Source organism: Agelaius phoeniceus, chromosome 4 (genome assembly GCF_051311805.1).
Source record: "Agelaius phoeniceus isolate bAgePho1 chromosome 4, bAgePho1.hap1, whole genome shotgun sequence".
In the NCBI taxonomy this organism is placed as follows: Eukaryota; Metazoa; Chordata; class Aves; order Passeriformes; family Icteridae; genus Agelaius; species Agelaius phoeniceus.
Window position 1 is genome coordinate 41,776,564 of NC_135268.1, and position 257,785 is coordinate 42,034,348.

The window sequence follows — 257,785 nt, forward strand, 5'->3', positions numbered from 1 at the left end:
AGCGGTTGAAATAAAACAAAAGTGAAGCTCCAATTCCACACAGGTATTTTGACTTTATAGGGAGTTACCCATTAGAGGAAACTGTGACCTGAAACAGCCCTCTTCTGCTCTTCCCCAGTCCATTCCCAACCCTTCTGGGGATATGTGAAAGAATACCTTAGTTACTTCAGTCTAAGCTAAAAGTGCAGTTAAAATCAATCCAGGTAATGTGTAGCCTCACTTGAGGGCAGAATCTCAAATTGGAATATTTATTACTGAGCTGTAAAGCTCTGTTTTCTCAGACTTTGTCAGAAAGGAGATATTTGAATGCCAATAGGGACATCAGGCTCCATCTCTTTATAGACCTTGGGTCAGGAAGGGATGTAAGTACATCATCAGCTTTAGCCCTGCTGACTTAAAGGATAGTTAAGCACATATCTTTTCTGTCATGAACAGGAAATGTGCAGTACTATATTCATCTTAGCTGCAAGGGGAATATGCAAACTCACTTATACAAGCTACCTAGCTCACAGCAAAGCGTAGGTGCAGCTTTTCTTGCACTCTAAGCTATGATCAACAGAAAAGGATCTGGCCAGAAGTGAACAGTGGGATCAGTCTATTGAGATTTTTGTTCAACACAAATGTATGAAAGTACCAATTTTTTATGCCACACAGCAAGAACCATCCCTGACATTTTTCCTGGTGGAAAAGGACCTGGAGATAGTGGATGACATCTGTTTGAACACGAGCCAGCAGTGTGCACAGGTGGCCAAGAAGGCTGGTGGCATCCTGGCTTGTATCAGGAATGGCATGGCCAGCAGGACCAGGGCAGTGATTGTCCCTCTGTACTTGGCACTGGTGTGGCCACATCTCAAGCTCTGTCTTCAGCTTTGGGCCCCTCACTGCTAGAAAGACATTGAGGTGCTGGAGTGTGTCCAGGGGACAGTGAAGCAGGTGAAGGGTCTGGAGCTCAGGTTTTATGAGAAGCAGCTGAGGGATCTGGGGATGTTTAGTGAGGAGAAAAGGAGGCTCAGGGGAGAACTTCTGGCTCTTCACAACTACCTGAAAGGAGATTGCAGCCAGGTAGTGTTTTGTCTCTTCTCACAGGTCATAGGTGACAGGACAAGCTGTGCCAGGAAAACTACCTGGGGAAATTACAGAAAGGGTTGTAAAGCATTGGAACAGGCTGCCCATGGAAGTGGTGGAGTCACCATTCCTAGAAGCGTTCAAACGACGTGTGGATACGGCATTTGAGGGCATGGTTTAATGGTGAACATAGTAGTGGTAGTTCTAGGCCGATGGTTGGGCTTCATCATCTTAAGGACCTTTTCCAACCTTAGTGATTCCATGGTTCTATGAGCAGGGACCTCTCTCTAGGCTCGGCACTCCTAGGGTGCCGGGGATCCCAAGGCCCAGGCTCAGGCAGATGTATCCTGCTGGGGGGTTACCTGGCTCACCCATGCTCATACAGGAGCATTTACAACAGGAAGATGGGCCAGCATGAACAATGAGGGGAAGAGCAGTAGGGACATCCTGTTTCTAGAGCCATCCTACCTGAACCATGGCATTGCCCAAGAAGAGGAGAAGTGTCCCTCAGATGGAAGTGTTCACCATGGCTCCCACTCTTCTCTGCACAACATGACCCTGCAGAGGCAGCTGTAATGCTCCAGACCCCATATTTCATGGAAGGGCAATGAAAGGAGCAGAGACCTAGAGCCCTGCTGGGGCTGACCCTGCCATGCTGACCCATGGCAATGCCACTTCTGCCACAATTCCCTCTTGCTCACATCTCTGTTGAAATCTCTGAAGAGAAAGAGGCTCTGGAAGAGATGGTGGGATCTGCAGGAAGAGACAATGAGAGGATGCAAGAGGACAGGGAGGGGAGGGAGCAGTAGTCAAAGCACACCCTGGAAGTCACCAGGGGCCACTGGACCGTGGAAGCTACTGCTCATTTTTATTTTCAGGGTAGAGATGTGGCTCTCAGTGGGATAGAGTCACCCTCCCTTGCAGTCCCTGAAGCCACTGTCCATGGGACTCCCTGGAACAGAGGCTGTAGTCCAGCTGCATCCAGCCTACGCAGAAATTTCAGTGCACTCCCACAACCAACCACACACGTGCTCTGCAGTGATCTCTTGGTGAGACCTCCTGGTACACTAGAGCATTATGAAGCCTGTCCAATTCAGAAGAAGGTGACTCCAGTTAGCACAAGAGAAGCAGGGATTTGTGGCATATATATTCCCTGGCCACTTTGAAAACTCCTTCAGTTTAGAACATGGTTGTCTGACATACTCAGACTCTCCACCCTCTGTTACCCCATTTATTTTTCACCAAATCACAGGGAGGTTCTTTCCTCCTACCCTGTTTTCTAACAAGCTTCCTTTGGCCTTGCAGAGTCTGGCGGGTAACAGACCTCTTGTGTGACCACACGCTTCTTTTCATCCCCACACTTCAACAGCCCATCACAAATTTATTTTGCTGTCTAGGATTTTCTAGTCTCCCTGTCCTTCCCCTCAGGGCAAGTCTCCAAGAACCGACCAACACTCTTTTACAGTGTTTCCACACCTAATTAGCGCCTGGTTTTTCTCCTCTGGAAGCTAGATAAGCAATGTTACAGTAACAAGTAGATTCACATAGACTAAAGCATGCACGATATGGCTGTTTGTTACAGTGTGATGTCTCCAGTTGTCAAAGAAACATTTCTTCTCCATAAGATTAAAAACAAAACAAAGCAAACCATATCCAATATAATTAAGTACAGTCAGTCACCCTTGAAAAAAGAGAATATAAGGAAAACAAATCCTGGCATCTGAATGCGAAGCTCTTAAGCAAAACTTGTCAGTGCTTCAAGAAATAAATATGAAAACCGTACCACAAAAACACTAGATGCATTATTAGTAGTATCTTTAATAACAGGAAAAATATTAAAGTGCCATATTGTTTACAACACAAAATTAAAATTTTAATTTTAATCAGTCCTGTTTACCCAGCAACATTCTGATTAGCAGTCAGAGTTGATAGAACAGAGAAGGAAAGAAAACCCTCTCACAACAAGATATGCCACATAAAAGACTTCTGCACGAGTCAACAAGCAGCAACAGCAGAGTTACATAGCCAGCTAAAGAATGTACCCAGGTCTGGCAAACCAAGACACAACTTATGCCTCTGAAGCAGTGATTTGAGTATATTTCCTTTCCTCTCCTTTGGTGCGGGGAGCCTTCCTGAACGTTTGCCTGGCAGAACTGACGTACACATTAGCTTGAAACAATAAAGGAGTGGGGAGGTACAGAACTGAGTAAGAAATCCCAGGAAACCGTTAGCAATTTCTTCTTTATTATGCATATTTTGCTGCTGGAGCACATTATGCACACTCTCCTTAGGGCAGGGTTTTTTAAGAACACAATATATAATGTCAACAACTAAAAATCCAGCACATCGAGCTTGATTTTCTGTCTTTTGCCTCCTATTTAGCAAGGGGAGTGCCTTGGCAGAGGCAAGATTTTCCAGCACAAATCTTAAAGCATACAAGACAGAAGTAGTAGTTTCCCATTCCAACCCCTACACCTTAATTCCTTCAAAAAATAAAAAAACCCCAAACAGGTAGATGCACAAAACAAATGATGGTAATTCATGTACCCTGTCTCACGTATCTATCTCAATTTTAGGTGCTGCCCTTCCACTGCACAGTTCAGAGCAGGATGGTGCCCATCTCGCTGCTTATTCAGAGTGACAGGCAGCAGCCCTCCCACCACAATTATCTGGTGGTGCCTTCCAGGCATGGAGCTGCCCAAGGCACCTTCCCCCGGGATACTTCCTCAGCAGGGAAGGGTTCAAAGCTCAGCCACAGCAGTGTCTTTGAAGCATTCAGACATAAATCCACAGCTCCTGAAGATGAGCAGTGTTAGGAAGCAAGCTGCTACGATTAAGCTCTTACTCCAGCAGAGAAAAAAAAAAAAAAAAAAATCAAATGCTGCAATCTTCTATAGCTTGATTAACCACATGCTTCATTAAAGCTTTCACTGCTGTTTAACTGAGCTGTAAATGCCAGGAAGGCAGTGATTTTTTTGAATGAGACAGAGACAGTTCATGAATTTTTAAATTTTTCCCCTCTTTCCTACCCCACTCCCCCATTTCCTTCTAACCAAAGAAAGTAAACAGGTGCATTAAGTGTAAAAGGAATGGAATGTGGATTTAAAAGTTTCATGTAGGGTTTCTTAGACAGTCAGCTCTGTCCATGCATTTGCACTGTACCTTACAGTAGTTCCCAAGGCTAAAACCATGTAGTAGATGCAGACTGAACACTTGAAACAAGTTTTACCCCTCTGTTCTCAAATCAGAGATTTACATTAGATAAACCTGGATTTTAAAGGGAAGGGAGATAAATCTGCTAAAAGAAGCTATAGCGGTACAAACCCTTTGAGCCATCACCACTGAAGGGAGAAAGAGTTGGTACCTCACAGTTTCAGCCCTCTATTATATAAATCCTTTTCTTACCTGCAACTGAGAAGAAACAGCTGCAAATAAATGGCCTTTCAGCTGTGGTCACTTCCGTACTTCATTCTTAAGTGCTCCCAGTGCAGCAGAAACCTAAACCAACCCTGTTGGATAACTAGAGCACTGCTGCCTGCTCCTTTATGAGTCTCATGCTGCTCCACAGCCGTTTCCTGGCTCCCTAAAGCCCACCTGCTCCCCACAGCCCCAGCTGCAGCTCATAAACTTATCCCAGGCACCAGGTGAGAATTAGCCCCAGCCCCCTGCAATTGCTGCTTCAGGGCATCAGGTGAGGCCTCTGTGCTAGCCCCACCTCGTTCACTTGCAGGATGGCTCCTGTGACCCACCTTCAGAGAGAAAAGCCAAGGGTGGTAAGTCAAATTTTAATTCATTTTGCTTGTTGTCAACAGCTTAAAATCTCTGCAAGTCTCATTTTGTTAGCTGATGAACTACTGCAGCTTCTGCAGTTATGTACATGGAGCTTTCAGGCTGAGATATTGCCAGTTATCACAGGCTATTTGAGAAATCAGAGCAACTGTACTGGTCACAGCACTTTTTGTAATCTTTGTGAAAATATTCCTAATATACAAAGCAATAAAATGCAGCCAGTGATCAAAGCTCCAAAGATGCAGATTGTGCTTTTACTCAGTATGCCAGGCTGTGAAACCACCCTTTCTTAAATGAAATTTATGTAAATAAGACTGCCAGTTCCTTGGGTTTTCTGACAAGGGAATGGTCTAATGTTTATAAGGAAAATCTAGATGCTGGCAGGATTTAGATTTAATAGTTAAGACAGCATTATTTCGAACTGGATAGTGTCTCAGCATTTTATTGAATGTGACTTCTTCTAGTTAATGGTACCAAGGTAACTATCAAAGTGCTCCCCAGAGCCTGCTTTCAGGTGGTGCACCAGGTTTTTCAAGCAATCCCTACCAAGGCCTGAGCCTGCAGCCAGCTCCCCTTCCCAGCAGGCTGGGGGGAGGCTGCTGTAGGAGCGGTGCTGGCAGCCACAGAAGGACCTGTTCACAAGGGTGAACCATCAGGCTCCAAGGGCCAACAGTTCAAAGTCCAGCTGGAGTAGTGGCTGGAGGAACGAGCTGATGGAAACTTGATGAGGTCCTGCACCAGGAACAGAACAGCTCCCAGCTGGCTGAGTGCCCAGGGGATGGAAGGCAGCTTGAAAGAACAGGATGCACCTCGATGCCTGCATCCACTGAGTGGATCCTGTTGCAGTGCCTGTGTCACAGAAGAGCAAAATCAGTGAGCATCAAGAATTGGAATGGCTGACCACAAAGGCTGCACAATCTGTTCTTGTAGACACTCACCTGGACAAGGCCTGAGCAACTGGAGCTAACCTGTAAGTCAATGGTGCTTTCAGCAAGAGGTAAGACTAAATACCCTCTAGAAATCCTTCCACTCCAAATGGTTCTATTCATCTCAAACTTGAGCTTCAGCAGCAGAAATACACTTTATTATATTTAGCTGTTTTCTTTGTTTCCTCTACCAAGTGCTCTTTATTTGGAAGTCAAAGCACTATCACCTGAACCATTAAAACAAAACCAAAAAAAACGGAGACGTATACAGAATTCTGGACATGCACAAAGTAAGGATCCAAACTTCTTTAAGATTTTCTCTAAAACATTACCCTCAAACTAAGCACACAATGTCTCGAGAGTTGTACGTATGCTTTTTCCCTTTCCATAAAGTTGCCCTGGGAATTAAGAGTCCACCTAGTGGCCTGAGTCAACTGATCATTACTGTGATATCTTGTATGTGCGCCTCTATCAGACCCACACCTGATCAGGAGAACTCTAAAATCCTACCCTTTTCTCCAGTACTGCTTCTTTGTTACACAACCAGGGAAGTCCTGGGGGGGAAAAAAAAAGTTTATAAAAGTACTTCCCTAAAAATATCTGGACATTGGTTCAAAACAACTTTCAAGTTTCTATGCACGTTACATATTCACAGTATCCAAGGCCTAACAAGAAACGCTTACAGTAACTTGAGTCACAATGCACATTTTAAATCTGAATTTAGATTATCAATTATATATGAAGAGAATAGCAATTTTGCAGCAAAACCCCAAAATTCTGCCTCTTCTCTCCCCTCTGTCCTATTGTCAGACATGTATAAGTCAAAATGCTTTTACTTACTAATTCAGACCAAAGAAAACAATGTGCATTAACTGGCTTAGTGACATTTTATTAAAGTAATTTTTCAGGTTTCATGCTCCCCCCCCACACACATATGCGCAAATTTCTTCTTCTGGCACTAAGCCACAGACCAATTTTGACATGGAAAACAGCTGTAGGAAAAAGAAAATCAGAAATTATCTTATAAATGGACACATAATACATTACAGTGATCCCTTTAGTAGTCAAATGGTTCATGAACATTATATTTTATGTAATATCACAAATGCACAAAATATGCTTTCCATATGATTGCAAAAACAGCAGCGCTCTGGAGCCAAGTGCATGACTTAATATTATAATAATGAGTCTACTTCAGTGTAGTGGATTTTAATAAGACTTTAATAATACTGGTATGAAGCCAAATTACATAATGCTCCAAAATATGAAACAAAGCTTTTGTAGAGAAAATAAAAGCTCATTGAAGTATAACCACATTAAAAAGAAAAAAACCAAAACCAAAAACAACAAACCCAACAACCACCAATGTTATCTAAACAAAGCCATTAGGCATACTTAATTTTTAAAAATCAAATTAGAGAAAATGAACTCAAATCTATTCCCAGATCTCCAGATAAAATTAAAAAGGATATTATTTTAGGCAACATTTATGAAAATGGAGGTACTATGTCAGCACTGGGAAACAAGCTAACACCGCAATTACATCTTTTGGCATAGATACAGATATGGGTTGAATATCTCCAATTTCTCTCAAAGGACAAAAAATTATTCAGTTACCTTACAGGTAGAATTTAAGACTGAGCTATACTGGATTATCTAGGAACAGCTTAGACCAATAAAATTATTTTCTTTTACACATGAAAACAAATTCAGTGTAAAAGTCCCAGAGGTAAAGCACCAAATTATTTCCTCCCTCAAGCCCCTTCAATTCTGGAATCTTGGGGAAACCAAGGATTTGAAATCACCTGTAAAGCTCACTCAGGCATGGACAATTCTCAGAACAGCTTCCTCTCTCAACCCTCCCCAGGTATGGCAATGTCAGATAGCAATTAGAAGAAAAAGCAGCATTTCATTTGTTGGGTAACAAGCAAAATGGCACACATTCCTAAAGCTGTAAAACCTTTTAAATATTAGTGTTATGCTAGTTGTAAGATCAGCACTTGCATGGATAACATTTTTTGTTCTTTATTAGGATCAGCTGTGAAGATCCACATATCCAACAGAGAGATCAACGTCTATTAGCATATTCCACCGTACCACTGGTTACAAGTACTGCTGTTAAACTGAGGCTGAATCTCTGCTGACAGCCCACCAGAGCATGTGGTGATAAATACAGGAAGAATCAGCACAGTTTTCTTTATTTATATTGTTTCACCTATGTGTCTCCATTTTTTAAGCAGTTTTGATAAAGGCATAAAAAATTTGAAGTAGATTTAGATTCCACATGACAAGATGAAGTGAGCGGGACATTTTATGCCTTGGATTTCTTATAAGTCTACTTTAGCTACAGAAACCATTAAAAAGTTGCAAGTAACTTCAAGATGAAAGGCATTAGCAGCTTTTTAGAAAAGGATAATCACACTCTTCTAAAGACTTAATGAGACATAATTCACAGAAGCTTTTGACTTGGTCTGCTGTTAATCGAATCAAAGTCGATGATGATCTTGTTACACTTTGGCTTGAATTCCCTAAAAAAAAAGAAAAATACATATATTAGTTAGTGAGTAGTTAAAACATTTTGCTTGCTTTAGCTCCAGCTAAATTTTTGAAGGAATAAAAAAATTCCAAAAAACACATCCTTGGATTCTTGTAGTTTTCTTCTCTATAGGAGCCAATTATAGTGCACCACACTGAGAGAAACCTGGACAAGAAAGACTAAGACAAAAAGACACATGGGGTGGGTTACCCTGTACATTCTTCAGCTATTGGAATTTATAAATTACCCAGGAGTCAAAGGACTTTTACCAACTTAGCTGCAGGTGGTGGCATAATGTTACCAGTGATTTTTGTTCATATATATTAATATTTCAAATATTTTTAATATCTATTTAAAGATCTAGGTACAGATATAGGCATCCAGAAAAAAATATTTAAATCTTCTGTATATATATGCATATAAAAAGATATTTGGAATACATTTTGATAATATTGATATTTTGATCAATTTTTTCCTGCCAAGTTTTAGAAAAACACTTTCAAGCTTAATAGAATATGTTTTGTGGAAGGGAAATAGATCACATTATGCCATACTGGGTAAAACCCAAACTAGTTAAGAGGGAATAATTTAAAAATTGTAACTTTAGAACTCTAAAGTTTATGCTGCCGCAAAATGTTTCCTTTTATTATCATTACAGCATCTGCTGCAGCAATTAGCAAGGAAGGTATACAGGGACTGAGCATATATTTTCCAGTCTACCAGTAAACAAAAGATTATGCAAATAGTGTGGATTTAGTGCCTAATTAAGCTCTGCAGTTCAGTTCAAGAGATTCATTAAGTACCACCTACATCCTCAGCAATCGATACAAGGATAAGTAACAGTCCACGCAGGAAAGCACATGCTGCTGACCACAGAAACTCTGAACGCTTTGTTCTGAATAGCAATCTGAAATGCAAGAAACATCTCTCACCCTGGAGAAGTTACAAGATTTGACTTGCAAGAGAATGATTTATGCCTCTTAGTCAAATAGTCTTAGTAGACAGGAAATACACCGAAGGACTAAAACTGAATTTCAAGTACTGCTGTGTTTTTCCATGGATGTTTCTTAGCCCAGTAGGTATCTTTCATCCTAAAATTTTATCTGTCAGAATTGTTATGTTTGCAAATTTTTCAAAGTCTTTATATTAATACTGTAAAACTTTTTAGAGTTGCAGAGCCTCCCTGACTACATAATTAGCCTCACCCACAGCATGCTACTCCCATCAAACTCACTGTTGAACAGATTGTCTTTAGGTATCTATGACAGTGTCTTTAAAAACCCCACTCTTGAAACATTTTTCAGGTTATCATTACTTTAAGGCAAATATTCCAAGTTTTATCCTTTTCTCACCAAAAAGCTGACCAAAGAAGATGAACAGCTATGAGTATCAAGAATTATTTATGGGCAGCCTGTTTGACACCTTCCCAAACTGACAGCAACAACAAGACACTGAAGTTTCAATAAGGATGGAGTAATCCACAAAAACAACAATGAAAAATCAGTTGGTTGTTTCAGTCCAACTCATATGATCACAGGATAATTCAGGTTCCATGTGACTTCAGGAGATCATTTAGCCCTACCTCCTGCCCAAAGCAGAGTCAAGGAAGACTCTCCCAAGTACAATGTAATAAATAACCACCCCCTTGGCAGTTTCACTCCCATTCCAGGAACAAAATGAGTCACGGACCATTTTCTCATACAAACGTTTCAGAATTGCACTCTAACCATACACAAAACAAAAGAATGGTGCAACAGTTCTACAGAGGAAGCCAACTACAAACACTACAGAGGAATAAAATGCTCCATGACTGAAAGAAGAAAAACATTTGCCCTAAAGTTGGTATCTTTCACATTCCCATTTTTTTTCATTCCAGAGTAAAAATAAAGTTAATTCTCTCACCTATATATAATACCTGCCAGATCAAACATCCGCCGTGCAGCTGTCATTTCTGTAGTGTCATGATACTTGTCAGACATGAAAATAACTTCCTTTATGCCTAAAGAAGTCACATAGAAAAAATGTTAGAATTATACTAGAAAAAAATAGTACTGTCTCGTGCACAAAATCAGAAGAGGCAGCATTCATCCACACACTCTCCAACTCCTTGGTACACCTCTACTCACAAATGTATGCTGTGTAAAATTGCTGAATGATCTTGCCTAAATCACTTAGGCAGGGGAGAAATATAAAGGTTTCAAAAGAGAATTCACAAGCGTTTCATAGCTGATCAACATCTTCCTGTGTGTGCCAGACAATATGAATACCAATACACTGCAATTTAGTGCTGACCTAAGTGCATAAGGAAAAAGATGAGTGACTACATTGAGAACAAGCAGCCAATCTACCTTGAAGGCCATTTGATTTTGATTCTGTAAGTAAGAGAATTGTATGAAGCACAAATGCAGAATACCATCTTCCTTCCCTCTTCACCCCTCTTGATTTCAAACCATACTGAACCAAAATAAAGAAGCCTTCTGTTTGCTGCTTTCTTCCTGTGGCCATTAGTAGTGAGAGACACTCCCTAGAACAGCAACCCATGCTGGGACTGCATGACTTTACTCAGTGAGCAAAATACATGCTACTTTAAGCAGAGATTTTTACAGAACTGAAGCCTGCTGCAGATACTGCCTAATCTCAAAAAAGGAGACACATTCAGGCCAGCACACTCGCTGCAGTGGCACAGATTTATAATAATTGTAATGAAAGACATAATTAAAATAGGATCATAGAAATCTTATGACATTTATGAGCAAAGATATTTTAAAATCTTCAAATATCTACTATGCATCACATTCAAATTAAAATTTCATGTATATACTCCCAACAGACCTTTTGTCATGCAGAAGTTTATTTCTTTCTGCCCTACTCTATTCAATGTGCCAGAGCACAGTAAAATTGACAGTAATTATATGCAAAGCCTGTGTTGTTCTTTGGCAGCTCCTGGTCTAAGAAGTTACAAACCTAAATTAGAAGCACGTTTAGAATCACACTAGATGCAATTAGCACTGGAAAAATTTGGCACCATTCAGATGCAAAAAACCCTCACAAGTAGCATCTTATGAGGTTGACAGTGCAATTAATTTAGATCTAACATCAGCAATTTAACATCAAATACATCTATTAGAAGATGCCAATGAGCAGGCAGCACTGCAACCCTGAAAAAGCAAGTTGGCACTACTGCTTACCTGCCTGGATGATGAGTTTTGCACATTCATTACATGGAAATAAGGCAACATACATGCTGCAGCCTTTCACATCAGCTGAGTTTTTGTTCATGATGGCATTCAATTCGGCATGGCACACTGATTAAACAAGGGAAGAAACAATTCATAATACTGATCATTAAATAAATTGGTCAAACTAAAATTAAAGTGTTACAATATAATTGCTTGCAGTATATTCAAAGGCAAATAGCTTGCACAGCTTATCATAAAGGGCAGAGAAAGAAATAAAAGCAGAAATACCAAGATCAATGAAGGTCAATTGTTCTGACCAGGCTGCTGATTAGTAATGATATCATTAAGTGCATTAGCACTGCCATTTGCTGACACCTATTGCAGGCAACAAAGCCGTAGGCTGTGGGCCAAGCCATTGCAACCACCCTTAGTGAAGCAATATCTCACAGCTTCACAACTCTCTGGAGTATCTAACTGCCAGTATAAAACAGCTCATTTATGTGTTTACATGCACAGATAGGAACAGTCTTATGGTTGTAGGAGTGCTCTGTGCGCTCTTAAAGGCAGCAGAATGGCCAAGTAAAACCAAGCAGCTCTGTCCTCTGGGCCTCAGAAAGGCTCAGCACTGCTGCAGGATTCTCCCAGCCCCAGAATACACAAGACACACTTGGCCATAAAAACATCCAGCTTCAATATTAGAGTGACTTTACTGCTCATTAAAAGGTGCCAGACTTCATAAGCAGGAAAACAAAGTCCTGTATTTCTCCATGGATTTGAGACAGGCCAGGTAGCAATGGACCATCCTGCCTTGCTCCACCATACATAACAGCTCTTTCAGGACAGACAGCACCAGTGTTTATAATGAGTACAGAGCAGGTTATCTAATGTGTTACCAACACAGCTGAGAAGAATGCAGTTTCTGTGTTGTCCACAATCAAGCTCTGAAAAAAACATTAGGACTGCAACAACTTCCTGTTTACTCCTAGGAATAACAGCAAGTTGCATAATTTATACACCTACCTACTAAGAAACTGCCTGCTGCCCTGACTTCTTAAACAGATGAAGTGTGGTGTGGGTTTGAGATCATTTAGAGACCTGCATGTGCAGACAACTTTAAGAGATTTTCCACTGCTTGTTTAGAAGAACAGATTTTTTCAAAAAGTTGTTTTCTTCTCCCTTGTGCCCATGTGAAAATTAAAACAGACCAAGTTGCACAGCACAACTTCATAGCAAACTTGGTGCTATATGCTGACCTCTGTGTGAATGATCTCACCACACAAATAACTGAGCGCACTACCTTCAACACACAGGAATCATTGCTGAATGGAAATGTTTTCCATATGGGCTAAATGTCTACATGGAATTTTCTATACAACAGCTAATGCACTACAAATTTACAGCCTAACTTACAGCACACAAACTTTCCCATGCAAGCAAGTCACAAAGGACTGAACACTTGCAAAAGAAAGCTCAGTATTGGCTTCCACCACGCCCATGTTATGCTGTCCACATACCTTCTCATAACCAGTAAAGCCAGAAACCAACACAAAAACCAGGAAATTGAAAAAGAAAAAAAAATCAGCCAAGAGCCAAGAATCATCACATTAAGGCTTCTTTCATTTTTACTGTTTCTACTGCAATTGTTATTGGGTCACCCTGTATTTTAAATATATACCATTAGGTGTATGAGAGATGCAGTTATACGAACCAATACATTTAGAAAATCCAGAAAATATGTTGAACTCCAAGTACATTACTAAGTTGCACCAATCTTATAAAGCCTTTATAAAGGTTAATAAATAAATTAATAAATAGTCAGAGAATTATTTTTCTGTGGCTACAGAGGACTGAATAAAAGAGTGACATAATTTCCACAACTGGAAGTAGGGGTTATGTCAACAGAACAGAAACATCACTTTTAAGTTTCTTTGAACAATATATTTGTGTTCTAGGCAGCAGTTTAAAATATAGAAGGCATCCAGAAAGAAATATGCTTTCAAAGGCTCCCAAAACTAAAAAAAAACCCCAAAACTAATGGCTTTAGTAAATATTTTTCCTTCACTAAAACTCAGAAATCTTCAGCTGTAAAACCAGACAAGTTTCATTATTAGTACTGCAACAAGTTTCCTTCCTGCACTAATGAGAGAAAAAGGTTCTTTTGGCAGACTTCTACAAACTTTCAACAACAAACCTCTTCCCAAGCAAAAACAAGATCAGGCCAAGAATAACTTATAGAAGATAATCAGTTGGAGCGAGGGAAGACCATAAATTTTGCCTCCTGACCATCTTCACACAATCTGAAGTTAAGAAAAATTACAACTATCCCACGTGGACAGAAGATGCAGTGACAGCAATAAGAAACAGACAAATCATTCCCAGACAAAAAGTACTTAAGTCTACAACAAACCCAGCAAGTTTTCATTTCAGATAGAAAATTAGGTACATTTTTCATGTGCCTAACCAAGTATTTCTTACTGAACTTATTGCAGAAACTAGTACAGAACCAGAACCTTGCACTGACTCCAGAGGTAATAATTTTCCATCCAGTATTACTTTTTTGGTCTACTGGGCTATTAAATACCAAACCACTTTGTCTCAGTTGCTGTGATTTGGAAGTATATTCAGGTAAGCTATAATTACACATGTCTTTGTTTTATACATCTCCCTGGACATGTGCTACTTATAAAGGTTTATTATGCCAGATGGTTCTTAAGAAGGTGCTGGCATCAGACAAATATTTTTAGGCTTTGTCTCACCACTTTTAATTCTCTCTTACTCATATTCACTTCCCTCTGACAAATAGGCATTGACCAGGTAAGATAGGTCTATGACCCCCAGATTCTTCTTATAGACCTCCCCAGCTTTTTTGAGAGACAGAAAACAAATCCAGAAGTCCAAAATCCTTCTTGTTAATTACTAACTAGCTTATATTTGGGGTGTTATGAAGTTTTCTAAGCTGTTAAGAGCTACTGCTAATAGTTTAAATTGTTCTCTCTGAGACAGTAAGAAGCTAACTTAAAATAACAGGTGCACAGTTTTCAGAACTCTGAAAATTGTTATCTTTAGGCAGACTAGTAAAACTAAGAATTTTTACAATACCCTATGAGGGGCTCAAGAGCTTCGGTTTTAAAAAAAGAATATTCACATGTAGCCAACATAATATCAAGTCCACAACAGTGGTTTCCATTCTGGAGAAGTAGCTGAAAAGTATTCTCAAAAGGCTTCATTAGCTGAAGAAATAACCATGCAACGAGAAGTTAAGTGTGTGCTCTGACATCCCCACCACCTGCTACTAGGTTCATGAGAGGGGAAAAAAGGAAAAAAGCCAAGGAATGACTGCTTCATTACTGGTAGTATTAATTGCTAGTGTTTCTATCTCTTATTGCATGCTGGTTTGTGTTGCATAGCTGAGGTAGCACTCATCCTTAAGCTCACCTGTAAATAAGAGACCTCAGCTTACCCTATAAATGGTACCTTTTCAGGATTGAACACTGAACATGAGCATGTTCCCAGTGGGTTGCAGAGTCAGAAGTACTCTTCCCACATTCTAAACGTGTTTTGACTCGCAATTTCATGAGAACCACAAGATTAGTCAAGGTGCTTAATAGTGTTTAAAGGCTTACATGCTTGATGAAGAACATGCTAAGGACCACCATAACTTTAAAGACCTTTTAAAGAAGCAATCAGAGGAAGGGCTAAGGAGAATGACTTTTTAGTGCTATTAATTACTAATTGAGCCAGACTAAGAATTTTGTTATCCTTTACTTGCTGGAACTCTGACACTGGACACAGCAAGAATCCCAGAAGGTATCAAAACATTAATTTAAGGAATGGAGTCTGGAGTGACAACCGCTGGGGGCAGTGGTTGATGGATCTGGAACTTGTAGAATGACATCTATTTTTTTCAGCCTTTTTGAAAGCATAGGGATGGTTGCTGGTCACTTCATTAAGGGCAGGCAGGACACTGATGCTGGGCTGGCACTGCCCTCAGCCCCTCCTGCTGTTCTCTCTCTCCCCCTCTCTGTGCTGAAGCTGCTGTGGTCAGGGCACAGAGGCAAGGATAACAGCAGCAGATTTGTTGGGAGGCCTAACCTCTTCAGACTGCAGAAAGAAAAACAGAACCCCAGCCTCACAGCTTTCTTCCACAAGAACTGGAAAGTGAAGCTGGGAACCACAGCCATTTATGAACATCACAAAACTTGCTGGGTCAGACCAGAGAAACACCTCTCAAAATGTGAGCAGCACTAGCTAACCCACCCTATTTCACAGCTTCTCCCATCCTGCTCCAAGCTGGTTCTACTCCTAGCAGGACACAGAAGTGTTTCTTATCAGGCAAGTAGAACAAGAGGAACTATTGTTTCTAAATCTCCAAACTTTCTACAGGTTTGATGTATGACACCAGAGTTGGACAGAAATCCATGCAGGACAAGAGTGAGTGGCTGTAAGTGGAGACTATCTCCTATAGATCCCCTTCCCAGCTGAAGCCTCATCTTTGCACTGCCAATTGGAGAGAGAGCATCACACTTCCTCAGAGTGCCTTATCAAATTTTGTGCTGTCAAAATAACAGCTTCTACAAAACTAACATTTGCCTGAATATTGTTGAGTGTTCATTTCTCTGAAAAATTGACAAAAAGCTCATAATCCTAACACAAGGAAATGTTGATAACAGTTTGTTTCATTTTACACAGCAGGTACTGTTCAATTAGAGCATAATTTTTGCCACAGCACATATTTTATCATATTCGAACCTGTATAAATATTTGTAAGCATACTTATTCACTATTTTCTGTATTGCTCAGAGGTTTCTAAATTTGCCAGTCATTTTAATTTAAAACCCTTAATTAGAGACTGGTTGTCAAATGGATGTTCTTAGATTACAGTGGAGACAGAGGGCATAACAGGAGCACAGCAACTAGATTTAGTGGGAAGATTTGCATTAATAGGACAAAAATGTAGCATTTTAAATGACTGGTGAGAGGAAACTGAGAATTAACAAATCCTCAGATTCATCTAACAGAAACAGAGGGCACACTTTTGACTCTGAAAATCAGAATTTTGCCTAATCAATAAGAAGCTTCTGCACATAGTACGGAACACAATGCTTCAGGAAGAGCTTTTAATCTTAGTAAAACTGGCCTTCCATTCCTCTCATGTGCACAGACACATCCCTGCTGCTGTTACTGACTGGCAGCCTGGAGCCAGTTCCAACACAACAATGACATCTTGATTTTGTGCTGTGAAAAATGGCACTCTGCAGAACTCTCTGTGCTTTCTGATATACCAAGCCTATACTGTTCCAATATATACCACAACCAGAAGAAGGAAGAGCCTCCATCCACTTCAAGAGTCTCATAAGGAATGCACGGTACCAATACACGTGATCCATGTCACTGCTCCTGTAACATCCAAATGCCCTGCAAATGTTTGCATCCTCTATTTGATGCCTTCTCTCAGTAGTAGCTCAGGTTACACCTGGATTTCCTAATCAAGCACAACACTGCCCCTAACAGTGAGCTGAGCAGAACCCATGCCTGAGGGTGTGAGATAGACACATGCAGTATATTGCAGCAGACATAGGAAACCAAGACCAAGGTAACCCAGGTCAATTTCAAACCAACAAGTTTCAAGATACAGGAAAATTCAAGAGTGACAGGACTTGTTTAACCTCACAACTGAAGTTCAAAAGGTAACTGCTATCAGTAAGTGCACAGGGAAGGAGGAAGGGTTAACCACAAGAAAAGCTAAAAAAACATTGCTGGCACATGGAACAACCTAGAAACTAACCACAGATAAACTTAGGGTGGAAATTGGAAGATTTTTAGCCATGAAACAGTAGCTGTAGTTGATCAGAGCTGTAGGGTCAGTGCTTTCATCAGTTCTTCTGGAGCTCAATAAATTTATTATAGGATCACCTAACCCCCTTCTGCAAAGACTGCCTCTGGGTCCAATCCTCTACTATGTCTATGTTGCTAAACACACACAGGGCCAGGGTCTGACCCCTGGCCCTGAGGCCAACTGGCACACACTGGCTCACGCTCATTTTGGGGCTCCATCAGCAACACACTGCCCTCAGGCCTCAGTTTCCTCAAGCTCCAGAGTCCCATGACAACACACAGTTATTTTGTATGTCTCAGTTCAAAGTGCATAAAGAAGTGAGAAGACTTTTATGCAGCCCACCAGAGAGGGATTTTCAGAGCATGAAACAGAGTATGTGTTGCATATCTGCCAGTATGCCTGAGGGAAGGAGGAGGGTTAAGCATACCATCTCAGCAGGCTTTGCACTATAAGCCTATACCTGATGACTGTTTTCTTTGCAGTCTTTTTCCAACCCTGCCCTCCGGAACACCACTGGAAGAGCAATAGTGAAGCTTTGTTCTGGAGAAAGGTACTAAGAGTGGTGCCAAACACGGGAAGGGAGCTAAGCGTGTATGTCTAACCCACAGGAGTGCCCAGGACCAGGTGGTCAGCACTCAGATCCAACCCCAGACCTTTTCTGTAGCACTGCAGATGCATGAAGTAGCTCCAGAAGACATCTTCCAACTTAGTGTGGTGGTACATGCACAATTACCACAGCTTCATCTAATAAGCCACGCTGTAGTGATGAAAGTGCCATCAGTCCCGTGGTTAGCTAATGGAGCTCACAGTAAGATTGCACTGTCTCTGAACAAGCCAGTCAGGAAGATGCAAGGATAAAAAGTTCAATTTACACAAATGCTGTGATGATTAGCAAAAGGAGAAAGGAAAAATGACAGTTTAATGAGATTTTAGCAGCAATTCTATGTGTCTCTGCATCTACCAAGAATTTTTTTAAGCAGAAGATTTTTTTTTTATATATACTTGTCTGGTCTGTCAACTGTGCTATCAAGATTAATAAGAAATTGCTAGAGTTTAAATGATCTGTGAATTACAAAATAGGTTGTTTATTCATCACAGCAGACACTTTGTGTTACAAAGTTGTGATTTTTTTAATGAGGTGAAGACTAAGATAATGGGGGGAAGGGCAGTAGTTAAACCAACTCCTGGAAATCAACACAGCACTCCAAGCTGTTACTAGTTAGCTCATTTTTTAAACATCACATGCTCTTCATCTTCTGCAGTCAGAGTTAACAAAAAGAAAAAATTTCTCACATCGTATTGTACAAAGATTCCTCACAGTACTTTTAGTTTAAACTGGTCAGCTCAGATTTGAGTGCCTGGAACGTGCTCGGATGCCAGAGACCACCCGCACTGATTTTAGCTCAGAACTGAGACCTTACAGCAGCATAAAAACTCAACCAAAATCAATATTCTGTTTTCAGTGCTTTATATTTAATCAATGGGCTAACACTTGTTTCTTCACCCTATAAATAAAGAGCAGTCATACTAAGTTGTACCATTATGGTCACAGCACTCTATGTAAAACCAGTGGTTCAGAGCAGACTTCAAATTTGGCAGGAGCAGACTTCAAATTTGGCTCTGTATTGGGAATACACCTGTTCTAAAAAATAATATGAAATGGTCTTGAGAGTTACCATTAGAGGTTTTATAATAAATTGGTGAAGTGAACAAGGACAAAGTACTGAGGTTTTAAGAAGTCAAAAATATCAAACTGATGAATTATGTGCTGAGCCACTGCATATCATCTTTCACTTCAATGCCATAGAAAACCAGAAAATGGTTTTTAGAAAGAGCTCTGAGTGAGCTCAGACTATGTCAAAACTCATGCAAGTTTAATTTCTCTATCACACCAATTGTTAAAGTTACAAGTAAGAAACAGAAATAGTAGGCAGAGATAGATACTGGTCACTGGAAAAGAGTCAGTATTTCTCTCCAAAATGTGAACTCTTGTGCTGACTTTCCCCTACCCACACAGAGAGAAAGAAAATTTCCCAAGGCTCTGATTCTCTCTTTTGTGTTTCTCTGCCCTGCCGTTCCTGAGCTCAGGACAGGCTGAGATGCAGCAAAGGTTGAAGAAGCTCCTGTTTTTCCTTTGCCTGTGGCTTCTGCTGCATTGGTGTCACACACAGACGTGCAGCAGGAGCTGGAGTGGGTACAGAAAGATGAAGAGGGACTTAGGGAAGCATGGGGATTGTATGGTCTCCTATCAGTCTTAACCAAGGTCTCTTCCCCACGTTGCAGGCCACAAGGTAGCCCAGCCTCCTTGGTTCCTGCAAACCACACCTGATCCAGAAGAGCCAGCCCTGCTGATAGGGCCCTTTAACTAACTTACAGAAGGCCAAACAATGCCTGCTGCAAAGACAAAGGCAAGATCCAAAGCAGCACTCAACCACATTTACCATCCTTGCTCTTTGCTCCTTTTGTCCACTTAGTAAATGGGAATCACATCAGAGGCTGAAATAAACAATGAAAGTCACCTCACCCATAGAAGGGTAGACCCACGGCACACAGACTTCAAGACAAATGTTCAGCTTCTTCACAGTGTATACAACCTATGCCATCAACACCTGAAATGGAAATTTCCCACAACTACTGGAGTTTATAATTTTAATACCTGTATTTTCGACCCAATTACTTGTTTTACATATACACACACTGTAATTTCTGTGCAGACAAACACACAGAATCAGCAATTATCTGCATGCACTGCAACTGTTTGCTAATGAGCTGCTTCATGTTTACAGGCTTTCACTACCCAATCCAAAATGGCTAATATTTATGAACCTATTTCACCAAGAATTCAGTCCTTCAAAAAGACTGATTTTTTATCCTGGTGTACCACATATGGACACATTATCAATATCAAGTGAGTGGAAGAAAACTGATTGATACTTTACCCGCTGAACTTTCATAGATACAGACATCACAAGTCTAACCTGCCAACCACAAGAAGCCTTACCATAGGGATATTTTGTGTCCAGTCTATTTGCTCCTGTTCTTGTCCAGGGTAGTACATCATCGCTGCAACCATTAGGCATCCCATTGTATCCAATTCCAACAATCTTGTTTTCTGAATTTACAATGCAGGCACCAACCTAAATAAAATCAGATTTACATAGTACTAACAGCGTGCAAAACAGGATGTCAACAATGAAGATGAGACATGAATAGTCAGTCCTACGATTTTCATTTAAGAGATACAAGCTTCACTTAATATATTAAGTCACACCATCTAGTAAGCAGGGCTACAATTGTACCTAACTGATGGGGTTTTGAAATAAGTCAGGGCAGATGTAACTCTGCTACCCCTCTGGTCATGCTGTTCCCATCCCAGCCTGCCAGCACTGTTCCTTGTCTGCTTAAGAAATAACCTAGTTCAGGGAGCAGAAACAGCACTGAATGAACCCTAGTAAACACAAAAGTTCAGCTCCTCAGACTAGCTTTCCAGAAGCAGTAGGAGCAACAAGTTCTCAAAGATGTAACAGAAATACACGTGTTGGCTTATGCAGGCCTCACAAGACTTTGTGGCTTGTTGCAAACATGCACTAGAATTCCAAACCTTTTAACTCTCACCCTTTATTGCTTCAACCTAAATCTACAAAGATACTCTTCTTAAAGAATGACAATGTGTCCCATTTTTATGTTTTCTGCCTATATTATTTGTTGAAATTGCAACAGTACTAATTTTAATTCACACAAGGTGTTTCTCAACCAGCCCTTGGGTAACAAAACTTTAGCCCCAAGTGAATAACCTTCAGAGAGCTAAGTGCCATAATGGACAGAATGAAGTGAACAGATTATTTTTCTGTGATTTGCTTCCTGATTTTTTTCACACAAAGGGTGATGACTAACAGGATGACTGGATCCTGCAGAACAAATAGCATGTTTCAGGAGCTGTATCAATCACCTGAAATCAATATTGAACAATATTGAACAGAGGCACATGAAACATGTGAAAAATGGAAACAGATAGTGAAGCATACGGAACAGGGGATCCTGAGGGAGGAACAAACTAGAAGAAAATTCCAGTCAACCCAATAACAAACAAATACTCTTACAGGTGAGGAAAAGAAACTTGTAAAATGTTGTGTCTCAAAAAATTACAACCTAGAACTTCCAGCAGTTTTATCCTCTTCTAAAAGTGACTGTATTTACTGGAAAAAGGAGACAAAATGCATGTGTTATTTTAACTTCCAGATGAAAAGATGATTTATAAAACTCCAAGCTACAAATGTACACAGAATTATACATATGAGGTCAGGCCCAATAAGAGAATTTTTGTAACAGAAGGTGCTGACTATGTTAAAAACTGAATAGCTATACACTGAAATAACTTTTCTTAAGAAATTCCTGAAACCACTATGTGTACATCTGATGTGATTGGCAATACAGATTAGGTTATCTTATTATTATATATTACCTTCTTACCTGAGAGCTTGGATCTTTACTTCTTTGTGCTGACAGAAAAGCTACCGCCATAAAATATTCAGGCCATTCCAAATAATCCTCTCTTTTTTTGCAGGATGCTTCACTGCTGAAACAATAGTTGACAGAAAAAACCAGCTATCAGCAAACACCACAGACCTAGAGTTACTACAAATTGTACTGTTTTAATGTGCTCATGTTTAAAGTAACCAGGATCAGAATGTGGCTAAGACCACACATTCACTAATATTTTGACAGTAAAACCATCAGTTTCAAGTGCTTTCCAGGAACTTATACATGCAACATTTCCTTTCAAGGAAAAGATATCAAGCAAGGTTGCAAATTACATTTTTAGATAAGAAGGCTGAGATATTCAGAGCACTGAGCAATTCAAAGACAGAGCAATTTATCCTTTATAGATAACACCTTGTGTATTTCTAAGGTTCGGGTATATCATGTACTGCCATTCTTCTCACCCAAACAACATAATCTTTTTTATGATGACTGTGATAACTGCCAACCTCTAATCCAAGTTATTTTGTACTTCTGCCTACAAGTGCTCAGTAGCTTCCTATTTGGTAACTTCCTCTGCAGGCATTAATATCTGTTATCACCCTAAGTTTACCTCTTGTTACAACATTTACCACCAAAGATCTGAGGCCGTTCCAACAGCTCCTTGCTAATTTTCTCTTGTGATTTTGTCTTATGAAGCCTCCTGAAAACTGACAGGAGATGGGTTCAAGAACTTTTCCTTTAGAAATAATATATAGAAGTGCCACAAAAGGTTGCTTCTTTCCCTGCCCTGAAGGGTAGATTTGGGGGAAGGAGGAAGGAATTTTCTCTTGCCTACTTATGGGTGAAAGCCTGCTCAGACAGTGTAAGACACAACAGGGGAATTTCTGTGCTTTTCAGCTCAAAGAAAAGAAAGGCAGATATCTCCCTCTCCACACATACATTTAAGCTTTGAAAATTTCAAACAGAAGATCAAATTGAAAGAAATTTCCCCCAAACTTTCTCACCTATCACTGCTACAACCTGAAAACCAAACCAATGGAACAACCCAAATACAATGATTTAGCCTATCAAAATACAAGGGGCACAGTACTTTTCTTTTTGGCCTCCTCTTACCAAAAACTACAGGTTAAGACCAAGATGCCTGTCTTGTGATGTACAGCCATGCAGAAAAATTCATCACAGGTAACTGCAAGCAGCAAGACATCTCCCAGCAACACTAGCACCAGCACTTTCAGAAGACAAACATTAGAAGGCAAGTGTTTAGTTAATCATTATTTTTATAACTAAAACCAAGTATTAGAGGCTTGCAGTTAGCTTGCCATAAAAGAGGTTTCAGTTTTTGAGTGAAAACAATGATAAAACTGTACTTTAGAAACCTACAATGTGCTATTTAGCAAAGACAAATTGCTAGTTTTGAATAGTCTGTATGTGGCACATTACAAGTTGGCAATTTTGGCTTGTTCTTGGAATGAATGAGGATCACCTTTAAGGCCACCATCTCAAAGTAAGGAGGGAAGAACACACACTCTTGATGCAACCCACACACCTCTCTCACACTTTGACAACATTGCAAATAGTGCCCAGAACTGTCAATTGTCAAAGCAAACACACAAATCAAGAATGTGATTCTAAAAATGCCCAAACTGACTTGATTCACTGTAACTAAAGGGCTGGGGCTATATCCTACCAAGAATGGAAAGTGCTCAGAGCAAGAAGAGATTAAAGATATACACCACTCTGTGCCAAACTGAACTTTGCCAGGTTAACTAAAACATCAAGAAAATGTTTCAGCTGTATGATTATTTAAAATATCTCCAAAAAAGGGATTTACAAAATCTAAACCACAACTGGACTTTCAACGATCACTTCTGGCTAAGTGACATTCACAGTGATGTCTTTGGAGAGGGATAAAACACAATGCAGAACTACACTGAATAAAACATTCAGGAAAAGGGCCCCAGAAAGATAGCAGTACTCTGAACTAAGAGGTCGTGAGATCTCCTTTTGTTAAATTATTCCCTAGCAACTCTACTTATTCAAAACATAACAAAAGCTAGTATTTACTTTTCTAATAAATACAGAACTGTATGTAAGTGGAGGTCCCTCAGAGCACCAACTTCACAGGGAGAAGAGCATAGCTAAAAAATAAGCAGAAGGCTTACATCAAAGAGAAATAACCCCCCCCCCCCAAAGCCCTTACTCAATTACTTCTACTTAATATCACCATGTCTGGCAAGACAATTCCCTTATTCAGTGCACAAGAACTCAAGAGTGTGAAATGGGTATAAACCACTTAATTTCTGATTGAGCAGAAGCCAAGGCCTTGGCTAGCAGTCAAGCACACACATGAAAATTAGTTTATGGATTTGGGGCAGCTGATAATCTTCTTTATGCTCATTTGCAAGCTCTAGAATTGCATGAATGAAAGCTACTCTAGAAAATACTATGGCTAGCTGTAAAACAGGCAATCAAGGCTTACCCTTAGGATAATCCATAGGAACTTCTGAATAAAAATAACAGAAACTGAAAGCTATGAAGAATACTGCTAAGGACAATGGGGGAAAGAAAAACCTAAATTTTAGAATAATTAGTAGTCTATAGAAAATTTTGTAAAGGTTATTTCAAGGGAAAATAGAGAAAAAGATTCTATAACTACAGAACACTGCCTCCCTTTTCACTTCAAGTAAGCTGTGACACCATCTGAAAAAGGAACAAATGTCATTCAGCTACTTAAAAAAACAGTCTAACATAATGAAAATTTCTTTTGAGAATCCTAAACCGGAATTTATAATCTCAATTTTTTTTCATATGACAATTATGACAGCTATACAACAACATAGTACAGCTGAAGGAGTGTCGGGGGGGGGGGTATCAGATCAATCTCACTCTTTTTAAAAGTTTTTCCTCTGCTTCCTTATCTTTGATGTCATGTGCATTACGTTGCAACTCTTTTCAAGCAGTATTATTCCCCAGTATCATGTATACTACTGAAGACCAACTATCAATACCTTGGCATTGAAATCACAGCTAAAAAATTTAGCGTGTATTAAAAATAAGAAGTAAACATCTTCAGCTAAGCTCTTGCTCCCCAAAAGCCAAACAGGATACGGGCTCTTGATGACCTTTAATACAAGCTTCTTCTTTAAATGTCATATTTTATGATCATTACTAGATTAAATGAATGTGAGATTTTCTTTACTTGAGGCTTCTCATTTTTCCCATTATATAGGTACTGAGATAGGGTCATTACATATTCCGTACTGGGAGGGAAGGTTTTCAAAGAGAAAACTCAATCTTTCTTACAGAAAAACAGTACTTAGTTCATTGCAAATTAGTTGTATTCACAATTTTCTTGGGAGATAACCCATCAAACCTGTAAAGAGAAACACTGTGTTTGAATACTGAGCCTCAATTAAGCAGTATAGGAACACTTCCCTTCACTGAACGTACTTCACTTCTACAGTCACTTCTGACTTTAATTAATTGCCTATTACTCACGCCGGTCCTCATTTCCGGAAATAATGAACACAAGACACCCTACCTGCTCTTCTTCCCATCCCAGCGATTACGAAACCCCTGTAAAACAGGCCATGCCCTCACCACAGAGCCTCCAGGGGCTCCAGGAAACGCCTCCCCACCGGGGATGGGCCTCCCCACCGGGGATGGGCCTCCCCACCGGCATGGATCTCCCCCGGCACGGCGGAGACCGGCGCTGCTCGGGGAACTCCCGGCTGCGCGGACCCTTCTCGTCCTGCCTCGGAGGATTCCAGCTTCCCTCCCTCCCGCCCCGGAGGATTCCAGCTTTCCTCCCTCCCGTCCCGGAGGATTCCAGCTTCCCTCCCTCCCGTCCCGGAGGATTCCAGCTTCCCTCCCTCCCGCCCTTAGAGGCTGGGGCGGCCGCACCCCCCGCCACCAGGGTTTCCCCCGAGGCCCGGCCCGCCCGGAAAAAGTTTAGCCAGCCGGCGTGCGAGGGGAGCACGGTGGCGGTGGGGGAGGGAGCCGCGGGACGGCGGGCGGGAAGAGCTGGCGAGGCCTCCCGCGGGCCCTGCACTCGCGTACCCGTTCCGCTGGTGGCCGGGCTGGGCGCCGCTCATGGTGCCGCGGCCACGCTGCGTTCGCCGCTTTCGCCGCTTGGCGCCTCAGCGTGGGCGGGCGGGACCGGGGGCGGGCCGGGGCTGCCGAGCCGCGCCCCGAGCGGCCCGGCCGGAGCCCGGCTGCGGATGCGCCGCGGAGCTGATCCCGCTGCCAGCCTGCGAGCCTCCGCGACACTGTAAACCAGTCCCTTGAATGTCTGTTCAGTTTTCTGACAGATGTTGCTTCTAACGTTATGCTTTGACATAAGCATGCGGGTTTTCGCCCTGCTCACGCTCTTGAGGTAAATGTTGTTTATTAAAGCTTGACATTCACATATTAAAACGTCGAAAAATATGAGTTTTTATTTGTTCTCTGGATATAAAATTGATGTGGAAATTGAGTTATGGTTTATTTATTATGGTTTATATACCTCCAGCTGCTGCCAGATCATAGAAGTCTTGCAGGATGCACAGGTAGCTGAACATATATATTTTTATATATATGTGAAAAATGCGTATTTTATGATTGGCTTTTCGCAAATATTAAAATTAATATTATATGTGTTATGTTAGAAAGTTATGCTGGATTAATTCTCTTACGTTGTGTGTTAAATATAGTTTTAGGTTATAACATAATGTTAAAATAGACACGATGCTATGTAAGATACTTTTTTAAAAGAAATGACTGGCAGTGAGATAGCAGCCATAGGACACCTAAATCTTTCAGAGAAAAAGAATTTATTGCTCTCTTATCAGAAGAAACGAACTTCTCCCCAACTCACTCAGCCATGAAGACGCCATTAGGATTAAGAGGAAGAAGTTGAGGATGACCAGACCGAATCCTGTGTTTGAATGGAATTGATGCATCATGTATGAGATGTATGAATATGCAACAGGCTATTGTTTTTAAGGGTTAATCCTCTGTTCACGTGTGTCCTTTTTTGGGCTTGTGTTGCCCAGGAAAAGGTACCTGGACTTTCCGTAACTCTTTGTTTCTATTGTCTCATATTGTCCTAATCCAAATTGTCCAGATTATTACTACTCTAATTACATTGCTATTTTTATAACTATTTTATTACTATTAAACTTTTAAAAAATTAAAAACAAGTGATTGGCGTTTTTCATGCATATATATCCCATTGCAGTGCAAAATAAGAGGTACGATAATAAATATTAAATGTTGGTATGGCATGTTTGTGTTCCTTGTGTGAGAAGCTGCCTACTTTGGCTGGCTGGCTGCCTCTAGGGCATGCCTTTATGGAAGCACTCAATGGGAGCAAGGTACACATGTTTGCTCCACGGGGCTGGAGGCATCAAGTGAAGAGTGCCCGAACGCAGCCGAACGTGACCCATTCGGTTCCCACTGGAGGCAGTGACAGGGGCAGCGAACTCCGTGATGGACAAAAGGAAAGCACCTGCCTTTCAGAGCATCCCCAAGAGGGGTTTGTGTGCGCCAGCCGTGGGGTTGCACTGCATGTGAGCTGCACCACTGATCTGAATGCAGTCAACTGATGGGGCTGAGAGAATGGTTTCCTGCAGCCCGATCAAAAATCTCCCTCTTCATCCAGGAGGACGCTTCAGGTTGGAAAACAGGACATTTTTTGGAAACTGGGCACACAGCATCTCAGAAGCTGTCTTTATAGTTCCCCCTTACTGACTATGTGCGCAGAAGTTGCACAATTAGTTACCCTACTACACCAACATGAGTGCAAGAAGATGGCTAAGCCAAGGATCCTGCCATGCTCATAGTTATTCTTGAAGCTATGCCAAATCAGAGAGATTCTGCAGTGATCAACACAGAGGAGCATATTGCTAATATGTTTCCATATTAAGATTGCTGTATCAGTTAGCTTTTTTTTTAGACAACTGACAAACTATCAAATATGAAAATGTTGCTTAATTTCACAGATATTCCTATTCAGTTGTAACCAGAAAACTTGGCAAAAGCAACCTGTTATAGTTCAACTGACAAGTTTTCCAGCCCTCAGAGTGGGAAAACATAGCTATTTCAGTTTGCAAGACTTCTATTGGCATAATTTCATATGGACAACAAATGTTCATATATGGTTTGTTAATGAATGAAAAGGAACTGTTTAAATGCAAGAAAAACAAATTTAATGAAAGTAGCATCATTCAGGAAAGCATGAGCCTGAAGGTGAAATGAAAGACCTGATGATGGTTGATCATTGAGACAGTTAAAGAGCGCGCAATTAATCTGGAGGGGAAAAAAATAGCATAATTCAGTTCAAAAAGTTCTCTACTGTCTGTGTATCTGTTTCTGCACTCTTGAAGTATGAATTAAAATTGTAGTACTACAATTATCCATGCCAAATTCATTATTTTTCATAATTAGGATTCTGAGGATAAACCCATAACATCTACTAACTATTACTACTACTTATAATATGGCCTGAGGAGGAAAACTTCTGGTGGAATTTTAGTTAGTAGACTCCTGTAATGTTGCTAAGTGGCACATCTTCTGGAAACCTGGCTACATTTTTATTTTCCCTAGGTTTTTTCAAAGTATACTGAAAACTCTTGTGGCCAAGTTGTGACTTGTTCTTCTGACAATGTGCTATTGTATCTGACATAACAGCCTCTTTCTTTAAGCACACGTGGGAAGAAGTGTACACCTGGACTAGGCAAGATTTAGGCCAGGATCCTGTGTTCTAAACACAGGGTTGTGCTGAGGGTAGGTAGCTTGACTTACTACAGGTGTGGGGCAAAATCATGCTGCCTGGCAGGTTCCATAAGACTTCTCTGGCTGTTGCCTGCTTTGCAAAAGCAGCAGCTGCCCTGGATCAGCTGTCTGAATCCTCCTCTCCATTAACTCTGAGATCCAGAAGTTTATTTGCACCTTTCATCTGCCTCAGAAGCATTCAGATCTCTGTGACAGAACTAGAGGGCTCTAACTCAAAACCCCTGTTAAGACAGACAGGCATTCAAATAGGCCAAATTTCTTTTAAATTTATGTCTGAACTCTACTCTTGTCCTTGCACATTCCTCTCTTGTTCCATAGAAGGAGGATATATGTTAAAAAGTTTCAAGTATCTCAGGTAATCTTTCATAAGTTATTTTTGTTTGTGTCTCATTTCCTAACAAGGTCCCAGGTGTGGACTATTATGACTTTGCTGGATAGATGTCAATAAACAATCTGAGCTGATTACAAATAATTTAGATGCTTTTATTAACGAAAAGTGATACAAGTTTCAAAGACATGCTAAATATGTAACCATCTGTCAAGTTGCTTATATTTTTAACTTACTTCTTATGAAACATTCACACCTACCTTTTGTCAATTTTGATAAAAGCAGACTTAGTTGAGTTTGGGGAACCCCCAGTTTACAGACCCCCCCTCCCCACTTTCTTGTTGCTTGCCAACAGAGTTTTTTAACTTTGCTGGCAAGCAAGATCTCTCCCCAAATGTACCATATGTATAAGTTGTTGCTCGGAGAGCAGTGTTTGCTATTTGGCAGAATATGGAGCATGCAATTTGGTAGTCCACCCTGAAATCAATCTCAAAACTTAAGGGAAAAATAAAAAGAAATTGCTAATGAGCTCTTGTCTTTTTTTCTAATAGAATGAATTTTTCAGGAACTAATTACTATGTTTGAAGAGAAAGACAAATAAATATGACAGTATGTCTTTATATCTTTGTCTTACAGAGAAGAAATTGCTCTTGGAGAAAATAATTTTCATAGCTAGAGAACATTATTTTTAGGCAAGACTCATCTTTTAAATATTTTTCCAAATAGGAATTTCTACCTGAGTTAAACTTTTCCATCCATACTTCGTTACAGTCTGAGGAGCACATTAAATACAAATGCAGCTGCTGGTATATGCTGCAGTTCTGAATTTCTATACATAATCTAATAAAGAATATGAAGTTATGGCTTCCTCACTGCTCAAATAACATTTGTTGTAATGTCAGGCTTTCTACTGTGAACAAAGTCCTATTTTGGAACCCCCTTGCTGGAAGACCTAAACAGGGTTAGCTGCAGAAGCTTGTCAGCAAACCGGCCCATTAATAGACTGCAATAAACTGTTAGATTTTTATATTGTAGCATTTTCTGTAGGGAGCATAAGTATGTCAGAATTACTATAGGATTTTTAGCTTTAGCATATAATTTTTTGTACTATGCAATTTTGGAACTACTTATTCATAAAGACGGTAAGAAATGCAACTTATTACCAGCCTTTGATTAAAACCAAATAGGATGATATCATGGTAATTATGGTGCCAATGGAAGCCTGTTGCAAATCCAGTATTTTCAAACTCAGGTGCCAAAATTCAGGACATTGAAATCTGTGTTTAGATGCCTACGTTTTTTACAGATTTATAAGCAGTAAATGCCAGAGATTCTTGTGCATGGTGAGTATCTGTCAGAATCAGTCAAGCCAATATTAAGGTATTTTTATGCTTTTCATGTCCTAATAGGAAATCGTTACTCTTCTCTATTCTTAGATTTTGATGGCTTGTTTATTAGGTTACCTTTCTATAGCATCTATTCCTTCAAAACTAGAGTTTAGTGTTAGATTTAAGTTCTCTTTCTGTCCAAGTGAGATACTATTTTGAGTATCACATTCTCAGTATTTCAGAGAAAATTCTGCAAAATTCTCTAAATCCAGAATTTTTCCACTTTATTCTCTCTGGGGTCAGAAATGAGTATATAAATTATACTCTTTAAACAGTCTTCTGATCAATTTTTAAAACTACACATTTTTTCATGTCACATAAAAATTTTATGGACACACAGAAATTTCTGAATTTTAACTGTTTTCTTGTTTTATTCATACTTATGGTTCTAGCTATAGGTAAATATTGTCTTTGCAGTACCTTGATTGCTAACTTTTTCTTTGGTATGAGTATATTCTCCAGCTAGATTTGCTCTTTCTCTATGCTGTGTGTTATTTGCTGATGTTTTCTCTGTTTGTTTTTTCCTGATGTTTGTATCTGTCTCTGACCAGTCCTCTAATTTTGAAACTCCTTTTCCATTCATATTTGCTCTTACTCACGTCCAAATTCCCCTTTTAAGGCAATCTCATACAATTTCATACCAAATTCAAAACACAGCACTGTACCAGCTACTAAGAAAAAATGTAACATCATTCCAGCTAAAACCAGGACAGCAGAACACAGGTGCTAGAAAAACAGAAGATATTGCACATGATCTTTTTTCCTATCTCCATCCACAACTGGAAATCACAGATAATCTTGCTAAGCTGTGCTTTGGAAAGTAAACTGAGACACAAAGTCTCAGACTGCAAGTCTTCTGGCAATCCTAGTGATTCCTTCCAAAACATGAATTACCTTCTTTGCCCACCCATACTAGTCATAATCACAGATACTCCCTAGTTAGAAGCGAGAAATTAATTTTTGGCTTTCAGTATAAAATTTCACTTTCTTGGCAGGCTGCTTCTAGACTCAGCAGCTGCCTACATACTTCATAGACTTCTATTTCTTCTGTTACCTTCCCCTTATTTTTCAAGGCTATTTTTAATATCTAAGAAGATTATCTTCTATTTCCGTCCCTTCTGATTTGGCAAGATTTTCCTGTGATGATGTAGTAGCTTTTCACACTACATCCATGAATTTTCCCCAAGTCCCCAAATCTCTTGCAGTGTATCAACTTGCAAAAACTCCAACTGGAAAATAACATTATCTGTAATCTTTACATCAGATACATTCTAAAGACAGAAATTTTTACTCTTCCATACAAATTATATTGAATACATGTATCCCTTCATATTTGGGCAAACTAGTTTGCTGTTAGTCATTTTTTCTTCTCCTGATACAAATTCCACTTATACTCATCTTTTTTAATTCAGTGGAACATCTGTCAAACCTTCTTTTTGTTTATGATAAGCTTTAGATTTTGGGTATGGAGAATTTTCCTGTTTTTATTTATAATTTCCTGTAATTTATCTTAACTGTATTTTTAGATTTCATTATTACACCGTGTTAACCTTCATGTAAGAGCTGCTATATAGAATCATTTTCTTACATCGTTATATGGGATTTAGCATGGAAGGTTTTAAGCAATGAGCTAAATCCATTCTGTGAATGAGAGATGAATTACCCCTTCAGCTAACCTCTGGATTGGGGGTGGGGGCAAGACAATATCTTGGCATTCTCACATACACTGGCTAATTTAACTAAGTTTAAAAAAAAAAAATGAACTGTTGCACTCACTCTGGGTTTGTTCTGTGTCTCACCTCAGCATGATGAAATCTCTTCAACCCACTTACTTGCCTTTCAAATTGCCAATACACCCAATTCCCCAAATTAGCTTCAAACACATTTTCCTTCCTTAGTGGGAGGATAACTGCTCTGTCCCTAGGACATAACACCAGGAGAACAGTGAGACACAAGGCACAATGCCTTCATTTTGTAACATCCTGAGTGTTAGCTTGGCATCAGGGCAGAGGGAGCTCAGGTGCCACTATCATATTATATGTGAGTACTTTTCATCTCTTCTCTATTCTATGAGGTTAGGCTGTTTCCTAACCTCATTGAACTAATTACACAAGAGCAGCTAACAGCCACACTGCTCGAACTTATCAATAATGAAAAGTGAGCTGGAGCTGTCAGGAAATACATTTGACATCCTAACTTGGAAGAACAGGAACTCTATGCTCCCACTGTAGATATGAGGGGAAATATAACCATTAGTAAAGCTAATTTATTTCATAAGCAGAGTTAACAGCATGATTCCTTTTCAATATTTCCTGGTACTTCCCTATTATGAGATTCTGCTTTTAGTCGTCTACATCAGACAAACATGATTTGTTCAGATTGAAATAGCCCAAGCTGAGCACTTGCTACTACTAAGATTATTTTTTTATCTTTCAGTTTGTATCCATACTTTTTATGCTATTGTAACTTTAAAACCATTCTAAATAAAAACATATTCACATTAGGAAGACATTGACTCAGATGGCAAAGACAGCATATAGTAAATGAGGAATTTTAGCATGGAGGCACAGCAGCTCTGAGCTATACAAAAGAGATGATTAGGTAAAGAAGGCAAAGAGCAGGATGTGATTTTTGAAGTAGGGATCATTAAGGAATTCAAAAGTAGATGGGCTATAGACTGTGGAAAAGGAAGACAGGCATTAGTTAAGATTTATCCAATTCTTATTTTTCAGAATACAACAGAATGTTTTTAGGATTCAAAGTACTGAAGAAAAACTGTCTTTTGAAGCCAGCCTTCACAGCAGCCTAGGGAGATAAAAAAATTAAATAACAGATGTGCTTTATTTTTTTCAAAACTGAGGAAGCAAAAGGGAACTGATATGCGATATTCTTCCTTTACAGAAAAGTAAACTAAAAAACTCCCTATTAGTTCTACAAAAACTTCAATAGGTTCTATAGGGACAGTAAGAAGGAGAACTCCAAATCACTCTGCTGGTATAAATGTCCTCTGGGGTAAGCACTTTTCTGTAGAAGATGAATGTCCTAAACAGGCAAAAATAAGAAACAGGCCAAAAATCCTAAGAATTTTATGATCTTTGTGAACACTGGCTACTCCTGTTGTGACAACTTTTTAGAATAAAAATGTTTTTTATGCAGTGTTTGTTAAATTGACTTTAGTGGTCTTTTAAAGGATTAGGAAACAGAGGATTCTTGTTGGAAGATATTCTATGGGTCAATTTCTTTGTGCATTTTGTGTTAGAAAATTCTTCAGTGTTTTGAACAGCACTTCAGCTGATTTGCAATACAAGAACCTGAAATTAGCACAATGGGATCAATATTGAGCAATATTTTGTCTCTGAAAGAAATTCACTCTGACAGAGATGAGTAAGAGCAGTGCAAGGAAATGGAGACTCTGGCTAAAAAGCTGGATACAGAAATCTCCTACAAAGCAGTACAAATTAGTTGATGTCACCAGAGCAAGAAAACCATAGTGACAGAACAAAATGTTATCCAGGCTCCAGAATACTTTATTATCACCACCCTAGGTCACTAAGCTTCACAAGCTATATCCATCAAATTTGATAGCAGTATATATACTCACAGCTGAAGCTAGAAGGTGCAGTGCTTTAATGTACTAACAATGTACATTAAGACACCTGGGTTCAAAGTCAGTTTATGACAGGAACAAATTGAGTTTGTTGGTCTCAGCCTGCACTCTAGTGGACAATTGCACATAAACCCAATCCTGAGAAGAATCCCAAGAATTACATTTGTTGGCCAAAAACATATGGTGAAATTCATATTCTCTGTACGTTATTAAAACCAAAATATTTTTGCATTTTGTGCTCTTCTGAAACACAGCAAGATGAGATATTTCCATCAGCATGTCTTTAATACTGTGTTCAGTATTCTTGTTACCAGAATTTGAAAGAATACAACAGAAGGTGAAACACTACAATGGAAGGCAGCAAAGGCAATAAAATGCTTCCATTTTAGAGGGAAAATGGAGATATGAGAACATACTGCCATAGCAGACATATATAACATTTATGAGTTGGTAAAATATTTATCTTTATTTACCTTTCTTATAATAAAGGACACTGTGAAACAAAAAAAAATTGTCACACTTAACAATGATAAAAAATTTTTTCTTGATACATAATTAGCCTGTAAACTCAGGTTTGAAAGGCATCTTAGAGGCCAGACTTAAACAGAACTTTAAGAAAAAATTATGCTGTTACATGAATAATAAGAATAGCAAGGTAAGACAGTATTAAAGAGACTCAACACTAACATGAGGGACTCAAACTCTCACGATTCAAGATATAAAATAAATTACTTTAAGCATGGGCAGAAACTATACCCACAGATGTTTTATTTCATTAGTGTATTCCATACAAGGTTTACACATATTTCCATGGGCAGCCAGTAGAATGCTGGAGTCTCAGATTTGTGCAGTCTGTGGTATTTCCTATTTGAAGAAATTAGCTGCAAAATGTTGTCTGGAACTCTAACCCCACTTCAGGTTATTGCCCTTTATATAGTTTAACTTCTTATCAGTCAAGTGAACAATATTGATACCCAAGCATTTACAGTTACAGTCATATGTCAACTACAGAGGCAATGTAAAAAAAATTATTGAGTCATCCTGTCTTTTCAAAATTTTATTTAAATATAAAAAAATGTTTGTTATCACTAGCTTCAAATTGACCATTACATATTATATATATCATATTAAGATAAATACCTATTCTGTTAACACAGTTTTTTAAGAGTCTTTTGATCTGTCCTAGTCCAAGCTGACCTTTTCACCATGTCATCTATTCATTTTCTGGAGTGTTTGAACACTTACAAGCCTACATTTCAAGATCAAGATAAATTGAAAACTCATTTTTTCAATACAAATAAAGTTCACCTTATGGTGTGGCTACTGTTTAGCATGTCTGGAAGGCATATTTATAGATTTTCATAATTAGAATGCAGTCTTTTAATGACAGAGCAGTCTCTCTGATAGTATTCTGAGTCCAAATTTAGAAAGTCATCAATTTTTGTAAAAAATAATATTGCCCTCAATTTCGTGAAGAAGTGAACCTCCAGAGAAACTTTAAAGTGCAATTTATCAACATTAATTTCCTACATCCCCATAGTTACTATTATACTATTTGTTTATCAAAACTCTTACTTCCATGTTGCTTTCATAATTACTACTTCTGATTATTTTATTCCAATTCTTCTGATAGTTCATGGTTTTCCAAAAGGTTGAGCCAATAAATATTAGTGTGAAAATATGAGTAATCATTTACAAAGCCCCCACATTTTTTCTAGATTTTGTCGATAAAAAGTGAATTTTAACTACTTTTTAAAAGTGAACTAAGTGAATCTGAAAGCCTCTAAAATCACAAAGCAAACAAAGAAATTTTAATCTCTTGTGGAAAGGAGCTGAACTCATAAATTCTGCTTATGCAAAGACAACAATATGCTTCCATGAGTAAAATCTTGCTCCAAAACTATGTTTTAATGGAATAGCTTGACAAGAATAATTTCTTTGAAGATAAAAAAAAAATAATTAGAAATGTTAAATAGGACCCAAATTTGTCAAGCATAACACAGAGGAATGAAACAGCTAATGCTCATATAACTTCAAAAGAATTTGAATTATGCACTTAAATTCAGACTTGTGGCATGAACTAAGATAATTACCACGAAAACAGAAGCTTTTGCAGTCAATAACAGCCATTGGATTGAGTTTGTCAATTTTTCTGAGCTGACAAATGAAAGGTGATAGCTGCTGAAATGAGCTGTGGATTATATGAGAAGTACTACGGTCTGAAAGAGCTAATGCTTTTATTCTCCAAGCCTGAAGCTGAAAAAGCATTAATAAAACCATTTATACCTAGCTAGTTTTAGTGCATCAGGTACCCAGGAAAGAAAGGTTTCTTGATAGAGGTAGTCTTTGTTTATACTTGGCATCAAACACAGCTTTCTAAAAATGTTTTTCTGCTCTATTCTCCTGATAATTCAACAGCAGTAGGACCAAGAAAACCTTGTCAGAAGTACCAGCTGCTTGCCCAGAATTTCTGTTGTACTCATGACCACCCGCTGGCAAATACTAATGCACAGAACAAAAATAAGTAAGATAGCTATAGCTCAAAATGGACAATGCAGGAAGTGGGATATAGCAAGTGCACAGACAGGAGAAATCCCACCCATGTACTAGTGGTGCCTCACTGCTAGAGAATAAATAAATAAAACCCAGTATTTACGCTATGCAAGATCTTAATCTTTATTTGTGATCTTATAAAAGAGCGTAAAATCCTTTCCTTTCTGCAGAGCAGAGATCTGTGCATACTAAAGGAGGAACATACTGTAACCATGACTATATATTCCAGGGATATAAACCACTGAATGACAGCTCAGGATCAGTCAAAGCTGATCAAAGCCTCAGGAATTTTATCTCCCCAAATTCTGTGGGAGCCCACTGTGACAAGCTTATCTCTTTGATCCCAAATTTAGAATATGTCAAAATAGGTTAATCCTACATGTTTATTTTCACACTTGACAATATTTTTTAAATTAAAATGGTAGGCAGGACTCAAGCTTTCAATTTTCTCACTGGTTTCTCACTTTCACTTGGAAAGTGCCATGGCACAAAGTTCTAACTTTTGAATTTCACTTTTTGGCTGAAGTATTTTCATCTTTTCCTAAGGTCTTCAAAAGGTTTCTGAATTGGTTTGTAGAGAAATATGAGAGTTAAAAAAACCTTAGAACAAAAGTCTTAAAAAGTGCCATGGAAAGGAAGTAAGAAGAACCCCCACCTGTTACTGTTTTTACATCTCATTATTTTCAAAAGTTGTTGATTTTTAATGCTGTAATTGAATTTTCTTAGCCATGGTACAGATATGGTACAGATTTCCCAGACCAGGCAGTCAGTTCCCTATACCCAAAGGTACAGTGCATCCATACAAGCAGGTCATCACCCTGAGCAATGGATCTTCTAATGAGCCTGACTAGCAGCTGATAGTGCCTTAGATGAGACTGATGAGAGGGGATCCCTACCCCTGCCTTCTGCTCAGTCTCATATTCATTCTCTGCAATCTCACCATCACTTCTGCACAGAGGCCCCAATACCGAGCTGTCCCTTTGGTTCTGCTGGCCCTGCGTATGCCAGACCCGTGACACATCCGGGTCACTGAACACCTACCATGAAGGGCTGTCCCCGGTGCTTTAGCAGGGAAGCTCAAGGCATATCTACAGCCTGACTGTGCACAGCATCACTCACTTTCATTACAATTGTCACTCCAGATGTGACACCAGTAAGACCCCCACAAAAATACAAATGGGGACAACTGTCCACTAAAACCGATAGTGCTATGAGGGAGAGAAGCACAGGGTGGCTGCGTGAATTAAATATCCATAGGACTAGGGGAAAAAAGCAAGGGCAAGTAAGCACACAGAAAGTCCTAGACCAGCAGATATTCCCCCACATTTTTATTTCTTTGTTCTTTACAGACCCAGCTCTAAGGAAAGGAACGCTGTTAGGAATCTCCTTGAAAAACCTCTAGACTAGATCATGGTCAAGGAACAGCTAGGGGCTTACACCCAGGCACTTCTTCCCTACAGTTCTGTTGTAATTCAAAAAAGAGTAACAAAGTGAGAATGAGGAAGTTTGCCAAATGAAGAGAAGGGCAGCTCAGAGTCTCAACTTTGTACAGGCACCAAGGAACCTATTTAAAGATACTGTAGTTGAAGTACATACTTTCTCTAAAGAAAGACCTCAGAAAGGGCAAAGGAAGCTGGTGTTACTAACCAGCAGGGTAAGTAAGGCTGTTAGAAGCAAAAATCTGTCTTTGAAAATGCTGAAGTCATGTTCAAATGACAGAAGAAGAAAGAGTTACAAACTCTGCAAGGTTAAATGTGAAAACATAATAAGGCAGACCAAAAAGCATCTGAAGAATACCTAACAAAGGAACCAAAACTAATAATCTTTTTCACCACAAAACACATCAGGAGCAGGAGGTTTGCCAGAATCTGTAAGGCTAGTTTGTTTTCACAGAATAAAAGAGTACTCAGAGAAGTCAAGGTCATTGCAGAGAAGCTAAATGAACCCTTTGCATTGGTGGTCGCTGTGGAAGGAACTGGGAAGATTCCAAAATCAGAACCTTTCTTGGCAGGGAACTCATCTGAAGAGCAGTCTGAAATTGAAGAGATTATGTAATAAACAGATAAAGTGAAAATCACCAGGAATATATAGTATACACTCCAAATTTCTAAAGGAACTCAAGGACAAAAGAGCTGAATTACTCACTGCAGGGTTTAACCTATTGCTTAAAATTGCTTTGCTTCTGGAAGGCAGAAGATGGGAAATCAATCTTTTAAAAAGGTTCCAGGGAAAATCTGGAAATAGTAGGAATCTAAGTCTGATGAGTACAGGACAAATTACTAGAAACTTTGATAAGAAACAGAATCAGGAGACACCTGGGTAGATCTGATTTATTTAGGAAGAGTTAGCATTCTGTTGAGGAACATACTGCTTTACAATACTGACAGTTCTTCAAAGGAGTTAAAAAGGATGTGGATTATATAGGAATGATGACATTGACACAGCATACTTTGATTTTCAAAATACATGAGTTCAGGTTAGAATTAGGGTTTTCTAAACCCAAATGTCTACAAGGGTGGGAAGACTGAAGATAGAAAAGAAAGACCATCAAGACAGGCCTTGGGGATGCTGGTTCATAGGGAGCACATTATGTGAGGGCATCTTAAGCAAGTTCAGCATGGTCTGGCATAGACTTGGGGCAAGACTAAGGAACAATTACTTCAAAGAGTGTGAATCTTGTTCTCAAATAAAGGAAAAGGCACAGAAAAGCAAAGGCAATGAGAAACTATTCCCTGTGTTGTTATTTTCAGTGCTTTCAGATGTATCTCAGTAAATAGGATTTTGTAAATACAAGTAAAAGGCCAGACACTGATACGATCAGACAGTGCTGGATTTCAGGAGCTGTCTGGGCTTGTCTTGACATAAGCTGATTATAATTTGGGGCTTTCTTTTGTGTGTGTGTGTGTGTGTGTGTGTGTGTGACAATCACCTAGTGGTCAAGAGAGTATTGCCTACCTGGGTTGACCACAGCCTGTGTGTACTTTATATGGCAAAAGCATAACTATCCCATTGTAACAGTGGCTTTTTACATTGAAAGGAGCTGTGGGGAAAATTTCAGACCTGAGAATCATCTGACTATCCAATGAGAAGAATGTAGACTGCTGTTAAGAAAACCCAAGCAGATCCCAAATCATAGGGGAAAGAGACTCCTACTCTGAACACCGAAGTCTTTCCATCAAAGGACCCAGGAGGCCAATGACACATCCATTTCTGAAGCAATCTTTTTAAGGAAGATGGAAGTTGTTACCCTTAGGACCCATTGGGACATGCAGAAGGTGAGTACAGCCTCAGAGAAAGTAGGAAAAACAAAGTTTATAGGAACAATTTCAGCTGTATTGCTATTGTATTTTTTCTGCATTAATGGGGTAAATTGTACCATTAGATTATTAAAACATTAGCAGGCTTAACACTACATTTGTACCTCCTCTTTTAAGGCATGATCCTTTTAGCCCATAGGATTTGAAAGTAACATGAGTACAGCCTCAGGTTAGGGCAAGTCCTAAGGTCTAGGTTTAAAGTTTGAAAAATTAGAAAGCTTACAGAGGGTGATGAGGCTGAGGGTAGAAAAGGGACTCCAAGGAAGTGCAGGACACAAGTCCAGGAGATTCCTAGGTAGAACATTATTCAAGGGACCTTAAGCATGCCAGGAGGCTTCAGCCTAAGCTCAGTGTTAGCCTTTGACAAAGGTCAGAAAAGGTGGTTGAAAAGAGTGTGCTTCTTGATTCAACATGGAAGAAAATATCTGGGAAAAAAAAAGACCTATCACAAGTTATGAAATCTATGTATTATCTCAGAAGCAATATCTGTATTGCTCTTTATAGATTCAGAGAATCATAGAATCATTTAGGTAAGAAAAGACCTTTAAGATCACCAAGCCCACCCAGCCATAAACCACTTCCAGGTCCACTCTTTGAACCTGAGCTGTTGCTAGGTTATGATTAAGGCTTGTTTCAATACAATCCTGACTAGAACCCCCTGGGAGTAGAGGGCAGCCTAAAGGACCCTGCATCTATCTAAACAATAGCAGCTTAAAAAGGGAAGCTTCCTGCACGGATAAGTAGTTGATTAAAAGATAAAAGTGAGAGCATCAGAGTATATGGTCAGTATTCATAGTAAAAGAGGTCAAAAGTGGAGTTTCACAGTGGTCTGTATGAGATATGTTTTCCACTATATTTATAAATTATTTTGAAAGGAGAGCCAATAATGAGATGCCAGTGTGTGCTGGTGATACCATAAAATTAATACTTAGTGGGACAAAAGTTTGTTGTAAAGAACTGCTGCAGTCCCAGAGACCGTGAAGCCCCTAAACATACAATACAAACTGTGTCTCCTCTTTGAAGGGAGTGAAAGAGAATATGCCAGGAGGGACATCTGCTGGTCCAAGATTATGTAGAGGGAGATGCCAGCTCTGTCACTTCACTATATGACCCCCAGTTACAACTCCATCTGGTAATGGTTCAAGGGGCTTTGGGCTTGCAGAGTCCAAGAGATCAATTGTCATGATGGAAGTGCCCAGGAGCCAGAAATCCTCCAGAAGCAATGTTAGGATGTATCAGTCAGTGTGGTAAAAGCATTAAGTCACATGAATGGCCAGAGAACCAGACCTCTAAGGCTCTACCAACTTGTGCAGCTGGTTGTAGTGGTCCCATTTATGAAACCATAATTTGCATATAGAACACAACTATCTCTGCATGGAGAGTCACAAACTCAGGCTTTGCTTTCAGATTTCAGGAAGCCAACAATGAAGATGCTTACATTTTCATCTTTATTTTTGTCATTTTTAAAATCTGTATCCACTAATAAATCACAAAGACCAGAAATACAAACTATGCAAGGAAAAAATTTTGTTGCAAATAAAGCTCTACATTACCTTTAACATGTTCACAAAATTTTCAGTAAATTAAAAAACACAATATGGCAAAAGTCTCAAATCAGACTTCTTTCCAACATGAATCACTATGGAATTCATTGGGGTTTCAGTGGCAAGACTTTTAAAAGGAATTCCAGTTTTAAATATATAACAGCCTAATAGGTTGGAACAGTAATTCTTCCATCAAATTTAATGGGTACTTTTTAGATTTCATGTGTTTGTGACATTTTTGCAGACTCATATTTCTTTTGCTGTTTTCACATTGTAATAGTCGCACCCCAGGGTACTCTTTGAAACTGTAACTGCTGTAAAAACTTGACTGGCAGATTTTTGTGCACAAAATATATGTTTCAGGACATTTTAAAGTATTTCTTGATGGAATCTACTTTGTTCTCTATTAGGTTGTAGTTCATTTCTGTTATGTGAAAGCATATTTTTGCATTGGGTACAGTACCACACACATTGCTTTATGTACTGTCTGTAAAATGTTAAACATTGCTTATGGCAGTATGACAGGTATCTAAAAATACAAGAGGAACATTTCTATTTTGGTAAACTGCCCAGATCTTCCACACAAATAGAATATTTAATAGTTTGGTGTGAAGATTACCAAAATGGAAATCATGCATAACAAACTAGCTTTGTTTCTTTGGGAAAAGGACAACAAAAGTAGACAAAAGGAAAGAACCATATATTATTCACTTGGATTCCAAGGAAGCTTTTAATCCAGTACCAAATACATTACTAATGAACAGGGTAAGAAGGTAAGGAAGTAATTCTCAACTGGACAACAAACTGGCTTGCTTTCCAAGTGAAGGAATGGCCATAAATGTGAAAGGAAGATGAAAAATGCAGAGAGCTTAGCATTAGATACACATCTGCACCACACTAAAGAACAGAATAACTGACAGAGCTTCAAGGTGTGCAATTTCACGTGTGAGGAATACAGGTAACAGCTGACCATGAACAGAAACAAGGACAACACAGCTCAAATTCAGTGGAGAAAAAAAGGTGGATATGTATATGCTATAAAAGTGAAAATTTATAATGTATAAAAGTAAGTATGTTAAAAGTAAGTATGCTAAAAGTAAGAATATTAAAAAAATAATGGAGATTATGCCCTAAATTGTGGGTTGTACTAAGCATGTAAAAGACCTTGTGGTGTTCAATAAAAAGCTTACAACATCAGGTAATTAGATAAATTATTTCATTAAATTCTGTTCACACTATTTGGTAAAAATGTAAAATACCATTAATCATTCAATATCTGGCAGCAGCTAGAAAGGACAAAAACTATATACAGAAAATGGAGAATGCTAAATCCAGACTCACAGTACAAAGGAGCATGGCAAGAATTGAAAACTACAATATCGTTTTGAATCTGTTTCAGGAAGACAAAGATTAACACTTCTTTCCATCAGTTTACTTGTTTGTCTATGCAGTGTACTGGTAATTATGCCAGCAGGCACATCAGTGACTGATGAAATTGCAAAATGAATTTTACTCAGAATTTTCCAGTTACTGCCAAAAATCAGAAAGAATAACAGAGGTAGAGGACAGCCCTTGTTGGAAGAATGCTCTGATATTTCTGGGAACAAAGACAGATTTAGTGCACTGTATTTCAAAAGTGTATGTATTAAGCACTAAGTGATGTTCTTTGTTGCTATACTCTCTAACTAGTCCAGTATATGCTAAACTCATCACTGGTGTATATATTCTTGCACTTTGAGTGCTGCAGTGTGAATTCTCCCCTCACCCTCAAAGTTTGTACTCAAGAACAGTGAGTGGAAGCAGAGCTGTTGCTACCAAATCCTGGATTTCCGTAAGTCACATGGGAGACGTGGAGTCTCCCACCTGCCTTTTCAGTTTCCACATGCGGAAGAAGAATGAGTTAGACAAGATGGTCATAAACTAAAACACATGAAGCTCCACCTCACCATGGGGAAGAACTTCATTGCATTGAGGGTAGTAGAGCACTGCCCAGGGAGGTTGAGGAGTCTCCTTCTCTGGAGAGGTTCCACCCACCTGGATGTGTTCCTGTATAACCTGCTCCAGGTGACCCTGCCTTGGCAGTGGGCTCAGACCAGATGGTCTCCAGAGGTCCCTTCCAACCCAAACAATTCTCTGATTTTGTGAAGATAAGGCAACAGCAAGTGTAAAGTACATATAACCATACTCAGAATATACATATAACCACACTCATTAGAATCAAGATAGCTTATTCTTTTAACAGCTCCTAAATAAACATTTGACTGAAGCTGAAGCAAAGAAATAAGTGATGCTACTTGAGGAGTTCACAGAGGCAGTAAGTTTACACTGAACACAAAAAGCAGTGTGGTCAACTAAGTGGCCAACTCAGTCCATAATTATGGATGGTTTGTGGATCATTACATCTTTGCATCTGGGACTAATGTTTGCTCTCTGGTAGATCTATTTGTTGAACTCCACTAAATAATGATCTTGCTTTGTTATTCTAACTTCCGTTAACTAGAGGAGCAAAGCAGAGTGAAACCTGCATCTTTCCAGATGTTCTAGCCTGTTTCTCATCTTCTGAAACTCAGAGTCAATTCTGGTCACATAAAACTCATTCTGCACTCTTCACACTGTTTTTTCATGGATTTGCAATCTGAAGATCTTAGATCCCTGTATTCTGCAGCCTCAGGCCAAGCTAACTGAAATCTAGAGGATGAAGAATGTGAGGTTATGGCTTGAAAGAGATGCTTCATTGCCAGCCTCTATCAAAATATCCTCTACCTGTACGACAGACAAAATTCTGGAGGGAGAGACATAGGAGAAAGAAACAAAAATAGAATCAATTCTTGCAGAGAAAAAAAGACAATCACACCTGGTTACTATCTTCTGCTTCATCTGCAAGACCAACTACACTATAAAAGACCCATCCTCAATGACACAAACCAAAATGATGCATACATATTTCCCCAGTATTTTTAGGGCACAGGTTAAATGATACCATACCTCATTATTGAAAGAATTCATTCAAATACCAAGATACTAAATGCAGCATAAGAAAATGAATAGAATAGAATAGAATAGATCTTTTTTTCACAGTGAGTTCTAACCTTCACTACATAGAGCAGTATCTTACTCCTGATGTCAGATACCTATGGAGAAAATGGGACTGAAAGCAGTGATTGTGAGGGATCCTTCCTGACAGGTGTTTTTGCTGGAGATCAAGGTACTGAGAAGAAAATAAACATTTTCCTTGTCCCGTCTGAATCCTTCTCACAGCAAGGGCATTACTAATCTCTGCCATGCTGACCCATTTTGTGTTGGCCTTTTTTAGTTCCTCTGTGTTGTTAAACCTATCTAAGTGAATATGGACAATGCTTGTGGTATTCTATGATTCTTTTGAATTAGCCTGTGGCTGTTCTTGCTTAACTCTTAACATATCTTAGATATTTTCATCATCTTACTGGGTGATGGTAATATAAACGTGCCGTCAAATGTTCTGATGAATCTTAGATCTATACTTAATATCTAATATCTTCATAAGGAATTTTTCCTCAAAGACTTACAGATATCCACCTTCAGTAGGTTTCCAGATTTTGTATCCACACATTAATATGCAAACTATACCTGCTTAAAGCAATCTCCTAACACTTCATAATATTTTCAGCTTCTAACTTTTGAATGCTCATTTTTAATACTAATAACCTTTTTTGGTAGAATATGTAAAATAGAGCAATCTGCAGTTAGCACAGTTGGCAACAGTGGCATTATCCCTACTCTTGGTGAGTACAATGATGAATACAAATAGGCCCAATGCATTTGATAGTTAGTTTCTTGGGATCCTGTTCTGGACAATTTTCCATTTAATTGTTTGCTTTATGAAGCTTTCAAGACATCCAGAAATTTTTTATAAGTCTTTCTAATAAGTTGGAAGAAATACAATAATATATTTAATAGGAATGTACTGAGTGAAGCTATGAAAATGAAATGAGAGTAGAAGCAGAAATGGAAGCAATCTCATCACTGGCTATAAAAAAAGGACTTACTGTGAGCTCCTTGCTTTATGTTATTATATTGAAAATAATTAATATATTATGTGTACTTACTGGTAGCTCATTTGTAAGTAAATGGTCATCAGGTATGGTCTATATGGTGATCTTACATTATTGACTAGCTCCTGCTCCACATCATCCAAATGTAAGCGTTAATCAATAAATCATCAATACCTCGCTTCATTTTTCTATGAGATATAATTATGTAGCTATATATATATATATATACACAAAATAATATATATATGTAAAATGCCCAGCCTTTCCAAACCATCACAAGTAAACTTATTTCTAATCAGTAAAGATGCACATATCACTTGGGAGCTGTGACTAGTTCTATATACAGAGTAAGGAATTTAAATAACATAAGATAAAATGGCAGAAGTTGTTTATGCATTTAAACCTTGCAGCCTTAGAACCTTCCATTCAAAGATGAATGGAACTGGGTCCCATGTTTAGGCAATTCTGTTATTTTATTATGAATTTTGCTCATGTGTCATGAGAATTGAGAATGCTCAAGATCTCAAATTTTAGAAGAGAAGAGAATGGTATAAGTTAAGTCTCTCTGAGGTGTAAGTTGATTCTCTCTGAATTCCTGCAGTAATTTTAAAAGGATAGAATTATGGAATGCCTTACTACCACAAAGTATCTTCTCCTTTAATCTGTAAGATTTGAAGTGATTGAAAGGAATGGGAAAACTTAATAACAACAGCTTTTGTTTTTCAATAAACTGCTTCCTTCAGGAAAGTAAGATGGTTAATGACAACAGTAAATGCTGAAGGTACAGCTTGACATACTTTCTGTAGTGGAAGTCATGTTGGGCTTGTAGGAGGCCTTAGGCTGAATGTTTAAGTACAGCCATACTTCACCCACAGGCTTGAATGGCAGTTCAGTTCACTTAGGAATTTAACTTTATTTCAAACCACAGGGAAAAAACCCACAACCTTTAAAACTTCTTACTATTACCCCAAAACTTATTTTAAAGGTGTCTTTTGAGAAGAAAATCTAACCCATTAATCTGAATGACAATTATTACTGTTCTCAAAATGAAACCACTTAAAGAATTTGGGTGTTCTTATGGAAAAGTTTAAAACTATTATACTTCAAATTAAATTTGAATGTATTACATATTGAGTTGCCTTTTTCTTTTCTCCCAACGATTTTAATTACTAGTACATTTGCATGAAAATAGGATCTTTATTTCTTGAAAGCTCATCAGCTCCTGCTGCTTATTCTTCATTGTAGATATCACTGGCAAAGGGTTAGATCTTTAGGTGAGGTAGAAGCAAGAGCAGATGCGCTTAGAAGAAAGGAAGTTTTTTATGCAAATACTATTTTTAATAAAACAAAGAGGATAAAAAGTGAAGATACATGCTCTGAAAGCAAAATTCCAGTATCTCTTCGAAGGTACAGATGTCCCTCCAAACAAAAGTAATTTTAAATTTTAAAACTGAATATAAAACATGAAAATACAATATGAAACCCTAAAGAATTTTACACCATTGCTTACTCAAATTTCCCTTCTTGATACTCATGCCTTTATTGTACAAAAAGCAAATATGAGACCCAGGCAGTCAGGTTCATTTAAACCCTCAAAATAAGAATTTTCCTACAAAAAGTTTCTAATTTTTGATGGTCCTTTCTGAAACAAATGGCTGATTTCTACCTTCATATTGTAAAAACCAACAGCCAAATGCTTATGTGAAGAAACTGTGAGCACCCAATACTGAATGAACACAAACTATGAAGTAATTATTGGCTTCTCCACCTGCAGATCCAGTTGTAATGCAGTGGTGCAACTCTTTGAGGGAGTTTGCACCACCACATATCTGTGCTTTCAAAAAAACCTGAAGGTATTTAACAGCATATTTAATATGAGACCCGTGCTTCTGCATCTTGATAATGTAGCTTGATTCCAGCTACCAACAAAACTGAGTATGTGAGAAGAGTAATGAGAGTCTGAGCTGTATTTGCGCTACAGGAAAAGCCATCAAATGCTCACACGCTGCTCTGCTTTAAAAGTGCTACTGTGCTCTACTAAATTTCATTGAATATTAACTGGTCTTCAGCCTGCTCTGGCTATTGAGATAATAAATGTGGCAGTTATGTTTGACAATCATTGCAACTGCCTGCAGCCTATCTGGGAAGCACCCTGAAGTTCATCACACTCCAGGCACCAGACTGGTGATGACAGTAAATGAGCTGTTATTCATCAGGTATTCCAAAGCTGTGAACAAAAATTTGGCTCTATAAATGTTTTGGAATGACAAAAGGGCACTAATGACTGTCATGGCCAGATCCCCAGCCTGTGTAGGGTAAACTGGGGGCAGTACTGCCTCTCTGATAAAAGAGGGCACCACTGGGATACGGAAGAGGAAAGGATACAGGGTTGGGTTTATAGCATGAGTTCTGCTAAGAAAAATACATCTCTGTCAAAGCTCTGGAAGTGGTATTTAGCCTCATTTCTTCTGGTACAGAAAATGGCAGAGAGGCAGAGGTAAGGCCCAGAGAGTATTTTACCTGCAGCCAGGAAATATTGACAGTGCACTCAGATACTTGGATTCAAATCTGCAAAACAAATGAATTGCTACTAATAAAAACAAAGCACAGATTCCCTTTTACATTGTTTTATCCTGTTTAAAAGACAAACATTTGCATGCTGCAAGCCTCAAATGGATAAATGCTACCATGAGAACTTACAAGCCATCTGCTAGCTTCCTAATGAAGCCAGTAACTATTATTGTTTACAGTTGAACACCGGGGGTCATGTATATTTGCTGTAATGAAAGAATCAATGCATCACTGCAGATGCTAAAAGGGAACTTTTTTTTCCAGACGGCTAATTATAAATACAATAAAGTAGCAAATTAAAAAAAAATCTGTTCATTTCCATAGAGAAATAGTGCTTGGCACAACAATTGCAAAACACAGCACTGCTCTGTTTTCTACTAGTCTCCACTTGACAGGCTCAGCGTACAGAAACAGAATCACAAAAAGTTACTCTTCACAACTTAACAAATGGCTGATCACCAAGGGGTTCTTAGCCCCTAATGCTCTAATCTTCACAAACCTCCTACATTATTTAATTGTATTGTTTATCTGAATGTAATGATGAAGTGTGCATTAGCAGATATCTCTCTGTTGCTGTTTCACCCTGTTTTTCTTGCTCAAAGAAGATACATGATATATGAAAACTTGGTTGAGCTATTAAAAATATCACGAAGTTCCTAGGCTTTTTCAAATGTTTGTTGAAGAGAAATTGATGCACAGAACTAATACAATTTATTTCTAGTTTAAGATTTAATCACACAAAAAATAATACACTTAAAAAATCTGACAAACTAATAATAATTAGTTTGTCAAAACATTTAGCAAAACCAAAAAATTATAAACAACTGGACCTTCATAGATGATGGAATTCTACATTTCAAAACAAACCATTAATTTTGAAATTTTATTAATGGCCTTTATTTTCTGTAAAAATACTATCTTAATTTCAGGAAATTTCCTAAATCCTGTGAACCAAGAGACCTTACTTGTCTTGCTGAGTCAAAAACCTGCAAATGACTCCTTATTACTCTCTGATACCATCAAGGCCATGACACAGCCTTCTTGCAGCTTGTGCTCTCCTCATATCACTTGCAACATACAAAGACCTACATACCTATCATATGGGTAAAATGCAGTAAAACATAGTGTCTAGATGGGATGCAATAAACAGGAAACTTGCATTATTGTAGGCCCCAAATCAATAAATCCATAGGAAAGAAAGGGAACAAACAATATTCCACCTTTACAATAATAAATGCTTGTAGCTGGTTGTACTCAAGGCAGAAATAAAGTTAGCTGTCAGCAGGAGAATTCTGCCTCTTTTTAAATTTTCTCTTCATTTTGTGGCCTAGGAGAGCTAACACCAGTAGAGCAGAGTGGGAAGAGTTCATTAGCGAGGTCAGAGATCCCAGAGGAGCACCACTGTACTGGAAGATCTATTAAGTCTGACACTTGGGTACACTGCTGCACCCTGCCAATCCTCCATATCACCCACTCCCTGCTCCCAGCCTCACATTTCTGCTTGGCTCGATGTCACTAACTGTGGGAGGTGCAGGGGCTGGGAGCCCCAAGGAGAGAGCTGCAAGCCCTTGCTGAGGTCCCCTCCTTGTCCAATGGTAACACTCTGGGCCCAGCACATGTGGGCAAACCTCTTGTGTGAACTGCCACAGGTTTTCCAGAGGAATGCACACATCACCAGCAAGTGGCCTGAGATGATGGGCTAAGAGAAGATGGAAGGGCCGCCTTAGCCTCCAAAGCTTTGCTTTGCTTTGCATTGCCCAACTTTGCCTTGCCCAACTTTGCCTTGCTTTGCTTTGCTTTGCTTTGCTTTGCTTTGGCAGACCTCACTGAACCCACCCAGACAAAATCAGTAAAAAGAGCTGAGTGACTGGAGCAGAGAAGAGGATGAAGAGAATAATGGCCCTAGTTTCAGCTGGGATACAGTCAATTTTCTTCCTAGTAGCTGGTACAGTGCTGTGTTTTGGTTTAGGATGAGAATAATGTCGGTAACACACTGATGTTTAAGTTGTCGCTGAGCAGTGTTTACACCAAGCCACGGAATTTTCAGCTTCTCACCACACCCCACCAGTGAGCAAACTGGGAACAAGAAGCCAGGAGGGGACACAGCTGGTACAGATGACCCAAACTGGCCAAAGGATACGGCATCATGCTCATTATATAAACCAGGGGAAAACTGGACAGGGGCCATTGCTCAAGAGCTGGCTGCACATTGATCAGGATGAGGTGAGCAATTGTACTGTTCATCACTTCTCTTGTATATTATTATTATCATAATAATTATTATTATTTTCCCTCCTTTTTCTGTCCTATTGAACTGTGCTCATCTCAACCCATGATTTTTTTTTCTCCCCCAGTTCTCTCTCCCATCTCCGTGGCAGGAGGTTGGTGAGCAAGCGTCTGCGTGGTGTTTGGTTGCCTGCTTGGTTAAACCACAATGCCCCACCCATCATGGGGCACAAAGGGTAGATGAAACAGGAGATCAGACTAAAATGTGTTAAAACAAATTTGCTATAAGCATTTATGAAATTGTTTAATAGTTGCTGATCACAATGTTGACTTAATTCCTATAAGAGCTGTTGCAGTTGTTCTCAGGGTTGTCTTATGTAACACTTTATTTGCTGTGTATGTTCCCTGTTGTGCTGTTTATCACCTCTGGGGCCTGGATTAAGGGTATAATTTTGTTGTACTTTGTAAGACTGGCTTATGATAGGATAAAATTACTGGCCATGAAACTAATGTAGTATTTTTACTCAGCATTACCATCATCTCAGTACTTTGGGAGCCATCTCAGAACTATTAATTATTAATAATTACACTCTTTACCTCTTCAACTCAGAGTGCTAATCTGTGGGGAACACAAGGGAGGACACTTTCCCTTTCTCCTCCACCTTGCCTTTCTCCTTCACCTTCCCATTCTCCTCCAAGCTAGTTAAAACAGCTCTTGAAAAATTTTTATATCCTCAGGATGTTCAAACCAGCATATTCCTGTTGATTCGTCTCCTACTCCTGAATATGTTTCAGGTCATGTTGAAACAACTATTTAAGAATACCACTCAGAGATGTCCCCTAAGGCTGGATAGTCATGGCAGGGTATGGGGTACTAGTAAGAGCCAGTACCTCAGACAGTGCAAACCTCCAATGTTTCAGAACTGCATTTCTGAACCAGTGGAGAATACTGAATAATTAATAAAATATTTGGGAAAATTATGCCATCACCCTGACCATTCCAGAGAGACACAAATCACTGCAGCATGCTGGGGACTGGCCCAACCAAGCCCTGCTCAACACTACTCAGCACCTGCAAGGGGAAAAGAAAGTGTTTGGATCTGATGAGAAAACAACAGGTACTGCAGCTACTCCAACACCTGCAACCTGCACTACAGCTACTCAAAGTTCCCTGACAGGCTTGAGTAGACACAGGCATGTGGCTACTCCAACCCCAGTGACTGACACAGCTACTCCAACCTCCATGACAAGCACTGCAGCTGAACTATTGAACCAACCTTTGCCATAATCAGTTGCCCAATACACAAGTAGAAATGTTGGAATCAAAAGCCAACTCATCTAGAAAAAGAAGAAATTCTTCCCTTACTAAGGGAAGAAGTGACAAGCAGACTACTCCAGAGCAGGGCCATCAGGAGAACATGAGAAAGAAGATGCAGGACTCATAAAGGAGAGGGTAGCCTATCCCCAAGTCAGATGTGAGATGTGTGAAAAGATTTCAGCTATCATCCAGGCGAGTACATTGTCACCTCACAGCTTTGCTGCTGAGATAACCCTGAAATTAGAAGGTAGGAAAGCCAAACATCTGGGATCCTTTTCTAGGGAAGAGGGCATTGACAATGCAGTAGGAAAAGGGACACAAGTATTCAGCTTCTGGAGCTGACACCTGTCAGGCCCTAGGGAAAGGTATCTCTTCAAGAAAGCTGTTGTACATCACCCAGACAAATGGAGAAAGGTACGTGTGGAAGTTTATACCGAGCTCAACACCATCGTATGCCAACTCATTGTCAGTAATGACCCAGAGAGACAGAGAGGGACAAACTGGGGGTGAATTGGCTGTCCAGCTCTGGCAATATGAAGAAAGTATCTCTGCCCCATTATGGACCTATGCCTCAGCTGTGGGGAAACTGCCCAAAAAACTGTCCTGTGAATTCCAGTAATTCATATATTCTACTCCCCACCACTACAGACCAGTATCTCAGCTACAAGGACTCTGCTCAAGAGAGAGGACAGAGTGACTACACACCATGGGTCACCCTGTGGCTTTATCTGCATGAATTCAGAGACGACATGAGGAAAACCAACCTCAACCCTAGAGGGACAGGTATGGGAGTTCCAGAGTGCTCAGTATATAAACTAGGGGGAAAGGTGGCTAGGGGTCACTGCTTGGGAACTGGCTGGACATCTGTCAGTGGGTGGTGAGCAATTGCATTGTGCACCACTTGTTTTGTATATTCCAATTCTCTTTCTGTTATTATTATTATTATTATTATTATTACCATTATCATCGTCATCATCATCATCATCACAATCACCATTATTCCTTTATTTTCTGTTTTATTAAATTGTCTTTATCTCAACCCATTAATTTTAGCTTTTTTTCCCCCAGTTCTCTTCCCCATTCCAGTGGCGGGGGGACAGTGAGCAAACAGCTGTATGGTGTTCAGCTGCCTGCCAGATTAAACCATAACAATAATTTAATTTCAGTTCCTACTCTGACAATGTTTCCATCTTCATAAACTTAAGTGAATAACTTAATTTATGTCTTAAGTCATAACATGTCTGAGATAATACTTTCTTCCCCTTACCATAGGCAAATGTCTATGAACATACTTGCTTCCCCAAATTACAGGAGAGTCAGTTGCAAGAATTAATTAGTTAATGTTCGCAAAGTGCTCTGAAGAGAAAGCACTCTATAAATGCTAATTATTAAATCAAAGGTTTATCTGACTTTATTACCAAACCACTAATAAAATAAGTTACATAGCTGTTGCAGGTTGGAAAAAGCACTTTTACTGTCTAAAAGATATAAAGGTTTTAATTAGTAAATATTTTGAACGCATTTTGCTGAGGAAAAAAAATGCTAACTGTTAATACAGGTTTTCCCTAATGTAAATGGCTACAAAATATGAACTCCTGGATGCTAGTGTAACTTCTGCATATATCATCTGCATAAAGTTTTGTCCCATGGCAACAATATTTTTATTTAAGACACAATTTTTGTAATATTTATGAAAAAAATCGTACTTATGTTTGTCAAATAAATGTTTGTATGCAACAAGAGATTAAAGGTATCATTCTTAGCAGAGAATAGCAAAACCTAATGTATTGTCAAATTATACATTTATACACTTACCATTATTTTCGCCATTTAACTTAAAATCATCTTTTGCTAAGTTTCCAAGCTTCTGCTGATTCACAAGGCTCAGTTCTTCCAAATGCTGTACTGTATTTGCACATATGTGTTCTGTTATCCACATGTGATCACAGCACAAAAAAAAATCTAATCTTTTAAGATTAAATTTTAAGCATGCAAACAGATTTGAAAACTTTTCTGTGTAGGGAGTTAGAAAGACTGAATTCTGAAAGTGCCTCCAACTTCAGAAACACTGTAGATCGCTAGCTCCTCACAGCTTGATCCTGCTAGGAGAAACCTTTTGCTCACCTGCTTGTGACACTTGTTTCCCCTCTGGATATAATAATATAAAAATGGGCAAAATAATGACAATATGTTGATTTGAGTGCAATAATTATTGTACTAACAGAACTGGTTCTGATGCATCCCCTTCCTACATACATTTTTGACATATACTTTCTTTTAGAGCCTTCCAAATGATATTATTATTATTATTATTATTATTATTATTATTATTATTATTATTATTATTATTATTATTATTATTATTTTTATTTCAAAATTATCAGATAGTGAGCAGTATTTCTCAAGTACATGGACTAGTGGTTTGAAAAGAAATTTGAAAGTAGATCACGATAATCTTATTCCCTGTTGTAATGTCTGCCTGTGACTGTAGAAAATCAGAAACCTTGAGCCATAAAAGTCCTATTAGCCTGCTTTGCTGAAAGAGAAGAAGTGTGACAAAATCCTCCCTACTTAAAGCTCTGCTGATTGTGGGAGGATAAGGATGCAGTCAGCCAGGCCCATTCAGTGAAGCAAAGCACCCTGGCTGCTAGGGTCAGTTTCTTCAGTCCAGGAGACAAAAATCCTCCTGCTGTTCCCAGTGCTCTCAGCAGGAAGGAGAGCTTCAGGTGTTGCCTCTACTGAAATCAAGGGTCTGCAGCTTCCCAATGCCACAGACGGGTGGCTCCAAAACACACAGAAACCCCTGGGGAAGGTGGGAGTATGTGTTCATTAATTTGAGCCATAAATCACAACTTCATATGGCAGAAAAATGTCTAGAAAATGATATGCTGCAGTAAAGGGTTATGTCCATTTCTGTGCTCTTACTATAGCTCTTCCAGGCAGATGGGGACTCAGAGCAGGGATGCCAAATCTTTATCTTGCCTCAATTTGTCAAGCTGTCCCTGAAGGAAAGGTGACTGCAATTTTCTGGAAAGGAGGCAGGGTTCAGGGCTGAGGACAGGAAGGTCCATCTAGGAATAGATGGGAAATGAAAACTGTCCAGGAGATTTGTCAAAATGTTAAAGGGGCCCTTAGCAAAAGAAACCTAAGATTACTGAATTTCTCTAAGCCCAGGTTTTTTTGATTGTGCTTTCTTGGGTTGCAAACTTACTTTATAAACCAAAAATTATTATATCTTTACAGAACAATTCTAGACTACCTAACAAAAAGTTCAAATTATTTTGTGGTTAGTCAAAAATTACACATTGTGAAATAAATTGTCAGTGACATAAAGCAAGATCAGCAGGGCTGAAGTAAGGTCTTAATGATATTTTTGTTGTTATCACTATAACTATTAGCCCTTATTTTTAAAATATCACAGAAAATTGCAGGGCCATTCTAGAGAAAGTTTATGGATTTTAAGATTAATGGGTGGTATTAAGATTATACTAAAATTTGTGAAAAAATAATAAGAATCCCTTAAAAATATTTTTAATACTACATGAATTAAATCAAAATGATTTCAAATAAATTAAAGGTATATACAAATCCTTGCTCAGAAAACTTGAAAATGTATGTCAGCTTCCCCAGAATAATTCTGATGGCATCAGAGCTCAAAAACAGAGGTCTACTTTGAGTCCTGTATTTTGACTTTGTGTAGTTTAGTTTTTCGCATTCTGGTATCACAAGAGATTTTGTTCCATTCATGGATAGCAACAAGATAATTAGACATAATGTAGAGAAAAAAAAGCAGACATGGCCAAGAAATACTTCTGTCTTGTAGCTGGGCAAAAGGCATATTAAATATTAATAAATGATGCAAATAAAATACTGCCTGACAATAAATTATGAAAAAGTGGGAGATGGCACTGGAATGAGCTGAACTTTGGAATACGATGTCAAAAGCAAACAAAAGAGATTCAATAGGAAAAAAAAATTGTGTTATTTAGGGAAGAAGTATGCAGGTTATGAGTAGAGGAGGGCGCCCTTTGTCCTGGGAATCTGTCTCAGAAGAGGAGCTTCAGTCACAGCAGCAATTTTCAGACACAAGCTCATCCCAATGAGGTGGTGTAACAGAAGGAATTAATCCAGTCTATGGCAAAATAAAATGGAAACTGTTGCAGAGGGGGATAGATGCTTCCTATCTCTCTATCTGGTATAAGTGTGACTACTGATGGGGTGTTAGTTCTATTTCTGACATTTCAAAGAGAAAAGAGCTCCTTTATCTGGAGTGGAGAGAAGAGAAAAATGAAAATTATTAAGTGACTGGGAAGTGGGCTTTACAGGGAAAACTTATCAAAGAAGAGATGAAGAAGTTATTTGATCATATTATGTACACTTGCAAAATAGAAATATTCATTTCCACTTTTTCAGGATGAGATTTAAACACATTTGATAAAATACAAGAGTGAAGAATTCTGTGGTGGAAATGGTATAGCTCTGCTTAATTCTGGTATATATAAATTAAAATCTATGGAGGTTTTAGGATGTAAAAATCCCCTGCTTGACTTGTTTCAATTAAAAATTCAACAGTTACTAACATTCAGCTCTTTGGGTTTCTTGAAATCATTTGAAGACAACTCTTCTATTTGGTTTGGTATTCCATTATCCTTGCTTGGTTTCGCAATGTAGTTTTCTTCCTACTGGTTACATGGCTGCTTTCAAGAAAGTCTGCTCCTGTGACTTGTCCCAGAACAATTTGCTTATAGAAGTACTCATTAAAAATATCAATAGCCTGACTACACTTTGAGATAATCTCAGATTTCAGAAATCATCCAAATAACAATCCAAGTGGATTATATCCCAGTGTTGGTCAGGAAAAGCAAGGTTTTCCAGAGGTGAAGAAGCCCAGTCATATCCTGGAACTGACACTGTTTGCACTGCACCCAGGCTGGATGCCATCTGGAATATGGGATCAGGTCAAGAACTGAAATCACTGGACTAGCAGGACTTTGCTTGGTGCTGCAGAAGTACCAACTGTCAGGTACTGCAGCAGACAAAACAAAGTTTTGATGGGCTCATTACCCTTTGTCCTTCACCCATCATAGCTTGGCTTTGGTTTTATTCACTTTTGCTATTTCTTAGTTTTCTGCAGGTCCTTCAGTTCAGTGTTTGACATGGTTTCAAAAAAATATGACATGACAAAACCTCATAAGTATTCTGTCATTATGGTTTTGTATATTTAAACATATGAACCCTCTGTAAATAAGTAAAAGGTTATGAAAAAGAATTTTAGCTCTTCAGTCTGTTTGGTTTTTTTATTTTACTTTGATTTGGAAATGTCATGGTTCACTGCAAGCTCATCAGAGTGAGTTTAATGGATGAGAATATATTATTAAAATGAGACTGCTAGAGAAGTATATTGCACAGATGTGGAATACTGTGAATGTGTTACTGTAAACTCTGCTGCATTAAAAGGCAATGTATCATTATCCTTTCTTTCTTGCCTTATAGGATTACAGGTAGGAACAGCACTGCAAGTTCACTACAGTGGGAAAGTTTTATCTATTTTCAGTTTTTCTTCATTTATGCTGATACATCGAAAAAGAGCTCTTAAAGATAAATATATAAAAGCATTACTCTTTCATGCAGTATTATGGACACAAAATGTGCATATATGTGCTTTTGAGATTTTTATTCTATTTTTTGTTTTCTGAAACATGATTTAAGGATTTACTTCATTGAAGAAAATCTCTTTTCATAAACAACTCATTATCTTCTCCTTCCTTGCCTCAGAGTATTTCCTTGCCTCTTCTACCCAAAATAAAACAAAACAATCTTGTGTTAGATTGCCCATGATCTATGAAAACCATCTAAAATTTTAAAAATCTGGTTTCATTGGACAGGTCTTTGTTTTCTCTTAACAGCATCTTGGCATCTGTGATTAGCTATGTCACAGGTAGCTTGGGAACAGCTCCTTTCCTGAAAACAGTGTAGAAGGCACACCAATGGGAAGGGTGTCTACAGCCCTCAATCTCCAGTTGCTGCTCCTTAGAGTCACAGAATACGCTGAGTTGGAAAGTACTCAAAGGATCATTGACTCCAGCTGCTGGCCCTGCACAGGACAACCCCAAGAATCACATTATGTATCTGGGAGTGTTGGCCAAATGCTTCTTGAACTCTATGGAACCACCGAGTCTTCTTCCAGCTCTAGAGTAGCTATTGGTGCTGTTCTGAGGCCACTGCAGGATGTGCAGCACATTCCCCTCCACTCAGCGCCCTTCCCGAGCAGAACCCAGGCTAAGAACTCCTGGTTTGACAGGGACTCTGTTTTTCTGGCTGAGGTGAATGGTTTAAATGCCAGCCCCAGGCACTGACTGGAACAGCAGATGTCACTGTTGGCAGCATGGTCCTTTGCCGCCTGTGCGCAGCAGCAGGGAGAGAGGGACTACAGCCACTTACAACACTCTTCCAAGAAGTGGGGGTGTGGGGGTCCTCCAGAGAAGGGAGCAGCAAGCTTGGTATAGGTATGACAGCACATACTGGGGGCACAGTGACCATCAGTGGTAGATCAAAATCACCGTGAATCCTGGTTTAAGTAGAGGGGGTGAAACTAGATGGAAGTTGTACCTCGTTCTGTATTTTGAAGACATGCTCCACTTTATTTCCTTGGGATGGAAGACCTAATTATGCAATCTAAAAGAAAGCCCAAACTTATTGTTTCTGTGTTCCTGGAGCAAAAAGCACGCTGCTGCATAAGAGTATTGTTCTTCTTTGCCAATTATGTTTGGGAAAAAAGGTGTCCATGTTAAGTGATCAGAGAATTTCTGAATCAATATTTGAAAACACCATTTTTCTTTATATTAACCCACTCACACTTCAATTTGTTTCAATTACTGAACATGACATATTGAGTTGTACAGTCATGTATTAATGCTTCTGTAGAAGAACCAAGGTCTTTTATGAGTGATGATGTCCACAACACCACTGACAGCTGCAGAGACCACAATCCTGAGACAGTTTATTACTTGTTCTGATTGTCTAGAGAGACTAAAAGCAAAGCACCACTCATTCCGAACATCCAGTCGCTGGCTTGCCAGGGCACCTCTGGCCTACAGTTCAAGAAGACAGTTTGCAGTTCAGCAGATTCTTTGGTTTGGTATGTTTGATCTAAAAGGCAATCTTTAAAATCTTTAAACCCTTTAAAGATGTGGAGAAATGAGCAAACAGGAATATCACGAAGTTCAGCAAAACAAAAGAAAAAGCAAGGTCCTGTACCTGAGGACCTCATGCACCAGTACACACTGCAGGCCAAGGTGATCCTTGGTGATACAAGGTGACCAAGGAAGGTGATCCTTGTCCTCTACTCAGCACTGGCCACATCTGGCATGCTGGGTTGTGGGCTGTCCCACAATGATGGGCTGTCCTGTGCAAGAGTCCAGCAAAGCACCACACAAGGATGATTAAGGGACTGGAGTACCTCGCACATGAGAAAAGACTGAGCAAAGAGGACTCTTGAGCCTGGTGAAGAAAAGGCTCAATTGTACCTCATTAATGTATAGAAATGCCTGAAGAGAGGATGCAAACATGGAGCCAGGCTCTTTTCAGTGGTGCTCAGTGACAGGATCAGAGGCAATGGTCACAAACTGAGACAAGGAGTTTCCCTCTGAACATCATGAAACATCTTTTTCCTGTGAGGGTGACCACGCAGTGGAACAGGTTGACCTGAGAGGCTGGGGAATCTCCATCCTTGCAGATACTAAAAAGAATGCCTGGATATGATCCTGGGCAATTGTCTCTAGGGGGCCCTGTGTAATCAGATTGAACAGGATGACCTCCAGATGACAGCCATCCAACCTCCATCATCCCTGTGATTCCTTTGGTATAAGCATCAACTATATATCCTTTTGCTTTCACCTTTACAGAACAGCTGGTAATCAGCAACAGCTCTGACATTTCATAGCCCAAGGATTATGCATTATTTAATACTTAAATTTTGCAGACTTTGACTAGATTCAAAATATTTTTTAAATTCTTGCTCAGTGTTAGTTTTTTATGGTGTTGGAAGCTGTTTCTTTATTAGTGTGTTTCACTTATGAAAACACAAGTGCAGCTTACTACAATTTATGCTTTTGTTATATTTTTCCACAAAGAAATTCAAAAGAGAGAACTTGAAATATTGTCATGTGTCTTATATGTGGACACAAACATTTCATAACACATGCTTGACCATATGAAATTGATAACTTTTGTACATATTTTACCTGGGAATGAGATACAAAAAAAAAAGAGGTTTTGTATGAATTATAATGTTTTCCTTGTGATAATAAAGCTTATCCCAAGCATTTCTGAGATCACATATTGAAATCATAAAATTGACATAATTTAGTTCAATAGATTCAGTTCAGGAGCAGAAAGCACCCAACATTCTAATACCTACTCTAGTTCATATAGGAATTTTTTACTCCATCATATCACTTAACACAATTCTTTTTTTGATGCTCACTGAAAAGTGGACATAATAATATCATGCTGTGTTTGTCAAATTGTTTCAATCCTCCAAAAAGTGCAAACATTGGGATTCTGGGTTTTGGATAACCAGACTAGAATGAAAATTGCCACAGAATGATTCATACAAATCAGCAACATCTCTAGCAGTCTAGAAGTGCTAAATCATGGTATTGATGGATCAGTTCCATTTTTGTTATAAATTTACACAGACTGGTTTCATTTTTGCAGCATGGTTTTTAGCCTCACTTAGCAATAAGATAGGATTGAGGTTCCTTTGTTATTGGCTAGGTCAGACATCAAAATACTTCAGACTCATGCAAAGAAACTGTATTTTTGAGGGGAAGGAGATGAAAAGTGGGTAAAGGGGAAAAGAAGCACTTTTTTAATATTAGTTTGGCAACTATACTTCTTTGCATTTAAAATACAATTTTTCATTTGTTAGAAGAAAGGTTCCTGAAGCCTCTCCATCAGTCAGAGAATAATTTTTTCTTTTGTAATGCACATGTTAAATACCCCATTACTCCAGTCTACTTCATTCACTGCACAGTGTTCCTGAAAGTACACAGAAAATACAGAGAAGAAATGTACTTCAGGATGCTAAAACATGACATTTCATGTTTCATTTGTTTCCCCCTTAGATACAACACAAAAATGTACACTAAGTGCTTTCTTCTGGCTGAGGTGGGAACACTTAACTCCTTGCAACAGTAGAGAGGAACTGTTAAAAGCATTAGCTCTGTAAACCTGTGACCTTGAATACTACTTCATAAAACATCTTAAATACTTCAAGAAATTAACTGCTGTTCACTGCCAAAGGAGCTGTTACTGAGAAGTTCCTCCATTCTTCCCTTCATGCCAATCAGCAGTAATCCTCTACTGCTGGCCAGCTTCTTTCTTACATGTGGCCAAAAGAGAAGACCAGGCTCTTGGGACCCTTCCTGGCTAACCAGACATGCTTTGTGGTTTTCCAAAGCTATTAGGCAGCAGTGAATATACAGAGTAATTCCACAGACATGACGAAATGTAGGAAACCTAAATGTGTGTACAAGTATCAGAAATACACAAAAGATACAGTGAGACTGTTACTATGGGAGGTTTAATACCAAGACTGCATCAAGAATCTTTTGGGAATATGCATCAGACAATAATTTGAACCTCATCAGTTCTAGGGATTTTGGAACAACCAAAATTCTCCATCTTCTTTTCTCTTTGTCCACAGAAACTTCAGCAGTATGAATCAGACTTAACAGAATGAAATGTTAAATCAGTTTAATGAGTGCCTTGAGGTGAGTTTGAGAAGATTTTACCATGAAAACGTTGCTCACATTTCCACAGCTAACTTTGAGGCGAAGTTCATATCATTTCCATTCTAAACTTTTAATTTTCTACTCTAAACTTTTAATCAGACTAACACTAATTTAAACTCATTCTCTGTGCTTACTTTCAGATTCATATTATGACTGAAAACATGTGATTGCTCAGTATTTTCTCCTGTGCATGCCTGAAAGCAAAAAAAAAAAAAAAAAAAAAAAAAAAAAAAAAAAAAAAAAAGGCCAAAATTCAGGGAAAAAAGGGCTAGTATATTAATTTGAAGCAGAACCTGGCATAGTCTTTTTTCACTGATACTCTGGGAAATCTTTGTAGAACTGTCTAAGCAGCAAGCTGTTCAAATGGATGTAAGTGGATAGAGCAGGCTTTGGAGTAACAAGAAAAGCTGGATGAGCATAAACATTATCTGGCTCCATCGATTCTGCAGAGCTTCATCATAAATTCAACCAGAAACAGTATTATTCAAAGATCTTTTACTGTCATCTTTTACATGTATACATGCATCAGAAGCTGACAACAGTAAAAGCAGCACTCCTCCTCCTTTCCTCCCTCATGCATGTACACAGTTTTTCTTTGCAGGACTTTTAAAACACTTTTAAAAAGTAAAAATCTCACTGTATATGGGAGAATTTTTGGTGTGTGCTTTCTTCTTTGAAACCATAGCTGTCAGATAAAATTCACCATTATTAAATAAATATTTATAATGCTGAAAATACGGATTACTTTTTAGAGTTCTACAGTAGCTACATGTGACGGAGGTCAGACTCATGGAACATATTCGGTGGTTTAATTGTTCAAAAAAAACCCCAATGTAACCAATAAATATTTTTGTCAGATGCTTCTAGAAATTAATTCTGTTGCCATACTTCACAATTCATTCTATACCCAAAATCTGCATGCAAGCAGTGAAAGCTGAGCTATGGAAATTTTCAGGGAAACTGCTGCAGCTCCTGCTTCAGAGGCATTTGAGGATAGTAGAAGTTAGAGCTGTAACAGCTGTGCATTTCACCAGGGATGACACTCCAGTGGATCATCAAATTAGGGGAGTCTCCTATTAGGGAAGGACAAGGTACAAACACAGGTTTATTTGATCACAGTCAGTTCCAGGAACAGCCTTATTATGAAAGAAGCAGCAAGCAGGGAGTATCAGGAGATTAACTACATTAGCAAAGACTGGAGTGGGTATGTTTCTTGTTATGTGACAGGATACAAGTACAGGCCTTTGAAGACTTCCTTTGGATACATTTCCATACTTGTATTCTGAATTTTCACAAAGACATTTTTTCTTCTAGTCAACACAAAACATTTTTTTTCTAGTTATGATTCTAATTCCCTTTAGCTCAATTCTTTAACTATGCACTACTTACCATGGGAATTTCTTCAGGCCACTTAAACATGCATATGCAAAGCAAAAGATAGGAATGATTAGCTCTTTCACATTGATTACCTCTTGTTATCCATCATATTTTCTGATACTTAAATCATGCCACAGCTAGATTGTTTTGTGCTTTTGGAGACTTCATTCATATGAACCCTTCTGTGTTTTGAATAAAGCATGCTTACATCTTCTGAACTTTGCTGTCTCATGTAATTAAGCCAAACAATCTGTGGTATGCTGTCAGCTGACAATGTCAGCACAACATGCTAGGCAGGTTATCAGTTGAAATGCAGGAGGTACACTTGAAAAAATACCTTCAAAGAGCCATATGTTCTCACTGGCAATATTAAAGGTCTGTTTACACAAATAACACCTACTTTTTGTCCATCTGCTGTCAAGCACTGTCATGCCTAAGTAGCCCTAAACCAGCATTCTGGACTGTAGACTCTAACAATGGAGGGAAATACAATGAAGTACTCAAACAATGGAAAATAGAGGGAGGAAGGGGTGAGCCTAACACCACGCAGCAGTTTATACTTCAGTGTAAGCACATCTGTATATTGACACACAAGCATATATGTAAAAATTAGACAACTATGCAATGACTTCAGTGTATTCATTTTCAAAATTTAGGAACTACAATTTCCATTTATTTAGGAGAATTAAAATATTGATGTCTTCTTATGAGAAGTATTATATTGGTAAAGATGGTTATAACTTAGATCGACATCCATGTGGATCTCATCTGATCAAAAATCAAAGATGTGGGTCTGCCTGCCTTGGTGGTGACAGAGAGTAGGAGCTGAGTATTCCCTCAGGTGCCATGACTGCCTTCAGAGGAATTATTGACACAAATGATGTTTCAGTTTTGTCTTGGTATAACAGATTTTCTAATTTTATTCTTTCTTCTGTGTGAATTATTTAGGGACTGACTAGGAGTACGGGAGTGCTGCTGTATAACAGGCCTGCTTTTTTAAGATGAAAAAGGCTATATTGTTATAAAAGCTCCTGGGTAATGCCAAAGATCAGTAACTGGCAGAAAGAAATGTATATCCTCTATAGATTTTTATCAACTTACATCTTGAAATGTCTTATTGATAATGCAAATGAACTTTAAAACAGAAAAGGAAATTCACTTTATCCTGTCCCACAACTGTCACATGTAATTTCTCACTATAGGGCAACACCTATAAACAAATTATAAAATTGAGTATGTTTAAAAGGACACAAACTAAATGCTTGGTAAATGTGGGGATGCTTTTTTACTGATGGACAAGAAAACTGGCCCCTAAAAATCAAAAAGCTCATTGAAACAATATTGTCAATGAAAAGAAATGCATCTGTCTCTTTAATAGCCAATGATCCTGCTGCATTCCCTAAGCAGCTCAACTCTTATGGATATTCAGAAGATCCACAGATCAGTTTTTCTCCACTGTTAACTACCAGGACCTTACTTCATGTATGAAGTACAGTTAATGTACAGTTTCACTGCACATTACCTTAGACATCAAAATCTTCAAAAAAGTCTGGAGGAGGGAGGCATATGGGTCATTTGGAGCCAAGATTGCAGAATAAAATAATAAAATGCAGATCTTATCTGTACCAGACAGGCAATTAGCTAAATTAAAATAATATCTTGCTGGTACATTTTTCTATTTAGGAGCAGACCCAACAGTAGGACTTAGATAGCTGTAAATGAGTTACTTCAATGCTTATCAGATATGTGGCCTCTGAAGTGGAATCCAAAAACTTGTTATGCACAGAACAAGTCCAGTACTTAATAAGTGTAAATTGCCCTAGAAGAATAATTTATAGAGCTGAGTACTAGAAACCTATAATGGAGAAGATAAACAGACATTATAAAAACACAAAACCAAAACAAAACACAAAGCCCCAAAATCCAAAATAAACCCCAACAACAAAACAAAACAAAAACAAACAAAAGCCCCAAACAAACAAAACCCCACCACAAAACCAGCTCTGGGTTTGAGACTTCCTCTCCCAGGAAAATCTTGTCACTTAAAACCGGTAACCTTAAATGAAAAGAAATAAAACATTCTAGGAAACAGGGACTTGAGTTACCTAGGAGTTCTAGCTGCTAAACTAGAGAGTCATATTCCCCCATTGATGCTCTACTTCTGGTGCCAGATCTTGGGAATCAGATACACATGCAAATTAATAGAGCTCATTAAGTTACCTTCTATCAGCTGAACCATGGTAACCAGCCTGGGGTACTCTTCTCCTGTGGCAAATGAGAGATAAACACTCAGTAACTCACACCTGGTGTCTATACTTAATGCGATTTAGCTGCTTGCTTTTCAGGCCACAACAGTCCGGGGCACCCATGGCGTACACGTATTCTTCACTGATGATTCTGTTAAAAAACCCCAAACCGACAAACATACAAAAACAAAACTAAAGACACTAAGTTTAGGTACTTCCATGGTTAAAGAGGGGTTCCCATTTGTATTTAAATTTAGAACTCAAGTATTTTAAATAACAAGGTCCTTTTTAGGACCCCTTTAACCTTACTGGACTTTAGCGAGAGTTCACAAGGATGTGAAGGGAGGTTGGCGGGACCTGAACGGCTGGGAGAGGGGACCCGACACCGCCCCGACTCAGGGCACGGAGAGAGGCAGCGGCCAAGCTGCCTTTGCCCGGGGCACGTTCCCCGCGCTCCGAGGGCCAGGACATGCTCCGCGACAGCGTCTCCTGCGCCGCCCGGTGCAGGGCCGCAGCAAGTTCGCAGACAAAGAATGGGGAGCGCCGGTGTCCGTCATGCCGGGCGCTGCTGTCCCCCGCGGGGCGGCGGTGACCGCGGGGCTCCCGGCCCCGCCAGGCTGCGGGGACGCGGCCGGAACGCCCGGCACCGCCCGTCCCCCGCGGGGGGCTGTCTCCTGCCCCCACGCAGGCCGAGCCCCCGGGCAAAGCTCGATGGAAGCAGGCGGGCCCCTCTCGCAGCCTTTGCCCCGCTCCTGCCCGCCGGCCGGCCCTACGCGCTGCCCCGCCGGCCGCTTCCGCGCCGGATCCGCGGCCGGGGCCTGCCCGGCCCAGCCCGGCGGGCAGCGCGGCCAGGGTTAACCCTGAGGAATGCGGCGGGAGGAATGTGCATGCAGATGAGATGGATGCTAATCTCATGCTAATGAGCGGCGGCCGCGGCCGCCCGGGGCTCAGCCGGGCTCCCCGCGCCCAGACGGCAGCTGGGCTCCGCCGGCAGCCCTGACCCGCCGCCACGGCGCGGGCGAGGCGGCAGCCGGGCATGGTGGACTGAGACCCGGCAGAGGGCTTCCCTGGGCTCCCGCGAGCCCCCGCTCCCGGCCCCTTCCCCGGCCCGGCCCGGGGCTTTTCCCGCTTCCCGTCTTTCTTTCTGTCCCTATGGAGCAGCTACCCCCGCCGACCGACCATGCCTAGGAAAGCGGGGAATGGGCAGCTTCCCTTACCCGATGGCTGGGAGGAGGCGAGGGATTACGACGGCAAAGTCTTCTACATCGACCACAACACCAAGCAGACCAGCTGGATCGACCCGCGGGACAGGTGGAGCGCGGGCAGGGAGGCGGCGAGGCCCGGGCGGGCGGTGGGCTCGGAGCGGCCCCGCCGGGAGGGACGGGCGGGGGGCGCGCCGGAGGGTCCCCTCTAGGACCGGGGAGCGGGGGGACAGGAGAAGTCCCTGCTTGCAGCCGGGCACACCGTGCCCTCCTGCCCACAGGCACGGCTATAGGCTTGTTTCTAAGCCTGTGGCGTGAGTTGGTGTTGGGGCGGGGAGGGAGAAGCCTGTAGAGTTCCTCTAGGAGCGGCCGGGGGTTGCTGGCGTTTGGGGAGTTCCGACAGGTACCAAAGTTTGCAAGTCCCTCCCAAAGCGGAGGCGCTGGCTCCTCGCCCTCCCTTTCCTCTCCCCCAGGCGCTGCGGAGCGGGGCCGCCTCCCCCCTCCTGGCTGGCGGAGCATCCCGGGCGCGGGGCCCTGCCGTGTGCCCCGCTGCCCTGGCCCGCCCGGAGCCGTGTGCGGGGCTGCCGGAGGCCTCGTGTGCTCGCTAGGCCTCAGCGAGCCCAAACCCGCTCAGCCCCCGCCGGCCGGAGCCCGCCGTGTGTGCTGCCCCTCCCGGGCTGAGCTCCGTAAAACTCCTGTGGAAATGCTCCGGCGAGTGAAGCACCCTGCGCCGAGGCTGCTCGTCCCTCAGTGCCCGGGCAGCTCTGCCGGCTGGACACGGATACTGGCTCTGTGCTGGACACGGATGCTGGCTCTGTGCGCCGGCTTCAATGACTGTTTGTAATAGCTGCATCACAGGTGCACAAGATACCTCAAAAACGTATCTTTTGTCCGAAGTGCTGCTGCTGAATAGTAATGACACCCCAAAACTTTGTGCGTATTATGAAATATGGTGCTGCAGTTGGAAAAAGTGCAGTCTTATTATTTAAAAAACCAAAACCAAACTGACTTCTAAAAGACACTATAAACTTATGAAAAAAGCAGCACTGAATTATAAATGAAGGCCTTGGTTTATGTTTCTCAGGTGAACTTAGGAAAGGTGGTTGTGGCGAAGCTTGCTGGCTGCAAGTTGCAGAGGGAAGTTTTGACGAGCATCATGTGCTGTGTAAGGCCTACTGCTCAGTCCTACTTGCTATAACAGCAAATTCCAGTAGTGGCGAACTTCATGCTTAAATTCCTCTATACTTCACAACATGTTAATTACCTTGTAAATAAGGTGATAAGGTATACAGGACAATGTTATTTATTACACCTGGCATTCTTGGGTGATTTTTTTTTTTAATGCAGGCAGTATAAAATTTCTGTCTTTACTGTCTCTAGAAATAGAGGATATGAAGTTTTGTTCAGTTTTAGACCTTAAATGTGTGTTTTCAAAGCGGAATAAAAGGTAGTATGATTGAGGCAAAGCAAAATGTGATATGGAATGTACTTGTTCTAATACTGCCTCAATGAGTACACTACTAATTCAATTTAATACATTCTGTAGTCCTGAAAAGTTCAAGACTATTCATATTTGATGGTAAAATTTGAGTCTTCACTCTCATTAACAGAGTAGACAGTGACATAACACTTGTGTGTTTGCCATCCTATAGGGATAGGATAAATATAATTTCATTAATGCCTTACAGGTGAAAGGGAAACCAAGTCCTGAGACCACACTCTCTTAGTTCTCATTACAGATTATAAAGACCTTTTCAGAGTAGTAGTGTTTGAAATAATTGTTAACCTGCGTCAGTCATGCAAAACAAACAAAAAGGGATTTTGCCCTAGGTACTTAAGAGAATCCATGCTTTAGTGTACATGGCTCAGCTGTGAAGCTGAATTGCCTGCACAGAAGAGAGACTGACAAGCCCATTTGATGTGCAAGTTGCAGTATTTTTATTTACAGTATCTTTGTTTGCAGGTTGTATTTATATTGGTGACCTGTATCGGAAAAACTAATAAGAAATTGGTGCAAGTCTTGTGGTGATTTTGCTTTAGATTCAGTTTTATCTTCCATGTATTTAGAGCCTATACATTTGGAAAGCATACAGGAGATTATTTGGGCTTGCTGTCAGAAAAGTTGAAAAGTGATTTTCCAAGTTTGTCAATACAATAAAAACTGGATTAATGTTGTTTCTAAAACTCATAATGAATTGTCAGAATGAAGGTAATAGATTATAAAGAATGACTGAAAACTTGTTGCCTTGTCTGGTGATACTTTAGGACTTTTTTCCCCCAACTATTTTCTCTCATAGAGATCATAAAGTTTTCATGGTGTACCTGTGGAATATTATAAATAAAATAATTTTTATCCTCTTTGATTAGATACAAATACTGAAGACTAGTGCTGTGAGACATTAGCCATATGTTTGTAAATTGCCAGGTGTATTTGAGCACAGTTGGGAACTTTGTTACTGGTTTAAAATATTCACATCTAGAAATAAGAGGACAGTTGAAAATGCCATATTTGAAAGCTTCTTGGAAATTTGTGTTTGTGGTTGTTGTGCTTTTTAATATTTTTTTTCCTGTGTTCTTTTGTACAACATGTATTTGTTACTGCTTAGGTAGTGCAGGTCTGTTAATACAATTATAGCCTTGCGTACAACTGTGGAAAAAAACTTACATCAGCTTCAAGCTTGGGACTCAGTGTTCAGTTTTGCCCACTTTATGTATTTGAATAATCCCACTGATGTTAGAGAATCTCATACTTTCAAGGGCAGTAGTGACTTAGCTTGTCTTTTGGGAGTGTTGTGGGAGCTCCCACAACACTCCCAGATGGGGTTTTTAATGTTTTGCAATGTTCAGCAGTGATTTTTCTCTCCAACTACTTACTGTACTGTGCTGATTTGTTTTAAAGGCTAGTGTCCCAAAAGAGAGGGCCACTTGAACTTTAAGATCTGTAATTCAGATAGAGAGACATAAAGGCAAGAATGTGAGACTTGTAGCAACATTTTCAGTCACAAATATATAGATGTGATTTCTCTGTTCATTACTCCCTCAAGCTACAGGAAGCTGAGAACTTGCTGGTCATGACAATTTTTCTGGAACTGGCTTATTGTAAGCAGAGAAACAGACCAAGTATAAATTTTATCCTCCTACTACTTGACGAAAATATTAGAAGATAGCTATGGACTGAAGAGGATGAAGCAGATGAAAAGGGGAGAAAGGGTTAGAGGAATGCATACTGTTTTTTGAAGTTCCCTTGAAACTCTTTCAAGTTCTTGGAATACTGAGTAATTGTAAAGTATTGCTTTGGGTTTTTTTTATTCTGTTAATTAATAGGGGCTTGAGTGGGACAGGAATTTGAAAAGGGAAATTCTTCTATTTTTCCATCATTTAACACATTTTAAGTAGGCCTCATGTTTGTTATATTCCTTTGTGGAACCAACAGAATAACGCACCAAGGAGGAATGAAATGGAATCTCAGTAATTTGAATTTTTCAGCAGTTGGATAACCCTTGGTTTTCTTACTATGAATTCAGGGCTTCTCATATCTTGGCTTCTACATGATAAATAGTCCAATGCACACTGCTGATCACCATTGACTCAAAACAGATGGGGTTTTTTATTGCTTGCCTATAATGAGTTCTGCATCACAAATTCTGAAGCTGCAAGTGATCTTCATTTAAATCCTTATCTGCACTCCTGTCCCACTCCTGTCAGTGGTAAGGAATGCGATGCTATGAAAACAAAATTATCCTTTCTGTTCTCACTTCACTTTCCATTGAGGTCTAAAACCTTTTAAAAATACATTTGTACATTTGAAATAGTTTATAGTATATTTCTGCTAAAATGTTTCGAGAGTACTTGCTAACTGTATAGCTAAGAAAGTGCTTGAGAAGCATTGGATGTCAGAAAACCAGAGAACTTTACAAGTTAAGAGATTGTGAAAGCAGTTTCCATTGCTGCTCTCTCATCTTTTGGGGAGGTGAAAACACTACAAATTTTAGCATGGGATTTTGTAACTTCTGCTAGATTTGCCTGAATTAGAAAATTTACTAGGTTTCAGCAATTAAATGTAATTTGCCCTTTTTCCATAGAAAAGGGCAGCTTTTTCCTTACCTTTTCAGTGGAACTTGCTTTCTCTTGTCTTGTGGACAGCAGAGACTGTGAGGACTGAAGATACTGAAGTTATTTAAGCAGGGGAACTTTCATCCTGTCTCTTTCCTGGACATTGCTGTAGCTCAGGGATGCATGGTAAAAGACTTTCAGTCACAGCAGAAACAGGAGTCATATAAGACACTGTGCTCATTAAAGGTAGCAAATAAGAGGCAAGAAGAAATGAAATAACATGGTGAGAGGCATCATCAGAGACTTGAAAATACATTTGGATTGATTCTTTCATGCATGTAAGAGAGTTGTGCTGTGACAGATGAATAAAATAATGTGTTAGTTATTACAGCTTGAAAGGGATTGATCTTAATTCTGTTTTAAGTGCTGACCTCAACATTGATTATTTACCACTGCAGCAACTACCTGATAATGGCCTTTATTTAGGCTGCTGCTTGCTAAGACCGAATTTAACCATCACTGGTTTCTCACATCATTTCTCATTCCCTTTCTATCTTCCTTTCCCTTGTTTGCTAGTAACTGAGGAGGGAATGAGGCTTTCATGTTTTTGATAGTGTGGAGCTGCTAAATGATTGTTTCAACATACTTAATGACATTTGAGTCTTAATAAGCAATGTTCAACTTGCTCTTTTGAAAAATTAGTAGAGAATCCTTTGATGGCACTCCAAGATATACAGCTTGAAATAATCCTGTATGAGATAGGGCAACAATTTTTTTCCCAAGATATCTTTTTCTTCACTGTTTTATCCTGTAGAATAATTTGCTGGTTTTTATCCCAATTCCACCTAATTAATTTTTTGCCTCCTTGTCTGCTCAGGAATGTGCATGCTCCCTCTGAAACTCTCTAGTATCTCATTCTGATTTCAGTGACAGGTTGAGGACTGCTTTTACTTAATTGATCTATATTTATTCAAAATAAAACCCATGATGCAAGTACTGAACATGCAATGAGAGACTAGCTGTGTCTGAAGTTCTGACATCTTCATTTGTTTATCCAGTGTAAAGTAGAATTCTAATATTGCAATGCTACCATAACTGTGATAGCATCACACAGTGTTAAAATACAAAGTGATTGTGTATGTGAGTTTTTTAACCAGTCTGTCATTTGCATGGGGCTGTGTGTTGTTGATTTTAGCATTAGTGAAAATGGCTATGGTAACTCTGAGATAAGGCTTTTATTCTTTATTTCTCTGGAAGTGATAGAGCTGCACTGTGTCTTTCATCTCGGGGCATGTGAAATTAACAAGTCAGGAAATGCTGTGGACTGTTTGCTTATGTGTGCAAAGTATGTACTGCTGGTCACAGCCAAGAACTGTGACCTGGTATGTGAAGTGGGACAAGTGCTGTAGGCTGTGGTTTATCCAGACCTGTGTCTGTAGTACTTGCCTACTAGAACTATTTCGATTAAAACCTACCTTGACTTACAAAATAATGTTACAGTAGTTGTCATGCACAACATAAGACTTAATGAGAAGTTGTACACGTTAAGGAAATAGCGAGAGTCAATATATAGATCAAATGCGAAAAATTATTTATAACTTTAGACATCTGTACAGATTGCGTTAGGAGTTCTTGATATTTTTTTTTCCAGTTAAATAACCAGTTGTCAACTGTTTGGCTAAAATTCTGTGCTTTGAATGTGATACTAAGGTTATTCTAATAAGATAAGAGGATTTCTCTACTTCCACTTACTAATGTTTGTAACATCAATAGATAAGTTGAATTTTGTGAAAAGTGTTTTATTTTGGTTTTTTGCTAGCTCTTTCTTTTTAGCCTAAAAAAGTATTATAGGTATCTGTGATTTAACAATTTATTCATCACACAGGTGACTGGAAACTGGACTCATACTCCTGGAAGTAATGAAAAGATTGAAAATGGATAAATAAAAATTTACATACAGTAGTATTTCTGTGGTGATACACTTTCAGAAAGGCATGAATAGAAATGATTCTAAGATTCCACAACTGTTATGCTGTGTGTTTAAGTTCTTATGGATTTAAGCTACCTGGAAGGAGAGCAGAAAAGTTTTCCAGGAAGATAATGCAGCCTACTGAGTCCAAACTGGCATGGTTCTGCTTACATGTCCTCCTTCTGCCACCAAAACTGAGCCCAGGAGATGATTTGGCCAAAATGAGCCCCATTGTTTTAGGGTTGTTTTCCAGCAGAATCAGCGTGTTGTGTCACTGACTGGGTACTGATGCTAGTGTGAGCCAGGAGGCAAGTCCAGAGCTGGGAGCAGAAGGGGAGAATGGTGCTGTAGAAATCAAGATGAAGATCAATCCTAGTTGCCATGGAACTATTGTCGTAGGTGTCCATTTCTGTTGTGGGGTGTCTCCATTGTTTTCTTGTGTATGTCTTTGTGTTCACCTTTGCTGGGTGAGTCAGTAGTAAAACTGTCACAGACGTCCTGATTCTGAATATGTTTTCTGTAACCAAGAAAACTTTATGATGTTGCAAAATTTTTTACTGACCTTCTAAAAGTTTGTTGCTGTGAAGCTTGTGTTGAAGAGAAATTTTGTCATTGTGTCATTGCAGAATTAGAAGTTGTTTTTTGGGAATGTACTGCTGTTGACAGTATGCTTATGAATAGCTAATTTCTACTGTTAATGAAAGAGATAAGAAATTCTTTGACTTTGATACATTTTGTTCCTAATTATTCATAAGATGTGTTTTATGCTCTGGTGCAAAGTGTCTCACAAGAATGATGGTGTAATTCAAGATTTTTAATGTCTTATTGTGTGAAGCAAAGTGGAGCCATTTGTCTTCATGCATTTGAGGTCATCATCTGTATGGACAGCTTGACTTGTCCTTCATTTGGAAGGAGCAGCTAGTGGCTGAGTTACACACTAGTTTACACATTAGGGGAGTTACACATTAGTTATGGTTTTCCTTTTGGGTTTCTTCAGTAATTTGAAGGGATTTGCATTGTGGATGTAGATTTTGGGTCTTTTAAATAGTACATATTGAGTATTGATGAAGACTGTTGCTCTTCCCAGTGACCTTTTCTGTGCAAAACTGAAAACTGTTAATAATGGTGAAGTTCCTACCTGATGAAGTCAATCTCTGACTCTTGTTTTCAAAAGAGCTTCTTGGGGGAGAGATTCCTTCCCCCCTTTGTTTAACTGTACTTTTTAAAAGCTAATTTGCTTTTGGATTTCTTTTTTTTTGTTCGTTAGGACTTGTGGGCTAGAGGCACTCTGTCAGTTTATGCTGTTGGCTGAAACAATCATTTGCATCTTATAGAACAAGATCAGATGCTGTCCTTTGAACTTGCATACTGTTTGTACTTGAAGAAAGGCAACTTTATCTCATCAACTCTGAATTCATATTGTATTCAAAGTAATTGTGTGGGTATGTAAAGACACATTATCTTGGGACAGCAAACTTGAACTTCTGTATACTCTTGCTGTGTGCAGTACAGTATTTCAAGTTGGACTGGCTTTGATGTCTGTGCTGTTTTTCTCAATTGATGAAATAAAACTTCAATCTTTATTTGAAAAGCAAAAAAGCACAACCTACTGGAATGCCTTCCATAATATGCTGATTGATTTGGTAATAATGCTTTCAATATCTAGAAATACCAGTATTTTTTGACTTTTGGTACAGGGGGAAAGATCTAGGAGAATCTGTATTTTAACTAAACTTTGTGAGAACACAGTTTTTATATATGCAGCTTTCTCCTTGTTAATGAAGGAATAGTACTTTACAAACCTATTGTTTCATTTTAAAATACTTTTAAGTGCTTAAAATACTTTTAAGTGCTGTAGTTTTGTCCAGATAAGCTTATTTTAAGGCTTACAGATCTGTCTGGTAAAGAAGTCTTATTCTGATTCAATGCCTGGCCCTTCGAGCTTACCTCCCTCATAGAGCTAGGAATGTCTGCCTGGGAATGGGGCTGGTTTTAATCATATGGCAGATGAACTTTTGATAGTCTGCAAATTGTGTACAAGCACATCATGCCATATGGCAGAGAATATGCCCAATGCATGATGGATGTCGCCCGCCTTTTAGCTAAGTGGCAGGCGTATGTCTCAGCAGCATCTTGTCAGGATGGCTTTGACCAAAGCACAGGTGTCCCCTGTCGTAGAGCTGCATGGCAGTGTTTTGTTGGGATCACACTGTGGAGGAACAATTCTGGTCTCTTCTGCCTGTCACTCACTAGGACACTTCTGGGCAGGGTATTTGCTGTATCGTTCCCGTCGTGCTTCCAAAAGAGGAGATATGACCCACTTTGGCTAAAAATGTGGGCATCTTAACTTTACTTGCTGTCTGTGATGGAGTGCAGAAAATTGTCAGGGAAAGACATTTATTTATTCTTGATAGAGAAACAATGGGATGGGTTTTTTTTTCCTTTGTCTAGTACTGTCAATGGTTAAACTGCAGTGTAGCCCAGAAATGTCTGTCTCGTGAGAGGCCATGATGATCTGATCTACAATCAGTACTCTTATTCAAAACCTAGTACTTTGATTCTTAATGCACATTTTCTTGATTATGCAAAAAATGTTTATTTAGAGTTAAACTTTTTGCCTCTTCACCAATGTTTAACAAAATGTCTCTGTGAAAAATCTTAATTCCTCTTAGAAAACCAGTTAAAAGCCATTTTGCATCAGAGATGTGATTCAGATTTATGTGGTCGATTTTTGAAATGCTGTTATTAGCCAAATAACTGTATTTTAAAAATGCTGCTATTTAGCAAGTGATTCCAGTGTCATCCCGTGGTTTGATTCATGTCCCTGAACCATTCTGCCTGTTGCCTGACTCTTGCAGAGCCTGACCAAGGGGTTGCTGCTTTTGGCTTCTGTTCCACAAAGCATGCAGCCAGAGGCCAGTTGTCAGTGGAGAAAGATTTATAGTGCAGGAAGGCTGAAACAGCTGGGAGGTGAACTACACAGGGAATATTTGGATGTTGTTCTTAGTTTTGGGAAGGCAATGGGAAAAGTAGGACATCTAGTGATATTATTATGAACTTTGCTTTTGTGAAATAGACTGTGGTCACTACAGCTTATGAAGCTTCTTTGACTTAGATTTAGTCTTTGGTGGGTTCATAAGAGATGCTAGTTATACCAAGTTTCCTTGTGAGATAAGTGACATTTTTGTTTCATAGATTATCCACCACTCAAGTGTACTTCTGTTGTCATATGTGTGTTGTTACTTGGGTCATTTTGTCTGTCCTGGTTTGCACTGTGAATACCCAGTTTGAGGTATCTCTGAATACATTGTTTCTTTGTAGAGCATGAAATAATCTACTTTTATTTTTTAAATCTTTTTGAAGAGAGATGGCAAAAATACTCTTTCCTAGAAACTCAGGAGGCTTCAGAAGTTTGGGAACTCAAATTTCATATAGGAAGCATTTTCTCAGTAGAAATAGATTAACACATTACTTGTGTTCTTAATTTATTGTTAAAACTGTGGCAGAAGTCAGGATCTGCCTAAGGGCTCTATGAGACTTGATAATGGTTTTATGTACTCTTGGGAATGTACTCCCATGTGTACCTAAACCCACTGTCCATCTAAATCTGTTCCCCCTATTCCCAAGACCTATACAATGTATATTCAGTGTAGTCACATGTTACAGAAAGAAAAATCAGGTCTTTTTCATTTTGTTACTGCTGTCTTAATGTGTCCTCATCTTGTACAGTAATTTGTAATAAATTCTAAATTATGACCTTGAAAATGTTATTTGTGACTGTATTTTTTCTGAGATTTATTTTAGTAACATTCCCAGTAATGGAAAATTTTATTGTGTGCAGGATCTGACTCAAATGGTATTTTGGGTCTTTTGTTGCTTGAGACTTTAAGTGTGAAGTGCAAAGACTTGCATGTAGCCCCCCTTTTTAGTTTGGATGGAATTGTACAGTGGAAATGAGTTCTAGTTTGGAATGCTATGGGCTTCTTTCAGAAAGATTTGCAAAATAAGTTATGGTATGAGTTTAAGGCACAAAACTATTTAGTATTGCATTCGAGAATGAACATTGACAAACTGACAAAACTGGCATTGGAATGTCCATAGGGTTGGAGTAAGATTAAGAAAACAGGATAGTTCTCAGATGATGTGATCTCTGACTTGAATTTCACCAGTTTCACCCTTCTGAAGTAAGTTAGAGTGTTCCATTTAATTTATGGATTAATTACTTGATTGATTTGAAATGTAGACATGTGGAGAAACCCCAGAAATCAATATCTTCTTTTCTATATTTTCATGTCTTAATTATGCTGGCTAGTAGGAGTTTTTTCAAAATTTTTCATGTTTCCCACATTATTTTGCAGTTTACAGCTATGTTTTATGCAGAAGAGGTAGGCTGAGGTGGTGCTTTATTGGGCTACAGTGTGAGGAAAGCTCATTTGGAATGGAAGTATCAAATATTTAAAATAGATTTGGCTTAAGCATTGAGGAGAGCATAGGTAAGAGAATGCAATTCAAGGCAGCAATCTGACGGGGATTGACATGACCTCTTTCTGTCATGTTGCAATGTTTGAAATGAACTGCTAACACATTTACAGCCATTCTAATGAGTAGTAGAATGCCATGGATGTGAATAATCATCTGAAGCCTCTACAGGACATTCCTGAAATAGTGTTTAAATGACTAGAGATATTATGGGATGCAGGAAAGTATACAAATACCATAAGCCTTTTAGTCAAGCTAGCCTGGTCAGTGGTTTACTACTGCAGCAAGTAAGGCTGACTATGCAGGATTATTTAGTACACAGCAAACAGATATTCTGTTCAAGTTTCTGAACTCTGCATATTCTTTTCTGGTTTTTGGTTTTTTTTTTTAATTTTGTCTCTGTTATTGATAATCCTTAGGCTCTCATTTTATATCTACTCTTGGAGAGAAAGTTAGTGAACTGAAGTTTGAAGTTTGCTAAGGGGCTGTTGCTTAAGCAGCTGTTAGCTAAATTAATGATGCTATGGTCTAGAAGATGAATAAATTGCTGATAGTAAAAGAAATTACTATGGTGGTATGGATTTTGGTTTTTTGTTCTTGCTTTTGTTCTTGTTTGCTTATGTGGTTGCTCTGGCTCACTTGCTAGCATGACTTAGAATGATGTAAAATGAGCCACGGGCTTCTGTGCTGTAGCAGGTTGCTGATTTGCATTCAGGACCTGGCTGGCCTGTTGGCTCATACATGAAAGACATCAAAACTTTATTTTTCCAGGCAAGATTTTGGCAAGAAAATGAGCTTGGAGGACAAATGTAGAACAGTTAGGGATTTTTAATGCAAAATCCTTAGAACCTCCTAGATTTGATATTTCATGGGTTTGGTGGGATTTTTTGATTGTTTGTAGTTTTTGTTGGGTTGTTTGTTTGTTTGTTTGTTTGTTGTGGGGTTTTTTGTTGTTGTTGTTTGGGGTTTTTTTTCTTTTTTCCCTTCTTCAGCCAGGTTTTGATGAAAAATTGTAATGTATCTTCTCTCTGGCCAAAGTTGTGGTGCCTTGTATTTTAAAAAATGTATGAAGAGTATTTTCAAAAAGAAACAGCAACAACAACAAAACAAACTCAAGAAATGCCCTGAAGTAATGTTCCCATAATCAACACTTACGATTAATCATTTAATCAATATAGTTATTTTTTATTTTATTCTGAATTTGGCTGGTGTCCTAGTTAGTTAAGCAGCTTCATCCAGCTGCCTGAAATTCTTGAAACACTTTCACTGCAGGTGTCTGATGTCAAGGGATGACAGTATTTAAAGAACCCTTCTTGTGGCAGAACTTATTGAGGTAGTATGTCACTGCTTATTAAGGTAATAAGTTTCTAACAGATCTCTTGAAGATAAACTCTCATAAATAGCTATTTTGCAATACTGTATTTGAATTTTTTAAAATGGCCAGTATTAGAATTTTGTCTAAGTGCCCTCTTTTTACTTAGGTGTGGTAAGTATCTGTTTAAGATACTGTTTAAGACTTGCAGAAATGTTTAAAGCTGATGCTGCCTTGATGATGAACACAGTAACATTCAGATACCATGAAAGGTGTCATGTGGCTTTGATGGTGGTGATGTCCTGATGAGAATTTTGATTATGTAATAACTTAATACTTAACTTACACATGATATGATGGGATACTTGTAAAAAATTTTGATGTGCGAGAAATTTAAAGGGTCCCAAGTTAAGAATGGTTGCATCTAACAGAAGTATGAGCACATACCCTGGATATCTAGTCCCATGGTCACCTGAACTGTAGTCCTGACCATAGAAGGTCATAGGTCTCTTTTGGACCAGCTGATCCAGAAGGCAGCATTGAGCGCTGGGAGCAGTTCTTCAGCAAGTTTCACTTCATTATAGTGTCCAGCAGCCCAGGAGGTTGGAAGCACTCTGAAATGACACTTTTCTCAGTTGCAGTGTACCCAAAGAGCATTACCTCTTTATTTGTCCTTGGACTATCTCCTTTGGCTGTGGATCAGCCTGACAGCACTTGATGATGAAGGGAAAAAGGAATATTGGGATGGTAAAATCTTTCAAAGTGCCCATTCCTATACTGTGTGATGTTTTGTCTTTTCAAGAATGTTTACACTGAAGTCATAGAATTCTAAGCTAATCAAGGAGCATAAATAAGCTTCTTGCTGCTGTGTACTAACTCATCAAGGTCCAAGTGAGGCAATTTAGGGACAAATTTTTCTGCTAATGTTAAGACCTTTGGATCTGCTGTAGAACTATCCTAAAAATATACCCAGTAATAAAAATCAGAAATTAAGCTGGAAGGCAGGAGAGTGGGCAGACAGTCTATATGATGAATAATAGTCTTTATTTTTAGTTATTTTTTTAAATAAAAAGAAGCAAGCACTAAATTTTACAAAATCCATGTTTACTGTTCCATTTCAGAGAAACACATTAGAGCATTACCATATTGCAGTTCTACCTGTTTGCTTGATTTTGATTATATTTGATTTTCGTGTGAAAATATTTATACATTTCTTTCAGACAATAAAATGGTTCATGGGGCATGATTTAAGTAACAGTTGTCAGTTTGGGTGGTCTGATGAATTAATGAAAGAGTGAACCGAGGCTAGCAGGATCTGAAGTTTTGAGTTTGTGAATAAAATTTTGTGCTACTAAAGGCTGAAGGTATTTCCCTTTCTATGTATTGCTTCTGTTTGATGCCCATCTTCAGTCGTACTGCAGATCCGTTTGAGGAAATTTGTTGTGCATCAGAGTAGAAGGGTTTAAAAGCAGCAAGAAAAGATGAAAAAGATCCCATTAAAGATCATAGCACAACAAAAGCTTATAGTACTTCTGCAGCAGTGAAAAGCCAATTTACCTTTTTTTATAAAGGTTATTATTATTTTGAAAAGTTTGATCACCTGAACACAGTCCCTGCACATTGTGGAGACAAAGGATAAATTAGGTATAGAATGTGTGCCACATAAGTACTGACTTTGGTCTTCCATACAAATGCTTAAGAAACAGCAGGTAACCGATGAAATTTTTTGCAATAGAAACCACAGTTTTAACATGGAAATAGAATTAATACTGTTCATTGTATTGAAACTGATGGGCCAATATATAATCTAATCTGCATCCCAGAAGAGCTTTAAAAAGTTTTGCAAATGGAATTGTGATTATTTACTGCATCAGAAAAAAAACTGGCAGTGTAGCCTGGGATTTGTGGGTAAACACTAGAGTTGGTTGCCCTGAATGCTTGTGGGCATGACTCAGAGCACCCTGGTCTGGTTTCAGAATTGTCCTGCATTAGAGAGTATGTTGGACCAGGCAACCTCCAGATGTGCCTTCCCTTCATTTTTTACCAGGCATACATGGGTAAATGCGGCTTTATTAGTGTTAGATCATCTGATTAACTAGACATCTATTCACTATTTTGGAAAAAGATACTAGTTTTAGCTAGGTGAAGTGTTGATATAATCTGTTTAAATGCAAGCAAAGTACTTCTTACCCTACCCAACATGAAATCCTTAATCCCAAACACCTGTGCCTTTAAAGGACAAATTTACATGATCAAGTAGCTGTGGGACATGGAGACTAAAATGTGCTGGATTGGAATGGGAATTAGGAGGGTGGTTGGAACTTTTAAGTGCTGTTTAGCAGTGTCATGGAGGTAACTCAACCACTGTTCACTTCAGTAGTGTCTAAGAAGATTTAAAACTTCAGTTTGCTGTAGCTATCAATTCTACAAGCAAAAATATAGAAACTAAATTTCTTTGTCACTTTTAAAACCAATTCTGCTCTGTTTGATATCAATGTAGATCTCTAACACCCTGGAGTTACCGTGTACCTGTAATAATTTGAATTTTGGAATGTGGTGAGGAAATTATATATTACATCTAATGACTGGCTTATTAAAGATACTTCTGTGTGGGCTACATCATTTGCAGTGCAATGTTAAAGTTACTACTAAATGTACTAGAAACATCTTGTTATAATTTTTTCCCTTGTTCCTTCAAATGTGACTTTGGAAGAGACAGCCTTTTAAAGTTTGTTCCAGAAGGCACTTTGAGAGATGGATGATTGAAAACAACTCTCCTGAATGGCACCTTGCTGTACTTCATAGATCATAACAGCTTTTATTCACCACTGTGATTGTTTTTTAAATTACTACCTGTGGATGAATACTTGAAAGAATTGGTCTGCTGGCTACATATTTGGTTTGATTGAGGGCTATCTTGAAGTTGCCTTTAAATTACATGGGGTTCTTGATGATCCTAGCATTTTCTAATCTTTTTTGTACTACATAGTCAGCTTTGTTTCTCAAATTCTTGCAATTTTAGGAAGAATAGTAATTCTGTCTTTAATTTGTTTTTTGTTTTAAAAAATATCATTTCAAGATAAGATGTACAGAAAATCTTCTTTAGCAAATGATAGCTGCTTCTTATTTCGCATCATTCTTTTAATGCAAGTAATAAATTATGTAATAAATAATTATACTAATAGCTGCTGATGGACTGGAAACTGTTCAATTTGTAGGAGATACAGTTGTTATAGGGATAGCTCCAAGTGATATCCATAACAGTGGTGTACAAAAGCAAAACTGCTGTATTAGTTTATTGAGAGTATCAATAAAGCAGTAGTGTGCTATATGGATATTTCATTGAACTATCACTAATAAACCAGGCAGGAGAAAAAGGAAAAAATGAATGTCTGAAGACAAACTGACAGTTGAAGTTGGTTAAAATATTTAAATAGACATTCTTCCCTCCCCCCCCAAAAAAAAGCTACAGTGTTGGTAAGTCTGTATAAAAAGTTCCATTTCTTCATTTTTGATGAAAAATTTGTGTCAGAGGCTCTTTTGGGAGTGGAAAAACTGGTAATATTTTATTGCTTGTTAGCCAGTGTAGTGGTCAGGACTGTGAAAAAGTCAGATTCCAGTCCCTTTCTTGACTCTGAATGGCTTAGTGCTATTGAAAAGCCACCTTCCCTGAGTGAATAAGATGGAAGAGGTACCTCAGAATCCCAGTTCTGTTTCCTGAGCTGCCATAACCTAAGGCAACAGGAAAATCCAGTTTCCAGTTTTGAAAATGGATCCATTTGAAAAACTTGAGGGGGGGAAAGCAGACAAATAAATAAAGAGAAACAATACTGTTGAAATTCCTGAGGAATGTAATCATTGTCCCCTAGATAGCATTGAGAGGTGTGCCTCTCACTAGAAGCATTTAGCCAATGAGCACTGTCTGTGATCTATGTAAATGCCTCTCAGATTTTTATCAGCTGCAGTTCCCAGCTTCAGCTGCCATGTCCTGAGTGCCCTCTGTTCCTAATATTTGATTTTTTCTCTTTCATTCAGAAAATAGCTGGAGTGAATAAGCAGCAGATAGGAGTGTGATGAAGAGAGTGGGTCTTAGCCTGTTTGAATGTATCACTCGGTGTGTGTGAGTAGTATGGAATAAATAAAAGGTAGGTTAGGGTGATGGCAGCTGGAGAATGCAACGTTTTTCAATGCTCTGAAATCCACAATACATTTTAGCTTGTTGGCAGCTTAACAACACTACTAAGATTGGTAGTGGCTGCCAGAAGGAGCATGGTTTGTGCTGTATGGTTCTTGTTAGTTCTACTTTTTGGACCACAACAGCAAAACAGAAGGAAACAAAGACATAAAGGTCAGGGCTGGGGTGTTTAGGTCTTTGTATTGTCTTAGTGGGGAGTTTGCAGGCTGCAAACATCTCCCCTAACCTCAGCTGAGGGATTTCCCTGACCCCTCTCTACCTCATTCTGCCCCTAGTGACTGCAAATTATGCTCTACAAAAAATACTGTGCCACTTTGCTCTTCTGAGAGATGGACTCAGCAGCCTTTCTGCCTAGAGTGTGTACCATAGGAGCAGCACACCACATGCATCTTCTTGCCTGTGTCCCTCCTGTCCCTGCAGTTACCCATTCTGCAGCACACTCAGCTATTCATAAGTATTTGGGCCATTTATAAAGGAGTTTGCTTATACCTTAAGCATAGGAAATGTCAATACAGTAAAGGCCCTTTGGACATCAATTAAGCTTCCTAGTCAGGTCTGTGAAAGGAAGAGATTTTGTCTTCCCAAAGCCCAGTGAAAGAATCAAAAAATGCCAGAGCCAGCTTTTTTCAGCTGGCACAGTGGATTGCCGTGCTCCATCAACCAGACTAATTCTTTGGCTGCCAGTGAGGGTCACCAAGCACTGCTGCTTCCTTGTGTATCTCCCAGCAGCTGGCTTCAGAGGGTCAACAGGAAGAATAATCCAGGCATGGAAAAACAAGGAGATAAGGCTAGTTACTTTGCAAATTCTATTTGTCTCTCTTACACAAGGCCATACATTCCTTCTGCAGATTCTTGTCCAAGAATAATGGTTTCATTATCAGAAGTTACACATGGTGGTTTGGGTTTGGGTGGGCTTTTTTTGTATTTATTAGGATTCCAAATGGAAGATGTCTGCTGGTATGAATGGATTATTGAAAACAGCAATGACTCTGGGACAGAATGTCTTGTAGTGTAGATGCAAAAATGCTGATAATTACTGAAATACTGTAATGTTAAAAAATAATCAGTTTTGTTTCTCTCCTGGTACCTGGAGACTGCTCTGGTACCATTTGGTAGAGGTCTCTAGTTCTTGTTGCTATTTATGTAAGTTTATGTAAACCAAACCAGAGACCTTGTTACAATCTGTTTATTGCAAATGCAAGTGATAGAAGTACAATGACTTTAATATAGAGAAAGCAGTACGGTGAAGGAGAGAAAATGTGATGGGCAAAATGAAATCCTTTTTGTGTCTGTGGCATGAAGCAGTGAAGTCAGCAAAAAAGACAGGACTTGGACTTTCACTTGGATTTCTAGTAAAGAGCAGGGTTTTCCCACTATTTTTTCAGGGTAAAAAACTGATGAAACATAGAAGTTGGGCTGGGAGAGAATGAATTACCATGTACTGAAAGCGTCAGTAAAGAGCTATGCAGATTGCATTTAAGAAGGAATGCAAATGCTTTATTTTATTACAAACCCTGCATTGCTTCCTTATTGTTTTTACCTACAAAAATTTGGTTCTTCATAGTATGGCACAGAAAGAGGTGCTTGTTATACTGACAACTCAAAGCATGGTTTGATCAACTCGTAAAAATATTTTATTATTTATTTTTTGGTTAAAAATATTTTGAGCCAAATTTAAAAGTATGGATTTTCTTTAAGCAAGCATATAGTGCTGATGATTAACTTCTACCTTTTCAAGAACTTGACAGAAGATCAGATCTCTCTTTTTATGGCTGATTTAAATCCATCATTATTCTATCCAGCAAAACTCCAAGTCCACCTTTGAAAGCTCTTTTGAGAATTATACTTCCCTACCCTAGGTAATATCTGCCAGATCAGGAAATTCCAACTTCTCTTAAATTTACTGGGGAATTCCTGGAGTCTAAAACTCAGAAAACAGATTTTTGCTGGACTGTGAATAATCATGGTCCTTTCTTTCTTCCCTAACCTTCCCATACCACATACTTTCTAAATTAGAACTTTAGCCATGCTGAGTGCCTGCAGATAAACTAAAAAAGAATTGCATGGACTGTCACGAGCTTGGAAATCTGTCCTCTTGTTAGTCAAACTCCATGCTCATACACATTCTGACTGAAGGTTAATTTTCCTTGTATTTGTTTTCTGTACATGCCATTTTGAAAAGCATTAAAATGCATGCAGACGCCCCATGGTATTTTTCAACAGATGAGAAGTTTGACTCCTATTTAATTACAGTGTGCCAACTTTTAAACTTTCCAGTACTTCTGGAAATTGTTTTAGATGACTGATGTTTATAGGATGAGAGTCAGAAGCCTAGCCTCCAAGAAGATACATTTTATTTTAAAAGCTTGAATGATACATGAAGTAATTTCCTAAAGGAACCTAAGGATATTATGTAGAATTGCAGGAAAAATAGTAGCTCAAAGCATTAATATTTATGTTAAAGATTTTTCACAAAAGCAACTGAAGTAGGTTGATTTATGAGAGATAGTAAGAGCCTTCCATTGAGAAATTGAAAGAGAGTACATAAGTAATTGGATAGTAGAGATTTGTATCTGGACTATCTCTTAAGAGCAATCTTCTCTATTCAGTTTAAAAGAATAATAAATGGAAAATGGAGATGTAATGGTTATCTTGGCAAGGAGTGACCATATTTCCACTGTATGAGCTAATTCTGAGGTTTTTTCATTACTCAAACTATATAAAAACTTTACATCTAACAGAATACTGAAAGTGATTTTTATAAAGTATTCATTTAAAAATACTGTGTCTAAGAAATTCTAGAAGTCTGTAAAATTGCAGCTTCCTAGTTCAGCTGAATTTATTGAAGCATTGCTTATATGGCAGCTTGCCTCTTACAGTACAAAAGATGCATACAGTGTGGGAGATTACCGTTAAATCAATTGTTTATGCTTAGGTGTTGTTTTTCTATGAAAGTGCCTCTGCTCAATATTTGAGACAGCATTGTAGTTTTTTGTGTCACTGGCAATTATTTTTTAACTCTCTCCTTATGAGCGCCTCATTAACTTTAAAAAAAGGTCAAAATGCCTAAGGTAAAGGCTCTCAGAGATGGATGAAATATTTTTTTGGTTTTCTTTTGGCAAGCATGACGAAAGTATTAATCACGTACAAAGTTTGCTTCTAGCCTTGTCCAAGGCAAGGCTGCCTTTGACTTGAATGTAGATATTTCCTTGGTTTGTTCTGTGAAGTTTTGGATCTTTCACAGGACTGGGCAATTAACTGATTTACATTATTCCAATTTGAAATTCAAGTAGCCAGTAGATCAAGGTATTAGAATAAAGAGAAATTTTCCTAACTGCTCAAGCATTTGCATTTCATAATCCAACAGCAACCAGTTAAGATTCATTGTTAGTCAAAAAACCCCTCAACCTACCAAAATTACCCTCCTAACTTTCCCCACATTAAAACTTTACAAAGCAGGTAAACATTTCTCAATTTTGCTTGCTTGGTCCTGTCTGTCTTGTTCTAATAGGTAAATCATAAGGAGGAGGAGATGAAATCATGTATGTTGCAGCACTGCCTTTGATCCCATCAAGAACCAGGATTTCAGTGTCTTTTAGGAACTCTGTCGATTCATGACCAATTCACACCAGTCTGAATTCGGACTGCAAATGGTTCCACTCTTTTTCTTGTATTGGCATTTTTACTGGTAGTGAACTGGTTAGGCAGCTAAACTGATTTAAAAAAAAATAAATTTAAAAAATTTAAAAAAAAATTAAAATTCAGTTTTTCCTCTTAGCTTTTTTTCTTTGAACTGATGTACTATGGAGTCATAAGAATGCCAGAGAAGAGGTGTGAACATGTAGCATGGAGGAAACACAGAACTCTGACTGCCAGCTTCGGTCAACTTAAATTGTTACGGAACTGCAGCATTAGGATGGTGCAAAAATCATTTTTCTCTAGCTTTAAGCTCCGAGAAACAAAAGCAAGGCAGGAGTGAGTACACAGCTGTTTATATGTGTGCATATGGTTTGGAAGCATGGCAATAGCAAAGATTTAAAAAATATATGCAAAACACATGGTCAGCTGTGAGATCAGAGTTGCTCTCATACAACTACTCCATTTAGTTTTCCTACCATGCCTATCCTCATGGTGAATTTTTTTTCATTATATTCATCTTAAACTTGTTTCAACTCATGTCTGTTTTCTCTCGTCCTTCTGCCACGTTAACCCTTGCAAAGAGCCTGACAGTCATCTCAGAAAATTCCTCATAGGTAGGGGCAGTCTGCTGCTGCATCCCCCTGAAGCTGCCTCTTCTCCAGGCTGAGCACCCCTCAGTCTCTGTCTCTTCCCTTCAGTTTAGTGCTTGGGTGCTTCATCTCCCAGGCATCCTGGTGGCTTTCCCTTGAGTTTGCACCAGTTAGGTTGCAGTAATTGAGATGCAGTCTAGTGAGTGCAGAATAGAGGAGATAATAACTTTCCTTGATCTGTAGGCCACACTCTTGCTGATAGGGTAGGCTCTTGGCCTTCTCTGCATCCAGGGCACTGGTTCACTGACAGCTCACTGCTCACCAGGGCCCAGAGTTGCTCCCCAGACAGTCCCAGCCTCTACTGCCCTAAGGGGCATTTGCTTCCTGGATGCAGGACTTTGCATTTGTTGATTCTGAGTCTCTGAAGGTTCCTGTTGGGCCATTGCTGTAGCCCAACTCCATCTGAATGATGTTCATGTCTTGACTATGTTGATTGTTCCCACCCAGCATGGCGTCATAGGCAAGTCTGATACCTTTTCCAAATCATTAATACAGGTGTTAAACAGGACAGGTCCCTCCAATAGTCCACTTTTTACTGGCTTGCAGGTAGAATACAATCTGTTGACCACCAGTCTGAAGAAAGTCAATAATTATATGCAGGCTGCTGTTGCAAAACTAGGACAGATGAAGAGAATTGGGACTGTGTTTTTAGTCAAAAGTTGAGACTAGCTATGACTTCTTTCTTATTCAAGATGTAACTCAAACTTGTTAGTCTCTTGACTAAGTTAGCTTTTCATTGTTAGTAAAATTCAATTTTGACCATGTATTATTTGCCAGAAATGGGATTCATGTAAGTCTAAGAAATGTCAACTTGAATAAATACTTCTAAAAAAAAAAAATCCTTTGTGACTATAATTCAACACAAGCAAAAAAAAAAAAAAAGTTAGGCAAAACTCTAGTGATTCATTATACATGGGTTCAATAACTAAATCGTTATTAAATAAGAATACACTGAAGAGATTTCAAGGATATTTTTGGTTATGAGTTATGATACTCACAATATTCTCTGTAGTAAGACAGTTTTAAGAATACTTTCTAATAAGTTTCATTTTTAAGTATGTGTCTTGAAGCAGAAGACAAAACTCCAGTAGGAAAATGGTTGTATCCGGAATATCATATTTGCTGTCACTGTTCATCTGTTCTTTGTAATTTTTGTCAAATCTGTTTTTGAAAGCAGTTTTGATTTTGAACTCAACAAAATGGAGTGGCAGTGAGGTCCAGCTATGATTATGCATTGTGCAGAACTTTGTTTTGAGCCTACTCTTCTGTGCTTCCTGCATGTGTTTCTTGTAGCATGAGAAACAGAGTAAATGCTGCCTGTGCCTTTCATGTGTTTGGTATTTGCACTCTGTAAGCAACTACCAAGATGAATGATATTAACCTGTTCAGTTATGTTACATTCTATACCCTGATTGCCACTGCCCACTTTCCTCTGTGTGTTGATCTGTAGTTTTCCTTTCAACATGTTGTCATGGTGCAGAAGTGCAGGGGCTACCCAAGCTGAATGCAGTATTTGAAGGTAATCACACAACAGTTTTATATAAATTGTGTGGTTGTTTTTTCTTATTTGTTTTATATTTGTTTCCTCCTAACTTGTATGTGAGCTGTTCGGTATTTGACTTCTGCTAAATGTTCAGCTGATTCAGAGCCACCCATGAGAAGTTGAATGACTTCCTCAGTGCTGTTGGCAAAAATAACTGATATCTCTTATTCTAGTACACACAGATTCTTCACAGATTTTTGCAAAAAAACTACTCCTTTTTTAATTTTAAGTGTTAGCTTAAGAAATTGAATTTGAAAATGTGCTGAATAGCCTCGTTGTGTTATTCTCATCTTCTTTCCCCTTCTCACATATGCTTTCACCTTGGAAGGGAGGACTCATAAAACATGGCTGTTACCTACTCATAGATATTTTTTGAATATTGTTTTGATGTTTGTATGCTTATTTGGAGAAATGGTAATTTACTCTCTGCTATTAGCAACCACAAATAGGGATGAGGTTTTAATATGTACTGTATTCCTGGAAGTAATAATTTAACCTGGTTTAGAATAATCTTTTTAAATCAGTAATGCAAACTGCTAATAAAGCTGAAGGGAGTGCATTTTCATGTTTGGGAAAGGTAGGCAGCTCTATTCGAGTCAGAAAGTAGAGTATTAACTCATCTGGAAACTCCAGGTTCCCTTTTACAGTGTCTCAGATAATTCCTCAGCAATTTTTGCAAATTACCGCCTTGGAAGTATTTCCCTTGCCCTAAATAACTTTGTGCCAGCCACACTTGGTAAAGAGGGATGTGTGACAAGCAATGATAGGCCAGAGGTGGAGGAAAGGCTTGGAAGTGTTCAGGGAAAGGGAACCAAAAAGGATAGCTGACCTGAAAGGGGTTTAGTCCGTTTGATGTGAGAAGCAGAAGCTGATTTTTTTTTTCCTTTCCTTCCAATAGAAGGCCGTACTTCAGTAAACTGTGTTTGTGCTGTGCTTCTGCTAGGAACTGCTAGAAAATTTTAATTAATCCCTCCATTAAAGATTTTGGGATGTTTTTTTCAGGCAGTTCCTGGGAGTGGGTGTGTGCGAAGGAAGTCACAGCAAACTTAGGTGTTTCCTGTTGGAGGATTGTTACATATTTCCCATTCCTCAAACCCTGCTGCCACTGAGAATAAATTTGATCTAAATCTTGAAGTCAATTAATACTGTGAATAAAGAAATGTAAAAGCAGTAGAGAAGCTGAAGGAACTCTGCATTGATTTTGTTTAATGTAACACTGTTTTCTGAGTATCTCAGACTGATACAAAGAAAGGCAGTTTAAAAAAAGCATTATGAACTAGAGTTCTTTGTATTAAAATTATTAGTGTGAGAGATTAAGTGTAGGCCAGAACATGTATCTGAAATCATGTTATAATTACAATTTTACATTGCTGTAATCTTACAGTACTCTGACTTCATTATCTTGCACTTTTAAGTTCAACATTAGATTTGTATGAAGCAAAGGTTTGCTACAGTCCTTGCTCATTAGTTCAGTTTTGTGCAGTTTTACTAATGTATGTTAGCCCCTAACTTCATCACTCTGCTCTCAAGAATGATTTTTCTAGAGTCTCTTATCTGTGAAAACAGCTGAGATTGAGGGATCTTTTTGAACTGTTTGCACCAAGGGTTGGCAGACTTTTTAATGATCTCTTACTAATATTAAAATACAAATATATTGTCCTTTTTCTCTTTAGTATTACATTGTTGCAGTTTTATGAAATCAGTGCTCTGTTTGCTTATTTTCCATGTAAAAAATCGTTGACACATTTTTAAAGATTTCTCCTATAGCATCTGGAAACAGTTTACCAGAGACTAGAGATCCACCAAGTGATTGTGTGCCATTTGAGCTCTGATCTAGCTCAGTCTTTTTGCAACAGGAGCTGCATTGTACTGCAAAACACAGAATATTTAATGAAGTATGCATTGAAAATTGTTACAAGTGGTTGGATGAGAAGCTGGAATCAAGATATGAAGAACTCAGTATTGAGAATAACAGAGTGGGGTGCTCTCTCCTGTTGGATGCAGTTTGTGGGTCTGTAACCGAACTGCAGAGACATTGGACATATTAACTTAAGTTCCCTTTTCCCACTTCTGGAATGGTTGGTATACTTGGCTGAAGGGCTTCACAGCACTGAAGTCAAATGTCAGTGAGGTTATCTGAGATGTTCAGATGGATAATACTTCTTGAAAATATTAGATTTAGGTTTCCTCCTACTAAATTGGTAATGCTTCTGCTGACTTCAGTGGGAGCAGAGTTAGGTGAGGAGAGTCTTTAGATATCCTCTCTATAAATCCAAAGGTCACTTACAATGCAAGGGTTTGTTTACAGGAGAAGTGGAGTTTACAGAACAGATTTCTTTTTCACAATAATTTTCTGTGGCTGATGAGGTGAGTAGTGGGGTGATTTGGACTAATGTGTGTATGAAATTACAGAAAGGAGGAGGGGGAAAAGTTAGAGATGGGGAAGATCTTTTAATGCTGATATTAAATATGATCATTTTCTGGGTTTTGACTATGTTTTTTCTTTGAAATACATTTCTATTTCTCATATTTAATTATCAAAATACAAAAATGTCCTAAATTTAACTCTAACAATATGTCATGAAAACTGTTTTTGGTACTTTGTGCCTGACAGCCAAGATGACAAATCATTAAAATTAACAGAATGTTTTAGTCCTCTATCATAAGGCTATCTGTTTTGATTAATTCCTAATAAAGTATTCTAGTCCTTAGACATTTTCTACCTGTAGTTTTGTTGTATCATACTTCTATCAAACAGTAAGCTTTGGGGTATGGATTGGTTGCTCCTATTTGCATGTGGAAATTCCTGCAGTTTGTGCCATTTTTTGAATTTCATGAACCAATGCTTGACTGGATTTGTTGTGGTTTGTTTGGTTTGTCTGTTTGTCTTTTTTTTTTCTTTTCTTACCTTGAGTATTCTTAAGAGTACATCTTCCTATTGTAGGAAGAATATTTGCTAGTAAATATGTCAAATGAAGAGCAGAGTGGTACAAGACAGTAGAGGAAAACATTTCGAAGTCAAGTTTGCACCCAGAGATTGGAGGATCGGGAACACTTAAAATTGCTCAGAAAACAGTGTGGCATTTATGTAATTAAATTAAAACTAATAGCTAAGTTTCTTAACAGTGCTGTCAATTGATGATAACATTTTCCCTCTAACAACAGTGTACGGTCATGTATATATAAATAACCTATAGCAACACTGCACATAATAGCCTTTTCATAATGTCACTGCATTTGAGCTTTCCAGGGGAATGGCAAAGGTCATATCATTGGTTTATGGCTGTGGAATTATCCATGTGCTAGGCTATGGTTATCAGACATTCCTCACATTCCAGGTGTCTAATATTATAGTGCTTACATGCCAGTGCAGGACCAACTGCTGCGTCAAAGAAAACCGCTGCAGAAAACATTCATGGTATTATCCATTTCCATTTCTCTGTGGTCCCCTTTCCCCCCTAACCTTTCAAAATGTCATCTTTGCATTGAACTTGGCAATGTTAAACAGATAAATGAATTACAAATAGTGATTTGGTTGGAGGCTTTGCCCTACAGAAACAAATAGCTTGTATGCTGAGCTGGAAAATATCGGTTCTCCTTTTCACTTTTACTACCTTCAGTGATGAAATGATGTGGTAAAATGTGTAGTTGAGTTCAGCGTGGGGTTTTTCTTCATTGATGGCAATTGTGAAGTGGAAAGCCAAAATAGTTTATCATAATCAAAAGGAAAAGGAAACAAAAAACCAAGCCAGCAGGCAGTTTGACCTGGTCCTGCAACCAGTGGGTGTGGGTCCCTTCCTTCCCAAATGCATTCTTCCCTTTCTGGGTCTCAGTTATTCAGTTCATGTGCCTTTTCACAGAAGCACCTGTGAGGGCACAGAGTGAGCTGACATTGAGCTAATGCCACCTCTTTGTAGCTGGGAGGAGGCAGTTATGCTCGGCTTGCTTGCTGGTAGCACATTTTTATGGCAGTCATTAACATGCACACAGCATCTCATGGAGCTGGGAGGCAGAGCACTCCCTCTGCACTCGCCTCCCTCTGTCTGCTGCCTGCTGCACTGAAAGCTTAACCTGTGTGTTCTCTGCTTCCTTCCTTTTGAGTGTGTGTGTGTGAGAAGGACATCAGTTGCCCATTTTGTGTGGATTCTTTTCTGTGGAGGAAGCAGGCAAGGTCTTTGGATGACCTGAAGATTTTCATCCATAGCTTTTCTGTACTGCATAAAGCCTAGGGAGTTTGGGAATGCGTAGAACTTATGAACATTGAGAACAAGTCTTTTAAATTAAAGAAATAAAAAGAGTATTAATTTTTGTTAGTATATTGCAAGCACTTAATTTCTGATGTTTTTACATTACACTTTGCAAAACTGCTAAATGAAGTAGGAAGGTGATTTTTTGGAAAACAGACCTTAGGGACCTTAAAGATCATCTAGTTCCAACTCCCCTGCCATGGATTGGGACATCTTTCATTAAACCAGCTTGCTCAGATTTCTGTTCTGCATGGCCTTGAACACTTCTAAGTATGAGGCATCCACTATTTCCCTGAGCAACCTGTTCCAATGTCTCACTATCCTCGCAGTAAAGAATTTTTTCCTAATATCTGACCAAAACCTACTTTCTTTCACTTTGAATATGTCCTTTGCTTGTCTAAAGCTATATCGTTCTTTCTGTAGCGGGTTTGTTGTTCAGCTATTTTTGCTATCAGGTTTTACTTTTGAATACTTGTGCTGCTGTTACAATAAGTGGACTCAAAAACTTTGCAGTTAAATTTTTTGTTTCAAAGAACTTGTTCTCTATGTACAATACAATTTTTGTAGTAAAAATTGTAGCTGTATTGGCTTAAACTGGTTATGTTCATAATTGATACTGGAAACTAAGAACTTTTGACAAGATTCCTGGGTTTTTCCATATTGCGCAAGTTTAGTAAGTTATGTATAAATATAGTGAATTTAAGACTTTTTGTTGTAGTGTGGTTGCAGCAAGGTTTGTTGGCTTGTTTTCATCCTTGTCCTGGCAGTTTAATGTTTAACTAAATCAAGAAGAGCTGGAAAACATGTGGGGAATGGAGTACAGTTTGCTGCTGTAGTTAGTGCTTGTCTCCAAGCCCCAGCATTGGTGAGGTGCTGACTTGTTGTTTCTAAGCAGGACTTGCTGAATATGTTGAACAGTTCGTGCTGTGCTACACATAGGAGACTGAGTTGGTCTGCAGGAAGGCAGCAATCAGAACTGATGATGGGCTGATATTGCCACTTCACATGGTAGTGGTAGTGCAGCTGTCTCTGGAAGGCTGACTGGAAACTGAGACACTCTTCAGCACACTGCCCTTTTCAGCAAAGCATTTCAAAAACACCTTGAGTACTCTGCCTAAATTACAGAGAAGAAACCACTTATCCAGTACTCTAAAAAGCTTTTTTAAAATCACAAACCCTATGAGGACAGAAAAAGATTAAATTTTAGTTTCTACTTGGACCTTGTGTGCTTCCTGAATATAGTATTGTGTTTACTTGGCTTGCTGGCTGGCTAGACAAGAGTCTTTTAATGGAAAGTGTATTTTTCAAAGTCTTAGATATTCTCTGAAACATCATTGAATATGGTATATCTGCCTGAACCCATAGCTCACTTATAAATGGGAGTTATAGTAAATCACTGTCAGTAGGAGTTCAGTGCTGGAAACCAAGTTTTTGAGCTTGTTAAATAGTTGTGAGAGCCTGTTATCTGAGTAGTATGTACTCAAATAAGGTCCCTCCATTCTGGGTTGCTGTGAAGTAGAGAAATAGTGTATGTCTCTTAGCGTAATTCTCCATCTGCACGTTTGTACATTTTTCTTTACCAAGGAAACTCTGCAAAACCAAAAAATATATTTCTTTAAGGTCTGCTGTCTGTTGTAAGTATTCAAGGACTTAAAAGAATCACAGGATAGAAATTGTGAGCTGTTAAAAGTGGTACTATACCAGCATACTTTTTAGAAAACCAGAATCAGTGCTTATTTCAAGTTTCCATTCTTATACAAATTTGAGTGTTTTACCTCTCTTTGTATTACCAGGAGCAAAATGATCTGAAATCTGGAAAACAAGTGAAAATTCATGCAATCTATCCAGGAAATAGTTGCTGCAGGAGTTAATAAATCTTTGTCTCCATGAAGTGTATAACTGCTGTGAGTTCAGTCTCTGCAATTAGGTTTTGAGTATCCAGTGGTGCAAAAAGGTGAAGGTGCAGTACTGTTGACTGTTACATATCCATTCTAGCCAGGAGTGTAGCTGTGAACATTTGACTATAAACCAATACCATTGTGTGCACGTGTGTTATAACAAAGCAAAGACATTAGTGGTGCACATGCTAGTGTCTACAGGCATACATTTAGTGCTATTAAGAAGTTTAATTTAATGTTATTGAGAATATCTCATCGTTAAGGAATGGGTTATATTTTGTTTGAGCTATTAGTGATTCTGTTTTGGCATAGAAAAGGTAACATGCATGTTTGCTGTCTTTTGAGCACAGGCATTGTTGACATTTGGCTGCACACATCTTGTGAACAAGGTAAAAATGCATGACCTTACCATATTTGTTTATTTTACACCACTATTTCAAGCTGGGATTGCGACCGTGCTGCTCCTTGTTTGATCTGTTCTACCTGGTATTGATGTCCACTTAGTTACTCTTTCAAAATAATACCTGTAATAAAGTGGCAGTATATCTTAATAATACCCTTATTAAAAGGGTACCTAAACAATTCAAAGTTTGTACATAATGTCTTGGCCTGATATCTGAATGGGAGGCACTACTGTGTTAAGAACATGGTGAAACATTTAGCAGAAGTCCTGTCTCGTGAATGAGCTTTTTCAAGAGAGAGATTTTGCGTGGGATTTGCTAGTTCATAACTTATAGAATTGAATGAACAAAGAATATGGCAAAAGGGTGTTATGTGGGCCAATTCTGCCCCTTTTGACAGGTAAGCAGCCTGATTACTACTTTTTAAAGTTAGGAAAGAGACAGCAATATAATTAATACAAAGTAAATGCATTTGCTTCAGCCACTGTAGTTTGTAGAAGAGAAAATTGTGTTTCCTATGCAATGTAATTTTCACACTGTTAGTGACCTCGGCCATAGGGAGCAGCAATGCCTCTCTTTAACTCTGACCTGCAATGTGGAGCAGCAGCTGGGTCGCTTTTGCCATTCTGTGTGTACTCTGCTGCCTGCAAAAGAACTAATCCCAGTTACATTTAGTTACCCTTGCACACACTAAGGATTCCTGCATTCAGAATCCTGTACTCACTAGGGAAAGAGGGAAACCTTCAGGTATGAAGTAGATGTGCTGAATCTTCCTCTCTAAGGAACCTAAAGGAGTAATTCAGGTTTGGTAACTGGCTTTTTGAAGTTAATGGGATTATTGCACCCCCGAGTTTTATTTAAGAAATTTGTCTTGAGTGCCTGAAATGAGTAAAATCCATCTTTGTAAGCATATTAGTATGGGATTAGAATGCATTTTTATACATCCTTCAAAGTAGTAATGCCTATAGCATTAGAAAGTTGGGTAAGAATTGAATTGATTTTGAAATCCAACTTGAGCACTAAATTCAGGAGGTTTGGTGAAGAATTGAGAACATTTTTCTACTTCTGTTTGTACATTCCTTTCATTGATTAAAATTTTACATTGGCTTCTCTCAAGCTATGGATCAAAATAAGAATTAAATACTTTCAGTTATCCTTTTGCAAAATAAAAAAAAATTGATGCTGATTTTATGTTACTATTCTGTGTAATTGTGCCAACTGAAAGTGCTTGAGGGAAACTTTTTGTAAACTGTTGTATTGGTGGGTGTTACTGTGGATAAACCATCTGTACACCTTCTGTAATGGTGTATGGATTCCAGATAACTGTGTATGCAATCCTTCCATCACTGGATTTCTTCTCTTGCATTTTAATAGATTGCCCATTTCTGCACATCTGAATAGCAGCTTATGTTTTGTCTTTTCATTTCCTTGGAGTTTGGAGAAGAGGTATATTTTTCAGAAAAATTTCTGTCAAGAAAAAGTGCTAACAAATACTGCACTGTAAAAGAATTAATGTGTAATATACATCACTATATATGAGAAATGAATTAAATTTAATCCATACAACATTTTGTGTGTCACACAGGATCTTGCTATGCAACAAAGCACATGAGTTCATTTTGGGTATTTGGAGAAAGTTCTCAAATGCACATTGAAGTTGTTATAGAAGTTGAGCATTGACCCTAGTTACAACTGAATTCCAAACTACAAATCTTGACTGTAGGCCAAGTACCACACAGCAAAGAAGATGTTCTTGGAAGTAATTTTGAAAGGCATTAAGATGAACCTGTTAATAATTCTCAGGTATTTGTGTACCTCTTACAAACCTGTGTTTTCTTCCTTTCTAACTGAGGTAATTTCAGGTTTGAGCAGGGTGGGGTTATTTTTCATGTATGTGTCCCCTTCCCCCTGCCCCCCACTGTGATTTTCTAAGATCTGCCTACTGTAACCTTCTTCTTCTTCTTTTTTCTGTTGATAGAGTTCTAATCATAATATGTATAACTTATGTTTCATTATTACAGTTTATTTAATCCTGAATTTTGGAGAAAAAAGGAGTCAGAGAAGGAATGCAGCAGAATCCAGCATTTCTCTTGCATAGAACAGTTTGTTCAAAGTAGTGTGTGTGTGTGTGTATACATATATGTGCATACACATTTTTAAGAACATGCCTCTTGATATTCTTGGGTCACAGAAATGGGCTATATGTTTTACTGCTATATGTGATGTTTTGTTATTACATATAGCTGTTTTACTGCTATATGTGATGTTTTGTTATTACATATAGCAGTTTTACTGCTATATGTAATAAATGCCTAATTTTTGTGGACCTCAGTCTTGGAAAGAAGCCTGTTTTCTATGTGTTTCTGAGTTCTGGGGACTTCAAAATGTGATTTACATCAAATAAGAAAGTTGTCCAAATGAAGCAGTATTTCTTCACTGACAGTCCATCAGTCTGCAGTTATGGTTCCATTTTCCAGTGTCTTCACCCTCATTTTTTTTAGAGCATGGTGCTCATAACACCAAGGTTTTGGGTTCCATCCCCATGTGGGCCATTCCCTTAAGAGTTGAATCAATGATCCTTGTTGAGTCCCTTCCAACTCAAGAATATGCTGTGGTCCTGTGATTCATTATTAACTTTAGCTGCATATACAGACTTATTCTTACAGGTATGGCTGTAGAAGCAAAAACATCTGTTAATGACAACACATAGATCATTGCAGAATCTGCATTTAAGAGCCTAGCTAGCTAACTGTATTTTGAAAACTTTAAAGAAAAATGTGGATTTGATATGATCATAGAGGTCTTCAATTTGCAAACTGTATTTGTCTCCTAAGTTTCCCCAAGCATCTGTAAAGTGATTAAATAATAATAATCCTGGATTGTTTACATAATGGAATTGCAGAATGCTTCCTGGTTTTCCTTAAAATAGCCACTTCTCCTTATGCACACCTGCCTCTTGTTCACTAAGGTAAAAAAAAAAAAGGCACCCCTAGATGAGAATACTTAAGCTTAATGATATGCATTAAAGAAATCCAAGCTTTTTATTAACTAATTGAACTTCATTGGATACTAAATGTGGACTTCAAAGGCATCTTTAGAGTATTGGCATTCTTTTAGGAATATCTAAATGTATGGCTACAAACTGAAACTAAGTATTATGAACTACCCTTAGAGTATCAGTGCCCAAGACATGCAGCATTTAATCCTCTATTATGGTGCAATAAACCTCATTTTTCTTGGATGACATTTAATGAATGTAATGGCAGTCCATCTATCATAGGTTACTATATGTCACAGATAATGATCTTCACACAGACAAGATTCCTTCAGTCCTTGTTCCTAGATATTATTTCCTGTCCAATTACATCTTGTAACTCTGCTCTCAACTTTTGTCTTGCAAATTTTCCCTTGCTTCCTGTTGTGTTAATTTCATCCATTTGTCATACATATTTTGAAAGTAAGTAGTGCTTATGTTGTGTTCTGAGGGCCATAAGCAATCAGGTATCAATCACCTTGTGCTGATTGCTGTTCAGTTGTAAAATTACACATCAGGCTCAAAAATTATGTGCTATTAAAAGATTCTGGAACAAAAGAGGGAGTCATGGGAATGTTACCCTCTTAGGTAATTGTGATCTTATCATGTACAAACCTTCTCATGTTTTAAAAATCTACTCTGGAGCAGTTCTGACATAGTTCAGATCTTAAGGATGCGATGTTCAAGCATGATCCAGCAGAGCAGGATTCATAAAACAAATTGTCCTGTACTGCCTGTCTTTTTGGACCTCTGTCTCTCTCTTCTCATTTTGTTTAATGTCCAGCGTGGGTCACTCAAGTACTTTTCCACAGTGTTTTAGTGTCTCTTTAATTTATGGAGTGTCTGGGATGAGAGAATGGCTGTTATTCATTCCTATCATATCTGGTTTCAGACAGGTGAGAACACCTGGACAGAACATTTGCGTGATCAGAGTCAAATGCAGTCTAGCCTAGAGAATGTGCTATTTATAGGAAGAAGTGAGTATTTGATTAAAAATAAAATTAGTGTGCAGTGCAGATGAAAAGTCAGGGTTGTACTGGGCTTATTTATATCCCTGCTGTAGAGGTGATCTTAAAATCACATCATGACTGTTGCTAGCTCTGGTGTGTAAATTTGGTGAATGTATTGAATGTTTATTAAAAACCATCTGGCTGTGTTCATATGAGTGCGAGTCCATACTGTGATTTCTATGTTGCTATATGGCATTTCAAATATATTTCCTACTAGAACTACATGAATTGAGTTTTGAGTTAATGTTGTAATGTTGAGGCAAGGATGACACTGAACTTCGTTATTCAGTTTGTTTCACGAACATCTACACTTGTAATCAAATTTGAGACAGGACTTTCTTCACAGGTAGGTGTGCCCTTGAAGTTGGCACATCTTGTTCCCATGACTAACCAGATTCACCAAAGCACTGTTGCTTTCATGTGATTGATGCTTTGTCTGAGCATTAGTGGCCTGAGAACTCTTTGACATGGATGCCCTGTGTTCAGCCTGCTGCATGCTGCCTGCCTGAAATTGTGCTGGAGTTGAAAGGCTTCTCCTGCTTCCCTAAGAGCCATCCCTTTCTCTCTAGCAATTACTATTTACAACAGAGCAGTGATCTTTGAAGTGGTGCTGCTAATTATAAGTAGGCAGCATTTGGGCAGGTGTGCTTGGTATGGCAGCACTAGGCCAGCTGTTGGCCTGCTGAGCTGCACAGCTGGATCCTGCCCATGGCCGCACCGTTTCTGCTGTCCAGAGAGGAGGAGCAAGGTGGCAGGTCAGAGCTGGGGTTTCTGGAGAGTCCTTGGAGCAGCCCCACTCAGGGCTGTGCCAGTGTCTGGAATTAAAGATGCAGGTCAGCAGTGTGAGAGGATACAATGCATAGGCTTGACTTGCTACAGACCTTCTCTGGCCCTGGAAATCACTGGCAAGTTGACAGCCTGATTGTGCTGCTTATAATCTGTATTTTTGTATCCTCGTGATCCAAATGCAATTCCTCATTGCTAAATTTATCTGTATTTTAGAATAGTTTTTGGTGTGTTTAATGATTAACATAGCAGTTTATAAGTGGCAATAAATCAGCAAATTTGTGTTATACTTGCAAATTTGTTCAGAACCTCAATAAAGTGTTAGTAACCTTTACTGGATTATGAGGTAAACTTTGGAGAAATATGAGGAAGTGGATTCATGTTTGCAATTTTAAAAACATAAATTGAAAAAGAATCAATATTCAAAATATTTTGAATCCTGAGAGCCTTGTTCTTTGTGATTTCTGCAACCCTAGCTTGAAGAAATACTGCTCAACTTAGAGAATTGGTAGGTCATATTCATTGATGATGATGATAATAAAGATTATAGTGGGGCAATTATTTCTAAATCAAATTTGTCCTTAAATTTGTTTTTTACAGCTGCATAAAGAATTAAATATTTTTGTAAGGTACTTTCTATCTGCTGTTTTGTATACAAAATCCAATTCAGTTTGTAAAAGGTAAAATGTACTATTCTTTTCTTTTACTTTTCTCACAAAAGTGTCAATAAACCTATTTCTTTTGGTCAGGAATTAATAAAGAAAAAATCCTGAAACATATGAATTAGCTTTTTATCTGTATAGAATTTTAATGGTGAAATGAAAAAACAGTCTTAGGTGATGAAACTTAATCAGCAGTGAGAAAAGGAGTGCTGCATGTGTGTCCCACAAATTTCTCTTCATTATGTCACTCTGTGGATTATTTTTTGAAACTCTAGATATCTACTTAATCTTATTGTCACTATGGCAACAATAAAACCTTAAATTTCCTGTTCTTTCTATTAAATATATCACTGTGTTAGAGGTGGCATTTATTGTGGATTTATCAATAGGAAACTCAATACTAATTTTTTTTTTAAAAAAAGGACCAAAAGATGATCACGTAAAGCTTTGCTCGGCCTCAGTTGGAAAAGAGCCCATGTATTATATTTATCACTCTAGTTCTTAAAACAAATAGGTGCTCTATTATTAAAATGAAAAGCTTTAGTAGTCTGTCTTCCTGCAAAAGCAACATGTGAACATCTAAGGCCCATTAAATGTTACTTGTGAAATGTCTACTCTGTGCACACTGCTGCTTGTTTTATTCAAGTCCAGGGGTTGATAAGTGCTGCTAACTGCATCCTAGGTGGCTTTCTGTGGTCATTAGAAACAGTGATGTTGAAATCTTGTGCTCTCTTCACTGACTTGAAGGGTCCAGTTTTCCTGGGGACAAATAGGAATATAGATAATTTATTCTTTTTAAAGCTGTTGGTTGTTGTTTAATTTTAGACTGTCAGATGTGAAGGGTGTTGCAGTGGATTTCTCACTTGAGTTCCTGTTCTGAAAAAAGTTTGCAATAATATGTTCTGCTTTAAGAGGAAAAAAAACCAACTTGCTCTCCTTTCTCTCTGCTATGTTTCTTCAGCTTCTGTCATAATAGGAATTAATATGAGTAACAGATACATGGAAGGGAGAAAAGCTATATCACGGAATTGTTTCCTTGTTGTAGGTTGACAAAGCCCTTGTCATTTGCGGATTGTGTTGGGGATGAATTGCCATGGGGATGGGAAGCCGCGTGTGACCCTCAAATTGGTGTCTACTACATTGACCACATAAACCGTAAGTACTTTCTGGTTTGCCACGCTGGTTTTAAAAGACAGCTCATCTTGATTAGACTCAGAATTCTTGATTAGACTCAAAATGCTAGGGAAAATTTGCCCTTTGGTATAACATTATTGGTTTTTGAATGCTTACAAGAAAATCTGCTGGTACAAAATGGCGATGTCTGTTTCTACATCTATTTCTAATTGCATAGTGAATATGTCTAAACCATGTAAAACTAGCAAAATATGAAATACAATGCTGTTTCGGCCTGCTAAATGAATATATACCTGAAAGCATTTCTATTTTCTCTTTATACATTTATTACTCCATATTGACATGTTTTTTTATTTTCCCAGAAATAGTCTTTAACAGCACAATAGCAAAGGTTCTATTTGAGCTCAACTCCTGAACGTACGTGCATCTGTGCTAGCAGTACCTATACTTACCTAAAAATTAGCAGGTATCTATAGCCATTTCAGATGCTTGAAGTTAGCAGAGGCAACTGCACAGGGTCAGTAGATGTAGCATGGACAGTAAGAGACCAGTGGCCTTCTGAATCTGGTATCTCAAAGTGGCATCTCAAATGTAGGGGCAAGTGAATCCACCCTGCCTTGTCTAAGCCACTTTTGCAGTCACAAGACCTCTAGTCAGTACAGTTGGTGTAATGTAAAATGTGATGTAGCTGACTGGTTGGCTGTCTGCTTTGCAGATGAGATGATTTAACCTCCTTTGGTTAGGTTGGACTAGAACTCTGATAACTAGAATGGGACATTAGATATCAGCTGTACTTGTTAAGCACCTGCAGATAGACACCTAATATTGAAGGGTATCCCACCCAATAACCTCATTTGTGCTTGTAATTACAAAGCCTTGCTTTGCAATGAGAGTCCTCTGATCTTACATAGAGTGTTAGACACTCATGAACTTTTAAACATACAAGCAGCCTTGATCGAATTCAAAAGGTGAAGAAAGTAAAGGGTTTTCTTCTGAATCTAAATATGATTATCAGCATAAACTTGTCTCTGACTTCTGCTTTGGCCAAAATTTTTGGGCATACACCAGTAAAATTTTGAGAGCCAAGTTGCATTTCTGGGTGTTTTGAGAGTGCTTTCAGATCACTGTACTCTCATTGTGCTCTTTTTATTTCATGCATGTTCAAAATTTTTAATCTGTTCTAAAAACCTCTTGTAGCTTTGTTGCCTGTTTTATTAAGAAAGAATTTGACTGCTCTTTACTCTTAAATGTTATACCTGTGCATTGAAAGTGAATTCCTGAGTATTAGGAGCTATTCATGGTTTCAAATTTTGATATACTTAAAGGCAGTTTCCATCCCTTGTTTGTTCAGTAGTGCTCTTGATTCCTCTTATATTAATGTATGTATTCCTTTGTAGCAACTTCAGTGAAACTTATTTTTTAAGTGGTGTATTTTAGTTATGTACACTGTATTTTGCACATTGTTTTGGTGAGAGTACTCTCCAGTTGCTGGGTGGTAAGCTGCCTAAGAATCTTACAAGTAGGTGATTTGTTTGATGCACCAGATATGGAGGTTATAACTTCTACTTCATCTGACTAGGGCGCATGCAATGTTTTGATGCTATTGAAATCTCTGGTATGGAGATCACTTGAAATGAGTGGAGAAAAGCCTTTCTAGAAAACAGGTTTTGTGTCTGCTTAGTGCTTTATTGGTTTTGTAACAAGTCAGATGTGCTGAGTATGCTTTTTTGGATTTGAACTGTTAAAATTCCCTGTCAGGACAGTGGCTGTGTTAGAACAAGGAAGACTTTTACTCTTTTGAAAGTGGTTTTGTTAATTCTCTCTGCTACTGAACAAAGAAGCCAAATGAGGGAGAAAAACTGTACCTACTGCTAGGAGGAAGAACAAATAGATAGATGCCTGAAAACAGGTTGGATAAAGTAGAATTTCAGGACTCATAAATAGCAGCTTGAGGGATAGCACCTTGGGAAGACATCTGCTCCCATGTGTTAGGTAGGGAGAGGTGACTAACAATGCTTCATGTTCACTGCTGTCTGGCTGAACTTATTTCAGCAAAATATTTGAGGGAAGGCCCTCAGAGTCTCTACTTTTGCATCCCATAAATAATTATTCTGAACAACTTCTCTCATATCTGTGGTTTTTCTCATTTGTTTTTCTAGTGTTGTTCCTACTGTGTGCCTCTCTACAAAGCTACATTTGATCCCACTGTGAAATTTCAGATTGTCCACAGGACTTGGACCAGTTTACTATGATGACTGCAAATTTATTATATTTCTCAAGCCAGCTCACAGAGCTATGGAGGAGTAGGTTGCTACTCATGGTTGTTCCCTCCGTTTCTGTAAAAATTTGACGTTGAAAATGTTAAGGGTGGAGTTTCCATTAATGATCAAATAGGTACTTGCTGCAGTGGATATTGACAAAACTCCCCAATAATTTAGAGAAAGCAATTGCACCTTGCAAAATTCTGAAACTTCTACTGAATTTTTATAAAGTAATTTTTTTCAAAAATTATGTAAATCAATATACATATTAATTTTTTTCAAAATATTTTCCTCATCTGTGCAATTATTTGTCTTGATCTTTTTCCTTCCCTTCTCTCACATAAACCTGAGAAAAGCCTACTCTTCTCTTCTGCAGAGGGTTAAGAGTTGTCTGTGAGCAGTCTGCAAATGTAGAACAATCCCTCAGATTATTTTGGTGTCAATATGTTTAAGGATAATTTAGTTTTATTATAATCTCACATTTTCTATATTTTCTATATTTAAATTTTTTTTCGCCCCCAAATTCAGTTTGGGTTTTTCAATAGCCTTAGAGCTTTCTCATGATCCCTTTGGATGATGTAACCCACTTTGAGAAGCACTGACTGAGGTCATTACTTTATGAATATATTACCCCAATTAGGAGTTTTAATGTGATGCTTTCAGCTTCAAGGGAGACCAGATTACAGGCCATCTGGCAAGGCAGAACATGCATATGATCTGGATAGCTAATACTGTAAGAACTTAAATGCTTACCCTGTGCTTCAGTAGCACCCTTTGTTAGAGGATGACTGAAAGGATATTATTTGGTGGGCAGGGCCTGAGGAGTTTGTTTTGTGCAAGATCCTGATTACTGTGGTTTGAGAGAGCCCAAAGATTTTATGACTTATGCTGTTGACTCCTGTAGTCATTATTGCATACCTGTTCTCATGTGTTCATCTACTTCAGCTAATTTGCTAACATTTATTAATTTTGCTAAACAACATGGTTAGGAACTCAAGGCCTAAAAATTGTTACTAAAAATAATACATAACATATTACTCCACTTTATTTCATGTATCTCCAGGTGAAGTCATCACTTTCAATCTTTTTCCAATTCTTCTGTAGGGTTTTCCACATCAAGCATTAAGTGTCTGAGATGTAAACATTTATGTTCTTAGGGCTTGGATTTGCAAACACCTTTAAGTTGATATAATCTTTGAAAGTATTGTTCCTGCTCTATTGCTACATCTGGCCTTTTGTTCTGTCTCTGCAGTGTTTTTGCTTATACTGCCATGAACATTTGCATGGCCAGACAGTGAATCAGATCAGGGAGCTGATTCAAGTTGAAACTAATCTGGTATGGGGGAGAAAAAAAAAAAAGTTGCTATTTGTTCTCCTTTCCACACCTCTATTTATGCAAGCAAGAAAAGGAAGGTGACCTGGGGATATGAATGAACAGTCAGGTGGAAGAGATGGAGGATAGATACTTTTCACAGTAGCAATGGTTAAAGGCATTTTGAAATTACACCCTGGAATTTTCATCTGTTCTGTGCCAGAAAACAGTTTTAACTCTGAGGCTGTGACTTCCAGGTGCACTTCTCAGGTGGTGGTGGCAGCTGAAGTAGCAGCCATTGCTTGATCCAGTTCCTGTCCCCACATTGTGTCTGCATGAGGATATGCAGTAAACATGGACAACAGGGAAGGCCTCTGTTTCCTGAGGTGTGAGTTGTTTTCCACCTCCTTTCCCTTTCCCCAGCTGCTCAGGTTTTCTGATCTGAATCAGTCTATGGTATGTTTAGATGAACAGTTAGAAAGAAAAGGAAACTTCTGGTTTGACGTGCGTGGTCTGAGAGGATCCTGTACTGTGACAAGTTCTGCCTTGCCTTCAGCACCCTATCTGTTCCTAAATAACTTACCCCACTTACTTTCAATTCTTATCTTCCAGATAAGTCTCAGGAATAACAAGGCAAATGGTTGTTTTCTTCATTGCATTGATCTAGTTAACTCATAAAACAAATACTCTGCTGTTAGTAATGTTTAGTGGCAAAGGTGGCAGAATGGCAATGAGTGACAGAGTTTAAAAGATAGTAATAGGAAAGAGTAGTTTTTCCTAGCCCTGTACAATTTCAGACCATCACATCACTTTCTTTTTGCCAGTCTGTATTTAATATGATGATTCTTCTCCCTGAACTCTACCCAGCACTTTTCTTCAAAATGGAGTTGGACAACTACCTTCTCTGCTTCTGCAGCTTCTCCCTACTTAATTTCAACAACTGTCCCTTTTGGAAGCATGAATGTACCTTTCCCAGAAGCATCCTTCTACCACTGTTTCATCCACAAAGAAAAGGAAAAAATTGAGTCAGTGATGCTAAAAAAAAAAAAAAAGGAGAGAAAAGGCTAGCTATTTACACTGTTTCACACTTGCAGCACAATGTTTTAACTATAAGAATTCTATTTCTTGTTGTAATCTTAAAGGTTTTCATGCTACTTTATGCTTGTGCAACTGGTTTATCTAAAACGGGGACTTTTGTGGACAGACTGCTCCAGCCTGGGAGTCTGGTACATCTGCATCTATGAAAGTAGGCTGGATTGATTTTCAGAAAAGGAAGAATCTGAAAATCCCACCACGAGTCTGTAATTACCAATAGCTTGAGGGAGTCAAATGTAGCATCATCACAAATGTGCCCGGTTTGTTCCCATGACCTACCACCATCTTCTAAGCAAGTGGTGGCATGCAATCAATTGTGAGGACTCTTTGCTGTCAGCAAATGCACATGGCAGAAACCCAAGTGCAATATGTGTTACCCAAGTGCAATATGTGAACGTTTTTTGTAGGTATTTTCTCTGTATTCTGGCTGTAGGAATGGATTAGAGTAATCTGGTGCATGCTGGCTACAGAAGGAGGGCTCAAGTAGTGAAGGCTCTGGATAAAACATGGTTTTACTTGCTGGCATTTATGTAAAGATCATACTTGCATGTTTTTCTTATGTCTTTGTTCTGCTAGCCTTGGCAGCAGAACGTTACCTGCTTGCTTGGTAATGTAGAACAAAATCCTCAGGGTTACTACTGTATTTCACTCGTAAACATAGAAGCACATTCTGTCCCATATCTGGAAGAAACTAATAGTAAAAATATTTGAATTAATCTTTTTTGGAAATCTGCTCATACTTGGAGAGTATAGCTGGAAAAAGTTCTCATTTTATCTCATTGCCCAAATTCAAGCACAAAATTATTTAATGGAAAAGTGAAGAAAGTGTCTGGAAGAGAGGGGTCACTTTTTGTGTGAATGTTTGATGGTAGGAAACAAGCTGTAGAGAGGTCAGTTTTGAACCTCCTCTAAATAATGTAGTTTTCAAACATGTCTCTCTTTAGAACCCATATTCCATTTAATTATGTGATAGAATGTGATTTTCTTTGAGTATCCAGCAATGTGTTAGATCATTTTTAATATGTCATCTTTTTGGCTTGCATGGTCTTACTGAAACTGCTGTCTCTGTAATGTGCAATTCTTTATTTTTATGTACCTATTGAACAAAAATGTCAGTATGAAATGACGCAATATTTACTTGTGAAACCTTCCACAAATTTTTGAGTACAAATTGCTTTTATTGTTGTTTCAGTTTGGGTTGCAAGTATTTTAAAAAACAGGGAGAAAAGAAAGGAAGAAGGAAAAAAATTCAGAAAGCATTTGCTTTCTATTTGTAAAAAATAAAGTACATTTCTTAAGACAGTCTAGTAACACTTGGTTATTCTCCCTGAAACTAGCAGAAGTAATGGAGGATTGAAAGCCAGTTTGTTTATCAAGTAATGTGGGATATACTTGTAGAATAAACATATCCATAGTGATTGTGTAATGTTGTTGATAAAATTGCTTTCATCAACCACCACTTAGCTAACTTGTACTATCCTGTGGTAGCTGGTATCCAACAACATTTTTCCTCTTCTGATATTATGTGTCAGATGGTTGTTCTTGAGAGATTTTTGTGCAAGTTACCATTAAAATCTTGATTCTCCTTTGCTGTGCCTGGCCCTAGATTGGTTTGCCTGCAGCCCTTAACCAAGAGCTTGCCCTCAGCATGCAGCAGGATGCTCTGAAGGTATCTTCTTCTCAAACCACCTCCATGGAAGAGGATGTAATCCTGCCAAAGCAAAGTTATTGAGCACTGTTGAAAAACAAATGTGTATTTAGCTTGTACACTCTCTTCAGCAGCTAGGCTCAGGAGCAGTTCCAGTGGTGAGGGATCCTGAATGTAGTCAGCTCTTGGGTTTAGGGTTTGAGGTCGGCACAACTCCCTTGAAGGTGGGGTTTGTTTGGCTGGAAGGGGTAGTCCTGTAATTATTATGCAAGATAACCAGACATGTCAGGTCTAGTGGAGTTATCTTTTCATCACTTATTGTTTCAGGCAGAGAAATTGCCACCTTGACACAGAGCACTGAGCTCAGCCATGACATGGAGCAGTAGTTCTGCAGCAGTCACAGCTACCCTTTTCAGGGCTCAGCCACTGCACTTCTGTTGCCTCCTGTCTGGTAGTCTAGATTTCCAGGTTTGGGAATATTTAAGAATGCAATGGATTACTAGATCTGTAAGTAGGTTACTGTTGCCAGAAAAAAGATCTTTCCCCAGCTGGGTTGTTCTTCCTACTTTGTACTGGCTCACTGGACCATGTCACAGCTCACCTAACCTGCTGGCACATGGTGTGTCTCCCTTCATGTCATTTTCTAGAGACAGGTAGTGTTTGGGTGGGCTTAGTACATCACATAGACTGCGCTGGATTAAGCACCAGGCTGTGGAGAGAGAACATGTGAATGTCTGTGGGTTTGAGGTGACATGGTAGAAACCATCACTGACAAAAAAGAGAGCTATTACACAGCTCCAGCTGTGACATGCAACTCTCCCCTGTTCTTCCTACAGATCTTAGGTCTCTGGTCCTCATTTCTTGCCCGCTCAGCTAATTTCCCTCTCTTCTGAGATGGTGATTCTGCAACAGTTACAAACTGAAATAATATGGGCATATGTTTAAAAAGATGAGACTTCTCTCTTCAGAATGAAAAGTATGTCATGTCAGGTCATTGTTTTGTCTCCTTTTGGTCTTTATGCATCCTCCTCAAGTAGCAATCAAACATATCTGGCTTGTTTTTTTAGAGGGACCTCTTGAGAGTATTTGTTCTCTAACTGTGTTGCCTGAATGCAACTGTCTCTGACTGAACACAAGTTACATGTGGGTTGTTCTAGAGCCAGTTCACCCTATTATTTTCTTTGGCAAGGGGAGATGTTGGAAAACTATTGCTTCCACATATTGTTAATCCTGTAGTAAAATGTCCAATTTTCTTATGTCTAGCAGTGGGGCGTCAGGAAGCCATTCCTTTCCCAGTGGGATTTTCTAGTGGGATTGTAATTCCATTTATTTTAGGGAAATAAGATCCACTGCTGATAAAGTAATAGTTTCCTTCTGTTGAAGTAGACTGTAAAAATTTGGCAGAACTTCTTCCCAGCAGACAGGAACGTAACATGTGAAAATACATAATTTAAAAAAATTTGGCATGCCTGACTCTCACCTGTATCCGAAGTATAGTATATATCCTATGTATAATTACAAAGACATGCATAACATTGCTGCCCTTGAAGCATGCTCTTGCCAAAAGAACAAACAAAACTTCCAAGACTTAAAGTCAGCCCGGACATTTTGATTTTGAATTATTGTTCTGGCCAGATTTATTTTTTTTCCTGAGTTTAAGTGTATCAAACTTTTGTGGCAGTGAGCCAGGAAGAGTGCATTTCATGAATAGCAGTGTGATTAAAGCCAGCACAGCTTCCTCTTCTATGTTACAGGCTGTGATCATTTCAGTGACAGGAATGTCCTTGGGTGGAGCATGCCATCCGGCCATTTGTGTGGTTCCCCTGGGTGAGAGCACAGAATTTCCCTCAGTGTGGGTAGTCACTCACATCTGTAAAAATAGGAGGAAATAAATGCTTGTTTATTGGGATTTTAAAATAAATTTATTAGCTATGCACTTGCAGTAATTTGTTTCAAGTTTAATTAATTAATTAGTTTTAACTTTAGCTATCTTAATAGAATTGAATGATTTTGCTTTGCAAGAACCTTTGCTTACTTGATGCTAAATCCAGGTCAAATTAGGAATAAGTAGCCTGAGTGTTACACACACTGCCATCCTCTTCATTCTGTTACTATGCATCATTATTTTTGCATTGTGATTGGGTAGAGGAAGTTGATATACACAACTGGTTTTTAATCTAAGCTGTGGTCTTCATAGAGCCTGATGAAGCCTATTTGTTAAAAGATCCATTTGAAGTAGATTCCTTTAGTTCATACCTAAGTTTATGCAGTAAATGTTGGAGAGGCCCTGCCAAGAGGAGGTGGTTTGTTCATTTTCCACTGTTGATTATTGAAGTCCAGTTTGCATTTTCTAGAACATTTTCAGATGCAGCTATAGAGCTCTGTCTAGTGTTCATTACCAATGCTTACTCCTCACCTGAGGAGCAGAAATAACATCTCCCCATCTGCCCAGCTGGCAATCTGCTGCTTTATTCATATCTGCTGCTGACAGGGTTATAGGGCATCCTGTTGCAGTTCCCAGTGGGAACATTTATCTGCCTTAGAAAAGAAATGGGATCTCCCTACTTTACTTTACATTAGCTGTTGAATAATAAGGGGAGGAAAAAGTTTGGATGTTCTTTGTGGTTTAAATCTCACTCTGGTTTAAGCATGAAAGGCTTCACAACTAATTTTCAAATGTTCAGAAAACTTTTCCCTCAATTACTTGCATGTAACTATCCCAACAATATTTTTGTGTGTACAAGTTTGACCTTAGCAGCAGGTGCTTGAAAAATTCTTGTGCACGGAAAAAAATCCTTATCTTTTCTGAGGCTTTATTCTGAGAAGTATAAATATTTGTTTTTGAAAGAGTGCTGTTTAAAAAAAATTTATCGGCTCTTGGAAGGTATATGTGCTCAAATGAACATGCTTTTCAGTGCTACATTTCAAAATGTAGTGCTACAGAAACAGAAATATCATCCATAGTTCTGTCTTTGGGTTTTTTTTCCTCTATGGAGTAAGCCTACTGATAAAATAGAGATAACTGAAAAGTATAGATAACAAACATATGGTGCTTTATACAGGCACAAGTTTTTACATATATATATATATATATATATATATATATATATATATATATATGAACAACTTGCCAGACAAGAGATACGCATTTTTGGGTTTTCTAATTCATGCTATTTAAGAAGAGTACAGAATAAAATTCTTCAGAGTCTTCTCTGGTAAAAGCTGAGTAACAATTCTAGGATAATCATTCCATACTGCTTTGTTTTTTCCATGGTAATATATTTTCACAGCAGAGCATTTGTTCCAGAATAAATACATGCAGTTAGAATTGACTGAGAGTAATTTGACCAGCCAATGCATCTACACATGCAAATGCCCAAACGTTGGTGAGTGCTGAAGTTAGTGTGCAGTTTTTTTTAAATGCAGGGTCACCTTTAACTCATTTATGACTATCAGTATAAAAGATGCTAGCTCATATAATCATAATATTGTTTTGTACTTGCAGCTTGGAGATGCAAAAAGGAAATGTTTGATTGTATTTGTCAGCAATAGAAAATAATCTGCTGTTGATCAGCTTTGTCCTTCTCATGCAGTCACAAGGACAGGGCATCTGTAGGCCACATTTTAGAACTCTGCAGGCTATGCTTGGTCTTTGGGCTGCATGTTGAGCAGTCCTCACTTAAAACCTACAAAGCAATTACCTACAACATGCTCGAAGATGAGACCTTCCAATCTTGTAAGATTATTTGATGTCTGCTGGTTGCACTCTTAAAACACAATCACATCATTCCATTCATCTAAAAAACCACCATAACTGCATTTATCGTATTTGATCATTGACCCATGAGAATTCTGCTTCATGCTCTTCAACCTGCTTCATAAAAAGGACAACTCTGGAAACCAGCACTTCTTATCTTGTGTAAATAACTGTGAATGTGCAGTGTGTTAAAGCACAACAACAGTAAGTGGGCACAGATAGGAACATGTGTTGACCATTTAGGAGAGAAAAGGTATTGATTTGCTTCTTTGTGTGCCCAATATCTTTGTGTAAAAGAGCAGGTGGCTATAAACACAGATGTAGGTGTATGTGTGTCTGTAGCTATAGTTAGGTTTTTTTTGAGAGAGTGTTCCTGTTGGGGTTATTGGAAAACCAACTGTGTGTAAAGCCTTTCTGCTTTAATCTTTTATGCACCACACTTGGGTTTATGTGGGTTATTCTCTCTATGCATTCACTGTGCACATCCAAGAAATGCCTTTCCCAAGTAGAAATGTCATATTTGTAAATGGTGAGGGAGGGTGTTTATGTATTTAATTGTTTTTAAATGCATCAGTAGTTCCACAGAGATTGTCAGTTTAGGATTCTACAGGGCTTTTTTTATAGGATACTGCTTTTTCTTTGTATGTCTTTCTGTTATTGTGATATTAACAAGAGAAAATGCTTTTGAAAAACTGGTAGTTAGTCATTATTAGACATTGTTATTAACCAGATCCTGTCCCTATCAGCTTTTGCTGTTACAAAATATGTTTTCTTACATGGAGTTGAAAGAGTGCCTTCTCCCAAGAGTGCACTTCAGCTGCAGTTAAGAGCAATCACATTGGTTCGGCTGCAGTTCTTTTTTCTCTCCACATCTTCAGCCACTTGTTCCCATTTTCCCCCCTGCATTGATTCTCACAGTAAAGCAATTCAGAAGACTAAAGTGACAGAAATCTAACCAAGAGAATAAATGCACCTCCTGCTTTTGCAGAAAAATTCTGAAGCGAATACTTTGCACTTAAATATTTTGGTGCTGAATGTTATTTTTTATCTCTGTAGATCTGTGCAGATTTATAGTATGTAACTTAGGAAGAGTGGTGCACATTTGCATTTAGGTTTCAAACTTTTCATGGCTATGTCTTATGAGAATATTTTTGTACTTAGTACAGCTTTAAAGGAAGAATATTCATCTTCTTCAAAAAGTGCTGACCTAAGTCAGGAAATATTGATAAGTTTGAGCATTGAACCATACATATATAATCTTCTTTGTATGTTTGCATAAGAAATAAAATCTTAAATTCTTCAGTTAGATTGATCTTATGTCACATCTCTGTTATGTCCGATCCTCTTGTCTGTGTATCCTATGCAAGTCTGTGTTGCGTGTGGCTGCTGGACTGAAAATGTTACCTGACGCCCTTTGTAAATTAAAGGCCTGTAAATTCCAGCCTACTCATTTTTATTACCTGAGTAGTCAGTGAAAAGGAGGAGGCACCTCAAAAAAGCAGTCTGGTCCCACATATCTTAGACACCTGTGTTTGAGAGACAGGAAGTGCCCTCTGACGGCAGCCCTGTCTGTCTGTTGCCATAAAAGACAGTTGTGTGTTGGATCAGATGCCTAGCAGGCACAGGGATAGAGTTAGGTGAGGTGAGCTGGAGAGTTAATGATCTATTAGTTCAGTTACAGGGGGAAAGATAAAATTGTTTTCCTAGAGCAAAAGAAGAGAGAACCACTAAAAACATGAATAACATATGGCTGTAAAAAATAATGAAGTGGGGAGGAAGGGAGTTGAAAACATGTAATAGCTAAGACTGCTTTTAGTTTTTGTTCAGAAATGCATTGTTTAAGATGTCATTGAAAGAAACTGTCGATCCTATTATTTCCAAATACTCTGATGCAAAAGATATTTTCTTTTTGAGTTTTAGGATGTTGCTAATTCAAGGTTGACAACATGGGAATAATCTGCATAAGCATTTGCCTATTTTACTCTAATTTCTAACTTTGCAACTGATCCCTTGAATTCTGTTTCTTACACACACTGTGGTGGCAGAGGAAGTGAAACATCTGCTTAGTAACCAAAGGCAAACTATGTTTTAGACTGCTCTAACTGTGAGTTACAGGCAAAGAAGCAATTTTAGTTGTCAATGGGTTTCAGCAGAGGTCTCTTTAAATAATTTATTTTTCTCCTATAAAGAAACAACACAAATAGAAGATCCCAGGAAACAATGGCGGCAAGAACAAGAGAGGATGTTAAAAGATTACCTTACAATAGCCCAGGATGCTCTCAGTACCCAGAAGGAGCTGTACCAGGTGAAGGAGCAGAGACTGGCACTTGCACTGGATGAGTATGTGCGGCTGAATGGTGCCTACAAAGAAAAATCAAGCTCTCGTACAAGCTGTAAGTACAGTAAAGAATACAATGTAACTCCTTTGATCTCTGCCTTCCAGGGGATCCTGTTTCACTTTAGGATAAGTTTTCAAGGTTTGCTAGGAGCGCCTTGTACTCTGGCCTTTTTAGAGTGAGCATCCCTACATTATTTATTTATTAATTTATTTAAGATAAATATATTCTGCTGGAGAGAATTCTCTTCTCTCTGATACGACTGAATTCCTTTGAGCTATGATTTAGAGCAGTTGGCTCTGAAATGTATTTTGTCATGCAGTTTGTTGAGACAAAATTTTGCCAAATCTACATTCAAGGTGAGGAGGATCTCTTGCCTTCTTGGCTGCCTGCTGAAATGACCCTTCAGTGTTGACAAGTGGCTGCAATAGACCAAGAAGGGAATGTGTTGATTATTTATAGGAAGAGCAGACAGTAATTTTGTGACCAGTGTGCTGTGACCAGGTGGAGTATAGATACAGGCTGTTGTGCTGGGCAGGGAATCAACATCTGGAAAAGCAGTATCAGAGGCCTGTTATTGGCCAAACAACACCTATGTTAGCAGTAGTGTATGCAAGGAGCAGGTACATCTGTGGAAGAACTGAGTGCCAGATCTCTGAGACTTCTGAATAAATCTTCTGCTTTCCTAAGATCTCATTAGAAATTACAACTTTCAGGAAGAAAGTGATTGCAAGGTGGCTCAGCTAGAAGAATGGGAACAGGGACCAAGAAATAGGATGTCAGGGAGAATGAGTTCTACTTAAGGATCCTGGGATAAGTAAAGGAGGAGAGATACCATATAGTGGTGGAAGGAAAAAGGGGAAAATTTTGATTATTCAGTAGTTATTGCCATACTGCAATGATGACTTGCTCTATAAAAGGCTAACTTTTAAAGCATTCTATGTTTTTGAGCACATTGTAGGGTTTTGATCAGTGTCGATTCATCAAGGAAGGGACTAATTAGTGATCTAAAAGTACTTAAATATTTGTCTTTTTAATATTTTTTTAAAAAGTGTTTTCAGGCTCTTCATCAAGCACAAAGTATGACCCTGACATTCTGAAGGCTGAAATCTCCACTACAAGATTAAGGGTGAGAGTCCTTAATTCATGTTCATTTGGATTCTGTCTGCCAAGTTTATGATTATAGAATAAGCATAGCTTGAACTAGCAGATGTATCTTGTACCCTGGTACTGAAACCTCCTAATATTCTAATTAGATACCATTCAGAGGTTTAAAATTAATTTTTAAAGCTGTCTCTGGTGCTGTCAGATAACACTTTCTTGGGCAACTATGACAGATATTCTAATTAGATGTAGGTTTAAATAAATATGGTAATTATTTTCAATTGTATGCCTTTGTTTTCTAAAGGAAGAGTAAAAATAGAAAAGAGTAGGCTAAGGTGAGCTGCAGCTAGATGACTGTTTTTACACAATCTTTCTTCTGTGAGAAATGCATCATTAGCTGCTTGAACTGCCTCAGAAGTTTCTGTTGGTTTGAAAAATACTTTTCAATAATGGTGCGAAACCCCTCTATTTTGTCAAAATGAAGCAGTTCAGATCAAGGATGAAAGTCTGTGTTTAGATTTTGAAATTGTTAATGAACACAAATCCATGCTTTGGTCAGCTGTGTTCAGTACAGTCAGTAACAAACTCTGTAGAAAGAACTTTCATTCACAGGTTAGTCCCTAGTGAATTTATCTTTAATAGGGAAGAAATGGTGTGCAAGACTTTTAAAATATCTATGGGGATTTCATTTATTTCAGCTGTGGCATATAATGCTTTATGGATAGCCTAAACTTTCTGTAATTAGTAATGAAAAAAAAAATACATCAAAGTCTGCATTTTAAAAAGATAGCACCTCACAGCACAGTTCTTCCATGTGGGCAGAAATACAGACTCCAGGGGAGCAGAAGCAGCACAAGTGACAGCATTTACTCAGCTCTTCCTTTGCCCTCTCCTGGTTTGTGCACAGAGCAGCCCTCATAGAAACCCCAGAGAGTAACATCCTCCTTCACCTGCAGTAAGAGTTGTGATTAGGAATCTAAACAATTTATGTCTGAAAGGAACTGTGCTCATTAAACTTTTAAAACCTAGTATAAATGATGTGTGATGGAGTGCACTCTAAAACTCATGTTGCCCTCCTGACTACACCTGTTTATCCTTACCAATCTCAATTTGTAGTCCTTATCCATTAAGGCAAAGGGATGGTGATCAGTAAGGGAACTTATTCAAATGCTGGAGGTGGGAAGAAAAATTTTGTAAGCTTAGTAGGGGGAATCAAAGGCAGTAAGGACCTTATCAGGAACAAGAAAGAAGAAACAAGGCAATAGCTTCTTTCTAAAATGAGTGGAGCAGTAACAGATGTTTCCTTTGGCAAGGCAAGCACCAGTATATTTAGGAAATGGACAGTGTTGTTGAAGAACTAAAGGTGACAAAATTTAAATATAGTCATCTTCTTGTCAAGAGGGCAAAATTCAGGCATGGTCCTGTGCTCAGTTTTTCCCCTTAGCATTGACTGCAGATCTACAAATTGCTAACCAAGGTGAGAGTCAGATATGTTTATCACTTTTTGGAGGTGCTTTCCTCTCTTCACTGTTTCTTGGAGTCAAGGAGCCTAATACCCTGCTGGTTCCTGATTTATTGGCATTGCATAGTCCTGCATATGTGCCTAAAATAGGTGACCTGAATCTTGTCTGCAGAGTTTAGAAGGGTGCAGTCCAAGAGTATCTGTATCAGCATAAAGTGTGTGGTCATCCAAAGCCACTGGATATGAAAATTGAGATAAGAAAAAGTGGAACCCTGTGATGCTAGGGCTGGAAAGTGGTTGTCATGGAAGATGGCAAGAGAGGTATGGCTGTTACCACAGTTTACCCTTATTTGAATGTTGGAAGATGCTTGCTAATAAGCCAGCTTTGGGCATTTTGCAGTATATGCACGCATGGACTTAATGAGAAACAAAGTCATTAGTAAGCTGCCAGCCAGCTACTTAGATTTTGCACTTTGTTAGATCAGTTTTACTAAACCTATTTCTTTGTCAGACAATATCCGAGGCTTACTGGGATCATCAGGTTAATGGTGGCTGGAGGGGGAAACAGCATTGGAGGAAGTTCTGAATTGGCCTTTGGCCTTTTCCTTGTGTGTAATAGACATGTGTGGAGCCTTCTGGATACATGAACTGCCTGTTGTGCAATAGGTCATGGAGAAAATATAACAGAAATCAGAGACCTGTTAAATGAAATAAGAAGGAGAAGAAACATTTTTCTCACCAGACTAAGACTGAGGGATCACATCCTGCATTAGACTTTTTGAGTGGGGCCATTTGGGGTCTTAATTAGCAATCAGCAAGACAACTCAAACAGCACAAAGCATATGTGATCACAGTAAGTTTTATGCACATGCAGCAAGTGAGTAGGAAATGCACCTTTATAAAATAACAAGGGGTGGAGGGGCTGGGGAATGCAGCCATGTTGTTCCTGTAGGACTTGAATGCTGGGAATGGAAGGGGGTTAGCATGGAAGCCTGCTTGAAGATGTGGTTAGGAGTAGGAAAGAGAGATCTGTCAGGTGACTGAGGATGATGTGCAGAAGCAATAGGAAGAGGGCGAATGTTAAAACAAGTGAAGAGTTGTGAAAAAGCAGAAATTACATGAAAGTTTTGAAGGAGAAGACAAGGAGCCTAAGAATAGTTTAATGCAGGGATGATGCAGTAAACACAGAGGCTATATTATGATGTAGGTCACATCCTTCTAGGATAATGCACCCAACTCACATTTCCTGATAATGAAATGATGATGAAGTACAGCAGAGGACACTCAGAAGATGATCTTGAGGAAAAATGTAAGAGTTTATGAGAGATGCAATCCTCTGAGTTGAAATCAAGTGTGCCTTCTGTTATTAATATAAATACCTGTTTCTGATTTTGAAAGGGAAAGGTTTAGCTATTCTGTATTTTTCAGAAAAATTCAGACTTGTTTCATATTTTACACATCACTTTAGCTGGAACACAGAGGTGATATCTGTTCATTTTCCTTAACCTTGATCAGAACACTTGAGAAATTATTCTTAGAGTTTTCACACTAGTCAAGGAGAAAATAGCCAAGCAGCACTGAATGTATATTGAAGAAATTGTCTACTGCTAACTATTCAGTATGGTCAAAATAAAAACAGTTTTCTGTCAAGTAAAGCAACTAGTGATGATAGTATGATAGTTTCCAAAAGCCTGAACATAACCCCTCATCCAGAGAACAGATTTCGCTTTGAAGAAAATGGAGATTAAAAGCATTTTATATCTGTCACAGAAAATACATTAGCTAGAAACTGCAAGCTGAAATGTCTAAGTATCATTCACAACCCCCTACAAAGACTGAGTAAATCACTAGTTATTTTAGAAATGTAAAGGATTTTAAGTCTCTTGTTGAACTGCAGAAGATGCTGATGCTGAGTACTTTTAGTTACCTGGCATACTGGGAATCATACTTTTTTTTTTTTTAATTCTTTTAAATTATTTTTATTTGAAGAATATCAGCAAGTAGGAAGTCTAAGGGGATATGGATACAAAATGTCTTGGAGGCATATTTTGAAATTAATTTCAGTTAAAGTGGTCTAATTTCATGATATTAGTATAATACATTTTTCAAGAGTTGAACATCTGAGTAGCTTATAAAAACAAGCAAGAATTTTACAGAGGTAGATGACAGAAGTGGACTTTTAGCTTTTCCTTTTTTCACCTTAATGATTGGAAAATTAGAAAGCCTAACAATATCTGTATGTAGTATGATAACAATATCTCTACTAGTATGTAGAGTGCAAATGAGCCAACTGTAGATGTATAAATGCCAAAATCTTGGACTCCACATTTGAAGTAGGCATTTGTCTCTATGGGTGTGTCGATGATTAATTTGTGTTTAAGTACATTCATTTTTAGGTGGTTCCTAAAACTTTGTTTCATACATTTGGGAAATACAACATTGAAAATTAAATGGAGAATTTTTAAATTTAATCTTGATTCATAAATATTTTGTAAATATTAATCTTGATTAATCTTAAATTTAATCTTGATTCATAAATATTTCTGCTGACATCTTAAATAGCAGTATTAAGGGTAAGAAGCAATTGACCATGCAGATTTAAGGAGAGCAGGGAATATTTTTCCCAAGACATTTTTATTAAATAGACACTTATATTTGTGATTCACATTCTTTAGTGATTGTTGTCTTTGGATTAAGTAAGTGTGAATTATATATTTAGGGATCCAGTGTCTGTAAAGCTTTAAAAGAATGGATAGTTCCTAGGGAAAAAAAGAGTCCATTTTGTCTTTTACAGTGCAAATGACTGAACAGCTTACAGGAATTATAAAGTGAAAATATAATAAAACTAAAAGTAAACAGGCATGTCCCTGTAGGACAGTTGGAATGCATGCTTAACAAGTGAGAAGTAAATTACTTGTTAAAGTTCTCTCAGGTTTAATAACACAGTGTGGTATCAATACAAATAAGGAATGTGATTTAATCTGCTTGTGTCCCTTTAATACTAAAGCATGTTGCCCATAGACATCAGGAAGAGATAAGATCCTTTTTTTTTTTAATGTGTGTCAGTAGAGCAATTTACTCTTCTTCTCTCATCTGATGTAGTGCATACTTTAATTGTTTAAAGCCATGTGTTACATCGTTTAACAAGAGGAATTTTCTAACTCTTGCTTTGATTTAACACACAAGGTTAAGAAGCTGAAGAGAGAACTCTCTCAGATGAAGCAAGAGCTGCTGTACAAGGAGCAGGGCTTTGAAACACTGCAACAGTGAGTAAATGAAAATAGTAGAAACTGACTTAATTCAGTCACCGGGTTTCTTTTCTTTGGCATGGAATTGAATCTGTTTTATCTGAGAGAATTTTTGTGGAGAAAAAGGAGAATCTAATATCTCTGTTAGGAAATGGGAAATCTGTGGAAATGGCAGCCCTTTTGTGCAAGTGTTAACATAAGAAATTTGTCTTTTTTCATGGGGTAGCTTGTGTTGCAAAGAGGCAGAAAAGAGGGCAGTGGTCAGGGGACCCAAGGACAAAATTAGCTGCTTTCTGTGTCAGATTTAATTTTTTTTTTTTAATTTTTGAAAAGGTACTTAGGTCTTTCTTTCCTCTTTCCCCACCTATGAGCTCAAAAGAAAGAGAAAGGTGCTGCTCTTGGAGGTACAAATGGTACACAACTCTGCAGGGCTGGAAATTAGTCACAATTTGAGGATTAGAGACCTGCCTTTCTTTGTTCCAGTTGCTGGGATGCCTGGTGTCCAAAGGGCTGATGCTGAACCGGGTGAGCTTTCTGGGTATTTAACCAGTTAGATTACTAGGGAATTAATTTTTTCAGTCTAAGAACTCCCTGCTGCTCCTGCCTTACAACATTAGGCCCTAAAATACTAAATATTACTGGAACTGTCACCATAAAGAACTTGCTGTGCAGGAAACCTTGCTAACAAGAGTGTTTTCTTGAGTAAAGTGAAGAGGAATTTATTAATGTTAGCTGTTTTCCACATTGTACCCATACATTAAGGATACATTTCCACAGTCAAATGCTGATCTGCTTGGCCTTAGTACACTAGTTCCAGTAGCAGAAGCAATCCTCAGCACATTGGGAAGATGCCAGTTAAGTCTCTATCCTCCTTCATTTTGACTAAAACAGAAATGTAAGATTTGTCTGTTACTTAAATATACACAGACCAGCAAGGATAGTTGATTGAATTTAACCATGAATCAGATCTCATTTGTAGTAAAATTTAAAAGAAGAAAGACATATTGATTCTAAAGCTTAAGGTAATAAAACTCATGCTGCTGTCCCAGGATTAAAGGTTAGCCAATCATGCTGGTTTTATTATATTAATTCAACAATGAAGTATTGTTTTAAAGCAGCTTGCTCACAAGCCATTTTGATAGGAATCCAAAGCATGTTTCAGAAACTGTCAACAGCATTCCACAGAAACACAATGGACATTTGTTTTTAAAATTCAGTCAGCCACTTTCAAACAGTACTAATCCCATTAATTTAAAACAGGATGATGGAATATCTTCTATATCAGAGATCCTTCTTGTCTATCTTAATTATATACAGAATAAAGCAGTTGAAATTTGAATGTGGCATGTCATATTGCTAGACAGCATGTGGTGTATTACCCAACCGTTCATTCATGATCCCAATTGTTGGTGTATCCTGTATCTATTTGACCTTAGCAACCTGGTAAGTTACCAAAAATTGAGAGTTGTCAGACACTAAGTGCCTGCCTATGAAAGAGTTCGAGGAACTTTCAAGCTAAAATAAATATGTCCTTGAATAGGAATGATTAGCAAGTCACAGAGGTAATTTCCTTACACAAATGCAGTTTAGTTTTCTCAAAAACTGGAATGTAGGAAAGGAGAACAGACATGCTCACAGCTTTACAGACTACTCTAGAACTTTGATATTTTTGTGGCTAAAACTTTAAGAAAAATAGAATACAGTTACAGGTGTTTTGTGCAAGTTGCTGTTCTTGCTGGGGATGCTCATGATCACTTCTGGTTTGTTCACTCCTCACTGACAAGGCTGTTAACTTCCAGCAAAGATGATGGATGATGATAAAAACCAAAAAACCAATTGTATTATACACAAATTTATTCTCTAGTAAATGCTTGATTTTTATCAAGATGGCTGTTGGTTGGTTTTAATTTTTGAAGCACAGCTGCAGTCATTTTCATGATGCTATGAAATACTCTCTTAAACTAGAGACCAGAGAAATGTGTTTACAAACTGTAGTTCTTGAAGGAAATACTAAAATGAATCATCTTTTTATCTCTAAGTTTAGGGTAGCCTTTTATTACTTTCATGTTTCAGTTTCTAAAATCATTGGTAGTTCAGGCATTTAAGTTCAGGAATTGTCCAATCTATGACATATGGTATTAATTATCCAGAGATTTTGTGAATAAAGAGAGCCTGGTGACTGGCTGAGCAGAACAGCTGTTCCAGACAGTTAATGCCCAGGATTAGAGTGAACTAGAGGGAAGCTGAGACAAGAATGGTGCTGGTTATGTTTCTGCTCAGAAAGGCTGATTAGTACCAAGAAGCCAGCCTGTCTGCCTGTGTCCCATTGTGGGTTTGGGTGGAAGGAGACTAGTTGAAATAAATTCTGCTTCTGTAAGGAGCACAAACAGTTATTAGTATGAAAGGTGTATCCAAAACCTGCTTTATGCTGCAGACAGTTATGGTGGGAATGGGAATTTTGACAGTATTGTCAGCAATAACTCTGTGCTCCTTGACATGTTTGCCAAGGATTAAATTGTATTTGAATGGAGATTTCAATGTCATTTTTCCTTTCTGTGGCTGTTGAAAGAAACGGTATCTCACCTCCTTCCCTTCTGTTCTCTAACTCTGCTTCTGCCTGAAGTAGAACAGCAGAGACATTAGTATGATTTTCTCTATCTGCCATTAATATTCTGTCTTCCCACAGAATTGACCAAAAAATGTCTGGAGGCCAGAGTGGGTATGAGCTGTGTGAGGCCAAAGCCATCCTGAAGGAGCTGAAGTCCATCCGAAAGGCGATCACTTCAGGCGAGAGAGAAAAACAAGATTTAATGAAGGTATTTTGGTTGGTTAATGGAAGTTTTGTGTGGATTTGTTTTAACATGACTCACTTCCCTGATGATAAATACTTCACATTTTATACTTTTAAGGGATTCTCAAAACTCTCCGGGCCAAACTAGTATTAAAATGAAGTTTCAGATGCAGAAACTGGAGCCTGTGACATTCCTAGTTCAAAAACTGCTCTGTGTCAGAGAATATAGATTTTTTTGGAACTTGAATTAAGGTACAATGCATATGTTACCTCTAAAGTACAATTTAGAATATTAAGTGGACAAAATTGATATATTCTGAGATGCCTGACCATTTTGTAAATCAATGAAAGTTTTCCTAAAATAAATTGTCCTATTTCCATATTTGAAAACAGATTTCCTTTTAGTTTTTTTTTTCTTTTCAGCAAAACTCATAATTGCTTGACAAATTAAAAAACACAAAGTCCCAAAACAGACACAAACCCAAATGAGTAGCTGTTACATTTTTACAGATGTTGGTCATCCTTAGTGTCACCTATGAATGGCTTGATTAAAAGGATGGGTTGCTTAATTTGAAATAAACCCAAAATTTTTATCGTGGAGTCTTTTATGTAAATATCTTTTGGAGATAAACTGGTATAAACCTGGTAAAGTGCAAAGGAACTTTAATGCCACTTTCTTTCTCTGATTTCTGGACAGAGTCTTGCAAAGCTGAGGGAAAAATTCAATATTGACCAAACCACTGAAACATCTGAACCAGACTTGAGTTCCAGCTCTGTAAACTCACAGCTGTGTTTTCCTAGACAAACTCTGGATACAGGGTCTCAGACTGACATTTCTGGTGAGGTGAGCTTTTTTCATTTTGTCCAGTGTAAAGAGAAGTTGAAGAAGAATGCTACTGTTAATGGAATTGGAATCAAATGGCTGTTCACTGCTGCAGATAGCAAATATATGTGTACTTGTTTCACAGAATTACTTAGAATCACTCACGCTAGAATTACTCTTCTGTTTTTTTGCCCTTGAATTTTAAATCAAGATTCAGATAAACTTTATACATCTGTCACAAAGCATTTATGAAAATCTGATTTAGTCAAATAGTACCAGTACAGTGAAGATCAGGAGAGGTGCATAGTATTTTTTTTTTATTTATCTATAGGATATGTTTCACCTTACAGACCTATTAAATATGAAGATGAATTTTTTTTTTTTTAATTTTCAGGAAAAAGATCTCAGAATTTAAATACACAATTTCATTTCACACAGCTGAAAAACTGTTCATGGAACTACTTAGTGATTAGTGTTCAGTGATTTAGTAAAACCTTATTTCACTGATACTATATTTTATATACACAGAAGGCTGTTTATTTTTGATACCTTCTTTGACATTCTGCAAGCTAAGGTTGTAAGAAAGAGAGTGTACAAGGTTTTCCAGACAAAGAGCTTGTCTGTGTTTTGTAACAAATTTATTAAAGTCTAACTTTGAAACGCACTGACATAGTTCTAAATTCTGAGTTCAACAGAATTCATAGTAGATCAGAATTTTCAGTGCAGTCGCTGCAAGAATTCTTTGAAAAGTAAGAAAGTAAATTCTTTGAAAAGTGAAAGTAAATTCTTTGAAAAGTAAAAGCTCTGGCTTTACTGTGATGGAATATCAGCACTTGATGGTACAGTAGCTAAAAATGTATGAAGTGGCCCAGAAGAAAACAGCTATTGTACAGCTGAGTAGATGAGAACTAGGCATTTAACAGCAAGTGTGGGGCTGGCTGCAGGGGCAGGGTGGTGGTTTTATTTTTCTTTAACTTGTAATTTTTCTAGCCTCTGCCTGGGTTTAATTGGTTCGTTTAAAACCTTTGCACGGTAACGAGGCTACTTTTTTTGTTTGGTTGGTTTTGTTCCCTCAACAGATCGGAGCAAGAAATAGATCGAATTTAGCAGAGAAGGTCAGACTCAGTCTGCAGTACGAAGAGGCCAAGCGAAGGTAACGGGGGCGGTGGGAGCGTGCGGGGCCGGGAGGCGCCCGGTGCCCGGGAAGCTGCGGGTGCCCGCGGGGCAGGGAAGCTGCCGGTGCCGGGGAAACTCCTGCTGCCCGGGAAGCTGCCGGTGCTCGCGGGGCAGGGAAGCTGCCGGTGCCCGGGAAGCTCCTGCTGCCCGGGAAGCTGATGCTGCCCGGGAAGCTGCTGCTGCCCGGGAAGCTGCCGGTGCCCGCGGCTCCAAGGCCGGGCTCGCAGCGACATCCAGCGGGCGGCACCGCTGCGCGCCCTGCCGGGGACTGCAGCGCCCGGGAACGCTGCGGCTGTTCCTTAGTGCTAAACTGGATGTGTTGTGAAACGAAATTAAAACGCTGACAAATTACTGGCTGTTCCAGGATTAAGGGAATAGAGTGAGCTGGCTTTCTGAGGAAAGCAGTCACCAGGTTATTTATGTCCATTATATCCTTCTTCAGGATCATAATTTCACTTTACTATACCACTGAAGGCTCATCATTTTTAGAGTTGCTTCAGACTTCCAGTGCAGATTTAGTAGGCTTAATTATTTCTTTTTTCCCTTGGGACTTTAGGTAATTTAAAAACTTGTTATCACTATGGGTTGGCTTTTTATTCCATTAGTTTAATTTGGGGAGAAAAGAAGTCAGGAACTGCTCTGCTGATGAATGTGGAATGCCTTTCAAATAAAGTTCTGTGGTGCTTGCCCGTGGAAGTGGTGCCATCTTGATGAATTGCCACATCACTGAAAAATGAGCATCAGGAAGCAGAACATTCAGGGTTTGAATGACATCTTCTGGTGCACCAGAAGTGCTGCAAAATACTGGGGCAAGATTTACCACTGGGATAGTACTCTTGTGTGGTATTATTTTCTAATACTTGTCAGCAAATTATTTGTCAGCTATTCAGAAACCTTACTGCTTTTTTTCTGGAGGTTCTTTGTAATTTAAGGGAAATAGAAATCTAAGCACTATTCCAAACCCAAAGTTTTGGGTTTTTTTAAACTATGAAGAACTAAACAAAGCAACAAAGTTAAAAAATAGTGTTCTTCCCCAGATGAAAACTGTGCCTATAATGCCATTTAATCTGAGATTTAAATATTATTTTAGTTGGAAAACTGTGGCATGATCATTAATAAAACTACAAAAATAAATCTGCAAGTTAAAAGTACCAAGTAACAGCTCAGTTGTTTTTAAGTTTTAAAGGCAGGAGAGTCTGCATGAGTATTTTTTTGCCTAATTTCAAATGTATACTTCCTCCTACAGGGTAGTAGCTCCCATCCTTACCAGTAAAAACAGTAATCCTTTATCATGGATCATAAAACCTCATTGTATAATCAGCGCATTCATCAGAGAACACCAAGGCTATTGTGCTTGTTCAATATTGAACGTGTATGATTTTGGCTCAGAATCATCATGTACATAATGTTAATTGTCAGGTGGTCACTTAGATGGAGATAGATGCTTTGTTTCTCAGGCATAATTGATCCCCAACCTGATCACCCTATGTTCTGGCTGTGTCTTGATACCAAGAAGTCCCAGCATTGCATTTTATCTTTCTTTTGTAGGAACAAAAAGCTTCCTTGAAGGAAGTCAGTTTGCCACTTCTGTCTTGGGGTGTGGGGGAAAAGAGAAAAAAAGGACCAGTACAGTGCTCAGAGTGTGGAGTACTGCAGCACAGGATCTTTCTTTCTCACAAATTACTTACCCAAGAACATGGGTTAAAATTTCAATGTATGTAACTTGGAATTATGAAGATACATACCAGTTTGCACATGAAGTTCAGTACCTAATTATACCCCTCCTCCAACTATTGTGGCCAGTGTAACCATCACTGTCATTTAATAAGTGTTGACCATCTTCTCTGAAATACTAAATGTGCAAATTCTCAATTATTTTGTGGTAAAATAGCTAAGATGAAGAGAGGATCTTGTAAGTGAATATCTCTACTTGAAAATTATCAGATAATTTTGTAGATTGCTGATTTGATATTGCTTAGCCATCAGAATGTCTTGAAGAGATGGAGTGTTCATAGCTATGCTGAATTCAGTTGCAATGGTTATTCAAAAGGAACTGACACAGCATGCTGACAATCCTCTCCTGATGTAGTGAAGATCTGGCTAATATTCCTTTTTGGCTTGTTGTGGCATCCCACCCTTAAGGGGAAAGGAGCACCCAAGATTCATAGATGCCCATGGTGGAAAAGGAATGACAAAAATCAAAGAGTCAGCAAAAACTTAGGAACTTGTATTAGTAAATTATACACACAGCCTGGAAATTGGGATGTCAGTCCCTGACCTCCTAGTATAAACAAGTGGTGATGGATTTTGAATAGGGGGTAGGATGAAATTGGAAAGGGAGAGAAAAGAAGAAATACAGCAAGGAAACAAACAAACATCACCAGCCCTGGCCCCAGCATCAATCCATCTGATGGGGTGTCCAAGGTCCTGGGGCGCCTGTGGGGGTACCTGTTTATAGCCAGGCTTGCCCTGCCCTGGAGTTACATTTCTCACATTCTATGCAAATTAGCTATCATGAGCAGTGTGTTCTTCCAGACCTTTCTGGAAATGGGTTGAGGGCTTCAGGAGCTTTGGTGGTCTTGATCCCCCCCTACTGCAATGGGAACAGCAGTGGCACGAACTCAAACTGTTCATCTCTTTTCTCTTTAGGTAGCTACTGTTGTATTGCCTTTTCCTTTAATTGCATAGAAGAGCAATGCTTTTGTTTTAAGATTTGCTGCAGTGAGCACCTTGCTGTGGTGCACATTCTTTCACCATGGCCGTGTCTGTTTCTGAGGAGCCCTCAGCCTCCCGCAGCGTAGGAGAAATCCATCATACTCGTGAACGAGTAAAGCATGGTGCCACTGCTATGTTAGCAGACAGATTGCTTTCAATAAAGCTTTTAATAACATTGTGACTTCTACTTGAACTGCAATAGGAGCAACTAATTTTTAATGCATATGCATGTGGCCTGATTCTCTAGCATAGTCTGTTCTTGTGAAACAAAACTAAAAGTAGGGCCTTGAGTATAAAATGTTGTTATATCCTGATAGGTTTCAAAATATTGTGTCACTTCTCTCTTTCCTGGGCTTTGTATGCTGTGATGGACTCAAGTAAATCTGCTTTGTTTTATTTTAGCATGGCTAATTTGAAGATTGAACTCTCTAAGCTAGATAGTGAAGCCTGGCCTGGAGCACTGGATGTGGAAAAGGAAAAACTGATGTTAATCAATGAAAAAGAAGAGCTTTTAAAGGAGCTTCAGTTTGTTACACCACGCAAACGGACTCAAGACGAGCTAGAGCAGCTAGAAGCAGAAAGGAAGAGGCTTGAGGAAGAGCTGGTGTCTGTGAAAAGCACACCCAGTCAAGCACTTGCTGAAAGGTAAGTGGTTGCTTTTTGCTAATATTAAATGCTGCTTTTGGCAATCTAACCTTTGTACTCATTGCAGACCCTGAACTATGCCTCGATGGGCTATTTTCCTTCAGTGACTGTTCTCAGTAGGTCTTAATTAAATTTGTTATTAGCCCAATGGGCAGAGAAACAAAGAAGTCTTCAGTACTGTGAGAGAATGTGAACACCCTGTATCTGCTCTGCAGTATCAGTTGCTCTGCATTTGTTAGCAGCATGAAAATGCCTGTGACAGATGTTAAATAACTGAGGAATGTCAACACACCAGCAGGAAGGCAATACATCATTCACTCGTTTCTGATAATAGCTGTAAACTGTTTGAACTCAGGTTACAAAGATTATCTTGATTGTTGCAACATCTGAAGCCTTTCATTGTGAGTTTTATTATGCACAAAAATGCAACCAAAAGGGGGAAAATCCCCGAAAGTTCAGATGAGAAGGATAATTGCTGCAAAACTTTCCTAACTTGCTGCTGCCTAACTAGTAAGGGTAGCTACTCTCACAATAAATTGTTTTTAGCTGTATTCAGACTTTGAGAAAATCAAAGCTGACTGTCACAGATGGACTTTTCATCAGCTCTAAGTGGAAATAAATTTAGGGGCACCTCTAGCCCACATAAAATGCAATAAACACAAAATGTCATTGTGTGTATCAGTGTAGTATGCCTTACTGAAGTAATACTATCAGCATTGTGTGGCTTTCTTACTTCCCTCTACTAGGAAACACCTGCTGTTGCTCCAGTGTGCTGTATGGCCAAATTCCTATTATAGGATTAGAAGCTGAGTCCTAAATTCTAGCTCAGTAACAAGGAAGTTTTTTGCTTACAAAGTACAAATGTGTGTTTTATGCAATATTTTTTAAAACATTTTTATGCTTAATAATAGTTTAAATTGCACTATATTAATAATCCAAATATGTTTTAGAAGAGGGGAACTATATTTTCACAGGAGAAGCTGCCTGTCTAAGGTAAATTGAATCTAAGATTTTGATAATATGCTGTTGTATAGCTAAATCTTGACTCAAGCTATAAATAGATGGCTGGTGTCTGAATTTTGTGGTTGGGATTTGCTTTAGCGCAGAGTAAGTTCTGCACCTGACTGTTTTCCCATACATGTCAGGTGCCAAACTTGGAGTACCAAGGCCAAGTAAAATTGTCCCCCATTGTCAAGAAGAAATGAATTTTCCATGTGTAGGGACAAAATGAGTTGTTAGAGCTTCCTTTTTCCCCCTCTCTTTTCCTCAAACTTTTTTCCTTTGATTTTTAATCCTGAAAATATGGAGTGTTTGGGCTTTATTTCCTGAAGTTAATGTATGGTATGTTGTGCTCTGCTGATTGAGGTAGCACTTATAGTGGCTTCTGGGTTGCTTTTTGTTATTCCAGTGAATCTCCAGTGAATTTCTATCTTCGACTGTTTATATTAAAACTGTCTCCTTTGGTGACTTCAGAGCACATAAATTCTTTCACATGAGGCTATTTTGAGGATTATTTCTGGTTTGTCTACTATAAACATAAAGTGAATCTTCTTTTTCAGAAGGATTCAGATGATGAAACTTTTTCTAAAATGTTAATTTTAAAAGAATACATTTAATTGTGCCAGATCAATCAGCAGGATTTTGTTTCTCGGAGATGAGGGAGATTCTCCTCTCCGTTCTCAGTGGAGGAGCCATGCTATCTTCAAAATATTGTGCTATTGTTGCATTATCATTTTCTTCTCTGAGGTTTCATGAATGCCTTCAGTTTGCAGTGTGTTCACACTGGTAATTATAATGAAGCAGCAGCATAAGAAGCTGTGGTTTGTGCCAGAGCTTAATGCAATGAGGGTTCTTTCATTTGGTTTAGTGGTTTGGGGTTTTTTTATTTCTAAAGGGAAAAGAAACAGGAGATGTGCTTTGACTTAAAACAAAAACATTATAGCATAGCCCTGGGTTATTTTAGTGCAGGATGCTGAAATTGCCACTAGTAGATGTACATGGATTCAATTTACAGGAGGAGGGTGTAGATCATAACATATCAACTTCAAAAAGGCAGAGACTGGGCATACTCTGGCTGCTTTAAGAAGCCTTAAAGCAACTGTGTAGAAATAACTGCATTGTGAAACTGTTGAGAACTACTTGCTACTTTTTTGCCTCTGAGTTCCATTATTGCTTTAATCCTTGGCAGTATCTCCCAAGTAAACACAGCCATTTGAACAGGTCCATGATTTAAATACTTGATTGTGCTGTTGCCTGCAAAACAGGCACCTGCTCTTGTGCCTGTCACAAACATGTCCACCTAAGTCTGCATTGAAAGACTTTACCTTTTTTATGTATTTTGTTTAAAGATTCACTGCACCTCTCAGCAATGTTACAATCTAAGATCAAAAGAGAAAGATGTTCTCACTAACACTGAAGTCCCTCCTGCAAGGAGAAACAAATTTAAATAGAAGTGGTACAAACAAGAGAGACAGAGAGAGGCCTGTGTCAGAACAGATTACACAATGGTTGTTTAGGTGTTTACACAGGGGTTTGTGGATATTATAGTTCCTGCTTGTGCTATAAAGAGGGAAGGTTCATTGTCTGAAAGTTTTGGAGGTGGGGTTGTTGGGTTTTTTTTTCCATTTTGTTGGATGTAGGATGAAAAAACTTTACCTGAATCTCAATTTGTTGTGAGATCATAAAATTACTTCCTGCATTTCCTCAAACTTTCACAAGTGATTCATCACTTGGCTTGTGTTTGAGATTTGTGACTAGCATCTTTCTGACATTAGCCTGCAGGTATTAACAATTGTATTTAATTACTAGTAGATCAAATTACTTCCAGGAAAGAAATTTTTTTCAGGTGCTAAATTATAAGGGATAAATTATGTTCATCAACCTCCTTAAGATGGTAACAGAAAACAAACTGTTAATTGTGCTTTTGAGACAAAAACCAATGAAACCTTTTAGTTCAGTAGTACAAATTCAGTTGCTATAGTGTCTCTCTCAAGGTGGCTTTTTTTGAGGACTTCATTTAGAGCAATTCCTAAGCTTTTATTTTTTTTCCCATCTTCTGCCATTAGTAGTTGAACACAGAGCAATTTCTATGCCTCTTCCTTGAGGAAAAAATTATAGCTCACTACTGAAAAGCCACAAAAGAGCTAGTGAAGAGCACTCTTGCTTGGGAAAAGCAGGATAGATTAGGCTTTACAATAAGACAGAAAGCATCAATAAATAGTAAAATTATTGGAAAGAGTGTCTGATACTATAGATGAACATAATTCCTGGTGTGGAAACCTGTGTGCATGTCTTCCACAGAATGAAATACTGTGTATGCTTTTAACAGCCTTAGCAGGTATTGGCAGATGAGCACATCACTGCAGTGTGAGAGCACTGTGGCGTGGGCAGTGGAGTGGAAGTCACACCCTGGCTGACCTCGGGGTAACTTATTCACCTTTACATAACCCAGATTTGCTCGCTGAATAAGCATGGGTGTAAGCAAGTGCTCCTCATGCTTTGCTGAATCAGGGACTTAATGTACTTTGCTGGTATCTGATGTTCAAAGGGAGTGAATTCTGAGCACTCTTGAGTATCTAATTAAGTTAATTCACTTTGTGTAAGAAAGCAATGGTTGATGTTTCTTGTTTCTCAGATTAGTAGCTGGAGAGCTTGCGATGTATCAGTTGACTGAGCAAGGCCTAGAGGAGAATATAGTAATCCAAAACTACAGGAGGATTTTAGCTGAATCCACTGAAAGCAAGCAATTTATTTAGTGTAAATGGAGTGATAAAAGGGAATTAAAAGAGGGGGGGAAATCACTCTAAAGGTTAGTGAATCATTTCTCCTATCCAAGAGGAATAGGAGAGTTCCCCATTTTGTGGCTTTACAGCTGTTCTAGATAACAAAGCAGGAGGCAATAAATCCTGCCTTCTCATAAAGGTGAACTTGATGATGGGCATTACTATGCTGTGTGGCTCTGAGGTGCTGACAAAGCTGTTGGGAATGTAGAGATCTCTACCAAGGACTCCTAAATATGGTCTATAATCTCAGAACCTTTTACTGAATGCTGCTTTGATTTGCTATGCTTTATCTCTATGTAAATATTCTGAAATTAAAGGGAGTGCTTTGATTTTAAACTTCAAATTATCAAAACTAATACTGGTATTACTGGTGTTCTTTTGGTTTTCCTGGTTTTGTTGGTTGGTTGTTTTTTTTCCCCTGGAACTATATTAAGTGAGGAGGGAGTCTGCAGTATGGCTTTTAAAAACTGCATGAGTGCAGATCTTATTATCCTGCAGTTGCAGCTATTTTCCCAGTGCTCATTTGTTACTCTTTTATTGGGTGCATGTTCCCCTTGGTACAGTGTGAATGTCCCAACCCTGTGCTTGCTTGTACACTCAGCAGGTTTGTTAGAGTGCTTGGTATTCTGCAGGTAAAGTCACTCTGCTGAAGCAGTTGGGGTTTTATGATCAGACCGAGAGCTAACACAGTATTTTGGATTTTAGTCACTGGCAACCTGCTAAGAAAATGAGGGATCTTCACTTTGTTTCTTTTTTATCTATAAAACGTTCTAGCCTATTCTGTAATGCTTTCCTGAACTAATATGTACATATTTTTGCAGATTAAAATTGGAGGAGAGAAGAAAAGAGTTGGTACAGAAACTTGAAGAAACTACAAAGTTAACTACCTATTTGCATTCACAACTTAGGAGGTGAGACTGTACTGCATGATGTAAAACCTGTTTTGTAGTAGATCTGGATGTCTCAACTTCATTCTTAGGTTTATCTCTTAGCTGGAAGATCAGCAAAATATATTAAAGTAAAAAAATGCAAATGTAATAGCTTCAAGTGTTTTGTCACCATGCTAACCTGGTGTGCTTTTATAATTTCAGCAAATTTTCTAAGTTGATAGTTCTGTTATCGTTTAGTAAATATATTTTAAGTGTTTAGAAGGGCCTGCTTGAATTACTTTTCCTGACATTTTTTCCCAGCAGTCCTCCAGAACCAAGGCAGTAGCACTCAGTTTCTCTGGCCCAGCAGGACTCCCTATCTCCTTTATTAACAGGACAAGATTGCATGTTACAGCCTTTGCCATAATTTACATAGTTAGATTTACTGTGCACGTGGAGTGCGTGTTGTCACGCAGATGGGAAGCAGTTCTGCTATAAATTGTCTATCTGGCATCTTTCCCAGGTGCTTGGGCATAGGGTGGGCTGCATGACTTGCTCTAGAAGTTGCAACACTCCTCTGCTGTCATAGGCTCCATCCTGGGTATCCCTGTGCTGTCACATTGACCACAGGAGCACCCACACCAGAGTGGAGCAGGTCTCCAATGGGATATAACAGCTGAGAAGGCTGCTGTTACTGCCAGACTACAAATCTGCAGCCTTCTGCAGAAGAAAAGAGGTTTAGGCAGGTGGCCAAAGGCTGGGTAAATTGCCCTGGTAGTGTGCAGGTTGGGCACACTGAGCTAAGCCAGGTATAGATGCCTAAAAAACATAATGCCCCAAGCAGCCTTTGGTTGTAATCTGTTACAAGGCAGATTCAGTCAAGCTTCCCTCTTTTTATTCTGTTTTGTGCTGGTTTAGTTTAGTAACATCAGCATGTGTTTGTGCTTTGTTTGCAGCCTCTCAGCCAGTACGTTATCTGTGTCTTCAGGGAGCAGTTTGGGATCCCTGGCGTCCAGCCGGGGATCTCTGAACACATCGAGTAGAGGCTCGCTGAACTCGCTCAGCTCCACGGACCTCTACTATAACCAAGGCGAGCAAATTACAGATTTGGACTATCAGTACAAACTTGATTTCATGTTGCAAGAAAAAACTGGTTACATTCCTTCGGGGCCTATCACTACTATTCATGAAAATGAAGTGGTCAGTTCCCATGGGAGACTCGGTTACAGTGACTCTCCTTCAGCTGCAGACCATCCCAAATTGACTAAACCTCCCAAATCTGTGACATCACTGTCTTCCAGATCCTCTCTCTCCTCCTTGTCCCCACCAGGGTCCCCTTTGGTTTTAGAAGCTGCATTTTCAGTGTCAGCTCAAAACTCCCCTCTGCATCACCTCACTACGGACTTCGAAGACTCTGACCTTTCAGGTGATTTTGCAGGCATTAGCTTCTGCGAGAACCAAATATTACTGGACTCTGAAGCCAGAGCAGGATCTCAGACTCCTACAGATGATAAAAGTCTAAACATTAGGCAGCCTCTGCCTTCCCTACATGAAGGAAGTTCAGGTAATTAAAAAAAAAATCTAATGTCAAATGTATGTACAACATGAAAATTAACAGCTGGTTCTTGAAATGAGGAGGTACCTTGTGTAACTGAAGAGTATCTTGATCACCACGCACTTGCATGTTCTGAGGGATGTTACCTAACTTATAGTTTTGGCTGCAGAGAGCTGCAATCACCCTGATTCTGTCCATATTTTACCATAGCTGTTTTAGAAAGTAAGTTCATATATTGCAATCTGTCCCAAAAACAGTAACACAAAAAGCTGAAGCTGGATTTTGAAAGCATGGAGGATGCATGCTGTTCCTAGGTTTTATCAGGATGTGTGGATATAGAGCAAACATCCTCTGCTGGTGTTTTCATAACTTGAAATCAGGTACTTTTTTGGTACTTTCTCATTGAAGAGTAAGTTACAAAGTGACATCCTCAGTATAAGAGACTTCTGGACTGTAAATTATGTGTTATGTGTATCTAATTGTTTGAGCCTGCTGTCACTGAAAGATCTATGTTTCATTTTGAATTGAGAAAGACAGGTGACTACATTACAGTGAGAGTTTCCCCATTTTTAACATAAATTTCACAGCTTTTGGCTTTTAATCCAAGTTAGAACAGAGCTCCTAAGTGAGTCTAGGATCCCCTTGCAGTCTGTGGGTAACTTGCAAAAGAATGAGACATCTTGTCCTAAAGCATACTTCCCTTTAAGGAAGAAGGGATGAATGACTGTGAGTTATCAAGGTATCCTTAGTTACTAGTTAATTAGGTGTGATTAATTCCACTTCTGGTCTGTATCAAAAGCCATACAGCATACTTAATCATCTTATATTGTCAAAACCTTTGGCAGAGCCAGAATTTCAAAAATCCCAGCTGTCAAGATGGCTCGTGCTCAGTCTTGGAGTGCTCTCTTTGCTGCCTTTTGTTCAGGCTGACAGTATGTTGTGCTCTCTCTGCACATTTATTCTTTTCTAGTGTCATTCTGTGTCATTGTCTTCGAGTATGTTGCAAACCATTCATGTTTATGTTACACTCTGTTTTCTCAAGGAAGAACTGAGTGAGACAGATTTCCAGTAGTGCTGAGCACTGGCAGCCCTATTTGAAACCTGGTCAGTACCTGGAATTTCCAATTGTATTTCTGAGCTGGTAGGGAAGCAGCTAACTAAGGAGTTTGGTGTTTTAGAGAATAAACATGGCCTAGCTCTTGAGCATTGTCCAGATTTATTACCAAGTTTGAACCCTTGTGCTTGGAGTTTTTAAATTTATAATAAAAGTACCATGTCACATTCATACAGTTATATATTTTAATGAAAAATTTGCTGTTATTTTTTTAATTCTCTCAAGGAACTGTTGTAACATCTGTTGTCTAATTAGATTAGCTTACTGCAGTACTGTGGTAATTTCAAAGTTGGCCAGAGCAATGTGGCATCAGAAGAGAAAGGTATGGTGTGCTTAGTACAAGCTGGGAGGCCCCACTCTGTTTCACTGTGCAAAAAGAAAACAAGAAATTGACTGATGTCCTAATGGTCTGAACCTGTAAAATGCAAAGTTGAAAAAGCATGGAAAGGGAATCTGGGGGGAGGGGGTCTTTTTGTCCTTTGTCTTTATAGGATAGTGTAGCACAGTAGTTATTTTACTTTAGAGCCATATTATAAAAGATTGAAACAATAATTAATTTTCCTGCCTGTATTTCAGCAGCATATCCTTTCCAAATTAACAACAACTTTCAGTCTGTCTTTGCAATCTGTCTGCAGCTCAAATAGTTGGAGAACTGAATTCAAAATGGCTTGGAATTTGGGAACACTTTGGCCTATGTAAAATCAGAAATTTAAAAAAAATATATTTCTATAGGTCATTATTTTCAAAGGCATTGTGTTGTTCTCTAACATTTTTTCACTTTTTGAGGACCTCTTATTCTGGATATTGTCTGCTTGCCTTTTAAGTCTATATAAGTAGTTACGGTTTTAAAATGTAAATTCATTCAGTGATTCTTCATACTGATACTTCCCCATGTAGCACCATATGCATAATACAGTTTGTCTTTAAACTTGTATTAAAGCTGCCAAAACAAGTATTTGAATTTTGAATAGCCAGGTATTAACTAATTACACTTCAATACCTCTGGTTTCCACAGTAAAATGGGCATCATGGTGAGACTTCAGTAATTAACAGTGAGACACAGATCTGGGGTTTGTTCAGTGTTTCTACTCCAGTTTCATCCTTGAAACTGCTGTGATGCTGAATGGGAAGGTTTGAACAAACTCAGCCAGAGGCACTAAACTTGCATTCAGAATTACAGCCCACAGACTTAGGTTTTTACAGGACTACAAATCTGAATACTGCTGAATCTTAACTTGGGCATAGACAAAGACTCAAAGGTAGTACAGCTCCTATTGTCATGTAATCTGCAGTGTTCATCTGCTTCTCTGGCTGTCTCTGACTTTTCTGTACAGGTGAACCATAGAGATATTTGCTCCTCTGCGCATGTCCCTGCTGTCAGTAACCAAGTTGGAATATCTTGTAGTTCTTCCACAGTCAGTCTCTGTCATTGTCAAAGTCAATTCAGGCTGCCGTGGTAATTCCTAAGGGTAATCAATAAATCATGTCATCACCTTCACCCCTCACATGGCGAGGGGGAAGGAAAGAGCACTTCATCATCAAGGAAAAAGCATTCCTACTGCCATAAATAAAAGCACAAATGCAGCAATCAATCATCTAATCTAGAGCCTGAAATTTTAACATCTTAACAGGATGTAAAGTCATGATTCAGATGGGGATGATAATGCATACCAATATCCTCACCCCTGGCAGATAAAAGGACTGCATAGGCCCTCAGCTTGCTGTGCTGCAGAATGTGGCTTCATGGCATGACACTCACATATGAATGCAAGTTGAAGATTAAAGCTAAGTAGTCATTGAAAGGCTGTAGCAGAGAAAGTTTTTGATGATAGTAAACCAGAGGGGATTTTATTTCCAGCAGTTATATCACTGGGGAGATGATGTCTGTCAGACTTTTGAATATTTAATAAACAGTAGGCAAGCACTTGGCATGTAGCTGCAGTGTTACCACAGTGCTGAATGTGAACATGGCAAATACTGGTTTAAAGATCAGGAAAATGAGGGCTTATAATGAAGGATAATAACTAGCTCAGTGCATAAGGGTGATGATAGGAGTCTGCATCTCTGGGAAGAAGTAATAGTATATTTTCAAGTTCATCAGTCTGGTTATATCTGTAGCCAGAATATGTAGCAACAGCAGTACAGTCTCAGAATGTTTAATGATATGGAACAAAACTACTCTGTGATACTCAGCTAAGGGTCACCGCTTTCAATGTGACAACTTCCTAAGCTATGCTCATCTCTCTTTCTGACTATTCATCTCTTGGACTAGTTTTCATTCTTTTTCCTTTTTGTAGGTGGTGATTTACCAAGAAGAACAGCTGGTCATCTGCTTGAGGAGAAGACAGCTTGTGTTTCTGCTGCTGTGTCAGATGAGTCTGTAGCTGGAGATAGTGGTGTATATGAAGCTTCTGTGAAACAGTAGGTTTGAGAAATCATGGAAGTCTTTCCACCAAATATTTAAATATATCTATGATCAGTTACACAGAAGTTGTTAACCAGCCCTGCCTTTTTTAGAAATAATTTGTATTTTCAGATGGAAAGGAAGGCATATTTGCCAAACAATGAAGTTTGATCTGAGGGTTATTTTTTGTGCTTGTATAACTTGGTTGAATTGCATTAATGTACTTCTTTATAATCTTGGAGTTTTTTCCTTGCTAGAAGTGTTCCCAAGAGAAAAGCTTGATTTAAACTATGCAGGTTCTGCCATGTGACTCTATTGTCAATACTCAGAGTTATTGTTTTTACTTCTTGCTTTGTTAAGGATTTTTAAGATTGCATAGCAATTTTTTGGAATGTTTTTATTTTTAAAAAGAGGTTATAGAAAAGACATTAAAAAACTCCATTGTAATGTTGGTATTAAAATAATCCAGGTTGAGGCTTAATGTTCACTGCAGTGATCAGGATATAAGAAATATATTTGCTGTTATTTTTTGACCAGACAACTTCTATAGGATTCTTCATACTAGTTTATATAGTATTGCCTGTAATCTTCAGTAATCAGCCTCAGGCCTTTCTGAATCATTGCTGCAGTTGTCAAACTATTCCAGCAGCAACTGCCCCTAAAACAAGTACTGTTGTTGTGTAGGCTCTGAAATCCTTATTTGGAGTGCATGCTGTAATTAAATCAGCATGTTTAGGAGAATGGATATATGTTCTGTGTATGCATATTTAATAATTGCTGAAAGCTAACTATAATTTTCCAAAATTTGAGTATTTGCCTGGTTTTCCTAGACCAAATGAAACTGAGGACACTGTATATAGTGAAGATGATGCAACAACTCTAGAGGCTGCTCAGGTACAAATAGGACTCAGGTGAGTGACCAGCAAGGGGAATATTTCTGTTGATCCATAAGTGTGAATAGTAAACTTCCCTTGTGTTGTCCTTTTTTTAACAGATATGACCACAGCAATTCAAGTTTTGTGATAATCATAGTGCGGCTTAGAAACCTTCCAGCATTTCCTGTCCCCCTTGGCTCTAAGATGTAAGTCAAACAATCACTGAGAAGTAGTGTTGAGATATGAGTATAATAATAAATTCTAAAAATTCTCTAAAGGAATTGGTTGATTTATGGCTTAAAAGCACTGAAGTATATACAAAACTTTTCAAGCTGTTGTAGTATTTAGCATTGTAGTAGTTATGTAATATTTAGTATTTGCATATTCCAGCAATGCTGCAAGAATAAGATGCTATCAGGAAATTTGCACATTCCACTAAACTGGAGTAAAAACGGATTTTAAAATGGTGTTTTTTCTACTGCTTCTAAACACTCCAGCTTTGTGAGTGCAAAACAGCTATGCCATAGTTACTAAAACCATTCTTTTGATTCTTTGGCATCCTTTCAGCTCCGAATGTTGTCTTTTTGCATTTATGTGTCTTTTTGATGTAAAATGGTATTTAAAGCAGTATTTGTCTTTTAAGTGAGCTTTTAAAGGAAAGGGGTAATTTAATAAATTGCAAGAGGACAAGCACAGTCACATTGAGATACACCATCCCTAACAACTAGAGCTTGGGGGTCTGCTAAGAATTAGTTCTTGATTCGAATTGGACCAACAAAGTCTAAAAGTAAATTGCAGTTTGAATCATATGTAGAGAAAAGCCTGAATGTGTTATCACTGAGTTTCTAATCCAAAATTCTCATCTGAATAGATAAGTACAGGTTGCCTTGGGGACACTTGTACTTGAGCTTTTTGACAGACTGTAAGTTTACTTTAAACTGTTGATAAGCTTAATGAGATTGGAGTAGGATATAATCAATCCTTGAAAAATTTAGTTTTCTTGCTTGTTCTTTTCCCTTTGTATCCCATTGGCTTAAATTTGATTGGCAGATAAATAGGAAGCCACTGGATATGGAAAGGATGCATTAAGGATAGAGGCCTGGGTGCTTGCTGGATTTTTCTGTTTGTTTTTGTTAATAACAATGGTTGTTCTACTACTATCCTTCCTTCTTTGAACTAGTCTTTCCTCTGCTGACCTTCCAAGTCACTAACATTTAGCACAAGAAAACAAAGAAACCATAGAAGAATAAATTGACACAGGTGAGAGGAAAAGTAGATAATGTAGAATGGCAAAAAGATGTTCAATAACATGAAGCTAAGCCAGAGCAGGTATCTTTTCAGGAATTAAAGTGTGAGGTTGTAATTGATAGTCAAGAAGTCCTAACCTGCCGCTGCTAAAAGAGATTTGATGAAATTAAAGCTGCACAAAACAAGGAGGAAGAAGGGGCAGGGTAAAGGCAGGACCTTGCAAATAGCATTTTCCTGCCACTTGCACTTGTGTGCATGTATGTATAATCTGTACAGATTAAAAATTGGGTCTGAAAAAAGATGCTACATTATAGCTGCATTTCCTAGAACATCAGTTGGATAAATTAGTACTTTAGTGAACCTTTACGCATGGAAAAATAGATTTGACATGAGGTGTTACTGATACTGTAAAAACTGCTCACTTTTAGCCCAGGTAGAGCACAGTTGAGGGGTTACTGTGTCAGGGTCACTTCTTCATCAGTTGAGAAGTCATAGGTTTGTCACAGTAAAATCTGATTGATTGATTGACTCTTTAAATTTATTAATTAAAATGAAAGTAATCACTCGTATACAACAAAGTGAAAGAACAATTTCTTTCACTTCTTTGTTTACCCTTCATTTGGCCTGATGCCAATAAATTGGCAAACAGTTATTAAAAGAAACTTCTAATGGACCACCTTTTAAACATACTTTTGATACACTTTATCTTCTATTCCTACATCTTTTATAAATGTTTTTAATTGCTTAGTCTATTAAAATGGCTGTTTTCAGTAGACTGCCAATTGCTTACCTACCTGCATGAATACAGCAGCAGCATTACTGGAGTTACAATACGCTACCACTTCACCTCAGGACTGGCATGTCAAAATGCTGGATACCTGCTATCCAGGCTGTACATGTGAACCAAACAACCTAGATTTTGCTCTTTATTCCAAGAAATTTGGCATAATTGGGAAATAAAGATTATGCCCAAATTTAAGTAAAAAAATCATATTTCTCACAGACCTAATTTCTTTTGATTTAACTAATGTAAAATTAAGTTTTTAATAAAATTAATGAAACTCTGCACGAAGTCAGAAAATATAATAGTAGTGCTATAAATTTTGAGAGAAAAAGTATTTTCCACAATTATTTACATTGACCTACTCTTTTTTCTTGCTTTAGCCAGCTTCATTGCATTCTATTGTCCAGTGAATGCCATTTATATTTAAAGCCAGTACCAGAAACAGACTAATATATAGGCACAGAAAAGATGTTAAACTATTACTATGCTCATTTGTGTGTATGAGAAACTGTGCAATAGGTAAATAGCACATACAAATTGCATTAAAAATGTCTTTACTCTGTCAAGGTGCTGCTAAAGTGACACCTGCAAGTTAGCTAGTACAACTTTCATGCACATAATACCCATTCATATTGGTTGTATGAAATGAATGCAGCCTTGTAACAATTTTAAGTTACTCTCTGTGCTTCCATTTAGGCTTGCAAGATGCATTCTTCCAAGTTTCACTTAATGTGTTATAAATTGATCTTAAGCAGCTATGGCCCTAGCTATTTTGTTCCTTGCTCTCCTAAGTTTCCTGCTTTCTTTGGAAATCCTACTTGATTTGCTTCCTTAAAAGATTAAAAGACATCACTGCTTTTCAGTGATGCTTGCATTATTCTAAGAATTTAATTTTTACGTCCACCCCAGTTCTTCTCATTTTTTAAAATTAACATGAAGGGCATGTTTCCTGCCACCTGTGACATGATCTTCTTTGTTTACAGTACTAAACTTGGATAGAGTCAGAAACTGCTTCCACTCTTCCTACTACTACCTTGCAGGCACAAAAATTCCTTCTTGGGAAATGTTTCTGCAGGGGAGTTCCTCACTCATCTTTGTCACCTCTTTTCCATTCCACTGATAAAGTTACTGTTCCATTTTGTTGCTATGCAGTCCTTAAATTGATGGGGTGAACTTCTCCCCTGCATCACCAGCTAGTGGCAGTTTAAACAGAGGTAAAGATGTTGTTTTGTTTCTGGCAGGTATATCAGAGTAGCAGTCCTTCCATCCTCCACTGATACCAGCTGTCTGTTCCGCACTAAAGTTCATCCTGCCATGGAAACCATTTTATTCAACGAGATATTCAGAGTGGCCGTTTCTCAAGTGGCACTGCTACAGAAGACACTGAGAGTAGATGTGTGTGCTGTCAGTAGGACTCGTCGGGAAGAATGCTTGGTATGTGGTTTTATTTCTGGTGCTTTTTTGGCATGCATTTGTTTATAGTGTCCCCTCTTATTTTGATGGTCAAGGCTGCTAAAATTCCACGGCACTTGGAGACAAAGTCTGAAGCATAACTTAGTTGTTGCTATAGTACCTAGAATACTGCTTTTCTCTGAAACTTCTAGTACAGAATCTAATCCTGGATGGAAGGTATTTTGATAATTCTAACACAGAATTAATTTAATTACAGATCAATATTCCATCTTTACCATTTTATACATAAAACCCTTATAAACTTCAATGCTAGGTTTTAAAGTAAAAACAGAAGAAGAGCCACAGTAAAAAATAATGAGAGCAAGCCCTCATTATCACCATTTGTCACAAAGAACAAACTAAATTACATTTTGGACGTTATTTTAGATTATATGATGGACACCTTTTTAGTCTTTATGATCTGTTGAAATAAAAAAGCATGACATTTATAGATCAGCCCATTGGAAGCTGTCACTTTGAATGTTGTTGTTAATCGTAGTCATCACTGAATCAGTGATGCTTCATTTACTTTCAAATTGCTTTTGCATGGTCTGGTGCAACTCAAGTCTAGTTTTTCACCACGAGAGGGATTTTAGTAGCACAGTGAGATTTTTGCAGTTCCCACACACTGAAGAGATGCTGCAATCTGCTGGGGTTCATTGGCTCTTACTACTGTGAAACAGCTTCACTTTTCAGTAGTTAACTTAATTCCTGGGGAATGTGTTGGCCTTTTTCAGTATGTAAGAGTTTTCCCCTGAGGAAAGGGAAGGGCAACAGAACAAAAATGCAACCTCAGGCAGGATACAAAGGTGAAGAAAGGACTCAACAATAACAAAAACCTCCAGTGGACAAGAGTTATTCCAAAGATCAAATGAAAGAGTTGGGAGTATCATCCCCAGCAGAATGCCCTGGACAGCATGACCAGAGTCTTGGCAAGAGCTATGTGTGCAGCCCAGCAGCTGTGAAGATAATATGCTTTGCCAAAGAACAAAGGATTTTAATCTCCAAGGCACAGCCCAAACATGAGTACTTCAGAAGTTTTCCCAGAGTACCAACTCAGTGGATGCCAGCGTTTGTCCAAATGAAAGGGTTTCTTAATCTCTTTTACTGGCTTTTCATCTCCTCCTTCCCTGGTTAGAGTAACCAAGGTCATCCATTATTTGCCATATGCATGATTTTTGTGGTGGGACAGTTGAAAAATCATGTGACACTCGCTGTCCCACAAACTGGTGCTGCACAGGGTTTCATGGCTGAATGCATTAGAGCAGGTGTGTGCAGTACTGTGGTATGGTGTGGGATGTGCGTGTGGGGAGACGTTTCTGCAGATTGAAATAAGAGATGGCAGAATTGACATTTCCGTGTACTTACATTTGTCAATTTTAACTGGAAGTAGAGGGAAATAGAAAACTGTACAGTTAGAAAGGGAATTGAGGTTCATGTCAAATTTGTGCTGCCTGTTTTGCATGATGAGTACAGTAGAATGTTTTGTAGAAAACAGAACAAATTTAAATAATTTTTTTCCCTTTTCTTATTTTGTACAGGCTGGGACTCAGATCAGCCTGGCAGATTTATCACTTTCTGATGAGACCTGTACTCTGTGGTACAACCTGTTGCCTTGCAAGCAGAGTCCTGGCAAAAAACCCAAGGAAGAAAATGACGAATACATGTTTCTGTTAAGCAAGCAATCACAGTCACTGGACTCACTGGACTTGGTGAGTGATGAGCTGGCTATTACTGTGATAGCAAGAAAAAAGCCAGAGACTCCAATTGTGCCATTGCATTGTAGTTATTTGAATGTGGGAACTGCCATCCTGAAGGTCCAAGGCCCTGTTTTGCAGGCACTTTTGTCTAGAGTGACTTTGTGTGAGTAGGGCCTTCAGCTGTGATTCTTTTTAGAAAAAATGTTATTGAAGAGCTTCCTTAAGTGTGTAATTTATTTTCATATGCATACATTAAAAATTGCAATTTATTAACTGTTGAATCCGCATACTCAAAGCCATTGCATTGAACATGCTGTTTATGCAAAACATACTAACTCTTCTGGTTAAATAAGCTTTTCTGCTTTAATTCCTTCTTAAGAGAACTGCATAGAAAATGTAACTTTGAAAAGCACCCTTTTTCACCTAAGAACAGTACGATAGGGAAGATGAGAAACTACATTGAAGGATGACAGGAGCATATTTGATTGCATTGTCATTTTAAAACCAATTGTTTTTCATTGAGATTTACTCTGTATAAAAGTAATTATTCAATGTGCTATACACTGACAATTCAAACCCCTTATCCTTGTGATCTGGGGGTCATTGTGTCTGCTGACATCAGGGTGTCAGCTCTTGCAAGAGTTGTCATTTTCCTACCTGTTATGTATCATTCAACTCTGGTTTATTTTTTTTCCTTGTGAGCAGGATGCTGTGTCAGTTCTGCTGGAGAGGACATCTGCTGAGCTGGAAGCAGTAGAACAAGAGCTGGCTGAAGATGAGGAGAAGGAACAAGAGCAAAGGGCCTCTGAGGAAGACTGGTAAAAACACTTTTCCTCCCTCACTCTTCATGCCTGAATGATTCAGCTCATTCTTCCTCTTCTTAGAAAAACAAAAGGGCTGTACTTTTGGAGATCATAGATTCATAGAATGGTATGGGTTAGAAGGGATCTTTAAAGATCATCCAGTCTAATGCTGCTGCCATGGGTAGGGACACCTTCCACTAGATCAGGATGGTCAACACCCCATCCACCCTGGCATTGAAAATTTCCAAGGACAGGACATCTGTGGCTTCTCTGGACACCCTGTTCCAGTGCCTCACCACCACTGGAATTGGAGTAAAGTCTTGTTCTCTTGTATGGTCTCTTTATTCACATTCTTGTAGGTTTACAGTCTCTTGGCTGCTCTATGAACTCCTACTGCCAATGCTCCTCCATTCCATGTACATCTTCCTGTGAAACCACCTGGGTTGTGAAGCCACTGGAAGTGTACCATAATTTCAAATGTTATAGTTGCATTAACTGTAACAGGCAAGCTGTTAGATCTGAAAAGAGAACTGCTGTCTGACAAAGTCAGTGTGGGTGTGCTTCCATTGATGAGCTTGTTTTTGAAGAAAATGTGAGCTTTCCCAAGAAACAGATTTCTTGCTAAATTGCTATTTGAGGTCTGTTATTGTTCAATTTCTTAGCTGCAGTGTAGAAGAAAATACATTCTTTACTGGGGGAAAGGGGGGAGTAGCCTTTTGTTTTATGAACTTATAACAAAAGTCCTTCAACATTATTAATGTTACAGCTATTGAATAGAGTGCAGTGCTGTCATAACAACCTTGAAGGTGAACTGTAGTAGTGCTGGGTTTTGCTTAGGGCAGCAATGAAATGTGCCTTCACATGAACTTGTTGGAAGCATTTGACTGATAGTTGTTTTCCTTCTCAGGAAAATGCATGCCTTAAACATTAGTGCAGGTCTGGGCTTTCTGGTATCTTCCTCTGGTGAGCTTTTTCAGTTTCATAATAAGCCTGGGCCACTTCTGTTCATACAGGCTAGAGATGCTTACAGAGGCCTCTGATGAAATTGTGGATGAAGAGGAAGATGGCATTAAGCTGGAAGTAGAAGGTGACTGTAATGATGACCTGGGGTTACTCATGGATGCACCAGAAATGAATGAAGACAAGAACAGAGAGAACAGTGATGAGGCCCAGGAAAGCCAGCAAGCTGCTGTAATTCTAACACTGGTGAATATCTTAAAATTCACATTCCTGCAGTATCTTACTATGTCTAAAATCTATTTCTGAGAAATTAATATAGAAGTCTGCTGCATCTATGCATTTACAATTTGATGAGGCCTTTGCTGTAGCACTTGTATGTATGTACATGTACCAAAATTGGTGTGGTCACTTGTGAACTATGAAGAGGACATTGGACAGACATGCTAAGCAGGACTTGTAAGTCCAGGACAATTAACCAAGACTCTCTATCTTCACTTTTTTTGCTGTTGCATGTGGAGGACATTCAAAATACAAGAGTAGTTCAGTAGCTTCAGCTTGTGCATATTTAAAATATTTCTGCACATCTGTTTCATTGTTTCCTTTTCTTTTTTTCTGATTTGTCTGCTCAACAGGAAAAAACACATGACAAGGGTCAAGATCTTTAAGCCAATGCAGCGATTTCCTTATTTTTTCCCCTAATTTTTGGGCATGAAATACAAGAACTGTCTTAGCAGAAAAAAGGACAAAAGATTAATGAACAGAAAATTCCAAAATGTGTATTAAAACTGTGTATACTTTTGAACAATTGAGGGTACTATTGTATCCACACACTGCATAAAGCAAATTCTAATTCCATGTTCTTGGTAACTGTTGTTTTTGAAATTATATTCCACTTTCCTGAAAGCACTTTTACTAAATGTTTAGTAAACATATCCCTGATGTGGTAGAACACTCTCAGAAATAAAATTTTTAGAATCTTTCTGCATCTTAGTAAAAACATTGTTGCATATTTTAAAATCAAAAGTTCTATAAAATAACTGAAGTAAAAAGACGAAGAGTGACATCTCGTTCCTTCAACTTTGTGACAATATAAAAGTTTAACATCTCAGTGGACTTGCTGGAAACTGTAATTAACTTCCAATTAATGTGGCAAGATGCCAAATGAGCTAAGGCTGTGGTATTAAAAGGACTGACAGTCTGCTGGGTAGCAAGTAAATATAGATCAAAGCCCTAACTCGGCAAGGGGAGATGGCAAGGACGACATGTGAAGGTCAGACACGCACACAAAGTGCTTTGCTAAACCTGGGCTGGGTGGACCCAGACAATGAGTGAAAGACAGCAGTCCCCACTGCAGAGCCAGACACAGCACAGATCTCTGTAGGCCACATGCTCTCAAGGTTGCTGTTGTGCTATTTAGGTCACTGTATTTATCTCCTGCACTGTGGAAATCATGAACCTCATTAAATTACCCAAGCTGAAGAAAAAGCCCCATTGCTCATCAGTAACATTGGATGTCCAGCTGCTGCAGAGCTTGGTCTAGCCCAGCAGCCAGGATGATTGCAGCATGGAAGTAAGCACAGGCTGTGCCACCCACAGGGATGGAGCCACTTGAGGCTCCCTCTGGCACATGTGGGACAACTCTAGTAGGCAGCAGGCTGTGCTGAGGGACAGCAGCCAGCAGTGTCTTTTCCCTGGGTTCACAAGGCTGGTGAGGCTCTAGAGATTGCATAAAGCAGTCCTGCTGCTGAGGCCTGGGGATGTATGGCAGTATGTCTGGAAGGACCTGGGCAGTGTAACTTTTCCAGCTGCCCCCTTTCAGTGTGCACAGGCACCATCTCTGGCATGGCAGAACCTTGCTCTTCTGCAAATACCAAACAAAGTAAATATAAATGTGCAATAATCATAATGTCTGCAAATGGCAAAGAAAACATTACTTGTACTGTGTTTGCATCAAACCTTCTGCCAAGCAGCAAAGCAGCAAAGGCCTTTCTGCAAAAGCTCCAGCTTTACTGGCTACAAAGAGTACCTTCAAAGCCTCTCCATGCACTCTTAAGCCTCTTGGGAATTTTGCATTTCTTTACTTAGAATAGCTTCTCTGTAAATGCACAGGGCTTTTTGCCGCTGGTCTTTTTCCATCCACCACAAGGTAATGAGAAAGCTTGTGAAGTCTGAAAGCACAGAAACTATGTGGGGGCATGTATCTGGTTATAGTAAGTCTTATCCATTAAATTCCTCCTTCACAGGTTGATAAAGAGACTAACACTGAGGAATTGGTTAACGAGAACACAGCAGTCCGGCCCAAGGACAGAGCCAGCTGGAGCTGCAGACAGCGTCCCTTTGTCAGGAACAGCATGATAGTGCGCTCCCAAACCTTCTCTCCAGGCCAGCGGAACCAATACATCTGCAGGGTAAGAGCAGAGGCATTTGGGATGAAGAGCTATTAACCAAAGAGTCATTTAACTTCTTGGGAGTGAAGCATTAGTGACACTGAGTCATGTACTGCTTTTCCCTGCAAGAGGCAGAGCCTGTGCTTTCTCTAGAGTCCTTCCCTATCTGAGCTGATGTATAGTAGAATTGACTTTCAGCAGAGTTGCATACTCTTGCAAAACACCTCTGCTAGGGCAAAAATACATCCTATTGGAGAGAAATAACACAGATGCCTGTGCTGGCTCTCTGCAAAAAGTGTTTCCCTGCACGTCAGCAACTCCAGCACTCTCGCAGCAAAACAATTTGTTACAACATGAAATAGAATTCACTGTAAAATGCCATTGCATTACCATATTTTAATAATGCAGCCATTTAAGGGTAACAGTGTGGAAAGAGCTCAGTCATCAATTTTAAATCTCGCTTTGTATCTCAACTGGTTTTAAACCTAGGCAGCCCAAATCCTGCTGTAATTGCATCTTTGAAAGATGTGCAAGCGCTGCCTCGGGGCTGGGTTTTAAACATGGCTTTGGCAGCTAAGTTCTCCAGTCTCTCTAGATCTATGGTAGCATGGAAAAAGAAAAAAAGATTTAAATTGTGAGTCTTGCTACTGCTAAACTAACTATGAAAATAATGAGTTACAAGATATAAGCATGAACTCCCAGCTCTATAGATTTTAATCACAGATACCATAGAAAAGGCAGTTTATTTTCATCTTTAGTTTCTACAGGTTATTCATACAAGTATGTTTCTTTAAAAAAAGTGATACCTATGCTTTAATTCCCCAGTTCAGTTAGAGGCATTTGCCTTAATCATTTGGGAATGTTAATGTTCATCACTTCTCTGTGATTCTCACTGGCAAAAAAAAGGAACATGTTTGAAGATATATCTTTTGAAGTGTCAGAAACAGTTGTTGCCCACTGCGGGGGTCTCCAGAGTGGGCACTGTAGCTGCATCCTAGTTCACAAAGAAGGCTGGAGAGCTGGGGTGTCCCCAGTCCCAGTCCCCAGCTTGTACCACAGGCATATCCAGCCTTCCTTGCATTATGATGCTGTAGGGGAGGAAAGCGCCTGTTGGATACACTCTGGTGAAGTGCCAGCTGCTCTCTAATCAGAAGAGATAGCCTGGCTTTAAGAGAGCACCTCTGATGTTACAGAAAACAGATCTTTGAGGCCTAATGGACAGAACTAAAGTCTGTTGATGCTTTGGAAAATGTCCCTTGAAAAGTGCCTAAAGAACATCAGTGGCGATGGCCGCTTCTCTGTATCAAGGAGTGAGCTCCCAGTAATGGCTCATGGTGAAAAGACAGATTTGTCTCTCAAGAGGTGTACTGTATATTGCAAGTGGTTGTATTTCTGACCCCAGCTCCCAATCAGCCTTGTGTAAGCACACTTTAGGGCCCTGCCTTTGCTTACTGAAATGTTAGCAGAAGGATTCCTTTTCTTGTCCTCTCCTGAAGAGTTGAAATACATATTCTGCAGAGGGATGCTTCCGACCACCTACTGATGCTGATGCACCTAACAATCATTCTGCATTGATGTGTATGAAATAATGCTAAAGTTATGAAGAAGCTACCGCTGAGCTGTGGCACATGATTTTAAGAAGAAGACAGTGCTTCTGAAGGAAGCTGTAGGCACACTTTTGCTTGTTGCAATTAATAACAATACAAAAATACTGCTTGTTGGACAGGTGTATGTCTACAGTAATTTACTTTCCCTGTAGTAAGTTTGTTAAAAGCCTGCCCCAGGTAAGCAAAATCCATAGTTTGTATCTGCAGCCAGACAATGATTTACCAGTACTTAATAACCATGGTTACCTTCCTTGAATTCCTAGAGAGACTCACTATTCATTCAGTAAGATCAATGGTTGTCCTGGTATAGGATTGTAATTTTAGAGTAGATGCTTATTCTAGTTGCAAACTTGTTAACTTTATAGCAAGAATATGACTTTACATGTATGTAAAGGCTGAGGTTCCCTGACTGGTTCTACCAGTGCAGGTGTATTTACATCTGGAGGTGCTTTATGTCTGTTTGTTCTGTACGTTTTGGCAGCTGAATCGCAGCGACAGTGACAGCTCCACGCTGGCCAAGAAATCTCTGTTTGTGAGAAACGCCACAGAACGACGGAGCCTGAGAGTTAAACGGGTATGTGCTGTTACCTGCACATGGTTTGCAGTGAACTATGGGGACACTGGGAATATCAAATGGCATAGAGGATACCCTTTATTTCAAGTATTTCAGCAAAAGCAACACAAGTACCATGATTCTGTCCTGTAGTTTCATATTGAAATATCAACATATTGGTCTCAGTCCAATGTCAGCTCCCCTCCAACAAAGCCTGTGTTGTTTTAGTTGTGGCTGAAGCAGGGAGACACTGATGCTCAGCATCATGGCATTTCTTGTTGAACTTAAGTTACTGTCAAAAGGGATCTGTGTTAAAGAATGTGACACAAGGTGGCCTATGCTGCACAAAAGTCAACACCAGCAGTATACATCTTGAGCAAATTTTGGTGAAGATTTCAAGGATTTAGATGCCCTTTTAAAGGGAATTGATGCTCCACCAAAAGTATTCAAGTAGCAAAAGGATTGAACGACAAGAGAGCAAGAATGAGAGAGAGAGACAAGAGAGCAATTTCTTGCATTAAATTAATTCTTACATGAATTTAGAGAGTTATATTTTAATCTTAATTGTAACTAGAAAAATAGTCCTTTAGAAGCCTTGTTACCAGGAAGCAGGATACATTTTGTATAAGAAAGAAAAGTCTGGGATACTGAATAGTCCGAGATGGCTTCTCCCGCCTGACTTACTCATGCAGAAAGTCACAGTGAAAGGACAGTAAATAATGTGAAATATGCTGAAGAAGTGCATGTTTACAGAGTTTGTAACATTATGTGTTCAGTTAGGCCTTGAAAAGGCAAATATTTACAAAAATAAATAATGTAGTTGACATCTGTAGGGAATTCTGTGTAGTGTTCGGTCTCCCAGCAGTGTCATCCCAGGGATCAGAATGGGTTTTTTGTTTTTAACCTTAAATATATCATGTGCACTTGGTTGGAGCATTTATTTTTAGCTAGCGACTACAGAAAAATTCCAGGATAGGTGAATTTTTTTATTTCAGAAAAAAAGACTGGTAAACCTCCTCTTTCCCCCCCCAGAATATTTGAGCTTTTCTGACTGCAGTATGTCAAGCTCTCCACCAGCCTCTCTAGGTATTAATTGTTACTGTTCTGTCTCCCAAACGACTCAGCCCGTTTGCCAGCCCATGCTGCGGAGAGCTGCGCAAGAGTGCCCCGCGCGCACTTCCCTGGACTTGGAGCTGGACCTCCAGGTGTCGCGCACGAGACAGAATCGTCTGAACGACGAGCTCCAGGCCTTAAGGGACCTGAAACAAAAGCTTGAGGAAATGAAAGGCAGAGGAGAGGCAGACCTTCCTCTGTGTTTGCTAGAGGATGAACGTTTCCAGAAACTCTTGAAACAAGCTGAAAAACAGGTATGAGCAGCATTCACATATATATAAGTATGCCTCTACCTTTGATATAAATTTGTTAAAGAATTTGCTCAATGATGTTAAAAGGTTTTCACAGAAGCTCACATTTGATTAATTACATCTCTGAATTACATAGTGTAAACTGTTTCTTTATTGATCAATACTACAACATTAAACGTAGAATTTGAGGTAACATTTTCCTAGTGCCCTCTAAATACTTTGATAAGTCACATTAGAAACTCTAGTATTTGGAGTAGTAGTTATGGTTGGTGTAGTAAAATAGCATTTACTTAAAACTTAATTTAGAATTCTCACATCCTAGCCATGCTTTTACATACTTGCATGTGCTTTCTGTCCCTCAGCATCAGTTGCTTTGCAGTCTGCACAGAACTTGTAGCCAAAAGATGCTTGTAACAGGTAGGACTTAGAGGAATTACCACTATTCAGAGTGGTAGGGGCATGGAGAAAAGGCAGTGGCTCATTTCTTCATGCAGGACATACTTGTTGTCGTTTTGGCAAAGGAAAGCCAAATGCTGTTTTCTACGTGATGGTCTCTCAAACAATACAAGTATATATGCACTGCCATAAGGTGGCATGTCCCCACATGATTAAAAGACAAGAAACAGAATAGAAGAATGAGATGCAACAGTGAGAAGTTAGAATGTGGAAAATTCCAACAAGATACATTAATAAGTTAGATGTTGTGGGGCTTTTATTATGTTTTTTGGGAGGTTGTTTGGAGATGGAGATCATCGACTGGAGTAGGTACCTAGAGAGGTTGTTGGAGGAGTTAAAAACCCAACCAAGTAAAAAAAGTAAAACAAACCCACACAACCTGCACAGCTGGAGGTATTCTAAACCTAACTGGTCAAGACCCTGACTACTTTGGTATCATCTACTGTGAGCAGGAGGTTGGAGTAGACACCTTCTGGAGCCCCCTTCCCATCCATCTGTAAATGTCCATCAGTTTTCAATGAGGGGAGGTTGTGAGTGACAGCCAGGAAGGATCTGTGCTCCTTAGCTCTTTATGGTTGATAGAGACTTGAGCTTTGATACACCAGGTTATTCAGAGTTGTAAAAATGGAACATTTTAACAAGGTGCAGAGGCCCTCCTCATATGTAAGCAATAGTTGTTTGTTTTGTTGTTTTTTAAAGCTAAATGTCAGTAAATAGCCTTGTGTAGAAGAGGAAAGGATGATCCTAATATTTACATTTACAAAGCTGAGCTCTTTGTTAGGAAATGTTAGGAATGAGGTACTCCACAAATGAGAGACAAAACATAAACAAAAACATCACAGGATCAGCAGATGTCAAAAAGCAAATATGACAGGAATTGCTAAGAAAAATACTTGGAACAAAACATATCATTGCCTTAAGGTCTAAATATTATTATGCCTGTACCATAAACATAGTTCATTTTTGGTTTCCCTTTTCAAAGAGGATGATAAAATTGCAGAGAGTCAACAAGGAGGATGGTCAAGGGAGGAAACAATTTCTGTGTAAGGAACAGCTAAGTAGCTACAACTGAAGTCCATGCAACCATGAGTGAGGTGGAAGAGAGCAATTAATCATGGTCTTGTATTCACTGAGAAGTAGAAAATTGAACAGGTGGCAGGTAAAATGCAAGCAAACATAGCATGACATTCAAAAACTGTAAAAATGTTTTCAATAAAACATTGAATGCTGCAAATTTCAAAAAATTAGGTTCAAAAAATTATTAATTTATGGATTGGCCAAATTCACAGTAGAAAAATGCATGTAATGGCACCACATATTTCCTTAAGTCCTTGACTGATACCTTAGGAAATAAAACTTCTCCCCAGCATGCTCTCCCAATTCTACATTTATGTCCTGTTGTGTCTTCTGGTCCCACTTTTTGGTATCTACTGTTGGTTATAGTTAGTGTAGTACTACAATTACTATAAAACACTAGCAGAGTTTAGGGTAAACATTGATGAGTGTTCTGAAAAACACTGGGCAAAATGGGGGAAGATAGTGTAGTGTTTAAACTTAGTGTAACTGTATTGGTTTTTTACCGTTATATTCATTTGATCCAAGTTTTAACTCATAAAAATAGTAACTTATAGAAAAGAAGCATAGCTAAATTTATGTGGAATTTAATAGTTTATATCTAATACTGGATGCAGGACAGAAATTATATTTTCTGAGTGTTTAATTTAAAACTACTCCCATTCTAAAACTGTTCCCTCTAGAACAGAGTATGCCTCTGCAACATTTCATATTATGAATCCTTTGGATTTGTGCTTTATTTCAGCTGGCTCTTCCAAGGCAGGAGGTAGGTTTGTCACATTTTTATGGTTCGTGTCAGTGATCAACATCATTACACTCACTGGTGAACAATAAGGGTAATAATACACATTCCTAAAATATATGCGGGCAGTAGCACAGCATTTAAGTCCTCCTTCCCAAGGTAAAAGTCAGAACAGTGATCACGGTCACTCCACCTCTTTGAAGAGTGCTTACAAAGTTTCTAGAAATATTTCTACCCTTAAAATCACTGCAGCCTTCCCCTGCGGAGCAAAACAACCCTGAGAGCGCTGTACTGTGTTGTCAGTGTTTCCCCTTGGGTTAGCAAAACACAGCAGCCTAGAGAACATTGTCATAGATTATTTCTTAGATCCTGCAGGCATTATAATGGCACAGACTAATGCAGCAGCTGGAAACACCAGAGAAATTGAGAGAGTCCCGAGTGAAAAATGAAACCACTGATGTGGGGGATGTTAAAAATCAGTGGCTGCTTGCTAGCACGCAGTTAGTTACTCTGCTTGAAGCCAGATCCACAGACTCCATACCTTCCCTCTCATTCCTTCCACCCCTCCCTAAGTGCAGCAAGTATGTAATGCCCACTAATACCTGCAGATCAGAAAACAGAGATAATTCTGTGCACCAGAAGCATTTTCTCTTGCTTAGATTGGATATTTGTGAGAAATCATACAGGGTTTCAAAGTTTGAGTCCTAAATACTCATACAAGTAAGTTTACAGACACCTAGTGTCCTCTAAATACTATTGCTGTTTATATCCAAAAAAGATTCTTGTAAATATCTTCTTTATTTCTTTTTAGTACATCATTTATGTTGAGGGAATATGTAACTATGTCATTAATACCAATATTTTGGTATTTGTGTCTTTGTCCCAATGATTTGGTGTTTAGCACAGTTAGTTTTTCTTTGGATTCTGTTTTTTCTATATAAAACCCACAGAAGAACAAGACAGGAAATAGCATTTCAGCTCTAATTTTGATAGTGGTTCTTCTTTGTCATCTTAAACTAACTTAAGCTTAAGCTAATCCCAGATAGAGGGATTCCTATCTGACACTTACATTTGGTAGATAAGTGTTGTGAATGAGTGTTTTCAGGTCACTTAAAGAATCTGAGATCATACTGTTGCCAGGGTGGGGGCAGGGGGTACATCACAAAATGTGCCAGATTTTAGGACTTATTGAATGTCTGGCCCTTGTATTAGTGTGATTTTCTGTATTTTATATAAAGCACTCAAAGAACATAATGTAAATATAAACATTATGGTTATGTACATACCTTCTCATATGCATATTACTAGAGACATTGGGCTGAAATCCAGGTTTCTCATAAAGCATACTTAAAAAATAAATGGATTCAAAAATGAAAAAAGGATATATGGTAATAGAGAGTATGAAAACAAGTCATCTATGCTCTTAAACATGAAATGCTGTAATCACAAGAATCTCATGTATAGTTAGGGAAGGATAAATTAGAAAATTTTGAAATATTTATGTTTAGTGCTTTGATGGTAAATATTAATTAGGGGAGCTGGTAAATCATATGACCAGTGACATACGTGAAATTAATTAGGACCTTACCAGTTGTAGATTGCAAATTTATGTTCACTAACTAATAAAGAAAACAATACTTATAGATTAATTTCTTTTTAAAATCAAAGCTATTTTGGAGTTGGGGACTGAAGAAGTTAACAGCAGTACAAGCTGACTGAATTTTGAGTGAGTTTTTTGAAAGGGTGGTTGTCTTTCATGTAAAACACTTTCATATAGAAACCAGAGTGCGTTTCAACAGACAGAGGGTACCACTATCCTGCTGTGAGCAGCTTTCTTATAACTACCCAGTATGAAACTGATAGTGTGGACTAGCTCTTTTGAATTAGTTGGTTTTGTTGTTTAGGAGTCTACTGGGTTGAATTCAGAACTGGGACATGAACTTCTAAGTCACAAACTAGCTTTGAAGATTGCTGTTTCAGCCTTGCAAATGTGTTTTAATTTGAGGTAATGAACAGCATTTTCAAGTCTCTAAAGAATCAAAAATTAAAGTCTCTGCAACTTTATAGCTGTTTAAGAATGTGAACTGCTTCTATTGAATTTTAATGGCTGACAAAATTCAAAATACAATAAATAACATTTGTTTGACAGCCTCTGCAGTCTAGAAGAGCACTGCCCATGCCATGCACCCCAGATGTGATGTGGGCAAAAATGCATTTGTTACAGAACTCACCTGTGTAGGAATGGGGGTCATTTATCTAAGAATTTCAGGTGACTGCCCACCTAAAAAGAGTCACTGTTCAAATTATTGGATATTCAGAATATATATTGATTTATATATATTGATATTCAGAAACCCTTGATAAAGTTTTAAGGCCAAAGCACAGCTATTAATAGCAGTCTTGTTGCTAAAATGGTGGATGGCACAGCTGAAGCTGTCCTGTTGATGCTTAGTAAAGACATAAGTAATAGAGCTGGCAATATTGAGGTACAGAAATTCAGTCACTTACTGTGGGGTATATAGCTGCTCAGCGGTGCTCACAAAGGACCTTTGATCTCTTGTTACCACTGGTGTTCTGTTCACTTGCCTTGGCTTTTACATCTCTACAATGCAAATGAAAGAAGTGAGTCTCATGCAAAATCGGTACTATGTCATGACTAAAGTCATAAAAGTTCATGTTCCTTGCTAACATGGTCAACAAAACCTGAAAATGTGTTTTGAGAGCACGCCTTCCCTATTTTTTCTGTCCGTCACTTTAGAGTAGGTATAGGCAACTTTCCTGAGAGCTTTTTTCAGGAAATAGAAGTATTTTATATGGGAAGAGAATCAGTGGCTTTCAGTTCTAAAAAGATGCTTGGATAGATAACTTGTGCTCATACAATATTAGGTATCATCTAACTACAGCTCTAAGAAATATCAGAATTTACAAAACCTAGTAGCCACCTGTGATGGCACAGAACTTGCTCTATTTATTTTTTTAGGAAAAGCCCCATTGGTTTATTTCACAGCCATGGTTTAGGCTTGTGATGTCAGTCTTTTATCTTGCTGACCTTTTATATAGAGATTATTATAGATTCATTTAGGCTGGAAAAGACCTTTAATAGCATTAACAGTAAACATGACACTGCCAAGTGTTTTGCTCAACACAGAAGCATCTCTCATTTCTTTGAAATGAATAGTTGTTCATTATCAGCAAAATACAGTTGTTTTTCTTGATACAGGCTGAACAGTCAAAAGAAGAGCAGAAACAAGGTTTAAGTGCTGAGAAATTGATGAGGAAGGCTTCTAAGGATGTGTGCCGGCTACGGGAGCAGAGCCAGAAAGTGCCACTGCAGGTGCAGTCATTCAGGTATGGCCTGTTCTGCTTTTCATGCCTTTTTTAATGTAGTGAAGTAACATGAACTGTTTCTAGGTATAACCAGACATGCTCTGTAGTATTAGTAAAAAGTCCACATGGCTTTGACTTGCCAGAAACATCACAGATTTCTAACATGGTTCTAAGTTGGAGTTTCAGAGGGCCAGGCTTCGGTGACCTGCTCATGTGGCAGTTCAGAGGTGGCAAGGAAGCTGAGTGGAGTGTCATACCCTGTGTGACATCTGCTGTAGGCAGGCACGGAGTGTCACACACTGTGTGACATCTGCTATAGGCAGCCACGTGTGTGGCTCTTGCTGTAGCTCACCTCACCCCCATCAGGTTGACTGTGGGCTTTTAAATCATGGGAGTTCTTCCAGTGATGGCAAGGGCCTGAAACAAATGGCCACTCAATGAGAAGTAGGACAGGATACAGCTGATCAGGAAACTTATTAACCACTACTTGTGCCTTGCTCAAGACTTAGTATTTAAGAAAGATCTTGAATCCCTCCTCTGTTTTGTTTCCCTTCTCTTTTTGGTTGTGAAGCAACCAATTACTTGAAGCAATTAATGAAGTGTTCTTGCTTAGCATAAGACAGAATGAGTACTATTTATCTTAAACCTTAATCCTCACTGGTCTAAATTCCTAAAAGACCGGCCAGTAAGTGGTAGGACTTGCAGCCTGGAGGCCACACTTAAATATAAAAAGAAATATACATCTATTGATTGAAAAATGCAATGTTTCAATGCTTGCTCTTGCACATAGAAACAGTACTGCAAGTTAATTTGGTTTGTTTTGTTAGTTACCACACATTTTTCGAGTTTGAATTTTGGATTCCTTTATAGGAAATTTAAGTCAGCTGCTGAGACTTCTTTCCCTTTTTTTAACCTTATTTTGTGAGCTGTTGGAGAAATCCAAAAGCAAGTAGGGACCTGTGAGGCAGCATGTATTGCAAACCATAGCTGTAAGTGATGCAGAACCAAAGCAAGAGAGAAAGGAAAGGGGTTCCTCAGCTAAGATGTATTACAGCTGAGTAATTTATCTTCAGCTTGAAATTCAAAGCATCCTGAAGATTTCACTTTTTGTGCATATCTTGAGAAAGGGTTTTGGTCAGTGCTGGTCATTTAAGCATCATCACAGACTGCTGCCTAAATCTACAGGAATGTGTAATAGTGCCTAAAACCCATTCCCCTGCAAGAAGGATATCAAAAGGCTCTATTTTCCTTTATTTTCTAGTCACCACACAACTAAGAAGAGAAAGCCAGTTTAGGTTGATTTTGCTCTGAGCTACTGTTTTTCATGGAAACTCCAGCAAAAAACATGGTTTAGTCTTCTGGATAAATACTTACCTCTGGAGGCTGAATTGTGCATGCCCTGCTAGTTGGACTTGTTACAGTACTGTGGCCTCAGACTAATCACAGAGAGTAATTTTTAAAGCTCTCAAGAAGAATGACTCTTCTGAGCTTTAATTTTTAAGCCCCCAATACTTCTCTGCTGCTTTTTAGTCTGCTGCTAGGCAATCCTGTGTAAACTTGTTATGCTTCAGTAATGTCTCAGTTCATAGGTGACAGAAAAGGTAACAGCACAGGGGAAGCAACTGGAGAATGGGTTGACAATTCTGCTTCTCTGAGTCTTGCCCAGACACGACTATTCCCTGCTTGGCCTTTTCCCACGTCAGGATAAAATGATTTATTTTGCCTTCTTATCCCCCTACTGAAAATATCATCATTGGAAATTCAGTGACTGGAACTACATTTCAGTCTTATCATTGCAGATATTAATGAAATACTGGTATTTTTTTCTCTTTCAAAACTGGAACTGCTTTTTACATAAATCTGCGTAAGAAGGTAATTGTGTCAGAATGCTACATTTGTTGTAAATAAATTTTGTGTATTTTCCAAACCTGCGTTTTAAAGAATTATGCTCTTACATAGCAACTCTACAGCAGATAACATTGAAGTCATGCCACAAATGGTAAAAAAAATCTCTTGTTTTCTTTTCTAATTTCAGGGAGAAGATAGCATACTTCACAAGAGCAAAGATCAGTATACCAGCCCTTCCAGCTGATGATGTATAATTATGCAGTTTCATTTAAGTGTTTTTTCCACTTGTTCATCTCTTTTCAGATGAGCTTTGTAGTTCCAGTGATGTGCTTTCAAAGATCTTCTATTTTACATTCACTATTGATATGTTTATTTGTAAAATATAGTGAACTGAATTGTTGTAAGCTTAAAAAAATGGCAAAAAAACCCAACAAACAGAAAACCAAAGTAGATTAATTTTGGTATGCTGATGCTGATTTTGTACAGTTTGTGTGTATCGCATCTGTGTTTTTATTTTGTAAAGATGGAACAAAGGAACAAAGGCAGTACACTAAGCATATATCCTGTTGAACTGCACTGTGTTGAGAAAAATTATGTTCAACAGACAATTGTTTATCTTTTCACGATTTTCATGTGAGCAGACTGTGAAAATGGCTGTTCTGCCATGCAATACTTTTGTACAAGAGTGTAACTTTTATAGTTTAAAGTTAACCACAAGCGTAAGCTCCTTTCCAAAACATCCAGGCTGCCTCACAACAGCTGCTGATTAGATTCATCATCCACGATGTAATTTTGTTTCTGAAAATAATTTTTTTCTGGTTTTGTTTTTTTAATACTTTGTAGGAAGATACAGAGTTCAGAGTTTAGTTTTGTGAATGTACAGTACTTTAACCTGCACTAAAAGGTTTCTTGTATCTGCGGGAGAGTGAGAAAGGCAAGGCAGACAAGTAACCCTAAAAACTTAACTTTGAGACTACCAAAAGGGGCAGCTGCTTTCTGAACAGGATGAATCAAATTCATAATACCACCATTGCAATTGGAATAGTTATACCCACTGTGCTCTTAAAACAGAGAGTTTTTCTCTGTTAATCATTTGTCCAAGGGGGCTGTCTGATTGCCAGCTAGGAATAATGAAAGAGTGTGCTAGGTTTGCAGATCTGTGACGCAGCATGAAAGTATTTATACCAGAAAAAAATCTCTCACATGCTAACTCAGATAACAGAAGTCCTGTTGGTAAGGTAAACTATTTTCTGAAAAAGGTCCTTACTAAAAGGCTGCACAAATTTTGGTACAATAAATAACAATTTTTAAAATATAGAATTGACCATGTATGCAGTTGGGGGTGCACATGTTTAATGAATAGATGTGAACAGCTTGTTTCAAATGTCTTGCGTGCTCCTTCCTAGCAGGCTGCTTCATCAGAAGGCAACTTGGATGCCTTCTGTTAGAAGTTCAGAACATTGGATGTAGGTGTTGAAGCAGTCCTGTCTCGGTAAAGCAGTTGGGGTCATCTTCTGTGGATACTGTGTAAGTAGGTGGATATTGCAGAGAACAGAAATATTTCATTTTCTACTTAGTATGTTGCACTCAGATGTATTTCATTCACTGGCTACAGTTTTCTTCCCCAAGCAACAAGCCACATTGCATGAACTTCATCTTTCAGAAATGTTATAATTACTTGCTGAGCAAATGGAAACAATATAACCACAATATGGTAGCAGCTGTCTTAGATTCAAAGTGACAATTCTGTAACGACAGGTCTGTGTAACACCCAAGGGTTTTCTTATGCACAAATACATCAGTTCACTGAAATATAAAGCCAAACATGCTATTTTGAGCAAGATGACTGATTCAACATCCTTTATGAATGCCCCATTTGTTTTTTGTGTCTTTGGTTTGAGATAACATTCATGTTTTAAAGGTCAATTAAAAAAAATCTGGAATTATTTAATGTAGAGGTGAAACACTTTTAAGTTTCAACTTCTCAATTTGATTATATAAGGTGTTTGTAGAATGATGTTTAGAGGTCTACTTTATGATTTTTCTTTTTATTTATTTACAGTCTTATTTATGTTCTGTTTAATATAGTTCAGTTCTGGCCATATAAGTATTTGTCATTAAGGATGCTATTGTGAAAAATACTTAAAAGTGTCTAAATTCTTGCCCAGTTAGCTGGTTTTTCTCAAATGTTGAATAATTTTCCAAAAAAAAGTATTATTGTCTGATTTGTAAGCATATGGTGAAGTCAAAACCTGAGTATTTCTGGCTTTGGCTTACAAAACTCCTTTAAAAATGAGAGACAGACATATTCATGCTCTTCATTTTCCAGATTTGTAAAGTTGAACATTTTTATAGGCAGCTTTTAACAATTCTGGGTTTGGAGTTTGGGGTTTTTTACTAATTCAGTGTGGCACACTTGAAACACTCAATAGAATAAGCTAAAATATTACACACAAATAAAGTTCCATCGGTGTAAAGTGATAAATATTACTCTTGGAGTGAAATTTACCCTGCACAGCAGGATATAACGAATGTAATTAGTTCTATTTCCAGGTACCAATGTCAGTGCATTGAACATATCAAAAAGTAAATATTACTGGTACAAGAATATTTAGCCAAATGAGCAAAGTTTAGCAGAATTGTAATAGAACACAAATAATTTTAAGATTATTTTTCTTTTTACTATTGCTATGTTTATACTGTATTAAATATCAAATGCTCAGGACTGAACTAAATATTTAATCAGGTTATATTCTGAATGTGTTTCTGTTCTAATTTTGTCTGTAAGAGTATGCAAGTACATTACATAGGTTAACTTGTCTCTGCACTTTTCATGTGTTTCAGTGATTGGAAAATACATTTTTTAACAAAGCTCTTTTCCAGACTAGTGTTTTATTTAGTTCTTTTATTGCTCTTCTCTCTCTATATATTGTCTTTGCAGAAACAGATGGCTGCTACAGCTTTGTCAATGTAAAATCGTGGCAATTTATAGAAAGTTCACATCAATCACTGACAGCTGTAAGGATAAGTTATATGGAAACTAATTCATATACTTCAGTTAGTTCTTTACATTCATGAAGGAAAAACTGCACCTGCAATGAACATGGCTGAGTCTCCTCCAGACAGCAGCTCATTATTGCCCAAAAATACTGGCTTTCCTTAGAGAGAGAGATTGGGCAGGGATAGAGGTGGTCATATTCTCTGTCTCTCACAATGGAGAATCTTGCATTACATTACATAATGTCTGAGAATATTTAGTTTCCTGTAAATGATACAGGCCCAGCAAACTTCATTTAAGCTTGAACTGCATTAGGTTTGTGTAGTGCATGGTGAACTGGTGATACAAACTCTTTATGACTTCAATTAATATTCTTTTGTAGAAAATACATAAAGCAGCCCCAGTAGGAGTTCTGCCATTTAAAATATGGTCAAGTCTCCATTCAGGCCTAGAGATTAAAAATTTTATACTCACTCCTCCAAGTCATACCACAAAAACAAAATCTGCCATTTATCAGACTTGGGAGAAATACAGTGGTGGCTTAAATTGCCATAGCTCATCAATTCATGTCATTAAAAGTGGAAGTAAGTAGTGATTAAAGGAACTACTCGGTAAGAAAGAATCCCACCCCCGCTCCTGTAAACAGTAACCTGTCTGTTCAGCAAGTCTTTGTCTCCTACTGTACTGCAAGCAAGATGTTAGAAAACCTACCCTGCCCTTTTTTAAGTCTTCCATTTCCAGTTTCCAGATGTTGATGGGCATCTTGTACATCTGCCATTGGATACTGCTCTCATAAGTGATGGTCAGGTGATAAACAGATTGTGAAGAGGAGTAGAGATCTCCCTAGAATTAGAATAAATCCACAAATTCCTATCTGGGCATCCCCTAATTCTGATCTGGGCAGAATCTCTGGGATGCCACTATTCCAAATCTCCTGGATTACAGTGTAAACTAGGGACAGGGTCTCCAGACTTCACCTGGAGTATTCTTCCAAGTAGTAACAGGTTTTTTTATCTTCTGCACTGTATCCTCCATCTTTAGACAGTGCAAACCAGGACTGGAGATCACAAGGCTCAGAAGTCCTAGTCCATTCTATGTAGCTACTAAAATCATGGAAATCTTGAATTCTAGGAAAGAATAAAAATCTCTACACTGTGTTCCTACATCATTTGCCAGAGTCCCATGCTCCAAAGCTCTCGTGCGTTTATGTCTAAATTGAGATTTTTCCAGCCTGGTAAGTAGATACAGGTATCAGTTAAAATCCTTCCTAGCACAGATATCAGAAATCCAGCTAACAGTAGCCTGTGCCTGCTTGCCAAGTTCATTTTTTGCAATCACAGAAGCCCAAAACCATTGGCTTTTGCAGGCACTGTTCAGCTCAGTTCTTTGTCATACTCTGTCATAAATAAGCACAAGTTAAAACAATGCTCTATGAAGTATGAACTACTTCTCCCCTCCCTCCTGCTTTGCCTGGTTCCACATGCAGTGTTTGGGGGACTGGGACATGGTGTGGTAAAGCAGTAGGAGAATGGTGTGGCCACAGTTGGGCTCACTTTTCATTAGTTTTTTGTTTGATTTTTTTTAAGAAAAGCATATACTTGGTTTTTCATCAATCAGCTAAAGCATTACAGCAATTTTGCTGATTTTGGCATCTCAGTTTGTTTTTAAGTTCTTATCATCTTGTTTTTAAGTTCTTATCATCACATTGATGCACTTTCACTTAGAGCAAATGATACTGTCTGCTTTGTGGCTGGTTAAATGCTATATGTTTAATGTCAAATATACAGCAACATGTTCCAAACATGAGTGAATGGAACTTAAGGGACCTCAGACAGGATGCATAATGACTCAAGACCTGTGTCAGAGGAAGATAGCTACACTGGTTTTTAAAGCAGCATTTCTCAGCCTATTTTTGGTGCATAAAGTATGCAGGTGCCAGAAACACTTAGAATAACTTGTATGGGCAGTTTAATGTGGCAGACTGGAAGAACACAGCTTGCTGGGTCTAAGCACCCACACCATCACACCCCATGCACAAAAAGACAGTTGCAAAGTTTGCTACAATTTCAGAAACCTACTATTTCCAAATACACAGAAAAACCATTTTATGCAATGCAGGTATTCAGACTGTTTAGGATCAGATATTTCCTCTAAGTTCATATGTCACTGCATCAGTCAAGTGGAAAATTGCAACAGGGAGTAAAACTTTGTGGCTTATTTCACTGGTTACATAAAAAAGAAAGCACATTTTGGTTAAAATCCAAGCTGTAAGAGAACATGCATATTCATTTTCAGGATTTTACACTGCAGTTAAGAAAGCAAAAGCACCTTTTGCATGCAGTCTGTGAACACCTCAGCATTTTGCTGCGAAACAGTTTTAAGCAGTTCCACAGGTGAGAAAACGTACCACCTTCCAATACCAGTTTATGGAGAAAACAGATATAAATTTAGAAAATCAGCTGCATAACAAAGAATCCTTTGAATTACTACCGGAACAAGCTTCTGGCTTGCACTAGGGTTTGGAAAAGATAGGGCAGTATTGCTGTACTGCTTAAAACTTCCCATTTTAAGGCCTTGTTTCAGTTTCCAAGCATTGACACTGATCCTGCTGTTCTGCTACTGCATAATGGACTGAAGATGGATGGACTTCAGTAGAACAGATTGTGCAATTAAGTAGGGATCCTCCTAATATAAGACAAAATCCAGCAAGCCAGCCAACAAACAATGCTTCCCCGAAATCCCACCTGGGAACAATATCTGGTATATTCTCATCCCAAAATTCCTGGACTGTGGCATGGGCAACCCAGGAAACTGGGACAATAGCTGTAATCCCCGATATCCAGAAGAGCATTCCTCCAAACAGCAACAACCGTTTCTTTTGTTCCTGTTGTCTTTCACCAATTTTCAAACAGTCCAACCCAAATCCTGAGAGCAAAAGGCCCAAAAGCCCTGATCCATTGGAAAAGACCATCAAAATCCTAGAAATCCTGAGCTCTGGAGGCAAAGCTAGGAAAGAATCGAAGTCCTTGCACTGCATTCCGCCTTCTTCCTGGACAACACAAGCTTGCCAGAGTCCCATGGTCCAGATCTCCAGTTCATTTAGTTCCAAGTTAAGGTTTTTCCACTGGGGTAGATAGGTGGTGAGACAGGACAGGACCCATCCCAACAGAGAGACCAATATGCCACTTAATTGCATCACTGGTTGATAGACTAAGGCCATTGTAAGAGGAGAGTCCTGAAAGCTTGCGGAGAAAGGTCTCCCCAGCAGTTCTGTACCAACTGCTACCTTGAGTGATGGTGGAAGCTGTGATGATTTTAGGTCTCTGCTGCCCCAAATATAAGCCCTTGCTATTAACCCTTTGCAAGCTCTGAAACACGTTTTTGTTCTTCATGAATATAAAGTTTCACATAAAGGACGAAGGACTTCAGTAAACCATGAGTTAGGCTTTCCGATAAGGATTTGATCTGTTACCTTCCAATTTGCTTGGTAAAATTATATCCCAATGCCTGATGATTACAAGCTTGAGGATGAACAAAGAGGGCTCTATGACCCCTCACCCTAAAACACAACAGAAATCTTTGTGCTTCAATACGGATTAATTAGATTTTAAGTGGTGATAAAAAGGCAGCCCTGTGTGCAACAGGACTTCATTGTAATAGCTAAATTTGAGATTTCAGGGATGTAAATCAAGGCCTTGTAAAGAAAGGTAGACTGTTTGCCTATAATCTTTATTCTTAGGCTTCCTCAACATACACAATGGCTTATCTTCCACTGCCCTGTTTTATGTACCCAGCACTGTAAAAGACACTTTGTAAAAGATCCTTATGTTTCACATTTTCTACATTCATTTCTTTTAAAATGGGCTTTGTTTTGACGGACTCTTAAGGGGAAAAGGAGACGGGTATGGTGAAAGTACCATAGAAAATGAAATCCTAGACATGCCCTCCACCATAATGAACCCGGGCAGATCATCAGCCAGCGTAAACTTTACCTGCCCCAAGACTTCAGCAACACCATGGTAGCAGCTTACACCAGCTCAGTGTCCCCTTTCCTAAAGCCCCTGTCCCAGATGTCACACAGAGTATTCACTTAGCATCTAACAACATTTGGCACTCAATGCTCCCAGGGCCAGGAATGCCTAGCACACCTTCCTGATCAAAGCAAGATACCATTATGCCATTACTCCATTAGGAAACCCTGCTTTTTCCTGCTCTCATGTCAGCTAACCTTGTGCTTGTCTACAGGGTCAGGAGAACAGCTGCTGTTTCCCTTCCCACATGTAACACACAGCCTGTCTGGGAAGGAGCTGAGCAGCATGAACACATCTACAAGAGTATGACCCAGAGATGTTTTCCAGTCTTTCTTTATTTCATTTCCTAGACAGGATAATTTATTTATCTGTATATTTTAATTCTCAGTTGCTCAAAATGGGTTATGTGATGGGAAAACATAACACTGATTTTGAAGGTTTCCAAAATCCTGAATCATTATCATGGGTATCATTAAGGGTATCATTAAGAACTGCCACTGTGAGATTATCTCTCCTTCCTCATTTTTATAGAGAGTTTTAAATTCAAACCCTTGGTTTTTTCCTATCACAAGCTGTGAAGAACCAACAAAAAACCTCCAGAAAGATGATCTATCTCCCTTTCTTTTGTACCAACTCATTAGTTTGGCAGCTTATATTTGATCAAAAAAATTACTATGCACAAGACCAGAAATCACCAAGGATATAACTGACAACACTAGGAACAAAGTGTTGCAAGCTAGCCTGTAACTTTGGCCATCCACAGGGCAAAAGAAAAATAAGACAGATCAATCCTGGATTCATTCATTCATTCTCCAGAATGAATATTTTCATATTTGGCAGTGTTGTTTCTGTGCCCTTTCTCTGTTCAGAGGAGCAATGCTAGTTCTGGAAATCCTTGTGACTTTCAATGAGAACCTCCATAACACCATTTAAATAATTTTTAAGATAACCATGATTTAGGAGTGATTCTGTGCCTGCAGGGGCTACATGTTTATCTGACTTTAAAATCACAGTTACTGAAAGACTATTACAGAAGCCTGTTGTGCTTCTCTTGACTGTGAACATTTAATATTTTCTTCTCTGCTCTTCATTCCAACAATCAATATAGTCTGAGAACAGCATCCAGTCTGTGAAGTCCATCCATTTTGCAACTGTTGACTACAACAGGCACAGTATACCAGCCTTTAAATTATAGCCATCAGAAGTACTGGAACTGCTACATTAGTGGGATCTGCCAATTAAGTTCTGCAACTTACTATTAACAATGCCCTAACTTTGAGCAAGAAAAGCTTCCTTACACTATTCTGGATTATATGCAATTCTTGTTCTTTTGGAGGGAGGAGAAGGTAACACATGACTTGGGACTAGGATTGTAACAAGGTCTGAAATGCCTTTACTTGGAATTTACTGATCTTACCAAAAAACACAGCTGGACTATGTACATTCTTAGGTCAGTCACTGCCTTAGTCTTATCTCCCTTGTTCTTCTTTCACACTTTTCCTCCTCACTGTTACTTCTTTTCTCTACATCTAAAAATATCTCATTCTCAGAATAATTGTATTTGGTGGACTTGCTCCTACACAAGTGTCAGAGTTACTACAAAGCCTAAAGGGCTAGAACTGGGTCCCCATCAGTTTCTGTCCCATGGCTCAGAGCAATTGGAAACATAAGGCCAAGATTTACTGTTACCCTGCTGTGACAACAAACATCTGCCAGCATCTGCACAACCCGAAACAACAGATCATCTCGGGGGGTTTCAGTGGAGATGGCCACTGAAAGATGGCTCCCAGGCCAGCAGGGCAGGGAAGGTGCCTGCCAGGAACCTCTGCAGCCAGTGGTAGGGGGCCCATGCACAAGACAGCTGCTCCAGGACAGCTCTGCCCCTGCTCCCCTTGTCAGCCTCTACAGCAAGCACTGGGCTTGGGCAACACAGGCTAGTCAAGAAGAAAAGGAAGAGCAGGTACAGCTATCACTGACCATTGTGCTTTCAGGTAAGGAAGGTGAGGATGGATTTAGAGGGAGTTTTGACTGTGTTTAGAGCATTTATTCCCCAGTCCTTTTTCTGTATAGACTTTAAAGTCTGAGGTATATAACATACAGGGATACCAGCCTACAGAGGCCTATGCAAGTAAAATAATGCCTTTGAAGAATATAGCACAGGTCATGATCAGGTAGGTTCATACAGGTTCAGTAATACTTTTCAAGTACTGGAGATCACATCATTCATTCAAACTAGCTTCAAGCATCATTTTGCAAATTGATTTTGACTAGACTAAAGCAGAATCAGAGTGGTCAGTTTGCATATCATCTTATGTAGTTAAGTGCATTAAAGTTTTACTCCCCATAAAATTATTTCAGGCTGCACACAAGGATTCTGAATCTTACTGCAAGTGATACATATTCTCTTTAAAAGCTACACTAATCCTTCTGGGAACCTCCACAGCCAGGGATAGATACACTAATACTTTATCCCCTGCAAAGGGCACTAGAGAATTGTTGTCTTTACACAGCTCTGGAGCCCACACAATTATCCCAATGTTTAATGGTCAGTGTAAGTGAAAAGAAATACTAAGTTTACCACTTTGTAATCTGATTAGGCAATTCAAGCCCCCAAAAGCAGAATTATGAGACTGGCTCTTTCCTACACTTTCAGGTTCTTTGTAAAGCATGTTCATGTTGTGGGCTTGTTTATTCTCCCCTAGTGGTCCAAAAAGCGTGTTCATCTGAAGTACGATTGTCCCCAGTGCCATTGCCCAGACACTGCTGTTGTTTTGTGTATTTGAAGATAGTCCTGGAGTTCCCTAATTTGCTGTTGTTGCTCATTTAAATATTGGGTATTTTCATGAATCATTCACAGATCTTTCAATTTTAGATTCCCCTCTTACAGACATATGTACAAAATATGGAAATAAGAGCTAGTGTATAGATTCTCTATGGCAAAATCTCAGTTACAGCCAGTAAAACAGCTGTTGACAGAAGCTGGCAAGGAAGTGTCTTCAGCATCTTACTATGAGTGACTTAATTCATTCAGCTTGGCAGTCTTTTGCTTTTCACCTTATTGCTTGAACTGGAAGTCATGAGAGTTAACATTTCCCCACCCAACTAGGAATCCATTTCTTAGTGAAGCTGAAGCATCTTTTGGGTTTGCACAGCCAATGTGCTCTTCAGTGAAATCACAGAAACACCAAGCAAATAACACAACCCATACTGCTATCCATATTGACTTACTCTAGTCTGCATTTAAGTGAGATTTCACAAAAATTATTGTTTGTATTGGTAGAGCTTAAGGTTTCAGGGTGCTTCAGAGAGCATTACAGTACAGAAGTCAATTTCTCCCTGAGTATCTATCTGCATGTCTCCAAATCTTGAGAGTCATAAACTTCACAAGAGAGTGACACCAGGCACCTTTTGACCTCCCAATGATGTGGAGCAATCTAAATTTTATTTATTTATTCCTAAAGTTAGTATGGTGGTTCTTCTGTTTGAGTTCCTCTGTTTCCCTCATTGGAATTACAGTACCAGGTTAGACACAGCCTCACACAGAGGTGGAAGGGTTAATGTAGTAATGTGAGAAGTTCAGTGAATCAAAGCAACACAATGTCCACTAGTATTGCCCACTCCAATGTATCAGTGGCACTTGTTATACTCCTCCTTGAGCCCTAGTGCAATCCACAACAGCAGCCTTTAATTATGGGCACTTAGAAGCCATTGTGAAAGCAGGTAAGAGGCAATATGGAGAGGGGTAGGCCAGTTATGAAGATAATGACAATTTCCATCTTGAAAAGGGAAAAGAGAGTAACTTTAAACACACAGAGTGAGCTCACGGTGTCATTACACTTTCTAAAAACTGAACTCAATATTTAGAGGTGATGATTTATAAGGCCACATTATTTGTTTCTCTATTACATCTGAAGACACTGCCACTCAGTGAATGGTGGGACGCTGCTAGAGCAAAGTCATAAACCCAAACAACTGAATATTTGGTGGAGAATTTAGAGCAGAATGGAACAGTCCAGCAGAGACAAAGAAAATCATCACAAAGGCCACAACACCTCTTCTGATCCACCCCTCCAGTGTAGGCAGTGAGGACAGCCCAGCAGTGCAGCCCCTGCAGACGTTTCCACACTGCCAGGGCCAGCTCAGACACAGCCAGGCAGGGCTGGGCTGAGCACAGCAGGAGAAGGTGAGGATTTAGCACCTACAGGAGAGCCAGGAAGGGGCTGCAGAACCCTCTCAAGTGGAAAAAGGGTACAGCCATCACTGTCCTGATCTCAAAAGGGCGTATTCCCTGCTTTTCAGTATTGCAGGGACTTCCCAAGCACGCATACCTTCCCTCTTCAAACATTGGTTGTAATTCATTAAGCAACTTCAGCAAGAGCCTGTTACTTCTGTGATTGAAAGACCTTGCTAACAGTTTCACTTCTGTAAGATCAATCAAAAGCTTGAAATAGGATGTCATGTAGAACTAATGGTAGTTGCACAAAATCTAGAAGGGAAAGGCACTGAAAGAGTCAAGCACAGCAACATGAAACTGCGGATTTCTGCTTTAGGGACTTATTCAAAACATTGAAATGAGAGAGGGTAGATTTACCATCATTACACTGGAAGAATAAAGGATGCTTTAAGACTCAGTACTTCAACCTTTGCAAAACTTTTCCATCACCATCCCAATGCAGACTTCAAAGTGAGGGTTGACTGGGTTAGAAAATTAGCCTTATTCTTCAGGGAATTATTTTTGATATAATGTCAATACAAGAGATTACTGTAAGTATGAAAACTCATGTCAGTTGAGCAGTGATTGGAATGTGATTTCCTTGAATGATGGAAGTCTAAGAAACTAATTTCTGAGCTGTGAAATGTATGGGCTTATTTATCACCATGGATCCCTCACTGGGAGATTCTGGTTTAATAGAGTGTTACAGATATATATTTATGTAATGCTTTTCATTTCACATCTGCAGACAATTATTATAATAAGCTCTCTCTCATTCTTTAAGATATGTTTCTTATTATCAGTAAACTTATGAGAAATTACTTATAGTTGCCAGTTGAACCTACAGAGGAATAGTAACTGCACAAGCTGGGATTGCAAAGGTAATAGAGACTTGCTAACCATAAATTAGAAGACTGCACAAACCTTTTAACAGCAATCTAGCCAGAATGTAACACAAACTGTAAGTCAAGGAATTGTGGGGCACCTAGGGCATTTTGCTCATTTGCCATATTGAGATTTGATTGGAAGGAAGGAAAAAACCTGAACAAATTTATGGTTGTTTGAAATATGATTGTTCCTTAGATTCTAGTGGATTACATTGGTTTTGCCCTTTACCTTTTAAGGTTCAGAGAGCTAGGAAATGCAAAAAGGGAAGATCTTTCCTAGGAAGCAATTGTTCTCTCTCACACTAAAATACCTTTTCAATTAAAAAGAACACCAAAAAACAAGTAACACCAAAAAATGTAACCAAACAAAAAAAACCCCCCACACACAATACCCTAAACCAGCTTTTCTTTCCTTTCTTCCCTCACAGGATTTCATTAGAATTTAAGTATCCCCTCAGTAATGAAATCTACCTAAGCAAACCTACTGTTTAAAGAGTTCACGACATCCTGTCATTAACAAATTAAAGCACTAACATTTTCAGTATTAGTTAAAGCTTAAATATACACTTTACTGTTGTCCTCTGCCACATTCATCCTCACCCCCTTCTCTCTACTCCCTCCCACCTTCCCTACTTTACATCAAGAAAAGCTGAAAGGTCACTATCTCTTCAGGTTCCTTCAAAAGGGCAGAGAGGAGGGAGTCAAACCAAGGTGCCCATGGCTGCTCTGGAGGAAAGAATGGATACACAGAAGGAGGGAAGGCAGGACAGCATTTTCCTCCCTTCACTTCACCAACTGCAGCCACCCAGCAGCACCCTCAGAGTCAAACATTGCCCACAGAGGTGAAAGGGGTGATGCACAGAATCCACCAGCCCATGTAATGCCCCATGTGCTGCAAAATTTGATATAGCTGAGACAAGCAAGAGTGCAGGAGTTCCAATGAATGCTGCTAGGGAGATTGAGACAATGTCTGCCCACGTTTCATATCAGCACAGAGAGAGAGAAATCCTGGAGACTTCTAATATCACACCTCTGCAATGGTTATGGGATAGTTATTTCTACTTTTACTAATTGACGATGAATGTATCTTGGAAAGGTACTAAGCATCTGCTGCAAAGTATCAGACGTTTTCCAAACATGTTTGCAGAGAGGTGAAGGTTCCTTCCATCCAGAAACTCAAACATTTAAACAGAGAATGCTCCATCCTAAATGAAAGTCAGTGAAGGAGCTCAGGTTCCAACTGCAGGAATACAATTATGAAGATGATTAAAATTGGTATTCCCCAATATGAAGATAACCTGTCTTCTCTTGAGCAGGCATTTCTTTTGATTCTTTGGCCTATCACAAGAGTCTACTTTTAATTTACATGGTACCCTGGAAGAGATACTGAGAAAGTGACTATTTTGAAATATACTCAAGTTTTTGTATTATTTGTACAAAATTCCATGCAGAAAAAGGAAGTAGCTGCATGAGTTAAAGGACTGTACACCGACATGTTACTGAGCTTGGTATACCCCTGCAGAGCTACATTCACTCATACAGGAACAGCAGTAGTATGCAAGGACAAGCCAAAACTTTATCCAGCCCAGCAGGAAAAGAATATAAAAACATGGTGAGGATAGACTGCTGTTGTCTCCATGCTCCAGTGTAAAAATTTCCGAGTCTGGAATTTAAATCTAACTTTAGGACAGAAGTTTTGTTTAAATCTTCCCTGAAGTTGAAAATATTGTGAACAACACCATCTTGTTGGTGTATTGGCATTTTGGCATCTACATTTTGGCAACAAGACTCTAGCCCTAGAAATTAAATGGAAAAAACTGAGTCATCTCAACAGTGGTCTGCTTGAAATCTAGTATCTTTCACTGTAAGATATGATCTAAAAATCACTTTTTTTTTTTTTTTCTTAATGGGAAGGACACACTCTCCAGTGAATGTACAAATGAGTTTCCAGTAATATTCTGCCAGATGCACAGATGGCATGAGATGAGAGAAGTACTCCTTGTATCAAGTGTGTGATGATTTTCATAAAGTACAGGTTCAGTGGTTAGGAGCAATACATCTGTACTCATTTAAAACCCCTTTATACTACAGCATATTATCATGTTTCTCTTTATCTAATTATCACTTCTCCACAGGACAATGATCACAGAATTTTCTGCTATTGTAGTAAATGGAAAAATGGGGCATTATAGCCCTCCAAGAGTGCAAGTGAATTTCACTATCTGACCTATATGTCCAGCTATACAGACTGTAACCCACAGGAACACCACTGAGAGCAGGTTGCTGAAATGCTTTTAACCAGGGGAGTTTCCCCAAAAAGGTAAATTAAATCACATCTACCTTCCATACAAATTCAAACAATCAGTAGAAGTCACTTTTGCCCATCTCTGTCTTACAAGACAAAATGAAGCAAATGACAACTAATAGACAGTTACTTAGCTTTCCTTTTAAAAAAAAATCTCAGCTGACAGAATAAACACAGCATTCCTAATAAACCTGCTCTAATGAAGCACTGGATTATGGATTGTATTTCCTAAGGCCATGTTCATCTTCTCGCATTTGGTCCTCCCTTTATAAGCAACACTGAGAATCAGAGGATGTGCACTGCTAGAGGGATGGGCACTGTCTGCTCTCTCACAAACTTTCCTCTTGTTGCAATCCCTTAAAGGAAGTAGCATTTTTTGGTTATTGTCACCATTAAATCATATTCAGTTTTTGATTTGCTTTAATTTTAAATTCTGGTCTAATATTCACATTTCTTGCAGCACACATACATCCTCTGATGATGTTGATAAGATAAAGCCCTTGCCCAGCTCCTAGCAGATGCATGGAAGATGGGGACTGACAATCATTAGCCTTCCTCTACTCCCTGCTAGTATCCCTCCATGCACTATGACAGAAAAGCCTTTGTCTCTCACCTCTGCAAGCGGTCCTGCTTGTAGGAATGTTCACTGAGCTCCCTGTTGAACTCTTATTTCATCTCCATAAATGCCAGACTTTCTGAGATTTCTGAATCAGAATTAAACTATGTCCAAGTTGTGAAAAGCTGGAAATGAGGTGGGTTGAGGAAAGGGCTGGGAAAAGATATAGCCTGGGAACATCTGATTAAAGATCTGGAGCTCAGTTCCTAAATACTGTGCCCATGTGAGGCATAGTGCATATGTGAAGAAAAGATGTGTCAGCATGTAGCTGTGGCACTTTTCCCCACTTAATAAAAGAGCAGTCACATCTCTTTGATTATTTTCTAGAGCACAGAAAACCTTAATGTGCTCAAATGATCTCCCAGGTACCACACAGAACATTTACCTTTGATGCGTCACATTGTGTACCACAAAATACAGCAAATAAACTTCTTGGGCTTGTACAGGAAAACATGGTTTTACCTCCAGCTAATCTGGGGCAGCCCAAGCTGCAAAGCCAGCAATCCTCACAGGGCTGAGTAGAGCAGCTGCAATGAAACTAGTCAGAGGAGGGAACAGCTTTTATCAGAGTACAGCAATTGTGCTGGTCACAGCCCTGAACTCCCAATGTAACAGGTAACGGGATCTCCTGACACACTGCTGACTACAAAGGTACATGTTTTGTGCAAGACCAGAAGCAGGCCATGGAAAAGTTTTCATGTTCCCATGGCAAAAAGATAACAAAAACAAATGTCTCCTTTGTCTTTCATATGATTTAGCTTTCTATCAGAGAACAGCAGGACTGAAAACACACCGATAGAGCCTGCTAAGTGACCTAAACAACCAGTAACAGAAAAGATCTTTGAGTGTGATTGAAGATACTCAAGTTTCAGCAGATGGATCTACAGTGTCAGGTACTACAGCACAGCCTGGGACTGCCACAATCCCCACTGCCAGTTGGAACAGGAATTAAAGGCAGAAATGAATGACTCTTGCAAATGAAACAGAAGCAACAAATGCATAATTTGGGAGTTCCCAACTGCTCAGGGAAGAAGCAATAACTGATAGAAAGCTAAGGGCTGCTGAGAGCAGCCTAACATTTCATCAGTAAAGGAAGATTTACGGTCAGCTGGGCAAACTGGGACAAGAAACTGTCTTTGGGAATGTGCCTCACAGAAATGCTGCAAACTAAAGCATAAAAAACATCTTTGAAATGCTATGTATGTGACGCATTAGACAATTAATACAGAAAACTTCAGACTCTGCAATGCCATGAGCATCTGAAACAGATAAAAACCTAATTTATAGAGACATATCTAGGGCCCTGGAGGCACAAAATAAAATAATTTAGATCATAAAGCAAAGAAACACTGGTGTTAGAATTTGGTATGAGAAGCAGTTAAGGAAGGGGGTTGTCACAGGATTCATAATGCAGTTTGTATCTACATACATCCTGAACTGCCTTTGACTACCTTGCTTTACTCTGGTTTTAAATGGTGGCCAAGGGTGTGGGTTGGAGAACCAAGAGCTCAAAGGGTTTCAACTGAAAACATACTGACAGCCCCAAGCTTTAAGAAAAGTCTTCTGTTACCCAGACACACCCAGGTGAGGCCAAATCCAAGAAGGAGCACTAAGAGCAACATTACAGCCACACACCAAAGCACTGTTTAGCCAGCATCCTATTTCTGTCAGGGACTGGCAGAACAACAGGGTAAGGACATAATGCTGTATCATACCCTTTTCCAGCTTTCACATAAATGCAGGTCAGGGGCTTCCTAAGTCTAGAGGTTGTGTCTTTGCATTTAATGGCTTGCTCATCAATTGTCCAAGCACTTACTGAAATTATGTTTAACTACAAGAAACCTTCTCAGGCCAAGACTACAAAAACCTCTTGCCTGTAGAAGTGTTAGTGAACAGTGAAAGATGGTCCCTTCCTCCTCTTTTAAAATCAGCACCTAAATAAGTTTTTCTGCTTATTTCCATTTGAGGGACTAAAATAGACAATAAGACACATTAGGAGGGCTTTCTAGTTCAGACATCCTAGCAAGACTATTCAAGCTTTCACAAAAATAACCAGATGACAGAAATATATATTTAAATAATGGCCATAGAAATGAAACATTTAAATATAAACAAGCATATTCCTTCTGATATTTCATTTATTAAAAAAAAAAAAAAAGCAAAGCTGTTACACATTTCCTTCTTTTTTTTTCTTTTTCTTTCTTTTTTTGGTGAATCTAGGCATCTGCTTTAGTTTCAGAAACTGAATGTTGTTTCCACTAGCCTCATCTATCCTTGAAGCATATAACTTACACTACAAACTATTTCTTGGTGTTCTGAACAGTGCTTTGTGCCTTCTCTTTGTTTTGTTTTGTGCAAAGTAAACACTAATCCCCCTCCAGGCAAAAAAGACTTACTGCTTCTATCAAAGTGACAAGAAACTCAAAGATAGCCTAAAGTTATTGTCTAATAGAAATCAGAACCATAAAGTCAAGTCAGTCTTGATCCATGGCAAAAATATATAAAAATATATATAGGTAAATATACAAATAAAGCATGAACTAGGAGAGTTTATACAATTAACAATGAGAAGTCCTGAGCTTAAGTCTGGACCTTCACACAAACTGGACCACTAAGAAATCATCACAATTCACAGTCTGGAATCAGTGTCTCTACAGACCAAGGAAAGCAGTACGTAACACACAGAACGTGGAAGATGACCAATGGCTGGAAGACAAACTCCAGCCTTTTTCTTAATTCTGATAACAGACATACTTTTAAGAAGCAGTTTAACTACATTTTCTGCAAGTACTGTTTTCCTTCACCTATAAAAACTATTCCACATTTGAGGTGGCCAGAAAGAACAAACCAATTACTGTGGAAAATACTTGTACAACAAGCAAACTAATTATGCATATTTATAAGGCAAATCGTTTCACTTTCAAAAAAAAATGCTACATTGGATGAACATTTTAGTGCACAGTACATTTGGCAATAAGTCTAGCAGTGTCAGTATTCTGGTGAGGAAAATGGTCCTAAGGGTAGATACATCTAATGACTATAGGAGAACTGATAGTAGAAGAGAATTCTTTGATGTTTTATTTAAAAGTTTTGCTCAATAATTCAATAAAAAGATCCATTATAAATCAGGAAAGAGTAAGAACATGCCACAAGTACAATCCAGTAATGAATAAAAATCAAACCTACAAAAGGACAGCAAGTATCAGTAATTCAGGCAGCATATAATTCACTGCTTAACCCTACCAAATTAAGTTATCTGGGGTATAAACCAAGATGGATCTAAACAGTGCCCCTGTTGTAACTGTGAGAGCAAATAGATGAAAAGTACACAGCAGCTCCAATATTTTTCTTAACAGACATACAATGATATGTCTGTTAAGGAAAATACAATGGTCTAGTTTTTTTGATCACCTATTGATGCCAGATTTTTTTTCAGGATCCCAGGTGAGGCAAATATAAAAAGGAAAAACAAGGGGTATGTTTTTTGTTTTTTATATCTTTTTCATTCATCTGACCAAGCACTGGCAGCTCAGATAGGTATCCAATGCCTATTAATAAATCAAAACTATGTTGTGCACGAATTTCAAGAACATGATTCAATAGGATTCAACCCAAAAAGGGGATATACCTTTACTTTGTAGAAAAAGATGTTGCTTTATTGCTCCTAAGTCTCAAAAAGAACATGCTGCATAATAGGATTGGATTTCTAGAATCTCTGGTGAACACACCTCCAAGGACAACTCATTTTCCCCTCATGCTGCCTGTGTTTAGTTTCACACACAGATGATTAAAAATACTAATCTCTTACATCCCAACATACCTAGCCATTCCGTACTTCCTAGCAGGAACTACAAAATTATTTTGCATAACCTCACAAGGAATCTGCAAGCATCAAAGAAACCAAACCAAATTAGGAAATTAATTTCCACAGAGTCTTCCATCAAAACACTGCAAGTATGTACATTTTCAACAACTCAGCATGTTGCTACATTGCCATTTGCCCATAAATTCCAATAATACATAGCTCTGGGATCCCACTAGCATCCTAGAGAGTAAATAACAAGTGAGCTATGAATCTCAAGCCCCATAATCACAGTCATTGTTACCTATCCCCTATCTTTCAATCCTAAAGATTTTTTTAAATTGCATTAGCTATTTTTATTTTATTTTTGTGCCAAAATAAGCAATTCTGAATGAAATTACACCTTTTGGTGTTAACTTCAACTGTAACCCTGTTATCAAACATCACTCTCTGTAAACAAGACCTCCAGGTAGGGGGAAAAAAAGGAAAATAAAGAAAAAAACCCAACAACTTCAGGATCTCCTATTACGGCAGCAACATCTCAACTAGATATAGCAGGCTAAGTACTCTGTGCTTCCTTCCTTCCCACAAAGTAATAATGCTAATATTTATTCTATTCCAGATAGTCCTGATTGTCCCTTTAGAATACATCATAATTGGTCCCAGATGCTCCTCTGTAGGTATTGATTAATAGTAATAGTAGCCATCTTTCTTTCTGACTCAGGTACCACTGAAGCACCCAAGGTCAATATCAACACAAACCAGAACTTAGAAGGACATGACAGTGGTAACATTTGCAAGTACACAAGATTTTGCTTTAATCAATCTCCTACTACTTTGTATTCCTAATCTGAACACAAATGCCACTAGGTTGATATGTCTTCAGGTAAAGAATATCTGCCTCCATTTTATTATCCTAACAGGATTGTGAAAAAAAATCAATTAAGAAAATCCATGTCTCTAAAAGATTACTTAGGAACAAGCTCTGAGAATTGTATAAACCTTCCTTATGCTACAATGTAAGGCATAACTCAGAAGCCAGATAAAATGAGAAACATAAGCCTGAAGAACTAAATGCAAGTGAAGCAAAATTAAACCACCTCCTGCTAAGCCTCTATTTCTTCTTACTTCTGTAAAGCTGTAGTAAGACCCTGTTCTGCATGCTTACATATATGGCAATGGAAGTAAGAATTTGTTATACTTGCCATTACCTAAATTCCTAAAAGTCAGATCTGACAGTCATCTAAATAATGTTAGAAGTTAAAAAATAAAAAGTTTGTGTTGTAAAGGGTTGTGGTAACATCTTTGAGCTTATTATAACTGTAGTGTTTGGGGTTTATGCTAATGTTATCGTATCCAGATATTCATTTTCAGGAAGGCTGGAATAATTTTCTATACCATGAACCAGCTCTGACTTGCCAGATTTACTTCTTCTCAAGTAGAGCTTGTTCTTTTAAACAAATCACATAAAAACATCGTTCACATGCACAATGTCCTCTGTTGCTACATATTTGAATAAGCAAAGTGTAAAGGCATATTTCTGCATAACAATGATCAATCAGTAGTAAAGTGATGAACAACCATTCCAGGCGGTTTGCCCACAAATAAGTTTCCTCTCCACTTAAATAAGAGACAGTTAGGAGGTTATTTCCAGCTACAGTTTATGTGTATTCATAAACAAAACCAAATGGTTACCTCAGAGAAAGTTACAACTGATATTAACACTATACTTACTTCTCCTACATTACAATTTCTCTTATGTCATGACCTGAGCTGAGTGTTTTCAAAGACTTTCACTTAAATGCAGCTTGACTTCTTCAGCATCTGAGAGACCAACATCTGAACACCTTTATTATTTTACATTTACAGTTTACATTTTATTGCTAGTGCAATAGTGTGCCATAAGCTGATGGTTATAGCCCTAACATGAGAAGGGGCATATGGCTCCTGTCAGACTATTCCGTTTATTTCATCTTTACAGCTGTTATGGAAGCAAACAGAAATTTTAGGTAGAACTCTCAAAACTTGAATTAGTTTCTGTATGCATAGCTATTTATGCTAAAACATTTCATTTAAACAAATACCTCAGTGCAGTTGGCACAACCAAAAGCAATTGAGTTTGTTTTCCCTTTCAGGATACGACTTCTCGGTGATCCTTCACACAAATGCAGCAATGCTTTGAGACATGCTATGACAACCTACAAAGTGTTAGTGCCTGATCCTCAGGACTTTCAAAAAGAAAGGATTAAAATCTTCTGTAAGAGTTTCCCCAAGGGCCTGATGAAAAAGCCACATTTCATATTACTGCCAAAGTTCACTGGGGCTCCAACCAGTGCACAATAAAAGTAGATGTTGTGCTGAATAACCATATTTGCCTCAACTTTCTCTGGTCTTAAGCTGGGTCCCTCTACCAGGAGCACAGCCCACAATCAGATGGGAAGCCTGGGGCTACTTAAAGAAAACATTCATTCTCGTCAGCTTTCTGACAGCTTTTAAACAAGCAGATTAAAACTGCTTCCAACTTTTGAACATTAGAAATGGTCTCAGCAAAAACAGATCTGTAAGGCACAGAAGATTGCTGGCAGTGAGAAACAAGTTGAATCAATGAAATTTACTGCCTTGCCATCTGAGGGAAGAAAACACATCTCTTCAGACTGTAGCAAATAGATGCAAATATGTTTTATTCTAGCAAAATATTTGTTTCATCACATCTGGAAAGATTACAGCATTGCTCCTTTCCTTACCAGCAAATAAAAGCAGCAGCTTGGTAGTACAAGCAGAGAAGATTCATGCCTGGAGTACCAGCTTATAGAATCCTGCAATTTCATCCAAATCTGTGCTTCCAGTTCTTGATCACTAAACACAGCAATGCATGTCCAAGCATGCAGAAAGCCTAATTTAATTGCTTTGACAAACACCTATCTCTTCTCCATGCCTGGGCTGTAACCTCAGGCCCACTGCTAGACCCAGAGGACATGCATGCCTTCCAAAATGGAGCTGTACACATCTCCCAGAGGTTCAACCACCACTGTTGCTCTTCAATCCATACACTTTGTTAATCTACAGTAAAGCCTGCTTGCTACTGCTCCCAACACCATTCTACAGGGGCATTTAGAAGCATAGAAGGGCTTCACAGCTTGGTGTACAGTCAAGCTTTTAGGACAGAATGCTCTTATGAATTGATTGTGCCCATTCTGGGTGCACTTGCCATCAGCACATACCTAGCAACCAAACACACGCTATGAAAACACATCTGTGCCCAGACAGGAGTATTAATAACCAGGAGGAATAAGTGTGCTTCACATTTCTATTAGCCAGGTATTAACTTGCTGTAAGTATTAACTTTGCTGTAGTTTAGACAGCTAAATGCAAATTAATGGAAAGCTAATGGGAACACAAAGAGACTATGCTCTTAATGATCTTCTTAATACTATCTTTCAGAATACCAGTGGGAATTATGGAGAGATGCATTGTGAGATATTATTTCTAGTGCCATTAGAGCCTTAAGACACACTGATAAAAGTATAAGATAACATAAGTATGTATAAGCAGGATTTTAGTAACTCTTAATAACTTCTTAATTATAAAAGTGTTTCTAATACAATTGTTTCCAGCATGTAATTTAAATGTAATGTTTAAAAGGAATAGAAGTAATGAGCCAGTTTTATTAGGATTCCTTATTAGAATCTGTCAGTTCTGCAAATTAGCAGAAGCTAATATTTCGGTATCTGCCATGGTAGAAGACAAATGGTTAGAAGACAAACAGCAATGATTCTTTGCTCAGCTATGTTCTGTGAGAGAAATCAAGCACCTTTTCTAATATATGCCACCTAAAAGCATTGAGAGTGAAGGAAGAAGAAAATTTCCATCTATAAATTAGGGGAAAAGCAGCTGAATAACTTTATATGGTAAGACAAAATATGTATCTTAGCTATAAAGGAGACCATTTTGTTTTTGCAAAAGAGATAATTGTCCTAGTAAAGAGTGGAATAGATCTTCTCTAAGTAAATTAAATGCCTCCTTTTTAAGTTACTTCTAAATGGAACCAGAACAATCTGGCAAAGTTCCACCTGATAACATGAAAGCTCAAAACAGTTGCTGCTGCAATTACCTACATGGCCTAAATTTAGACCAGTCCCATGCAAGAGTTTTGTGACAAGGTTCAGCCCTTACACCACAAAAGTATGATGAAAGACATGCTCAGTGTCATGGGCAATAAACTCTACAGCTACAGAAAGGCCCCAGGTAACCAACAGACTTCCTCACAATGCCATTATAGAAGCAATTCACTAGCTTAGAAGAGAAAACCTTACATATTGTCTCTTTTTGAGAGTTGAAGCTAGTTAGAAGTGTGTGGACAAAAAAAGCCCAGCTCTCTTATTTGCACTGTCTGGTGAGGTACATGGGGAATATACCAACAGATCTTTTAAGTCACAAATTCCAGGTTCAGTTAGGCCTATGAAGCAAACAAGTCAAAAGTTCCCAGTGGTCCTGACCAGTCTGCCAGCTCTGCTTCTTGTATCTTTTCTGGAAAGCAGAGTTTCAAAAGTCTCTATCTCAGGCATTAGAAAGAAGTCCATAAGCACTCATTCCACATACCTGAGTGGGGACAGAGAGGACACTGCTTATGAATGCCAAGAAAAAAGCAAAAAAGAACTGTCTTAGAAGCATGAATACCAAAGCTATGTAGCATCTTCTGCCCTGCCATAGGCATACATGGACCTTGCTACATCTTTTTTTTCAGGAAGGAAAAAAGTTTAATGCTATTTGTGGGGCAAGTGATCAAAGGTATCAACCTCTTTCCAAGAAGCCACTCAACTTTTCCCTTTGTTCAATCTAATCTCTATGCAAACAACAACTTTCCACACCAGTGCCACCATACAAATCCTCCTGGACTGTGCAAACTGGAGCCTCAGTCAGGATTTAAGTGCAAGCATCACAAAAAAAAAAAGTGAGCCTCCTTCTGGACGCCCACTGAGGCCTTGCAGCAACACTTCTTTCAGGGGAGCAGAGGCTTCTCAACTCTCACATCCCTTGGCAAACACCACTGCAGATCAAGTATGTCTGCCCCTCTCACGGCACAGTTCTCTGCAGACCTCCCATTTGAGCCCAGCCTTTCCTTACTCAAAGCAGAAATCGTAAAATTCCAGCTCTCAGTTTGGTTCCTCCAGCTCCCTGTTTCCTCTCAGTTCAGGTGGACTGTGATTTTCTTGCAGCAAAGCGCAACCACTAACTCCACTACATGAGTTTTCATCTATCATAGGTCTTTCCTGCCCACCTCCTCAGCTGCCTCCACAGGCTCCTCAAACCCCCAGGCACAGCTGAGAGCTAACTAGGTCCTCAGGCTCCATTGAGCTTCCTTCCTGATAATTAAGGTTATACCTCTGCAGTGAGCCAACCCCACAACAACTTCCCATCCCTATCGTCAAAAGAGGGCAGACTTCTGTAATGTGTACAGAAGACATTAAGGAATTTTTAGGTTGCATTTTACATGGAAGAAGGCAGGAAACAGACTGCTTTCTGTCATTGCAAAGATTTGCAGTGGTTTCAGAAATACAAGGTTTTTTGCTTTGAGATGGATGCTTATGCTTTAAAACCCTACAGGAATAAAATCAGATAGACTTGTTAATCCAGAAGAATAAATAGTTTTAGTTGTTCAGCTGAGATACAAGAGACTCTATTCAAACTGATTTTGACCTCTTTGTCCCACACCCAAGTGAGTGTCCCAGCTGTTTGTGTATGCTTACACACACGACATGTACTCACTTTTGACTATGTCATTGAATGTCATTTACACTGGAGAAGTTTCCAGTGAACAGGTATGTTCTTGTGGATACTGCTGAGTTATCATACTAGCCCTCCCAACAGCAAACAAAACCACTTCCCTCCCCAATAAAACATAAGATTTTTGTCTTAAATGCTGCAAAACTGAACACAAAGTACTCTTGCCACCACATGTCGCCAAGTTCAGAAACAGCATTGAGGAGGTGCTCCTCAACCCAGTATGGAAGTACACAGCTGAATGGCCCAGTTCTTAATTCTTGCATGTAAAGGAAGTAACCTCTACAGCCTGGTGGTTAGATCTGCTCAAGAGGGGGCACATGGATTTCAGTCCTTCTTTTGGCAACTATCCTATGTCAACTATTTGGAAGAACCAAGCTCCCTCACCTTCCCTTTTCTTTGGGAGTCCTCTCACCAGCAAGTGACACACTCACTCTTCCTGATCCAAAGCATATTTAATAATTTCATGCAAAACTTCGGTAAAAGGAATTCAGTAAGAAGAATACTTGAACATTTTATAGTCTTACAATTAAGGCATTGCATTTGGAATTCCTGCAGGCAGTAAATTAAATGGACTTCGTGCACCTACTGTGTGCATTAATGCTCTAATCATTAAGCCCTTGGATAAACAAGGAGAGGGTACAGGCCACTCTTCCATTTTCACTACTCTAATAAATAAAATTTTTCTATGTCAACTTCATTTTAAAACAAACAAAAAATACGTGAAGCAAGTCAACCCAGCAAGCAGCAAAATACTTTTTCTACCCTTTCTCTACCTGACCCTTCAGACCACTGTGTAGGAATGCAACTGTGTCACATAGGGTCACCTGGATATCCACACCCTCTGAACATCCATCCCTTCCAGAGACACTTGTCTTTAGACCACCCACTTCTCTTTCTAGACTGATATCAAAATTACACAGTTAAGTATTAATCAGACACCCACAGATTAGTTTATTAAGTATTGTGGCTGTTCTCCCAAGCCTGTAGAATACCCCTTGCTCCATATTTCCTCCACTAAAAAGTACCACTGTTCCTGAGCTACTGTGTTTTACATGGACCCTGAGCTCGTTAAGTCCAAAATGGTGACAGGATTAATTTCCAGTTATGAAGGAGTTATCTCAGTGTTGAACATCACTGGGACCTTGTCACCATCTTATTTTCTGAAAAAACCTCTTCGCCCAGGATTTCTCTCCTGGGAAGCTGAAAAGCCTCAGAGAAAAAGGAAAACAATATTACCTCATTTGCTTCTCCTGTGTTTTGCTGCTTTGGAATGTGGTTGGAGGTTGTTTATCCAACATGTGAATTGTTTTTACTTAATGACCAAACACAGTCAGCTGCATCAAGGCTCTGGAGAAAGTCATGAGTTTTTCATTTGTTAAGCCTTCTGTCTGTATCCTTTCTCTATTCTTTAGTACAGTTTTAGTATAGTATTCTTTAATATAATATAGTAACATAAAATAATAAATTAGCCTTCTAAGAACATGGAGTCAGATTCATCATTTTCCTCCATCGGGGACCCCGAAAATACCACAGGACCTATATAGATGAGAGAGCTCTCCAGCACCACCAAGTCTGAGACTCCCAAGGGCATGGCACAAGGTCTGTTGGAACTTTATTATCAGAGAAGCAGCACCTCTGGGTTACTGATCCTTCAGTGCAAAATTTAACATCACATACATAAATACCACTTAAATCCATTGGTAGATCTAACCTTTGGACCTTTAACAAAAACCCCAAAACTTAACTTCAGCATGTATATTTCTCATTTTTGCTATGTTTCACTTTCCCATCTCACCTGGGAATTAAAAGAGCCAAAAAATTTACAACAGGGCTGCAAACCAAAGTTTGGAAATTAAAAAGACAGAAGACCAATTTGCCTAATATCTACCCCACAAATGAACCCCAAATTTCTCTGGCATTTATCCTTAAAGCAAGCTTGACAATGGGGGAGAACAAGGCTGAAATGCTCAAAGGCAGAATTGTTCTGAGATAATCGGTTTATGCTCATTGCCAGAGTGTGCCAGTCATTGTGTGCCCAGCACAAACTCCCTGCCCCACTAAAGGACAGCAGGGCTCTGGAGGTTACTGCTCATGACTGCAAGTCTCACTCTATATCACGATATAAGCTAGCAAATCTGTAATGAATCCATGCCAGTGTATTACAGTGAAGGACAAAATAAAAAACAATGCAGACTATAAATTCATAGGATAGTTGCTTCCCAGATACTGAAAACATCTAACTAAATGCTAGTTAGGAATCTGTGCAGCAGGCTCCTTGACTAACACTTGGCTCTCAATAAAGAGATTACTGTAGGATTAAGCCTTACCTTGGGAGGTAGAAAAGAAACAAATCTCTAATTATCTCTACTCTTGTACTCTGGCCATGATTTCTCTTTCTCTGGGGAAAAATAAGCTTTGTACTGTCTAAAGTTTAATGTGTGCATTCTTTCAGTTTATTTTAACGTATTTTAAAGTATCAATTAGATAACTTGTTACTTTTAAATTCTAGTTTTTATATGTACTTCCTAATAGGAAAATCTTTTGTGATTGTTCTTGCCGCATATACACGTGTTCATGCTAAAAAGACCTTTTATAAATATTTTACTCTGTAACCTCAAATTCCCTTTTATGTATGGCCTAAACCATTTGAACCACTGGAGGAGAAGGAATTTTCGATTTGCAATCACACAGTTTACTTTTTGTTACTATTTAACCAAATTATTGACAAATATTTGCAAGGCAAACCGTCTGTTAATGACTAAACACCATCAAGAACAGAAATAACATTACTCATGTGGAGAGGAATGCCATCCAAGAGGCAAAACTACTATCTTGTTCTTCCTCCTAGGGGCAAAGTTGAAGCTGGAAGAAAAATAATTGAGGAAAAGCCCCTCAGAAGTCTTGATCTAGAAAACTAAAATCATGGCTATGCTGAGTGAAGAGGGAAGGAAACTGAAGGACCTGCTTTCTAATAATGTGAGAGAAGACTCAGTATGTGACTCTGAGATAGAAAACAAGAAGTTCACATCAGGCTGAAATTGCAGTTTTAAATAACATTAGAAAAATGCATGAGAGAGTCCTTTTGGTTGATTTGATAAAGAGGAAAGAGAAATGCAGAGACATGAAGAGAAAAAAAATAGAGAAATGAGGAAAACTAACAAGGCATCACACGGGAGGTATAGGAAGATAGTAAGGAAATAGCATCAAGAAGATGTGAGAGAGAAACATGGATTGTTGCATGAGACAGATAACCAGATACTGCACATGCAGAAGAAAATAGAATATCCAGGAAAATTTACTAAGCTACACTAAAGAAACAAGCTAGAAAAGGAAAAAAACAACATGAAAAACAAAGAAAACCCTAAGTTATCCGTCATTTTCTCATTTGTACTAAACCTAATCTAAATTACACAGAATATTGTTTGATTTAGAGGAAGGTGGGAAGGTTCTACAAAACGTTTTGCTTTGCATTTCCCTGGAAAAAAAAAAGTCCAAATCACAATTTTCCTGAACTATTTCTGTTCTGTTAGAAAAAGTAGAACAAAATCTATTATGCTGAGTTAAACTGAATTGATGTTTAGTTTGCCTAACCAATCAATCCCCTTATCTGGGGTTGATCTATAACTAAACTTCTCCTGGGTGAATTGTTGCAGAGCTTCTGGGGAGTTATTGTTCAACTACCACGTTCTATTCAATGGATTAGCTTTCCCAAGGAGAATTGCAGCTTTCCATCTGCCAAAACTGTTACATTATACAGTACTTGCAAGAAAATCCATATGTCATGGGACACACCACCTAAACAGACACCTAGTCTGGAGATGAAAATGGCAATAGGCCACAGAACACCTTCATAGATGTAACCATTCCCACTAGTAGTTATTATTTGCTTCCAGTCCACAGGCTTATAATGGTTTTCTATTTCCTACTCTCACATCCTTTCACACCCAAAGATACTTTTCTAGGCTCCATGCTCTACACCTCTTCCCACACTTCTGCCACCTTCTCTCTGTTCCCTCCTTTATTTACTAGACACTGCCTGCTAGACAGCCTCGTATGTCTGCAGTGAAAAGTAATATTCTCTCCTTGGCGTTTTGGGAACACCAGCCTGTCCAGGAATCTTAATTCTCAAATGGCTGCCACTCAGACCCTTTTCATGAGCCCATAAAACAAGCCTCTTGGCTGATGCTAGTTAAAGGGTCAATAGAATATGTGAGTAAACCATTAAGTCCTTGGTGTATGCTGGCAAAGAGCATACATCTTCATAGGGTTTAAAAAATAAATAAAATTTTTTCAATGATGTGTTGTGATGTGTATGATGTGTTGTGATGTATATGCCTTACATGTAACATGTAAGTATAACTGATAGATATGTTGATGATAAGAAATGCTTTCAGCTGCCACTGATTTTTTCCTTGTCCCTAGGACTTGCTACAGATGGAAACAGATTTCCAAAAATCTATTACAAAATATATAGCATGTACAAAAGAAATTAGGTGCTGGATCATAGATCAATTGTAACTAGATTACTTCTGTTTTGTTTTCTTTAAGACAGCAACTTCATGTATTTTACAAACTAAAGAAGCCTACATGTAAAATGAACTTCTATGTATTGCAAATGTGTAAGTCATTTTAGCCCTTCCTTCTGGAATCAACAAACCTCACAGGAAAAACCTTTTCAAAGCTTCCCTCCAAAGACCATTTGTGTCTGAATTATGAGAGACCTAAAAGATGAACTAGTCAAATATTTTCCAAATCCTGAGCAAATCAGCTTTGTGTTGGGGAGGAGTTGTCTTCAACCCCCACAAAGGAATTTCAAAGGTGTGAGTTACTCAATGTACTTGTATTTTTCAACAGAAATAACAGATGTTCTCAAGTTTCTCCAAGCTGTGACTCCAACTGTTGTGCTGAAAAAAGTCACGACCTAGCTCCTATTAGGAGCTACATACAAACATATTAAAACTGATTTTTTTCACTTCAAATTTTATTAGCCAGTTGCTTTGCCTATTTATACCTTTAAACGTGATGATTTCAACGACAAAGGGACTCATCACACTCTAATTGAAACCAATGTCAGCACTCCAACTGAGTGCCAGAGTCCTTTACAAACATTGGCAAGCATACTCAACGAACTCATGTTTTAAAAAAGACCAATATTTGCGTGAATTCTAATGTCTCATGGTACTCAGAATACATAAACAACAGGTATAGGAACCACAGAATTTAATCAAGGATCTGTCCCTTTGTAATTACACCTCAAAACTGCAAGATTAGACCTTCTTTATCCTTATTTTATAAAAGAAGTATTATTAGATTATATTGTTTGAATAAAGCACATAGGAACCAGTGATGCAACCATGGTATAAATCTCATGAACTGCTAATTTAGGACTGGACCAAATCAAGTGCACAGAGGATAAAAGCACTATTTTAAAAATAGCTATCATTTCATGTCCATTTTAGTCCACCATGTCCCCTACCTTTGAGCATGGCAAGACACAGCACATGATGTGTCATTTCTGAGTTACACAACTCAGAAATATACCAGCTGGTGACCTAGTGTATCTAAGGAAAATGGCAATAGCTGAGCACTTTCCAGAGGGACCTGGACAAGCTCCAGAAGCTGGGCCACGGGAACCTCATAATGTTTACAAGACCAAGTGCAGGGTGCTGCACTTGGTTGGGACAATCCCTGATATCAAAACAGGCTGGAGGACGAAGGGATCAGGAGCAGCCCTGCCAAGAAGGACTTGGGGATGTTGGTGGATAAGAAGGTGGATATGAGCTGGCAATGTACTCTCGTTGCCCAGAAAGCCAAACATGTCTTGGGCTGCACTAAAAGCAGCATGGCCAGCAGAGCAAGGGAGGTGATTCTGACCCTCTCCTTTGCTCTGGTGAGATGCCAAGACTCCATCTGGAATGCTGCATCCAGCCCTGGGGTCCCCAGCATAGGAAGGACATAAACCTGTTGGAGTGAGTCCAGAAGACAGATGCCAAGATGATCACAGGAATGGAACACATCTGGAAAGGAAAGGCTGAGAGAATTGAGATTGCTCAGCCTTTTTGGAGAAAAGAAGGCTCTGGGGACACCTACTTGTACCCTTCCAATACCTGAAGGGGGCCTACAGGAAAGCCACAGACCTTTTATACAGACATGTAATGATAGGACAAGGGGGAATGGCTTTAAACTGAGAGAGAGTAGGTTTAGATTAGATATTAGGAAAAAAATCTTTACAGTGAGGGTGGTGATACCCTGGAACAGGTTGCCCTGAGCAACTGTAGATGCCTCATTCCTGGAAGTGTTCAAGGTCAAATTGGATGAGGTTCGAGCAACCTGGTCCAGTGGAAGGTGTCACTGCCTATGGCAGGGGGGGTTGGAACTACATGATATTCAAGGTCCCTTGCAACCCAAACCATTCTAGGATTCTATGATTAATTGGCCCATATATTCAGAACTTGTTATGGGCAGGTTAACAGACAAGTAGCATGAAACCAGGTAAAACAATAATTTTGCACAAAATTGATGCAACCTATTCTGCATACATTAAAACTGCCTGACTGACAGACCCTAGAAAGTAATTACCATGGTGAAATCATTAACTAGTACTGTGTTAACTCTGGGGAGCTCTGCAAACAAAGATTCTCTTTTAGTTTGTCAGAGACACAAGAGAATAGTATCTTTCTGTTCAGGATTTATGGGCTGAAATACTAAAAGAGTTTGTTATCCAAGTCAGACAAGCCTATAACAGTAAAGCCTTCACTTAAAAGCTCTGTTGGTAACACTAGTCACTTGTTACAGACATACTCACAATCCCAAGAAACTTTCTTAAACACAATTCAGGTTGCACTTTGTTACTTTAGGAGATATCAGATGATTACAAGCCACTAAAAAGTGTATTTAATTTTATCTCTCTCATAGCAAATAGCACCATTTTTAAGTTTAATAAAATTAAATACACAATGTCTATTCTTACAGTATTGTCTCAATCAAAATATACTTTTGAAGATAATGAAATGTTTTGACTGCTATCAAATTACCAGATCTTACAAAAAGTAATTTCTGCACTGGCTTGTTTCCTACACTCACCAACCAAATATTCAGGGCCTCAGCTCTTTACACATTCATGACTAAAAAGACAATGTGTAGTCTTTGAGACTTTTTCAGATAAAGGAGAGAGCCTTCCTCACCTGTAGTCAGAGATTTTGTCTATGTGATTTACTCATAGAGTGTGTATGTCACTTGAATTACTTAAGTCAAAGACCTTTTCACCATGTACCTGGTAGAATCAACACTTAATACCCAGATGAATAACAGGCTTTGCAGCTTGGAAATCAGGTCTTCCTGAATACCAGAGTCAGCTATCTATAGGTGATTATTGGGTGTATACTCCACTTTTTAAAAGTATAAATACTCTGAAACTTCATGGCCCATCACCCTAATTAGCCAGACTACTAGACAAGTAAAGAGACATTTTATTATCAGTGTTATTTATTCCTGAGTGCTAGAAAAAAAAATGGTTTCACCTTTCATTGCCTGCATGGAGAAATTACTAAGACATCTGCTGAGAATTGCGCCGAGAAGTGTACTGACATCACTGAGATTAAACTTTGTATAACTTAGTATCAGTGAATGACATTAGGGACTCATCAAGACCACAGAGGAACTGAAGCTCTCTCTTCTCATCTGGCATATGTGTTCACACTGCTGAGGGCTCACTCTGACTGGGGGCTTTGAGAGTAGTTTTCACCCTTTCTCTATTCAGTCCACAGATTCTCTTGTGATTAGTCCAACAGCATGAAAATGATAGCTGGCTATTTTTAAAGGTATATTTATCCAGTCTGCACTGGGTGGAGTCATGCCCTGCACTGGGCTCAGCAGTTCATGAGCTTTATTGCATGGTTGCATCACTGATTCATTCAATTAGGAACCTGATAATACTTATTTCATAAAATACAGAAGACGTGACTATCTTAGAGTTTTGAGGTGTAACTAGAAAAGGACAGATCTTTGACAAACTGGTTTGGTTCCTGTGCTCATTGTTTGGTGTTCTGAATACTTCAAGATGCTAGACATTATGCAAAGACAGGGCATTTTTAAACTAGAGGCATTATAAGGCAATAAAGTAAAAACACAGAAAGGAGCCAGGCATATTGCAGGGAGCTGTGACATGGCAAACAACCATATAGAAAAACACTTTTAAAATTTTTTGCTTCCCATACATCTCTTTAATGTAGGCTGCCACACAGAATAAAACAAATGCCCTACATAAACTAGTGTATTATGTCAATAGAGTCATCTTTATCAAATGTACTTGTAATCCTGCCAAAGAACGATATGAAAGCTATTTGACAAGACTCATTTTTCTTGAATAAAACAGACACTTTGTGGTCATGAATGAAAATGCGATCTTCTAGCTGCTAAATATTGAAAGCATGTAGATCTCATTTCTCTAGCTTTTTGCCCACTTCTCAGTGATATTTTAAGTCCCTAAGAATCTTAAATTGCATACCCTGACTATTACTCTAATTTCTGCTCTGTCTTAACCCTTTTAATTGGTTTTTGAAAAGTATAACTTATAACAGAATATTCTTTACTCTATATTCTTTATTTTACTCTACCTACACATGAGATGATAAAAAAACAGAATTTCCAAAAGGAACAGAAATGGGGGGGAAATGCCATTTTATATTAGCTCTCCATAAAACAGAATTGTGCAGAGCGACTCCTAGTTCCATGCTAAAAGGAATGTGGCCAGATGTTTGTCCAGTCAGCACTGTGGGTGAATTTAGCTATGATCCTGGTAAGGGACCTGTAAAACACAACCCCATGCCCCCATTGCTCCACGCTGAGCGTGGTTCTCACTGAGTGAATCAAACAGAGTGACTACAGCCCCTCAGGGTGCATTCTGGTAATTCTACTAAGCCAGTAACAGTCATCTGTCAGAAAAGGCACAGTTCCAGTCCCACTCTCTCTCTCTTAGTCCCTGCGGCAAATTTATGCCTGGAATCCACAGACTTAAGCAACTTTGGTATGGCAAATTAAACAGCCTATGTTGGAACTACTTCCTCGAATTATCTTACAGACTTAGAAACAAGACAAGTAATTTGGTTTACTGTATTTTTATTGTTAATACTACTCTTAAAATTACACCTAAACCCATCCTCACTGCAGCTTGCACTGTACAGACATAAAAACAACAAACTGTTTTGCCTTTGAAGTGCCTCATAGAGAGAAGATGAGCAGGAAGAGGTTGTAATTGGTTCCTATGAAAAAGCATCTCCAGCAAAAGAATTATGCAGCTATGCTCAGACTCTGACAAAGCTCAAGGCAGAGACTTGATGCTTGAAAAAGAAGAAAAAGAAGAGTTTAGGGCTATTACATAGATTTTGTGCTATGCATAATCAGCAACATGGGTGAAATCATGAAAGTGAATGTACAAGACTGCCTTAAAATACTGGTATCATTTGTATAATGGCAATGAGGGATACTTCTTGGTGATGTAGATTAGACATGGCTTGAAAAGTAAAGAGAAGTAATTTGTATTTCATGCAGTGAAGAAAGGGAGCCAATGGCACTGTCCAAAAAAAAGGAGTGACATTCTCTCAGGAGCTGAGAAAATGACCTTTGCAATTGGACAGAAAGACAAAGAAAGTGTTGTTAAGTGCATATATGTTATGCATATAGCTCCTGGCAGCTGGCTTTCTGTGGAGGGGAGGTGGGGAGAGACCATGGGAGCTGAGAAGAGAAGGTAAGCCAAGCATACCTGAAAAAGATAAAAAGCAGTAACAGGACAGACATCAACTGTTGAAAACAAAGCACAGCCCACAGATTAACAACTTGAACAGCTGTTTTGGATGTGAAAAGAAACAGCACAAGTGCATCTACCATTAAGTGAACTGTAATTAAAGTCAGAAATACTGGTAAGAAATTTATACAAATGAGACTGCAGTCTGGAAAGCAGCAGTAATAAAGACTATCTCAAATACAGTGTCCTGAAACACTTAAGCACAACTGGATTCAAGGTAACCCAGACAGTTGTTGGTGTTTGCTTTCTTAAAACAGAGGTGAATCTCAATTGAGTTTAAAGGAATTACAATATATTTTCTGGTTTGTTCCCAGAGTCTCTACAGTTTTCCCACTGGGACTTAAAAACTGTGAGCAAGCAGAGATGAAGGGCAAGTCTTAAGAAAGGGCCTGTCTTCTGTCAGAACTCTTGAGCACTGATTTGGGGATACAAAGAAGATGTGGATTTGGATTAGCAGGCTACCCATTGATTCTCCCAGCATACTGAATCCCCCTGGATTGTAAGGGCCTGGATATAGTATAAAGAGTAAAGGAGTTCCTGCTTTGTCCAAGAAAGAACTTTTATTTTCTCATTCTGTCCAGGTGGTGTTGTGCCATGGAAAAGGGATTTGCTGTAAGCCTTTAAGTGTTGTACTCTGACCAAATATTCTATTAAAAAGTTCCATGTGGACAAATCAGACTACAGCACACATTTAGGAAGACTCAGGAGACTTACAGGAGTACTTTCATGCAGTGATAGCAACAAATACTATGACAGCTAGCAAAATTCAGCTGTGAGCTGCTAATTATTGTGTGCTCCAAACGTCTTTCACAGACTAAAACCCTCTACAGTTCAAGCTCTGCAGTCTCCAAAAGGTTTATCTGGAGTTTATCCTCTGGAGACTGTGGGGAGAAAGGGAATGATCCTTCCCTGACTAATTATGTAGCTTTATCTGCCTTCTCAGATAAAAGATGAAAAGTCAGTTTTGAGAGCATTTATATTTTGGGACTTTTTCTTTTTCATATTTAAAAAAATAGTTTCCTGGTTTTACACTTATTAAAAAAAAAAAAAAAAAAAAGCTTTTTGACATATAGGGCTCTAAGAAATGATCCACCATTATTTTCCCAGGAGGAGGAAAAGTTGTCTGTGGGATAATGAATTCCTCTTTCTGTGCTTGCATACAGCCTGGTGGTGTCAGTCCAAGCTGTATCCAGCCTGGGAAGAAATTATACCACTCCAAGGCTGCCTTATAGGGGAGAGAGGTGCCATCTTTCTAGCATGGCCTGTAAGGAATCAAAGACAGCATTACCCTGTGATACTAGCTCACAGCACCAGTAAGAGGAAATAATCCTGTAAATCTTTAATATTCCACATACTATATCTTGTTAGGGTTTTCCTCCATTGCTTTTCTAGGACTAGAATCAATTTGTGTTTCATTGTGATCCTCAAGTTGTGAACTTCTAAATACACAGACATCAGGTCTTGCAATCAGACAGCTCTTCATGGCACCCTGTCTGGGTTGTCTGGCAGGCTTTCACATGACACTGTCTTCTCAGCATAGCAATGTTCATCTGGTTTTGGTGGAACACACTTACTTGTAATATCTTTCTTTTCTACCTGCTAAATGCATTTACTGACCAACATTTCTCACCTAAATAATAGCATAGCTCTACATTTGGCCTTCACTTCTTGCCAACAGATTCCTTTTCACTGAGTAATGGCATTGTTACATTGTTTTAATTCTCTCTATACTGTTTTCAAATGTAATGTGTTTCTTTAGGAAAGGGGGTTTGCTTCCACCATCTTGTCTAGGCTAAATCTCAATCTTTAAGCCACAGTTCTGCATTTAAATATGAGGACAAGAAAAAAAAAGGTACCCTTCTACAAACTCATCAGCAGTTTTTATCTTAGACATGTTTTATTGTTTTACTGTATTCAGCAAATAGAAAACCACAAGCTTGGGTATCAGCAGTCAAGTCTGTAGCTTATAAATGGAATTAATAACAGCATAGCCATAAGTTTAATATTTTGCTTGTGTTGTTGCCAGCTCCCTGATCTCTGTGCACTCACTGTAGAAACAAACCTCTGGTGCTGGCCCAGAAAAGGAATGTATTTGGGTTTTGCCCCAGTGCTAGGAATTGAGTTCCTGTCTGCAATAATTAATTATAAACCACTGCTCCCAGGCCTTCCTCTCTATTACTGTTTTCTAAAGAGCAGCTCCTGATTTTGTATACAGGATGATTATTATTTCTTCCCAGGTGTATTAGCTTACATTTATCTATATTAAATCTCATTTCTCTTTCCTCTGTCCATCTCTCAAAAGTTTTCCCTAACTTTATTCTCCAGTGAGGAGAGATCCTTTCTCAGAGCTGCTTTGTTTACGCAATGCATTGCTAGAAGTGCATAATAGGTAAAATAATTGTGTATCACTTCTAGACTTTTCATTTCCTCTTTTCTGCATTCCAGTTCTGCTCCCTCTGATGTAGTCATTGACTTCAATCAAGAACAAGCATTTAAAGAGCTGGTCCATTGTTTCAATAATGGCAATAGTCCAGTTATTGAAATTTCTTAATCCTTTGTTTGGATTAAATTTCTTGTTCTCTTCTGAAACAAGCATGGGGAATGAGAGAAGAGATTAAACTATATTACACTGCATCCCAAGCCTACAAAAAGTAATTCATAAAAGTGATTTGTAAATAATCTCAGTGTCCGCTGGTTTTCTGCACCTGAAGGAAGTTGTGTAACTTCATGCCAGCACTTTCATCTTGGCATGTTTGGATTCATCTGTGTCTCTGCTGTGTCCAAGTTTGACTTTTAGCTGACAGATACTTGGTTCTGGGCTAGCTTTTGGCACAACAGCCCCAGTACTGTACATCACCATTGATTTGTACCCTGATGTCTCTCAAGTCTTCTATAATTCTCTCTACATATCAGCAAAATTAAGATGAATTAGCTGAGAGCAACCCTTTGGGTTTTGGAGAGCCTTTGACAAAATCTTGCTCAGGAAGTAGATTTGCCTGGTCCCAGCCAGCAGTCTAACTGAATCTGAGCAAGGCCTTCATACAGATGAGAAAGGGAATCTTTTCTACCAGTGTCACTTGAAATGTTCTTGAAATGCTCTATAGATGACAAGAGTTGCTGCAGTAGTTTCTCAGGGGTTTGGGAGTTCATGCTCCCTTCCTGGCTTTGGCACTAATGATCGCGCAGTCCCGCAGGGAGCCGGCTCAGCAATGGAGCTAATTAATTACTGCAGACAGGAGCTCAAAATCTAACATTGCTGAAAAATCAACTGCCTGTGCTATTTTGTCTGCAGCTGGTCTCTAATGGCTGCATTTGGGGAAAATCTTTAGCACAACTAAGAGCAAAAATGCTCTCTTTCTTTCTCTCTCACTCTGCTGTTAAACTAATACAGCAGTGAAGGATGGAATAGTACCAAATGCAACAAATTAGAAAGTGGCTAACTAATGTCAAATTAAGAAAAATGAGTTCTTAACAGTTTTAACACTAGGGTACTCTTAGCATAGGTACAGCTAAAAATGTAAGATTGGAAGAGACCATCTCAGTCACTGAGTCAGACCCTGCAAACACAAGCTGTCATTCAATAATCACCAAGTCCAGAATGATCCACAGAATATTGACCCTGAATGTTTACATGCAAGACAGGTCTCTTTCATCATTTTACAATAATCTTAAGACCTACTGTGAACACAAAAATTCACATCAATAATACACTTCAGGAAACAAAAAAAGGAAATCGTGGACATTGTCCATGTCTGAGGACAGAGATTCCCAATCCAGCCTTTCTCCCTTCCCACCACATGTACCAGCACACTAGCATCATGTCAGGTCACAAGTTTAAAACTCGCTGTATAAAAGAGCGATTCATTTTCGGATACATCAACTCCCTGAAATCAGTGGAGAACCAGCAGGAGTTTTTGGGGTTTAGTTCAAGCTTAGTTCTTGGCTGCAAAGCTCCCTGGACCAGCCTCCTGCTGGTCAGCTGCAAAAATACCAGGACAGACCACAATAGCTCTGACTTAGATAAGGATGAACTGCTATGGAACTGCAGAGATGAAATCTCTCATTGCAGCAAAGCCAACCAAATGGTTAGCTGCCACTGAAAAGAGCAGCTCCATACAAGTCTGTCCCAACTGGCACTGCTATTCAATAAACCATTCAGTAATTACTTACTTTTTATGGTGATGTTTATTTTCTTCTAGTTCAGCTTGCCATGGCCACCAGAAAAAGTGGAAATGCATGGCCAAGGAGGAGGGGGAGAATCAGAATGATCTCACTTTTTTTTGTACTGGCAAACTGCAAGCATTGTGTTACATTAGAAAGCTGTGCTGCATAAGCACTTCCCCTTGAATGCTCCTATCTACCCTTTTGCCATTTGTGTCCCAGCATCCACAGTCATATAGCCTATGTCAGACAGGATCAATGCCTAATTAAACTCAAGAAATCTGGAGAAGTAAAAGGTTTTTTTCTTCCTGATGGCAGTGTTCCCTGACTGAGTTCATGTTAGAGCTGAATAAGATTTGCCTGTCTGATAGTGCAATAAGGAAAAGGCGTCGTAGATAAGGAGTTGGAGGAGCTGTGGACAAAATTTTCAGATTTACCAAGGAGGTCCATTCCTAAGTGAATGTTGGCAACAGCCTGCATCAAGCACAGAGCTGGATTAGATGATTTGCACAGATCCTTCCCAAACATTTCTGTGATTTTATAATTCTCTATCACAGGAATTAAAAGTCATACACCTGTACAAGCACACATTGAGAATGCAAGTGTCAGACCTCCACAGTTCCAGGCACCTTATCAACCAATCTATTGACACATGCAATGTGTCAGCAAATGTCAGCTGTAATACATAATAACTGATTTTCCTCTGTATGAAAAAGGGAGTAACTATTAGGATATGACCTTGCCCTACACACAGCATCAGAAAAAGCAGTGCCCATGATTAAAGATGGATATATAAGCACTAGAAAAAAAATTCAGAGGGCAGAAAAAATGATCCAGAGGTTGAAAAATAACACCTAAGGTATAAGGTTTAAGACATCTATTAAATCTGTCAGAGATGAGTGGTGACTGGATCACTGCACCCAGATAATACACACACAGAGAAAAGGTACTTGATTGTAGGATGAGCTGTTCAGTCTTGCAGACAGAAACATAAAAAGATATAATGAATGGAAACTGGAGTCAGACAAATTCAGGATTGAAATGATGTGATTTCTTAGCAGTGGGGGTAACTAGACATTGGAACAACTTACCTGAGGTGGTAAGTCACCACTGCTTGGAGTCTTTCAGGCAAAATGAGGTATTTTCCCTGGAGACATATTCCAGTCCAGCCTCTAGGAAATCTCCTGAAAGAGATTAGGCAAAATGATCACTTGTTTACAGCCTACCAGACAGGAAGCTTTTTCATACAAGTCTATAAATGTACCCCAACAAAGTGCCTGCTATGCTGTTTGAGCTGGGGAACTGAGGCTGGGCCTACAGTATCAAATTTATTATGTCCCTTTGGGAAGAAATAGTGCCCTTGTATCCCAGGCACAAATTTGATTTAAATATTTATCATCTGGTAGCAGCAGATGGATTTTTAAAATAAATAATTTTTGAAAAGAACAGAAATCAAACATATACTGCTTATAAATATTTACGTAGTTTTCATGGATAATGTTGGCTTTTGTGTTTCTCTCTTTAAAAGCATTTTGCCAAGTGCCATGACTTTAAAAGTCAGAGATATCTAGCTATGCATGCATATATTTATCTGGCAGGCACAGTGAAAAAAAAAACTAATTGAAGATAACATCAAAAAGAATTTTAGAAAATTTAAAATACCCAACTTTTGATAACTTACTCCGTGTGTGCCTTTTTCTAAGCAATATTATTTTTTAAAATCTATGTTCGTGTTATGAAGTGGTCACTATCACTGCCATACCTCGAATAAGAAAAAATTGGTTGATGACATTATGAAGTTTACAACGATTGCTCAAATCTTCAGGGAACTGCATCACTCTCTGTGACATTAAACAATTTAAAAAGTGCCAGGAGCAACCATACCAATATCAAAAAGCTATGAATTCTCATAATTTCCATAATTTCACAGGTGTCATATCTTAATCCATGGTGTCCAAGTATATTATGGAACATAGTTGCTTGCTGACTTGCCACAGGTAACTTATCATAGACTATAGCACTGTTTGGGTTGGAAGGAACCTTGAAGGTCAGCCAGTTCCAGCCCTCATGCCATGCACAGAGATGCCTTTCACTAGACTAAGATTTCTCAGAGCCTCATCCAACCTGATCCTGAACACTTCCATGGATGGGGCAACCACAACTGCTCCAAGCAACCTTTTCCAGTGCCTCACCACCCTTACAATGAGGAACTTTTTCCTAATACCCAATCTAAACCTAACCCCTTTAAGTTCAAAGCCATTCCCCCTTACCCTATCACTACATGCCCTTGTGAAAAGTCTCTCTCCAGCTTTCTTGCAGCCCCCCTCTGTGTTCAAAGGCAATAATCAGGACTCCCCAGAGCCTTCTGTTCTCTAGGCTGAACAACCCCAACTCCCTCAGTCTTTCCTCATAGGAGAGGTGCTTCAGCCTCCTGATCACCCTGCTCTCCTCTAGACTCTCTCCAACAGGTCCACATCCTTCTTATGTAGGGGACCCCAGAGCCTGATGTAGCATTCCAATGGTGTCTCCTGAGAGCAGAGTAGAGGCAGAATCCCCTCTCTCACTCTGCCAGCCATACTGCTTTTTGTTGTCACCATATTGCAAAAGCTCCCATGCCTTTTCAGTAATTTCTCATGGGCATCTCCTCACAGCACTAACTCCATATTCTTAACAGCACAGCCAACAAACTCCATCTCTCCTCACCCAGCTAACCCAATCTTTTGTAGCACTCATCTTCTTATTGGACACAGCTGTGGCCTATTAAGGGCAGGCCTGTTCCTAATCTTTGGTGATTGGTACAGCTGCAACTCCTCAGGGGTGAGACTACCTTCTGCACTATTCTCTTACATTCTCATACAGAAGAGTCAATCTTCTCATCCACCCATGCCCCCAAGTCCTTCTCCTCAGGGCTGCTCTCAATCCCTTCCCTGCCCAGCCTGTATTCATGCCTGGGATTGCCCCCCCCCCCCCCCCCCCCACACACACACACAGCGTTGCACTTGGCTTTGTTGAACTCTGTGAGGTTTGCAGAGTCCCAGGTCTCGAGCCTGTCCAGGTCCCCCAGCGCATCCCTTCCCTGCAGTGTGTCAACTGCACCACAGAGTTTGGTGCTGTCAGCAAAACTTGCTAAGGGTGCCCCCAACATCCCTCTCTATGTCACCTTGCCAAGGTGTTAAACAGTGCCTGTCCCAATACAGACCTCTGAGGAGCACCACTCCATCTGGACATTGGGCATTAACCACAACTCTTTTTGAGTGAGACTATCCAGCCATATCCTTATCTGCCAGCTGGCCCATCCATCAAACCTGTATCCCTCCAGTTTACAAACAGGGCTATTGTACAGGACAGTATCAAATGCTTTGCACAAGACCAGGTAGATGATGTCAGTTGCTCTTCTCTTATCCACCAATGCTGTTACCCCATTGCAGAAGGCCAACAAATTTGTCAGATTTGCCCTTAGTGAAGTCATGCTGGCTGTCACCAATCATTTCCTTATTTTCCATGTGCCATAGAGTAGTTTCCAGGTGGATCTGCTCTGTGATCTTGTGAGATACCAAGGTGAGATGACTGGGCCCTAGTCCCCTACATCTTCCTTTTCCCCATTTTTAAAAATGAGGACTACATTTCCCCTTTTCCATTCAGAGGAAACTTCACCAAACTGTCACAGCTTCTCAATTACAATGGACAGTGGCTTAGCCACTTCCTCTGCCACTTCCCTCAGGACCTGTGGATGTATCTCATCTGGTCCCATGAACTTGGGCACCTTCAGGTTCTCAAAACCTGATCTCCTAGAGCAGAACCCAATCTTCTTTCTTTGAGTCCCTGTCTCTGCCCTCTGTAACTTGGGCACTGTGGCTGGAGCACCTGTCAGTGAATACTGAGGCAAAAAAGTTGTTGCTCACCTCAGCTTTCTCCATATACTGGATAACCACATCCCATTTCCTTACAGACAGGGCCCACATTTTCACTAGTCTTTCCTAGTTATTACTGATAGCTCAGGACATTCTAATCAAACCTCTGTCTCATCTATCTGTCAAATGGAAATGAAACAACAGAGAGAAGTTGCCAGAACAACTACTTGAGATCCTTTAAAAAATACAAAAAAAGGAGAAAGATCTTGTAATGCCCTTTATCCCACAGGTCATTCTGAACACTGCCTCTTGAACAATGCTTCTTCAGCTTATCTTGTTCTTACAAATAAGCACTAACCTTCCTACAAACATCAACTTGAATATTCAAATTTTGAAAGAATGCTATGTTTATAGATATATTAAACAGTTATTCAAAGACAGCAATTCTGCAGTCAGTTCTTTGGGGATATATTTGCCATGTAGTTACATAGACAGAGAATTTATGTTGTAGTCATGATTGTATCTCCAATCTGAAACATTGCTTTGTCTCACTGAAGGGGGAAGGCAGACCTCCTGATAAACGTTCTGGAGGAGAATGTGCTTTGCTCTTTGTCATACTGCTGTTCTGCCTCCATGACCTTGCAGCAGATATTCACAATTTCTATAAACTTCTGGTGACTGAAAAAATTACCATCCCCTTCTTTCCTGCTCCTCTCAGTACTTACAGCCTTAATTAGGAAGTAAAACAGAATGAAAAGTAAAACAGGTTTTAAGAAGCAGCTGTGTTAGATACCCGTTATTCCACAGCAACAACTCAGAGCCTGAAAAACACACTTAAAAGTGCATCTTCTGTTTTTACCAAGAGGGAGGTAAACCCTGGAACAAAGCCACATCTGACACCTGTATGTGGCAAATGCATCTGTTACTGAAGCTAAACCCTACAGGGGTAATGAACAAGAAGCCACGAGCAAACAATTTCTCTCTCTGGCTGCACACATATGGGCTCATGCAGCAGTTTGTGCAGAATCCTCCAGCCAGGTCTGAGCTGGACTCACAGGCACTGTGTATTTGCATGTGACCACAATGTTGTATCTGACCTAATTAGCACCATGTCCAACCTAATTAGCACCACCTACCACAGGGTTAAGTACTTTGGGTGCAACAGCACTCATACACAAGTCTACAGCTGCTGTCTCCTATTCCACAAGTAACTCGATGAATATATGCTAAGTCCTGTGCTCTGTTGCATGGTGCAGAGGTGTCCTCTGTCATGTTTGTGTTGCTTGTTTTTTTAAATAGCAAACACAGATAATTTTATTTTATTGCTTCCAAGGCAATATGCTGCTTTGCTCACTGCTGTTTTTCTATTCTTCTATTTTTCTATAAAAACTGAATGGGAAAAAGAATGCTTAGCACACCGAGGTACTAGGATGAAATATTTTTAGGATATGCTTCTACATGAGTCTAAAAAGAACCCAAACAGTAAAACCAGATAGGTGAAAAGAAATTCCTAAATCTCTATGCTCAGCTGCCCATGTAAGTGCTGACTCTCTGCTATCATGTCTCTGGGGCACTAATTTACAATTCTGTAAGATGTTACTGTAAACTGCTTAGTAGCAATGCTATGTCCATTTGCACAAGCATGAATGATGATCCAAGGTGTGAAAGCAACAGAAAATAATCCTCTGATATTTATATATGACCTTAGGGAAGTACATCTCCTCCAGGGCATAGCTTTGGGAATTTTTTCTCTAAAACAAAATTTTTAAAAGCCCCAAATATATATATATATATTCTATTTAATCTCTTTTAGCTTATCAAATAAACTGATAGACTGTGCCTGTTTCAAGTTAACACATGGACACATTAAGTGTAGTAACGAAATCCAAAATTCCTACAAGCAACTAAACTGGGCATTATCTGCTGGCAGTTTATAGTATGTGTCATGGTAATAGAAAATCTTGAGAGATTTGAAAGATGCAGCAATTGCTCCAGGGAGTGTATTCCATATGTTGAGGGTGACCAAAAGGACATCATTAACACAGCAATGAGAAAAGCAGATGGAGTAGATTTGGAGACTGAGAGAGAAGAGGACAGGCAAGACAGGAAAAGACAAAGTTGTGAAGTGCTGTGGTGCAATTGAGGCCCAAGCTGAGCTGACAGAGTACCCAGGTGCTGCTGAGTGGGTGGGCTCCATGGGCTCCTGAAACAATAACCAGGAAAGGCCTCAGAAGGAGTGAGTGCTTCTGTGCTGGGTTAGCTCCCACAGCTGGCTCACTTGGGTGGGATAAGCACCTGTGTTGGCACCAGGGAAGGGACAGGAACCAACCCTGGGGTGGTGGGGGCTGAGGAAGGAGCTGCAGCAGCACCCTGCTGGCAGCAGGTAGCTATGAGCTTGGCTTAACATCAGAATCAGGTCACAGCCCAACAGCTGGCAACAGCCCTACACAAACCAGCACAAGCCATGGCTGCTCTGCAGCCCTGCATCTCTCACCGCTTGTCCCTGCTGCAGGCCCAACTGCCTCATAGCCTTGTCTGGAGAAATAAGTTGGTTGTAAAAGGCTCCTCTCCTCCCTCCCCCATGCTATTTTTCAGCCAAATCAGGTTCCTAATCTGGTTTATCACACAGCTGAACAAAACAACTGTGCCAGCAAACCAACGGGCATATCAAAGAGACAAGCACGGATGGCTGGGAGCAAAAACTGTCTTAGGCCAGCATAGCTGCCAAAAAAATTGTCAAACTGCATTCTCAGAGGGCTACGGGGTTTGCAGAGACAGGGAAATCTATGGAGATACACTAAAGAGGTAAGTACAAAAAGGAACCACAAAAATAGGCCAGGGAGATAAGTGCAAGAATAGTGTTTCAAGGGACCTTTTTGACAGGTCAGGTCAGGCCTGGAAAAAAAAAAAAAAAAAAAAAAAAAAGCTGTCATAAGCAGGATGAGAGATAACAAAAGCCTAAAAAGGCATATCTGTGATGTGAACAAAGATAGGAAGATACTTTGGAGAAGAAAAGGAAATAAAATTCATATACATCAAGATAAACAGGTCAAAAAAAGAGCGAAGTCAAAGATGACTCCCATGACTCCTACAGGTCTGATTGACAGAGTGTAATTGTGTACCTTCCAGACAGAATTGCAAACTCCTTATCCAGGAAAAAACAGTGGTCCTTGTGTAGGGACTGCAGATGGAGTTTCAACTCAGGAGGTTCTCTGAAACAATATACTACACTTCCTCAAGAGGTGGAAGCTTTTAATCCTGAATGCCTTCCTAAGTAGTTTTTTTCAAATTAGCTTGAAAACTAAAATACTTGCACTTGCTCATAAGGATAGAAGTGAACAGCATTGCCATGGAGGACAGGAGTCAAAATTTTTCAGATGCTTTGTAAATCTTTACTTAAGAATCCAGAATGGGCCAAAGCCACTTCTCTCAGCCTTTACCTTTGTTGGGGAAGAAGGGGTATTCAGATTCAGAAGCCTTGACTCTGCCTCCACTGTAATTTTGCTACTGTCAAAACGTAGAACTGCAGCTAGGAATGTTTAAGAGCTGATTTTGATGACAAATTATTACATCAGGATGGAAAATGGGTCCACATTTGTCTGTTTCAGTAATGGAATGAAAAAGTAAGCCACTCTCAATTTTTGGAATTATACCCGACTTCTAGAGATATTTCCAGGCAATCTTGTCTCCTTCAGTGCCATCCAGTGGAATTAATGTGAAATATCACTCATGCACAGGGAGGATATACAAAAATACAACAGCACAGAGCACACAAAACAACTCTACATTTTCAGGAGCTGCTGTTCATACCAGGTAAATTGCAGGTTGTCAGGGATATTGGTATAACAGTAATGAAAAACAGAACCATGATTTCCAATAGCTATAATTCAAATTAGATCTGACATTGTTGCCTGTATTCTCAGGAAAGCTCCTTATATAATTTCTAAAATAGTTATTTGTGTCTGAAAAATATGTAGGACATACAAAAGTCATACTGGTACAGCATGGTATAATGATTTAACAGCATCTGTTTGTGTAATGCTCCTATCCGCAACTCAAGCCACCAAAACATTATTTGTAATTTTGCTTCTCCTCTGAGGTATGAATATCTTAACTGAAAGATCAGGGATATCTGGAATTACAGGCACTCACATTATCAGTAATACAGGATTTTTAACATATATTCACACACATCTATACTGTATTACATATGTGTGTGTATGCAGACATACATACCTGCTGTATACATATATATGCACACACACAAATGTAGGTATGTTGCAGCCTCACAATAGATTCTCTTTTATATAAAACCTCCTTGCCCTTTTAGTACTTTCCTGAATCCTCTCAAATTACAATGAACTCATGCCAATATTTGCATTAACATTCCTAAGGCCATTTTCTTGATTTTTCCAACTCCAGGTTACAGCTGCCTGCCAAAGGCCTAAGGCTTCCTACCTAGAAACTCTTTAAAGGTGGCTTTTAAGATGGGTTTCTGCAACTTAATGTAGTTCTACCTCTTTTGTTCCTTTATAGGACACAGAAAAGACAAGAAAATATCTTTTTCTAAATTAAAAAGTCAGAATATTTTCTTGGTTTTACTTACCCTAGCATATAACTATTGGAAATGGAAGAAAAAAAAGTCATTGAAATGCTAATGTCTCTGTGCTTGTGAGTTTTAACTTTCTCTAAGTCTCTGTTCAAATCCCAGTGGTTCCTCTGTCAATGCTCCCCTTCCCATCATAGCTTGTCCCTTTTCTCAGAGTCAAGATTTGATTCTGTTTGATTTTGTCTGCTCTACCAATGTGCTCTCATTCTTCTGGTTTCCTCACTGGCCTCCACGTCTATTGTCTCATATAGATTCCTTGTCGATATGTACTTGTTCCATTGCCTTGAACTCATTCTCCTACGTTTCTCCTTGAGGACTTCATTTCCTTCCTCACCTAATCCCAGTATCCTATCCTTACTGCTCTCATGTTAAGGTTTTCCACTTCCAACAGTTTCAGTCTTGCCTCCATACTTACTGTTTCCTTCCCTTCAGTCAGGTCCTTGTTCCCTCACCATTCCAATAAGACACACTCAAAAACCCATGAAAAAGAGAAAACAGCAGCTTTTGGGGAGCATGGGGGATGATTTCCATAGTCTCACTCAGTCCACAGACCCACCCCAGCCCATAGTGGCAAACAGAGGTCTCTTTTGGGCCCACAAGAGGGGAACAGATGACTGCAATAGTAGTAAGGATGGCAGGGACACATCCTAATTCAGGAACATGGAAAATTAATTTCTTCAAGGCTCATAGATTATGCTCCATGTAGTCAAAGGACCAGACACCCCAATTCAGTTTTCTTCTGACAAATTCCAAGTTTGCTCTAGAGTATAAAGGCATTTAAGAACCTCAAATATAAGCTCTCCAGAATAATTTACCCTAGAAAAAGCCTTTTTTTCTTAGATCATATTTGGTAGTAGTAAAGTAATCCTAAACTTCTATCCTCAATATGGAACATTTCATGCCAAGCAGTGGACTTTTAGCAAGTGGCATGTTACCTAAGGCATAGTTTAGCAAGAAAAATTTAGCAATTGATATGCTACCTTTAGCTGTAGTTAAAGTTTAACAAACTTAAAGAACAACAACTGACAACCCTATTGTAGGCAGTTATATACGTAAAGTATAATGTATTACTAAATGCAAAATAGTGTTTAAGTTAATAATAAGAGCATGTAAGTGTAAAGGAAAATTATTATGAATTCACCTTCCTTTCCACCCTTAGTTTTTATACTCTGTAATTACTCAATACATTTTCGTCTGCTGAGCAATCTTAGAAGAGTGGATGATTTTGTAATCCAGAATTGCTTATGGTAGCATAAGAACAGTTGCATAACTGTAGTGAAACAAAAAACCAGATCTATTCTAGTTTCCATTGACAAGCCTAGATAGTAATTAATGCTCTTCTAGCGAATAATTTCTTTTATTCCAAGGATTAGTTTACTGAACAGTAATGACTGGGTACTTTGGCATATACAGACACACATCTCTGTGGAAGTGCTGTCCCTTGCCTGGGTAGGAGAACTTCAATGATCTCCTCTAGCAGAATACATAACATGATATCAGGAAACAGCAAAACGTCTCTTCCCCATCCTTCTTCAAGCTGCTTTTCTAATGAGCTTAAACCAGAGCTCTCCAGTAGTTTACTTATTACTTATAGCAGAGACCAACCAAAGATGGTGTTCAGGGGATTTACTGTGTCAGGCCAGTAGGATTCCACTGTTACTGGCTTTCTGTGGCAATAACTCTGAGCTCCCTTTGCATTGCATGATGTTAAGGGCACAGTTCTCATATTAAGTTGAGTAGGGAATGTCACTATATATTAAACTTAACTGCACAGAACATAATTGAACTCAATGGGAGATACTGCCCTCTGTTTCAGTGGGACTTCACTTTGAAGAAACAATAATTCACTGGTTTATAAAGGCACAAATAAACTTATTATACAAGAAGTGCAGGTGCAATACTGTGATTTATAGACACTGGTATGATTCACCTTGAGATTTTTGTTGTATCTTGCCAAAAGCAGCTATTATCAAACCCCAAATGACTCGTAACAACACTACTATCGACATGGCATTTAGAAGTTCCTCCCCTAGTGGGAACAAAACCATCTCTTTTCTTCCAATGTTGAAAATTAAATGCACAGCATTAACACCATCAGTGAAGTGTTTAACTTCAAAATTGCCTTTCCTGGTGAGAATGAAAATCGTACTTGTTTTGTTTTTCAAAATTAACAGCAGTGGTTTTCTCTCTTTTCTAATACACATACTTATCAACCTGAGACACAGTTTATCTCTTAGTGCCCATAGAGGACTACAGGTATACACCTATGCTTGTCTGTGCATACCATCCCATACTCCAGGAGTAGGATTTATCCTGTTTCCAGTGTGATTCAAGCACACATTAATAAAGTAGAAAGAATATGAGTGGAAAAAAGCAGGTAGGGAAGATGAAAGGCTCATTTTAAGTCCTCTTTGTACCAGCAACAATACATTGATGCAGCAGTAACACCAGAGAAAATTAACCCAAAATTAAAGCATAGGGCTCCAGAAAGGTATCAGACTAGAGAAGTTCCTCACTACAACCAAAAACTGTTGTGAGCCATTCTACATGCGTGCAAAACTGCTCCTGATTTTTCTCCAGATGTCACCAATATTTGTGTCCACACGTATAGTCAGCAGGCAAAGAGGTGAAATGGTTCTCAGTTAATTTGTCCTCTAAAACTGGGCAAGAGTAAGTTCTTTTGATCAGTCCTTTAGCCACTCTAGGACCGGATAATGTGCTGAGTCTCCAACACTCCCTAGAACAATTCTTCTGTAGGAGCCCAGGACTCACATGGGAGTCCATATAATCTTATGCACATTGGGTGACTGGAAGCACTCACAAAGCCCTGAGGTGTGGAGTCCTGTCTCTGTAGTTTGGCTGTCATTAACCCAGCAACACCAGAATATGACTTCTCGAGATCCCTCTGAGTGTATGAAATGTTCCTATCACCATCCTGTGGAATCTAAGCCTCCTCAGCTCCCACCCTTAACTGGTATATGAGCAGCTCAACGTGGGCTAGTCCTTAGTCCACTTGGCAACTCAGATGCTTGTGGAGGAGGACAGGACATTCTTGTCTGTACTGCTTGCTCTTCTTCTTCTGCAAGAGTACAGACAATTCTGCTGCAGCTACTCAGGCTTGGTTGAATTCCTGCTGTCTCTGAGGGGCGGATCTCAAGCCTGGTGAAGTCCCAGCCTTTCATTAGAAAGCAAACTGGTTCATTGAAGAGCATAAACAGGCTGGCAGAATGGATGAACTTGGCCGAGGTGCAAACTCAAACCTATGTTTGCCAAGGATTTCATTCACCCGTCAAGGTCTGTATGGACCATGAAGTCAAGAACTGTGGTATCACAGACTCAGAGGTCAAGGAGACAGGCTCACCTCACCTCTAAGCAGAAACCCTAATGTGACAGACCATGCCTCTCCTGTATTCGAGGAATTATACTACAAGATAACCATATATGGGACTGATACAACTAATGCCTCGAAATAGATGTGGTGACTACAGTTTCTAAACTTTCTGACACTGTTTTGTAACAAACCCGTTGTTCCAAGACACCCACAGCAGAGAGGGTACAAACTTTCTGCCCTTTTCTTCCTGTCAGCCCCATCCCATTCATTACTGTTCCCTTGCCCTCTGCCAATGCACAAGGTAACATTGCGTGGCCTAACCAGAAAAGCAAAGAAAAAGTACTTCCATTCTAACAATGGATAAAGAGCAAAAGTGCATTTGACTTCTTTTTTCTGACTTCATTTCCTTAATCCCTTAGTTTTTGCTCTGTAGAGGCACTCTTAGTTAAACCACTACATAACAATTTCCACAAAATAAGACATCTAAGTCATTAAGGAGAAAAATACTCCTTCCTTCAATGCAATCTATCCTGTAGTTCAGTTCATGATGACATGTAGGAGTTAAAAATTGAAAACTTAAGCAAACCCAGACTTTTAATTCAGGAGGAAAAATCAATACAACTCTCCAGGGACAACCCTTTGGAATTCAGAATTCTTTCCTCTTTTGCACTGATTCAGCAAGCCCTATCTCAGACTGAAGCTTGTGGTATTTTCACAGTGTGCTTATCCCTTTTTCACAGAGAATTGTTCAAATGGTCTTGAATCAAATTCTGGAGCAATATTTTGCAAACTAAAGACAGCCTACAGAGATGCAAGAGCAATTAGCTGAACCCTTTGTAGCCAGCAGTCCTCATTTATTGCTTCCTCAAAAATGCTACAACAACCCATGCCCTTGCCACCACCTTTCTGTCACATGCCAATGTTGTAAAACTTGGAATATGTCAAGATTATTTTAAGTCTGGATAAGTCTTTGGTGCAAGCCATCAGGAAAGGAGACCTAATTGAGAATAGGCAGCATCCCTTAGTCAAGGACATCTAGGAACTAACAGGCTTTAAGAATGGAGCAAATCAAGACATTGATGTACATCTATGTCCACATTGCTAACTTGCCAAGTACTCAAGGTCCATGTATCCTATACCTGAACTATCTTCTTATAATTTTAAAATTCATGCCTATAGGTCAAAATACCCCTGCCCAGGTGAAGACCCCTCCCCAGAGCATTGGATAGAAGTTAGCTGGGGTTATATAACTTGTATGGAAATTACTAACCAAGCATAATAGTGGGGCTTCCCTTGGAAAGCAACTAACTCCAAACTTCTGTGTAGCAATAATGGCACGAAAAGTCCGGAGAGGTGTACCTGATTTGTGGAATACCACTGAGCACCCAGGCTTGTGCAATTCTGAAATAAACAATCATTGTCTCTCTTGAGTATGCAATTTTATGCTGTTGCACACCAGGCAACAAATCCGATTGTATGGACAAAACCGAGGAGGAAAAGGGCAAAGGATCTGAGGGTCCTTTTCCTTTCACTGGTGGAAGATGATCTGGGGGTGCTGGAAGAATATCAGTCAGCAATACATGAGCCAACAGTTTGCCCAGGTGGTCAAGAAGACCAGTGGCATCCTGGCCTGGATCAGAAGTAGTGCAGCCAGCAGGGAAGGGATCGCCCCTTTGTACTCAGCACTGGTGAAGCCACACCTCAATGGCTGCATCCAGTTATGGCCACTCAATTCAGGAAGGACATTGAGGTGGTGGAGGAAGGCCACAGAAGTGAAATGAAACTGGTGAAGGGTCTGGAGCACAAGCATTATTAGGAGTGGCTGAGGGAGCAGGGGTTGTTAGAAGAACAGAAGCTCAGGGGAGACCTTATGTCTCTCTAGAACTACCTGAAAGGAGGCTGTACCGCGGTGGGGATCGGCCTCTTCCCCCAAGCAACCAGTGACAGGATTAAAGGATACAGTCTTAAGCTGCACGAGGGGAGGTTTAGGTTGAAAATTAGGAGGAATTTCTTCACAGAAATATTGTGAAGCATTGGAACAGGCTGCTCAGGGAGGTGGTGGAGTCATCATCCCTGGAGGTGTTTAGAGGAAGACAGGACGTGGCACTTAGTGCCGTGGTCTAGGGTGACAAAGCGGTGTTCAGTCAGAGGCTGGAATCCATTATTTCAGAGGAGTTTTCCAGCCGAAGTGATTCTGTGATTCTCAGGTAAAACACCACTTGATCCCCCACAAACAACCCGTAAAGCAGAACTTTTGTTCACGCTTTCGCCAGTCACAATGCAGGGCTGGCAGCCGAGCCCAGAGCACCTCTTTTCCCCCGGCACCCGAGGTGTGCGGGTGGGACAGGCCACAGCCGGTTCCGGTTGAGCGCCAAGGCCCAACCCGCCCGGAGCGGGGCGGGGCGGGGTGCGGCGAGGCGCTCCCCTTCCCGCCCCGCCCGCTCCGGCCTGGCCCGGCCCGGCCCGGCCCATGCGGATGTGAGCTCACGGCGCGCCGGGCGGAAGCAGTGGGGCGGGTGTTTCCGCGGCGGCGGCAGCGGCGGCGATGGCGGGGAAGGCGGCGGCGGGCGAGCCCCTGGGGCGGACGGCGGAAGAGGCGGCCTGGGCAGAGACGCTGCGCGGGGCCTGCGAGCCTGAGCACCACTGGCGGTACCGCCGGGAGTTCCTTCTGCGCAACGTGGGGGAGCTGCCGGCGGCGGGCAGCGCCCAGCTGCAGCGCCTGGTGTCCCTCTCCATGGTGTGGGCCAACCACGTCTTCCTGGGATGCCGGTGGGTTCAGCGGGACGCGCCGGGGGACGGGGGGACGGCGCGGCGCGGCCGCCTGACGAGGCCCCTTCCCTCCTTTCCTCTTGTCGCCCCTCCAGGTACCCGCCGCAGGTCATGGAGAGGGCGCTGGAAATGGCCGAAGGCATCCAAGTGACCAACGCGCCTGTCCGCACCACGAGAGACGAACTGGTTGCCAAGGTGAAGAAAAGAGGCATATCAAGTAGCAATGGTTAGCAGATCATAGCTGTGACAATACATAGGAGTCTAGAAAATGCTTGTTTCTGAATGTTCTCGGTTTGCCTCGGGCTTAGAAAGTAGTAAAAATAATGTACTTTTTAAACTCCCGCTAATAGTTTCCTCTCTGTGCTATTCTTTTTCTAATATAATGTCTCTAAAATGCACATAATGTGTACCTAGTCATTTGGTAATGAGCTGTTGTTTTGAATTTCTACAGCTGGTGCATTTTAATCTGATAACTTGTGTGTTGTGATATGGGCTGCTGTGCTCCAGCTTAAATATGTTCTTGTTACTTTGCCTTTGTTGCCAGTCAGGCATTGTTGTTGTGTAAGAAACTGAGTTTCTTAAAGTAATTCTCAGACAAATGTTGTAAAGATATTTTGTGGTATTAGGAGACAAAATACACTTCCTTTATTTTTAGATCAGATAGCCCCTTTAATGTATGTTGGCCAGTTTTGGTTTGGACTTCAAGAATAGAAATACATACTTGGGTCCAAACCAACATCTGAAACCTCGTATGAGTATTGTCCAGATTTTGTCAAAAAAACCCAAAATTCTGAAATAGCAGGTTAATACTCGAAACAATGGTTCAGGTGTATTGCTAATATATACCCTTTAAATTCACAGATAATATTGCTAGAAAGTTTTAGATTATTTTTCTCTACGTGGCTGTTTGATAGTGCAGAAATCAAAGAGGATCACATATTTTACCTGTTTTGCAGAAGGGGTAGAGGAGCCATGCAAGAGACAAGCTGTTGAGAAAAGCAGAGACTCTAAGGATGTTGGAAAGGATGTGAAAACAACCAAGGCAGAAGGAGTGAAGGAAACGGAGAGTACCTTGCCCAAAAAGCAGGAAAAAGGTACTAGCAAAGATCCAGAAACTTCCCAGTCAACTTGCAGTTCAGATCAAGAAATGGTCATAGTCTCGGACATAGAAACAGAAGGAAAACCTGCTAATGCTGAAAGTACTGCTGAGAAAAAGCCACCTTCATCTGAAAAAGAGCCAGGAAAGAAGCCTTGCTCAAGCCCACCTAAGGAAAGCAAGTGTGAAAATGTGCCGTCACCTGAAAAGAAAACTACAGTAAGTGTAGCGCTACTGGCTGCCGAGAGCACCCCTCAGGCAGCAGCAGTGGAGGCAGCAGTGCCACCAGCTGCCAAGAGCACCCCCCAGCCAGCAGCGGTGGCAGCAGCAGTGCCAGTGACCTCCAAAAGTACCCCCCAGCCAGCAGCGGTGGCAGCAGCAGTGCCAGTGACCTCCAAGAGCACCCCACAGGCAGCAGCGGTGGCAGCAGCAGTGCCATCAACGTCCAAGAGCACCCCTCAGGCAGCAGCGGTGGCAGCAGCAGTGCCAGTGACCTCCAAGAGCACCCCCCAGCCCGCAGCGGTGGCAGCAGCAGTGCCACCAACTTCCAAGAGCACCCCCCAAACAAGTGCTGCATTGCTGTCTTCCAAAACCCAGGTGGGTGCCCCAGCATCGGTGTCCAAGAACGGTGCTCAGGTGAGCAGCTCACTGCTTCTGGCCCCCAAGAGTGGTACTCAGGTGGGCACCTCGCTGCTGCTGGCTTCCAAAGGGCCAGCTAAGGTGGGCTCCCCGCTCCTGGCCTCCAAGAGCAGTGCGGAGGTGGCCGCCTCACTGCTGGCTGCCCGGAGCGGTGCGCAGCCGGGATCCTCGCTGCTGGCTGCCAAGAGCAGCGCCCAGGTGGCGGCTTCGCTGCTGGCCGCTCGCAGCGGAGCTCAGCAAGGGCCCTCCCGGGGTGCAGCTCAGGCAGGCGCTTCCCTGCTGGCCTCCAAGAGTGGCGCGCAGGCAGGTGAGAGCCCTGCGAAGGCTTTGTGCAAACCTCTAACCAGCGAAGATGCAAAGGAAAGACAACCTTTTTTCAACAGACTCTACAAAGCTGTAGCCTGGAAACTGGTTGCTGTTGGAGGCTTCAGTCCTAATGTAAATCATGCAGAACTTCTAAATTCATCTATTCAGTCTGTAAAAGCTACGTTAGATGTTGCTTTCGTTCCCCTGAAGGAACTTGCAGACTTGCCTCAAAATAAAAGCTCTCTAGAAAATATAGTTTGTGAACTGAGGTGCAAGTCTGTCTACTTGGGTACTGGCTGTGGTAAAAGTATGGAAAATGCCAAAGCAGTGGCTTCAAGAGAAGCTTTGAAATTATTCCTCAAGAAGAAAGTTATTGTGAAGATATGTAAAAGAAAATACAAAGGTAGTGAAATTGAAGATTTGGTGCTTCTGGATGAAGAGTCAAAACCTTCAAATTTGCCTCCAGCTTTAAGAAATCCTCGTGAGATCTTGTAGGGGAGAATCACTGTTTGTACTGTGTATAGTATTTCAACACAAGGACTGAAGGTTAATTTTGTACTTTGAAAATGTAGGCTTCCAGATATTTTGTATTTCTTTCTCAGTTTTGCAAGACAATGATAGTTCTTTCACTTGGTAGCAATTGTATAAAACTTGTTAGAGATGACAAGTGCGCATTTAAAGGTATTGCCTTAATATACAGCACACTAGTGTGCTGTTGTATTTGCAAAATAGTCTACCTAACTCTTCTATTTTTAATTAAACTATTAAGGTACAATTTGCTGTTTAAAACCTGACGTTTTTGTAATTCTTACAATTTGATGGTAGTGTGCTCGATTGTCTACCATATCTTTTCTAGGCTTGTAGAAGTGTGTACATAGGGACCATAATACTTGAATAATTGAAAGTTGTTTAAAAATTTCAATCAAAAAGTTGAATTACATGTTTCAGGCTTGTTGCTCATAATGTTCACTGTTGCTCATACTAGGAGAGAAAGTAGTTGGTTGACTTTTTATGGGATGTTTTCATAACACTTGCAATATAAGTGACATCCTGATCCCATTTAACATTATGCTATCAGGTTAGAGCCCTTTTAATATCACATTGGCAAATTAGCAATTAGCAGTCAAGTCACAGCTATTTCGGCCACCAAAACTGTAAGCAGATTTAATTTATATGGTGAAGTATCATTTACAGTTTTGTTTGGTACTTTTTTTTCCAAATGAACATGGATTTCTATACTAAGTATATTTTGACTGCTACTAAAACAATAAAACCTCTGTGATAAGCATCTATAGTATTTTGGTTTTGGCTACTAAATATTCCAGCCATTTCAATAATATTGCAACACCTTCAGTAAAGCTTTACGTTGAGTGGCTTCAAGGTGTAATCCCACAAGAATTAGTTGGTTTCTTTAGGTGTGTAGCTGAAATACTATAAAACTGATAGAGGGGACCTGTAGAATATGAATTTCAACTTTTGTAACACCAAGGTAAGCAAAATGAAAATGCAACTGTCTGCTGGAGGCAGCAAGTGTATTGTAAAACACTCATTCTAATCAAGCCCTTCCTTTGCTACGTTTTTACTCCCTGTACAGAATAGTTTGAGGCAAAGAAAGTGGAAGATTACCTTTTATTTTCAATGTTGCTGAAATACCTGCACAAACTGCATGTTTTGGTATATTGGATAATGACATGTAATTGTAAAAACATAATGTCTTCAGTGCTATTTTGAATTAATCTTGTCCTTTTACAGTAGTTAGCATCATTTAGTGGTGTCCTTACACTTGACTGTCAGATCCATTGATCAAGTGCTAAAGGAATGAATAGGAATTTCTGGGATCTCAGAAGTACATACGTCCACTTTCAGTTATTTTGTAAGTTTTGGGACTAAACCACAGTGGTGTTTACACTGTACCCTGTGTGCTTTTGAACAGCAGTGGCTGTCCAGTCCATAGCACCAGAAGCCTGCAAGGCGCTCGCACTTCCCGATGGCTGGTTGAGAACCTCCTCCACCTGACCCCTGTGCTTCTGTGCCCTCGGTCGCCCTTCGCCCTAGTTAGATTTCTCAGGAGTTCCCCCCTGGCATTCCTGGAGCACCACCTGGCGTTTGGAATGCAGTGTTCTAAATTGTGACTTAGTGCAAGAATTGGTGTCTGCTTCTAGTGCAGGGCAAGCTTCGTGCTGTGCTTAGAAGCTATGGTATTCATGATGGGAAGTGTGAGATCTGTTTTCAGGTAGACACATGTAAGGACTGTGCTTGTGAGGCAGGAGTTGCATCCCGTGCCCTCTGTAGTACAGCTTTCTCTGCTGCTAGTTCGGTCACCTCCAGATCTCTGGGTCAGAATTGCAGCACATGCTGTAATGTGAAAACCTGTGTTTCTCGTCTGTATAGCAAAGCTCTCAGTATTCACTGACCTCAAGGGGCTGTTAGGGCAACTGTGTTAAAAGGCTGAGGTGCTAGATGCCTTTTTTAAAAGACCTGATTTAGAATTACTTTTTTCAAAATTTTGAATGTTATTCCTCTTTGATGTTTGGTTGTGAATCATTAAAGAACAAGTCTGTAGCTACTCTTAAAAGAAACTGAAAGCTGAAGTGTGTTATTTTTATTTCACATTCTGCATGGAAAGCAACTAAACAAACGGATTCACATGCAAGTGAATAAGCACTAGTCAAGTATTCAAATGAGAATCTACTAACATTTTGTTAGCCCTAAAGGAAGAAAGAAATAGAACTGGCTGTGGCAAGAGGTGTTTGTTCTAAAATCCTGTGTCTCTCCTCCAGCTACTGTCCTGGTCTCTAGCGACTGGGATGCTGGTCCTGAACTGTCAGACGCCGCTGACGAGGGCCAGGGTGAGCACCTGCACTTACACTGTCGGCGTGCAGAGTTCTCTCGGGGGGACAAAGCAAACCAACCAACCAAAAGGAAAACTGACCCTGTTTTTTCTACGGAAGTACGGGAAATCGCAGCCATCAGAAAGTGACTCCCGTTTCCTCTGCTAGCACAGCCTAAACACGCCGGGCAGGGTCCCTGCGGCCAGCCGCCCGCTGGCTGCTGTTAGCCGCTGCCGGCTGCGCACCCGTGCGGGGTATGTCGCCGCCGCCCCCGGATGCAGCCTGCGGGCGCTGGGGCGGCTTTAGCGGGGGGGCCTCAGCGCCGCGGCCTCAGCGCGGCGGCCACACGGCGGGGCTGGCGCGCCCGCCCGGCTCGGGGCGGGGCCGAGGCGCTCTATTTGCATAGCGCGTTCCCGGCGCCCCTCCGTTCCTCCACGGTCGCCCTCCGGGCCGTGGTGCCCCTCAGGTGGCTGCTAGGCCGCCTGCCCACTGCGCATCGCCTGCGGAGACCAGTAGGGAGGCAAGCGCAATGTAAAAAAAACCAAAAAACAAACAAAAAAGAAACCACTCACCCTGCCCTAGAAGTTCTCCAGTCTGCTGTGGTTTATATAACGTCACTGGAAAGCAATGAATGCTGGGATGTTCTGAAGACCTGCTCGCTAGGCCACGCACGGAGGACAGCCGTTCCTCACGGGCCCCGCGCCCGCCTAGGGGAAAGTCCCCGGACCGCAGGCAGAGAGTGCCGGGCGCTACCGCGCCCCCGCCCGCCGCCGCCGCCTCACACCTCCCGCCGAGACGCCTGCGGGCCGAGCGGATGAGCGCGGGGCGGGCTCTCGTCACGGCCACAGAGACGCAGGTAGCGCGGCAAGCGCGCCAACAGAACGGGGCTCACTCTCAGGCCATCCTCTTTTGCCGGGCGGGGGCTGCACGGGACACCCCAGGGCGGGGTGGTGCTCCCACAGCCTTGCGCGGGAACAGCAAAGCGTGTGGGGGGGAACCCGCTGCTTGCCCGACAGCGGCGTGCAGGACAAGCGGGCCCGCACCCCCCCGCTGCTCGCACCCGCTGGGCTTCAGGTGCCTCCTGGCCCGCAGAATTATTTAGGTTGGAAAAGACCTTTGAGATCATCGAGTTCAGCCTTTGGCCGAACACCACCTCGTCAGGCAGACCACGGCACTAAGTGCCATGTCCAGTCTTTCCTTAAACGCCTCTAGGGACGGTGACTCCACCACCTCCCTGGGCAGCCTGCTCCAATGCTTGGCAATCCTTTCTGTGAAGAAATTTCTCCCATTGTCCAACCTGAGCACATTCTATTGGGGAGGCACTTCGTGCGGAGCACTTACCTGTCTGTAGAGGCTTTCCCTCCTTCCCCGCTCCAGGAAGCAGCAAGAGGCCAGATGGCAGTACCCTGACGGGGTGCACCAGCACAGGAGGGCTCGGTGGGTATCTGAGCACAAACGCTGACACAGCACCCAGTACAGGCCACGCTCTTCAGCACAGCGGCCACTTCCCCGGGCTGTGCTGTGCGGGGCACACCTACCCCCGGGATCCCCTCCTCCACCTTCTCTGCAGAGGAGTGCATGCCGCCAGTGTTATTTGCCCACTTTAATTAGGTTCACATGCTTAAACTCCCAGGGACTAACTCTGCAGGATGCTGCTGCCTGCTGAAAAACTGAATTAATGTCATAGGCAGTGCCACTTTTGCCTCTAGTATGTCAAGCAAATAGCACATGATTATGCTCCACTGTGGAATAAAGCCCTCTGCTGCACTACAGTCATGTCTGGGTATAAAAAATGACAGAAGAGCACCGGCAGAGATCCCCAAAATGACATAAAATTTGGGCATCTCAGACCCAAAATAAATGGTTTATTACCTTACCCAAATTATCTTTATTACTTTACCCTAAAAGCTCCCAAGCAGCCCAGAGACAATGCTTCCTTCTGGTTCATTCTGTCTTGGTATTTTTGAAGTTCCTGTGGTGAGGCCAGGTCTGCTAAACAGTGTCTTTCTCTTTGGCTGAGCCTCAGACATGTGGCCTATATGCAGGCACAGTACAGTTTGTAAACCCTGTTAGTTTCCCACACCTGCTGTTCCTCTTCCAGCAATATCCTCATGGTGACCTCTTTCCAGCCACGTCAGAGCCCACACTAGACAGGGGAGACCAGTGTGCAGAGTGGGGAGCACCTCTGCAGAGTGGGTGGTGTCAGCTCTGACTGCCTCACATGAGAGCCCTGGAAGGGTTCACAAGAAACCACCTGGCCTGAGCTGTTGTTTTGGTGAACTACTCGTTGTTGTTACTTGAACTACTCAAATGTCTTTCTTTTCTCCTGTGATCCTGCATGTGATCACCTATATGTATGTGGGAAAAGAGAGATTTTAATTTAAAACACTATCAAAGAACCCATCCCCAAAGAAACAACAAAACTGGGGCACAGCTCTATGAAGTCTTGTTTTTTTGGCTGAGAAACTGTGATGAAATCTCAGTGTCCCAGTTTCATCTACTAAAAGGATAAATCTAAAGCTGTATGAAGCACCTGCTGTACAGGCTAAAGACCACAGTCAAGCTTGTGGAGATAAGTTGAAGCTTGTGCAGCGACTGATGTGTGCTTGGGGTTTTTTTGGCCCTAAAATTGCACCATAGCACCTTAATGACTTGAACTAGTTCTATGCATGTGAACAAAATGGTCTCACTTGTAGGTTGGTAAATGTTATGGTAAATGTTGGTCTTCAAATTTGTTAATAGGAGAGAATATGTCAAACATAAAATTTCTCTAGCCTATAGGTTAAACTAAGCTGACATGACATGATCTAGTGGTCCAGAGATTGAGGCAAAAAAGCACACATTGAAAGAATTTTGATACTGTCTCTCTCTTTCACTAGACAAATCTGTCCCCAAGCTTGTAAGCTGCAAAATACAGAGAAAATAAAAGCAATATATATATTTTTAAAGTTTTTCTTTCAGCTAGATTTTCACATTTGCCTAATGTATAATATGCCACACTCTTTGTTCAGGTAACAACAATTAACTTGTGTTTGTGTATGTGGCTTCTAGATGGTTCTGTTAGTTGCCACTGCCAGAGCAAAGGTACTGCCATTAGGTTGGTTAAGCATTTTTAAGAAAATGCTGTCATTAAATCTGTCAGGATGCACCAATTTCTAGTCTGTTTTTAATTAACACTCACTCACAGATAAGCAATTAGGAAAACAGGTTTTATGTTGATACTTGGTAACAGTTTCAAATATGTTGTAGGATAATCATGAAAATAGTGCATGATAATTTCTGAGCACTACTGCCTGTTCCTAAGGTAATGGAAGATTGAGTTACAGTGGTTACCAGCTATGTATTTGCCTCCTCTAGTAACATTCCTGCAAATAAAAAAGCATTGTTCACCTCCAACATCTGAGCCTGCAACCCTTTAAAGTTTTCATTGCCACTAGTGGTCAAGTAACATTAACTGTTAAGCCCAAGTGGGCTGCAAAAGGACTTCTTCTCAATATGAATGTAGAGATGAATCACATTGGGCAAAAGATATTTTTTCACTAGTAAGAAAACTGATCTAACCAATGCATTTACTAAATCCTCTGATGTTTTACATTTTACATTTCAAATCTTCCAGTGTCTAGCCTGGAGAAAAGACAGGTGAGAGAGGATCTTATCAATGCCTATAAATATCCAAAGGAAGAATGTCAAGAGGATGGAGCCAGGCTCTTCTAGGTGGTACCAAGAAATAGGACAAGAGGCAGCATGCAGAAATGGATATACAGGAAGTTCCATCTGAATACAAGGAAGAACTTTACTGTGCAGGTAACCAAACACTGGAACAGATTGCCCAGACAAGTTGTGGAATCTCCCTCTCCAGGGAGGTTCAAAGCTGTCTGGACACAACCTGTGCAATGTGCTCTAGGGGACCCAGCCTGAGCAGGGAAATTGGACCAGATGACTCACTGTGGTGTCTTCCAGCCTCACCTGTTCTGTTATTCTGTGATTTTAACTGCAGCTAAGTTCTATGTTCAGTCAGATGCTGCCTGTATTTTGATAGCAGTCTTCCAGCCTAAAGCCTCCTTTACACTGGAGTAAATGCCACATTTCTCATTATTTTGGGGAAGAGGATGTTTGAGGGGCAGGAATCTATTCATCTTGTTTAACCATTAATTTTTCTCACAATTACAACTGAATAACACAGCAAATGTAAACTCTGTGTGCTCTTGGGAAGAAAGCCCTGTACATTGGTCATATCCTAGTAGTCAAAGATAATACCACTTTTTGGTAACTGGGAGTAAGTGAGGGCACTGAAAAATTTGCTTAGCAGAAGCACTGCTGGAAAACCCCTAATGGGGGTGATTTGGTGCTATAGGGTTATTTTGAAGATATGAAATTACTCTCTGGAGCTGTTTGTGGTGACTTTTCAGTTGCACTAGAAACTAATAATTTTTACTAGGTTAGGATAAGCGGATTCCAAAGAAGAAAAAAAAATCCACACTAGGAGGGAAATAAAATGAGGCTTCCTACAGTTTGTTGCAGAGTTTTAATGACATATGCTAAAACTCTGTCCAAGTTTTCGGGGAACTCTGAAATTCATAAATGGTAATCATAGGCATGTAATTTCCCCTTTTTTGCACACGGAGTGGAATTAATTTCACTGACTTCTGTGACAAGAGACCTGGGCTACCCTTACAGTCAACGGAGACATTTTTAGAGCAATACCTATTTATACTAAGATTCTCTCTCATTCCACATATTTAGCTGGGTGACTCCCACCTTTATTTCCTGAGCTGGAAAGAAAAATTAACATCTGCATATAGGAGAGTATTATGAATGTCTTAAACCTTCACCTACTGAAACTTTCTGCAGGTGTACTGTCTGCCCTCATGTAATAATCTTGATTACAAAGGTGTACTTGTGTAAATATGTTCTTCACAAACGGAGGAAGTAAGAATGTGTTTTTCACATGTGCTCAGCTGATCAGCACTGTCCCCCTCCTCTGAGGAGCTGCACTTCCTATGCCAGCCAAGCATGGTCCATAGCACCTGTGAGAAGCTGGTGGTGTCCAGCCCCTGCTGATTTCCAGAGGGTATTCCAAACAGAGCTGATAGCCTCAAAAAGGAGCAGTGTAGTTCTACTCAAAACAAAGTGACAGTGTATGAGTATGCTCTCATGAAAGCAATGAAGTCATATATAAGTGAATTTCTTAACATGTCTAGCCTTGGACCTACCAATTTCTCAAAACACATTTTGCTGAGGCATTAGAGTATGGAAACTGAATGTGAAGAACCTTAATAAATAAATAAATAGTTATTACAAAACAAAGCACAGAGTATAGTTAGTCTGCACTTTTTAGTCCCTTTTTCAATCTGCTCATGGTTGTAGGAGTGACGGGGGGTCTGCACGGTCGGGACGGACGGAGACGAGAGATCTCTGCAGCCAGGTCCTGGCACTTGCGGTTTATTACAAAGGGCGTGGGTGCAGGGCCCTGCTGGGAGCTGACAGCCACAGCTTGGAGCAGCCCTGAGAGAAGAGAGGGGCAGAGAGGATGGGAGGATAAGAGCATAAAAGCATAAGAGAGTAAAAGGGGTAAGAGCTAAGAGACAAGAGTAAGGGTATAGAAAGTGAGTGAGTGAGTAAAGAGTATGGAAAGTAAGTGAGCGAAGTTCCCATTACAATACAATAAATCATCTTCTCTGTTGAATATTCTGATTCTCACTAACCAATCTAGTCCAACATACAAATCCTATAGCATTTCCATACAGCCTATAAGAATCACTACATTACCATACTGTGCTACATTTTAAACCCTAAAAACTCCTCTTTGGACCCCTTCTGCCAAGCTGGCAGGATCTGCTGGACCCTTGGACCTGCCTGCTTGCAGAGGGTCTTGTTTCATCAAAAGGGGATTACCTTCAGCAGCATTGTTTTCCTGTTGTTCAGTAACTAAGGGATCTCAAAGCTTGCTTTCTTTTCAATCTCGCTTATAGTTTCTATGTTCTCAAAATCTTTTGCCAGACAATCATATTTATAAGGCTTTCCTGTTTCATCCTCCCCAACAATGGTGAAATTAGTAGAACCTATCTGCTTAAAGAAAAAATTGAGCAGGATATTGTGGCTGCCCTCTTTCCTGTGTTAATACAAGTCAACTGGTTACTAAGATTCAGGAAGAGATTTTCTATTATAGCATATTGGCAGAAAACAGAGTAGATGTTGTGGATAAGGAAGAACATACATCTTCTGATAAGTGCAGGATATTTGTCACTTGGTACTAGAAAGCTCTTTGGTACAGTTGAGGATGAAGCTAACAGGGATAAAAGCACATCCCAGTATTTTCAGGAAATCTACTGTTTAGTTTATCATCTGATTGAAATTATCTGTTGTCAGCCTATGTCTTATTTTTAAGTATTCTACACTTGCGTAAATGAAAGAGAAAATTAGTAATAATAGTGAATTCATAGGATTTGTATTCCACCAGATAAATCAAGCCTAATATTTAAGGAAAACAAAAAGCAATGTCTGGCATTACAGGGATGTATCTTTTTTGGATGACCTCATGTTAGAGAAACTTTTGAGAATAGCTTACCTGGTCAAACATATGTACGTCTGGCAAGGATAGCCTCTTCCAAGAATATCACCTGTATAAAACTCTGCCTATTGTTTCTTTCAGCTGACTCTTAAGAAGCCCATCTGGCTTGTACTCATTCTTTTTAAAATCTTTTTATTTTTATGGTTTATTTTTATGGTATCTCAGATAATTCTTCATGCTTTTCATCCCATGGAAGACAGAGAAGCATTTCTGACAAGAAATGTATATCATCAAAAATCAGTTCTTTTGCTTAAAAGAAGGACCTTGTTGTCATCTTTTGAGCATTCCTACTAAATGCTAAGAAGGTCTTTCACAATTACAGCCCCCTATGGACTTGTCCTCATCAATAATGTTGCTTTTCTTTTTCCACAGCCTGAAACACTTTCTGGGTTATCAATAAAAAGCAAGGAAAAAAAAAAAAGCAATCCCAAACAAAACCAAATAAACCAAATAAAACCAAACCCAAACCAATCCAAACCGAATCCAACAAACAAATCCCCCCCCCCACCAACAAAACAAAACCAAAAAAACCCTCACCAAAGTAAAACAAAAAAACAACACAAAACCCCAAACCAAACCAAAACCAAAAGAAAAAAAAAAAAAACCCTAACCAACTTATGTATTATTATATGAAACAGGATAGGAATCATTGGTGGTTTGAGGATTTAAAATCAGGATTATGAAAGATGAGAGGCAAAATTTTAATTGGGGAAAATAACAGTTGGATTAAATCTCTGGAAATATTTTTATCATAGTAAAATCTGTAATATAATGAAATCTTTCACAAAAAAAAAGGGAATACTCTGGTTTGGACTTTAAAAACCTATACTGGTAATTGATAAAGAAACAAAAACTGTTAGGATCTATTCTTCCTGAAAACTGGGAATAGTTTAGAGATATATAAATAAATCTAAAGAAACTGGATATAGGAGTTCTCTGTATTACTTACCCTTGGTGGACAACTACTGAGATATGTTTGATGCAATACACCCTAATATCACATCCCTCTGTATGTAAACCTCACGCTGACAGTTTCCCACTTAGCAGAGAGGGTTGGTGGAACTATGTGATCATTCTGCCTGTCCATCTCTACAATTAGCAAGGTTTTGCTCTACCATGCCTGTTCCTATCTCCAGAGTATTCTCACATACTGACAGCGAAAGAAGGGACACAATTGGTTCTCACAGCTATCAATCAACCTGCAAACTTGAGCCCAATACATCAAAATTCTCCTGTGCTTGCTCCTAGCCATTTTGAGTCATGAGCAAAGCAGGGAATTCAATCAGCTCTTCTTGCTTTCCTTTCCCCTGAGGCTTCAAACATGCAGCAAGCTAAGGCTTCTTTTTCCTAGGGAAATCTGGTCCAGTGCCACTGCTGCATTCTTGAGGTTCCCCAAAATTAAAATTTTTATTTTAGTGTTTGAAAGCAGTAGATAACACTTAAATTCAGAAGTCATTAGCTATTCTCTGCTGTACCTTAGATACTGTTTCCCCCATAGTGACAAACAGCAAGCTTTTAGCACAGAAACCACCTGTAACAAATGTTATTAATTATTTTCTTGGCTATTTCTTTACGGACAGTGCATGCACAGTTTCTTGTGAGAAAAAAAAAAAGTTATGCCAAAATATTTGGTTTAAATTAATATTTAATAATAATTAATATTTAATTTTAAATAACATGTTAATTTTGAATGAACATTTTTGCTTTATTTTTTCTGCTCTGTAGGAGAATTTCCTGTTTCTTAACTTTATTTCTTCATGAGATGGCAGGATGTTACACCTACTCAAACTGACTACAAGCAGAAACACAACCCCTCAAAAGAGCCAACACTTTTCTCAAGAACATTGTATCAATTATATTAATCCAGGAACTTTTCACTGGCATAAGTGTTATCTGTCAATATTACATCAAGAAATTCAGTCTTCAGTTACTCAGAAGTGACAGCAATGACCACTACACAGTAAAGTTACAGTGAATCAGTGCCGATGGAAGCCAAGGTAACCATGTTATTGCCATTTTCTAAATCTATTTGCTTAAAAATGAGACAAGTAGCAAAAAATTATCTGAGGCTTCATTAACTTGAGCTGTAACAGTGCACAAAAAAAAAAAAAAAAGAAGGAAAAAAAAGGCAGTTGGTTTTACAGGTGTTACTGTAAATTAAAACTGTTCATTTTAAAATGAAGGTGCCCTCTTAAGAACATGAACACGCAGAATTCCAGACTTCCTGGTTTTTTGGCCAGAGTGACATCAGTGTAGTGAAGGATGTTTTGAAAGTACTGTCTACAACTTTGTTTTCATTCATTTTTATGACCTTGCCAACACATTGCTGACTTGGGCAAAGCTGACTGACTGCAGCTACAATTACTCAACAGCTTGGACATAGACATATGAAAATCCCTGCCATGTAGAACACCTGCCTAGCAGCTGTGAGACTTGGAAGTTAGGAATGTTTAAATAGTTCTGTGAACTAGGATCTTTAAGAAAATAACAGTTGCAGACTGCCATCATGTGAGATATTAATTTTGTTGTAGGAGTAGCCATGGAGCTATTTGGTACAGACTACACAAAGACAGAATCCCAGGAAAAAGGAGACAAGATGGGATCCTTGGGAGGCCACCAAAGCAGAGCCAGCTTCACAGCCAGATCAGGTTGTGTAAGGCCTCATCCAGGCTTCAAAAATATCCCATGATGGAGATTATGAAACTTCCCTGTGCAACCTGTGCTGCAGCTTCACCACTACTCCAGATCATGCCATCCTGAAATGCTATCTACAAGATTACTATGGGTACTCTTTTAATGCTGGCTACTCAACTAGAGGTAGAAATGTAAGACAGGAGAGAGTCTGGGGATTTGAATTTGCTTCTTTTCAATTTTCTTCCTGAATTCAATAATCTCTGATTGTTTTTTATTGGTTGTTTTTCTGCTACATTTACCATGTGCATTTTCCCCTGATATCTTTTTGGATGCCTAAAGTATAAATGAAACAATGCAAAATATACAGGTCTCCTCGGGGTGTTTCAAGACTCAGCAAAATTAATTTTTTTTTCTGATGCTTACCAATTATTATTCATGTAGTAAAGACCTGAAAAATGTCTCAAAGAGGAGATGAAATCTCGACATTTTAGTATATAGTCTAAAAGTATAATTTAGCTTTTTTTTCCCACTATAATTGTTGTGGCCAAGATTTGATACAAATTCTGCAACGGGCATGGGAAAGACAGGATACTCTGTCAAATTTTCGAGATTTGCTGTTTGGCGAGTGGCGTTGAAAAGGCCAAAGTTCGTTGATACCTTATTTAAAATACTCTTGAAATTATTTCTCAGGAAAAAACTGTCACTCAGCTTCCCTAAATAACAGCTCATCCCAAATCCTCTTTGCTGTTCGTTAAAGATAGATCAGGCGGCTCTTACTGCGGACAGGACCAGGGATCCCGGCGCGGGTGGCGGCCCCGCCGGGCGCGGAAGCGCCGGAGCCTCCGGGCGCCTTTATGGGAGGCCCCGCCCCCCGCGCGCGCTCCCGCCCCTCGCCGCGCTCCGGGCCAATGGGAGCGCGCGCCTGGGGAAGGCGGGAGAATGCGAACCCCTGGCAGCGCCGCCGGCCGCGCCTTATAAGGGCAGGGCCTCGCGCATGCGCGCTCCGGGCAGGGGCGGGGGCGCCGAGCGGGGGTTTTGCTCCGGCGGCGGCACCGCGGGAAGGGGCGCGCGACCCGCGGGACCCCGCGGAGGGGCGGCCGCACCCGCCCGGCCCGGCCCGGCCCGGCCCGGCGAGCGCTCACCGCCCCCCGGGCGTGGCCGCCCCAGGGCAACGGGGCGGCGGCAGAAGGAGGAGGAGAAGAAGACGGAGAAGGGAGCGGGGTCGCCGCAAGGACCCCGCGCCCGGTGCGGGCGGCGCGGCGGCGGCGGCGGATGTGCTGCTGGCGCGGGGGGATGATGCTGGCGGGGCCACAGCTGGTGGCGGGGCCGGCGGCGCCGGGAGGGGAGCGGGCCCGCCTGCTCTCGCTCTACGTGCAGGACTACCTGGAGTGCGTGGAGTCTTTGCCGCTGGACATCCAGCGCAACGCCTCGCTGCTGCGGGAGATGGACACGCAGTGCCAAGGTGGGCGCCGCCGCGGGGCACCGGGCGGCGGGGAAAAGGGGAAAGGGGACGGCCTTTACCCGCCGCACATGCGCCCGGCGCGGAGGAGCCGGGGCCAGGGTGAAACCTGCTGGGGCCCCGCGGGGCTGAGCCTGCGGGGGCGCGGGGCTCCCGGCGCCCGGTGGGTCCCGGGGAAGGCCGCCCCGCCTCGGGGCCGCGCTGCCCGGCGCTAGGCCCCGGCTCCGCCGTTCGGGGTCGCTTCCGCCCCGCCGGGCAGCCCTGCTGCCCGAACCGGCGACGCTGCCGCTGGAGGTGCGGTCCGGAAATCGGCCTCCCCGCAGCTCCTCCCGCCGTGCGGAGCCGGGGGGCGGTGTCCCGGCGGAGCCCAGCGCCCGTCCCACGGTAGACCGCACGCACGGTGGGGGTGGGGACACATAAAGCGCCAGCAGCGTTCCCTTGGGTCGTGGAGGGAGGCTGCGGAGCGGGAAGTTGCCCCGAACCTCACCCGAAGGCTCCTTCGGGAGGCAGGTTCAGTGCCGATGAAGATCTTGCGCCCCGCGCAGTTTGTGGGGCACGTTGGCGGTGCCCGGCAGCTGCCAGCCGGCCCTGCCGTGCGGCAGGAATTTGATCCCGGGCAGTCGGCACCGGAGCCGCATCTCCCTCCTTCGGCGTGGGCAGGAGGGACCATGGGGACCGGCAAGGCCTCTCAGACGCTGAAGGGCCACCTCAGGAGGCAGCTGTTGTGAAGGGATTCTTTCAATTATCTTTCTAATTACCCGAGAAAACACATAGGAACAGGCTTTTGTAAGTTGCCTGGGATTTTAAAGTTTAAATGGCATAGACTTGCCTGCAGCATTTTGAATTCCTAGTCAAGGCTGACTCTTTACCTCCTGAGCCATGGTGACTAGCCAGCAATCCTCAGACTTTAACAGATTAAATATTTTCTTTAGACTGTTTATTACTGTCTGTTTATCCAGCCACCAGTACTGGGTCATATAATAAATTTGTTGCTAGTTTTAATCAAAGCCTTTAGCTGGTTTAAAACAACAACAAAACATTTTCAAAACCCTAAAAATGGCATAAAAATATTTTAGACCCGAGTCTAAAAATGTAACAGCAACGCTATCTTATTTCAGCTAATTTAAAAGGTAATGGTGGTCTGTGGAGGAGGGAAAAAGTCACTCTTGTGCTTAGAAAGCAAATCGTTTTAGCTTTTATTAGCTCCACCAAACTTAATCAGATTATCTGTAATGAACACTGGGCCCTGGTTAGGGTTGGAGTTTTTTGTGGGGTTTTTGTTTTTTTAAACAGAGGTTTCAGAGCTGTTTATTAGGGTGTATGAATGCCTTGTCTAATCTTTGGGGATTCACATGTAGTTTGGTAAACTTCCATCTCTATCAGTCCAAAACTTCTTTGCGTTCTTTAGTGGATGTTGATCCCTGTAAAGTTCAGCATATCCTCACAGGCTGCATCCAGGCAATAACCGATGTCAGATGAATGTTGTTCTGTGTCACAGTATGAACGAGGGAACAGCTATTGTTTGTGAATGGCCCTGCATAGGGCATTCCCAATATGGGAAATCTAGCTCATCTATCTGTACCTACACTCCTGCCGCCAAAAAAAGAAGTCTGGGTGGGAGATTGTGTGGTTGTACAATATTGTACTCTGGTTATGCCGTTCTTGTTCAACAGCATACAAAGTACACTACTCCATGCTTCTCAGGAGCTGAGAGTACGATTTTTTAGAAATTTTATTTCTCTTGTCAGGGCCAAAGGCAAATGATGCAGCTGAAGGTATAGTGAAATAAAGCTTATGGTTTAAATGGTAGCTGGAGTGCTTATATTAAAATACAGAAAATACAGGCTGAGTTACTGGACAGGCCAGAGAAGTGATTTTTATATTACCATAGTGAAAGTCTGGAACAGAACAAAATTCAGCTGGCTCCTGTTGTCATACACGTTTCAGAATTTATAGCAAAAACCAGTTGTTCATGTTTAAGCTACTGTTCCAAGATACCAGGAGGAAAAAAAATATCACTAGGAATGATGTTGAGATAACAAGCTTGAATCATTTCACAACAGTGCAGACAAATTCTTTTAAAATGAAAGCAAATTATTTAAATGCGGGTCTTTAGGAAGAGGTAGATTGTACTTCTGCTAGCATAACTTCTGCTTTAGAAGTAAATAGTTTTGTACCATTTATAAACTCCCTTACCTGTTCAAATAAAATCCGAAGTTCTTACTGAACTGTTGCAGTGTGATGACTGAACCAATACTGTACCTAACACTACATCAAGGTTCACTGCCAGCTCTTCTAATTATTTCCTTCCCCATTTGGAATTTCTCTGTCCTTTATGTGTCGATCTAGTGTAACATTTGGCTTGGAAAAAGTAATTTTAAAATCCAGCAATATAGAACAGCAGAGTACCGACTGATTTATAAGATGTTGATCTCATATTCGGGTTCATTCAACTTGCTTCTTAGAACTAAATTTAGTGAAAGATTCACAGCAACTCATGCGGTTATTTTGCGTGACTTGGAAGAGAGAAAGCTTGGAAATCAAACTGTGAGCCACTCATTTACTAGTTGCTTAAGAATATCCTATGATGCACTAAAGAGAAGGTCGCCTATTCTGAAAAGTTCAACACTGATTTAAAATAATTTGTTTTGGCAATAGGGAAAGTATTTTGAGGGGTGTAAGTTGATTTTCATTCTGATTGTAAATTTGCTATTATGTAACTTCAGTTGTCATATTCCTTTTATAACTGTGTCTACTTGAAAATGTAATGCCAAACCTTGAGATGAGTAAGAGGGGAAGGCAGAGGACATGGATAAACTAATTCTGGAGTGTTATATATCATGATATATGACAATTCTGTGAATTTCAGGATCCTTCGTGTGATAAAATAAGTGATTGCTTTGATTTGCTGGACGAGTTTTGGAATTATTGTGGTAAGGACTCTTAGGAGAAACTCCTCCTGTTTCAAATGGAAGGAGGATCTGGATTATCCATGCCTCAACAACTATCATGTCCCCTCTCTTGTGTTATCCTCTCTTTTTCCAGTGGCTAAAATAAGCTTGCTCTTTCTTAGAACATGAGAATATTTTCTTGCAACTTATTGTGACCTTAAACACTGATTTGATGACCACATGCACTTGAATGATATGTAGGCTATACTGTAATTAAGATTTGTACTATTTCTCATCAGTTAGAGAATATATTTGTTTTCTTGAGCATGTTCCATCTTGTGTAATTATTCCTATGATTATTTTTATTTTATAGAAGCCCTTAAAGAAATAGATGATGTCTATGAAAAATACAAGTCAGAAAATGATCCTGTCCAGAAGAAACGCTTGCAACAACATCTTCAGCGTGCATTAATCAACAGTCAAGAACTTGGAGATGAAAAAATTCAAATAGTTACTCAGATGCTAGAACTGGTCGAGAACAGAGCCCGTCAAATGGAGACACACTCTCAGTGTTTCCAAGACCTGTCGGAGAACGAAAAGCCTCTAGAAAAGGCCAAGATGGAGTCGTGCCAGCCAGAGAGATCCTCGCGCAGGCCTCGTCGGCAGCGGACCAGCGAGAGCCGCGACCTGTGCCACATAGCCAACGGCATCGATGACTGCGATGACCAGCCACCGAAAGAGAAAAGATCAAAATCTTCCAAGAAGAAAAAACGCTCCAAAGCCAAACAGGAGAGAGAGGTTTCACCTGTAGAATTTGCAATTGATCCCAATGAACCAACTTACTGCTTATGCAACCAAGTGTCTTACGGCGAAATGATAGGATGTGACAATGAACAGTGCCCTATTGAGTGGTTCCACTTCTCCTGTGTTGGACTGACGTACAAACCAAAGGGGAAGTGGTATTGCCCCAAGTGCAGAGGAGACAATGAGAAAACGATGGACAAATGTACTGACAAATCAAAAAAAGATAGGAGATCGAGGTAGTGAAAACAATTTATGTTTTAAAGAGTTGCTCCTTTTATATTAAAATGTTTCATTTCCACAGAACATTGTTTTAGGAAATGCATAAGACTATGCAATAATTTTTAATCTATAATATTAATATTAAAAACTGTTACACCTTCTGTGATCTTTAACTTTCTGCACTGAATAACCAAATAATTGAAACAGGGTGGCTTCAGACCTTTCACAGAAGACATTACAAGCAGATGGCGCTTGGTTTCAATTTACTTTAGTATTTTAAAGAACCTTGTGAATCCTGAAATAATGGTGGTGGGAAAGATACTGAAGAACTTCTCATGTTATGGTAAAGGGATTGAAAGGCCTCATATCTCTGCTAGCATCTTAACAATTGAGTTTGTTCTTTATCCCAAGTTTTACATTTTCAGTTTTTGTGTTAACATCATGTGTTTGGAGTTAGGGGTTTTAAATTCAGCTGTAACTGTAAAAGTCTTCCGAGCTATAAGCAGACCTCTCCAGTGACTTTCATATGATCAGTATGTTATTGCAAGGAAGAAAATACCACTAACTTAAACTTTTCTTTTTTGCCAACATTAAACTCTTGTCTTTGTGACTATACTTGGGAGTCAGTTTTTGGGTATGATATAATTATGGTGTATACTCAGTTTTTCATAATAGGTTTTGTCAAGCATCCTGATGTGGTCTTTATCATTTAACTTGATCTCTCTATAAGCCTTGAAGTGGTAGAAGGATTCCTTGAGAGGAGGGCATATTAACATTTTGGGGAACAGGAACTGGAAATGTGATGGAATCTTCATTATAATCCCTCTGTAGAGAGCTGAGTCATGACTGGTATTCTCTGGGGTGTAAACTTTGCTCTTTGTCAAGTAGGATTTGTGTGTGCATGTGGCCAGACCTGGGTTTAGGCACAGCACCAAAATTCTTGGACTTGGGCAACTACCTTAAAAGCCTGAAGGCAAAAGCTTTCAATAAAAAGTTCATAGATACAAACTAACAAAACATAAGCATGCATGGCACAAAGCCAATAGACAAATCCCAGCAGGTTTCTGACGGGTGATGTAAGAGCTTTGTCTTGAAGTATGCTGGTAGTATCTAAACACTACTTGGGTGGTAGTTAAAAGTGAACTTCTTCACCCCCATGCCTTAAAGGAGGTGGAAAAAAAGATGAGAACAGCTGTTGCTGCTCCTTTGCAATGGGAGATGCTAATGGAGAGGTGAGTGGGTACCAGAGCTCAGTCCTAGGGTTCCTGCTCAGCAGTGCTCTTGAAACTGGAATTGGGGTGGGCTTGGCAAGGCAGGCAGCAGCTCTGCAGGGCTGGCTGTGGGGTTACCTGAGGGTGGGCTGCAAGTGCTCACAAGTCCCTGTAGGTCCTTTGCTGCTAAGGTGTCCCTTGACAGTACAGAGGGAAAAGTGACACCAGCTGTGGCCAAGGCTGATTAGAAGGCAGTTGTGCTGAGTGAGATGAGAGTGGCCCAGAAGGCAGGCAGATGAGCAAAAGGGAGCTGGGATGGATGAATGCCATCAGAACTCCTTCCTGCATCTCCACTAGAGGGCTGTGCCAGCTGGGGCTTGAGGGGGGAATGTGCTGTGCAGGGCACAAAGCGTCAGTGCTGTCAGACCAGGTGGCACAAATCAGTGCACAGCATGCTCACTATCATAAGGTAAGTAACACACTAAACCTGTTTCCTCAGGTATGATCTGATTCCTTAGCAGGATGGAGCATTTGCAAGTAGTTAGCATGTACCAGGGGAGTGGAAAGGCAAATGTTTGAACTGTAGGTTTATGAAGTGGAGTAGTGCTCCAGTAGGGAGATCTGTACCACAGTAAGTAAACAGCTCCTGCAGGAAACTCCTGTAAGGGCTCTGACCATCAGTAGGATGGGATAGAGGGTAAACCTTATCCCTACCTTGCTTTCCAGGCCTACTGGCTGATCTCAGGTTGCAAATATAGTCTTGAGGGGCTGGATCATGGCTTTTGATGGAGAATGATCAGACCTGTTGGAGATGAGTGGCAGTAAGTTGTCTTCTGAACATTTGACTCCTTTTTTTATTTGTTATGGCTTAAGGATCCTCAAATTTCCTTTTTGAGAAGATCGATTAGAAGCCTTGGGCTGAGGATTACATGAAAATCTAACATTTACCTAAAATGGACAATGCTCCCTAGTATTAAAAAACAAACATTGCTTAGGTAAGCATTGAAGTTGCAGAACAAAGTACAAGTGAAATTATAACTATTAATGTTACTGATTTATCTGGAAAAGTATTGCTTGAATTTGTACTGGATAAAACAAGAATACTTCTTTCCAATGCAGAGAGGAAATCTGGGAGCCTTACATAATTCATCTGAAATAATTGCTGAAGTAGGAGGTGTATGTTGGGGTGATACAGAAAGGAAATTTTAGATTTTGAAAGTGGTCCAGATAAATATCTTTAATGCAGGGATGCTTTCTTTTATTCTAATGACCCTTCTAGTAGTGAATAGGAATTCTCAAGGCTTCCAGTGAAGATAGTGCCCGAGAAATGGCACTTGCTTGGCCTAACGTATGAAATTGCTCAAATGTAGCAATAGTTCTGTTCATATTGCAAATTAGCAGCATGCCTCAAATATACTGGGTCCTTCTGCAATTATTTCTTTTAAATGCTCTAGCTAATTTTTTGTTAAGACATACATGAGAAAAGATCTGACTGATGTTATCTGGTATCTAGCCTTTCACCACTTTTTTTAACCAAACCTAAATTTTATGGGTTTCTATCCATTCCCATAGAAGATCAATGATGAATTGCTGAAGATGCACATAAGATGCTAGTAGGAAATCAGAAAGTTAAGTAGAGAATTCTTATGTTGCTTCTTAATGTGGAGTTACATTTCTTAAAGGGATGAACCTCACTAGTGAAGTCAAAATGAAAAGTAAAGACTGTTAAACTAGTATTCAAGATATGTATTGAGTCTCATGAAGTAAGTCTGTCTTCTTGCAAAAAAAAAAAAAATTAATCAGGGCAATGCATACTTTGGAAGTTGATGGTAGTATATGTGACTACACAGTTTACTGCTTTCTCTTTTGAAAATCCTAATTCAGCCTAGTTACATCTTGTTTTCTTGGAGCTTTTGAAAAAATGGTGCACTTCTATGTTTGTTCTTTTCGCCTTTCAGTTTTGAAGTAATGCAAGTTTATCAGCAGCAAAACATCCCCAATAAGCTATTTAAAAGAAATTTTATTGGAGCAAGAATGTTTCTTGATCACTGTCCTGTGGACTGGTTTGATAAATTTTGATGAAATAAGCCTTAAAGCAAAACACAAATGCACATAAGAGAAAGCATACTGTTAAGAAAGCAAAACAAGCCATTTAATACTTATCATCTATATTGTAAGGCCATCTTGATATCTGCAGCACTATGATAATACTTCTGTACTTAAACTAGTTTTAACTGTATTTCACTGCCAAGCTTCAACTAATCTACACATCCAGAAATGGTAATGTGATACTGACAGGTCTTGAAACTGGTTCAGAATAAAGGTAAGGGAAATGCCCCTTTCTTCCCTGAATTTATATAAGGATTTTGTTTTGGATCCTTTTAGAGCTGAGATGGGCCTTTATAAAGAAGATGGCATTTCATAACTTTGAAGACTCTTCATTTAGAAGTCTCTAACTTCAGCTTTAAGGGAACTGCTATGGTTTGTCTGAATTCACATGAGCTGTTTGGCCACACCAGCAAGCTAAGGGCTTGGACTTCTTTCTCCCTCTTATCTGCATATGTATTTCTTTTGTTAAGAGGTCTCATTTCCAGTAGCTCTGGCAAGTCTTTGATATTGACACCTCAGACTGAAAAATATACCACAGGTCTCTTTGCATTTGATCCTCTGAAGTTGATGAGCAGGGCTTTCACTCAAACCCACAATTGTTTTTCTGTTCAATGCTAGTTAGGTAAGACATTTTGCTATCAGTGGTAGAAACAGATGTTAATGTGCAAGTGTTCAAGTCCCACACATAACGTAGAAGGGAAAAGATGTATTTTTTTTCCTGCCTCTTTTATAATACGTGCCATGAAAGAGTTGAAAGGAGTCTGAAATTCTCTCCTGTGACAATTTTCTGATTACTCTGCAGTCTTTGGAACAGCTTGAGAATTATGCAGTGCCACTACAGCTGGGCAATAAACAGTTGTATTTAGTGAAAATTCTGGGAAATTTTTCATTAAGTGAAGCTGCCATGTGCTTTTGAATCCTAGTTTCAAGGTCAAGTTAAGATTGCATCTGAATCTTTTTTAATTTTTTGGTGAGTAAGAGTTCTAAAAGCTCATTTTAACAAATTCATTTTTTTATCTAGATCTGCATTCTTTTAATTTACCTCATGTAGGGCAAGTTCAGTTTAAGTGCATGTTTTAACTGCAAGTATTAAACTGAATTGCATTTCTGTTCTGCTGCAGCTGTGTTCCAGCAGAGCATTACTGGCCAATTTTGTACTGCTCAGAGATGCATTTTATGCATTGTATGCTTTTGGGGTTTTTTCTTAAATACACATCAAGGAAATTATAAGTAGCATAGACACAGATTCAAACTGTAATTTCTGTTTCAAAGGCCCGTTTTCCAGTGTAGAGATTAGTGCTTAGTGTGTGCATAGAAAAAATAAAATCCTCCCTAAAGCTTTGCTTTCATACACTTACAGAATGCCTCCACTGAAAATGAAAGAACTGGTGAATGAATTTCACTACAGTGATTAGCTGTGCACATGAAGATTAGAAGAAAGTTACAGTTTATAGTTGAAGGAATAGAGGGGAAGAAACTCAGGTACTTTTTGGGTTGAATGTAATGTGGTTTAAGAATCTCAAAAGAGAAGAAAATATAATGAATTCTAGAACGTTTGATACTAATGTTCAGCAGAAAAATTAGGATTTAATCCTGCCCCAATTTGAATAAAATTCTGTTGAGCAGGGTTCTACCCAGCATACTGATTTCCAGCTTCCTTTGACTAAAGCCTAAAAAAAGATTAAAGCTCCATGGCAACTACTATCTTAACTCCTGACAGCCATAGTATAAATTACATCTTGTAAAAACCTAATACTGAAAAGTTTTATTTAGGTCACCAGTCAGGCTAGGAAATGGAAGGCTTTGGAAGGTAGATGCCACCCCAAACTTCATTTTGGCCCTTTATGGGTATCAGTGAGGCAGAGATTTTTGTGGGCGGCAGATTGGATGCGTATGCAGTATGAATTAAAAAATCTGACAAGTTTTAGGTGTGTAAACTTTTTTCATACTTCTGGGGGAAAAACTGCAATTTACTTGTGACTGTAACCTTCCAGTAAGGAATACAGCGAGGTTCAACTGGGACACAACAGCCCAGACAGGGCCAACATGAGGTTGTCACAATAGTTGCATTTGCTGGCAGTGGAGGGACAGTACTGGGTTGGGATTTTTTGTGTTTGGGTTTTTTTTTTTTTGTTTGCTTGGTTGCTCTTGGGTTTTGGTCTTTTGGGTTTTTCTTTTTGTTGTTGTTTTTGTTTGGTTGTTTGGGTTTTGTGGTTTTTTTGTTGTTTTCTTTTTTTGTTTGGTTTTTTTTTGGGGGGGGGAGGTTTGTGTGTGGATTTTGGTTGGTTTTGGTTGGTTTTTTCTCATTTGTTTTTAATGGAGAGGGGAGGGAAATAGAAGGAGTACAGAGTGGAATGATCATCATCTACCTCAGCTGGGAAAAGGAGTCAGTCACAAATAGTCATACCTAAAACCAGAGTCCCATGCACTGCTTACTAAAGATGCACAAAACAAAGCCTAATTTCAAATAAATCATGCACCTTCTTATCAATGAAAGCCCAACATTCCTGCTCATTTCCAGTTTAGAAGATGAGAACATATAAGCAGAAATTCATATATTTGTGTCATTACTTAAAGTAGCAAAAACCTGGCAAAATGACTGACCATGGTTTTATCACAGTGAAAGGAGGCAAATGAGTGGATGAAGATGACATGGGAGTAATTTTGTTTAAGAAGATAAGTTGAAGTAATTTTTACGAACATTTACACTCCTTGACTTCTCAGCAGAAGCACAAAATTTATTAACTTATTCTTTGCATTTCATGAAGTTACCTTATCAGCATTAGCCAGCTTCCTCATTTTTCCTTTTTGACCAAGTCACAGGGTAGAAGAATTTGATAGTTCTGGAGTATACCACTCATGTAAGAAAAAAGAGGAGCATATTCAGGAGTTTACCTATTTTCCATCATGACTCCAAACCCAGTTCTCCTGGTGTCACATGTAATTGTCAAGCAGTACAAATCTGGCTCATTCTTCAGTAATTTTTAAACTTAAAATTAAGAAAAAATAGTAATTTTAAATGTCTGTCAGATAAACATATCTAATATTAATTTGATACTAGTGTTAAGGAATACCACTTCAATGATTATTTAATATAGTACAATAATTAATGATAAAAACCCCCGGGATGTGAAGAGATTAAAGATCAACATATTGCTAATTTTGTGCCATAGCAAAAAGAAAGCTGCAAAATCCCACCAAATCTTGTGAGACTAATAAATAGGAATTCTGTTTTCAGATGTTGAGTAATTGTGTGCTATTTTGTTTCAGAAACCATGCTTAAAGGTGTGGAGGGAGTTCAAACAAACAAGATAGAGAAAAGATATAGAAGACAATGACTTCTAATGATAGAACAGAGCCTAGAAATTAGAGGACTGAGGTCAGGAATCCTCAGTAATGTGAAAGTTTGCTTTCAAGAGGAAAGGGACAATCTGTCTAAGTGAAAAGGACAGTAATTAATGTCCCTTGGATGGAGCACTGAAAGTTTAAATAAGACACTAGGGAGAAAACAAAACAAAAAAAATGTGCTGTCCAACCATAGTGACAGTGAAGCACTGGAATATATTACTTTGGAAAGTGAAGATCTCCAGTGACAAAGATGCTACAAGGCAGGCTAGACAATTATGTTGACATCAGTTTAATTGTAACTGATCCTGCTGGCAGGGGAAATGGATTGGATCAGGAGTTCCTGAGCTGTGGTAAGACAGTGACATATCCTTGGAGGCCCAGGTAAAGCTCCAGAAGAATTTAATTTGGTATTTCTCTTTCCTCTGACTTTTTCCCTTTGAAGTTCTCTCAGAAAGTCATTTGAAGAATGTTGTGCTTACTCTGTCAGCAGGACAGGAAGGGAGCAGAGCCATCAGATTCTCTCTACCTAGCGGCACATTTTGAGCATTGCCAGTGGCCATGGGGGACACTTGTTCCATGTTCTCTGCATTCCCTTGGCAGAAGTGAACTGAACTGTGGTGAAGGTTATGCTGCTATCCCAGCAGCAGAAATTCCATGTGGGCTGACCCTTCCCTTTCTAATGAAATTCAGAGCCACTACTGAGGAGCATTTAGAAGCATAGGATGTGAGGAATGGTGTAATTTCCCTGGGGTATCAAAACTTGGGGCAGGGAGAGGAAGTTTCTATTGATACCTGGCAATCCAGGCAGTGGCTGCAGAATACAACTACCCAGGGCCAAGATTCTAGCTATTGTACAGAAGTAACACCTACTTGCTGGACTGAAAATAGGAATATATGTATATAGGGCTTGTATATAGGAAGGCCCTATCCCATTGCAGTAGAAAGATAGGCCCAGTAATAATAAATTTCAGTACCATTGAAACAAATGACCTCCTAACAAGGATTTTCAGCTCCACTTCCTATGTGTTGGACCTAATTAATATATAAATTATTAACAAAATAATTATATTCTCTACAGTCATAGAAAAGCTGATGTTCAGGTATCTTAAGCAGCAATCCTGGATATTTTACTTTGGTTTCAACCTATTCAAGAAACCTTGGAATAACATTTCACAGTATTTGCTTTGGTAAGTGTTAATTTTTGGTAGAGGCAACTGGCAAAACAAGAGTGCGAATTTTTAGCAACTTACTCAGATAAGATAGTATGTAATCCTTACTGTGCTAATAATTTCTGAGTAGTTTCATGAAACCATTCATCATCCAAACTATTTTTATAAATATAGCAGTCACTTTTCAACATGAAATGTGTATCTAAACTTAGAAAAAGTAAGACTTTGCATTCCAGTTTCTGTGTTTCATGGTATGATACAATTGATTTTCTCTTCTTCAGTGTATCAGGAAAGCACCAGATGGGGGCCATTGTAAGTGAAGAGAGTAATGTTAGAAAGAGGATAGATGGGCTGCTTTCAAGAAGGCAGAGTTGGCACAAGGCTTGCACACTGAACTTAGAGACATGGTGCATGTGGTGTATGAGCCCACTGACCTAAGGAGAGGCAGATCATGTGGTAAGTCAGTCACAAGCTCAAAAACATTTCTACAGATTTGCCTGCATTTTTCCATCTCATTTCTATCTAATTAAAAATATGTACCCTTTTCTCAGTATTAGCATATTTACTCACATAATTAGTTAAGTGGCATTGGTGGTGGTCAATGAACCTTAACACCAAATGAACCTCTAGGCGTAAGTCCTTTCACGTGGACATATAAATTTTTTGTATATGTACCAATATGCGCTTGTAATAACTTCTTCAGCTGACCTGTTTGCTGACCAAATGCAGTGATGGCTGAGAAAAATCAAAGTGAATCATGTCAAATAAACACAGGGCTGAGAATATCTCCAGCAGCTCTGATAAAATGCTCACGGTAAAGCCAAGCACAGCCCACCAGTGATATAGGCAGGTGACAGTTAGTAGCAAAGATTATTATTATTCTTCACAAAGTTGTGGAAAAATAAGTTCTGCTTACAAAAAATGAAATTGTAAGATTCTTATTACAATTTGAACTTTAGTAAGAAAAACAAAATTTTCTGATTTGAAATTTAATCATCAGTGTAAATTAAGCAATTAAAAAGTGGCCTTAATTATGGTTATGACTCCAGAACACATACCTATTTTAGACCTTCCTGACCAGGTAATAATAATAACTATGGAGTGAAATCAATACAGAAATAAGTGGCATAATAATTAAAAATGGAAGACATAGTTGGACAAAACAGCTTCTCAGAGTTCTAACAGTTGTAACATAACATATTCATCAGTAAGCAGAACAATATTTTGTGAGCTGAGAGAAACTGTATCAACTTGATCCATTAGGATATTGTTATCCATTTTCATCTTCACAATTTACCTATTATGTCATCACTGCAAATATAAGGCTTCTGGAAAATCTGCTTCCATCTCATCTTTTGTGTACTGTAAATACATGGTGGCACGCTGCACCTTAAGTACTGTGCACAGCAGTGGGAGATGAAGCCAAAATATGCTGTCTGTAACTCCAGACTTCAAGAGGTGAATGGAAGTAGTGAGGAAAATTGTCCGAATGTTTACTTCCCATTAATCCAGGACTGCCTTGTCAGTGAAGAAAACATGGATGACAGATGGAAAAAAGGACTGGAAACTACCAGTTTAAACTGATGTCTAAAGAGACAGTAATGCTACTGAAATAGTATTTAAGTGAGGTCAGTCAAAATCCCTCCTTCCCACTTCTCAGGCAGCTTGAGTTACTAATTCTTGCAGTTGAAGGAATATAATAATTGCACATCATTCTGGGCTTCATCTCTTTGATCTCCCTGCTTCAAGACAAGGAGAGTCTGGCTTTAAGAAAGATTACAATGACCTCATTTAGTTATTCCAGTAATTCATATTTCAGTGTAAATCCATGGCCTGGACAACTGATGTTTCAATTTCAGCTCTGCAGTGTTACAGAAGTTAAAATTGTCACTTGTCTCTCTTTTGCTCATTGTCCTGTTGGGTGGAGCCTGCTGGTACAGCTCCCTGGAGGCTTTGACTGAAGATGGCCTGCCAGAATAGGTTGCTCAGGCATTCTCTTTGTATTGCAGCTCAGCCAACTCTTTGCAAGCCCAGCCTCTAAATTCCCAATGACAAAAAGATCCCTGGCAAAACATCAGGGCTCTTTGATACCACATGAACCATGTTCTGGGAACAGCACCAAAAGATCTTATCCAAACATTTCTCACAGACTTCACAAACACTAGGGAAAACCAACTCAGTCCAACAGGCACAAGGAAGAATGAGTTGCATCTTTCTGCTCCAATGAGGTCTTTATTACTATTAAAGGGTTTTATCTCCAGGAAGCAACTTCTTTTGTCTCCCTCTATTTCTGGAAAACGGGGCCTTAGCTCCCATTTCAGATCCCACAGTAGCTTTGTAACTAAGAAGTAAAGCTGCCCTTAACCAGACTTAAAGTTTGTACTCGGTTTCAGAATACACCATAAAGAATTGCTTATTTTCAGATCTGAACTTTGTTTAGAGACTCCCATGAGTATCTGATGAATTTTTTAACCCTTTATGCTAATAACTATTGTGACTCAAGAAAATAAAATGGAGATGGTTGACTGAACAATCATTCTAATTGAAAGTATTTAGCAGTTAGTTGTATGGAAAGTGAACATATGGTTTGTTCTATATATAAAACTTAGTGGCTGCTGCAGTCAGTGCCAGAGACAAACTCCTACCTATTCTCAGAGAGGCCAAGCAGTAGTCCTCCCTCAAGAATCCAGTACTCTTTACTTTGGCAAGGAACGATGTAATGGCCTGATTGTTTCTTCACATACTTTTTCAAAAGGTCATAAGTTAACAGAGTCTAGGAAAAAATGTATTTTAAAAATGCCCTGCTTATTTTGTGCAATTAAATATCTAAAGACATGTATTATTTAGTTAAGTTTTATAGATATGTAAGGAAAAAAAAAATCCATATGCATGCACAATCCCCTAAACTTACTTTCTGAGTAAATTTATGTTTACTACCTGAAAAATGAGTGTTAGAGAATCTGTAAGAGAGGCAAATCCCTTGTTTGTAAAGACAAAGAGTTTTGTATCCCTCATCAGCACAATTTCAAAGCTTTCTACCTTTTCCCTTTGAACAGCATGGCATTCTGATTTCCCTGTGTTTAACACTGTAACCACTGCAGCAATGAGATTCCTGCATACATCTCTGAGGCAAAAAAACCCCAAAACATTCATCATTTATGACAAGTCATTGTTCTGCCCACAGACTTGTCACCACTGTGTTTTAAAGTTTGATGTGGCTTGGTTTATGAATCTTCTGAACAATTCTATGACAGTGATTTCGAATTCCCCAGCACAGATGTAAATGTATCCAGTTGCAACTCAGGGCTGAAATCCTGGCCTCACTGAAACCAGTGGGAATCAGGAGTTCACTGTTGGAATTCTGAGCTTTCCTAATTAAGAAAAAAAAATCCTGTTTTTTTTGCTGTAATTTGGCTGAGACACGGCCCAAAAACGTCTCCACATCAAAGTGTTGCAAGGATGAATCTTTGGCTAATGCTTTATGTTCAACTTTCAAAGGAGATTATTTCAGCAATGCTCAGCATTGTGTTAATCTATGTAAGTTCTGAATCCAGCCATTTGCAGTGTGAAAACAGGCAAGGCAATTCAGGCACAAATTGCAGAAAGTAGTACCTTTTGTGTGTCCTTTTTGGCAAACCCAACATTTAAAGGTTTCAGTCATGTTTTCAAAGGCCAACATCATGCTTTTCATGTTGTCTTGTCAGCTACCTGTCCTCACCTGAAAGGCAGGCAATGTTTAAACATCAAATATCTGTGTATTTTGAACTTGCCTGGAACAATTTAGTATAGTCACAATTATTCAAATTCCATTTGTGTTTTTTGCCTGGTTATTGATCTTTGCAGACAAGTTCCCTTTAAAGGTAGTCTCTCCATCACAAAAAGCTAAACAAAGAAGTTCAAGAAAAACACCTATATATTTGAGGTTAAACTGAAAAAAAAGCATTTGTAGCACAGCAATAGAATATTCTGCATTTAACATGTGTCTGTGGTTGTTCTACTGGGACTACCTTGGGAGTCTGCTGAACAGTCTACTTGAATTTTGCTGCCCACCTTTTTGGTAAGTACACAAAAGCCAGGTGCACCAATGTTTGCAGTGGTGAACATTTCACTTTCTAGGTGAAATACAGGGTGCTGATCACTATGTGTGAAGCCTGATGTAATCTAGCTCATAGAGAAAGTAGAAATCAGCAAAACTTTCTCTCTTCAATTGTCTTACCACAACAGCTGTGTTCAGAAGGAATGTTTCCAGGTATCTTCTTCTGAGCCAAGCTGCACAGGACATTTTTTAAAACATGCCATGGTTTTATGATTTTAATGCCATCAAATACATGTATTAATTTCTTATGATTTATAAGAAGATCTAAAATGTATATTCAATGATAGATCTTTGATATCAGTATTCAGTTTACTGGTAAACTATTGAGATAGAAACAGAAGCTTGAAGGCAGTACTGAAAAACATACCTTGGTTTCCAGAATGTGGAGATTTTTAAGATTAGAATACATTTCATTGATAAGGAGCATTCGTAACATTTGGAACCTAATTTAAATTATCTTAAAATTTCACAAAAAATCCACATTAAATTTGGTTCATATCTCTTGTATTCTCACAAGCATGAATACACTTATTCACAACTTAAGCACATCTCCTTTGTCATGTGATTAACTCCAGAGCATTCAGGTCACTTGGTATTAATTTCATTAACCAAATGGCATGCTGGTTTTCATTGCAACTTTGTTACAGATGTTCATGTGAAACAGTAGGAAATTAAATAATATACCATGGTAAAGTAGAAGAGATTATTGAAATAGAATATGGAACAACAATAGCAATAGTTTGAAATTTCCATTTGCGTGATCCTTTCAGAAATTAATCTAACCCAATGAAACAATTCTCCTTTTTTAAGAAATAGCAACTGAAATGAAACCACTCACCTCCAGGGTGAACTGAAAGTAACTGGGCCATGTGCCTGTGTTCTTTACATTCAAGAGTATTATCTCAGCAGTGTCTGCAACATGGATTAATGTCATGAGACGATAGCCCAGACAATTAATGAAGCAGGTGCAAATAAAGTCATTGCAGCAACCCTGAACAGTGTGAGAGTAGACAAAGGTGCCAACACTGAAAGGTTCTACTTGCTGCTCTGTAAGGAACAGCAGAGCTGTTCATAGCAGGAGGGAGGCACTTCGTAACAGCAATTGTTTTAAACTCTCCAAGATTATATGTGAAAAGAAAACATGCTCTATCAAGAATGTTTTAGGGTCAAACTTACATCAGGGAAAAGTGAAGGCAGCCCTGCTGACCCTTCTGAAAGTAATGGAGTAATACAGGATTTGCTCTTGGAGCAACTGCTGGGCATGAGAGGATGCAGCTACCAGAATCTGGAAGTTGAATGGAGGTGTAAAAGAGCTGAAACCTCCTGCCTTCAGACAAAACACAGCTGGATGAAAAAACTGTGGATAAAAGCCCAGACTTTTAGGAAGAATTAGACACCTAAAGTTGTTGAAAGGCTTCCAGTGTGATTTTCAAAAACTCCAGAAGAATTTACAAAAGATGCCCTTGAAGACCTCATGGGCCACTGCCAAAATATTTTTTAAAATTGCACACAACTTCCTTTTCTGAAGAAGCAAGAATAAAGTCTCTAAACATTTATTAACTAAAGATCACAGGGAATTAGTCATTAGTTACAGCTTCTCCCTGAACAACGGCCACAGAATCCCAACATATCAATTCAACTACAACATCTCCTTTGCTAGCACTGAATACCCTGGCTGCTTTTCTATTTCTGTACAGAAGAAGAGTTAATTAAAACAGAAAAAAACCTGTAGCACTAGTGTATCACACTACTAAATAAAACCTGGAGACTTAGGTGCATGTACAAGGAAGAATGAACTGTTTCCAGATGTGTATGCTCAACCCAGTGCCAGAGGTATGTGACAATGTCAGGTCTATACTGTCAGAATCAACTAGATGAGCAAGGTACAGAATAACCCCCACATGCTCTGATGCAGCCAGATTTGGACTTTTCATACCAACTATGACATGACTGGGAAGGGGGGGACTGCTCTGGCAGTGACAGCTCAGGAATAAAAACTATCACCTTGCTAAATACTCTAGTTAACTGCACATTTTCATGCTCCAAGTTGTCATGTATGGTAGTTGGGATTGTTACTGTGGTTTATTTCGCTATTTTCAAACTGTTTTGCCCCATCTCCTGTCTCTGCCTGCATTGAATCTAGACGCAGTGTTCATTATGATTTGCTGTCCTCTCAGTGTCATCACCATCTGTAAATCTAGTTTTATATACTTCAGATGTTCCAATGATAAAAACCAGGACTGAATAAGGACACCAGCAGACAGTTTGGATGATTCCCTTTACAATCTCTTGCATGTATGGTCTATTGCTTCCTTCCTTTTTCATCCATTTTCTTTCTAACACTTTGTCTTAACTCCTAGCAATTAACTCCTGGATTTACCTTGCAAGTTATTTCTGTCTTTGATACAGAGTATTGCCAGTGGCATTTGAAAAACCAAATTAATGTGAGTGGCAGACACTTGTCCTAAACCTCATAATTCAAGTCCTGTCAAACATGCTGCATAAGTAATTATGACCATCCTTTCCTAGCATTATATGCTATAGAGGTGGTCACCCTTAGGAAACCCATCACTTTTTACATGACTACAATATTTACACAGCAAAGATTTATAATGAACCCTGATCTGACACCAGGAATATGACACCAACTGAGAGAGCACTCCTGCACTGCATTAGCACAAATCTAGTTCTCAGAAAATTCAGTTTGACAATCTCAACAAACATAAAGCTGCATGCCAGAATGGTGTATCAAACCAGGAAAGAATGGCTTTCAAATTATGTTTGGAAGAAGCACTTGAGTAGCAGTTTGTTAGTGGAAGATATAGAAGGTTGCTTAAGACACAAGAGAACTCAAACCTACAAAATTTATCCTTGGAATCCTTTATAAATTTCGATTTGGTTTCTATAATGACAAAATATCAATTATACAGCAATGGAGTAAATATAAAGAAATTATTAACAGACCTGACTTCTCAAAAAGATAATGATGGAAGGCTGATATTCAGTTGAGTTATGAAGAAGAGCTTTTTAATCCTGAATTCCCAATGGTGAAAAATACTTTCTACCAGCCTATAAACACATAGAATATAATCTTTCACTGAATTTCCTGATGTAAGTATGGAGAAATTCTTGTGTATAGTAGTATTTGTTGAAGAAATGAGTATTTCATGCAGCAACTGGCATGAGTCCATCAGATCAAAACCTTAAAATAATAAAAAAAAAAAACAAAACCAAAACCAAACAGAGCTGAGTATATTTCCTGAGTTTGTAGTTGGCATGTATTCCTTTCCCTTTCCTGACCTCAGAATGAAGTATGAGGCAATAAAATTCTAAGGGGAAGGGAAGTCAAATAAGAAAATAGAGAATGTGAAAGTATAACCCACATACAAAACAAGAGAAAAATAGAGAAAAATAATTCCAAACAAGAGAGAGAATTGAAACAGAGATTGAAATGACAGCAGTGCATGAAATGAAGTGCAGAGAGTGCAGTAAAAAGATGTCAGAAATAGAAGAAGCATAAAAAGTAATAAGAAAACCCCTCAAAAAACAAAGTGAAGGGTCATTTTAAAGCTAGTTAACTTCTGAAAGAAATTATAACATAACATGTCTCATCTTCAAAAAGAGTTGTGGAATTTTCTCCCGTTCTATTTTCTTTAATTAAGAAAATACAAAGTGTGTGTAATTTATCCAACAGCTACTGCTGAGAGACACAATTGTAAACTGCATAATTTAAGGTTTGTTTTAGTTTTGAAATGATAGAATCTCCTGCTAATATTTTTAAAGTTTTTACCTTACTCTCTTTATTTTCTACATTTGACAGATTCATTCCCATTGAAATGTTGGAAAATACCTATTAAAATTCCTGACAAGTTATCCTATTATTAACTAAATTAATAAAAAAAGGTATTAAAACCTCATGCTCCAGTATATGAGGCAACCTCTAACTGAGGAAGCCATTAAGCAAAGTCCATCAGACAGCAATTTGATATAAACTGTGTTGTACCTTCCTTTGAAGGACATGAGAAAATGCTGTCAAGGAACAGAAACCTGAGCTGAAATTGAGCTTACTTGATGAGACTTTTACCATTTTTGCAAGAAAAAATTTTGAAACTTTAAAAAAATGCCATAGGCAGTCTAGGAGGTTGTTAAGCCATAATTGGTGGCATAGAAAGCAAATTTAACTACTACCTAGGGAAGTTTCTGTCTCCTGTCAGTCAAAATTCTCATGACCAAAAGACTGACCATTTTGCAGAAGTTAGAGGATGCCATGGCACTGAAAATTACAAATGACTTGAGCAAGTAGCAGAGAGGCAGTAGGGACCAGCTTTGTACATACATAATTGCTCAGCCATAATCACCTATGTGAGCTTTCCTTCCTTTTGTAGTATAAAGAAGTCAACTCCACCTTTTTCTAAATACTGTTTTTGTTTGTGTGGTCAGCTACAACTCAGAAATGGTATAAGAAGGTGTTCTTGACCACCTCTCAGCTATTAATCTCTATGTCTCAACATCTACTTATTTCTCTGAGGATGACTTATTCCAAGTGCAGAAGGAAATATGTAGAAATAAACACATTTGTCCACAAGGACCAGCATTCCTCCCATACTCTAAGTCAAAGGAAGATTTTTTTTTAAATGAAATACAAATTGATCTTATGATTTAACAAACTAGAACTAGAACAATAAATCCCCTTTCACCTTGACCAATTGTTTACCAAAAATTAACACCCCACAGAGTTCCTGCTTCATTACCTGTGTCAGTACTTGCACACTGTTTGTAGTCAAGAATTTTGGGAGATTTTAAAGACTCAGAGAACCTATTCACACTTGCTTCTACCTGGCCTAATTTTCTTAGGGATGAGTAGTTTATTCCCAGTTATTCATATTTTGTACAACTCTGTTGTCTTTACATGAAGAACAGCATACATAAAAACCAAAGAATTATGACATGTATATCACAAGGTTTTGCTTTGCCTGCTTTGACACTGAGAGTTCCTAAAAGAGGTTATAGCACAGAGAGGCAAAATTATTTCCTACCTGGTCATCATCTGCTCCCAATCTAGCTTGAGGACAAATGCCCAAATCCAAAGCTCTGTGAAGTGTAAGGGATGACTTTCACCTGGCAACCTCCTGGGTATTCAAAGTTGCTCCAGAAGATGGCAGATTGGATTTTAGGAAAAATTTCTCCACCAAAAAGGTTGCCAAGAATTGGAACAGGCTGCCCAGGGAAGAGGTTGAGTCACCATCCCTGGAGTTATTTAAAAGACAAGTAGCTGTGGCACTTAAGGACATGCCTTAATGATGGACTTGGGTTAATGGTTGGATTTTGTGATCTAACAGGTCTTTTCCAACCTAAAGGATTGTATGATTCTATGAAAATCAGACTGCTCTTGGCTTCAGCTCCCTCTGGTGGGTAATGCATGCTCCAGAGACCAGCAATTACTGCTAAAGGCAACCACCAAAAAATGAAAGAATCTGCAGGTTGCCATATTTTTCTTAAAATACACATAAATACACTGGATGAGCAATGATTACAACAGAGATCAGAGTTAAAGGTATAACTTCACACATCTGTGCTGAGTAGTTCATGTCAGAACACAACTCCCTTTGAATTCAGAGAAGAGATGGGGGTTTCAGTCCAGGCAGAAACTGATTTTCAGCATCTAACACTGATTAAAATGAAGAACTAGTTAAAAACAATTTGTTTTTATGAGAACATTCAGTTGGATTTCTGTTCTTGACTGATACTTTGAGCTGTCCTGGCTTCAGCTAGGATGGAGTTAATTTGCTTCATGGTAGCTGGTGCAGTGCTGTGTTTTGGATTCAGTGTGAGAATGATGCTGATAACACACTGATGTTTGGTTGTTGCCAAGCAGTGCTTACCCCAAGTCAAGGACTTTTCAGTGTCCCAGGCTCTGCCAGTGAGGAAGTGCACAAGGAGCTGTGAGGGAGCATGGCCAGGACAGCTGACCTGAACTGGCCAAAGGGATATTCCATACCATGGAATGTCATCCTCAGGACATAAATTTGGGGAAGGTTGGTCAATGGCCACTGATGGCTAGTCAGGGACAGGCTGAGCATTGGTCAGCAGGTGGTGAGTAACTGGACTGTGCACCTCTTGTCCTTCTTGGGGTTTATTATTCTTTCTTCTTTGCATTACAATTATTTTTATTATTACTATTATTAGTAGCATATTTCATTCTTTTTCAATTAATCAACTGTTCTTATCTCAACCTGTGAGCTTTGGGGCTTTTTTTCATGATACTTAGTTACTGGCTAGGATTAAAGCACAGCAAAGGCATAAAGGTTGATGCCCTTTCTAAAAAGCATTTTGTTGGCAGAAAATATTCATCATTTGGCAAATCCCACACCCCAGAGATTCTTCATTTGTTAAAATTAATTTCGTTTCAGTGAAAAAGAAAACTATGTTTTTAAATCTATGATTATCTTACTATAAAATATGTGTGCCCACCTATTTATCTGATGAAATAATTGAAACTTACAGCATATTTTATAATTTATATACTTGGGGACAAATCTAAGTCCTTCCACATGGACAATGTGCAGACTGTATGGAAGTATCCCAAATACATCAGTTATGATAATGGCAACTTGTGATAATTCTTATGTTAAAATAAAATCAGTAATCTCTCCTCTACAAAATAGTACTTAAATTTTGATTACCTCATAAAAATGCATGGAAATGTTGCCAACATCAGCAATCTGACAGAAGAGGCTTAGAATGAATTGTGCTTTTCTGCTCTCACAAGTGGCACCAATAAATCAAACGTTAGTTCTTGCATCTCTGGGTTGGTTTTTCTTTCCATCAGAAGCTTGGTTGTTGGTCTGAATCACATACTGACAGTTGTTTTAGAAAAAAACCAAACCATGTTCCCATCAGAAAACTGCAATTGAGTATGAGAACATTTGGGATGAGAATGGTCAGGTAAGTTCATGCTCTTCAATGGATCACAACCATACTGCTCAGGCTGAGGTCCAACTTAAGCAACTGTATAGCCTATTCATTAAATGGCTTATGGAATTACCTTACATTTAAAGGCAGCTCAATGGAGGAGAGGCTGGACATGACCTGGCAATGAGCACTGGCAGCCCAGAAAGCCAAACATGTCCTGGGCTGCATCCAAAGCAGCGTGGGCAGCAGGGCAAGGAAGGGGGTTCTGCTCCTCTGCTCTGCTCTCCTGAGACACCACCTGCAATGCTGCATCCAGCTGAGGTCCCCAGCACAAGAAAGACACGGACCTGTTGGAGCAAGTCTAGGGGAGGGCCACAAAAATGCTCAGAGGGCTAGAGCACATCTCCTCTGAAGAAAGACTAAGGGTTGGGGTTGTTCAGCCTAGAGCAGAGAAAGTTCTGTGGAGACTGGATTCTGGCCTATCACTGCTTAGAGGGGGCTTCTAACGAAGATGGGGACAAATATTTTAGCAGGGCCTATTGTCCTAGGACAAGGGGTAATGGTTTTAAAGAGCATAGATTCAGACTGAATATGAGGAAGAAGATTTTTACGATGGGATTGGTGAAACACAGGAACAGATTGCTCAGAGAGGTGGTGGATGTCCAGTCCCTGGAAACATTCAAGGTAAGATTGGATGGGGCTCTGTTAAAGATGTCATTGCAGGCAAGTTGAACTAGATGACCCTTAAAGGTCCCTCCCAACCATTTTTTGACTCCTTGGTAACTAAGCTGCAGGCATGTGCTTTACATTCCAACTTTCATTCTGAAAGAAGCTGTGGAACTTACAAAAGACATTTCTTTCTTATGAATATTTTTCTCCTTTTAAAAAAGGAAACCATCCAACTTTCAGGTACAAATAAGAACCTGATATCAGAAGCTCTTCACAAGATATGTAATTTTAATTGGAATTCTAAGCAATGCATAAAATACCCTAGAAACCTCTTCCAGAATTATTGTAATTAACTCCTCTCCCCTTATGCTGCTTCATATGTTTGCACTTACATGAAGTAACACAAGGCTTTTATGAGGTGAGGGGCTTACATGCAAGTCATATACAGTACAGACAGACATGTTTGTAGGCATGTAGGACAGAATCCTCCATGTAGTGGAGGGTTGAGGACAAAGCACATTTGTATGAACATGCTTACAATACTCATAGTTCTGTGCTTAGAAAGAAATACTAAGTGACTTCATTAGCTCTGATGTACAACTGCTTTGAACCTCAGAGAAAATATCTGATTTTCCTTTGTTCTTAATATTAAACCCAGAAAAGATCTGTTTGCAAGAAGCTCACGAAATCTGTGGCTTTGCTGTTAAAATATTATTGTGCTATTAAGACTACTCTGCAGTAGTCATTTTATTCTCTGCAGTTAAATAGCATTTCACAGCATGTTTTATTTTGTTTGGCTAAACTCCAGGCTTTCTGGTCCTCTAGTAGAGCCTAAAGAGTTGTCTGCAGACTGTAAAAAGAGTTACATACATTTAAGTGGATTAAAAACACATTGAACTTGGAAAAGGCATTTAGGGTTATTGCAAAATAATGTCTATTTTACATATTTATGACAGTGGTTAACCCTCTCACTAAGGTATTGTTTGTCCTACCACAAGATTCTGAGGAGTGCCAAAACCGATGACGTCTTCTACCTTATTTTATTACCTAAACTAATCTGTCCCCCTCTTTTAGGAAACAATGTATTGATGATCATTCTGGCTAAATGCCCTTCTCCTAATTTTGGGTTTCTAGTCTCACCTGTCTCCAGAAGCTCAGTGGAGGCTTCTTCTCTGAGAGCAAGTGGAGCATACTCTTGAAATATGCTATGCAGTTTCTGGAAAGTGCTCAGCCATTTGCTCTTAGCTTGCTGCCTGTGTGCAGATCCCTGCTGAAAATATCCCTGAAAAATATGTTATGAACATGACTAAAAGACAAGCTGTGAGAACCTAATGAAAAGTTAAGAAGCTGCTCTAATCATAAAATATGATTAAAGAACACCATTACTACTTCAGGTAGGTGCAGCTCTCGCCTACCAGATTGCTGCACAGTTTGGCAGATGGGCAGATGTGGATTTGAGACTTATTACCTCTGTTTTAACAAGTATATATCTCAACTGGGAAAGTTAGACCATCTCTAAGATGGGGATAAAATCTTATGTATCTATTTGATGACAGAGTAACCAGCATCATCTATAAAGGCTCAGGGAATATTTTCCTTCAGATAGTATCTTCCAGTGCTGTACTTCATGCTATAATGAGAAAAGCACTGCTGCTCATTTAAATATACAATTCATTTGCACCGTAAAATGTTGAAGGAAACTCCTCAGATTCAGTATTTTTTAATGTAAGTGCTTAGCAATTAGATTTCCATTGATTAAAGAAGTGAATCACCTTCATATTAATGAAGAATAAATTAATCTCCTTTAAGGATTGGAAAGAAATGTATATTTATTCCTTTACTGAGCAACTTCTGAACAGAGAGAATTCAGCACTCACCTGGTAGGCTGAAGTTTTTAAGTATTTGCAACAAAATGGACATGAGAAGAGCAGATTTCAGGTTACTCAGGGAACTAGTAAGTGAGATCTCCCAGGAAAATGTTTTTGCTGGTGCTGGGGTCCATCAATTCTGGGCACTTTTTAAACATCACATCCTCAGAGCACAGGAGCAAAAGTTCCCAAATGTCAGAAGTCAGACAAGGCAGAAGGCTGTTTTGGCAGAACAGGGACCCTTTCTTGCAAATAAGGTGAAAAAAGGGAAGGTGTATGCCCAGTGAAAGCAAGGTCAGGTGATGTGGGAATACAGAGATGCCTCTTGCCACTGCAGGGAGAGAGTTGGCAGAACTGTCAGGGACAATAATAGGTTTTTGTCAAATATATTAATGGCAATAGGCAGTGAAAAATAACATTGGCCTGTTACAGGATGAGGATGGTCACCTCCCAAACAGGGACAGGGACCAGGCAGAGGTGTTTAATGTGTTCTTTGCCTCTGTCTTCAACACAGATGATGGACCAAGGGGGTTTCAGTGCCATCAGATGGAAGACCAGGGCTCATCCCTGTCTTGTCTCAGTTGACCCTGAAGTCGAGCAGGATCTGCTGCTTCAGCTGGATCCTTAAAAATTTATTTGGCCTGATGGGATTTATCTGAGAATCTTCAAGGAGCTGGCTGATGTCATTGCAAAACCTTTCTTGATTTTCGAGATTTTTTTTCTTTTTTTCTTGATTTTTTATTTTTTCAGAATCCAGAGAGATCCCAGTGGACTGAAGTTTGGTGACACTAACCTGACTTTCAAGAAGGGCAAGAGGGAGGGCCCTGGAAGTTACAGGCCTGTCAGTCTTGTTTCAGTGCCAGGTAAAATAATGGAAAAAACTATTCTGGAAGATACTGAAAAACACCTGGAGGATAATGCAGCCATCAGTCCCAGCCAGCACAGCTGCTTGAGAGGGACATCCTGCTGTCAAATCTGATTTCCTTCTATTTCAGCTTCCTTCTGGGAATGAAGATGACACATTAAACAGATCCTGCTCATCTGAAATGTTTGAGTCCAATTCTCTGTTAGAATGAACTCCATTTATACTTTTGATGATTTGCCAGTTCCCAAAAAGTGTTGAGTAATACCTGCTTGATTACAATCTGTCTGCACTGCTCTTTTGATACTCCATGAGATGCAACACAACAGTGTCTGCTTTTGCATTATGTCAGTTAGGTTAATTCTTCCAATTATACCTTTAAGTAATTATAAGATTTTCTTTCATAATATTCCTGAGATTATAGGATTATCAGGCTTTTGCCCCATAAAACCTGAAAACAATGGAAAAAACCCACATATTTAAGGACACAAATACAAACCTAATCTACACACAGCAGAAACCTAACAGGTTCCTTATGGTGTGCATCGGTCAAGACTTTGTATTACTGTCCCTTCTTCTTTTGCATTCTAGATTTACAATATGCCCTTTCTTTACATACCAAAACCAATAATGCACTTACTGTACTCTAAAAGTAAAAATTCAACAGAATTCCAGAATTAAAAACAAATATCTGGAAAACCTTACAACAAATCTTTGATTTGACAAATCTTTGACAAATCTTGATACAACATATCTCATCTCTAATACTTCCTCAAAATTTCCAGATGTAGTGAAACATGATGGTGATAATTTCTGGCACCACCTGGAAGCCCCCACCTCAGGTCCATCAGCTGGAGTTACAACCTCTTTCTTTACTGTACTCTTTCCTCAATTATACAACTTTACTTAGTGGTATAATTGAGGAAAGCATTCTTCCATTAATGCATTTCTTTCTGCCTCTGATTCTAGCACAAATAAGCATAGTGAGATAGATTGTTGTAACTTAAAAAAAATCATTGCAGTTTTGATTATTTTGCTGTGTTTGAGGGCAGATGCTTTGAATGAGTCAGAAGATAAATATTTCTCAAATAAGACAGATATTCTTACAGATATTCTTGATGTTTGTACATTGATACCCAAAGTGATATGATGTAATGAGGTACCTCACTAAGATTGTGTTTATACACATATGCATAGTGAATCACATTTTAACCATTCTGCTTACAAGACACACATTTCACTGGAGATTTAAATACTGATGAGCTGGATTTAAATTTGCAAAATGTACATCTAGATCCAAATTTTGTGCACTCTCCTTCCTTCCAGCAGATAAAATTCTGAGCTTGCAACACTCAAAATATTAAACTACTCTGAATCTTGCAGAAAAGAGGAAGCAAGGCTTTAGGGTTGTCTCCACTTCTTCACATAAGAGAAATTGCATTTGCTTGATATACAAGAATCCCACAGTTCAAATCAAAATTTCTAGATTTGCTCCTGTGCATAACTTTTTTCTGGTGACATTCTTTCTTCCCATCAAGGGTTTACTATTAACACTTTAAAAATATTTTATCATATTTTAAAATACCTTAAGAGATATGTTAACATACAGACAACCAACATATGTTTATCAACTGTAATTTTTAAAAGACTAACCATGTTCTTAAGACTCCAAACTCAAGATCCTTCCTTCTTCTTCCATTCCTCACTTCTCCTGTCATCTTTTCTCCCTAAACAGATATCCAAAGAAGTTGAGTATTTCCTTTTCATATTTAGCATGTGTCTCCCTCCTCATCGAATATCTTTCCCATTTCCTGATCTTCCTGCCTTGCTTCCTCTGTGATCATCAGTGCAGCATCTAACAGAGTAGAGCTTGTGTCTGTGAAACAAAGATTATTGTGATGATCACAAGAAGATTCTGCCCAATTTTGTCCAGTCAGAGATTGTAGCAGAGATCTGAAGTGAATACATTTAAAACAGGAGAAAATAAACCAGGAGTGACACATTGTACCTTGTACATTATATGCAACATGACACAGATTATCTGAACTCATTCCAGGTGTGAGGCATAAACACCACTCAGTAGTTTCTATTTCCTTCCTCCCCCACCCAATACACCTTTCTGTATAAAAGCTAAAATTATTCATAAACATTTATAAGTCACAAATCCACCACATGAAGATAGACTCTGAAGTAGACTAAACCACTCAGATCCAGTCAGTTTTATTAAAGCAAATTATTTGCCTCATTACCTGGCTGTCCTGTTCAAAGGTCCACATTGTTCCAGGGACAGGTCTGTTACTTTATTTGCTTTCACTAAGTGAAAACTTTTTTCTCTTCTAGCCTTAGGAGAGAACTAAAACTCAGTTTTTGTATTGCTTCCCCACTAACAGAGCACTAGGAAGAAGAGCACCAACCATCTGTCTGGACTCTGCCAGGGAAAAAAACCAACCCACAAACAAACCCCAAAAAACACATAATCACAGAAAGAAAATCTTCCTATGAATTCTTTTTTATATAAACATCACATAGCCAGCTTTAATTTTGGCACATACTTACTTCTGAGTAGGATTATTTCCTTTCCTTTAGAACTATTTTAATTTTGGAGATAAATTTCTCTATTACATCCTGTACTTTTATCATCTAAAGACATATGGCATGAGGAGGGGAAAGGAAAATCATAATTATGCAATATACCAGTTAACTAAAACCTGGTGATACTCTAGTGCTGATCTTCACAGAAAAATATAATTTTTCTGATAATGCTGGGCAAAATTTGTTAACTGTCTACAGAAGCTGTCTACTTTTGATCGATGGGCTGCTACTCTTCCCTGAGCTATTATAAAATCTGTGTCTTCAAGGTCAATTGAAGCATCATTTTCACTACAGGTAGAGATCAAATGGTTCTCTACAGTGGAACAGCAGCTCTTCATATAACAATGCTTTGTTCACATTTGTTTTACCTGCAGGAAATCACAGAATGCATTACTGACAGAGATACTTGACTCAAAGGAAAGTTCTGCTCTGAAGGGCAGATTCACTCAAGGCTGTGTTTATTGTCTTTCAATGACATTATAGCAGATGATTGTTTGAGAAAAAGATTTCTTTCTTCCTTCTATATCCCTTCTTGAATGGTATCTTCCAAACTCAGACTAGGCTAATTTCCCTTTCTGACCATCAGCAGTAATACAGACACTGCAGAAGCAGCTCTGCCCTCAGGGACACCCACATACCCTCATGCCTCTCCAGTGAGGCTCTGGAGTTACAGCCTGGCTTTCCCTCACTGCTATGACCTTATCCCATCTCACAACATACACAACTTTTGGTACCTAACCAAAATAAGAGTTTTCAAATTTCTGTCCTATTTTTAACATGAATACTTCAAATACAACATCTGTAGGAACCACAGGCATGAATGCTCAGACACAGTAGCAGGGGACAACTATGTAACATTTTCAGTCTGACACAGGACACCAGTGCCTGGATGTACATATTCATGTCTTGTGTAAGACATTTGGAGTCACTCCTCACTTTGCTCTGAATGAAGGAGAGAGAGGACAAATAGTTAATGATTTTCCAGTGCCTAGTCAATATGTTTTGTCTTAAGTTATTCCTGAGAGTACACCAGGCTTTCAGAGGCTGCTTACATGGGCTCAGAAAGAGAATAACAGGAAACATAACAGTCAGGCAAACAGAAATTCTTCTCACAGCCACAGACCCATTCTGAGATGAAGCCAAATTATTTTGATAAAAGAAACCAGAGCAACAGAAAGAAAATCTACAATTCTCTTGTCCTTTACCATACCCCAAGCTCATGACAGAATTCAGCTTTTGTTTTGTTTTATTGTCCTGCAGCAAGGAAAATTTATCCCCTATGCTCTTCTAGTTTTGCATATGGGGATGTTTTCCCCCATCCACTTCCTCCTCCAATCCACCCAGATTCTCACACTTCTGGTATTTTCTCTGTTGAATGAGCATCTCCTCCCCACTTTGCTCTGCTGTTAACTGCAAGAGCTTAGGATGCCATACCGTTGGAAGAAACAATTTCCAGAGGGAAATTATTTCTGGTTCAGATCAGTTCAAGGATTTTCACAGCACAAATTTCACAGTATAACCTATAATGATTTGTATTGCCTCAGATGAGAGGAGGATAGCATTCTTACATTTGCATTTTTGCCACAGGTTCTCTGTGAAGAAATGCTGGCTTTTTTCCTACTGGTCTTTTACTCACCAAAATGTAATTGCTCATCAGTTGGGCACTCTTTATCTGTGCACCCCACATACAACCAGTCAGAGCAGGACTGCAGAAATGATCAGCCTTGATTTCAGTGTATCTGTGTCAGGCTGACCAAGGGGGTGAGCAGGATCTGCTAGGCACACACTGCTGACTAATCACAGCTGTCATCTCTCTATTCAACATACTTAAAGGCAGTCTGCATTACTCCCTGGAATTGGGTACATTAGAGAGCAATGGGGCATCTTTGGTCATGGTACCCACAGCATTCTGGACATTTGCTACCTTTAATTTACTGGTACTGGTACTGACGCTTGTCT

General features: G+C 39.3%; 5 protein-coding genes, 1 long non-coding RNA gene and 1 pseudogene across 12 annotated transcripts; 3 read left to right on the plus strand and 4 right to left on the minus strand.

Annotated features, from left to right (window-relative positions):
* Positions 1–6,983: 6,983 nt before the first annotated feature.
* On the minus strand, positions 6,984–218,007 carry DCTD (dCMP deaminase). 4 transcript variants are annotated; one of them, XM_077177396.1, is made up of 7 exons: positions 217,754–218,007; positions 198,072–198,164; positions 21,802–21,904; positions 20,333–20,468; positions 11,505–11,621; positions 10,219–10,315; positions 6,984–8,308 (listed from the first exon to the last, which is right to left on the minus strand). In XM_077177396.1, exons 1-7 carry the CDS (start codon positions 217,990–217,992, stop codon positions 8,230–8,232), a joined length of 864 nt encoding a protein of 287 aa, XP_077033511.1. In that variant the 5' UTR covers positions 217,993–218,007; the 3' UTR covers positions 6,984–8,229. The 4 variants fall into 4 exon arrangements, with proteins under 4 accessions (XP_077033511.1, XP_077033510.1, XP_077033512.1 ...); XM_077177395.1 differs by having other exon boundaries at positions 21,802–21,907; XM_077177397.1 differs by lacking the exons at positions 198,072–198,164; positions 217,754–218,007 and adding an exon at positions 25,873–26,110.
* On the minus strand, positions 61,835–66,192 carry LOC143693966 (uncharacterized). The gene is made up of 3 exons (XR_013182099.1): positions 66,108–66,192; positions 64,865–64,909; positions 61,835–62,340 (listed from the first exon to the last, which is right to left on the minus strand). It is a non-coding gene; the product is annotated as an uncharacterized LOC143693966 (long non-coding RNA).
* WWC2 (WW and C2 domain containing 2) lies at positions 65,854–161,252 on the plus strand. 3 transcript variants are annotated; one of them, XM_077177391.1, is made up of 23 exons: positions 65,854–66,201; positions 101,016–101,125; positions 113,367–113,570; positions 114,566–114,642; positions 119,266–119,345; positions 122,014–122,143; positions 122,816–122,962; positions 124,021–124,094; positions 127,235–127,477; positions 132,081–132,170; positions 133,085–133,692; positions 137,095–137,218; positions 138,032–138,112; positions 138,196–138,282; positions 141,350–141,542; positions 143,102–143,272; positions 143,966–144,078; positions 145,077–145,269; positions 147,267–147,431; positions 149,499–149,591; positions 150,695–150,937; positions 156,427–156,554; positions 158,569–161,252. In XM_077177391.1, exons 1-23 carry the CDS (start codon positions 66,071–66,073, stop codon positions 158,633–158,635), a joined length of 3,552 nt encoding a protein of 1,183 aa, XP_077033506.1. In that variant the 5' UTR covers positions 65,854–66,070; the 3' UTR covers positions 158,636–161,252. The 3 variants fall into 3 exon arrangements, with proteins under 3 accessions (XP_077033506.1, XP_077033507.1, XP_077033508.1); XM_077177392.1 differs by lacking the exon at positions 65,854–66,201 and adding an exon at positions 98,339–98,489; XM_077177393.1 differs by lacking the exons at positions 65,854–66,201; positions 101,016–101,125; positions 113,367–113,570; positions 114,566–114,642; positions 119,266–119,345 and adding an exon at positions 119,731–119,852.
* On the minus strand, positions 162,056–162,704 carry LOC129120978 (claudin-22-like; annotated as a pseudogene).
* Positions 163,946–164,599, minus strand: LOC129120900 (claudin-22-like). The gene has a single exon (XM_054633720.2). The coding sequence runs from the start codon at positions 164,597–164,599 to the stop codon at positions 163,946–163,948; it is 654 nt and encodes a 217-aa protein (XP_054489695.1).
* CDKN2AIP (CDKN2A interacting protein) lies at positions 211,237–216,172 on the plus strand. 2 transcript variants are annotated; one of them, XM_054633223.2, is made up of 3 exons: positions 211,237–211,540; positions 211,636–211,766; positions 212,497–216,172. In XM_054633223.2, the coding sequence occupies exons 1-3, from the start codon at positions 211,317–211,319 to the stop codon at positions 214,074–214,076; spliced, it is 1,935 nt and encodes a 644-aa protein (XP_054489198.2). In that variant the 5' UTR covers positions 211,237–211,316; the 3' UTR covers positions 214,077–216,172. The 2 variants fall into 2 exon arrangements, with proteins under 2 accessions (XP_054489198.2, XP_054489199.2); XM_054633224.2 differs by having other exon boundaries at positions 211,402–211,540; positions 211,636–211,735.
* An 8,518-nt stretch (positions 218,008–226,525) lies between the features above and the next one.
* ING2 (inhibitor of growth family member 2) lies at positions 226,526–231,605 on the plus strand. Its single transcript, XM_054633167.2, is given in 3 exon segments — positions 226,526–226,723; positions 226,725–227,079; positions 230,341–231,605. Coding segments are annotated over 3 exon segments (1,224 nt in total). The 3' UTR covers positions 231,012–231,605.
* Positions 231,606–257,785: the final 26,180 nt, after the last annotated feature.

Coding starts and splice junctions, on each gene's coding strand:
- WWC2 (XM_077177391.1), top strand. CDS start 66,071: ATGCCTAGGAAAGCGGGGAATGGGCAGCTTCCCTTACCCGATGGCTGG. Junction 66,202..101,015: donor TGGATCGACCCGCGGGACAG/GTGGAGCGCGGG, acceptor TCCTTGTTGTAG/GTTGACAAAGCCCTTGTCAT. Junction 145,270..147,266: donor CTGCTGTAATTCTAACACTG/GTGAATATCTTA, acceptor CCTCCTTCACAG/GTTGATAAAGAGACTAACAC.
- LOC129120900 (XM_054633720.2), bottom strand. CDS start 164,599: ATGGCCTTAGTCTATCAACCAGTGATGCAATTAAGTGGCATATTGGTC.
- CDKN2AIP (XM_054633223.2), top strand. CDS start 211,317: ATGGCGGGGAAGGCGGCGGCGGGCGAGCCCCTGGGGCGGACGGCGGAA. Junction 211,541..211,635: donor CACGTCTTCCTGGGATGCCG/GTGGGTTCAGCG, acceptor TCGCCCCTCCAG/GTACCCGCCGCAGGTCATGG. Junction 211,767..212,496: donor AGGCATATCAAGTAGCAATG/GTTAGCAGATCA, acceptor CCTGTTTTGCAG/AAGGGGTAGAGGAGCCATGC.
- DCTD (XM_077177395.1), bottom strand. CDS start 217,992: ATGCACTCCTCTGCAGAGAAGGTGGAGGAGGGGATCCCGGGGGTAGGT. Junction 198,165..217,753: donor GGGAAAGCCTCTACAGACAG/GTAAGTGCTCCG, acceptor AATCTCTTTCAG/GAGATTTCCTAGAGGCTGGA. Junction 10,316..11,504: donor AAAACTCATCATCCAGGCAG/GTAAGCAGTAGT, acceptor TGACTTCTTTAG/GCATAAAGGAAGTTATTTTC.